Source organism: Topomyia yanbarensis, chromosome 3 (assembly GCF_030247195.1).
Source record: "Topomyia yanbarensis strain Yona2022 chromosome 3, ASM3024719v1, whole genome shotgun sequence".
NCBI lineage: Eukaryota > Metazoa > Arthropoda > Insecta > Diptera > Culicidae > Topomyia > Topomyia yanbarensis.
The window spans coordinates 129,973,838-130,262,195 of NC_080672.1; the positions used below are offsets into that span (position 1 = coordinate 129,973,838).

The following is a 288,358-nucleotide window of genomic DNA, read 5'->3' on the forward strand; positions in this document are numbered from 1 at the left end:
TAACTATTATATTATATGATCTCGTTGAAAATGCCCAACTCTACTACCACATAAAATAACTCTAATTAATGTCTCCGAATCTTTACAAAATTTAATCACGCCCTCTAATTATTTCTACTTTTAAGATAGTCGTAAAAATTTTCCCCCTTAGTTAAACATTATTTGCTCCAATAATCTCATTGCTAAAAATGTCAAACCATATTGCCATAAAAACTAAATGACCCCTCTAATCTTACGAAAATTATACTACCCCCTTGTGTATATGTATAGCTATAAATTAGCCTTAGTTTAATTTCAAAAATCAATATGTAAGCCCCTAGTTTTAAGTAATTTAATATGTAAAACAAAACAAAATTGGCACCTTTAAGCTAACGCAAACCTGCCTTATCAAATAAACGAATTGAAAAAAAGGTACATATATGATTGGAATGGTAGTAATCCTTTAATAAAAAAATCTAATGTCTCATTTTAATTGTAAATACTAAATTTTATACCACCGTCTACCGATCTTCCTTGGCCCTGCTGATGAACCGGTGTTGAATCTGTTCTTTTCTAGTCGTAGCATTTACTTTCACATAGTTTATATGGAACTTTAATTTATAACCCTTTCAAACAATATTCTGCTTGGTATACCGCATTTGGCTTTCCAAACTTGTTTGGCACCAAGCGATTCCTACCAGGTTGACGAGGCAATTTCAATTTCTCTGCAAAATTTCGATGACCAAAAACAAATTTAAACAATGGAGTAAAAGTTAATCGCACCCGAATTTAGGAATGTATCTTCTTTCCTTTAATTGTAAACCTAACTGCAGAATAGCAAAATGATGGAAAAAAGTATCAGCTTTGAATTTCGCAAGCATCACGCCCGCACAATGCAATTGTTGGAACTTTGCAATGTCTGGATTATAGCACCGCACATAAAACAAACGAACTGGGAAGATCTGCGAAGAAAAGTTTTTGTTATTCTTGTTTGATATTAAAACCATCCGACTAACTATGGAATTTCTCATACATTCAATGCTGTAGAAACAGTAACCGGATGAAAGGTCACTCGCTGCAGCTGGTATGTAAGGTTAAGGTGCAACCATTTAAAATTGAGATTTTTTTACATTTTCTATATTGTTAGTCAGATCAACGTCACAATATTTCGCAATGTTTCCCTCATACAGTGCAGATAAGGTATAAAAAACCCGAAAGATGGGTTTCACAAAATTAAATTCCATAGGGAAGATTTTCTCGGCAGTCGCTTTAGCGACCATATTTTCCAATCGTTTATGGTGTCCCTAATGATAGCATTCTGTTAGCTTTGGTAAATTGCTAATGCCATTAGATGCAGCGAAAGGATAAAGCTTGTACTTTACGAGCGCGCCCTGTGGTTCTAACCCAAACCAACAATGGATGGTGGTTTTTGTGGTTAAATGAAAGTTATTGCAGTATTAGAGCGGTTCAACGCGCATTTCAAAGCGTGTACCTTTTAGTCTTCGTAAAATTTCACCAATCATCGGTTGCACAAGGACGTTGAATCTTCTTTTTCATCTAAACTTTCTTCATTTTTGTTGTAGAGCTCTATCGCATGGCTCTACCATTGCGGCAGCCTCTTGGTGTAATGGGAACCGTCCAATATTACATCCCTATATAGAGCAGGATAGTGTATGTAATTGGTGAATCGAGTACCTTGTAACCTGGGTTCGGTTTACTACCCAGCATATTAGATTGAATATTTCTTTAATGAAATCTTTCTAACCCGAAAAATTTACTGCACACAGCCAAGTTATAGATAATTAAATGACAACTCTTAAAAAATATAAACTATCAGTTTTACGTTATTTTTTCGTGAGAATGAAGCCCATTTTATAGGTTTCCATCAGCCATTTAGCTCCTGTTTTCATGCGCCATTTAGTTCCCAGCTTAACGACAATCTCCTCGGATAGTCTTCGGCCATCAGCCTGCCGTACTTTCTGGCGGAGGAATTTCTCTTGAAACCAATACCCGTTTCTTTGAGCAATTTTGCTCCCAATTTTATCGATATCTACTCGGATATTTCCCGGTAGTGAAACTACCCTACTCCGATATCCGTTTCGTGAGCGAATTGTCACGTTATACTCGTATAGTCTCCGGTGGTGAGTCAACACTACTCTGTGAATTCCCCAGTACTGCATTTCTCCGATACTCGGGTGTTGGGGTTAGTCTGGCGATTCCAGGGTGATCGTGGCGTTAATTACACCGGGGTCTCGACAACCAACAACCGGTGCATCAACGCGAACTACTCAAGCTAGTCTAGTGTACTCCGGCGGAGAGTTCCCCGGCGACGAAATTTCTCCCGAACCCGAATGGTTGTTTCACTTCGGCTTTCTAGACGGCGACGCTACATTGTTGTTCCCTTGGCCGCTTCCTCTGCAGTTCGGAGAGTATACGCGTCATTACTCTGTTGACAGCGTTCCAGGCATGATCGTCGTGGCACACATCTTCGTCGATATTGTTGACTGGCACATTCACACACTCTGGGTAAAAGAGTGACGAAGTATGTCCAAATCGATGCAGGTACTTCCGGAAGCATCCGTGCTCGGACAAATACTGCGTCAGATGGAAGTTCACCTTTCTATGCTTCCTATGCACACACGCCGACATATTTGGGATGAGTCGGTGGATCCACCTTTCTTTTTCCGCTTTGTCCCACTCTTCCTGCGGCTTAGTTTAAAAATATTTTGAGTGAAAAAAAAGTTGACTGCCTGACATCGAAATGTCAATGACAGCCTTTTATGTGTTTACGTCGCTTTTCCATATGCTCCGGTGTTCTCACACTGTGGGCACAACGGTACGTTGCGTGCCCGAGCCGAAGAAGATATTTCCGTGGCTCGACAGGAGCTGTGTCAGGTGGAAGTTCACCTCTCGGTGCTTTCTATTGATCCACGCCGACAGGTTTGCGATAAGCCGATAGGTTCACCTTTCTTTCTCCGTATGGTCCCATTCCTGCTGCCACCTTGCAATCGAATCGATTCTCGTCATCTACCTTCCGTTTTTGGTGTTTCTCCGATTGTAACATTTGATATCCTTCACCAGGGTGATGCAGCTGGGCATCATATCGGCGACAACGCATACTGCCTCCAACGATATTTTTCTGCACGCGCTCGCAACTCGTATGGCCATCAGCCGGAACGTCTTGCTCAGCTTTTTGCGGTTTTGCTTGGTTTTCGGCGCCGCATCCCAGGCAGGAATCCAATCTCGCATGATGACGAAACAGTAGACAGCAGCCGCCTCTTGCTGTTTTTCGGACCGCCGACGTTTTGCATGATCCACGTTATTGCGTTCGTTGACTTCGTCGACTTTTCGCAGGCCTTGTCGACGCAGTTGTTAAAGCTAAACCGGTAGTCGAATATCGAATAATGAGCCGCTTTGCAGTTGCTGACCAATAATACCTCCGTTTTGTTATGCGCTATCTGCAGCTTGACCCCGTTCATCCCGTTCTTGCGCCTATTGTATTTGTTACCGACCCTCCCACTTTTGTCTCATCCATCACCGTTAGTGACACGTCGTCTGCAAAACTCACTTTTCTGCACAGCCGCAGTGTCAAGACCGCATCGCACATTCCGTTCCAAATAGTTGTACCGAGAATGGTAACCCCACTGTGACTCGCATTGACTTCTGCACTTCATTCGTCTCGTGCAGTAGCACTCTGCTCTAGAAGTAGTTCGGTGCTGGCGCTAAATGCATTTTACACATGTAGGGAAAGATGGGGTAAAACGCACCCCCTAAGGAAATATGATCATAACTTAGCTATAGAACATCAATTGGGAGAATTTAATTAATGATATCGTTTAGCCAACATTTTCCTCTGTAATCAAAATTATAACACTGCAAAATATTCAAAATCATGAAAATAATTAAATTCTTCAAAATCATTAAAAATTACCTTTTGAAAAATAAGCGGGGCAAAACGCACCTGTGCGGGGGCAAAATGCACCACAACAACGGGGCATAATGCACTAAAACAACGGGGCATAATGCTCGGCGAACAAGCAAGTAGTTTTGTTTTCTGACGAGATTTCACAAAAGTGTGCCATTAAATAGCCTTAGGTTATGCAATTGGTAGGTTTTCGGAACGATTTTTCTGTTTTCGATTAAAAAGCAGCAAAATCAGAGAAGAGGGCATTTTGCCCCCGATGGAGCAGAGATATTAATTTAGCAAAAAGTGAATTATTTAGTAGATTTTTCATATGTAGTGCGACAGAATAATGAACAACGGTATAAATAGAACTGGAATGCTCTAATATAATAGTTAAACAGTATTTATAAGAGCGGAAAATCCTTGTTGCACGAGCCACAATAATTACATGAGAAGAGCACGTTATTGTGTTTTGTTTATTTCTCGAGTTGCTATTGATGTACGGTTATCAAACTTTGACAGTGTATGTTTACCATAACGCACTTCCGACTGGTGTTACCGTTTTCTAGAAATTTCCACCTGTTTTCGATATAAGCAAGGGGTGCATTTTGCCCCGGGGGTGCGTTTTACCCCATCTTCCCCTATCGTGACCACAGTGCAGTATAGATCTCCTCTTTGCTTCTGTTTAGATACCTTCTCGGCACTCTCGGGCACTGTCAGAGTTACCTCCACTGTCGATACTCCTTTGCGGAGTCCGAACTGTATCTTGGACAGTCCGCGCTCCGTGCATTTCGACAACCAATTAATGATTCTTTTCAGAAGTTTGCCAAGTGTATCCAGTAAACACATATTTAGTGCTGTACCAGGTCGGATCGTCTGGTGGCTTACTTGGTTTTGGTAGCAACACCAGCCTCTGTACCTTCCACATTTTGGGAAAATTGCATTCATCTAGACACTTCTGTGGCATCATCCTGAACATGTTCGAGTATGCCAGGGTCGCATCTTTCAGCACTACGTTTGGTATTCCATCGGAACCGGGGGCTTTCTTTGATTTCAGTCGCTACAATGCTTCTGCGAGCTCATCGTTAGTCACTTGCCGATCGTCCATGTTGGCTCCTTCTTCTTCGCCTTACAGTTTCGGTGGTCAGGTAATTAGATTGTGCTTCAAGAAGAGACTTTCCACGATTATTTTCAGCTTACCCGGGTACATTTCGGCTGGCGTCGACGGGCGCTTCATTTTCACCAGCACGACTTGGTACACGCCGCCCCAAGGATTGGTGTCTACTTCTCGGTGCAGCTCCTTGTGGTAATCTGACTTGCTGAGCTTTATATCCCGTTTTAAAGCGACCCTAGCTTCTCGAAAAGTTTCCTTGCGCTCCTCTCTGTCTGCCTCCGATATTGCTCTCAAAGCTCGCCTTCTGGCTCTGAGATAAACAGCGCGTTTCGTTCCTCCAGTAAGCTGGGCACCGTCTATTGCGTGGCTTCAATTTGCGGTATTGTGGCGTCACAGGATACACTCTCTTATGTAGGTTACTCTACTACCCTACTCCACAGCTCAGGCTTTGAAGTCATCACCAATGACTACCGGCTTTCGGCCGATCTACTGCTCGGTTAACTGCTCTAGCTGTAGGCTGAGTTGCTCCACTGTTCACCTTGGAGGAGCGTAACAGTTGCACACGACGACGCGTGGTGGTTGAGCGTTCATCTTCTTCTTGAATGGGGAATCAGCCCATAACTTGTTTCGCAGTAGTTCCCGATATATCCGTCACCCAATTATAGTTATCAAGAGGGACTTGATACGGCTCTTCAATCAATGCGACATCACACATTGTTTCTCTCGTAGAATGCTGCAATAGTTGCTACATGATGTCACAGTGATACAGATTTATCTGGGTTATCTTCATTACCGTTGGCCTGCAGTCGTCCTTTTGTAGGCGGGGCATTTGAAGCTACCCGTCTGATGGTTGTTTACGGCCACCAGTGTTTTTTTATAGTAAGGTTTGAAAAGTTTCAAAAACCTGGCTTGTAGTATATTGGTCTATCGGCACTGTGTGGGACTCATGACTCACGTTCGTGCCTAGCCACTGAAACACTCTTTATCCTCTTTTCGCCTTTCTTCCACGAAACTACAACAAGGTGTTACTTCGTGGGGGAGGGGGTAGGGGGGCTCTTTGTGCTTTCGTCACACATCTTTCTTCTGCTCTATCTCGGTGCCTCACTTAGTTCATGCCCGATCTTTGAGCTTTGATTTAACTCTCGCCTTCTCTTTTGCTTCTTGCATCCATTACGTCCCCGTCTACTGATGCTGATTCCATGCGCCATTTAGCTATTCGACGCGGTCTACTTGGTCTAATCCCTTGTGCTGAATCTAGCCTAGTCACAAGCTACTTGGTAGGGTGTCGAGGTCGATCCGGGGATTCCGGTGAATCTTGACGTCCGGTTCGCTGGCGCCCCGATGACCCGAATGCAGTGCCACGTCACGTACTACTCAGCTGGTCCACGGCAATGGACCTAGTCTACATCGTCGGTGAGTTCCCCGGCGGCAGAATTTCTCCCGAAACCCGATTTGTGTTTTCGCGGCGGCTTTCTACCCAATGATGCTACTTTTTTGGTCCCTTCGCCACTTTCTCTGAAGTTAGGAGAGTATACTCGTAACCACTCTGTTGACAGCGTCCCAGATTTGCTCGTCGTGGCACATGTCTTCGACGATATTGTCAAGTATCACACCAGGCATACCCCTTCGAATTTCTTCGAACCTAGGGCATTTGAATACTGCGTGTTCCAGTGTCCCTTGCACGTTCACACACTCCGCGTAAAGGGGTGACGAAGCGTGTCAAAACCGATGCGGGTACTTCCGGAAGCATCCATGGCCGGACAAAAACTACCTCAAATGGAAGTTCGCCTCTCAATGCTCCCTAAGTACCCAAGCAGATACATTTGGGATGAGTCGGTGGGTCCACCTTCCTTTTTCCGCGTTGTCCCACTCTTGCTGCCATTTAGCCAACGAGTCCGCTTGGACTAGTCTCCTTGTTTTACGTGCATTTCTCAACTGGTAGCATTCCACGTCCTCAGCCAGAGTGATGAAGATGGGAATCATCCCGGCAATTACGCATACCGCCTCTGACGAAATCGTTCTGTACGCACTCGCGATACGAACGGCCATTTAGTGAAACGTGCTTGTCAACTTCGTCCTGTACCGCTTTGAGTTCAGCGCAGCAGCCCAGGCCGGTACGCCATACCACAGTATAGAGGAAGAGTCACCTGCCAGGAGACGTCTCGTGCTGCCTCTTGCTCCACCGTGATTCGGCATGATCCTTGCCAATGCGTTAGTTGTCCTCGCAACCTTCTCACATACATAGTCGATATGGCTCTTTCAATTTAACCGATCGTCGATCATCACACATTTTTACGGTTGCTGACCAGCACTACCTCCGTCTTGTGGTCTTGTGCAACTTGACGTCAGCTATCCCAGTTTCAACGATGCCTATTGTCTCTGCCGTTAAAGCTCACGATCTCAACTCCCCTGGGTAGTACCAGTGTTAACACTCCGTTGTACATTATATTCCAAAGCGTTGGGCCAAGTATGGAGCACTGAAGTAATCCCGCCGTGACCCTAATCGACCTCTGCCCCATGTGCGTTTCGTGGACCAGTACTCGGTTCTGGAAGTAACTTTTCAGAACCTTGCACAGATAGTCCAGAACTCGCATTCTGGGCAGCGCTACGGCGATCCTTCCCAGCTGGCACTGTTCAACGCGTTCTTCACGTCTATCGTTACCACGGTACAGTAGCGATTACTTCTTCTCTTCTCTTTGTTTCGATGCTTTGTCTGCGCTCACGATGACTGTGCGGATGGCGTCCACCGTCGATGTCCCTTTCCGGGTCCCGAACTACCTCTGCGATAGTCCGTTCTCACTTTCAGCGTAGGTCGTTAGCCTGTTGAGGATGACTCTTTCCTTTATAATCCGATACGATGCTGGATCTCGTGGTGATTTTCCTGGTTTTGGAAGCCTCTGGATCTTCTATCTATCCGGGAAGTAGCCATCGTCTAGGCATTTCTATAGGGCTATCCTGAATATGTCCGGAAACGCCAGCATCGCGGTTTACAGTGACACGTTGGTAATACCATCCGGTCCGGAAGCTTTCCTCGCTTTCAGCCCTTTTGCCACTATAAGGAGCTCGTCGTTGAAGACTCGATTGTCACTATCATTTCCACCGTCTGCATCGACGTACGGTTTAGGCGGCCATGCGTTCTTCGGGAAAAGACCCGCCACGATAATCTTCATTTTGTCAGTGCACATTTCGACTGGCGCCGATGAACCCTTGACCCTGGGCAACTCGACACGGTAAGCATTTCCCCAGGGGTTAACGTATACTTCTCTGCAGAGCTCCTTGTAGCAGGTGGACTTGCTTAGCACTATCTCGCGTTGAAAAGTGGCCCTGGCCGCCCTGAATGTTACCATACATGTTCTCTAACTGCCTCAGATCTTGCTCTCTGCAAGGGGTTTCTGGGTTTTAGGCACGCAGCGCGAAGGATGCTGAGCCGTCCGCCGGTGTGTTTCAAATAATGTCACTCAATTGTCTCAAAGATGGCTGAACCGATTTGCACAAACTTAGTTTCATATAAACGGTTCCATTCCTTTAAGCTGACATTGAATTTTTTGTCGATCGGACTTTTGGTGCCGGAGTAAAAAAGAAAAAAGGGTAGAAAAGTGCGGTTACGCAGCAAATTCCCATATAAACAGGCATCACCGTGATGTCCAAATGATGTAATACATATTAAAATGGATGCAACATTATTAGAATTTGTGGGTTTAGATCACTAATGATCAATTAAAGTAACTTTGACCAAAATTGGCCAACTATAACAACTCTTGATGCCCCCGGTGAACTAGCCAAGTTCCATATTTGTGTAGCACCCATTTCTCAACGAATTCTTGATTGATTTTTACACTCTTGATTTCAAATGAAAGATACAACATCCATCGACTTCTATTGAATTTTATTCTGATCTCACTTTTGGTTCCGGTGGTATAGGTTGGAATTTTTCATATAGATCTATACAAACGTAATTTATCTGATGTTAAAAATATAATAAAATGGAGTTCAAATTATTTCAATTTGCTGGTGATCCATTCTTTGATTAGAGATTCGTTGAATACTATCGACAATACCGGAAATCTCGGGTTCCGTAAATATTCCAGAAATAAAGCCACGTTTGTTCTTCGGCGATGACAGAACGGATTTTCACAAACCAAGTCTCAAATGGAAAGTATAATATGCGGTTGGATCTTTTCTTTTTAGCTCTACCATGAAAATACATATTGTTTTTCCAATTGACATTATGTACTTTATGCGGCTTGGCCACTATATCTATACAGATGGGGGAAATAATTTATATAAAACACTAACTTTACACGAGCTATCTCTGACTTAGTTGCTGTACTATAGTAATCATATATGCATTTTCATTCTAATCCTTACTGCAGGAAATGCCCAGGTACTAATGGGCGGATAAAATCCGTGCGTCGCGTGACAATTTATGCTATGAAATGCTTGCTCTGGACTGGCTAGGATGGCGTGAGAATCTAGGGAAGATGGTGACGGTACTTACAGTGAGCGAATCGCATAGATATGTGTGTTTTGTGAGCTGAATTACTTATGTTCTGACGGTAGGAAAAGATATGTCCGTGAGTGTCTTCCCCTTGTGTTGTGATACTGCTTGTTTCACATTGTTACTTTCTTCTGTAATGCTTATCATTCGTTACACTGGATTGAAGGTACCACAATATGCGAATTCCATATTTATGGTATGTTTTACATTAATATTTGCTAATAAAAATCTATAGGACTTTTGATTGATGCAATTTATATTGATGATAAACTATTCTACCGTAGGTGTTCGCTTCATTACATTGTCTAACTACATTCGAATAGGGATGCTCCTCTCATTTGTTCACAACCAAAACAAAAGATTTGATGATACTTTTGGGTCTTATCAATCCATTATATATCGGACAGTGGACCTTACAGGAGTCGCGTATGTATACAAAGTACACACAATTTAGTTTTCATTCTAAAACCGTTATTAAGGTATATATTATCGCATTTCCATTTCTTGTGAATTTCAGTACAAACCTTTTAACCTTCAAATCATGACGTTGTATTTTTTATGGCTTTTTAAAAGCAGTGGCTCTTACAAATGTGTACATGCCACATCAACACGACATCCTGAGTTAGATATTTTTAGTAATCCTGTTAGACATGAATTTGTGTGCCTGGGACGGGACCTGCGGATAGATGTTTTCTTTTTCTTTTTTCTGTTAATTTTTTGTTCGTCTCACATAGCCTCTCTTTCTACTTTACATATTTTAAATGGACTGATTGCTTGTGACAGTTCCCCGTTGGCTGCATTTGACGTAAGTTTTTTTTCGTATCCGCACGTCCCTTTCCAGAGTAGTACTAAGTTGATGGTACTTTCAGAAAATCTATAACCTGTCATTGACATTTCAAATGGTCCATAGTTATATTTTTGTCAATTAAAATGTACTTATGTGTACCACCTGTGGTAAAATTTAGCGCTCCAACTAGAAGGTAATGGCTCGAATAATCGCCAGAAACTGAGAGCTCAAGGCGAAACTAATATAGTTTGATGCAGACAAAATTTATAATAAATTCGGGTGGTATTGCGATCAGAGCAGCCTATTTAGGGCTAACTAGCTATCAATTTCAGCCACCTTTCACTTGTACACAAACGTACCTACACGCACGCTTCAAGCCTGTTCAAAAAAGCTAAACTTTTCCACGTTTCTTCAACATGCCCTTATAAATGTACTCTACTCACTCATTATTTCCTGTTGCATGTCCGGACTCTGCTACTGTCGATGTTCAATGCTGTGGAAGGACGATAGAAAAAATACTAACTTCGTGAATGATGATACAGCATTTTCTTGTCCTTACAGTGGTAGGTACTGCTTTAAATTCGTTCGTCGAATGGCGTTCTCACAAAGTACGTCGTGAGGATGCCTTTTCCCTTGACTGGAATGGGACCACGGCACTCACAGGAGTATCCGGCAGCCATCAGCACTTTCGCCGTGTTCTCTGTAGCCTGTGCAGGGGGCGAAAGGAAACATACCGGAATGAGCGAGATGGCACATGAAATGAGAAACAAATAGCGAGAGTTTTCGTTCTAAAGGATATAGGCTGCTTAGTGAAATTGTGACCGGCCGAACTTGATTGGACCAGGTGGCCCCGCTAGGAGCGGAATGATATATGAGTTTTAAGCTCTCAACGTGGGATGAGTGTTGTGCTAAAGTTTAGTGTACTTCACTAACTCAAGTTGGACACCAACTGCAACAGAACACAAACGTGGCGACCTGCTTTCTGTGTCGGTCGTTAATTAGAAAGTGGTTCTTCACTACGAAGCTTCTGGGAAAATGAAAATACATAATAATATACGTGTAGAGTTTTTAATGTTGCTTACTTGTCTGAGAAACGACTTTTCTGAGTCACGTTGCATAATATGTCAAAATGTCGACAAACCATTTGAAAAGTTTTCGGTGGTGATGTATTCTATTGCGCTGGAACTTTTTCAATTATGAAATTACGTGACTGTTTGTGAAAGTTTAAGTTGAGGGGGGGGGGGGGGGGGGTGGTTGTTTTCTTGTGCTGTAAGTGAACGAAAATTATTTGAACATATCATTGCACTGTGGGTTTTTCACCAAAAACGTGCGAAAAATTATTCACCCGAAAACGGTAAATCGTACAGCAATGATGTCTTCTGGGATGCTTTATGATGATCTAAGACCTTTATTTTGACGATATAGTTATAGTGATTAATCCCTCTTGAAGTAAGATATTGGCTACATTTTTTTTCAAAGTATGAAAAACAAGGTAAAGTTTTCAGGTGTGTCAAAGAACTTATTTCTGCGAACATCTTTACTGTAGACCAAAAATCTTTATTTATACTCGGAATTATTGACCGTTGTTTGTGAACAACCTCTTAAATGTTTTTATTCAACATAACTTCCTAAATATCGTAAATAAAGCTTCACCATGATCAAGAAAGTTGCTCTTCTTGTCAAGATACACATCTTTCCAGTAGAGATCATCAGTCAATTTCTTACGGCTTAGAAGTTTTTGGGTAATCTTTGGTAAAATTAGAAAAATTTGAAAAGCAGAAATTTTGAGCGAGTAAAAACGGGCAGCCAGCTCTAATTGCAATTAGAAATGGTACATCAACACTATGAAATCCAATAGAGGTCACTTATCTCTCGTTGTATCCAGTTGTCTTATAGATGATTTGAAAAAAAAAACTATAGTTTTTACTAAAAATGTCACATATCTTCGAAAATACTCAAGATAAGAAAAATTATGCGTTAATAAAAAATGTGTGTTTTGACGATTACCAATGCAACAGGATATAATGACTTCGTAGAATATATGAAACCCGTAGGAATAGTAATATAAAAGATATTTAAAAAATATTTTTGGGGTCATCCAAATATAACGAGTTATAACTTCATAAGCATTTAAAGAAGAGACTTCTTGTATTCAGCAAAGATATTCGTAAAAGCAATCTACACAACTTTTCCAAAAAAACGGCGGATAATTTATTTTACTAAAAAATTTAGTTGAAAAATCTCACTTATAGGAGAATTAATCACGAAAAAATAGCAGCAAATGATAAACCTTGATATTGCTTCCCATATAGTCCGAAAACACTATTAACGTAAGCTCAGTCGTTTTCCCGTTACCAACCAATCACCATTTAAAACACTTTTTTTCAAAAATGCCAAACTACTTTGAAAATATACGAGATACACCATTGTTGTAATAAAGCAAGTTTTTCATTTTTATAATTTAGTGCTTTCTACTGAACATCACAAACTTGATATAATGATATTTCAAAAGTTATATTATTGAATTGGCTTTAAAGGGATCATCCCCAAACAACCAGCAATAATGACGAAGATATTGTAAATAAAGACTTAATGTCTTCAGCAAAGTTGTTAGAAAAGGCTTGCTCCACAACTTTACTGAAGACATAAATTTAATATATGCGCCTGCAAGACAGTTTGTAAATATATCTCACTTTTAGGGAGAATAATCATTAAAATAACAACACCATATGAAAGGGCTTGTAGTGTCGACAAATTCATCCGAAGTCGTCATTGATCCAAATTTAACGATTTAGGCGCAATTAATATATCGCACAATTTTGGCGAAAAAAATGACTGCGTGTTGGGGCGGAAAAGCGTTTTAAAAGATTTCGAAAATTTGCTTTTGAACATGGAGTGGGCATCGAAGTCAATAACCCTTAAAATAATGACAAGAGTTAATAATTGGTATGTAGTTTTATTGAAAAGAATTACAAAGCGTTCTGTAAGTTCTTTTGAAGTAATTGTATTTCTGTTTGATTTCTTATTTTCGTATCACCAATGTGATTTACGCCTGACATATTCATATCAATAAAACCGAAGACAAGGGGTGGCCATAGCGTAGTTACCAATCGATTGCCTAGTACGTAACTCGCCTGGGTTCGATTTCCAATCCCGCACATAGAGTTAGAGATGTGTCTAAAAGAGATTTTTCTAACCCCTGAAACGAGGTGAATGACTTTACCTCTTTGATGGAAATACAAAAATGTAACGTGTTCTGTTTTGCACGATCTGTTTGACTGATGTCTCAGCGACTTTTAACAATTTTGTAGCTCGTTTGGTGTGAAAAAATTCTTGAGAAAAAGTTAAAGAAGATTGCTGAATCCAATAACCAAAAACAATGGTCACGAAACTCAATGAGGTTTATGCTTCTGTCCGAGCCAGTGCGAAGCGAACGATGAATAGTACTTTTGTATTGTGTGCCTTGTCTGCATAACAAAGGAAACTTCTACTATACGCACTGGCGGCTCCAGGGGGCACGTGCCCCCCCCCCCCTTATTCAACCAACCTTAGAGGATTCCTTAAGGAGCATATAAAATAATTTCTGTATTTCATTTGACAAATTGTTCGCCACACTCCACGCATACCAGGAAATGCGTTTCCAAGATTCGAGATTTCATTTTCCAAATCGTGCGTCAGACACATTTTTTCAAGAAGGCGTGCACCCCCTTTACCATCCGGCTGGAGCCGCCTATGACTATACGCAGAATCGCAGAAGCAAGAAGTGGTACTTCGGCCAAATACTGTGATTATTGATGCTCACATAAGATCGAGTATTCGTGATGAGGAACATTTTCTAAAGGTGAAAATGGAGGTTAGACTTACGATAGTCACCTCTATCGCGTTCTACCATGTCATGTAGGGTTCGTCTCGGTGCGGATGTGAGCGGTAAATGGATAGTCTGCACCGCAAAAAAAAATAAAACCGCACCGCTTACCGCAACCGCACTGCATTTATCTCACCGCATCGGGCGGTAATGCGGTAAAATTCATGTATTTTTAAAAATTGTGTTGAAATTATTCATTTATTTTGTATAACCATGTATAATAAAGTGTTATTCTTATTTACACGAAAATTAACTTTGACGGACTCCTCAGAATGTAACATTTATGAAAAAATTCTACTTTTGCGATTTTTATTAATAAAATGCCCTACATTTTTAGACCAATACTTTCGAAACGAGGTAAAACATTGTCATTCCTCTAAATATTAGCATAGCGCTGAGGTCATATGAAATGTATTTAATCATTATACATACAAAAACGTTCTTCCGCAGCAATTAATAGGAAATTTTTTAATTTAGTTTTGATCAGTTAATTGAAGAAAAAAAAATGGATTAATGAAGTTGTAAAACTTGAACGTTCTGATAGAGGAGTTTTTCTAATAATGGCATTGCTAAGCATTTGTAAAGAAAATAAATCTAGTTGCGTCCTTCTCAAATAGTAAAAGTCATAGTTTTAATTCACTTTTTAATACAGACTTTATCAATTATTTTTTGAAGTGCGGTTGCGGTAATGCCGCGCGGTAAAAGCTCATTTCCTACACCGTATTCACGGTAAAAAGTTTCTCACCACACCGCAGTTTTTGCGGTGCGGGTGCGGTAAATATCGAGCGGTTGCGGTAACAACCACGACGAACTCTAATGTCAGGTACTCTGCGCTCATGGCGTTCAGCAAATTGGCCTAGGCGGAACCATTCATTTTGAATAATTTAAAACACATGGTTTTGTGTGACAATACAATAATTAAGAGCTTCATATAAATGGACGGCGAGAGATGCAATGTTCGGTTGCAAGATCGGATACCGCTTACTTGTAGATACATGTCAGGTTACATTTGGGAGAAATGCAGTACAAAACATAATGCGATAGTACAATTACACATAGATTTTTTGCACATATCAAAGACAAACTAGCACGTTCCAGTTCTGTGAAAAAACGGCACATTACGGTTTACCTTGAGACAGCTACAACCATGATGCCACGGAAGTGTTTAATAGCCAGATAGATATGAACGACCCCCTATACGCAGTTGGTGAGGAAACAATATTTCCCGCCTCGTAAACGGGTTTCCACGTGCAATGGGTAAAAGTTTGCGCGATATCTGCAGAACAACCATTAAGACTCGTGTTATCATTTTTATTAAATAGATACAAATAGATGAAAGAACCACTGTTCCGATTGGCTAAAGCATTGAACCAAGTCCACTAAAAGAATTCTTTAAAAAAAAGTGGAAGGCAACTGAGCACTATAACTCTCCAAAAATGAACGCTTCATCGCAAGTGATTGCCACGTTTAACAAAATTCAAATGTAACACTCGATATTGGCAACTCAATTTTAAATTTAAATGACAAGTTTTTGAATTTCTGTATTAGGTGTGTGCACTCTGTACTCATAGTATAAATACTAGGCATCACATTCAAGCGTACTAGGCAAAACAATAATTCAACTTATTGCGAACGATATAGACGCCTAGACGACGCCTAGACGACAGTTGTTTTCGCGTCATTTTTACTAAATATCATTTCCATTGGCACCTAATTTCATTTTCATGCAAGGATTTTGCTCCGTATTAAAACACCGTTGTGACTAAAATGTCGTGGCTGGTTGAATCTATAAGTCCAACAATTTCGATTCCATGTCTTCTTTATATGACAGTGTCTAGGTCTGTCTTTTGTTCGTTTTGGAATAAAATGAGAGAGATGATTAGAAATCACGGAGGAGGAAATAAGAATCAGCTAATTTAAGTCGCCTCAAGAACATCTCTTCTATCTTTTCTATGCACTCAGAATGAGTGCTTTTGGAATTGAGATCTGATCCTGTCAGTTCGGTTTGAATGAAACGACATTTTCAAAGGCATCTTACGTCTTCGTTACCCGCATAACGTTCAACGTTAGGAGCCACAACTTTAATTGAAATTGTTTCCCAAATTTTGGTAAAACAAACTTGTCATCAGAAGACATTACAGCTTTCTTCAAGAAGGCATGTATTTCTTCCAATCTTGATGATTGTAAAATAACTTGAACTAATTAAAAACGAACCTATTACTCAGCAGATTAGTGTCAACAAGTTTGAATTGACTTAGAAAGTGTAACTGCAAGCATCACAGCAAATTCAACACAAATTCACAGTGCCGCTGACAAAATTTTTGCAAAAGATTCACAGGAATCGGAAAAATTGCACCAATTTAAAAACAGATGAATCTAAAATAATGTCTCTTCGGTACAGGAGAAGCAAGTGCGATTAATTTGTCGGAAGCTAGTGTGATGCTAAAATTAATGAGCTCATCCATATTTATGTCAAAACATAATATATCTTTTGTATCCTTTGTATTGTCCAAAAATACATTAATTCCGAAATAAAACCCATAAGCTTCGTGTGCTCAAATATAATATTTGCTGAATCTAGGTAATCTTATCGAGTCTCAACGATTTAGCAAGCTTGTAAGTCAATAGAACTAAAGATCTTATTTGTAGAGAAATCAGTGGTTTTTGTACACACTTTACATGTTAACAAGCAAAATTACTGGAATGCTTTTTGCCATAGTTTCAAGGATCTAGTAGAAGATGTGTACAAGAAAAATTTGAATACTAAAGATAAATAATTCGTTGTTCTCACTTGTCTGATAACATTGCCGAAAATAGCCTTATTATTTAAATTGAAAATATTATAAACATGTGTTAAATAGGACCGTTTCTCCGCATCTTCAAATCGCCTGCCTAATCATAAGATTTGTAGCGAATTTCGACATTCTCTGGTATTTGAATTTGTATTTAAATAATGGAAATCCAACTGAGTCTTAATGAACTATACTAAAAGAAATGACCTAAGTGGCGACAAACGGTTATGAAACTGTGTAGAACTAATGACGAAGTCGAAGATGTCGCTATAATCGTTGAAGCGATGGGTCATTTCTTATGTCGGTCTGGTGGCAGCGTAATTAGTATTGTGCATTTCAGTCTGCAGGAGTGTTTGAGGACGGAGAACACGGATTGGTTCGTAGAGGTTAATTTGTTATAGGAGATCGGGAACATCATATTCAGCCAGAAAAAGTTTAGACACGAAGGTAGCTTCTAAAGTGTGTAGTCCTAATAATCAACAACGGTCCTCGTATGGTACTGGTCTACGAGACGTACATGGGTCAGATATCTATTAGGGTCAGGGCCCAACGCTCTGGAACATAACGTACAACGAACTGCTTACACTGGAACAGCCTAGGAGAGTCGGGACCGTCGATTTTACAGATGACGTTGTCCTGACGATATCCGGCGAGAGCCTCGAGGAAGTGGAGATGTTAATGGCAAAGATAAAAGGCATCGTTAGCGGACACTCAATTCTAGCGATGCGTGCACTGAAGCACCTGGGTGTAATGGTCGACGATCGATTAAATTACAACAGGCATGTCGACTATGTATATGAGGAGGCTGCGAAGACAATTAACGTATTGGTAAGGATCATGCCGAACATCGGAGAAGCAAGATGCAGGACGAGACGCTTCCTTACGGGTGTCTCATCCTCAATACTGAGGTATGGCGTATCGGCCTGGGCTGCTGCGCTGAATTCAAAGTAGAACCGGATGAAGTGGACAAGCACGTTTCGTGTAATGGCTTTTCGTTGTCGTCGTATTGTCGGAGGCGGTATGCGTAATTGCCAGGATGATTCCCATCTGCTTCCCTCTGGCTGAGGACGTGGAATGCTACCAGCGGAGGAATACACGAAATATAAGGAGACTTTTTGGTTAAGTGGCACCAAGAGTGGGATAACGCGGAGAAAGGAAGGTAGACCTACTGCATTCCAAATGTGTCGGTGTAAGCGCGTAGGAGTCATGGAGAGGTGAATATTCATTTGACACAGTTTTGTCCGGGCACGAATGCTTCGGTTAGGACATGACTCGTTATCCCTTTGCCTGGAGTGCGTTCACGTGCAAGAAACATCGGAACGCGTGGTCTTTGAATGTTCTAGGGTCCAAGAAGTTCGTAAGAGTATGTCCAGCGTGACAGTCGACAATATCGTCGAAGGGATATGCCACGACGAGCATATCTGCAATGTGGTAAACAGAGTCCTGACAAGTTTACTCTCCGAGCTGCAGAGGAAGTGGTGAAAGAACCAACAAAGCAGCACCGCCGACTAGAAATCCGCCGCGTAACAACAAATCCGGTTCGGGAAAAATTCCACCGCTGGGGAACTCTCCGTCCGAGTAGACTAGATCCCTCGAAGAGACCAGTTTAGTAGTATACAACGACCGGAATAGCCGGACAGACCTCGACACCCTATCGGGTAGCTCGTGGGTAGACTATATCCATCGCCAGGGACTAGTTCGAGTAGATCGTGACGAACAGCCAGCAGCGGGTTTTTAGGACGGCAGTGAACCAGAAGCTACACTCCACCTGAAATCGCTGAAAATATTTCGTCACTTGAATAGGCTAGGTCCATCGCCGCGGACTAGATCGAGTAGATCGAGACAAATCGGGGAGCCAAACGTCTCACGAAAACAAGCGGTGTCGGGATAAATTGCTCCGTCGGGGAACTCTTAGTCGGAGTAGGGTGAGTTTACTACGGGCACTATCCGAGTAGATCGTTATGAGGATGGGAGATGGGCTCGCGGAAACAGGAGCGAAATGGGTCAGGAAATCAACAGTAAATGGCTCACTGACACGAGAATCAAATGGCGACGTAATAGGTGGAGACGAAAAGCAGATGAAGGGTCGAGAGCTAAATGGCTGAAAATGGCGAGCCATTTCATGAATCAAGTGAGGCTCCGAGATAGTTACGAAAAACACGAGAGCAGAAGAAAGAGGTGCGTAGAAAGCACAACGAACCCTTTCCCACGAAGTAATACCTTGATGTAGTTCCGTGGATAAGAAAGGATGAAAAAATGTGAAGTGTAAGTGAACAAAATTGTAAAAATGTAATTTTTGGAGTTAGAAGCAATTTGGCACCAACGAGTTAATTGCAGTACAATTCTTTGTTGCCGAATATGAATCTTTAATACCCGTCAAGAGATTCTTAACTAATACACCCTGCTTATATTTAATTTCTACTCAGTGGCGAATCCTGGGGGAGGATCCTGGGGGTCCGGACCCCCTCCGAAATTATTTTACTTGTTGAGAAATTTTAAATGAGTTTCAATTTTATACTATTTTCAGACCCGAAATAATTCTAAACCAAATTTGACCAACAAAACTGAGATTCATTACATAACATTATTACGTATTACAAATTGTACAATTTTTTTTCTGGATCCGCGCCTGTTTCTACTCTAAGTCGCCAATACACTTTATACTAAGATAATGTAGGAATCATAACATATTGGCTTAAATGGCACGTTCCCCGTATGTAGTAGGGGATTTGTGCCTTAAAGACAATGTAACAATAGAGAAAATGAAAAATGAATCAGTGGAATGAAAGGCTGTGATAATTTTTCTTGTTCTAGTGTCTGGACATGAACAAGTTTATCCAATAGAAAAAGTCTTCGTCTCTGATTGCGATTACCTGTAAACAGTACCCAACGCTTTGAGATGGCTGGTCTTCGTGGTTTAATTTATATGAATATTGTTGTCGGATCAATAATTAATTATAGCAAAAACGAAAATCTAAAAAGAAATTTATCCTGTAATTTATTTATTAGATGGCTTTAACCCCAAGGGTCACTCAACATACGCATATGTAATTGCTGCCACTCCCCTCCCCTTTCCACCCTTCTTCCAAAGCTTGCTAAGCGTAACACGTACACTAAGGTTTTTTTTTACACGGGGGAAACGTACCGTGTAAAAAAACCGTGCAAAAAAAACCGCGTTAATTGCGAAATCCGTGTAAAAAAAAAAACCGCGTTAATTGCGAAATCCGTGTAAAAAAACCGTGTTAATTCAGAAAACCGTGCAAAAAAAAACCGCGTTAATTCCGAAAATCGTGGAAAAAAACCGCGTTACATTCAATGCAAAAGACTTAGACGATTTTAGGAAAAGGGATGATTTCGGAGTTTTATCAAAAATGTTCTAAGTCCTTTTGAAGGCAAAAGACTTAGACGATTTTTGAACAGGTTTTTTGCACGGATTATGCAAGTAGCACGGTTTTTGCTTTTTCCAATTCCTTAGGTTTTTGGAAAAGTGGAAACGTCGGATCTTGAGATTTCCTTTTGTCCCGCACTTTAACAATATGGTTGTTTTCGGTACAGTGTTAACGAGTAGGCACCAAATATCGATGCCTGAGGCCATTTGGAATACCAAGATGACGACTTCCGGTCTAACAGAATTTTCAATAACCCAATCAGTATGCATATTTTCCGAGCGGGCCTAATGAGCGCATGATAGAGATCAATGTCTGAGGCCATTTTGAAATACAACATTGAGACTATCGGCTTAGCGATATTCTGTATAACTCACAACATGGAGTGTTTTGGAACTGGATTGACAAATATGCAGTTGCCAGAGGTCTGACGTCATTGAAACACCCAAGATGGTTCTGATTATTTAGTATAAATATCCAGCGTAAAACAAAAAGATACATTTATTTTTGTATATTTTGCATTTATAAGATAAGAAAAATGTGCTCATGAATGGATTTACTCGAATTTGAGTTGGTTCGTCTGCTAGAGCTCATCGAGCGAATCTTCATGCGAGACTCAAAGTCGAATCAAAAAGCTGACATAATCAGGTGGAAATAATAAAATCAGGTCTTCGCTGTATTATTAAGGGGGGCGTCTGGTGTAAAGTGCTCAAACCGAAAGTTATTTTGTTTTACGATTTTGAAGGCAAGGAAACAATGCATCTTTTATGTAATGTTAAGCTTTAAATTTGTACGTTTATTTTGTACGAAAAAAATATTTGCACGGCCTTATTCTGCGCGGCGTGTGACGTGAGACGACGAAACTCACCTCACTTTACGTGACTTTTCTCACCCGATTCTGAGAGTCGACTCGGGTGAGGTGAGATTCCTCATTGCGGTTAAATGGGAGTCTCACGTCACCCGAAGTGACTCTTCAGAATTGGGTGAAGTCACGTAGAGTGAGGTGAGATTAGTCGTCTCACGTCACACGCTGCGCAGAATAGGGTCGGCAGCCACGCAGAGCCACACATAGGAGCGTTCCAAGAGTAGACGTCCAACCATTTCCACGTCGAGGAGCGCCGCGGCTAACACGATGACTCTTGATAAAATTGTTTGACACAGGAAATTAAGTAAAATTTGTAAAGCTTAGACTTGTAGTTACTCGATGAACCCAAAAAAAAGTTCGAGTTTAGGAAAATGGCTTCATGTAAACCGAAAAATCTCATATTTTTCTGTAAAATTCGTGCACTTTTCTTCAAAATAATAGAGAGAACAATTTTTTCATTCTGTTTTCTCTGGTTCACCGACAGGCTACACATATTGTGCATTTTCATAAAAAAAACCAAGTCAATTCTTTGATTAGTTTTTGAGTTATCGTGTTCACCAATTTGAAAAACGCGGTTTCGAAAAAACGCTGACGTGGAAAACAATCCATTTGGTATTTTCTCTTAAAAAATAGGGTGGAAGTAGTTTAAAGTGTATTGTTCACACTGTATTTTTATCGCTGTGTCTTAAGAAAATTGTTGCCGATAGATTGAAATCTGCGTGTGTCACAGCAAATACGCGCGAGGAATGCATGGCTGTTTAAAACAAAAGAAGTTCAGCGTGGTCACCGAGATTGCGGGAGACTATTCTAGAGGCTCAATACTAACAATTAAGCGGATAAAAAAGAAGTCGATTTTTTTGCCCACTACATCAGACGCCCCCTTAAGATGAATGAGATGTACACTAAAGCAGAGATGATGCTTATAGAAATGCGCGAAGACTGAAACCAAAAGTTCCAATCGAACCCAAAACAACGATTCCAAACTAGCAATGTAAACAAATATGGCGGATTTAGGAAGTAATGCATGGGGAGTATCGAGATTGAAATGAAAAGAAATGCATGTCTGCATCCTCCATACATTTTTTCTAGTGCAACGAAAAACATGTAGACAGGCTCAGTAACGTAAATCAATGCGTTTCCAAGTTACATGATTGAGTATTGTGGGAAATATTTCAAAAAAGGAATTCGCCAAGCATTCATTAAAACTACAAGTCACTCGCTGTTTACACAATATTCCTGGTTGCCAAAACTAGCATACAAATAATTTATAAAACCGTGCAGCCAAATTTACTGTTTTTCTCGGCGCGTGTCTTTATATTTAAAACATCGTCTTGGCACTAAAATAGAAGTCACCATCTTAGATGAAAACATGACTTCCGGAATTGACATCCGGTATCTATTCATTAACGCTATTACAAAAATTCTCACATTGTTGTGGTAATTGAAAATTTTACTAAACCGAAGTAGCCATCTTGATTTTCGAACTGGTTTCAGACATTGATATTTGGCACCTACTCGTCAATCCCGTTCCAAAAATACTCATATTGATTGGGCTTTGGAGAATTCCACAGAACCGGAAGTCGCCATCTTGAATTTCAATATGGCACCAGACATCGATATCTAGCGTCTATTCGTCAATTCCATTCCAAAAATACCCATATTGATTCGATTTTAGAGAATTCCAATGAACCTGAAGTCGCCATCTTGGTTTTCCAAATGGCCTCTGACACTGATCTCTATCATGCGCTCTATTAGGCCCGCTCTGAAAATATGCATGCTGATTGGGTTATAGAGTATTCCACTGAACCGGAAGTCGCCATCTTGGTTTTCAAAATGGCCTTAAACATGGATATCTGACGTCCACTCATCAATCCCGTTCCAAAAATAGCCATATTGATGAGGTTTCAGAGAATTCCACTGAACCGGAAGTCGCCATCTTGGTTTTCTAAATGGCCTTAAACATCGATATCTGACGTCCACTCATCAATCCCGTTCCAAAAATACCCATATTTATGGGGTTTCAGAGAATTCCACTGAACCGGAAGTCGCCATCTTGGTTTTCAAAATGGCCTTAAACATCGATATCTGACGTCCACTCATCCATCCCGTTCCAAAAATAGCCATATTGATGGGGTTTCAGAGAATTCCACTGAACCGGAAATCGCCATCTTGGTTTTCTAAATGGCCTCAGACATGAACATTTGGCATCTACTCGTTAATGCTGTTCCAAAAGCAATCACTTCCACTTTTCCAAAAATCTTCGAAATTCTTTGCATTCAAAATGGAAAAGCAGAAACCGTGTAAATTTCAAAATCCGTGCAAAAAAAAACTTGGTCAAAAACCGTCTAAGTCTTTTGCCTTCATAAGGATTTTTGCTAAAACCCTGTTAATTGCAAAATCCGCGCAAAAAAAAAAATTAATCAAAAATCGTTTAAGTTTTTTGCCTCCAAAAGGACTTAGAACATTTTTGCGAAACACGTGCAAAAAAAAATTGTTGAGAAATCGTCTAAGTCTTTTGCCTTTAAAAGGACTTTATTTTTGCGAAAAACCGTGTTAATTGCGAAAACCGTGCAAAAAAACCGTGCTAATTGCGAAAACCGTGTAAAAAAGCCGTGTAAAAAAACCGTGCAAAAAAACCGTGTAAAAAAAAACCTTAGTGTACATTGTGGTGTCCGCCATAAAAAAAAGAATCAACAATAAAACCCCTCTCGAGAATACCTCTGCGAACTTGATACCAAAGCTAGTAGAAGTTATATAGCGTGCCGTGGAGCCAGGGCAGGAAAAGTTCGAAAAATGAATTGATTGCTGTTCGAAGCTTCACGAAGCACCTTCTCAAGCATACCACATGCAATCGATGAGTTTGACACAATCGCTGCGAACATTTAGGGGCAAAACTTATCTCTGCTCGGACGAAGCGAGCTTCGCATCTAGTTCGCTCTTTACAATGTTCGAAAAAGTTCACATTAACCTTAGAAGCACACATCGTCGAACACGAGGTAAGCTCGTGGCTCGTGGTTTTTGCGTTTTTGGAACATTTCCACAGAGTTTCGAAGCGATATTCGGTGAACACATATAAAGCGAATACCTCGTTTATTTGAGAATCGCGAACATCGAAGTTTTATATCGCTTCAAGCATCAGCATCATGAGGCCACCGCGAACATGTTCGCTACGTGACTATCTGTCTTAAAAGCATAAACTGTAAATCTTATTTTGAGTATAAATAAAATGGATTATGTTAAGATTATAATTTAGGATTTAGGGATTAGGTGCGTCGCATACCTTACCAATTTATGAGCCACGAGTTTGAATGAGCGTATTGGTAGTGAAATTCAAATTCTTTTTTTCGGAATACAATTATGTTTACTAGCTACTTTGATTGCAAACTCGTCTTTTCTTCTTCAATCGGAGTATATTTTCCCTGCCAAGGAGTTTAGGTGAAGATGTATAAAGTATGTTTAAGGGGGTAAGGGTTTCAGCGTGAAATTTATTTTTTTTGTGAAATGACTCTTTTGGATGAAATGATACAATATAATGTACAAAAGTTTTGATCAATTCTCTTCGCCCAAATTTCTAAAAAAAAATCGCAAATAGTGTTTTTTTCATTCGTTAGAGTAGTTTATGTTAAAGAGAGTGTACTAAATTAATGGGAACACTTAAATTTAGGAAGTTATGACCCTCGCTCCACAATGCAGTTTACGACAGAATTGCTCAACTGAAAATTATTAAATGAAATGAATGAAAACAAACATTAGACTATAGCATTTTGTACGCATGCACTTCAGAGGTCCAAGAGTTACAATTTCTGTTCTAGTTCTCGGATCGCCAACACATTTTTTTCGATTTTTTGGCCCAGTTCTCAAGGGAAATCCAGTTTTTAACTTTTTGCATACATATTGCATTGAATAAAGAACTTAGATAATGTATTCATAAAGTATTAGTAATAATTCAATTGTCCGTTCATTTTAAAAGGCTATTTTCTATAACTTTACAACTGATTGAATTTCACTTTCAAAATTTCTCGAAATATCATGTTCTAAAAGTTCTCAACCGATATAATATTCGAAAACAGTTATAAAAACCTGTTTTAATCCACCTAGCGGTGCAATTGTGCCTTTCTCATTTCTCTAAACTATGGCACGGAGGCTTTTTATGTTCAACATAATTGTGGAAATGTCCATTACATTCTTAGTACACTTTGCACTTATACACAATGGCATGCCAGCCACGAACTTGAGTTGACGGTGAAACACTTGAAATAAAAAAATATAATACTCCATTAGCCTAATCAGCATTAGATCAATGTTATCTGCTTGCTAACTCATTTTGTCATGCGGGGGTGGGTATGTGAGGAGGGCGAAAGTCCCATGAACGAACGACTCCCGAGCTTAAATTGGTATGCTTTGTGATATAGTGGTGGTTTAAAGATGATGGGGTTGAAAGGGAGGGGTATGAGGGCTGGATGGGGTGGTGGTCTGAGGGGTGATTTAAGGAGATTTTTAAAGGAGGGAAGTGAACAGTAGAGGGGGGGGTGTAACCCCTCTCCGTAAACAATCAACTACGCCCCTGTTAAAATCCAGAAACCTTATGAGAGTCGAAAAAAAATTTGGCCAGGATTAGGTTGACGTTTTTCAGAGTGATTGCATAACCTTTCTATATGAGAAAGGCAAAAATGTGCCATACATACACACACACATACACACACACATACACACACACATGCACACACACACATACATACATACACACACACATACAGACTTTTTCCGATCTCGACGAACTGAGTCGAATGGGATATGACACTCGGCCCTCCGGGCCGGGATTGGGTTAACGTTTTTCAGAGTGATTGCATAACCTTTCTATATGAGAAAGGCAAAAATGTCTCATCACACTGGTAGATGGATTCAATGCGTTTTTTTTAAATAAGTGCACGAAAAAACATGCGCCCTTCTAAAACATACTTCTGAATCAAAATGGTTTTACTGTTAGTCGAAAACAAGATTTACAAAACGACCAGAACTGCCAAATATGAATCGGGAATGGTCGAGTTTATTGACATTCCCTATTTATTTCTAGGATTAATCATACACATCATGACGTTATTTATTTAACTGATAATCGATTTTTTCCTTTGAATGGATATCGATATCTTTATCCTCAAGAAACTGACATAACTGGTAGGTGACTATAGGAACATGACTAAGATAAGCGAGCCACTCAATACGTTGTGTACATTGCATTTAACTTCATTTTCTAGCCCTAATTTATTTCATTTGAAAATTTATCCCCGCCCTGTAGCGAAATCTTGATTTTATCCCTACTGGTAATATATCAGTAGGGTATCTTAAATAAACTTGTTACGTCACTTTTCAGTTAACCCCAGCATTCATAAGCTACACATTGTCACAATTATTTTTCACCTATTCCATTCTTAATACAAGGCCTCTGTCTAGAATATACTTTTTTTGCATAGCTAGTAGGTAGGTATTTGAATAAAGAAAACTAATATCGTCCGGCGAACATGTTAACGATGGCCCTCGCGATGCTAAATTGATATAATCTTTCGATGTTCGTGATTCTGAAATACTTCGAGGTAATCTTATTTTCTGTGTTCGCGAATATCGTTTCGAAGCTCCATGTAAATGTTTCAAAAATATCGATCACACGAACCAAGAGCTTAGCTCGTGTTCGTCGAAAACTACGCAAAAGCTTTTACATATCTTTCCGAACATCAATGAAATGAACAAGAAGCTTCATTTGTCCTCGCCGAAGAGCATGCAAAAGTATCGCCCAAATGTCCGCAATTACGATGGTAAGCGATTGTGATGCGAAGCTTGTGTATACGAACCAATAACGCAAAGCTTCGTGCTTTGAAAGTATTCGAACATAGGTTCGGTTCGAATATTTCCTGCCCTGCGTGGAGCTTACCTGCACTCGTCCCATGACTCCGCAGGAATCCATCCGCGATGCCACGTTCACCGTGTTGCTCCAGATGTCGTACTGTGGCTTTTGAGCTCCGATTACACCGGCTATCACTGGTCCATGGTTCAGACCGATTCGTAGCCGAAACCGTTGGAATGACTCGCGATTGATCTGGTCCAGGGCTGTCATTAAAGCAATGGCGAAATCCACCAACATCACCACGTTGTGCTCCTCGGTTCGTTTTTCATCCTGTTCGTTGTTCGAGAGGGAAAGATAAACCAGGAACCACAAAATGAAAACAATTGTGAGGTTGTTTACAGAAGGGTGTTTTTATGGAGAGGAGAATAAATGGAAAGTTAACCCTCCGGATGTAGCGTCACTATCTACATTTAGGTAACCGTCTCTAGCTGTAAGGACAAATTCCTTCACTTGCGCTTAACGTGATTGAAAAGTTAAGCGTGGGTGAAGAAATCGGCCTTAAGACGATTTCTGTCGATTTTAGAAGGTTATGTACTCAGTGCAGTGCACGACTTCCGGAGAGTTAATTGTGTCTATTGATGCTTATATGAAATCTGCGTGCTATTTTAGTTTAACGTGGTATGATTATTTTTATTACGTGTAAATGGCTGAATCTGATTAATGGTAGATAGAAAATTAACATTTTGACCAACACAAAGCAATACCAACCTGGTCATTATTTTTCTGTGTCCGTATGGATATTCAAGAGAAATGTAGAGTTGTAGAAGAGAAAATATAAAGAATTAGCCAGGATGTGTCCTATCGATTAATCTTTATTTTGCGAAGACAGGTGAGTTGAAAGGATATAACAGGTGAATGTGAGTAGCGCCTACCAGCACCAGCTTGTATTGAAAAGTGAGCCCTAGGCGTTTTTGCTTCGAAAAAGGTATTTATGGGTAAATTAACTGCTGGTTGTGTTTATGTAATATTAATTTTTTTCGGATGTTGTTCACCCGATGAAGAATTTGTCTTCTTTCTATTATTTATTTCTTTAGCCGGAATGAGTCTGTCGCCCAAAAACCATAAAGTTTGGCTTAAGGAGAACGAGCAGCTCGGATAAATTTTCGATAAACAAACAAAATACGTTGAATAATTTCAGTAAATTACCACTCAGTTATGTAAATGTATTCAAGAGGATTTATGGAAACGGGTGTTTTGACCTTAAAAAGGTATCGCTTTTAGTATGTTTTTAGGATAGATTATGGCCGTCCTGATAAAATGTGGAAGCGCATGGTCGTTTGTTGTATAATTTATGCTTGCACAGTTCATAAACTGCTTTTTATGTGATACCTGTATGGCTTTCCATCTCTCTTCGATATTTTGACATCTTTCACTGATAATTTTACTTACCGTTGCACCTTCCTCCTTGCCGGGCCGCAAACCGGATGCGATCATGTAGGTACTGCCGATGGTTTTGATTTTCTCAATCCCGCTAAACTTGGGCTTGAGCAGCAGCTTGTCAAAATCGCAGATGATTTCGTTGAGCAGCCGCAAGCACTCGAGGCCCTGTTTGTTGACGTCGGTTTCGTCGTAAAATTCCTTGTAGTTAGGTATCGAAGCGAACATCACGGCCACCGACGAATAACTTTCGTGGTACAACTCCTGAATGGCACGCTCTTTTTTCAGGAAGTGCTGTGCAACGTGGGCTGGCAGGATGTTTTCCAATAGAATCTGTTGCGTCGTGTTGCACGCCAGGATGACATGGAGAGAAGAATAGGAAGGAAAAGTTAAAACTAATTCCAACTTTTCAATGCAGCAAATCCAGTGATGCGCCATCATTGGAAATACGCTTTGTGAACAGAAATTTTATTGACGTGCAACAGGCGGTGTTGTTGTGTAGTTGCGACGGTGTTCAAGTTTTACAAAAGAGTAGGAAAAAATCCAAATAAACTTTCATGGTTACGAGTTTGACACTTTTACTCATAAAGTTTTTAATGGATTTCACCACACATATAATGGAAAAGCTCACCTTATTGATTCCACGCATCGTTTCTACCTCCTCTTGTTCGACCTTCAATTTAGCCTTCCAGAGGAAATCAGTACGCGACACATACTCGCCTTGCCGATCCAGAGTGTTTAGAACAGCAGCTATCAGCAACAGGAACAGAGCACCCTGAAACGCTAGAGGCCATCTGTGGGAAATAGTTGAGAGAAGGGACCCGATGACATAAAGACAACCAACCGACATATGGACGGCAATGTTTGAAGAGAGCTTGAATGATGTACAGGGACAGGGGTTGCAGGATGTTGACGATAATAACTAGTTAATGGTGGTTAGTGGAAGGTGTGTTACTAGGATGCGAAAAGTTGTGGTTTTATATGGTTTATTTCTAAACTACGACGGATTTAAAAGAAGATAAACTATTTTTCGTTTTGGTTCTACTGTATCGGCAAACTAAGTGAAGCGAAAGCAATGAAATTGAAAGACGGTTAGGTATTCTAGAGCGAATCAGTTATAAACATAGTAAGGGAAACTAGGACTAGGCAGATTCATATGGACATGATCGAAAGAAAATATGAAGAATCCTTTGCCTTCTGCTGGTAGGAGTTGGGCTTTCCACCTAAATTTACCTCATGGTCGTTGATTAAACTCAGTAACTCATCGTCATGTTTTACCACCGACGCCGGTAGTAGATGTTTGTCGGTTCTATTCCTCATATTTACATGCAATTTATTTTTTTCTAGTGCTGTTTGACTCCCAACACACACATACAAACGAATTATATATAAGAGCGGGAAATTGATACCAAACAAACTACCACAATAGAATATTGCAAGATGACGTCATTTGAGTAAAAATGCTCGAAAAAATAATAATTCAGCAACCTTGTTTATATGGTGAATTTAAAATTTAGAATTTAAAAGCAATCGAATCAAGTTTATCGTATCGGGTGGAATCTATAATTTTCTAAATCCGTTTAAACAGTTTCTCTGAGCTGCCAGAAAGCGACAAACGAAATAGTTCCATTCAGTGGTGCAACATTTCGAATTCAGTTGGCTATTTCTGGTTGATTTTATCGAAACCAGCATTCAGTTTCAACGCGTCCTTCATTCAATGATTTCCCAACTGACTGAAATTTCAAACAGAATCGAATGCTTGAGTGTAGACGCAATATAAATTCATTCGCCAACCAAAGCATTCATTTGTTATTATGTGACCAGTTTGAAGGCAAAAGTTGCCATTTTTTACATTTTGGAGCGTAAGTGAACTGCGCAATCTATATCTGTTGCACTTTTGATCGATAATCCCTCTCAGAGCTAGCATAGAAACTAAATTCAGTTTGTTTCTGAAACTGAACATTTGCGAACGTCAATGCGCTATTTCTCAAGAACGAATGACGAGGAAACGAACCAAACATATCATTTATCGCGACAGGGATGAATTGAATTTCGTTTCTCACGCGGGGATAACAATGTTTCTAAGCTCTGGTCCCATACTTTGGGTGTCTAGCAACCTAAATTCGTCACTCCACCGTTTACTATTTTTGCGGGAATATGAGTTCAATACCGCAATGTGCAATTGCGTGGTCTGTTACCGAAAAGACAATAGAATCTTACCCAAAAGTAATAGAAACATACCAGTCGGATTTTGGGTGTATATGTGTTATTGAGTTCGCGCCGTCTTTAAGACAGTTTTATTAATTATCACGATTTTGAGCACAGTACGTGTCCCACGCATAAAAAACCTAAACCTTGCAAATAAAAAAAGCATACCATATGTTCGTTCGTTCACGAACAAGTTTCAAGACGGAATGAAAATTACTGACAGCAATCTCACTTCGGTTGCTTCGGTGTGCACGCTTATTCAAAGTTACCCAAAATTTGAGTTCAGAACACTTAATTTTAAAAATAGAAGCAACTAGCTAATACCCATCGAGCATTGCTGCGACATTCAACGAAATAGGAGGAAAACGAAATTTGTTCCGAAGCGCCATCTGGGGAACAGATAATCCCCAACCAATAGCACACAAACATGATCCATAACAAATGCCTACTACGCATATATTTTGACGGCAATCGGTTAAGCCGTTTGTGAGTCCATAAATCATATACATATAAAAATATGTCAAAAAAGGAGTTTTTATTTCAGTAGAATTAACTCAGCTGGTTAGTAACCATTCAATTTCCCCGCGGACCTAACAGTTGTAGAGTCGACCTGGATCATTCACAAAATTAAAAGGTAAGTTTCTCTTAATTTTGCCTCTATTCAAATCAAACATCCCTATTTTTGTAGTTTCTTTCATTATTATGAGGTGCTGATTAACATGAAATAGGTGTGAAGAAACGTTCTCGGATTATATTTCCATGCATCGCTAGCGCCTGGAGGTACAGGTAAATTATATTTTAAGTGACGTTGATATTCTTTGTTGTTATAGAAAAAATACGGAATGATTATATTCTGCACTTGCTTTTGGAGTAAAATCTACTCAAATTTGACAAACTACAAACTCGAAACTGAGTAAACGAGGTAAACTCATTTTTGACTACGTGCACTTGCTATGAAATTGAGTGGCTGGCCACTCAAATTTGAGTCTTCATGAATGAGTGTGTGAGATGTTAATAGTAAGTAACGCATCATATGCAGCAAACGCTTTGAAAGCGCGCCAACGCTAGCTGCACAAGGGCATCGTTCGCTGCACTACGCCAACGCCAGCTACGATACATTCTAGTGAGACGCAATTGATGTTCATTGGTTCTTGTTAAAAACTACCGCCATCACTGATTACCGCAATGTTCAATTCCAACCAATATAAATATGGTAGCCCCTGCGTGTGCAATTTTATCCGTGTTATAACCATTGTATCACGCACCTCAAATTAAAGAATCAAATTAGAAAATTTTCCTTTTTGAGATTTTCACACCGAAAGGGTCCCGCCTTTGCAAATGGTCGAGGTGCAACCACCATATTCATGGGTTAGTTTTCATGAATTAGATTTAACTGCTCGATATACTAGATTCAATATGCTTTGTTATATCGAAGCATATGTTTAACTTTGGTTTAACCACATCAAAATCATAGGATGGGAAATACAAGCTCTTGTGTGCACTTGATTTTCGATAATAATTGGATTAACGGAAGATTGTTTGATTTCAATTCCACCGCGTATTTATCGCCTTGATAGATACATTCGCCTTCGGCCACTTGTCACTTATTCAATCACTGGCGCGGCGAACAAAGATCAGACGAAACGGCAGATGTATAATTTTCTATACGTAGAGTAATTGTGTCTGTTTAAATTATAATAGGTAAGGTGCTAGCTAATTTTATTGATTATTTACTCGGTCTGAAGATTGATCACCGAATTATTGCAACAGAACCTTTATTTGTTGAATAATTTGTTGGACCGATTTATACGTGTATTTAGGGGTGTACACATTAGAGATGGTCGGGTTTCAATTTTTTCGAACCCGAACCCGACCCGAACCCGAAAATTTAAAATTTGAGAAGCTCGATCCGAATCCAACTTGCTAATACGGAGAGAAAACCAAAGATCTCGAAGATTTTTAATTCTAGGCACCCGAGCTGGACCCTTGACTCATCTAAGAATAGTGGAATCACTCGAATCAGAAGTAGCACCATACGCATTGAGTTATATCTGCATTTGGAAAAACAAATCACTACCGAGTAGAATCCGCATTTATATTTACTATTATTGAACGTCAAATTTGTAACGTGCTGAGAAACTTGATAAATTATTGATATCTTAACCGGAAATTAAGTTAAATCGGCGGCCAACTCATGGGGAAACAGAAAGCTTAATGGTCACAGTTTCCAACAACCTTGCCCGTCGTAATTAACCAAAATTTCTGATTTTTTATCAGAAACCATTCCTGCAAGGCAGTTTCGTATAGTTTATTACATGTATTAAATTAAGCTATGGCAATTGGCAATTCGTATTCGACAGTTTACATGACGTCACCCACGTTACTGGTTGGAACGGTCAAACCTGTATCGAAGGGTATCAATCATTTTCTGACGTTATTTTAGGCTTCAGATTATACGGTATGCGCGCCAATAGAGATGCTTCGACATCTCCAATGGAGCTCTCGGAACGACTCCAAACTTAAAAATCCGTTAATGGCTTCAACAGAACACACAAAAATTTTGCGATCATTTCGTTAAGTTCGTGGAAATTCATGTATTTTCATGAAGGAATCCGGATCATGCAACAACTCAGCCCGGGAAAAATCTGACAGAAAGTGCTTGTATCATATATTTACCACTGATTTGATAATGGTGCTATTATCCCATCACCATATGAGTGTCATGAACAACGAAACCTGGCGGAAGTGAAGCTAGGTTTAGGTCTGATGGAACAAAGACAGTTTCTAGAAAATAAATTTGGCCTAAACTATCTGCTTTTAAAAAATAATGTGCCCTTTTTAAATTTGAGCCGCCATAATGACACCAAAGTACCACCAAATTTATGAGTCCAAATCCCTAATTTTTCCGTTACAGTTTATTGCAAGAATTGCAAGAAATCTTTATCATAAACCAATTTGATTATTAAACTTCCGTGAAGCCAGGTACAACCTATTTGTTTCATTTGACCAATTTAACAGTGCTTGCTTAAAGTTTGTTTGGGGTACAAATGTACCCCACAAAACCGTTAGCGTTAGTGTTTTGTCATGTGTACATAATTCAAAAAAAAAAATTATATATTTTTTAAAAGCAAAATATCGATACATAGTAAGCGAGAAACTTGTGTAAAATTGTATAAGTTTCAACTCTGCTGAATAATAGTATCTGTTGTTTGGTATAACAAAGCACTATAGCAAAGCAACTAGAAAATGCGTTTGGATCGGTATCGTAATTTTTGCTTTTGCGGATGAAAGAGTCAAAACACATTCGTGAATATGATTTGTATATACTATGCAAGACGCATCATTCGAATCGTTATCTTCTGCAGCCCAGGCTCTGGCAAATATTTACTTTATATACACGTACAATGCACCGGCTCTACCGATTCCTTCGACGCCTTCCTGTTTCCTTCTTGTTCGTATAAATGGTCAATATCGATTTGAAACTACCGGAGTTATAGCAATATGAAGAAGAAAAAGAGAATTTTGACGTATTTTAAAGATTTGTTCTATACAAAATGAAATATTACCTAATTAAATAGCCAAAGCACGAATATTTTTAAACAGGTTACTTTACGAATGATTTTAGAATAAAACTATCCAATTTAATTATAAATTTAATAAAAATTAGACATACTAGAGCGATTTTAGTTCTGGGGTACGAATGTACCCCACAAAACCGTTTACGTAGAGAAAAAGTCGCCGCGGCCTAAGTATCGGTTTTAAAGTACTTGTCGAAATTTATATTCCATTATAGAAAGTTGAACCGTGATTTTCCGATAAATTCCTGTTGACTTGGTTTATTACTAATTATCATGAAAAATAATACGCAAAGAGATTTAAGATGTGAAACACGTATTGTTGAATGATCTTTCATGAATGTTCGTTTAAAAAATTAAATAATTCAGGCAGTTTGCGAATCTGAAGAGACGGAATTTTAAGCAAGAATGAAAAAATACAATATTTGAGCACCAGAAAATACGACGAATTCTAGCGATTCAGAGGTGCTAACATTTCGTCGCTGTTGTGCTATCTTATGACAAACGCCATTTTGGGGTAAACTGAGTTAGATATGCCACATTACTTGTTTGAAAAATCTCTACAAAGTGGCGTTTTCAGAATTTTGAAATTCTACTTGGTTACTTAGATATAGCTAGAAACATGATAAGAAATTGTGAGTTTTTTGCTTCAAATCATTATATCTAGGGATGGGCTCAAGTTATATTGAAGTTTTAGACGGTTTTATGTGTGAAAATGTCTGAGGAACACAATGGCATAAACATTTTCGAAAGAAAATTATACGAGTTGTGAGAAAAACACAGTTTTAGTTTTGAACTGGAAATAAAATATATTTGGCAACACTGTAATCAAGAATAACCATTTTTCTAGATTCCCTGACTCATTTCCTTTAAAATGCATTTCACCGAATGTTTATAGACCATATGAACCCAAAGATATGAATAAAAGTTAAAAAGTGATGATTTTTTTCTATGGAAAATTTTCCATGCACGATTATGACACGTCATACAAATTTTGTCATCAATACACGCCTATGACACGTGTGAGTGCAACTTTTGTTTACATTCATAGTAAAAACTCGCAACATAGTCAACCGATCTTCGTAATATTTGAGAGATTAATGCAGAACAGATAGAAGCATCAATTGTCTTCTTTGGATTGTTTATACCATTTATAAGTTTCAAGATATTCAATCTCAAGCTTTAAAAATCGTTTTTCTCGAAATATGCTAAATGGCGCTTGTCATAAGATAGCACAACAGCGACGATTTGGTACGGTTATATGTGTCATCCATTCGTATTACGAAGTATAATTCACTACTACAAAAAAGACTGCGTTATGTGTATAGACGCAAACAGTGTCATGAAATGGATGGGTTGTTTTGTTCAATACCCGAACCCGACCCGACCCCGATAATTTCTAATTTGAAAAACCCGAACCCGACCCGAGCCCGAAAGTCCAAAATTTCATAAACCCGGACCCGACCCGAACCCTCAGAATTTCAAATTTGAAAACCCGGAACCCGACCCGAACCCGAGAAGCTTAAATTTACAGAACCCGAACCCGACCCGAAACCCGTCGGGTTCGGGTCGGGTCCGGGTTTCGGGTCCAAAAACCCGAACCCGACCATCTCTAGTACACATGTATCGAATCAATTACACGGTGCTACAAAATGAATGTACTGTTCAAGTGATCTAGTAAAGGTTGTTAAATACAACACAAAAACATTTCGATCGATTTAATATGCCCTTGAGACTTTCTTCTCTAAACAATTGGCTACGCGGTCATTTTTCAACCAATTTTCAATATTTTAATTATTCTGGAAAAAAAAAGAAGGATAGAACTTTCCCACGGTATGCTATCTTTCGTTCTTTTGATAAAAGTACTATACGGTTTTGGGATAACAATATGATAATTGAAAATAATAATTATTTTACAATAATTTCAAGAAATATATTTAGCTAGCTCATTAGCTCAATGTTTTTATAAAGAAGCTTCTTTATTTTAATTAAAATTTGAAAAGATAGATAGTTCCGTAGTCCTGTATATCATCAAAATCGGTAGAAAAATTCCAGAGTTATTAATTTTTTTCCCGAATATGTGCCTTTCCTCTATCTACATAATTTCATAACCTGCGCCGATTTGTTTATGTTTATTACCTTCACCAACAGGCCCCTTGGCCCCAATGGTGGTTGCTTAAACTAATTACATTTTAAAATTGCCAACATTTTCGCTTTTATCGATATTGCTAAATAAACACCAGGAGTCGTATATTGAAGGACGATCTGCGATTTCAATTATTATCGTCTATTGATTTTCTTTGCAATTTCAGGCGGTGTCAATCCGTTATAATTTTTTTTTGAAAATGCACTGACTATTTACTATTTTATTGAACGAGTTGAAAGAAGATATATCTTTGAGCTGGAATCGAACCTACATTCTGCCAAGCTCTAGTTGGGTGCGTTAACCACTTCATCATCTAGGAACTGTCATAATGTCATTTCAAATTCCCAACAGTTTCGTAGTCACCGCTACAGCCATAACACCTATTATTGGCAGTCATCGACCGCTAATGTCACCGCCTTATCACTTCGATCGGTCATATCAAGTTATTTATTTTTCGCTTACACATAAAAACACGCAAAAATATTTTTTTTCAGAATATAACTTGAACCACGAAAACTATTCGTTTATTCACTCTATTGTGCGGTACCCGAATAAATATAATAAAGTTTTTGGGCCTTAGGGTTTTAAACATCATCCAGCGAAAAAAAAGATAAATTATGTTGCTTCAAGCATTTGAAACGATGATATTCCCTCGCTGAAGCAGATCATACAGGGTGTGCCAGCTGGATATATCCTTTTTCAACATTGAACAGCCATTATCGTAAAAAACATGGTAGGCATTCGGCGCCTACAAACAAGACAATTCGTAATTTGGTGAAGAATGGCTTTGAGTACGGGTCTGCAGCACCCCCCCCCCCACTTCTATTTTCACCAAGACGGGGTACCTTGTCGCACTGCAACCACTACAATCAAGTTCTTGCTAAACAAATTCCCAGGACGCTGTCTCGAAAAATGGTGATTTGGAATGGTCTCCTCGTTCTCCGGATTTAACGGTACCAGTCTTTTTTGTGTGGGATTACTTGAAATCTAAAGTTTAGTCTAGCAAACCTAAGAACAGCGCTGTTGTTGTAGAATATTTGCTGGTTAGTCGCCAATTTAAAGCTGGGGCGCAACGACTTGGATAGGGCGCAACAACCTGGATGGGGCGCAACGACATTGATGGGGTACGAAAACTATAACGCCACTATACGTAAAGTGGACCGGAAAATGAGCGGCGTGAATGCAAACATAACGAAAAGTACTAAATTGGTGCTTTTTGCTATGAAGGGTGCATTCCACATAAAAATTAATATCCGATTTCTTCGAAAAAAGTTTCTCACACCCTTTAACAAAAAAGTGTGTCAATTGTTATTTGTTAAGCTTACTATTCAATAAATTGTACATATACCATAATAACCATAATGATAACTCGTAAACTTTACAATATATGGAAAGAAATTAAAATTAAAGTTGGATTTTTATTGAACTTAAGAGTTCGGAAATTAGTATAAACAAATTGAATATTTTTATATCTCGATCCATTTTTTACTTTCTAAATATTTAGAATCATGTTGGAAAGATGGTGTAAAAGATTCATATGGGAGCCTGAATACTTCATGAGATATTTCAATAATACCAATAAAGCAAGGCTACTTTATAGTAGACACCCTGTGATAGAAACTTACAAAATGGTTTGTAAATCTGATGTGAATTTTGTTTGGTGATGGCAATGCCCTGTTTTTAAACATACGCCCTAAACGAACCCCCTGGAACTGTTACTGTTGAGGTATTGGGGCGGTAGTCTAGTACATAATATGCTAACTCTTAACATAGGCTTTGTTCAACAAGCTGAGCCACCCTAGGGACTGAAATATACCTCTATGAAGTGGTTATATACAAAGTTGTGGCGAAAAAGTGAGCTAAGTTCGTGATTTTTTTAAAGTGCTTAATGCAAATTAAGCACTTTAAAAAAATCAAAGTTCCCGAGAGATCCGGTAGCGCGGTTATCGTGCATTCTGTTCTTTGTGCACAATAATGCGGAAATGCCTCTTTTCGAAATCAACTGGCTGTGTAGCGAAAGTATGAAAATATTTGGAACTTCATGTAAAAATTGTCTTTGTTCCAGTACCGAGTAAATTGGAAGTACTGAGCAAACAGGGAGACAGTTATCCCGGAAGTCGCTTCTTGTTCTTCCTTTGGTACTATCGATACAGTTGAATTTTACAGTTTTCAACTGAATCGATCAGCGGTGTAAATAGGAGCGTGTATTTTCTACTGCTGTTTTCTCCGAAACGATCACATGTGGTACTGGAACAAACCTATACATTGCTCCAAAACAAAAATTAAACCTTGCAGAAAAGTAGTTTTAGAATATTTAAAATAAATCCGAACAGAGAAGATTATTCTTGTGACAGAGGTTGCTTGACTCAGAAAGCAACTTACAAAAATGAAGAGGCATGAAGATATTTTTCGTAATGTCCAACAACGAATATATATTATTTTGTTTTGCTGTATTCCGATGGAAAAAAACGTTATGATCGTTTAAATGCGGATATAAAGACTAAATCTTTGATTTTTCCAGAAGCATGAAATTGGTACATAATATAGAATATTTTAATCAGAACAAATATACGACCGTAACAAAACCAATATTTTGGAAACATTGGTCGAGTGGGGGTATGTCGTTTTCAACAGGGATTAGTAAAATATAAGAAGAAGCCAGCTGGCGGATCCTATCCTAGATAGATACCACAACGGCATCTGCAAGCTGCCCTAGCGTGACGGAATTGACAAGACATTTGTCAATGTCATTCACTTAAAAATTGTAGAGAAGGGGGCTTAGACATGAGCCCTGGGGAAGGTCCACGTAGCTAATTCGTGATGTCGACAAATAACTTTGCGAAAAATACATATGTTTTTCAGACAACAAGCCCCCTGAGTCAGTAAGAAAACTGATGTCATCTGCTCTTTGCTAGCATATGCCATTTGAATTCCTGTTAAGAGCAACAATCGTTCGTCTCTTTGCCTTTACGAAAGCCAAATTGTATATCTGACGGCCCAATTGTCGAGACAGAACAGGACCATTTTCTCGATTAACTTCCGAATAGAAGAGAGCATTTCAATCCGTCCATACAAGTTGTGATCGGAGGCTGTTCTTCTTGTTTTTTTTTTTTGATGGCGTGGACCTTCACTTGCCTCCAGCCATGAGGGACAAGGTTACTCTTAAGAAACATACTAAATTAATTCAACAAACGTCTCTTGGCAGATTCTTTAACAAGTAAAATTTCATTATGTCTGGTCCTGGGGCTTTATTGTTACATTATCGTCCGCGGGGGGAAGCGGCGCGGTAGATCTTCTGTGCCGGGGCGGAATCCGTACAAACCTTCTTGGCGAAATCGAATGTCCAACTCTCTCGTTAGTACTGTTTCAGGTTCGGTTTCTCTCATTAATCAGTCAACGAACCAGCGACAGTAAGCGTTTGTTGGCTTTCATAACAATTTTCATTGGCTCAGGTAACCCGCCATTCCGGTTGATCTTGTACGCCGGTGACTTTTTCGCGTACACGTTTCAACACTTTTTGTCCCACCACGGGTTGGGAGACCTTCCACGAGAGTTCGCGTTTGATACACGTTTTCTGAGCTTGAATAGCGGTGTCGAGAATAAAGCCACCTAAGAAGCCGTACTCTTCCTCCGGAGGAAGGTCTTGCATGGACTCGAGTTTACCGGATGCAGGATGCTTAGCTCTTCCAATCACTATTTCGTTTGAGGTCAGACGAAATATTGATTGTACTCGTTGGCCTTAAGCCGTTAGCAATAGTGATTAAAATTGACAGAGGATCGCTGCCGTGTCGATCAGGAATTACCTTCCACATGCAATCTAACCGAGTCGAGCAGAGGTACAAGTCTAAGGAGCTTGGGCGCGCTGGTAGAGCAGGGATCCGTGTCATTTCACCGGTGTTCAAAATTGTCAATGGAGTTATCACAAAGTTTTTGGAGTGAGGTAGATTTCGATTATCATTATCATGAAAGCAATCCCATGCTATGCCGTGGGAGTTAAAATCAACTAAAACTAAGTTCAGTGCGGGAAAGAGTTCTGCAATGTCGCAAGATCTTCAATGCCTGGTGTCGAGGGAAGGTTAATTCTATTGAAAGAATAGCACGTTTTGATCCCCAAAAGTACTCTTCCGTAAGAGTGTTCGCGATCCAAGCAAATAAAAATTAAAATCTATTTCTGAAGTACATCATGTTTCGCATAATAAATTTTAAAAGGATCGAGTTTCGGGATAATGTTTTTTTAATGCTACTGTTAAACAGTGATCAAATCCGTGACCTCGTTCGAATTAGCTATCGAAGGATATAATCGCTGAAAGGAGGGGCTATTTTGCAGTCAACTGCATTAAGAATGTTTTTATTGCAGTGAGAAAGCTTACCAGGATGCTTTTAAGAGGGTGTTCTGTAACAATACGGTCCACAATGCTGGGAACTTCTTTTCTGAGCTCAGGTTTCGGAGACCAGGAGCTGTTTGCTTCGGTTTTGCACCAGTAAGTACTGTTATTTTGGAGGACATTGAAGAGACACCTTCTGAACATTACAACGAATCTTAGGAGAGGAAAAGTTCCTCCTTTTTCTATTGCTTCTAGGCGCAGCAGAAGATGTTCCCTCCTGGTGTTCATCAGAGTCACCATCGTCAGTAGACAAGCCAGTATAGATTTTTGTAGAGACTTGTGGCTTAGCTATTTAAAGCAGCATTTCTGCGAAAGATACCTTAGAGGGTCCCTGAAGGGAACTCTTCAGTTTCTCTCCGCATTGTATCATCATGTCGGGAGATTATGTTGATTTCCCCCACTGTAAAGATACTTTTCGACACCCCTCCCCCAGGAGTCATCCACATGATTCTCATCGCAATTGCTACAATGGGAGGCTGTGTGTCCTGATTGTTTATAATTTTTGCATTTCATTACCTGTGGCACAAAAAGGCGAACAGGTAGACGATCATTGTCAAAGAGGAGGTAGGTAGAGCAAAACCGACGAAGGTCACCCGATAAGAGTCTAAGTTGACGTATTACGTATTCCTGTCAGCTGCCACTGGTGTTGAATGCAAACATCCTGTATCTTCCCTGACTGAAGCATGGGGTCTTTAACCCTTGATAAGGCCGAGAGTTTGGGGCTAATAATGAATGTTATATTAATGGAAACACGGTTCTTTCACTTAGTTTAGAATCTACATTTATTTCGTAATAAAAACTGTTTCGAAAAAGGTGGCGATATGGTTGCCACCGCCCGGTAAACACATTTTATGAAACTCTATTTCTTAAGGATAGTATAGGAAGAAATCCAAACGAAAGCTTAAGCTAGCTACCGTTATGCCCGTTTTTATGTAACCATTTTTGTTATTGCTAGATTCGCTGTTTTTACCTCCATCTCTGTTCAGGCCAGTGCTCAGGACATTTTTAAGGGGGTTGGTTTTATTCGTTTCTTACAAAAGAAGGGTATAGCAACCCTCAAACTTTGAAGATCTTTTCTCAGGTCTGGAGGCCCTATTCTTTTGTATCAATCTACTCAGCTCAACAAATTGAGACAATGTCTGTTATCAAGAAGGAATCTTGAACAGACAGTGCTGCCTGTGGCTCGTGGTAGTGCGGATTACTGCAGTGATTTGTAGTAAGCTTACCGACTAAACCTAAACCTCTTGTTCCTTCCAGCCTTCAACTTACGCAGTCACCGTTAGGTATTACCTCAGTAGGGATTGTGTGTTTACTCTTTTTATATTGCGTTAATTGTTCGTAGATTTCCCATTGCTGTTGTTTTTTCTTGCTGTCCAACTTTCGCGCTATATCTAACTTGCTGATGTCTACTGTAAATATCGTCACCTGCCGAGACGCGAAACGATCCAGAGGTGCTGACCTTAATGACCGACATGTCTTTACAACTACCTTTCTTGGCGCTAGTCGTTTCGTATTATCCTATTTAGCTGGTGCTGAGCGGGGTACTCTCACAGGAATAGGAATTTTTGCTTACCGATTCCCGTTTTCGTAAACCATTTAGCTCTCAGGCACTAGGACAGACCACAGGCGGTGGTATTTTTTTTTGGATGATCTTATCCCGATTTCTCTGACTTCGTGTTGTTTGTTTGTTGTTTTTCATCCATAGCTGATGTTGCAAGCTCAAAAAGAAGGGAAACATTTCAAAAGTAATTCAAAGCCTTCATTGGAATGGGTTTGAGACAACTATATTGCCACCTATTTAGATTCATTTTATTTTGATCTTTGTATTTTTTGCAACTCAAGAACCGCGTTTTCGGATAAAAAATACTTGTTTTTACAAATTTTGATCACCAACTTAGTTGTAGAGTATTTTATTCAAAATCGAGTTAATTGTATTGTCCATGCAGGAAAAGAAAAGGTGACAATATAGTTGCCACTGTCTTATAAAGGGGTAAAACAGCTAACATGAGGACGACCGCGTCTCATTCAACCCGATTAGATGGTACATATACACTATACTCCTTTGCAAAAGGCCTGTAGCCAGCAATATAATTTGCGTGCTTCAAATTATTTTCCTCCACCAGAAGCTTATCAGGGCTAATTATTGATGTTTCTATCACCGCCGAATATTGCTTCATCAGAACTCGAAAAATCTGCAATAGATCCAAACATTTCTTGTCTTCGGTCCGGAAAAAATTTACAAATGGCCCGGTTGCGGAGGGTGGGTTCATTTTTAGTCGGGGAGGTGATTTTATTGCGACATCCATCTCACCTTGAGGCAAACCATTATCAACGAAAGCCGTTTTTGCACGGGTTGTATTATAGTCATGAATGAGGAATATACAGTCGTGATTCACTGGTTGGCCCACAGCCTATGTCCAACTAACGAATTTGATTCGCTAGTTGGACCAACTGACAAATGTCAAAAACTCTCCAAAGAAGACGTTAGTAGTGTAAAAGATTAATAAATAGACTGTCAAAGCAAATTTGACATGAGATTTTGGCGTTCAGATGTTTTTCAGTTGGACAAAGGTCCAACGGCACGGCACGAAATATTATCTGTCATTCTGCCCGAGACTTGCGCGCTATTCATTCAACTTTCAGCCACAATATCTTATGAAGGTTGCAATGATGTTCGGAAGGATTATTTGAAAACATCCATACCATGAAAAAATCATATAGGATGGAATACTCTTGCTTATAACACTAAACTTTTGCACTCTCTTCCTTTTACTACATGATGAAGCTACAATATGCACATATTTGTATCACATATACTTATCTATACATCACACTTACTTTCACTTTGAACACACGTACATATTACAATTTCAATGATAAAGTGCAGCGAAAATTATTTTTTATTAAATTTTTTTTGAGGGCCTCACAAAAATAGGTCTTTCCAAGAACCTTCCAAACAAGTATTCTAAACAAAAAATATAATTTTATTGGTTTTGTGACAACTCAGAAAAGGTATCTAAAGCTTTTGGTATCGGTTTTAATCATACTTCTCCTACAGGTTAAACCATTTAAAATTTTATTAGCCAGAAAATTACTATGAGATGTTGTTCCTCTGTCATAATATTAATTTTATAATGAGAGGTTGGTTAACTTGTTTGCAATACCAGCCAGGGTATTCAGATAAATTCAATTTTCTTGAACGATATAGACACTGTGAATATACAGAATAACTTTTGAACCAGAAGTCGTAGCCTATTACTTTTCTTGGAAAAGTTGTACACTGTACTAGTATCTGCCGGAGTTAGCATTGTACATTTTTTAGAACACATAGGAAACTGTCTACACAAATTTAAATATGAAAATTTGTGCCACCCTAGTAGTCATATGTTTGTTAAACATGTATGTGAAAATAGTTAAAACTGACGAAGCTACGGCATTTATCTTGAAATGTATCCAGTGAAAATGTAATCGTGCACAGAGCATTCGCACGATTGATTTGTTTAGAAATATTTCCTAAATTATGAACGAAGGGTTTTGCATACAAAGATGAATAACTTTTATAAGCATAAAACATTATTTTCATCCTAATTATTAGCGAATTTCCCCCAAAATTCCACGCGGCCTTTCCCGATTGAAAGGAACGGCCGCGCTCCATGATACGCCGCGCTTAGCCCATCTGTCATAATATTGCGATTTTGCATAACGAAGGGCTAAATAAATGTGAACCAACAGGTCTGTGCCACAAAAGAAAAAGGGCTAAAGGATAACACATATTGTTCCAGAAATATGTTCCACATATTGTTCCAACGTTTTGTGCAGGTTGATTATACCAGGTGCAGTGGTGCCAAATTCACAACGTTCATTCTGAATTGAAAAGTCCTTTTAGATTACAGAATTGATAAAATTGGTTAAATGAGATAAACTAATCAATCAAATTCTGTTTTAAAAATTGTACTTGCGTTTAAAACAAAATGGGATGCTTATTATTACCGCTACATACTAAATTTCAAGTGCAAATAGCAAATACAATTGCTAGTTACACCAAAAGCTTACTGGCAACCTTACAGCGGCATTTAAGAAACAGTTGGTGCGGCGTGTACGTTTCAGAGAATCTCTCAATAAAAATTCCAACGTATAGGACGAACTTGTTAATAATTATTGGAGTATACCAAATATCAAACGTAGTTAATTTAATCGTGCGTGCAAACGCGAAAAAGACGGGAGCGGACTTGGTGGGCACAATGTCAGAACCACCACAACGAATTCTCTAGACTATAAATGGTATTGGTTTTAAATTTCAAAGCAAAAACGTGATTGGAACACTTCAGCGAACAACCTGTTTTTTTCTTTTTTCCAATGCGGGAGGGAAGGGCATGTCATGTTTGTTCTTAAACAACTTTTTTCTTCGCTCCAAAGAGCGTTGCAGTAGTTCTGTGTAAAAGTTTGAGCTTAGAGATGCAAAGAGGCATGAGTTTCGGGCTTCCGAGTTTTGTTTTTTTTCATGAGCTGTATAAGTATAGTCAAACATGAAATTTCAGAAACAACTAACATACCGCGTAGTAGCACAGCACCGGCTGGCTGGCTGGCTTGATTGCATAAGGGGAAGGAACTAGCTTGACCAAGAACTTATTTCTCATAACAGTTCGATATGGCTTAAAGCCGCAGGCAAATTACTCTTACGTATGTGTTGGTGACCATACTGCCATAAAAAGAAATTCGGTTAAAATAATTTACCCAAGAGACTTGAACCGACAATCATTGTCTCACCGAAGACACCCCTTTACTAACTGAGCTAACGCGATACATAACAGCGTGATGGCAAAGTGGCATACATAAGTTTCGCTTGAGCGTGAACGAACGATCTAAGCGCAGAGCTTCTGCTCGTGCATGCATGGATATGGGACTTTGCAAGATGACGTCGTATGAGTAAAAATGCTCGAAAAAATGACAGCTCAGCGAGCTTGTTTACATGGACTTCGAAATTTTTTTTATTCCGATTCAGTGCAAGTGAGCGTGTCATATCTTCCAGCATTTTTACTCATATGACGTCAACTTGCAATGTCCCATACCCATGCCATGCACGGGCCGCAGCTCAATACGCTTGAATCGTTCACGCTCAAGCGAAACTTATGTATGTCACTTTGCGAAGACACTATCATGTATTGCTATAGCGCAGTTAGTAAAGGGGTTTCTTTGGCGAGATATTGATTGTCGGTTCAAGTCTTGGTAATTGTTTAACGCGAATTTATTTTTATGTTAGTTGGTCACCAACGCATACGTAAGAGTTATTTACCTGCGACGTCAAGCCATACCGAACTTTTGAATGAGAATGAAGTTCCGGGCCAGAGAGCTCCTTTCTCCTCTGCAATCAAGCCAGCCAACCAGCCAGCTGTGCTACTAACGGTAGGGGAGACCGGGGCTAGTTGGCGGTGTTTTCAGTTTTCATTTTTTACTGCTTTGACTTTGGTAGATCTTGCAAAATAGAACACGTTGCATGAAATAGTAGACTGTTGGCAACATCTCTGAATTTTATTAAAATGTTTGATACGTTGTCTTCATTTCTAGAGACAAAAAAAGTAACGCGGAAAAGCCGCCAACTTACCCCAGCCTCGGGGTAAGTTGGCGGTATGCATGGGGTAAGTTGGCGGACTGCCAGAAAATAAGCAATTCATTAGGAATACAATCACATAAGTGGTCCATATGGAATGTGCCGATTGTCTTTTCAATAAAACTGTATAGTATTCGGCATATCTCATTATATTTCAGTTTCAATACTGTCATTTTGACTTCGACGCGTACTCCATATTCAAAAGCAAATTTACGAAATTCTTCAGGCGTTTGGCTGAAATAATTGTCCATTTCATTGACGAGAGACACCAGAAAAAGTTTCTCTTACTTTGGAGTGAATTCCAGAAATAAAAATATATGATGACTATTTTTGCACTATCAATCACCGCCTACTTACCCCGTGTGCGATACCGCCAACTTACCCCAATCGCATATTTTATAAAAAAGGATTCAAAAAATTACTTTTGGGTATGAATAGGCATAATATCTATACGGATGCTGAAGCCTCTTTTCACGCACTACCGAAAAATATAATCGGTCGGGACCTTAAATTACACAAAATGTTTAACATTAAGAAAATTTACAAATTATGCTCAAAAACACAATTTCGTCCACAGCTTCTACAAAACATAATGTTTCGCAACAAAAACACATTGGATAATGCGTTTCACATTACTTAAGGTACACAACGAGAGACAACGCTTTATGTCTAATAGAAACGGAGAAAAAGGGGTTCCGCCAACTTACCCCAACCGCCAACTAGCCCCGGGCTCCCCTATATTATTTGTTTCTGAAATTTTATGTTTGACATATAAGCTGAAAAAAATATTAACAAAACTCGGAGGAGCGAGAACTCATGCCTCTTTTTACCTCTAAACCCCAACCCTTACACAGAACTACTGCAACGCTCTAAGGAACGAAGAAAACAGTTGTTTAGGGACGATTCATAAATTACATAACGCTTTTAGGGGGGAGGGGGTACGACAAGTTGTGACATGTTGTGACATAGGGGGAGGGGGAGTAAGCTAGATCGTTACGTAATATGTTTTCACCGAAGGAAAAAAAATTTCAATGAATAACATAATAGAAGAGGGGGGGGGGGGGGGGTGGAGACATTTGTGACAATTTGTTACATGGGGGGAGTCAATTTTGGGCAATTTTTACGTTACGTAATTTATTAATGGCCCTTATCCACAAGCATGACATGCCCGGCGCATGTGCACCGTATTGTCTAAAAGAAAAAAGAGAAGAAACAGGTGGTTCACTGAAGTGTTCCAATCACGTTTGTGCTTGGAAATTTAAAGCCAATGCCATTCTCAATGATAGGTAAGGGACCATTCATAAATTACGTAACGCAAAAATTGCCCAAAATTGACTCCTTCCTCCCCCCATGTAACAAGTTGTCATAAATTTCTCTATCCCCCCTCCCCTATTACGTAACAAATTCCTCGAAAAAAAATTGTTTCGAACCGATCTGGCTTACTGCCTCTCTCCCCCATATGTCACAACTTTTCGTACCCCCTAAACGCGTTACGTAATTTATGAATGGTCCCTAATCACCAGATGGAACTTTCTAAATGGAGCCTAACTTTGCAGGGATGATTGCTTTCGACGATAGCATGTTTTTGTTACAGCTCAGCAAAACAAAAAAAAAGTAAAATGCTACAGGCCACCCAAAAAAAAATTTTGTTGTTAAAATTTCCAAAAATAGTTAAAATTTGTTTAATGAAGATTACCACTAAACACAAAATAGTTTTTTTTTTCACGTTTTCAGCGAATTTTCAACTTTGAGCTTCAATTTCCTTTAACAGAAAGCTACGATTATTCAGACAATGTGTGTGTATGAAAGGTGTGAGCGTTGGGAAGAAATACTAGTGCGGATGACAACAGACAATCATGTTTTAGTAGTTTTATTTAGATTTTTAAAGAGACCGCCTAGAGGCGGTGTTGGGAACTAGAGGCTTAATTTGATTAAAACCATAACATCCACCAGCAAAATCTAACATCCGGACGATTAACATTGATGTCGTTTGTTTTGTTTTTTTTGTGACATTTGACGTACTAATGAAAGTTTAATTTGTCTTCAAATGCTGTACATAATCGAACAAATAATAACCTGTCATAATAAAATGAAGAAAAAATTTATTTATGGAGAAAGTCGCAGGGGATCGGTTTTATTCGTAATTCCCCTAAAATTACTAATCGTAACTCGGTGAACTTATGGCACTCAGAAGAAGTTCATGTATGTTATATTTCAACCAAGTGACTGTCTGTTGGTACGGTATGGTTCGAAAACGCGCTACGGAGTAAACAAATGGTTGGTGGTAATTGGCCGGTTCAAGCCCATTCCGCTACCTCACTGTTTTTTTCTGGTTCTTTTTTTTTTTTTTTTTCTAATTACGATATGATGTTCATATCGCGATGTTATATTTGAAAGATGCTTTTTGTTAGATATATTTGAACGACACGTTTTACTACATCAGATTCAATGAAAATTTACAGGTTTCTTTCAAATTGATGTAAAATGACTGATGCAACTAGCATAGCAACATAAGTGGCCTTAATGTTCAGATGTTATCGTCATAAACAGCCAGATTTGAAGGGTATTAGTTTTGGCTCTTGATTTTTTTGCTGCCTGTGCGCGGAATCGATAGTATTAATTAATAAGGGAAAGTTCCCGGTTATGGCATATCTGTTATTTCTGGTGTGTTGCACGCTTTATTGCATTTTTGACAAAGTTATATTCTAAGCTTTTAGGTTTATGATGGTATTACCAAATACAAATATGTTTTGTGAATTTGTATTTGGTATTACTATCATTATCGCTAAATGCTCCGTTCAAACATTTTAGGGTTCAATCAAAATGCGCTCCAGGTCCGCAGATTCTGTCTTTCTGGTGTTTAATGACAGATATCGCCAAACTTACTCACCTGCAATATACTGCTCATGATTACATATTTGTCATATATTTGGGATTATTAATTTTTATCTAAATGATTTGTGATCATGGGCAGTAGAACTTGCTGCAGTTTGGCTGAATTTTCTATTGAATACTCATTAGCTCTGAGATACTTACTATATCTGAAATTTTAAGCAGAATATTTTTTCGAAATTGCTTATGGTAAACGAAATTGTAAACTTTTGGTTGGTTAGTGAACATAAACAGTGTTGAGTTTTAAAATGTTATTTTTGTGCTCTGTATTAATAGCGTCTAAACCATTGGTTTTGCGGTTAGTTCGAAAAATTTTCGTTATTTCCAAACGCGTTTTTTTCGATTCCAAACAAATTCAAATAGAGACTTACTCTATTCAGTAAAGTTGTAGCTTATTCTAATACCAACAAAGGAATTTGTTGAGAGCACTTGTAAAGTCATGAAGAGGCTGATCATCGTATGTTGATGTCGAGATTCTATGTATGAATAAATGTTGGGTTAACCAAATCGGTTAAAATATTGTCATGATTTAATCACTGTAGTGTAGTGAGCAGCGTAATGTTTTGTTTGATTAGAAGCACAAGTTCCAGTTTTCTAGCTCCCACTCCCTCAGACCGCCAAAGCTTTAGGGCTTTATGACAAAATCATGATTTTTTCAATATTCAAACCGCAAGTCAATATATTAATGTGATGTTATGTAATATATTTTTGCATTTGCGAAATTGTTTATTAATTACAAATACCTTCAAACTGATCTAATTGACTGACATTGTACTTTGAGGAATCTAATTTTTCGAATTTGCCCAGTATTCTTTTTGTTAACTTCTAATTTTATCAGATTGTCATATCACAATAATTAGTCTACAGTATCGAAATAGTAGGCCTAGGTCGTATTTAATATTCCAAATAACAATTGGCTTATTAAATAGAATCAGTCACTAAAAATGATTTTATGGAAACATGATTTTGTGAGGCTAAAAAAGTCACCTTTCTCCTAACGTTACTAGAGGCAAACACTGATTGTCTACCTTTTGAGATACTGCGCGCCACTTGTGGAATTCTGCAGAAACGGTTAGAGATACGATCAAACCGACTAAAAATTCACCCTTTAGGGTAACAAAATTGCCTATTCACCCTGAAAAAAAATTATATTAAATTTTTTTTTGTTGGTCGTTATTGGGATTCAATCGCCCTCACCTTTATAATTTTAGCGCGAACATAGCGTTGCTGTCTCTAATATGTACCGTTCGAACCGTTCTGTCCCGCTCCAACGCCCCGTTACCCATACCATTAACTTATAGGGTAATGAGCTTATTTTCACCATGTTTCTATTTGCCATCTTTGTTCAACGCATTGGGCGACAATTGAGGCACTAAATCCGAATTTTCGTTGCGCTCAAACACGAGCATTTCATTGTTTTCAGGGCATTTGTGTTATTAGATTGATTCTAATCAACGAAGCCAAGCTCTTGATGCCAATTCATACGCATTCCATCGATTGTAGGCCGAGTAATTAATGAATTAGTGAGGTACCTTCCTTAATAGGGTGAAAATAGGCAATTTACCCTTTGTAAACGTAATGGTAGTGGGCCTTCTTGTAGATGGATATACTGGATATATTTTTCCCAGAATTCATTTTACATTCAATATGTTGAACACCCAGAATTGGAACTTAAAATTGCAACGAAAGACGTTGTAACAATGGGAAAAATTGACAAGTGCTCTAAGCATCAGATGCTCGAGAAAACATGAAAACCGAGTGACTGTCGATCGAGCCAGTAAGAGACAAAACTATTCTGTAAGAACAACATTGCTGCATTGCCTTACAAGTTGTAAGTTACAATATTACATCATCACAGGAAGAACTTGAAGTTGATAGAACTGCTGATCATCGGCAATTGTCGCGTCTTCGCGTTTGAATAACTAGATACTTCAATGGTTATCAAAGTTGCTAAACTTTCGTATTATTTAGTTGCTGTTACTATTCAGCTCTCCCTTGCCGAACACCTGAAATGAATGAATGATAAAATACTTTCATACTTTACTTGATGGGCTATATTGTGTCGATTTCGAAATGTATATATAGTTTATTTAGTAACGTTATAGCAGATCAACTTAAAGGACGTGAGTTCAAATCTATGTTTTCTCTCGTTTTTTTATATTGCGATTTTTTTAAAGCTAAAATAGCTCAAGCCAGTTTACTGTGCATCTCGACTTTTTTATGTGTTCATTACAGCAAATTAAGTTTTCAAGTGCCGCCCACGCATCATTGTGCAGTCTATTTTTTCTTTGGACGGTCTTAATCCTCAAAAAGGCAAGCTAAAATCGTGGCTTCAACAAGCATTGCTCCTAAGACCCGGTGATATTAAGTCTTTTTTGGCTTTCTATCAGTGAGAGAATTGAAAGCCCGAAAAAGCTCCATCATTTCTGTTCATAATTACAAGTTTATTCAAATTAGAGGATAATTATTGTAACCAGCCGTGCCTCTGAGACTACTTGCCTTTCTGAGGGTTAAAGAATATTATTAATACATATATTTTAAACATGGTATACAACACATAAATGATATGATAGAACGTTTGACAGATGAGTAATTATTGTATTCATCATTAAAGTTGTTTTGAAAAAGGGATATTTTGAAAGCAGTGTATCAGTGATTATGCAATGAGAGCAGATGCGTGCCTTAAGAGACATGATCTTCTACAATTAACAAAAAAATCAAAGCTTTTTGAGCGATTTAGTGGAGGGGCTAAGACATGGGCTTTATTAATCACATAATAAAGGTTCAAGTAAATTTTATTAATACCTCGGCATGCAAAAAATGGATTGCGTTAAAATCGTTATCAATATGATGGCTTCATTCGTCAGTACAGTATTAAAATTCGCACAAAAAACGGGTGTTACACGCAAGCCAATGATTAAATTTTAAAAGCATTTATAGTATGTTTATAAAAGTGCACGACAAACCTACATGATGGTTGAATCAGTTTATTTGTACCCTGCGTGTTTGGCTAGCGTATCATCTACTGCCCCCACAAACATTCAAACTATTCACTATGAACACCATAAAAGCACCTAACAAGAATTATTTTTAATCAGTTTGATTTTTCATTGCGCCTGAGCTAGAAAATATACCACAGAAATGCGCCATATGCACCTCAGAGAGCTTGGAAGCGCTCTACGAGTTAGGATAGACTATCCACTACCATCTCATGAGCTCAAATACTCATACCAACGCCCCAAAGAGATACAGTATATGCGCCCCAGAAAATTTGAAAGCGCCCGGCAAGTTAGGATAGACTATTCGCATAACGCCCCATGAGCATACTACCTACCCGTTAGCTCAACATACTCATACTACTGACCCATAGAGCCTGAAAACGCCCTGCAACTTAGGATAGATTATTACCGCCTCATAAGCTTAAATACTCATTTATATGCGCCCCAAAGATACTGAAACCGGTTGAAAGTGCCTTGTAAGTTTGGAAAGTTTATTGCCCACCTATCTAATTGCCAGACGAGCCATGGGAATATCATACTACCTCTCCAACGAGTGTGGAAGTGCTCTGCAAAATTTGGGAAATTCATACTAGCGCCCAATACAGTCTCGGAGTGCCGTGCGAACTATGAGAATATCGCACTTGCGCCCTAGGTAGTTTAAGAGAGCCCTGCGGCCTAAGCGAATATCAAACTGGTGCCCGAGAGACTCTGAGAGCGCCCTGCGAGCAATATGCATATCATGCTGGCGTCCCATATAGTCGCTGTGAGCTATGAGAAGCACCCCAGCGAGTGCGGAAGCGCTCTCCGAGCTATGGGAATATTGTACTAGTACTCCAGAGAATCTTACAGCGCCCTACGAACTATGAGAATATGACTAGCGCCCTAGCGAGTTTAAGAGCGCCCTGCGAACTATGTGAAAATGGTAAAAGCACTCGAGAGAATCTAAGAGCACCCTGCAATCCATGAGAATATTAAACTAGCGCCCCAGAGAATTTGTAAGCGCCCAGTAAACTAAGAGAACATCAGACTAGTAACCTAGAGAGTTTGAATGCGCCCTGCGAACTATGGGAATATCATACTAGTGTCCCAGAGAATCGAAGAGCGCCCAGCGAGATATGTGAATATCATACTAGCGCCCCATAGAGTCTCGGAGCGCCGTGCGAACTATGAGAAAATCGGACTTGGGCCCTTGGGAGTTAAAGAGAGCCCTGCGACCTATGCGAATATTAAACTGGTGCCCGAGAGACTGAGAGCGCCCTGCGAGCAATGTGAATATCATGCTGGCGCCTCATAGGGTCATATTAGCACCATAGGGAGCTTTAGAGCACCCTGTGAGCTATGAGAAGCACCACAGCGAGTGCGGAAGTGCTCTCCGAGCTATGGGAATATCATACTAGCGCTCTAGAAAATCTTAGAGTCTCGGAGCGCCGTGCGAACTATGAGAATATCGGACTTGCGCCCTAGGGGTTTTAAGACAGCCCTGCGACCTATGCGAATATCAAACTGATGCCCGAGATACTCTGAGAGCGCCCTGCGAGCAATGTGAATATCATACTGGCGCCCCATAGAGTCATATTAGCGCCCTGTGAGCTGTGAAAAGCACCCCAGCGAGTGCTCTCCGAGCTATGGGAATATTATACTAGCGCTCCAGAGAATTTTAGAGCGCCCTACGAACTATGAGAATATTAGAATAGCGAGTTTGAGAGCGCCCTGCGAATTATGTGAATATCATAAAAACGCTCGAGAGAATCTAAGAGCGCCCTGCAATCTATGAGAATATTAGACTAGCGCCCCAGAGAATTTGTAAGCGCCCGGCAAATTAAGATAACATCAGACTAGTAACATAGAGAGTTTTGTGAAGATCATCTTAGCGCCCTGAAGAGCTTGAGAGCGCCCTGTGAGCTATGATACTACGTATCACACTGAGGCCCTAGCGAGCATGGAACCACTCTTCGAACTATGGGAATATGATACTGGTACCCCAGAGAATCTGAGAGCACCCTACGAACTATGGGAATGTCAGATTAGCGCCCTAGCGAGTTTGGGAGCGCCCTGCGAGCTATGGAAATGTTATACTGGCGCCAGAGAGAATCTGAGAGCGCCATGCGAGCGCTGAGAATATAAAGCTAATCTCGAGAGTTTGAGAGCGCCCAGCGTGCTATGGGAATGTTATGCTGGCGCTCGAGAGAATCAAAGAGCGCCCTACGAGCTATGTGAATATTATACTTGCGCCCTATAGAGTCATACTAGCGCCCTAGCTAGTCTGAGAGCGTCCAGCGAGCTATGAGAATATCATTATAGCTATGTGGATATCACAATAGCACCCCATAGGGTCTCGGAGCGTACTGCGGACTATGAGAATATCAGACTAGCGCCAATGTTAGTTTTAAAGTACCCGGCGAGCTATGGGAATATCACACTGGCGCCCCAGAGAATCTGAGAGCGCCCTGCAAACTATGAGAATATCAGACTACCCTACAGAGTTTGAGAGCACCCTGCGAGCTATGGGAATATCATGCTGGCGCTCGAGAGAATCTGAGCGCGCCTCGCGCGCTATGCGAATATCATACTAGCGCCCCATAGTCATACTAGCGCCCTAGAGAGCTTGAAATCGATTTGCGAGCTATGAGAATATTATACTAGCGCCCTAACGAGCATGGAAGCGCTCTTCGAGCTATGGGAATATCATACGAGCGGCCCAGAGAGTGTGAAAGCGCCCTACGAACAATGAAAATATCAAACTAGCCCCTTGTGAGTTCGAGAGTGCCCTACGAGCTATGGGAATATCATGCTGGCGCTCGAGAGAATCTGAGAGCGCCATGATATGCTGGCTGCGAGATATGTGAATATCATTCTAGCACCCCATATAGCCATACTAGCGCCCTGCGAGCTATAAGAATACCATACTAGCGCGTCCGCGAGTGTCAAAGCGCTCTCCGAGCTATGGGAATATCATACTGGCATTTTAGAGAGTCCGAAAGCGCCCAGCGAACAATGATAATATCAGACTAGCGCTCTCAAGAGTTTGAGATTACCCTACGAGCTATGGGAACAAAATGCTTGCGCCAGAGAGAATCTGAGAGCGCCCTGCGAGCAATGGGAATATCATACTAGCGCCCCATAGAGCCATACTAACGCCCTAGAGAGTTTGAAATCGGCCTGGAGCTATGAGAATATTAAACTAGCGCCCTAGTAAGTTTTGGAGTGCCATGCGAGCTATGGGAATATCGTACTGGCGCCCCAGAGAATCCGAGAGCGCACTGCGAACTATAGGAATATTAGACTAACGCCCCAAAGAAGCTGTGAGCGCCCTGCGAACTATGAAAATATCGAACTACCGCCTGAAGAGTTTGGGCGCGCCCTGCGAGCTATTGGAATATCATACTGACGCTCGAGAGAATCTGAGAGCGCCCTGCGAGCTATGGGAATACCATACTAGCTCCCCATACAGTTATACTAGCGCCCTAGAGAGCTATGATAATATCGAACTAGCACCCTAGTGAGTTTGAAAGTGTTTATGCTAGCGCTCCAGAAAATTCATGAGCGCCCTGCAAACTAAGAGAATATCGAACTAGCGCCCAAGAGAGTTCGAGAGCGTCCTGCGAGCTATGGGAATATCATGTTGGCGCTCGAGTGAATCTGAGAGCGCCTCGCGAGCTATGTTAATATTTTATTAGCGCCCCATAATAATATTAGCGCCCTAGAAAGCTTGAAATCGATCTGCGAGCTATGAGAATATTATACTAGCGCCCCAGCGACCAAGGATGCGCTCTCCGAGTATCATGTAGCGCCCCAGAGAGTCCGAAAGAGAAGAATCTGAGAGCGCCCTGCGGACGATGAGAGTTTCATAATATCCTAGAGAGTTTGAGAGCGCCCTGCGAGGAATATCATGCTGGTGCTCAAGGGATTCTGAGAGCGCCCTGCGAGCTCTGTGAATATCAGAGCCCTGAAGAGCTTGAGAGCGCCTTGTGAGCTATGATATTATATATCATACTGGGGCCCTAGCGAGTATGAAAGCATTCTGCGAGCTATGGGAATATCATACTGGCACCCCAGAGAATCTGAAAGCGCCCTACGAACTGTGGGAATGTCAGATTAGCGCCCTGCGAGCTATGGAAATATCATACTGGCGCCAGAGAGAATCTGAGAGCGCCCTGCGAGCGATGAGAATATAAGGCTACCCTAGAGAGTTTGAGAGCGCCCAGCGTGCTATGGGAATGTTATGCTGGCGCTCTAGAGAACCTGAGAGCGCCCTGCGAGCTATGTGAATACCATACTTGCGCCCCATAGAGTCATACTAGCGCCCTGGAGAGACTGAGAGCGCCCAACGAGCTATGAGAATATCGTAATAGCACCCCAGCGAGTGTGGAAGCGCTCTCCGAGCTATGTGGATATCACAATAGCACCCCATAGGGTCTCGGAGTGCCCTGCGAGCTTTGAAAATGACAAACTAGTGCCCTTGCGAGTCTGAGAGCACCCTGCGAATATCATACTGGCGCCCCATAGAGTCATATTAGCGCCCTGTGAGCTGTGAAAAGCACCCCAGCGAGTGCGGAAGCGCTCTCCGAGCTATGGTAATATTATACTAGCGCTCCAGAGAATCTTAGAGCGCCCTACGAACTATGAGAATATTAGACTAGCGCCCTAGCAAGTTTGAGAGCGCCCTGCGAATTATGTGAATATCGTAAAAGCGCTCGAGAGAATCTAAGAGTGCCCTGCAATCTATGAGAATATTAGATTAGCGCCCCAGAGAATTTGTAAGCGCCCGGCAAATTAAGATAACATATTAGAGAGTTTTGTGAATATCATACTAGCACCCTGAAGAGCTTGAGAGCGCCCTGAGAGCTTTGAAAATGACAAACTAGTGCCCCTGCGAGTCTGAGAGCACCCTGCGAGCTATCGGAATATCATACTAGCATCCTATGAGTTTTGCAAATATCATATTGGCGCCCCAGAGAGTGTGGAAGCGCCCTGCAAGCGATGGGAACATCAGACTATCGTCCGAGAGAATCTGAGAGCGCCTTGCGTGACTTGTAAGTATCAAACTAATGTAGAAATGCTCTGCGAGGTGTGGGAATATCATACTAGTGCTTTCAAGTATCTAAGAGTATCCTATGATCATATCATACCAGTACCCCATACAGTCTGGGATCGCCATGTGAGTTATGAAAATATCATACTAGCGCGGCAGGGAGTTTGACAATACCCTACGAGTTTGAATAGATTCACAAAATTCCAATTAGCTGGGATCATTAAATTTGCCTTCCAGAATGATAAGGCCAACGGAATTTTTTTTTTTGGCTCAAAAAATTTTTTTTTCGGTTCCAGGAGCTGGTTAGTCGCCGACTAACCGTGACTAACCGCAACTACAGCACTGCCTAAGAACCTTGACGAACTCAAACCTAATATACGAGTTGAAACTGCTGCGATTAAGCCCGAAATGCTGCCCAATCCCGATCAGAAACACATAACAGAAATATTTCAGAACTATAACTCGCATTGTTACTTGTTATAAATTTCTGTCATTTTAACTACTAACGAGACCTAATTTATAACACAATATGCTACAAAAAATGTGTTCTGTTATAATCTTGTTATTTCATTCTGATCGCATGCAAAATGCCCGCAAAAGAGCTGCTTTTTGTGTATCAAATGGGGGTGGTCATTTAATCGACGTTGTATTCTGCGCCTGATTTATAATAAATGGCATAAAATATCCTAAAAAAACTTCTTTACTTGTGAAAATCGGCTGAAAATGGCAGAGTTGTGCAATGTTAAAAAAGGATACATCCAGCTGGCGCACCCTTTATATATACGGTGTTTGAGTGGGATGAAAAAAGGATATATGATGAATATGTGCTCTATCACCCTATTTATTGCCGTTGTTTAGATGTGAATGTTGGTGCCCGAATACTCACGAACTATACAGTATTTGGTACGTTTCGAAGAGTGAACTCTGCCACAGAAGCGAACACTGCACGCCAGTGTAGAACACCATCAGCAGCAGCTTGACGATGAATCCTTGCTGAAGGAAGGCCGAAACAGCTGCCAAACTGACCGCACACATGTACAGGTATACCGGTGCTACCGGAGCGTAGCCTACCTCGTACATAACTGTCTCGGTGGTATTGTTAATCAGATGAACGTCTGCTATCACCAGATCATCGAAATTTATCTGTATTTATGTACAAAGCGTAATTAGGGTTTATCATTTTGTTAGATAATCATCACTCTATTACCACACTAAATATGGCACAAGCTGCAATCAGCGCTGTCGAAATTAGAAATATTGCTATTCGAAGGGTTCTGCTAGCGGCGATTACTTGGCCGGGGCCACTGTTGCCGGGTGGAGACATTTCCGACATCTGGTAGTTACTAAGATATAAAAATAGACCTAATGCTACGGTTGTTGCACTGAGTGAACCGATAACGACTACATTGCTGGAACACGAGAAAGGAAATTAAATTCAAATTAGGTTCAACGTGACCGGAAAAAACACTGTTTCAAGCACGTGATAAGCCAGCGTGTAGGTCGCTTACCTTTTAAATATTACTATTTGTATCAGTCCAATCGATAGAAACAAAACGAACGAACAGATGAGATCAAACCGAAAGTTAGGGTCTGGCTGAGCGCGGTACATAGCTTCCCGGTCCGTGTTTCGGTACACCATGATCACCGGCTTCAGCTCCTTTGGCAATCCCCAGCACTGGCACTCGCTGCAGTGCTCATCTTCCGGCAGAATATTGGATTCAATCATGGCGATGCTCTGAACGAGATAAAAACCGTTTTACTTGCTACTCGCAAAAAAAAAATCCCTGGAGGGGTAAAAAAACATACCGCTAGTCCGATGTTTCTCGCCATTTTCGAATCCGTAATGTTTGCAAACGGCTTGTCTGCTCCCCAGCATTCGACGTACTTGGTCATCCTGGTGGACGGTCGGTTGCGCATCAGTGGCCCGGGGGTGGACACCATAGGCGACCGGAGGCAGTCTATGTTGGTAATCGACATTTTTCGCATGTCACCGAAAATGGAACTGTTCGACTTTCGTCGCTCGGCAAACGCAATCAAGCCTGTGAATGAAGCGAATGGGAAGGGTATTTAAAAGTGTGTTAGAAATCTATTGATTGGAAGTTGATAGGTTTTATGTACGCACTAGTAACTAAACTAGTCACAGCTGGTGGAAATTTTAGAGTTTATGACTTTACAAATGACTTATTTGAGAGTCAGTTTTTCAAAAGGTGGCACCCCTTTGATCGAGAGGTCGTATTGATGTGTTCTGATTTTGATGTAAATTTCAGCATTTGTTTGTACATATGTGGGATGGGCTTCGGTCAAATATTAAAGTCCTACTTTGAGAGGAAGTGGGGTAAAACGGGTATTGATTTTTTTTTAATTGTAAAACTCTGGTTTATTTAATAAAATCTAATTCTGCTTAGTTTTTCTGACAGGGCTTTGTGAGGGGTTGAAAAAAGGATATAACTTTTTGATTTGTAATCGGTACATTGAAATGCAGTAATATTTTACTTTGAAAAGATGACAATTTTGAAAACGTTATAGATTTTTGCAATAACCTATGTGAGGGTAGGATGGATGAATTTTTAAGTACACTTAGGACTACAAGCTCGTGGTAATAACGTTTTGAGTGTCTCTAAAATCGCGAAATACTATTTTTTTCAGACACTTCGTATTTTCAAAATATATTTTTAATCTGGGTTTTTTTCCAACCAATTCTTCATTCAAAATTCCGCCATTTCCAGATTCCTCAAATGACTCTAACCCAATTTGATGGATTATAGTTATATAATTCGTCGAAAAACTAGGTGCTTAGCATTTATAAATTTTATAGCGCAGAAAAATTTTCCACGATGAAATTTTCCAGATGATGAACTCCCAGTTCAAAATCTATGAATACTCTGGTTTCTGTCGTGGATGCAGGGACATATGTTCAGAAAAGCTATTTCAAGACCAGTTAGGGCAATATCCACATCTACCGCGAGATTCAACAAAGCCACCCAGTCGGTTGAGCATAAGATTGTTATGCGTGACATTCTATAATAACTGGGCTGTCAACATTACTTAGAAACGTTTCAGAAAAGAACAATGTCCCCAATGCATTCTTTGAGCAAACAGGGGTTACAAATGAATCGATTTTTCGTAGCGAGGGAGACAAATAGGATCTCTGTATGGTAACATACGACCGATCTTGGATGACCCGGATTACGATTCCGTTTCCGATTCCGGCGGTATAATAGTATTTCTCATAATATAGTTCAAGCAACAATGTGGTCAATCAATGAAACTGTATTGTAATATTTGTAATATGCTTGAAAGTTTATATAAAATCCCATCTAAAATGATACTCTGATGCAAATACTGATCCTGCATTCTACATGAAAATCATCCGGAAGATCCGGAACATCCGTAAAAGTGGCCAGTTATACGAATGTTCCAGATCTTCCGAAATCGTAATCCGGGACATCCAAGATCGGTCGTGTCATGTCCAAATTTAATCTATGCATTCTCATTTTTGTTTTGTTTGTGTTTATAATTTGTATTCTGTCAATCAACCTGTGATTTATGATGACGGCTCTGCATACATCTATGGATGTGAAACATGACCACATTCGGCACCGATTACCACTGACCAACCAGGTCAAAAACTGTAATATTTACCAGAAACTGAAAATTTGAACTCTAACAAACAATTTAAGTACCAGTTCATGTAGATTTAGTTGAAAATGTGTCCTAAAACTGAGGTCGAAATCGGGGTCAATACGACCCGCTAACACCATATTCGTAAAAAGTGCAGGGCAACGTTATTGTTGTACGCGACTAAAATTCCTCTGTAACGTATAGCATCAGCAGGTACAGGCAGCTGATAGACATGTGTGTGTCGAAATAAGAAAATTGATGATGTGCATATATTGAAATGTAAACGGTTCCTAGAATAAAATTATTCAGTCCAAGAAAGACCACCGCCGTGGGCGGTTTGTTCGACATAAGCATAGTTTTTATTATTCAGGCCGTATTCCCGAGCAAATACTCATGGGTTCAATCACCACTCAGCCCCTTGAAAAGTGCATGCATATGGTCCGTGCCAATTTTCACAACCATCAAAGCATCATAAAATGGACTCAATAACCCATACATATACCAACGTATGGTTTTTATATGGGATCTACCGGACCATGGTGATGGTGTTTTCATAGGTTGAACCCATTTCAAACACCCATGTCCAACCCCATGAGTATGGGAATAATATGGGCTTTACGTTTTCTCGGGTTGACCGTGTATCCATATCTGATTGTGACCAGAAAATTCGTCGCATACGTATTGTTCGTCGATCTGTGTACCTAAAATATCTGGTATCCCTTCTACTGACTGCCGTACAAAACACAACGTAGAGACCTATCATTGGCGCGATCAGAAGGTTAAATAAAACAGTTAGTTCGTGTAATGATGCCCTTTATAAAATTTAGTCGCGTTACCCCATCATAAAAGGTTGCTTTGTTTTCATCACCGCTAGCAAATTTGGTATGAATGGTCATCGATTTTTTTCGGTGAAAATTGAAACAAATTGCATTTTACCGGACGTTTCGACCTACGATGTACAGTCATCCTCAGCGGTTTATTGCTAACAACGTTTACACAATGAACAATCACATTTTCAACTCCACTCCAATTTGTTTTAATTTTCACCGAAAAAGAATCAATGACCGTTCATACCATCATAAAATGACAACAATCTAATCTTTATCGTTTTAAAGACGTAAAAGAAACTTCTTTAGTGTCTTTGGATCATCGAATAGCCCTCAATAAAAAAGTTTTCCTAACAACAACTTTTGTCATTTTTTTATAAATCATACTATTCGCAGTCAAAAACGCAGCTTTTTGCATATGATTTTAAACGCCATTTAATATCTAAATACTCATAACAAAAATTTTCTAATATTTAGTTGTTCTCGAGATATTTTAAATTTTGTTTTTCAATACAATTATTTCGGTTTATTACGACCTTTTCATAAGTTATTCGCGTTTTTTTCCATCAATAGCATTAGGTTTTTTCAAAAGGCCCATATTTTTTTCTCTTAGACATTAAGTGATATTGTAAACTATTTGAAAGCTATACGAAAACAATCAAAATATTATTCCACCATAGGGTGTTATGATTAAACTTTATAGTTAAATCATATTCTGGTTGTTTTCATGTAGCTTTCAAATGGTTTACAATATCGCCTTGATGTTAAAAAGAAAGTTACAGGAAATGATATGGGCCCTTTGAAGAACCTATTGTTGTTGATAGAGAAAAGCGAATAACTCATGAAAAGGTCGTAATAAAACAGATTAAAGGGGCCATCAATATACCACGTGGAAAATTTGGGGGAGGGGAGGGGTCACGAGAAAGTCCACGTTTGTCCATGGGTGGGTGAGGGTATGGGAAATGTCCACGTGAACTTTTCGTTACAGTTCAGTCATTTAAAAGAAAATGTAAAAACATTGGATCGTCGTTGACGTGAGCGCTTTCCTTAAAATTTTCAAGATTGTGAAATACTTATAAAAGTATAGTGTGTAAGTGTGCATGCAAGTGTAAAAGTTGAAGACATCGTTTACAACTATTATCAAAAAATCAGAGGAAATGTTACGAAACAAACAAAAATTCTCTTTGAATCAGTTAATTCAATCTTCTATACCTTGATCAAATCCCACTAACTTTAAAATTTGAAGCTTGTGGTCGAAATTAAGAGCAAATTCAAGAACCTGTAGATTACTTAAATTTTGTGTTATTATGATGAATCTTTAAAACGTATAAATGAATTTCCGTGGAAATTTCACAAAATACTAAAGAAGTTTGAATGCCATTTTGTAGTTGAAGTTTGAACGATTTTCAGTCCTTCTGCATCATAGTAATCTAACTCATTGGAAAATTTTCTGAAAACCCATTTTTATGAAATTACCCGATTTTTTTGGAAAGTTCACGTGGACATCGCAGGGAGTGGGTAGGGGTACAGGAATTGTTTTTTGTCCACGTGACTGTGTTGTTAAAACAGAATTTAAAATATCTCGAGAACTACCACCTTTCAGAATTTTTTATGAGCATTTTGATTTAAAATAGCGCTTATATCATATGCAAAAAGAAAATTGTATTTTTGACTGTAGTATGAATTATAAAAATATGGCAAAAGTTGTTGTTAGAAATACTTTTTATTGAAAGTTTCTCCATGAACCAAATACACTGAAAAAGTTTATGATGGGGTAACGCGAATAAATTTAAAAAAATGGCACCATTATACGAAATAAATGTTTATGTTGGAGTAAAATTTCAAGTATCTCTACAACCATTGCATTTTGGAAGATTTTTGTCATATGCATTTTGATTTAAAATAATACTTAGAATCATATTCTGTAAAACAATTATTGTTTAGCATGAAATTTGAAAACATATATAAAGTTATAGTTAGAAAAAAAATTACCGATAAGTTCTCCATCATGCAATCACATTCAAAACATTTCTTTGCTCTTTAGGGTTTCTTGAAAAAATATAAAAAAATAATAAAATGTTTTTTTGCAATTTAAATTTTATGCACAAATTTTTGTTTTTGTAAAAAATGACAAAACATTTTTTTCAGCGCATATGTTTTCGTACAGATAGGTTGACTGTTTAAAATACAGTAATCGAAATAAAATTGAATTTATTGCGCGTAAAAACATCTACGTTCTTTTGAAAAATTGCTTGACTATGGAAAATGTGTAGTCTTCCATGCCGGTGAAACCTGTGTAGTTTCATTGGAATCTAAGATGGTCGGCAACGATTTTAAAGATATTCGGACGGATCTTCGGAGAATTTTTCATAAACGACAGAATACTGTGAAGAAATCACGTGTGCGGAAGCGCTATACTCAACTGTTGATGAAACCGCATTGTTCTGGAAGACGAGATTTATGCGAAAGAAAATTTCCGGCAGCAGTAGACGATGTTTTCGCTTGCTGAAAAAAATATGATTTGGCAGGCAATTCGCTCGTGCGGAAAGCAGAGCATCCCGTACGTGAGAACCTGAACGGTCAATGGGCAAGTGTACTTGGAAAAATACCTTCAAAAGCGTCTACTTCTCACGATGGCTCTCCACTTTTCTGGCTAAATGCAATCTCGAATCATTACTCGAAAGATGTTCTGGAGTTGCAAAGGAGGCAAATTTCTTACTACAGGATCTTAATCCCTCGAACGCACTGGAATTGCTGTCAATTGAAAAATATTGGACTCTCATGAAGCAGGCTCTTTAGAGGCATCCTACGGAAGTGAAATCGAAAGCAGAAAAGGAAAGAGTGGAACTCTACACAAAAACAAGTTGGCCCAAACATTGTACAAGACCTTATGAGCAGTTTTAAGAGGAAGGTGTATTAGGATATTGCTATGATATTTAGTAAAACGAGCACGAAAAAAATCAATAGTATGCTTCATTTTATTCACTGAAAGTTTGAAAACGATGGTGAGTTTTGACGTTTGAGTTTTCTTGGTAAGCCATTTGATTCCATTCACTCTTTAATTCGCCCGTTTGAAATTCTCTATGTACGAGGATTTCATTTGCATAAACCCAGTGATTTTAGGCGGTTTCTTTGTAAGCTTACGAAAAGGTGACAAACCTCTAGTAATTATCGTATTACCCGGCCGGGCTAAAAGTGTAACGCCGGCCCTTCTATCGCGTACGGTTTGCTGATTTTTTTCATCTCGTCCGTAATCTCTCTGTCAACTGTATAACTTAGCGGATTTAACAATACACTCTAAAGAGAGGCTGGCCCAAATTTGTTATATTTCAGTGAAGCACAAAAAATGTTTAATAGAACTGGTTAGGAAAGTTTGAAAGTGTCGCTATAATTATCGACTCACCTTTAATCTAGAATGATTATAATGTTTAATTTTTAATCGCGGTAAAATCAAACCCCCCTCCTAACTGTTGCCTAAACAAAAAGAAGTGGCTCATAAACTAGGAAAATACATGATAAGGCTAAACTGTTTAGTTATAACTTTTTCCAACGAGCGCTTGCCACAACAACAAGTCGCTGCCGCCGCTAATTTAACTCCTTCTCTAGGACGAACCATCAACCGAATTTGTGTCGATAATGCTGCCATTCTTGCAGCAAATGCCAAACTGAAAGCATCTTGTTCCCCAGGTCCAGATGGTGTTCCCTCGATTTTTGTCAAAAAGTGCATCAGCGGGCTTCTTGAACCACTTCGGCGAGTCTTCGAGCTATCACTCATTACTGGTACATTCCCTTCCTGCTGGAAAGCAGCGCACATGTTTCCAGTTCATAAAAAAGGAAACAAATCGAACATTGACAATTATCGGGGAATCTCGTGTTTAAGTGCTGTATCAAAACTGTTCGAGCTGGTTGTGTTAGATCCTATTTTCTTTCACTGCAAACACTACATTGCAGATGACCAACACGGTTTCATGCCTAAACGATCGACAACGACAAACCCGCTCTCGTTCACAACATATGTAATGGATGGATTCGCTGACGGATTGCAAACCGATGCTATTTATATGGATCTATCTGCGGCCTTCGACAAAATCAACCATGATATCGCAATAGCGAAGCTGGAAAAACTCGGCATTCATGGACAACTTCTGCGCTGGTTTCGTTCCTACCTCGATGGAAGGCAACTCCAAATCAGCATTAAGGACTGTCTATCTGCACCATTCTTCGCTACATCCGGCATACCACAAGGAAGCCATCTCGGTCCAGTAATATTCCTCCTCTACTTTAATGACGTCAATTTCACATTACAAGGACCCCGCCTTTCTTTCGCCGACGACATGAAAATTTTTCAACAAATACGGGATAAAACCGATGCCGAGCTTCTTCAGAGGGATCTGGACAGCTTTAGCACGTGGTGTGATCAAAACAGAATGGTTTTAAACCCGAGCAAATGCTCAATCGTTACGTTCACGCGGAAACGCCAACCGACTCAGTTTAACTACCATTTCTTCGGCTCGAGCATTCCAAGACACTCTCACATCAAAGATCTCGGAGTCATCATGGATTCGGCATTAACATTCAAACCACATACGTCATACATCGTGGATAAGGCATCACGACAGCTTGGGTTCATCTTCCGAATAGCGAAAAACTTCAGGGACGTATATTGTCTTAAATCGCTTTACTGCGCGTTGGTCCGCTCAACGTTAGAATATTGTTCAGCTGTTTGGAATCCGTACTACCAGAACGGGATTGACAGAATCGAGGCTGTCCAACGCAGGTTCATACGCTTCGCCCTTCGTCATCTCCCATGGCGAAATAGATTTCAGCTGCCGAGCTATGAAAACCGTTGCCAGCTGATACACCTCGATACACTCAGCATTCGGAGGGACTGCTCTCGAGCCCTGTTCGTCTCGGACTTACTCTCTGCCAGAGTGGATTGCCCTACAATCCTCGGACGTCTGGATCTTCAAGCCCGCGTTCGAGCTCTACGTAATAACTCCCTTCTGCGAGTTCCATTCAGGAGAACCAACTATGGTTGCCAGAGCGCTGTAACCGGACTCCAACGAATTTTTAACAGTGTGGCGACGGCCTTCGACTTCAACCGGACGCGGAATGCTATAAAAGCGAAAATGTTGTCAATTTTAAAATGTAATTAGTTTAAGCAACCACCATTGGGGCCAAGGGGCTTGTTGGTGAAGGTAATAAACATAAACATAAACATAGTAGAAAGTTAAATTTCCTGCTCACTTTGCATCCAGAACCACTGTGCAGTGGTTTATTTGTTTATTTGGTGTATCCCCTTAAAACATCATATCTATACAATATAACAATCTACACACATTAAAATATCAATTTTACCTTTCAGTACAATGTGGCATTGTAAAATGAGACAGAATAATCGGATTTAATTACGCACTGTCCGTAAATAGATAGATACTAACGCCTAAATTGAGTTTTCAACAGTAAATTATGATTTTGATCATCACTGCTTTGTAGCTGAATCATTAATTCGGCCCACGTTTGCCAAACCCCAGCTCGATATGTAAGGATCGTATTGTTGCCGTTAGCAGTTGAAATCGAATTTACCACTGATGCGAGCGAGCATTCCAAGAATAATAAAATTGCAATCGTACCGAAAAATTTCTTTCGTTTAGCTTCGTCCCTCCTGGATGGCAAAATCAACAACAAGAAAACCGTGTGCTCTTACCTTGCACCGAAAGCTTCCGGCTGCCGACCCGCTCGGGCAGATGTCCGTTTGTGGTGATGGGTTCAACTGGCAGTGTGAGACAGGACTTTTTGCATGGCTCCTGCTGGTCTCCATCGTCGCCGTTTTCAGTCGTTTCCTCGTTGATTGTCTCGGTGGTTATTGTGATGCTGGCTTGTTTGATGAGTGGCGATGGCGATGGCGGTGGAATGGGGCTAACTGGAACCGGCAGCATGGATACGGGAACCGGAGGCGGTAGTAGCTGTTCCTGCTCCTCGGGAATGGCGGTTGGTGAAATGGAAGCATGAGACCGCCGCAGATCGTCCGGAGTTTTTGGTGTTCGCGGTGTTTTCGGTGGTTCGCCTAGGGATGCGGTATCCAACGAATCCGGCTCGTTGATTTGGATGGTTGTCGTGGGCGATGGGGAGTGCGTGTTTGAAATGGGTGATGCCCTTAGGAGGTCGTTCGTCAGCTTCTGTAACGAATTTCAAACGAAACGGAAAGGCGAAAAAAATTAATGAGATATGTTTTGAATTGAAAATGAGAAGACAGTCTAGCATCGTAGTGTTTTTGTATTGATAAATGTACATTATTCAACCATCTGTGTGAATTGTATGAGGGATATTGAATTAGTAATGTGATATTTAATGTATATTTATTTTGGAATTTGGCCGCTACCTTTTAGTTACAGTGGCACTTCAAGTCGTCTACGTAACGAGAAACGAATAATAGCGGTTTGATCGGAATGCATTGTTTACTCAGTTAAATTTTCCTCAGGATTTATTGTGACGTTCAAAGCTTATAAAAGATGCAAGGTTTCAATTTTCAAAATCGATTGGTTGTCGGATTCTGATAAGAGGAACTTGAAGCGCCACTCCAATAACTAATTTAAAATCGACGGGCATATCGTAGTCGGTAACTCGATTGCTTAGTACGCAGCTCACTTGGGTTCGATTCCCAACCCCGCGGTTAGAGATTTTTGCAAAAGAAATTTCTCTAACTCGAAAAGAGGCGAATGACTCTAAGGTTAAAACCTCTATAATGCAAAATAAAATAAATTTTGTCAAATCGGCTTAAAAAATCCAAACATCGAACCGAAAATATTACATGGAGAAATGTTTAAAAATACGAAAACTTTTATTCAGCGAACAAAAATAAAATCGTACGACTAACGAAATCGTTCAATGTATGAAAAATAAATTTGCCCTTTCCAAAAATATTTGTTCTATACACTGAAACATTATTAGAAGTACAAAACACCGTAATATTGATTTTTCCTTAATCATTGTGAACCGGAAATTTAATTTAGCAGTTTGAAATTTCATTTTGAAAGCAATATATTTGGGAAATACACGTGTTTCAATAATAAATAATTCGTCTCGATATGGACACTGGACAGTATTAAATTAATTGCACTAAATAGCTGAAAGACGAGAAAAGAAGATTGATTCTCCAATTTCAATATCCAAAGTGATCCGTTCGAAAAATGAATTTGAAAATGGCGCTTCGGAAAAAAATATTTTGTGCTATTTCGTTGAAAGTTGCAGCAACGCGCGACGTGTATTAGCTGTATTACATATAATCAAAAGCAGTGGAAGAACGCTCCGACTAAAAGTTATAATATGATTTCAACGGCATGTAATCAACATGCTGTAACATTGGCTTCTATGTTGTTGAAATCATACAACGAAGTAAGCGTATCCACGTAGGACTGATGTCCACAGCAATCCAGGATAGATTTTTCGCAGCGGAAAAACTTCAAATGGCGTATAACAACTGAGGAGGTTTAAACGGTCCACAGAAGTCGTTAATAAATAAAACAAATAATAGTAAGCCCAAGTAACTTCCTTGGGGAACTCATCAGGTGATGTCTATAGGAAATCCTGTCAAACGTTTAGGACATGTCAACGTATATAGCATCTGCCTGCCGCATAAGGCAGATTCCCGGACAAAAGTTTTATCTGAGCACAGCTGATCCAGTTATCTTAAGTTTGTTTAACCAGGTATTGTAATTCTCACTCACTCACGCGAGAAGAAACGATGTTCAACTTTTCCGAGATAAGATGAGTCGCAAAATTTTCCGTCTCCCCAAATAGTGTGAGAATAATTTTCCCGATAAAATTTATCAAATATTTTCTTTCTCACCGGAGAAGGTGAAAGTATTTTATTTTCTTAGAAATATCCGCAAATTATTCGGACTCATTTACTCACATGATAAATGCAATGCCTGTTTCAGAGAATCTGTATTCCTTCTTTTATAACTGTTTAAAGTTTGCTTTTGTCATATAATGAAAGGTTATCCAATCACTCTGAAAACCAACTTCTTAACTGAGGTCTACATGGCCGAGTCTCATATACCGTTCAACGCAGTTCAAGATGTGTGTGCATGTGTATATGCCAAATAATGTCACTCACTTTCTCAGCGATGGCAGGACCGTTTTTGATAGTTTTATTCAAAATAAAAGATGCGACAGCCATAGGCTGCTATTGAATTTTATTTGGATCGGAGTTCCGGTTCCGGAGTAACGGGTTGCAGAGTGCGGCTACTCATCAAATTCCCATATAAGCTGGTATCACCTTTATGTCTAAATGACGCAAAAATAGTGGATATAGTTTCCAAATTGCTGAGATTTGTTATCTCTTTGGCCATTTATGATGTAACCGGAAGCTTCAAAGAAATGAAAAAGTCTCCAAGTTAAATACAAATCTCTTTCTCCGGAATGGCTGACTCCATTTCCAAACACTTTGACCTAAATGAAAGTTATAGTATTCTTACTACTGTCCAATTTCACTTGGATCGGAATGATGTTTACAACGGTACGGGTTGAAGAGTGCGATCACACATAAAATAAAGGTTCAGGGACCATTTTTGGCATTCTCATATAAAGAAAGTCTATGCAATTAATCTGAAAACCAACTTCTTAGCCGAGGCGCATAGGGCAGAGGCTCATCTACTATTCTTCCCAGTTCGTCCAGGTTGAGAAATGTCTGTGTGCGTGTCAACTTATGTCTGTCACTTTTTTAATGTTGGCTGGGCCGATTTCACGAAAGCACTACTCAAATGAAAGGTGTAACATCGCTATTGTTTAATTGGATCGGAGTTCTGATTCCGGAGTTACGGATTAAAGAGTGTGGTCACACATTAAATGACGCAAAAAGTATGAATATATTTTCTAAATTGCTGGGATTTGTAATTTAGATTTTAGTACAACAATGACGATTCATCGTATTTGCTTACTGGGCCGTGGCCTATACGTTAAACTTTAAACGCGATTATCTCGAAATCATGTTTTTCCTCCAAAAACTTCATTGAAGTGATTAGAATTGCCGAAAAAGCTTTCAACTGATTTCATTTTTTTAATTGTACCTGAGGAAATCATGTGCGCGGAAGCTCGCATTGTCTCTTCATAGATGACAAGACTTGTGTGAAAGCAAGCTTACGGCAGCCTCTTGGGCCTTTTTGCCTTTCTCATATAAAGAAAGGCTATGCAATCACTGTAAAAATCGACTTTTTAACCGAGGCCCGGAGGGCCGAGTATCATACACCATTCGATTCAGTTCGTCGAGATCGGCAAATGTCTGTGTGTGTATGTGTGTGTGTGTGTGTGTGTGTGTGTGTGTGTGTATGTGTGTGTATGTGTGTGTGTGTCATTTAAACTCACACAATTTTCTCAGAGATGGCTGAACCGATTTTCGCAAACTTAGTTTCATCTGAAAGGTATAACGCTCCCATAAGCTGCTATTGAATTTTTAGTTGATCCGACTTCCGGTTCCGGAGTTACGGGTTGAAGAGTGCGGTCTCACAGCAAATTCCCATATAAACTGGTACCACCATAATGTTCAAATGATGTAAAACATATTAAAATTGATGTAACATTACTCTAGTTTGCGGGTCTGGATCACTAATGATCAATCAAAGCAGCTTTGACCACATTGGCCACCTATGACGGTTCATGACGCCCTCGGGGAACCCGCCAAGTTCCTAAGCTAATATCACACCCATTCCACAACGAATTCTCTACCGATTTTTACGAACTTAATTTCAAATGAAAGATACAGTAATGCCATTGACTGCTGCTGAATTTCATTCGGTTCTGACTCTTGCTTCCGGAGTTACAGGGGTGTTAGTAAGGATACACTGGAATTTCCCATATAAATCGGTACAATCGTAATACCTCAGAGGCTAAAAACTATTGAAATGGTCACCAAATTACTTCTAATCGTAGATCTAGATCACTGATTGCCAATCAAACATTCTTTGAATATATTGTCCACTATCGACGATTCCGGAAGTCCGGAATTCCGGGCATATTCCACAATTAAAGTCACATCGGTTCATCGGTGATGACTGAACCGATTTTCTCAAACCAAGTCTCAAATGGAAGGCAAAATATGCAGTTGAGTATTGCGTAGCCGCCCCTTCCCCCCCCCTCCCCACCTTGCCCTTACACCTCCCTCCTTCATCACTCCCCTCTTCTTGGATCACCCTCACGCCCAGATTTCCTTCATCCACCCCGTATACCGAAATAAGATGAAGGATTTCTGACGCATCCTCCACACCCACTCTACTAAACCCCCATTCCCTACACGTTCAAACGCATTCCACCAACCTTTGCAAATTATAATCACATGAAGATAACATTGAACTCATGCTTATTAAGCTAATTAAATATTATTCTTTTGCCTTTCTTATATAGAAAGGTTATGCAATTGCTCCAAAAACCGACTTTCTAACCGAGGCCCGGAGGGCCGAGTCTCATATAACATTCGACTCAGTTCGCCGAGATCGCAAAATATCTGTGTGTATGTATGTGTGTATGTATGTATGTATGTATGTGTGTATGTGTATGTGTGTGTATGTGCGGATTTGTTAACAAAATGTCCACATCGGTTACTCGGAGATGGCTGAACCGATTTTTACAAACTAAGATTCAAATGAAAGGTATAATATTCCCATAGGTTGCTATTGAATTTCATTTTCAACCGACATCTTGTTCCGAATTACGAGTTGAAGAGTATGGTTACAAAGAAAAATTTGTTGATTTTTCCAAATCGGTTTCTCGGAATTTTCTGAACCGATTTTGACAAACTTAATTTTAAATGAAAGGTCCATCAGCTAAACACAACTGTTGAATTTGTAGATCTAGGTCCCCAACAGTCATTCAAAGTCTCTTTGGCCACACTGGCCACCATCGACGGATCCGGAAGCATCCAAAGTCAGAATAACGGTTATATTGGTTTCTCGAAAATGGCTAGATTTGCTCAACTTAGTCTCAAATGAAAGGTGTTGCGTCCCCAGAAACTGATATTAAATTCCATCTCCATCCGACTTCCAGCACCGGAGTTACGGGTTGTGGAGGTCGATCACATAGAAAACTCCGATTCAAACCGATACCGCGATGAATGCAAAAAGGTGCTCTTATATATACTTACCAAGTGTAATAAGAATGAAAGACATTTCCATAAAGTTATATTGTACGAACCAGCTATTAAATCATAGTTTGGAGAAATGAGAAAGGCACAATTGCACCTCTAGGTGGATTAAAACAGGTTTTTACAATATGGCTTAAGTTGGACGTCTCCACTAGAAAGTAGAATGTATCTAAGTTTTCCAAAAATCACATGATTTGGCACTTTGCTCGTATGCGAAGCGGAACACCCCGTTATTGACAACTGGAACGGTCAATGGGTACTTGAATAATGCCCCCAAAACCATCTACTTCTACTTCGAAAGATATTCTGGAGCGATACCAGGCTAAGGAGGACACTTTCTTGCCAAAGAATCATAGTCCCAAGATTGTATTAGAATTGTTGCCAACTGAGAAATACTCTGCCACTATAAAGCAGGTACACCGGAAGGATTCTAAGGAAGTGAAATCGGAACCATAAATGAGAACTTGGATTTCCACACAAACACAAGTTGACCCAGCCGTTGTGTAAGAGATCGTGAGCAGTGATCCTTTCATGCCCAACGTTTTCCTAGCTCATACACGATTCTAAAACTTTCCCTCAAGAAGGCTGAGGTCAAGAAACACGAAAACATATTATGATCAAGATATGGTTTTCTCTCGCAGTGCTAGAAGCTGCTCAATTGCTACCGTCCGATGTTCAATACAGCCCTCCTAGAACATTTAGAACAGTCTAATTAAATGAAGAAAATGACCGATTACAATCTAAATTGACAGTTTTCAATAATATTGTGAGACAAAATTTTAATTTTCACCGTTTATTGAAAATGTCTCTGGCAGCCCTGCTGTACTGGAGTTCAATCAGATTAATTACAACAACTACGGTTCTACGAATAGTACTTACAGCTGATAGTGCTCAAATAGTCCCAGTTATTAACATCGCCTGTGTTTGTGCGAAAACATTGCCTAAACTAAAAGTTTTAAATTGTTTACAAACAACATGCGCATGAAGGGGTGCAGCTGCAGAGGAAGGTACAGTATTTGTATGTGGCTATGAAGTTGAATAAAACAAACATGGGAAAAGTTTAATAATATGTTTTATTTTATGGCCTGAAAGTTCGGAAAACGTTCAGAATGGGTGTATTTTGACAAACCTTTTCGTGTGATGCAATTTGTTTCCGTACACCCTTTACAATAACATATCTAGCGTGAAAGTATCGAGTCCGATTCGCCTCTGCATGGTTGCGTTGTTAGATGTTACGAAGAAATATTTAACGAGCATTTCACGTTCGTGGAAATATGAATCCTACTTATGTTTATTTAACTATTATCAACAAAAATTTATTGCCTTTTCGATGGAATGGGAGTTCTCACAATGGAATTTCAGTTCAAAGAAACAAATTCATGCCAAATATTTTCCATCTTCAGAGCCTCTTCGGCTCGTTATAAGGCAATTAATTTCCTCGGCTGGATACCTCACAGAGATTCCTCTTTCTGTCAGCGATCCTTTCCTCCCAATTTCGGCAATAGATGTCTGTCGGAATTAATTATTCAACAACTAGAACGATGATTGCCGGTGTTTAGCACCAAGTAAATCCGGTTGTTTTGTTTTATGTTTGCCTGAAGTTTAATTAAAATTTTCGCTTGTCCCTTCGGGATGAGCACAAACCACGGTAAGGTACTCACCGGGTGCTTCGAAGGTAAATTAATTCTGTGCACTGTTTCTGGGAAACTGATTTTTCGTTTGAAATTCGAGGAATGCAAAATGCCAGTTAGAAATTTTGCTGAATTTCTTCACAATACCATTTAAAGTAGAATTTTATTCTCTTTAAGAGAACGCCTAATCGAGAGTGCGTAGCTGAAGAAGTTCGTGGCGGGCATACCCGATCAGAAACACATATCAAAAATAACTCGCTCTGTAACTTATTATAATTTTCTGTTATTTTAACTACTAACGAAACCAATTTTATAACACAGTATGCTACGACAATTGCATTCTGTTATAATCTTGTTATTTCATTTTAATAGGGTAGCCTCTCTATTGTTGTAGTTGTACAATTGTCTCAAGAATTGGATTAATTGATGTTTTCGCAAATATAGTCTTATTAATCATTAAAACATGTAGCACGATAATAAATTAACCTTATATCATCTCGAATTCCTTTATTGGAAATAAATACTTTAAACAGGCTTTACTTGTTCAAACTTTGAGTGGTGTCGAATTCCAATGTCATGTCATGTCATGTCATTCAATGAAATAGCTTAAAATGTTTGTATTTTACCTATTATATTGACTATATATTTAACCTTTCATTAACAGAGGTTTAACGACTGTTTCGATGCTGTCGAGTTAATTAATTTTCGATCCATACCTAGCTGTAGAAACTTCAAAGAAAAACTTCGAAACACATCTTCAATATAAGCTAACTCATGACGATTGTCGTGCTTGATACTGCTCGTACCAGAATATTTTCAATTCAAACAGCGATAGCGGGTCATGTTCCATAAGTCGACAAATTGTGAAAACTCTCCTGGGATCAATTTATTCAAAGCTTCGTAAATTGTTCTTTGAAGTTGTTTGAAGCTACTTTCGAAGAAATCAACTTGCGTTTTGTAACATTTTTTCGCTACCCTTCGAACCTTGGCGTTTTTCTTTAACTGTTTCATTGTTTAGAATGTCACGATAGGTTACACCATGGTACTGTACAGGCACGTAGCCAGAGGGGGGGGGGGGGGCTAGGGGGCTAAAGCCCCTCCCGAAATTTTTCAAAAATAAATTTAAAAAACCGGCGACTTTTAACAAAATTTGTTGCTCATTTGGTTTGAACAAATTATTGAGTAAAAGTTGAAGAAGGCTGAGAACGATTGAGCCGAGAAGAAAATTTTTGTTTCGCGTCATTTTAACGAAATACCATTTTTATTGACGCTTCATTTCATTGTTACGAGGAATTCGTTCCGTACTAATACACTGTTAATCCGTAAATCCGTGATAGGGTGAAGTGCCTATTTTCATCATACTAAGGAGGGCGCCTCACTGATTCATTAATTACTCGGCCTACAAACAATGGAATGCGTACAAATTGGCATCGACAGCTTTGCTTCGTTATTAAGTACCAAGATAATAACATACATGCGCTGAAAACAATGAAATTCTCGTGTTTGAACGCAACGAAAACACGAATCGAGTGCCCCTATTGTTGCGCTACCATTTGACTCAATGCGATAAACAAAGATGGCAGACACTGCTCTAACCAACGGCTTCAAATGGGTAGCGTGATAATAGAAACATAGCGATAATGGGCTCATCACCCTATCTGCAACAAACGTGCAAAAGAAAATTCTTTTAAAAGTGGACCGGGCGAAAAGTGGTAAAACAATCACGAAGAGGGACTAAAATGTTGGGACTGATTGAATCTATAAGCCAATAAGTTGGGATAAGAGTTTCGATTTCATGTCTTCAGTATGTGACAGTCTTTCGTTCGTCATAGAATAAAATGAGAGAGATAATCTTAAATAAGAGAGAAAAGAGAAGAAAAAATCAACCAATCGAAATCGACTCAAGATCACTCTTCTATCTTAACTATACACTCAACCCGAGCTCTTTCCGAATTGCGTTCTGATCTTCTCATTTCGTCTTCGTTGCGTTAGGTACAACAACTTTAATTGAAACTTTTTCCCAAATAGTGGTAAAACAAACATGTAATCAGACAAACATTACAACTTTCTTCAAGAAATCATACATCTCTTCCAATCTTGATGATGATTGAAAAAAAAAATCAAGAGCTAATAATTTTTATTCATAAACAAACCTATTACTGAACAGATTAGTGTACACATATTTGTTTAATGAATTGACAAAAAGTTTTGCAAAAGTTTCACAGGAAACGGATAATTTGCTGTAATTTAAAAACAGACAACTCCAAAAGAAAGGCTCTTCGGCAAATTAGATGCAAGTGCAATGTGTTCTCTTCCATGTGTCGGAAGCAAGTGATGCTGAAATTATTATCTATGTTTATAGTTTCTAGTTATTTTGGTGGTGTCATCAATGTTATATTTACCAAATTTTACGTAAATTAGAAGCATTGACTAATCAGTGCTAAGTAATTTTCTTTCGATTAGTGAATAAATTCTGAGCAGTTTCGCTCAGTAGATTAAATTCTGGGTAGTTTCCATTAGTAGATTAAATCATTGAAATATATATTTGACATTGTCCAAAAACCCACGAATTCCGAAATAAAACCTTCATATGTTCAAATATAATATTTACTTAATCTAGGTAATCTTCTCAAGTTACAGCGGTTTTGCAAGATTGTTAAAAGTCAATAGAGCTAAGGTATTCTTGCTTTGTAGTGAAATCACGCACTTTACATTTTGACTTTTACTATAGTTTCAGGGATCCAGGAAAATCAGTCTACGATATTTTTAATTCGTAAGTACAATGATATAAAAAGTACCTAAAAAGAATCTACTTAAATAGATAAAAAGATAGTTATTCTGAGTTGCCTGATAATTTGGTCGAATATAGTCTTTAACCCATTCCCTATGAGAGCCAAATGAAAAAAAACATGTGTTTTCTCAGGATTGTTTTAATTACGACATGATCAGTATTATTTAAATTGAAAATTTCATAAAGTCGAGTTAACGCAAACTTCGGATGAAGTCACAGAACTAGTAATAGTAGAAAGACGCCTGATCATAAAAATAGGAGTTGAACCTATTTTATACATCGCCTTCAAATCGCCTGCCTTATCAAAAGATTTGAAGCAAATTTGGACATTCACTTTGTTCGGACATTCTTTGCAACGGTAAACTTTGATTTAACACTGATATATTCCTATCCATGGGGATAACCTTGACGTTGGTTTCGTTCTCCTGATGTTTTCACTAAGAAATTTTCATAATTACGTTCAGTTTCCAGTGATTATTTCAAGTCATCAAAATAAATACAATTATGAAATAATTTTTAAGCCCCTCCCGAAGCAAAATCCTGGCTACGGGCCTGGTACTGTATCTTCATTAATTTATTTAGGCATTACTTTAGCTTGTGAACATTTTTCGAAGAGCTTGCAATCAACTGAAATTAAAATTGTTCATTGTGGATAAATATTTATATATGCCACACAAACAGCGCTCACATAAGCTCATATTCTCATTATTTATTCCTTACAGTTCACCCCTCATGCACGAGCGGATTCCCAAGGAGCAACAGGAGCACAAAACGTATCCGCAGCAATTGTTGTACGGAAATTGTCGAGCTGAACTCGGTACACCTCACATAAATTCGAATATTTACCGTACCAAAATAGCATCCTTAAATACTATATTTCACTCGTCGGCCTTTTCGTTTGTGTACAGGCTCAAACGTTTGGGAGTAGGTCTTATAGGGGCTTGACTTTCCGGTTCAAGTATTATGCCACAGGAACGAATATTAGACCGAGTTTTACCAGGTAAGTGAAAGCTCGGTAAACCCCGTCTAGCAACTGGCCATGTATAGAGTTTTAGACATGCTTGGCTGATCATAATGATTTTTCTCACATGAATATCATAAATATTCGACCTTAATGCTCAGATGATAGGAAAGAAAATCGATTTTTTCACATACCCACACACACGCATGGGATACTCTGATTTTAGTCGGAAAAGTGGCATGTGGAATGTGGTAAAATAAGCATAATTCAATATTATACTGTTGAGAGTTGTGGGCGAGAAGTTGAAGATAAAATTTGTTTCTTAGAAATACTACTGAGTAGGTAGCTTCAGTTGGTGAATGTTGGTGCAATTTGTTTTTGTTTTTTACCCAAAGAAACTGATTCCATAGCTACGTTACGTATAGCTTTTATACTTTGTAAGCAAGTATATCTAATTTCTGCATTAACTTTTAATGGTTTTCTTCGAGTTATTTAAGGTTGTTCTACGATGATGCATATATTTTTGACGTCATTCCTGGTCGAACAAAACAGCGTAACAAAAAGTAAAGTGCTAATCGTTGTATGCTCAAGCCTCAACCAGAAGTCGTAGGACTAGCCCTCTGAATATTTTATATTGCATGAATCATCTGCTACATCTGTTAAAACAGAAGGCGAAAATTTCCCAAATGGATTGCAGTGCTAAGGTTTTTTTCTATTCTATCGGCTGAGATTTCCTTTGCTGGACTTTTGTTGGGTGGGAGTTCGTTGATACTCTCGGCAGAAGGAAATTCAGTGAAGTTTTGTCTGAGCGAGCTTCGATCATCAGATTTTGCCGTGCGCGGTTGAAATATTTCAGCCAAGAAATGATCCACTGTGTTCAAATTCCTATATTGTAGGACGCAATTGAAAACAGAAGCGTGTAGGTCTAACTCTTCTCAGGGTGGAGTTATGTCATCTTTGTTACGGTGCCTGGTTGCGGGCCGCTTGTTGAGGAAACTCTATGAGCTTGGATTTTCGAATTGGCTGGGATGGTCGATGATTATCAAATACAAATTACAGATTTTTATTATTGTGACTTAATACAACAAACATTAAGAGCTGCCGAACAATAGCATCGACATACTAAATTATTATAGATTAATCCAAAAAAGTATCAATTCTTGATTTTACCAAAAAAGCGAATAATCAGACCTCGAATCTTGTTATTCTTGGCCTCTCAATAATGTGTAAAAATCAGATCAAATACTATGTCAAATACGCTGGAATCATATTGGATTCCAAACTGAACTGGTTTGCTCTTTTGGGATAACTTGGAGTCTAAAACTTAATACAACTAATGAATTTTCATGATAATTATACGTCCTGGATTTCTGGAACAGAAATCATGTTGATCTTGCTATCAGTCATAGTAATAGTATTGAACGTTTTTGTTTTTCACTTCACATGCGTTGATCCTATTCGGAAGAGAACACATGGTAGGTTGTGCAAGTGTGGTCTTTGAGTGAAGTACTAGGCGCTTCCACTTTGTTTCAATTGTAAGGAAAAGCTGGATAGTTTGTGTAGTGTTACAAAGGTAAATTTAAATCAACAAACCGATTGATCGACTTCGTGCAACCTGAATGCCTAGCGCTGTGAAAACATAGGTTTTGCAATCGTACTAGTTCACATTTATGCCCCTCGATGGTATGTTAGACATTCGAACCACACTAAAAGTAAGAATCTGATGGATAATTTAATTGCTTACAACTTGGTTAACAAGTAATAATCGATCTGAAATCATCCGGAAAAATTGTTTAAAAATTTAACTAAGTAATGTATGACTTAGTTTCCCACGAGGCTTAGTCGTAGAGAAAATAATTTCGACAAATCAATTTTTTTCAATAAGGTTCGTTCAAGAATGGATACATTAGTCATCCTCGAGAACAAGCGAAGAAATATTAAAGAAGACATGCAAGATTGAAAAAGATTTGCCTCCTGCAAAAGTGCATTAATATCGTAAAAGTATGGTCAACACACATCTTTGTCTGCTTATTCCGAAGATATCAATGGTACCCTAGGAGTTCCCGCTGTTCAAGTTTTACATTTGACACATTCTTTCGTGACGTTTACAACGATTTGACGAATCTTCATTCGACGAATATGTTATTACTTTATCAAATGAACGTCTACATCAAAACTTATTACAGATTCGGATACTATACAAAATTTCACGAAAAATTCAATCAACACAAACTGACTAGAATTTGACTATTTGACTTTTATTGAAATGCACTGAAAGTTTTAATTTGTGACGTGTTGTAACGTCACGCTACGTTACAACAATCTTCTTCCAGTATATTCAGTTTTTGTTGATTGAATCTTTCGTGAAATTTTATCTACTTTCTGAATCTGTAATAATTTTTGATGTAGGCGTTCATTTGATAAAGTTATAACATATTTGCCGAATGAAGATTTGTCAAATCGTTGTAACTGGAAATTGATGTCCAATCCAGTAGGGTTCGTCTGTCACGTAACTTAGATATCTCACTGTTAAGATTTTAAATAACTTTTCCGGATGATTTTATTTCGATTTTTAGTTGTCGTTGGTCTATGGGACACGATGTCTCTTTCGATCCTTCATCGCTTTTGACTGTTTGTTTCTGTCGGCTTTTTTGCATTTTGTCCTTCTGTTTTTTTACTTTTTCTCTCCACACCTTTACACTTTGTATGGATTTGCCAAATCTAGCCGATTGTGTTTCTTACCGCTAGATCTAATCGGTTTTTTTTTATTTCAGGCGATCTTAAATATTCTTTGAAACTTTTTCAAGTCTACCGTCTGGTTTAAGCCATAACATGATTTTTTATGTTGTGCTAACTCAATCTAATATTGTTCCAGGAAGTATGCATAAACCTTATCGTCACCCTTGCTATTTTGCCATCCAAAGTTAGTTTTTTGACACGAACCGAAACTTTCAAGTACTTGAATATTCGAATCATTTCCTCAGTCCAGAAAATTGGGGCTGTAGAGTGAGGTTATCGCAAATTTTATCCCTTAGTTTTCTTATTTTATGTGTACTTTCAATAAGTAGAATTTAGAAGATGCATGGTGGCTGCAAACAACATTTTGAGGTAGGTACTTTATGATACGGTTCAAGTAAACGCATCTTCTTTTGGAAATATTTTTTGTCCAAGAAATTGATCATGGTGCGTTATAGAAAACTAATTTTCAAACGAATATAAATAGCGTCAGACCCAAACATAAGAAGGATAGCGATAGGTTAATGTCATTATTTAATAATTTTTAACAGGTAATGTACAATTTTATCTTGGTATTGTTGATCGTGTGAATATATTTTTATGTATTATATTTTTTACATTTTAACGACATTCAATTAGCTATAGATTACTGGGTAGGGAAAGTTATGAAAATTAGAGCCATAGTACTCAAGTAAGAGCAAGGATGTGAAGTAAACAGATCGGAAAACTAGAAGTGGTAGGGTCATTTGAACAGGCTTAATATCGTATGCGCTTAACTTTTGTCTTCTGCTAATAAGGGTCGAGCTTAGTCAGCATAACTACGAATCACCCGAGTTCACTAGCATGTGTCCTAGTGTAGACAGACATGTCCATCTTTACCGTGACAACCGACTATGTATTATTACAGGATGTGGTAGACTGGCATATGCACATTTTTAATAATCTTTCTATGTTCGCTGTAAAGATGACAAATATAGTTATTGACCGATATAAGCAAATCGAGATTCGTTCACCTTAAAATAAATTATCTTCTACATGAATCTAAAATCACAGTATAAAACCATTTTCAAATATTTTTGAAAGCACAATTCGATTTCACGAATATTTCTATTTTTTCAGGTCGATGTTTTGATATATCTTTTGTTTTTTTGACATAATTTTTATTGGTTTTAGCGTGTTGAACACAACAACTGTTACGGCATAATTAATTCTAAGGGGATTAGTCGGGGAAATTATTTTTTAGAAGAATGCGTTGTATTATGTTTTAAAACTTCTTTGGGCACACGAAACCAAGCGACCATAAGCATTAAGCCACTGCACAATATTGGCTGTACATTTTCACTAGTGTTGCATTAAAACTCCATGCAACATTTACAATGCAATCAAGTTCTATATTAGCTTTGTAAAAGTATACATACACAGCCTAAATGTTGCATTATCGCTAGATATATATACCTATATAAGGCTGATATAACGCATACATGCTTCAAGCATCTTTAAACCATGTATGCTGTACATGTGCATTTGGTGTTATTATATAGCAATTATAAAACAGATATAATACTAATGTTATGCAAGGCAAGGTAAAGTGCTTCCATTCGAGACTTACTGAAGGTAAACATACATATCGTGTGAGAGCCGAGTTCCGTCAAGGTTAAAATATGCATTACAACGCATTAGAAGGGATTCAGTTACAGTTATAATCAGTATTTCAATATTCCTCCGGTTTGCTTATCATACCGAAAAGGAAAAAATAAAGAAGCGTTGCACAATATTGTGGAAAATGCCAGCCAATTAATGTTTTCTAGTAGAATGAGTAGCACGATATATGGTTTTCAAATGTGACATTTGTGCATTGGTGCTATTTAATTGCATTGGTAATATAGAACACAAGTTGTCAATATCTGCGCAACATTAGCACAATATTTCGCCTTTTCTGGATTTACATCAGCATTATATCAGAATATAGCGCTAAACAGCTGTTTTAGGCTGCCCTATAGTAAGATCTGTAGCAGATCTACGGTTTCGAGATCATGTAATTATGACGGTAAAAAACTGTTTTTGAGCATTTATTTTAGTATTCTTCACATTAAGTGTAGGGGAGACCGGGGTTAGTTGGCGGTGTTTTCAGTTTTCATTTTTTACCGCCTTGATTTTGGTACATCTTGCAAAATAGAACACCTTGCATGAAAAAGTAGACTGTTGGCAACATCTCTGAATTTTATTAAAATGTTTGTTACGTTGTCTTCAATTCTAGAGACAAAAATATGTGACGCGGAAAAGCCGCCAACTTACCCCAGCCTCGGGGTATGTTGACGATATTCATGGGTTTAGTTGGCGGACTGCCAGAAAATAAGCAATTCAATGGAAATTCAATTAAATATATGGTCCATACGAAATGTGCCGATTGTCTTTTCAATAAAACTGTAAAGTATTCGACACTTTTCATTATATTTCAGTCTTAATACCCCGTCATTTTGACTTCGATGCGTACTCCTTTCAAAAGCAAATTTTCGAAATTCGTCAGGCGATTGGCTGAAATAATTATCCCCTGCATTGACAAGAGACGCAAGAAAAAGTTTCTCTTATTTTGGAGTGAATTCCAGAAATAAAAATATATGATGACTATTTTTGCACTATAAATAGTACCGCCAACTTGCCCCGTGTGCGTTACCGCCAACTTACCCCAACCACATATTTTATAAAAAAGGATTTAAAAAAATTACTTTCGGGTATGAATAGTTATAATATCTATACGGATGCTGAAAGCTCTTTTCATTCACTATCGAAAAATATAATCGTTCGGGAAATAGATTGAAAACCACCTTAAATAACACAAAATGTTTAAAATTAAGAAAATTGACAAAGTATGGTCAAAAACACAATATCGCCCACAGCTTCCATAAAACATACTGTTTTGCAACAAAAACATATTGGATAAAGCGTTTCACATTACTTGAGGTACACATCGAGAGACAGCGCTTTATGTCTACTAGAAACGGAGAAAAGCGGGTTCCGCCAACTTACCCCAACCGCCAACTAGCCCCGGGCTCCGCTACTTGAGAACGCGACTTTGTATAAAAAAATCTAATTACATCATTCAATTCAGCACTCCAATGTACACCATTAATAGCCACTTATTTTGTTTATTTTGGTTTAATTTTCAATCCCACGGGGTGGTTATTTTTCATTTGTTAAGACAAAAAATCTTGAAAAACTCATTAAAACCGAACCTGAGATGCTAAATACAAACGTAAAAATAATATGCGGTTCCAGCGCACTCAAATTGTTTTATCGGGAAGAGCTCTATTGACTACGTTTTGGTTTTATATATGACTTGACTTGATAAATTCTACAAAAATGGACGCGTAACGAAAAATGTTTAGGATTTGAACGCTTATAATGCAGCTAATTTACGCTTCCCTAAATTTTGGCACATATCGCTTGGAAATATTCCCAAGAAAATATTTGAATCGCTAAAATTATAGATTACTTGAAATTTTAATGTAATATCTCGATTATATCTATGTTTAGCATGATATATTTGAAGTGCGATATACTTAAAACAAAAACAGTGATGAGGTAATGAGCCTATTTTCGCCATGTTTCTATTATTTCCCTCCATTTGAAGCCGTTGGTTAGAGCGGCGTCTGCCATCTTTGTTCAACGAATTGATTTAAATGTTTTACGGTCGCGTTTGTCGGTGACCGAGATACATGTCTGACAAATAAAACACGCGACGTAATGTATATAATAACGAATTAAAATTTATTAAAAATTAAAGACCAACCGCATTGCACGCGGTCTCGTACTAACTGACAGGATTCGACATTGATTGATTCACATACTGAGTCACTGGAACGGATTTCCGCTCAAGCAAGCCCGGTTGATGAGATCCTGATTGTTGGTGATTTCAATTTCTCCGGATTAAAATGGCGCTCTGCTTCTGACGGATTTATGTTCGCTGATCCCGAAATGTCATCTTTTCATGCTGGTATCACCAGTTTGCTTGACTGCTACAGTCTAAATCTGCTGCGCCAAACGAATAATGTGGTGAACGAGAACAACAGAATCCTTGATCTCTGTTTTTCGAGCAAATCTGACTACGCGCCAAAAGTTACCGCAGCACCGTTCCCCCTGGTAAAGACTGTTAGACACCACCCTCCCCTGCATATATTGCTTGAAGCCATTCGAGTGAAGCATGACTGCAATGCTTCTGACACCGTCAGCTATAATTTTAGAAAAGCCAACTATAATAGCATTATTGACTTCCTGTCGAATATCCACTGGACTGAAATTCTCGACAATGATGATGTCAACGTTGCAGTGCAGACCTTCTCCAATGTTATGAGCTATGCTATCGATCGCTATGTACCCAAAAGAAGTGGCCTTCAATCTAAGCACCCAGCGTGGCACACTGCCGAGCTGAGACGGTTAAAAGCGACTAAAAGAGCCGCTCTGAAGAAGTACTCCAAGTTTGGGGGCTACGTGCTGCGACATCACTACGTTCATGTTAACCAAGTCTATAAAAAGACATCGAAGCGTTGCCATGCCGATTACTTGCGAAACGTGCAACGTAAGTTGAAGTCCGAACCTAAAACATTCTGGAAGCATGTAAACGAGCAAAGAAAGGAATCCGGGTTGCCTTCAACGATGAGCTATGGAGGACGTATGAGCTCTAGTTTACAGGAGATCTGCCAACTATTCTCTGAAAAGTTCGCGAGTGTTTTCTCCAACGAGAAGTTGACACCGACCCAGGCTTCACGCGCGGCTCTCAATATACCTCAATCATACCAGTCTTTGAACTCTATCAATATCGACAATAATATGGTACAACTGGCGGTTAGGAAAATGAAGGCTTCAACCTCGGCAGGCCCAGATGGTATACCAACTATTATTCTAAAAAAATGCTCTGCCGGTCTAATTGAACCTCTTTGTCATCTGTTTCAATTGTCGCTAACAACCGGAGTATTTCCCGAACTCTGGAAATCCTCCTTCATGTTTCCAGTTCACAAAAAAGGTGATAAAAAGGTAGTTGACAACTACCGTGGTATTACAACGCTAAGCGCAGTTCCTAAGCTGTTTGAAATGGCTGTGTTGGAACCCATCTCCAGCCACTGCAAACAGTATATCTCCGAGACTCAGCATGGATTTATGCCGAAACGTTCAACATCTACGAATCTTCTGTCGTTCACAACATATGTTACAGATGCTATGTCGGACGGCCTTCAAACTGACGTTATCTACACGGACCTTTCAGCTGCTTTTGACAAGATAAATCACGCTATTGCAGTGGCAAAATTGGATAGACTCGGCTTTGGTACTAATATTCTCCGTTGGATGCAATCGTATCTCAGTGATCGTCGTCTAGCAGTCAAGATAGGTGATTGTGTATCCGAAGAGTTCTGTGCTTCATCTGGTATTCCGCAAGGCAGCCATCTCGGTCCATTGATTTTTCTTCTGTATTTCAACGACGTTAACTTTTGTTTAGAAGGACCACGGTTGTCTTTCGCCGACGACCTCAAGTTATACCATAGAATCCGGAATACTCATGATGCAGCTTTCCTTCAACGCCAACTGGAAACCTTTGCGGAATGGTGCGAGATTAACCGAATGACCCTAAACCCCAAGAAATGTACGGTCATTACGTTCTCGAGGAAAAAAACGCCAATTCGATTCGATTACTGTCTAGCTGAATCCACAATTGACAGAGCGAATTGCGTCAAAGATCTCGGAGTTTTTCTCGATGAACAACTGACGTTTAAACAGCATATCAGCTATATTGTCGCAAAGGCATCACGCTGTTTGGGGTTCATAATGAGAATATCTAAGCACTTTTCAGATATTTACTGCTTGAAATCTCTCTACTGCTCACTCGTTCGATCAACTCTGGAATATTGTTCAGTTGTGTGGAACCCTCATTATCTCAACGGCGTCCATCGAATTGAGGCAGTACAGCGCAGATTTGTTCGGTTTGCCCTTCGTCGATTGCCTTGGAGCAACCCTCACCAGCTGCCAAGTTATGAAAGCCGGGGTTTGCTTATTGGACTCGATACATTGCAAGTGCGACGGGATCTATTCCGTGCTATGACGATTTCGGATATTTTGCAAGATCGAATTGACTGCCCCGAGCTTCTCAGTGCGATAAACATGAACGTTCGCCCTCGCGCCCTTCGCAATAATTTATTCCTCCGATTACCTCTTCGCCGGACTAACTATGGAGTGAACGGTGCCATCATTGGTTTGCAGCGGACTTTCAACAGAGTTTCATCCGAGTTCGATCTTCACATTCCACGTAGCAGATTACAATTTGACTTTTTAAATAGATTAAGAAATTATCATTAGGACCACACTGTGTCTGTTGATATTAATTATAAAATAAAATGTGTTTCCGCTGTTCTCGCATCGACGGGTGACAGCTGCACTGCCACCAGTGAGCTCAGCGGTAGTGTTGGTGAGTAGTTGGTAGGGATGTCCATTTCTCCCCAACAAAATGGTTGCGCAACAACAGGGCACTCGATACGAGTTTTCGATCTGCTCAAACACGAGCACCGTTTACAGCGCATATGTTTTATTATCTTGGTTCTTAAGAACGAAGCCAAGCCAATTTGTACGCAGTCCATCAATTGTAGGTCGAGTAATTATTGAATTAGTGAGGCACCTTCTTTAATATAGTGAAAATAGGCATTTTATCCTAATCCTGATATCAATAATTAACATGTTTCCATTAGGGACCGTTCAGAAACCACGTAGACCGAAATTTGAGAATTTTTAACCCCCCCTCCCCCCTAGTAGACCTTAGTAGACTTTTACCAACCCCCCCCCTCCACCACAAGTCTACGTAGACTTTTATTTTTTTTTATTCGCGGGAAATGTGTAATTAGCAAGAAGCACATTATAATGTTCAATTAAAAATTAGCGTTCAGATTTATTTCAAGCTTTTTAAATATTAAAGAAAGGTGTTTCACATTGGTTTTTTGTCTATGATTGATCAAATCAATTAGTACTAATTCAAGGTGCTTTCCAACGTTTGTGTACTTCTTTCGTTCAACGTTCGGAATAGTTCTTTTCAAGGTTAGTCACTCAAATATATGTAAAAAGATATATTGCTATAACTATCTTAAATTTTGGCCGAAGTGTGCGAACAATGCAGAATTGCTAAACACTTTTTGAGCCTTACGGGTGCATTCAAAATTGTTAAATTATAAGAAACATTTACGAAATAATACTGTCGATGTGTACTATCATCTAGACTAAAATAATAAACCAAACATGTACACAAATTTCACTTTTCGTGGACAAATTTCAATATATAAACGTAAAATTTAACGGGTGTTTAAAGATTTTGAAATCAGTGTAAATGATTGCAAGAGAAACTGATTAACTTGAGTAAACACTTTGTTGTAGAAGTTTAACTACACTACTGCTTTAACCACCGAAATCAATAAATAAAAAATAAAATTAATCCACTTATTGTTAAAAATCGGGTGTTTTGTTGTTACAATGCTTAACTTTGACCATTTTTTACGTTTTTAAGATTCATGCATTTAATGGTCCATGCATGTCTGCTAACTAGTGATGTCTCAGATGATTTCACAGTCAAAATCTTCCGTCGAGAGGAATTTTGGGCGATCGTCTTTGGAACTGTCATTTTGTATTATTCCTAGATCAAAACTATATCGAAATATACGCAAGAAACAACACTGTGTGAGGTTGTCCAAAAAAAATCGTGGGTTCTGGGTTGAGTGGTCGCTTAACGAGTAGTTACCTCAATAGTGTACTAGCTTTGAAGTGTCTGCATAAATACTGAATAGACCGATATTTTGAATACAACTCTCTTTAAATCCCATTTATAATTAGTAATACGAGAATAACAAAAAATAAAAGTCTACGTAGACTTTTTCAAAGTCCCCTCCTCCCCCCTCGTAGACAAACGTAGACTTTTGCCAGACCCCCCCGTCCCCCTTATGAGTCTACGTGGTTTATGAACGGCCCCTTAATAGTTTAACAATATAATCAACCAAATCCGAAATAGACAGATTTCGAAAAATTTCGTAATTACTTTCAACTTTCGGGTTTGTATGGATTGAAGAAAAATGGCAATTAAAATCATTTCTTATTTTGAAATGTTTCCATGTTAATCTAGTTAAAATAGCGAGTTAAATTTCTGCTATTTGTGTGTTGACTCCGTTATGCGCAGTTTGTTAGAACTTTTTTTTTGTTTATTTTGACGTATTTCAGTATGGTGTGCATCTTGGTTAGTTTGCTCTCTGGTCTGCGTCTTGAATCAAAAGCAAAAAGCCTTAGTATTAACAAAAAAAATCATTACTCCTGTGACAGCAGCAGTAAGTGACAGTCACAGCGACAGTGACAGTCATAGTGACAGTGACATTATGTGTAAGGAGAATATGGGCTTAATAAACAAATGCACCTTCTTCGACTAGGTATATTTTATACTGTTTATTCATTGTGAACACATGTTTCGTATTCCACGAATCAAACTTAATTAACTTCACTTACCTTCGGAGGAACGATGAGAAATGTTTCAATTTTATGATCTGCCAGGTATGACTCTCGGCTTGCACCACTGCCCGGTTCCACTTCAAATTTGTCACCCAGGTAATCTAGAGTAGATTTCGTGATGTGAACTCGTCTGTGAATTATAGCGGAATCGGAGCATTAAGAAAAATTTCACTTTACAATGCAGCCTAAGTGACGCCTGATGCCCCGCTTGTTCAGAAATTAAAATGGCTTTGGCTCGCTTATAGAAAAGAAAATGTCTATTCTTACCCGGCAACGCCTCCGCTCTCCATGTGATTTGCCAGGGTAACGTCATCGCTCCACACATCAAACTGCCACTTGCGAAGACCCAGAACGCCGCACAGCACATTACCGGTGTGAATGCCAATCCGCATATCGACGTTGAATCCCGTTGCCTCTCGGACTAGCCTGCAGCCGGAAAGAATTAAATTTTTGTTACAGTAGATTAGTGCTGGGAAATATTCTTCTCAAAAAAATGAAATGTTTAGTTTTTCTATTTGCAGTAAAATGTTGTTTGTCCATTATCAACTTGTTGCTGTAATTTTAAATATACTTTGCTTGATTTACATTGAGTTTACTGATTATGACTAATTTATAGTTGTTCACGAAAAAGTGTGGATACCTAAAAACATATAGATCGCTTGAAATATTCAACCAAAAAATGAACTATTTCTCACAGATATTAACGTATGTTTATTCTGTCTTAAAATATACAATCCGGTAGTATATAAAATCACTTTTAAAAACAGCGTCCAAAGTAGTTCGTGTTGGAAAATTTATTTTGTGCAGCCCAAACGAAAATCAGGCATATCTAATTAGAATTGAAGCTTGACTAATCTGCAAGTTCTGTTCACAGTGTTTCAAAATCGTTTAATACTCGATTGCCAACAGCTACAAATATTTGGTCTGGTAGGTCACCTGCAACAGTGGATGAACCAGTAAAAACTTCGTACTAACAGGAAGCTACCCCAGAATATTCACCGGGAAATTTGTGGCGGTGGTTGTATGGGCGTCAACCCCAAAACCTTCTCTTGGCTACGCCGTTGCTTGGAGTTATTTATTTCGCTTCTCATTTTCCGATATGTTTCAGATCGATCCGATGTTCATAAGTTAGAAAAATTGCAGTCAGAAGGTTCGCACAAATGAACATTTTTGCACTGATAAGTTATCAAGTTCCTTCCAGACAACTTGGAAGTGTTCGGTTATTATTTCTAGCGGTTGTAGATACAAAAAAGAAATACAAAATTCGTTTTATCGAAATACTGTTTGGCTTATTTCAATGGATTATTACTATATTGAACAATAAATAGGCGGCAAAGAGTAATCCACAAACAACAAGCCATAGCTTTTAAAGTATTCAAAATAGATATTTGAAGTCTTCAGTAAAGTTATTCGCAAAAGTAAGAGCTACAAATTTGCTGAAGACATCATTTCGATATAATCACTTTCAAGAAAATTTGTGAAAATATCTCACTTATAGGGGGATTAATCAGCAAAAGCGCAATACCAAAAGAAAGGGCATATTGCCTCCATTATATCAGAGAAGAGAAGGGCCACTTAAAATCAAAACTTCTCACAATTCTTTTTAAAATCACTAGCGGCACGTGGTGTCGAAGCCCTGCAAAATACACTGTTAATCAACACATTAGTTCAAAATTATACGACGTTACTGGTATAAAATATCTAGCAAATTCATCCCCGATAATCCGACAAGTGGTCAGAATATGTTCTACCAAATAAAAATTGTCATGCAATAATTAACCCATCTTTCAAACATTGGCTGCGTTTTTGGGTTGCAAACGGATATTTTACTTTAAAAATTAACCTATCTTTTTCCATCGAAAACGAAAGTTTTAATGTTGAAGTATGTAAGCATACATTTACGCTTAAATATCGAAACTTTTGATTGCACAGTTAATTCTTAGCGCACTGCTCAAGAAAAAGTTTCAATGGATATCTTCCCAATGGTTATTGTGTGTCCTTTCTTTTGAGAACCACCAATCAAGGACATTAAATTTAAACACAAACATCATTTTGTTAGCCAGCCATTTTCCTTTTCCAGGATTCGATATAAGTTTTTTGGTATTTATAAAAGTGGTGGAAATTAGTTTATTTTCAATATTTAATATTTTTATTTTTCATTCGAGATAGTGATATACTGAGTTGGTGCTGATGCTGATATTTGGCTGCGAAAAACCAAAAAAATCCAACTCGGAATCAGTTGTTTCATTTGCGATAAAATTTCGCCAAAAACCAGTCAAAACTACAGAGTGTTCTACTAAAATTTCCAAAAAATCTATAAAAAATTAAAATATTTCCAAAAGTCTGTGGAAATCGGTGAAATTTTCATGAAAATGTTAAAAATCTGTCTTCTGAAAAAAGTAGGTTTGACCAAACATCAGGCAATCTATGAGACGTTTGTTTGACAACTCAGTGGAGGGTTTTGTAACAAGTTTGTTTTGCTTTACTCCTGCAAACACAAACATCTTTCATTAGTTCCGATTCGTTTGATGTTGGATCGAATCAACGGTTTTGTCGGACGTTGTGCCCAGCAAAGCGGAGTAACGTCAGAAGAAACAATCAAGAAATAATCATCTGATCCAACACGTCTCATGGATTACCTAATTGTTAAATAAATCTGTGACATTAAAGAAATTTTTTTTGAATGTGCAACCCTGGCTGGGGCTTGTATTGACATTAGGATGCGAGATGTGACAAACTTGTATTCAGCAAATCAAATGAAGCCTATGGGTGCTTACAGAGTGGCGGCGAGAAGCTAAGCTGGGGCTAGCGCTGGCATTAGAATGCGAAAAACCTGCTTGCTGCAAACCAAAGGGATGATGTCAAAGTGAAAGCCGAGCGGATCTGCACCGGCTACCTGCTTTTACACTGACAGGTTCCATTTGATATGCTGCAAGCAGGTTTATGGGCTCTCGCATCCTACTGGCAGTACCACCCAAGTAACCCATAAGCATTATAACGTAGCCTAATATCTGCTTTAGATCCACATATAATGCTGTCTTGAAGAGCCGTGAAGCCTGATATTATGCTGGTATTATGCCAGAAAAGGAGAAATATAGTGCTATTACTATGCATAGATTGACAGCTCGTTTCTGCAGTACTAATGCTATTAGCATTAGCTTCAGTTGGCTGTCATTGTCCGCCATGGTTTTAAAATCATTTCTTATGTTTCGTTTCGGTATGATGAGCAAAAGCGAAAAATTTTAAAATAAAATGTTCTGTTTAAAACCGTAATTGACTCTCTTGTAATGTATTGTAATGAATATCCTTAATGTGTTTTCGTTCTCACATGATATGAATGTTTCACGAAAATTACCTTTAGTATGTCTCGAACTGAGGTACTTTGCCTCGTCCTTCACGGTAAGTTCGCTGCGTTTGCACCCTAGACTATATTGCATATGTTCGATTGAAATGAAATATGCCTAATATAATCTTCAAGAAGAGTTGCATAACAAATAAACCCATAGCATAACAATAGCATTATATCGGCTTTTTATTTGCTTTATAATGGCACTAAATGCACTTGTAAAGCTTACATGCTTTAAAGATCCTTGAAGCATGTACGCGTTATATCAGCTTTATATACGCATAGAGCCAGTGATAATGCTATATGTCGGTTGCGCTATTATGCATTATTGATGCTAATATAGAGCTTTATTGCATTGTTAATGCTGTAATGGAGTTTCAATGCAACATTAGTGCAAATGTGTAGCCAATATAGTGCAATGGCTTAATGCTTATGGTTACTTGGGCAGCACATACACAGTTTCTCGCCGCCACTCTGTAAGCGGCCTATCACAGTAAACGCAAGAAATCCGCGCAGATCCGCTCGGCATTCATTAGGTTTGTTTCAATACACGGTTCTTGCTCCTAGTTGCTCCGTAGCAAACAGGAACAAAAAAACTTGCTAATTTTTAATTCGGTTTGCTACTAGATGTAGAAAAGGAGAAGAAGTACTTCCAGTTTCTCCTGGTACTGTAACAAACCTATTTTGACATCAATCCTTTAATTTGCTGCAAGCAAGTTTCTCAAATTTCGCATCGTAATGTCAGTGCTAGCTCCAGCTATTATTTTACCTGTCGTGTTAAAAAAAAATCTGTACTAAACTGTACTTTTTTACAAAAATATGTTATCCGTATCGTACAGAATTTGTACCAAAAATACTCGAAAAATCTGTACCTTTCTAGATAAATATGTACTTCTGGCATCGCTGCTACACACTTTTCAGATCTTCGTACCGAGAAGCTATTATTAATCAGTTACTCAACAGCCAAGTTAAAGATTTTTTCTAATATAAATTTAAAAATAGTTAAACTGTTAGAGAAAACAACTGTTGTTAAGACCGACGATGGCGAGATTGTATACGTTCATTGGGTTATTAAGCCATATGCTGTTTTCGATTTTTTCCGATGCAGCTGACGTTTTATCGAACCTTTTTTTATTTTTTTGTTCGAAAAATTACAAATATTTTTTTACAAAATTGAATTATCACGACAAAATCTTCCATTGGATTCCCTTATATGTGCTAAGTGCTCTTGTGACCTTAAGTACTCACATTAGCTGTCACTGCATTGGATTGGAATTCAGAAAAAAAGTATACTTCTTCAGCTTAATTATCAGAAGTAATATTCATGACATATGGAAAAATCCACCACCCATGCGGAAGTTCACGTTCCACTAGTTAGAAAGAGGACTCCGCAATCATGTGCTGCTTAGCAAAGGTACCTTACGAGTTACTCTTCAATATGCAAAATTAATAAAAGCGGACCAGGTAATCAGAGAACATTCCGTTGAAACTGGATGATTCTCCGGACGCCCCGCAAAAATAACAGATAATGTCGTTTCAGAAAACGAGCGTTCAATGATTACATACAGCAATTTTTTTTGTTCGAAGTGGTACTTCTCTTCTCTGATTATATTCTCCGAAGATACTATTGACGTAAAATAAGCCGTTTTGGCGTTAATAATAGATTACACGTTTTTGGTCATATTTCTGGCAATGGGAAATGATAAAAATCTTTCGTCCGCATTTAATGTTTAATATCTCTTTTGATAATAGTCCGATTTCAACAACTATAGCTTGTTCGAAAAGGTATTCGTTAAAGCTATCTAAAAACATATAAATAGTTAATCTATATTGTCAATTTCGGCAGATAATTTTAAAAAAAACTGCAAAAAACGCCATTTTTACGCATTCAAACATTCATATCTTGGAAACTAAACATCAGAATCAAAAACAAATTAATAGCGTTCATACTGTTTTTTAGTTCTTTCATTTAAAATTGGTTTGGATAAGATCGGTTCAGCCATTGCTGAGAAACACGAATGAGAATTTGTCCGTTACATACACACACACACACAGAAACACACACAGACATTGTCCCAAATCGTCGAGCTGAGTCGATTGGTATATAAGACTCGGCCCTCCGGGCCTCGGAAAAAATCTTGAAAGTTTGAGCGAATTCTATACATTTCTTTTATAAGAAATGTAAAAAAATCCTTTTGCGTAATTACTCCAAAAAAATTCTGATCATTCCCCTAATAGAAACATCATTTTTCCGTGGAACGTAAAACACCATCGGTGTGTGGCGCCTGAAAAGCCAACATTACATCCTATGGCTATTCGAACTGATGGATCCCTAATGAGCTGTCAAATGCTGCTTCCTGCGGTTTGCTTCCTGATTTTGTTCGGTGATTTACACTCTTCCCACCGGGGTTTACAGGTACACGTAACAAGTTGCCTGCGGACATACCCGGTCTGCGCTAATAATTATGCTTCAATTACATTTTAATTAAAGAGCTCTGCAAAATGAGAGATAAACAACTGGCTGTCAAAATCAGTGAAGATGGGGTGAAGCCGAAACTCTATAGTGGTTGACCATTATATTTAACGTGGATAACACGAAAGCAGCGAGATTTTTTAGTTGACAAAATATGTGTATGATCCTATACTTGAGGCACGAATTAAATCTGAAGTGATGCTTGAAGCTAAATAAAAATAAGTCCAGGAGTAAATCCTTCCACGAGGCCAAAGAGAAGCTCACTATATCGCGTTGGAAGCAACAAACCTCTAGCATTGCGGTGTGAATAAATGCCAGAATAAACCGGGAGATGAAACACTTACCTTATAGCATCTATCATTTGCAGTCCCATGTTGACGCAGTTGGCAGCGTGCTGAGGCCGTGACACCGGAAGACCCGACACGCAGTAGTAACAGTCACCGAGGATCTTTATCCGCAAACACTGATTCTCCTGTGTGAACGATCCCGTTTCAACAATGTGAATGCCGGTTCGAAGGAAGAAAAGAAAAGTTGGTATAGTCATGAAAAAGCAAGGACACGTTTAATATTCTGCGTGGAAGTTTTTCTAAACCTAGAAAATGAATGGCAATTTGCTGCACGCGGGCAATTCTGCAGAAAGCAACAGAGGACTAGTGCTACAATGGTTACTAACAAATTAGGTTAGATTGTCCTGCTGACGGCACTGAAATAATAAAGAGTATTGCGCGAAATGGCGAGGGACAAATTGAATCAAAGATAAATTTTCCTCGTTTTATCAATCTACTTAAAGTGTAACTCTATTTTGTGTAGCCTCGATTTATCGCGCGTACTTTGTTATTTAGTTGTTTGTTTTATTTCAATAAAGTAATCGACGTATTGTTGTTCTATGCCGTCTTAGTTTTAGTCGGACAAAACCACAAAAATTGATAAAATTTGATGAAAACTTCGCCCTAGGGAATTTCGTGACGCTCATTTAATATTTAATACTTTGTTGCCTTTTATTATAGAAAGTTTATGCAATTACTCGAAAACTATCAACCTACAAACCCGACCCGGAGGGCCAAGTGCCGTATAATACTTGCCTCAGTTGTTGATGTGTGTGATCACACAGTAAATTCCAAAATGAACTGGTATCACCATGATAACAACAATCAGGCAAAAATATAGTAATCTCATAAGAATAACGTATAATTTTTAGCCACAAGTAGCACCTAATCTAATTTGATTTATGTATTTCATTAATTTGATTTATATTAGGCATGCTGTTTATTTTATGAATTTGAGAACCTTTTTTTCATTTTTGCTCTACTTCTTTATTTCGTTCGTTTTATTGATTTTCTTTAATTTATTCATTTTATTCGAGGTTTTATTCGTGCAGGACTAGAACCTGTTGTGTGCCTACTTCGTATGAGTTCTGCAAATTAATAAATGATCCAACAGTGATATGTCTCATCTCACTGCTAGGTGGATTAAGTTAGCATTTACGGTTGAAATGGCATAATTCCGATACCGTCGTCTTTGCAGGCATAATAATTTTGGTGATTAATTCTCCAAGAATTAATTATGGAGAAAAAACAGCAAGAGACTTCGTGTCTTTAGCAAAGTTGTTGAGAATGTTTCATGCCTTGAACAAAATGTGAATTTTATTGTTCGTCAACAACAGAAGAGATTTTTCATAAACAATAATATCAGAATAACTTATTTTACAGATGTTCTTTCACAATAGGCCTATCAAATTTCGAGACCCTGAACGTATGCTGTATTTATGTCTTCCAGAAAATTGTTTGTAATAGCACTCTCGAAAGGATTAGTGAAGACATTAAGCCACGAACTAACTTTTTTGGTTATTTTCCGTCGGCCTCTGTCCGCACTGAATGCTAATCGCCGAAGTCAGAGAGCTGACTTCACCATCTGGACGCCAGATATCGTCCCATCAACACATTATCCGGAACCAACGGCCTTTCTGAAGGAAGATGTGACTGCAGATTTTTCACCTCAGAAAATCTCAACGACCTCGGCTGCGATGGAACCCAGACCCACTGAGGTGTGTGGTGTTCACGCTCATCACTCAACCACCTACATCGAGAAAATTCTTCAGAACTTCTTCTAGGAGAACGCCAAAATAATTTGATCAAAAGATGGGTTGTGTTGCGCTAAAAAAATTTTTCGAAGGTAGTAAACCTCAAATGTTGAAGGTTTTGAAATGGTGTGATCTTGACCTTAAATAAAAGTTTTCGAACATTTATTTTAGCTATTCATTTAATTGAGAATTGTACAACAAAAATCAAATAGTTACAAAAATCGATCCTGACCTGCTAGATTACAAACGGAAAACGCCATTCGTCATAATTGTCCTACTTTCCGAAAGTGTTATTTTGATATTAATCATACTAGTTTTTCGTCTCAACTCACCTTCGTGTCAACTTCACAAAAACATTTTCAGCAAATGTTGAAATTTATGCATTTTTCCGATGAGCAGTTCTATGTTTTATAGGCATTCAACCCATTCCATCTTTATCCCAGTCGAGAAATTGTCATATTTTTATATTCATATTTTGGTCCATCCCTTCAAACTGAGTTCTTGGAAGATTGGGAATCTGAGGGTTATGATTATATATTGCCGAACTCCGAGGCCAGTTTCTATGGAAGTCTTCTCATTCAGGTATTTTAATAGATATTGATATGTTTTGACAAACAACATAATTAAGATCACGAGATCAGTAGAAAATCGCATTCTCACAATCGTCCAAAGGCCCCACTGATGCTCAAGACAATCAATGCGTTGAGAATTGATCAGGCAATTATTATTCTGGTATTCATTTCATTTAGATAGCCGAAATATTTTTATCTTCAGTCCAAATAATTTTGTTTGGAGGGGGTTTTAACTCCCAAAGCACCCCTACCTCCTCCCTTGGCTACGCCACTGTCAACCGTCCTTATTTTAAAGGCTTATTTTGAAGGACACGTTCTTAATTTCGAGGTTTCCCCTTTGACAACAGACTGCGACTTATTTGATTTCGGAATCGGCAGTTATATTTGTGTGAGAAATATGAATCAAATCCGGATGATTTGACGGGCTATATTTAGAAATTATGAGCATTTTTTTAAATAATTGACACCGATTTGAAAAATTTACTAAAGTTTTAGCTTTGCGGCTTATCACAATAAAAGTTTCATCATAAGTTTTTATATAGCTTAAAATTGAAAGAGAAACGAAATAAGTGTTTTGAACTGTTTATGAACTGGGAATATTTCAATCTATTTAAAAAAATATCACATCAACCCTTGTAAAATATCCATTCATGCAAATATTAGCAAGTAATCTGAAAAAAACTCATACGTTGAAATGTAGACACTACTAGATACTTCAATTATTATTACCTTTTAGGTAGGTGAATTGTACGTGAAATTCCATTGATTATTTTATACACCGTTAAGTAACTTCTAACGAGATAACCAATTGGGATAAAGTGACAAAATATAAAATCTATCAGACTTTACAATTTTAACCACCTATTCAAAAGCTGATTGTAACATACATATCTGCTGAAAATTATATGATAAACACATATATTTTACTGGATTATATATTAGATACAGATTATATGCTGTCATGTATAATTTACGTGAAAAGTAGGGTGGAAAATATTCACAGAACTTTTCATGTAACTTCGACGTGAAATATTTTTTGAGTGTAGCAAAATCTCAAAAAGTGAGATAATTTCTTTACCTACATTTCTATTTTGCCGAATGGAAAATGTTATTATTAGGGAGAATTACGGAAAAAATCCGATTCAATCTTTAAGCTCGCTTTTCTCGAAATCAATAAAATGTCACTTAGTCCGCTCTTGGTTACACCGACAACATGTTCCCCCACTCTGCAATCAAAATCATTACTCGTTTCTGTCGAGCCACTGAACCGCATGACACAGGCGGTAATTAGAACAAATTAGCAGTCTTATTCAGTTCACCACCACCTGCTACTCACCTGTGCAATTTGGTCAAATCGGCCAAACAGTTCATTGAGCGTTTTGACCAGATCGGATGCGGTCAGCTGCTCCGAGAGGGGGGTAAAATTTACAATGTCCGCATACAGGATGGACACGTTGTTGTGACGCTGTACGTGCATCTCGTGAAAGCGTGTTTGACTCTGACCACCGGCTGTTTGACAAGCGTCCGCCATTTTCAGCATGATGCTGCGTTTCACCTCCGCTGCAATGTAGGCCGGTATAACGCTCAGCAGCAACTGCTCCTGCTGCTCTCGTTCACACTCCAATCGAACCCGTTGCTCGATCCCCGTTCGAGTCCCGTCGACGGCATCCAGGTGGGCAGCATCGGACATGATGCGATAGTACAATCCCATGACGGTCGCCGACGCTAGGAAGATCATTTCCGCCAGCAGCTGCGGGAAGAAGTAGGTCGGCAGGTCATGCACTCCGGGCCAAAGTCGGTAGCCGATGTGAATCAGGCACAGGATTACTGCTAGCACTACGGATACCGGCCAGGAAATGGGTAGCATCGTGTGTACTCCCTGTCGGAAGAAAGAGGGACGAGTGAATGAACAAATAGGAGAATAGATAGAATTTTAAAGATGATTATAACTAAATTGCGTCGGTGATGGTATTACGATAATATATAGATGACAACGGAAGTATACAATGATGTTCGTTGCTGAAAAGATATGCGAGTTATGGCTCAAGTTATGTTACGTAAAAAGATATAGACGATATTTTTTTTATTGCCATTCTAGTCTTCATGTCAACATAAAATACGTGATGACTACTATGTTCCTTCGCCGAGGATAACTTGTGAAGGTAAATTTGAAATAGGAAAAAAAGGAAATTGGATGGAAAAATGTAAATAAATTATTCTCTTTGCCACTTGCATAGTACGGCTCTATCACTCGTTTCAGCATTTTTGGTGGTGACATAATTGTCAGGATGAGATTATAATTCCTACATTGCGCTATTTTCCTGAAGTGGCATATTTCGGGTGTCATGTGTACAGTACGTGCCATAAAAAATCGGAACATTTCATCGCTTTGATGTTAAGCACTGTTTGTCGGTATTTTTACAGCTTAATTTTTTGTGGTGTCATTGGGGTACACAAAGAAGTTATAAAAAGCATGCTGTCCGGATCAAGACTCCTAAATGTATTTTGGAATATCACCTGGTGCTCCGTATAGTCTACGTTTAAGTTTCCAATTTAATTTACCGCAACCAGCGTTCAATTTCATAACCTCTCTCATTCATTCAGATTCAAAGTTGCCCGAAGATTCACGCAGAACCGAATGATATTCACCAACTACATTGAAAACCCGTTTTTATCAGCCCCTCTTTTTATCAACTTTTTGACCCGATTTTATCGACCAACCAGTATTATGAGGCTTTTTTCTAGGGATTAAATAATAAAATTTTTAGTTCTTCGGTTTATTAAAAAGAAATAAACAAATATGTTTTGCCATTGTCCCCATTTTGTCAACCTAACAAAGGGGGCTGATAAAAACGGGTCTTCGCTGTATTTGTTATTTCTTATGTATCGATATTGAAGGCAGAAGTTGGTATCTTTTTTTTTATCTATATTCAAGCAGAAAAGAACTAGGTATTTGGGATGGGTGTTATTTTTGCGATGTTAGAATTTCGTTGATTTCCGTTTAAAAATGTATCATGGTATTAACAAATTGGGCAAAGCTTGAGCGAAATTGAACCATATTAAAAGATGCCCAAAGCGAGCTAGTCTTATATGGGACATATATGTACACTTTCATTCGTTTTATATTTAAATGTGAAACTTTTTTTGAAGCAATTGAACAATTTTGAAAGTTGGTAGAATTTGAGCACACCATTTTTTTGAGGAGCTGATTCATTTTTTGACCGGGAATGACCAAAATTCCAGCATCGCTGAAATAACTGCCGCCCTACTAGGTATAGGTAATCTATCCTCAGTTCGTTTTTACTCAATTATCCAACTCAGAGCATGGAAAGAAAATTCATTTTGTAATTGGATAACGGCGCTAAAGTGAAGGAGTGATGTAGCTACTAACTGAAATTTGACATTGAAAGTAGTAGAATGCTGCTTCCTCAATCCAGTGATCACTAATTTAGTGAGACGAATGATATGGCAGTGCACAAGTAGCGTTTACCAATAATATTCTTTGTACCCTGCGATTGATAACAGAGATCGAAAACCATTGGGCGGAAGGACGGCGGGAATAGCCTGCCAAAATTAACCACTACTTTGTTTATAGATTTAAAGATAGCTTTTTGAAAAAGAATACTTCTAACGTTTCAAAAATTTCTGCTGAAATATTTTCGCAGTTTTTAAATGCAAATAACTTTTCGTTGTACTCAACGAAATCGTGATATCTTTGCACTATCTGAACGGAAATACGTGCACGATTTTGGATTTCGCATTTCGATTTCAATTTCGCAAAATATACGACTACTACAAAGAAAGCAAAAACGGATTTTCGGAACATGTTTAGAACACAATGAGGAGAATATGAAAGTTGCAAGCCTATTTAAGATAGAGCCGTCAAAAAGAAGCCTTTCATCACTACGAGAAGGTTTTTTTTACAGGTACCGCGTGTTCCTTTTATATCAGTTGTAACTCACATGCCTAGGTATGTCTAATTTTTAGTCGATTAATTACTATTCGAATATTATTTTCGTGCTAATCGACTAGTTCGGTTAATCGACCGCTATTAATCAATTCATCGAGTATATCGATTATTTGCCAAGAAAAAATTGATGAATAATTAATAACAGGTTATTTATGTTGAGGTCGGCCAAAAAAATCAAAAAAAAAATTATTCTTCTATACTAAAGTTCAGGTTCTTAAGAATGTTATCACAAATTTTTATAGTGATCGGAGCAGTAGAAGCAAAGTTTTAGCGTTTTCCATTTCGCTCTCTTATGGATGCGTGTTTATACCTGAAACTTTAAACGCGATTATCTCTAAATCATATTTGCTCAAAAACGTCAACCGATCTCAAAACTTTTTTTTAGCTTGTTCGTAATTTAAATGCCGTGTCCTTGAACGATTCCATTTTTTCGAGAAAATTTCAATGATTTTTTTCAGGTGAAAATAGTGTTTTTTTTTGAAAAATCGTCCCCGCTTCCAAAAAGAAGAATTTTTTTTTAATCAATCGTTCAAGGACACCAAAGGTGCATATATTGGACTGGAATCGTATTCACGGCAAACCTCTTCTAAAACGCGTTTTTGACAATTATCATTTCTTTTATGTTCTCAGGTGGATTTTACAATTAGGACATTGTACTACGCTAGTATTTCAAGTATTTAATAAAAATATTGCTACATACCTTTACAAAAATTCAAACTTGTCCCTTTTTGACCGTATCTCAACATATATAACCCCTTAATGCAAATTAGTTCGGCTATGTTGTGATAATCATTTGAATACGATTAGTGGTGTAGGTTTACTCCGTACTCTCATCAATTCGAGCAAAAGTTTAGCGCAACCTTAATGCCGTCAAACGGTTTCTCGTTTTGGAAACTATTTGACTGGCTTTTGATGCGATATTTCCCCCTAAGGGGCCGTTCATAAACCACGTAGACTCATAAGGGGGACGGGGGGGTCTGGCAAAAGTCTACGTTTGTCTACGAGGGGGGAGGAGGGGACTTTGAAAAAGTCTACGTAGACTTTTATTTTTTGTTATTCTCGTATTACTAATTATAAATGGGATTTAAAGAGAGTTGTATTCAAAATATCGGTCTATTCAGTATTTATGCAGACACTTCAAAGCTAGTACACTATTGAGGTAACTACTCGTTAAGCGACCACTCAACCCAGAACCCACGATTTTTTTTGGACAACCTCACACAGTGTTGTTTCTTGCGTATATTTCGATATAGTTTTGATCTAGGAATAATACAAAATGACAGTTCCAAAGACGATCGCCCAAAATTCCTCTCGACGGAAGATTTTGACTGTGAAATCATCTGAGACATCACTAGTTAGCAGACATGCATGGACCATTAAATGCATGAATCTTAAAAACGTAAAAAATGGTCAAAGTTAAGCATTGTAACAACAAAACACCCGATTTTTAACAATAAGTGGATTAATTTTATTTTTTATTTATTGATTTCGGTGGTTAAAGCAGTAGTGTAGTTAAACTTCTACAACAAAGTGTTTACTCAAGTTAATCAGTTTCTCTTGCAATCATTTACACTGATTTCAAAATCTTTAAACACCCGTTAAATTTTACGTTTATATATTGAAATTTGTTCACGAAAAGTGAAATTTGTGTACATGTTTGGTTTATTATTTTAGTCTAGATGATAGTACACATCGACAGTATTATTTCGTAAATGTTTCTTATAATTTAACAATTTTGAATGCACCAGTAAGGCTCAAAAAGTGTTTAGCAATTCTGCATTGTTCGCACACTTCGGCCAAAATTTAAGATAGTTATAGCAATATATCTTTTTACATATATTTGAGTGACTAACCTTGAAAAGAACTATTCCGAACGTTGAACGAAAGAAGTACACAAACGTTGGAAAGCACCTTGAATTAGTACTAATTGATTTGATCAATCATAGACAAAAAACCAATGTGAAACACCTTTCTTTAATATTTAAAAAGCTTGAAATAAATCTGAACGCTAATTTTTAATTGAACATTATAATGTGCTTCTTGCTAATTACACATTTCCCGCGAATAAAAAAAAATAAAAGTCTACGTAGACTTGTGGTGGAGGGGGGGGGGGGTTGGTAAAAGTCTACTAAGGTCTACTAGGGGGGAGGGGGGGTTAAAAATTCTCAAATTTCGGTCTACGTGGTTTATGAACGGTCCCTAAACAGAAAGTTGGATTGGGCCGTTTTGCGCATGAAGGGCTCAATATCTAACATTATCTGTAGCTAAATCAGTGTCAATTAAATGAGAGCGAAACGCAAATTGCTTAACTTTCCAAAATTAAGTATTGTACTCTTGGTGTACAAAATGGTTTACTTTCCCTGGTTACTGGAAAACTGTCGAGATGAGTGAGTCGCAGAAGCAAGAAGTGGGGTTCAGGCCAAATATGGTTTGGCGATGATTCATTAATTTCGTTTTTGTGCATTAGCCTGACCCATTATTTTCTAGCTGAACCTACAATACAATACACACGACAACATATCAATGACAAATTTAAACGTGTCAGTTCTGGGGTCAGATTACGGAAAACCAGTCCAATCCAATTCACAATCTTTAACACCGTTACCTGAATCAACAATGGTGGAGAAATTGTGAATGTTGTAATAAGAATGGCAAAAACATTCACAAAATCTGCCAGGACCTTCGATGAGGAAACTAATACCAATGAAGATGGTTTTACCAAATACATTACATTGTATTTGGTTTTACACACGGTAAAAATCAGTTCATAAATTCATTCCTTCATTGCCTTGCCTACTATGTGTTGAGTACGAATAAAATTTCACAGCGATTATTGCACAAAACATAGCGAGATGCCGAATTGTTCCATCGCTCATTTGACGTATGCTGCGAAGGGGGAATTTCGTCGATGCTCGCTGAAAGCATTTCTCACAACACGTGGCGAGATGTCGAAGTGCTGATTTATACTGTGCGTATGAGCCGTGCGATTTGTTTCATAGGATACTCGATCCGAATCACAAGTCTTATTCACCAGTGAATCGTCCTTAGTTTGAATACATAATGGAAAAAGAATTTAGTTAGAAAAATCCTTCTTGTTGAGAATTGCGAGACTTCGGCAGAATTACTTCAGATAGCATTTGAAGAAAATCATAGATTTTTTGAAAAAGCCTAAATTTAATGTAAGTTTGATAAATTAAAGAAAATTCAGAAACAAAATTAGTCTAACATATGCTTTTTATAATTTCATTTATAATATGTCAATGAAGTCAAAGAATACATATACAATACAACTCTTATAGCGGTCAAGATCACATAATTTCGAAACCACCAACTTTGAATGTTTAACAACCTCGAAGAAGCTTTCCAACAAATAAAAACGGGTCTTATAATAATTTTGATGATTAAGTCTCCTAGAAGCAATTATGGAGAACTAACTCTTCAAAAATACTAAGAAACTTGCTGTCTTCAGCAAAGTTGTTGATAATGTTATTTTAAATAACTTTGTTGAAAATATGAAGGGCACATAAATGCGATATTTAATAAATTTTCTTTAAGTCAGTTCTTTCCAATAAAACTTTTTATTGTAAGCTTCAGAGTTTACTTTAAATACAATATGAATTGTATGTTTAACCAGAAGAGATTTATCAATTTCAGTAATATCAGAATAACTTATTTCAAAGATTTTCTTTCACATATAGTGTAATATATTTCGATATTTTTAATACACGAAGTATACATGTCTCCAACAAAATTGTCTTCAACATAGTTTTTTATCATTTTCATTATAGACGCTTTGACCTTAAGGTCTGTCGGTTCTATTTAGAAAAATTTCTAACCTTATGTGCGGGGGTAGTGAAACGAACCCAGGTGAGCTACGTAAAAGGCAATCGACTTACCAACTACGCTTTGCCCGCCCCATTCAACAATGTTGTTAGAAACAGCATTTTCGAAAATTTAGCTGCAAGAAAGTAAATGTCAAACTAAATTTCTTTGCAGAATAAATACTTTAACATTACTTCTAGTAGGATTAATCGCCAAAATTATTTTATTAGAAGAGATGCTGCTTTACGTTTTTTTATAGTAAAGTTTTATAGTAAGGTTTAAGAACCTCACTTGATTCATGGAATGGCTCGACCTATGAGGTTTGATTTAACTCTAGACTTTTCTCTTGCTTCTTGTCTCCATCTATTACGTATCCGTTTAGCTCTCGTACCCGTGAGCCGTTCAGGCGCTGGTTCCTTGAGCCATTTCGCGCATGTTTCCGTGAGTCGTTCAGCTCCTGGCTTTATCACGATCTATTTCGATAGTCCCCAACGGTGAACTCACCCTGCTCCGACTGGTAGTTCCCTGACAGAGGAATTTCTCCCGACACTGACACCCGCTTCCTTGAGCCATTTAGCTCCCAGCTTTCGCGAGATTAACTTGGATATTATCCTACTCCGACTGAGACTTCCCCGGCAACGAAATTTCTCTCGGTACTGGTGTAAATTAGACTCACGAAACAAACACCAGTACCGAGAGAAATTTCGTTCAAACTTTCGTCACGATTCTTTCGGGTAATTCACGGCGGCGAATCTACCCTACTGTGAATTTCCCGACGATAAATTGCTCCCGATACCGATTTTCACTTCTGTGAGCCATTTAGCTCCCCGCTTCGTCTACTTGGTCTAGTCCCCGGCGGTGGACCTAGCCAACTCAACGGGCCAGCCAGTAACGTATGCGGAATAAAATTTGGACAAAATTCAAAAGGCAATATTTTTGTAGAAAACCCTTTATTAAATTTTCTCTCTATATGAAAACATTTGTCAGCTTATTAACTTAATGTGGTATAAAAATTGAGTCCATTCGAGAAGTTTTATGACAGTTTGCAGAAACTTTTTGCAAAGAAGTCGAAAAAATGGATGTTGGTATATTCTTAATCTCTTACTTAATTTTGATTATCGTATTTGTTAGTTTTGGGTCAAAAATTACTGGCATATACACTCTGCATCAAATTATCACAGAAATCCTTATTTGGACGCAATTGAGGTACATTTGGAGGGTTAGAAGCGTTGTCCAAATTTCATTCCGCATACGTTAGGTGCTAATGTCTACCCAGCGATTCCGTGTGGAGCGAAGATTCCGGTTCACTCAAGCCCCCAACGACCCACTGCTATTCGACGCGGTTTATTCTAGCGGAGGATCTAGCCTACTCACGAGCTACCCGGTACGGTGTCGAGATCGGTCCCGCGATTCCGGTGAAGCCTGACGTCCGGTTCACTGGCGCCCCGACGACTCGAACCCGATACTACGTCGCGTACTACTCAACTAGCCCCGGCGGTGGACCCAGTCTACACGGTCGGAGAGTTCCCCAGTGGCGAAATTTCTCGCGAAAGTCGATTTATGATTCCACGGATGCGTTCTAGTCAATTGCGCTACTATGTTGGTCCCTTCGCCACTTCCTCTGTATCTCGGAGAGTATGATCGTAACCACTCTGTTGACAGCCTCCCAGATATGCTTGACGTGGCACATCTCTTCGACGATATTGCCCACTGTCACTCCAGGGGTATGCCGAACATTTGGGATGAGTCGGTGGGTCCTCCTTCCTTTCGCCGCGTTGTTCCACTCTAGCAGCCACTTAGCCAACGAGTCCGCACGTACCAGTCTCCTTGCATTACGTGCATTTCTCATTTGGTAACATTCCACTTCTTCAGCCAGAGTGATGCAGATGGGAATCATCCCGGCAATTACGCATACCGCCTTCGACGATATCGTTCTGTGCGCACTCGCGACATGAACAGCCATTAGGCGAAACGTGCTTGTCAACTTCGTCCGGTGCCGCTTTGAATTCAGCGCAGCAGCCAGACCGGTACGCCATACCTCAATATTGAGGATGAGACACCCGCCGGGAGACGTCTCGTGCTGCTTCTGACTCCTTCGTGATTCGGAATGATCCTTTTCAATGCGCTAGTTGTCTTCGCAACCTTCTTAGACACATAGTCGGCATGGCTGTTGTTATTTAACCGATCATCGACCATCACACCCAGGTTCTTCAGCGCACGCATCGATTGCATGGATTGTCCACCGACGCTGATCTTGACACGCTGGATTTTTTTACGGTTGCTGACCAGCACTACCACGGTTTTTTGGTGAGTCAGCTGCAACTTGATGTCAGCCATCCAGGTTTCCACGATGCCTATTGTCTCTGCCGTCAACATCTCCACCTCCTCCAGGGTCTCGGTGGTTATCGTCAGGACAACATCATCTGCAAAGCCGACGATCTCAACTCCCCTGGGCAGTTCCAGTGTTAACACTCCGTTGTACATAATATTGCAGAGCGTTGGGCCGAGTATGGAACCCTCTTAGGTACCCCCGCCGTGACTCTAATCGACCTCTGCCCCATGTCGTTTCGTAGACTAGTACTCGGTTCTGGACGTAACGTTTCAGAACCTTGCACAGATAGTCCGGAACCCGCATTCTGTGTAGCAAAACGGCGATCGTCCCCAGCTAGCACTGTTGAACGCGCTCTTCACGTCTGTCGTTACCACAGTGCAGTTGCGATTTTTCCTCTTTTGCTTCAATGCTTCCTGCGGTCTTGCGATGACTGTGCGGATGGCGTTCACTGCCAATATCCCTTTTCGGAATCCGAGCTGCCTCTGCGATAATCGGTTCTCACTTTCAGCGTAGGTGGTCAGCCTGTTGAGGATGACTCGTCCCAGAAGTTTATCAAGAGTATCCAGCAGGCATATAGGCCGATACGATGCTGGTTTTCCTTCAGGATCTTCCATATATCCGGAAAGTAACCATCGTCGAGGCATTTCTGTAGGACTATGCTGAACATGTCCGGAAATGCCAGGACCGCAGTCTTCACTGCCACGTTGGGGATACCATCTGATCCGGGAGTTTTCTTCGCTTTCAGCCCTTTTGTCACTATAAGGAGCACGTCGTTGGAAACTCGTCATTGGCATTTCCACCGTCTGCATCAGCGTACGGTGTAGGCGACCATGCGGTTAGACAGTGCTCGGGAGAAGACTTTTCACAATAATTTTCAGTTGGTCGGCGCACATTTCGACTGGCGTCATTGGTCCCTTGATACTTGCCATAATGACACGACAAGCATTGCCCCAGGGGTTAGCGTCTAGTTCTCTGTACAGATCCTTGTAGCAGGTAGACTTTCTTGGCACTATCTCGTGTTTAAAAGCGGCCCTAGCCTCCCCGAATGTTACCTTTGACTCTTCGCTGACTGCCTCAGATCTTGCTCTCTGAACGCGTCTTCTGGCTTTTAGGCAAGCAGCCCGGAGATTTTTTTGCATTTCGATCCATCAGCACGCCAGACATCGGTAGTTCCTTGGCTCCATTTTACTCGGCATTGTCACATCACATGCCCTAGCTACTGTTTCCGACAGGTTATCGGCACTCGGAATCGGGGTGACGCTGTCAGCACGAAGTGTTTCCACTGCTTTACGTTGTAATATTCTTCATAGTTACCAACCATCCAAAGTTGGCAGTTTTGAAATAATGTGGTCGTGATCGTAAAAAATGTTTTCGACTATTAATTTTACTTTTCGTCACTATTAAAGCTCACAACTCCAGAAAGATTCCTCGTATACATAATTTTATTACACCAATCAATTCAACACTCAAATATACCCCATTAATAGCCATTAACTTGAAATATTTTGAGATTTTCATTATTTCCAATCCTGCTCAGAGGTTATTTCATTCGATGTATGTATATATATATATATATATATATATATATATATATATATATATATATATATATATATATATATATATATATATATATATATATATATATATATATATATATATATATATATATATATATATATATATATATATATATATATATATATATATATATATATATATATATATATATATATATATATATATATATATATATATATATATATAAGTCAATGTAGGTTTGTATATGATTTATGGACTTCCAAACGGCTTAACCAATTGCCGTCAAAATTTATACATAGTAGGCATTTCGTCGCTGTTATGTTATCTTATGACAAGCGCCATTTAGCATATTTCGAAACAAAAGATTTTTTAAGTTTGAAGTTGAATATCTTGAAGCTTATAAATGGTAAAAACAATTCAAAGAAGACAATTGATGCTTCTATTTATTCTGTATTAATGTCTCAAATTTAACGAAGATCGGTTGATTATGTTGCGAGGTTTTATTATAAATGTAAACAAAAGTCGCACTCACACATTGATGACGAAATTTGTATGGTGTGTCATAATCGTCCATGGAAAATTTTCCATAGAAAAAAAATCATCAATTATTAACTTTTATTTATATCTTTGGCTTCATTTGATCTATAAACAATCGGTGAAATACGTTTTAAAGAAAATGAGTCAGGGAATCTAGAAAAAATAGTTATTTTTGGTTGCAGTGTTGCCAAATACGCTATATTTTCAGTTTAAAACATAAAGTGCATTTTTCCCACAATTAGCTTTTGTTTTGAAAATGATTATACCATTGTGTTCCTCAGATAGTTTTACACATGAAACCATCTTATACATTAAGATAGCTTGAACCAATCCTTAGATACAGTCATTTGAAGCAAAAGATTAAAATTTTCTCAGCAGGTTTTTCACTATATCTCAGTAACCAAGCAGAATGTCAAAATTCTGGAAACGCCACTTTGTAGAGATTTTTCAGACAAGAAATGTGGCATATCTAACTCAGTTTACCCCAAAATGGCGTTTGTCATAAGATAGCACAACAGCGACGATTTGTTCTGGAGCGTGTTTGTGTGCTATTGGGTGGGGATTATCTGCTCGCCAGATGGCACTTCGGAATAAATTGTGTTTTCCCCCTACTTCGTTGAAAGCTAGTAAAGGCGCTTTAATCTAGGCTTATTAGCCAGGGCAAGGAGTAAATACCTCTGTCCCATCCCAAAGGACTCCCAACGATTTATTATATCCCCTTCAAACTGAAACGGTCGGTACGGTTGTCCTCTTTTCTTCCTCCTTTAAGATTCAAAACAAATTCGTTAATTAAATTATTCATTGAATGAATGATTTAATTGTCGTCTAATTTTGAAACATCTCCAAACCCAACTCTGCACAGTAGGCCTGGCCGCTTTAATATTTGCGACATATGCAAATATGCTTCAAGTATTAATATTGACAAGAAAAACAATACAGAATTACTGTAGTGTTTTCCTGGATGCTTTTCAATACTGGCTGTGTAATGGTTAGAATAGAATAGAATAGAATTTCGTTGAAAGTTGCAGCAACGCGCGATGGGTATTAGCTAGTAATTGATAAAACAACAAAAATCAAATGCCCATAAAAACCGACCCTGACCTGCTGGAGACAAACGGAAAACCGTCATTTTTCATCTTTTTCCTTCTACTTTCCAAAATATTATTGTCGTTGTTAATCACATTGAGTTTTTGTTTCAACCCTACACATTCTCAACATCTTTTCAAAAATGAGCTCATGATAATTTGACAACTATGGTACCTCGTAAAAGAGTTCAATTATAAGATCCAATCCCCGCAATATTTCAAGTTCTCATGATGCATAAAACAATAGTATCTCAATGTGGCGATTAGAGTGGCTCGAAAATGACATTTTTCAGCACAGCACTTTTTTAGTTCCTTTTGTGGTCCCAAATGCCTGTGAAAAGTTTGGGAGCGGTCGGTTGCTTCCCGGGTTTGTGCATTGCGTTTAAAGTTTTTATGGGATTTTATATGGGGAAATCAATTATTTTGCATTTACGTTAATAAAGATCGCTATTTCACTCAATATGAAAAACCAGGTTTATAAAACGATAATTCAAACCTTGGTTAACAACTTTGTCGAAACCGGTAACTAGCTAAGAGTTTTCAAAAAATAGTTATAACGATTTTAAAACTTATGGTTCAATCCAAATGCAGAAATTAATTATTTCTTCCAACACTGTCAAGGGCTCTACTGTTATCTCATTTAAAATGGTACAACGGTTTATAAGTTTTACTTATTTTAAAACTCTATTTCTTAGCCGTTCAGAGTCAGAATTTAAAAAAAAAAATGCATATCCTTAGATTCCTTGAAGTCTCGGAATTGTTTTTATTAAAGTTTTCGTTTGAGAATCTAGGAACGAAACCAGGATAGTTACTTCAAACAAGCGTTTTTTGATGAAATTGAGTTAGGTTCACGCAAAACAGAGGTGATCTTGGTGGACCAGCAATATACTTCAGGTTAGAACCCAACGCGATTTCCAGACCTGAGTTAGTTTTTGCATCAAGCAAAAATAACATAAATTTATAGGTGTAAATCCTAAATATTGTAAATGTTTTTTCCCACAACAAAGATTGTAGTATGATTCATATTTGGGTCTATCAAAATATTGAGAAAGTTCAGTCGTTGACTTTTACAAGGACGTAATGATTCTTTGTCTTATACAAAACAATCTAAAAAGGGACTGGGTAGTACACAAGCCCCCCCCACCCTCGCTTCTTTTCATTTTCTGACTACGTCTATTTTATTCAGCAATTCATTCTGAACATTTCATTCAAAGATACCAAGTCTCTGCGATGAATATATTCTCATTTATCTAAGTTTTTAATGTCGATGTCGGTGGTGCAACGGCAGTGCTGGAAAAACTAATCAATTTCTGCATTTGGATTTTACCATAAGTTTTAAAATCGTTATAACTATTTTTTTTAAAACTCGTAGCTAGTTACGGTCTTCGGCAAAGTTGTTAACCAAGGTTTGAACTAAAGTTTTGTGTAGCTGGTTTTTCATTATCAGTGAAATAGGGATCTTTATAATTTAAAATGCAAAATAATTGATTTCCCCATATAAAATCCCATGCAAACTTTGAACGCAATGCGCAAACCCGGGAAGCAACCAACCGCTACCAAATTTTGCACAGGCATTTGGGACCACAAAAAGAACTCAAAAAGTGCTGTGCCCGCTAGTTTAAATCATTTTGAAGTTTTCCCATACAACCGCGAGCCACTCTACTGGAGATCAGATAATATACTTCCAAATTTATTATTGTACAATATTTAATTAAATTAGTCAGCATCAAGCTTTTTTTCAATTCAATGAATTTTGGTTTGGGGGAAGGGTTTAGCTCCCAACCCTCTCCCCCGTCCCTGGTTACGCCACTGGGTGTAAGAAACAAACTGTCGGTGCATTTTGACTGAGGTTCAGGTAAATGAATCCAAAGAATCTGATGAATATTTTTCTAAACAGATTTTCCAGTTTTGTAAATTCGACGGGAATCATATCTGAACCTCCATAGGTAAAAATTTCAAAGAGGATTTTTTTTGTGTTACTCTGTTACACTTTGTTTTAAATTGATGCCAATCTCTAAAACTTCAATGGTATATATTCGCACTGAAAAATCATTCGTAATTGCAGACGAAGGTTAACTCTACTGGTTTAAGTACAACTTGTAATAGTTCTTATATACAATAATTGTATGTAAACAAGTTTTTATTGATACATCACCTCTCACATATCCCACCTACTTGAATGACTTTAGGTTTATTCCAGAACTTACTTCTTGCTTCTCAATTCTCAAAAGTTTTTTTTCTGAATGCGATTAAAATTTAGAAAAAAATCAAATACTAAATAAACTTTATCCTAGTTTAACCTGCAGGTGGAGCTAATTTATTGTGCGGTACATACATATACCCCTTGTGGCATTGAGCGTGACTGTTGGGGTTAGTGATTGAGGTTTATCCCTCGTGACCAGCAATAAAAGGGGAATGGATGATTCAGAAAACACTCAACATATACGTGGTCGGGGAAAAACTTACCAAAATGAGTGCAAACAGTGGCAGTGGAGCCAGCTGTGCTCCTACGGCGATTGCGACGGCTCCGATTGTTCCGGTGGTGAGAAGAGCGAAGCCGAGGGCCGCCAATGGGGAGTTCATCACCATTGGGAAGTGCAGTGCCACCAGGATACCGCACAGCACCAGGGCTGCAACGGCGAGCATCGTCAGATCGGCCACAATCTATAAATCAACTGTTTTCAATTTGGTATCGCTTTTTGCTAGAGTGGTAGCCATAAGGGAGAAAGTGGTAGCAACCGTGAGGGAGTAGAGGAAAGATAAAGAGATAGAAGTGTTTTTGCAGAGCTGCTGTGTAGAGAAGGTAAGTTTCCTTGGTTTACCATTAGAGTGGTGCTGGTTGCAGGACAGAAGGAAAGAGGAAGCAATATGGCATTATCTTACCGCTTTTTGTAGCTGGCACAGGACGATTGATATCAAGCAGGAGAGTATTGATATCCCCAGTCCGGAGATGAATAACGACTTTCGCAGCCGTTGCCTGTACCGGGTGTACAGATCATCCAAGTGGCAGTTTTCTGTGGAATGAGAGAAAATGTTCACATTACGGTGAGAAATCTTCTAATGGTACACTTTAAAATTGATTTCGATTAGAATATCAAAGGAGGGTTGCAGAAATGATGTGGGTTGGTCGAAATCATGGTAAGGTCGATTAAAAGTAAACACGATTTTCAATTCTAAGTGGAAACCAAGAACCTGTGGCAATCGTTTCTTAAAACTTATTTTATAGTTAAAAACACCGATTGTAGTAGAAAATGTACCCAACATTTCGGTATGGATATTGTAAAGAGTATGCTTATTGTTATAGTGATTTAGGGTAACTGTGCCCTAATTCATCTTAGAAACTATATTCATCCCACCCATTTGAACGCATTAGTTAGAGCGGTTCTACTATTACTATTTGATACTATTTGATCATTGGGATAAGTATAATTTGCTGTTACATGCCCAGATTTTTTGTGATTCCCTGATCATTTCACTGCAACGGCCGGCTATATGGGCTTTCCCACAGTGAAGTGATTCATTGTTTCAAGCATTATTTTGGGGAAATTCTCCAACTAAACATATGGTTTCTCCATCAAGGGTAGTGATTGTCCTAAGCGTGTGCTCAGTGCATTAGTGCGCGTGACGGAAGGCTATCAAAGAGTTTCACGAAAAAAATGTTCCAGTAATAATTTGAGAAAACGCTTTCGAGATATATGCAATAAATTATTTTAAAGATTTTTTGACGTAGGACTACGTCTTTGTTTTCGATATGGGGCTGCAATTTAAAAATTCAATAAAAATGGCAAGTAACGAAAGGTGGTTACGTTTCAAACGCTTATAATTAAAAATACTTCTATGAACAGATTCCAATGGATAAAGTCATAGATTTTTAACATTATGCCAATGAAATTTAAATAGTGTATAACATAGTCAAATTAGCAGGCCTTTGCCCATAAAAGATACCGCTTCCCAAGTCTATCAACGATAGATTTATACACCTAGTGCGCTACGCTTCTATGAATGACGTTATCATGTACTATTTAAGGAACAGAATTGGTCGGATAAGCTTAGTTGCCTGTTGAACGGTGAGCAGAGCACTGTGCTGCGTGCTTCTACAGTCAGTGTAGCAGAGTCATTACATATCACTCCGAAAACAGGTAATGAATTTTTGCTACAGAATGACTGATGTGCGAATCATAATTACGGGGGATTCCAAAACTGACATTTTGACTTTTAGTAAACATCTACTGAAGACAGATTTGGTGCCAGACCTCAAGCAAGCGAACGCGTTATGTGGCTTCTGCATCGATATGCTGTTTGCCAGGAATTTTCCAGTTTTGTTCATATATTGGGCTACAAGTAAAAAATATAACGTTTTATCTCTATGAAAGATAATTACCACGGAAAAGGGTTTCCTGCATTTTTAGTTTCTCTCAATGATTTTTTTTGCAAAATACATTTGTAAACATCACTATGCAATTCAGCAGCAATTCCAAGTTTTTTTTTCTGGTAATAAAGCCGCTACAGATACGTAGTGAGCACACCTTCAGAATACAGCAAAGTTTCAATTGTTTGCGGTATTTTTTCCCCTAGTCTGCATCCACGTCCAATTTCCGCCCATACATCTTCACAGGTGTCGTGTTGACGGAAATATACGACCGAGCAGAAGTAGATTCTCATTTTTCGTCTGTCACCCTTCTCCAGCCGGATACAGGACCACAGCTTCGTGGAAAACACTTTCAACACGTTCAGAGTTGTTTTTCTCGACTTTAACTTTCCTTTCTTTCGTGTTTGCTCGCCAGGTAGCTTCCGAATCATGCTGCTTGATTTATTTATTTTGGCTCTGCTAGTTTCTTCTGAGTTGTAAGTTGGATTCGCAAACAGAAAGATAAAAAATAAACATTCAAATAAGAATTAGATGAAAATTCGAAAATTGGAAATTGTGGTTGGAATTTCGAAGTTAATATTTTGTGATGCCGTTAATATCAACCTGGACAAAACGCGTCATCCAAAATTAACAAATATCCAACTGATGCCCTTATTGATAACATAAAATAAAAATCGGAATGTTATACAGTGATAAAAGCAAACAGTTTCATTAGGTGAACCAGTACTATCCAAAACTTGAACGGTGTTCAATATTAGCTCTTTATATATAAACACATAGACTACTCCCCAAGCCAACGTTGAAGCTGCAGGCTGAATCGAGATACGTATAGTTTTTTGAGACTTCAGCCAGCTGATCATACTCGGTAATTGTGTAAATATATTGTGGAAGAGTAGTTTTTCGGAGGAAGTTTATTCGAAGCCCTCGTACTATGTTAGTGTCGTCACGGCTTTATCTAATATATTTTGCTTTGTATCGTTACGAAACACTTAACCTAAAATATGATATCCAAAAATATTGTAAACAGATTCGTTGGGAATATTCACACTCAACGTTGTTCTTTACGCCGAACTCGCATATGACTTATATGAAACGTTCGGTCCTTACCCAACGACGAAAACGATTCTCCAACGAAGATATGTATGTGCGGGCGCACATCTTGCCAGAGATCAATATTAGCAGTATGTATGCAGCAGACAATCTTGCCGGATTCATATTCTATTCCACTCGTCTGTTTCGAACTTCTTCTAGTAGGTTTCTCATTCTTCCTGAATCGAATCTTTTCGCGCACAATAACGAAGTATAATACCGGTGGAGCTGCAATGAAATGTCACCCCTGTTTATATTCAAATTTCTTAAGGTTTCCATATATCGCATCGAATCCATTTTAGATCGTTGAAACAAGTTTTCCTAGCAGAAATGATTCAGTCTTGAGTCCATTATTTTCGCTCTATTGCTTTTGTCAACCTATCTGTCAATAATCTACAATGACGCCCCCCCTCCTGGAACAAAAGTGGGTCAGAGTCTCCAAGGCTTATGATGTTATGAAACTAATTTATCCTGGGATATATTTTGGGTTCAATTCTGGTATACTTGATTTAATAAAAATGAAGCTGGGTTGACTAGGGAATTGCAGCATACAAATAAAGAAATTCTTACCAACATGGGGAATGGTAATTTTAACATTAGGATTCCACGAAGATCCGTCTGAAAATTGTTAAAATCATGACCGACACTACTAGATTTTGACAAAACTTTACTCGTTTCACCAGCATGCAAGACTAAACATTTTCCACAGTCAGTAAGATTATTTTGACTCATGAGCAATTTTTTAAAAGGGCGTAAAAGTTTCAGCGTTTAGCATTGTCGAATAAAAAATTGTTCTATTACCGTATTTTATACAACAAAACTTTCTAAGGATGAGTTACAGGGAATGAATACTACTGTACGAAGAAAATATACACTAAAACAAAAATTTATATTACAAAATTTTTATTGAAAAAAAAAACTCAATATTTTATTTTTTTTTGTAATTTGTTAACAAAAACCTAAAGAGAAAAGAAATAATTTGAATATAATTGCACGGTTGAGGGCTTATCGCTAAAAAGTTTGTCTAACAATAAATTTATACACGTTCTTAAATTTCATACAAAATTTACAAAAAAACTGTAATTTTATTACAGAATACAATTCTAAGTATGAAAAGGCATTTAACCAAAATCTTTCTAAATGTGATAGTTGTCGAGATATTTGGAATGTTGCTTTAACAACAACAATTAATTCGTGTAATTATGTCCTTTTTAAAAGTTATGCGCGTAACCCCATAATAAAATGTAAACAATCTGATGTCCAAAGTACAATTTTTTTCAGTATGATTTTAAACGCTATTCCAAATCGAAATGCTCATAACAAAAAAATTCAGAAATGTACTAGTTCACAAGATATTTTAAGTTTTGTTTTAATAAAACAATTATTTTATTACATTACGACCTTTTCATAACGTATTCGTGTTTCTCCTTCAATGGCAATAGATTTTTCAAAAGGTTTCATATTTTTTTTGAAACTTTCCCTTTGACATGAAAGCGATATTTTAAAGCATTGGAAAGCAAAAGGAAAACAATTGAAATATTATTCAACCATAGGGTCTGATGATTAATCTATTTAGATGAATTATATTTTGGTTGCTTTCGAAAAATGAAGAATTTTCAGAGACCCCGATCGTGGTAATATTTGACCTTGTTTATCCAAATAATTTAAGACTTCTGATGACAATAATTTCAAGTGCAAGGTATGTAATACTGCGTGTAATATTTACACGCGAAATACAGAAAATATCACTCTTATGACACAAAATTCGCTATAAACTAACCCCCCACACGTCTTATTTTATTTTATGTTTAAAATTTCATACTTTGAACTTCGGAATGATGTAAAGGGCGTAGACTCTTGTAATTGCATTTAGATAGTTTACGCAATGTGTTGTAGTATATTAAAGTTTTGTGAACCAGTACAGTAAAATCGGTACGTCGTAGAAGCCTGTGTGAATCCAATATGTTTTCAAATTACAAGCTTCTAGACGTTTTAGAAACGTAAAATAAATTGTTAGTATAACAAAACGTGACGAAATAGGTGGATAAGTCATCATTCGTGAATCTAGTGTTTGCGATTAACATTTTGGGCGGTCGTAAATTTCCGATACGCTCATCAGGGAGTTGTGAAGCGTATGTAAATATTATGCCTATTGTTTAATACCAATTCTTTGATGCCATCAGTTTTTTTTTATTTTATTTAATTTCAAGTCATCAATCAGATGTAGACCGGTTTCTTACAGTAATTATTAAACTAACTTAACACTAGTTAAATTTTGATTTACTTTAAACTGCTGCTTAAGTTTTGTTTTCGACATAGTAAAGTCAATGCTTACGCAATGCTTGTTGTAAATATTCATCATTTGGTTTAAAGTGCCAAACTTGGCATAATTAGTACGATGGCGGATTGTACAAAAAATACTGCGCTTACGTAGTTGTCGAGAAGGAGCATAAAAATTTAGTTTCGATAATAGTTCGATTGAGTCAATACGATGTGATACAATGTTGTTTACAAATGATACCATAGAAAATTCACGATGATCTTTCAAGGTTTGAAAGTCAATTAGCATGCACCGTGCTTCATAAGCTGCAAATGTAGTCCAGTCCAACCTAGTTTACAAAGAGCGAACATCAAAAACTGCTTTTGTACTGATTCTATCCGGTTCGCATGCGTTGCTGAAAAAGGCGACCAAACTATATTCCAATATTCTAGTGTTGTACGCACATAGGCTACATATAATGTTTTTATTGTGTGGGGATCTTGAAAATTGTAGCTGAAGCGTTTAATAAACCCTAGCGTTTAATAAACCCCCCCAAAGCAAACAGGGTTTAATAAACCCTGTTTGCTTTGTTAATTATTCCCAATATGATTCTATTGTTCTGTATATTATTCTTTCTACTCAATGATATGGAATTACATTTTTTTACATTCAGTTTCAGAAGGCTTTTATTACACCATGTATAAAATATATTTTCTTCGTTTTGAAATGTCTGAAAGTCTTCACCATTTCTTATTTCTAGAAAAAGTTTCATATCGTCAGTATGTATAAGAACTTTTACATTTTTAAGAATGAAGGAACAAAGTAGTAACAAATAAATAAAGAATATCGGGCCCAAATGATACCCTTGAGGGACTCCTGATGTAACTTGATTTGGGATTGATTTTATCCCTTTAAATCTAGCAGCTTGTTTACGATTTGTAAGATATGATTATATCCATGTAAGAAGTCCTGGTTCAGACCCTATCTTTTCTAATTTACAAAGTAACATGGGTATGTCGATGCGATCAAATACTTTGCTAAAATCTGTATAAAGAGCTTCTACGTGGTTTCCGTTATCCATTGCTGTAAATGTGTAGTTAATGAACTCGAGTAGATTTGTACTTGTACAACGCCCTTTGAAAAAACCATGTTGCACATGTGTAATTCTGTTCATGATTTGGTGAAATAAATTTTCATTAACAATCGCCTCGAAAATCTTGGGAATGCATGAGATTATAGCTATTCCACGATAGTTACGCACATCGCATTTTTCTCCATGTTTAAAAATTTGCAACTAGGAAAGAGCTTTTCCATGTTTTAGGAAAACAACCTGATTATAGAGACATGTTAAAAAGCCAAAATAAAGGAGCGGTTAGTTCCATTGACAAAGTTTTTAATAAATTCAGTGTTGAATCATTCAAATAAACGAGGTCGAATATTACCACAGATTTAATTCTTTCAAAATTCTTGTTCACTTGTGCAACAGATTTCTAACAGAGAATCCCTCATTTATTATGATACAAGCGCTTGAAAGAAAAATTGGATCGAGACGGTGTAATAAGTTGACCCAGAGAAATTCAAAAATTCTCATTCTACGAAAAATTAAATAACTTTCGCAATCCATCAGATTTAAGTTTAAAATTGCTTATTTTCATTGATCATTAGCAAGCTTTAATTTCGCCTAAAAATGCACTTTTAGAAATTGCTTTATCTAGCCCAAAATATTGACCAGACGCTTATTTTTCGTTAAGAAATGAGAAAAAAATATGAGGAGCTCATCAAACTCGTAAATAGCGTCTAAATCATTAGTCAAACTAAAACAAAATGTTCAGGCGATCGAAAGTTCATTTATTTGCCTTTACTTCAACATAGTAGTATTTCATATCGATGCGCTGCAACCGATGATATTACTAAACGTGCTTTTTATCTTGAAGATGAAATTCATTTTATATACTGTAACTGGAAAACTGGATTTTATTTTCGAATTCAGTAAACGATTTTACCTTCAAAATAACCACCATTTTATGGGGTTCAGAAATGCTGTAAACTAGTGTTATATGTCCGACGGCACCTGTCACCTGCATGATGGTGTCTGATGTTTTAAACGACAAAATTGATTACCCTAAGCCGTACTAACTACGGTGTCAACGGTGGTCTATTTGGATTAAAGAGAACGTCCTCTGGATTCGACGGCCATCAGGCTCACGGGGCCACGTTACGACTGAATTCAATTATTCCAGTTGAACCATATTTTTGGAGAATAATTTTGACATGTGGCAGATCTATGATCTACTGAAAGTGCTATCATATTTGAAGGCATATGGACACATGAGAGCACAGTACAACCGATTCTAGTAATTTAGAAATTCGATTTTTCGGACGTGTCGCTTGGCACTTCAAGTTGGAAATCTATGAACATTACAGTCATATTTGAAGACATTCACACATTTCAATAATTCTGAAATTCGATTTTTACGACATACATATTTTGGTGAATATTCTTATCACATTGTACATCAACAAGGTGTCTCTTGTACAATGCAAAATGATATTAGAAGACATCTGCAGACACGAAGCAATTTTTGATATTTGAAACACTGTGAGACAGGAATTTTTACCAAAATAATTTCCGCGTAGAACCGGAGCACCGGCACCGGTTGTAAAGTGTCCCCATGTGTTCCAATGTCTGCAAATATGAACGGAAAAATAGAACAGATACAATGTGAATGTGGATGTGAAAAATATAACGACTAGTGGCGTATCGAGCAACTTTTCGTTTCTAATTTATGATTTTAATCCAACCAATGCATAGAGCAAACCTTCTGTCTTGAACTCGAAGAGCTCAACCGTGAATGAATAATTGTCCACCACCGTTGAACTTTCTAGAACTTATAATTGTCGGTTTTTGCTACAGAAGGAATCAATATGCAAGACAATTTAATCTTTATCTGGAGAACGTTTGTTCTTTCCAAGCCATGGTGATAAATTCCTCGAAGGTCACGAAGAGAGCAAAACTTTGTCAGAATGTTGGCTGACGGACAATTCGGTGAGCTGTAAAAATGCTAAGTAATTCACTTTTAATTTCGAAGAAGCTGGAGCCTTATCGGGATGTTAATCGAGTTGATAAGAATACTTTCAAAGAGTTGTTATAAGCAGGTTTGACCCTTCCAGGCAGCCATTTCATTTTGTTACTATTAGGACAAGTGGCCCATTGATAAAGGTGGCATGCGCGTGACACAAAGGTAAATGTAATTCGAACGAGGAATTGTTTGAAATTTAGCTCCTATTTGACTGTGTACGAAGGGTTAACGCTTTTGGAAAGGTTAACTGCGATGGTCATTATTTTCTAATTATCATTCACTTTTCTTCTTAACGTTATGCCCCTACCGAGTTTCTGCACAGTAAATTGAATCAGTTTGGTTGAATGTATTCAGAGCCAACGTTTTTTGAAACTCGCCGCCAAAGATCGATCGGTTCTAATTTAGTGCAATTGCCGTCATCAGCAGCATCAATAAAATTAAAAATCCATTGCCACTTTAACCAAGGGAAGTATTTCTTCGTTTGGCTAACTACCAAGACTCATTTTTCCACGGATTGACGTTACATTCGAACATAAATAACTACGTTCATGTTGACACCTAAGAACGGGTGACGTAAATGAAAACCAGACAGGCAGACCACATGTTGTCGAGTTAGGTTGCTTGAAAGACTTCAAAAAAATGGAAGCGGAATTGAATTCTTCGCTTCCATCCCGGTTCAGTTCTTTTAAAGGGACTACTCGATACAGAGTCTCAAAAATAAAGCTAATTTTCTATCTTTCCCACTAAATATCACGCTAATTTATTGGGCGATAGAGAAGCGAGCGAAAGCCAATTGATGAAAAAATAATAAAACAATTCTTTGTTTTGTTAATTAGTTGATTTCTTCAGAAAAATAAGAAATTCTCAAGTACTTTTTCAAATGGACGTAAGTAACAATGAGAGATTCTCTTTGAGGTCTTTCTCTTCTGTTCATTACTCGGCCATTTCAACATTTACTACTCTACTCTTTGCATAATATTGTAGTAAAAACCGTCGGCTTTCGATATGTACTGGAAAATTAGTACAAAGTGTTGTAATGACGTCGTAATAAACGAAAGAGAAAGTAAACAAAGAGAGGCTCTCAATGTTACTTACGTCCATTTGAAAAAGTACTCGAGAAATAGTTAATTATATTTTTTTTTGTAGTTTGCGATATTGCCCTCAGGTGTAACATATAGTTTGTATAGGATATATTGCAACAGGAGCATACATTTTAACCCATTCATGCCCACGTTGTTTGTGGACAACAACGTTTTTTAACAGCTATAACTTTTGATTGAGGAGAGATTTGCTCACAAAAACAAGTAAGGCTCATTAATGTGATTATTGCCTTTAATTTGAGTATTAACAGTTACAAGGATCAGCTCTAGAACTTTAGTTATTGCAATTAGTCTGATTGGATTCCGATGGAGCATTGCTGCTAGGGACAGTTTACGTTGACGACGGAAAATGATTTTTTCATATATCTTCGTTATCGTGCACTATTATTGAAAACTGATAAAACTTATCAATTTAGACTGTCGTTGGTTACGTTTTCCACGTGATTGGACTATTGTAATTATTCTAGGAGAATAGCATTGAGCATTAGAAGGTAAAAACTGACCAGCTTCTAGCACTGCCATGAAACCACCTATCTTTATGAAAATAGTCTTTTCGTGTTTCTTGACCCCACCGTTTTCAAGAAAAAATAGTTTTGAAATCCTGCATGCACTAGAAAAAAGTTGGGCATGAAAGGATTAAAAGATAGTTGACTCGAATATGACGAAGATAAAGGTGAAGCAATCTTAGGAAAACTTTGAGAATTCGAGCGGAGAAAGGTTTGTTTCATAGATCAATTCATGCAGTTAGAATCTCGATGCATGATTCTTTATAACGTATAGTTGTAAGGAGGCGTCTGGTGTAGTGGGTAAAAAAATCGACTTCGCTTATTCGCTTATCGTTAGTATTGAACCTCTAGAATAGTATCCGCAGTTTTGGTGGCCACTTTGAACATCTTTTGTTTTAAACAGCCATTTCTCGAAACCGCATTTTTCAAATTAGTGGACACGACAACTCAAAAACTATTCAACGGATTGACTTAATTCTTTTTATGAGAATGCATAATATGTGTAGCCAGTCGATGAACCACGAGAAACTTAATAAAAAATTCACCACATTATTTTGAAGAAAAGGAAGCGGATTTTACATTAAAATATGAGATTTTTTTTGTTTTTATGGTGCCATTTTCCAAAATTCAAACTTTTTCCATTTTACGGGTTTATCGAGGAACTACAATTCTAAACTTTATAAATCTTGTGAATTTCCTGTTTCAGGCAAATTTATCAAGAGTTATCATGTCCACCGGCACTCTTCGACCTGGAAATGGTTGGACATCTATGCTAGGGATGCTCGTATGTTTGGCTCTGCGTAACCGAAAAATAATTTTTTATGTACATAATGAATGTGTAAATAAATCTTTACATTAAGAGGTTCATTGCTGTGTTGCCTTCAATATCGTAAAACAAAATTGGTTTCGGTTTGAGCACTCTACACCAGACGCTCACTCCTTTTTATCCTACAGTCTTGTTGCACAGTGGCACGACGAGTGGCAAAACCCCAAAAATGAATGTCTTGTAAATCTTTTGTAAATATTTATTTCATTTTTCTCCCAGTTTGTATAAAAGTATCTCAAAATTTTACTATAATCGGATGAAAACTGAATTTTTCACATGTCGATGCAGCAGGTGATGTCGAGGATTGCTGTTGAATTCAATTCATTGTAATTGTTCGTACCTTTGAACTTCAAATGGCGATATCTCAAGAACTATAAGGTCGATTGGAGTAGTTTTGAGTTTTTGGAAAGAAGAATGAATATGCTAAAATTTATAGTTATAGTTAGTGAGCTTTTTGCGCAAAATTTATTCCACGTTTGTTCTGTATCAAGGAAAAGCAATTGAGAAATTATATGTCATATCAGTAATTTATCTTTATACGTCTTCCAATTTTTGAGATGGTCTCCCATGGGTCACTTATCATCCATCTGACTCAAAATTTAGTGTAGTTTCAAGATATAAAGGCCTGATCTTGCGCATTTTTGCGCCGAAGTTGTTATGTCTATGTTTTTGAAAATACCCACATGGAGACGCCTCTCCAGTTTTTTCCACACCTCTGACATACGGTGTGGAAAAAACTGCTTTTTTCGTTTGTGAATTTTGCGCATTCTCTGTCCAATCTTAAATTAAAATAAATCCAAATTTTTTTTTCGCGTATATGGTTCATTTAAAAATGGTCTTATTTTATTAGGATAATATCGCATACCCTTAAGCTATATCAGCCTTATGCAAACTCGGAAAAAATAGTCTCACCAAATGACTAGAACTCAACTGTGTTCACTCAATTTGACAGTTATTGCGTAAGTTAGCAAAAATAGTTCATGAAACATTTTATGACACATTTCAGATGGTTGAAAATATTTACTGAATTCTTAATTCCTTTACCATTTAAAAACCATACTTCCCATTCGGCTCCTTACTCTTGATCACTAGTAAAACCCTTGTAGATCATGCTCTAAATGCTTTTTGAAAGTTGTGCATAAATTAGTGTCATTATTCTAGTCATAAAGTGAATATTCAAATTAAATATCAGTAATAACCATGCGTCTCCATTCACAGTTTTTTCAAATTTTGCCTGCTTATCGCAAGTTTTCGCAAAAGTAGCATAGGCTGATTTTAAAGAGAAAATGAAAAGCTTTCGAATGAGCATAGTGTGATCGCGGGCATTCGCGGGCGTCGTTGTTGTTATCGCTTTAGAAGTTCGAATTCAATTAAAATTCATGACAAACAGTTATCTAAACACTAACTAAACCAACTAGTGACTTATTTTTGGCGATTTTACGATGTAATTTTATCACACGGATAATTTTGGTGAAATAATGCAATTCATAAAATCAACCGTTTCTTTGAAAAACGAGAATAAGCGTATGTAGCTCCTATGGTCAAATAATGCAAAAAACAGTTGAGTTATGCCTTTCAAAAAGCTTTCAAAAATTCATTTTGCATTCAAATCACCTAAAATCTCGCGAAAATGTCTCTGATGGCTCAGCTGATACAAGAAAAATACTAGTGAGAATATCGCATAACCCTGATATATGGACTTAAGTCCGGGCTCGTCCCACTGTGTGCTGGTGCAAAGATCAAAAATAATCCATGAACATCCGCAAATATCAAATACATCACTTTAAATCAGTAGAATAGTAAAATTAATGTAGGCTTGCCCTGGTCTTCCTTATTTAAAGGGCGAACACGAAATTATTGCGACACATTGAACAGGGCATAACTTTTTTACCATTGGGTAAAAATCAACCAAATTTTGCACACTTTCTCATTGATGTATATTGTTTACATGCTGTCAAACTCGAAGTCGTGTTTTTCGATTCAACGAAAATGGAGGTGAACCAACGCGAGTCGAGAGAGCAAATTCTTTCCAAACACCTGGAATTCCCTGACCTGTCGCACAGGCAGTTGGAAAAAATGCTGAACATTCACCATTCAACCGTCTCCAAAGTGTTAAAGCGGTTCCAGGAGCGATTGACGTTGGACCACGGCAAAGGAGCTGGAAGAAAACCGGGACCGGAGAACAAAAAGACGGAGGGGAAGGTGAAGCGGATGATTAAAGTAAATCCCAACGTCTCAAGACGTGATTTGGCTAAAAAGATCGGCATGTCGCAGAGCTACGTCCAGAATGCAAAGAAAAGAGCTTGACTAGATACATACAAGGTACAGAACTTCCCAAACCGCGATGAGCGGCAACAATCGACGGCTAAAACTCGGGCCAGGAAGCTCTACGAGAAGATGCTGACAAAATATGGCTGCTGTGTGATGGACGACGAAACGTATATAAAAGCCGATTTTAAGCAAATTCCGGGGTTGGAGTTTTTCAGTGGCAAGAGCAAGTTCTATGTGGACGACAAATTTAAGAAGAAGAAAATGTCGAAGTTCGCCTCCAAATATCTCATTTGGCAGGCCTTGCGGACTGAGGAGTGGTCTGCTCTGCGGACTGAGGAGTGAGCCTTTCGTGACAAAGGGCACAGTAAATGGCGAGATCTACAAATCTGAGTGCCTCGAGAAGCGCCTTTAGCCCTTCTTGCAGCAGCACGACGAAGCTCCGCTATTTTGGCCAGATTTGGCATCATGCCACTATTCTAAAAGTGTCCTGTAGCGGTATGAGGCCAATTCTGTCCATTTTGTTCCAAAGGACATGAATCCGCCAAACTGTCCGGAGCTGCGCCCGGTGGAGCAGTACTGGGCAATGATGAAGCGGAAACTTCGTTAAGAAAATGTTGAGAACATGTTAAGAAAATAGAAAAAAACTGAGAAACTGGTACCGGATGATACTGTAATGACTTTGATGGAGGGCATCAAGCGAAAATGCGTTCAATTTTACACTCAAGGCTCTATCGATTAACTTTTCTTTTGATTTTTGAAGTAAATATATGTATAAAACTACCCTAAAATTTTGGTTTGATTTTAAACATTATAAGAAAATTGGCATGACATTTTCGGTGTCGCAATAATTACGTGTTCGCCCTTTAAGGTGAAGCGACAAATATGTTCGTGTCATGTGACCAGTTACTGGTCGAGGAAAAATGCGATATGCCCACATATATACAATTTCTAAACAAACAGAGGAAAGATATTAAAATTGCAAGTGTTTTTTCATGCCGGAAAAAAACCAATGCTGTGATCTTGCCGATAAACCAAAATTAAGAAAAACAGCGGCTTCCATTCAAATTGCCAGCTTAAAGATACACAGTACAGCGCTATACACAGCATCCTTAATCCAGCTAGCTAGAGGCACTGGCACTATGTAGATCTGCACACGATGGGCAGATAAGGTTACCTTCGGAGATTTTCTTTGTTACTTAATTTTCCCTTAATTATCTAGCCAATCAGAAACAGCCGACGAGCGACAATGAATGCTTCACATGCTCCCTAAAAAGTTAAAAGAAACTCTTTTCAATGCTCCGTATGCCAGCGGGGGGTTTATACGAAGTAAACGGTTACGGTTATGTGTGTTATTTTCAATACTGCTCGAATTTCTTTAACTGACGTAACAGCCAAAAAGTTTCAATTTCCTTTGGATTTACGTCAGCAGTGCGAATCTAGACAATATGTACGGATAAATTCTTTTGCACGGAGTGGAGAAACAAAAAGTGAAACCGTCTGAAAGATTACATGAACGATTACTGATTTCGAAAAGCTTCTGAAGCACTCCTTCACGGTTGAGAAGACTGGCGGCTAATAAAGCTTCTATGGTATTATGTTTCCTAGAATGTTAACTTCGTTTCTATTGGACTGTTTACACTCAACACATGCTTTCACATTGCTTCAATGTTTTTCTGATGAGTTTATCGTGGGAAGAAAATTGAAAACATTTTGTGTTTATACAGTATGGGTGGCCGGGTGGTGCTTATTATCGGTGGCACGGTGCATCGAAGTACTATTTTTGATTTTAGTATGTTTATCGCTCTTATCTGAATGGGGAATTGGATATGGAATTTAAACCTGAAACACATGGATGAGAATATGTTCAGCAAAAAACAATTTGATTTTTGTTGTATGACTTCAAATAATTATAAAAGCGTCTCATGCGTTATATCAAAGTTTGCAAGGATAGGAACATGCTTAGTTAGAAATACGAACGAACTTTCGAAGAAATGTAAATGACAGGATACGAAGGACTAGCATAACATTTATCAATATACTGGTATTTTTTTTTAAAAGTGACGTTATAATAACATCCCATCCCCAACTGAGCATGATCATGAAAGCTTCGGTAAACAATTTACAAGCTCAATGGAAAACTGCCAAACATCAAAAGAATTATACAACAAAGAAAAATGCCAGTTTAACCTGCTATTATATCCTCCATCTCGGCGGCAGAAAAGTCTTCATCTTCATTAATCTCCAAATCCAATTTATCCGGCTTCATGTTGTTTACGAGATTAGTTCACTCCGGACGACGAGAAACACCACAACACAGACACTCGATGACACTATTCACTGATTCGTTCGCACTGTGGGGCTAAAGGTTATAGCACGCTAATAAAGAATAGACTTTCACTTCCTTTTTGCACTGGTGATTTCGTCCTCCAATCAGCCGGTGCTGCTAGGGGGTGCAATGAAAATTGCGGGCGCATAAACCCCCATGTTGCTCCTCACGTGTATCTGCGTGTGACGCTACTAGGCCCAAGGACGAAAATAGCATATGTAACGTAGCCGCATGCACACTACGGATAGCTTGGGAGTGGATTATTTTACGATGCTCTTATTCTCCACATTCTGTGGTCATATCGTCATCAGCACCAAGCACAGGTACCGTACCGTACTCGGAAACCTACAGCTGCAGCAGAGCCGTCAGTGCGCTTTACCTAGTAGGGGATTGTTTGGAATATGCCATTACGTTGTAGGTCCGCTCACTGCTGAGGACTCACTTGAATTAAATTCGATTAATTGTTATTTGCATAACTGGAATGTCTTCCGCAGATTGGTGTGGGTGGCAAACCTGCTGGGAATTACGGTCGTCAGTAATGAATTAGTCGGCCGGTTTTGTGATGGGATGTGTAATTAGCCCATGTTTGGTACAAAAGCGGTTTTGAATTATTTCTGCACTTTTTGTTCTATTCTCTCGGACAAATGGTATTGGGTAGTACAGGTGGCCGGAATTTCATTAACATTAAATATGTAGTATTCTACTAGAGTAATTTCGGGAGAGATGCCGCACTTTCTATTTCTCGTATAAAGAGTTACTTTTGTACGGAAATATGATAGCGCGAGTTTGTCTATCGAAGAATTACAATACTGGAGATGTAGAATAATGCTTATTATTAACTTATAACATTTTACTTCAGGACCACGATGCGGACTTATTGATTGGATTATGGAAATTGATTCTTGGCACCATTTTGAAATCCAAAATGGCATGCTCCGATTCAGCAAAACCAATGGAGTTATCAAAAATTTCGTTGAACCGAAAGTCACCAGGTTGGATTTAGAAATGGCTTCCAACACCGATATCCTTCGTCTTCTCGTCAACCCAATTCTAAAACTACTGATATTGTTGAAGTTATAGAGAATTTTGCTGAACCGGAAATCGTCAGCATGGATTTTGAATTGGCTCCAGAAACTGATTTTTGTCGATATTTGTAAACCCCATTTCAAAACTACTTCATCGCTGATGTTAGAAAATTTTGCAGAACTGGATATCTCCATCTTTGAATTTGAAATGGCTTCCGACATCGATTTCCGTCATTCACTCGTCAACCCCATTCCAATCACACTCATATTGTTGTAGTAATAAAGAATTTTGCTGAACTGAAAGGCGCAATCTTGGATGGTGAAATGGCTTCAGACATCTATTTTCGTCATTTACTCGTCAACCCTATTCTGAATGTGGCTCACTCAATTGTATTGAACTTCATACTGTTCTGTACGCATTTTAAAATTTTTTACGAGTATTGTTCGTAAAAAAAGTTCTTTATTTCGAATTCACTTCGTAAAAAAGTTACGATTATTTTTGGAAGGTCTAGAGTATTCAGTATACCTGATTGAAACAATTTGAGCTTATTGAAGGTAAAAAAAATGAAATGATCATTCTAAAACTTGAGTGTTTACTAAACGCATATTGTTTTTCGAAATACAAATGGAATGTATCAGTGGTATCAGTTTATATGTGTGGTCGCATTCTAAACCCTCATTCGTGACTTCAAGAAGCATCACTCCTAAGACCCAACGAAATCGTAAGCCTCATTTTTGTCGTTTTATCAGTGAGAGAATCGAAGCCCCGAAAACATTCGATCATTTGTATTTCAAATTACAAGTACATTGAAACTATAGAACAGAAACTAGCCAGGCCTCTGAAATCCCTTACCTTTTTGAGAGTTAAAGCCGTAACTCCGGAAACGGATTCAGATCGACATAAAATTCAATAGCAGCCGAAAATGTTTTCGGCATAACATAAAATCCAGTCGTTTCATGCATTTTGGAGATTTTAAGCATCGAAAGTACGAATTCGATTTCTGAAATTTTATGTGGTCCCCTTAAGGTTGCACAGAGAATGCGTAAAATTCGCAAACGAAAAAAGCAGTTTTTTTCCACACCGTATGTCAGATCTTCATAAAAATCAATCAGCAGTACAGTAACAACATTCTACATACGCTGATTGATTTTTATAAAGATCTGACATACGGTGTGGAAAAAAAACTGCTTTTTTCGTTTGGGAATTTTACGCATTCTCTGTGCAACCTTAAGAGAAAAAATTGTTCCGGCTTATGTGGGAATTTCATATGTGACAGGAAGATTTGATCTATATTTCCGGAACCATATAACCGATCCGTACGAAATTTTATAGACATCTAAGGCGATTATATACCTTTCATTTGGGACCAAGTTTGTAAAGATCGTCCCAACTATCCCCGATAACCTGATGTGAGTTTGTCAATTTTTGTAGATGGCGCTTCTTCCGGGGCACTTCAGGTACTGTCTATGATGGTCAATGCGGTCGACGAGACTTCGGTTGGCCGTCAGTGACCTAGAACTGCAAATGCAAATTGTTTGAAACATAGATATATTCATTTTAGCGAAATTTTTACCTTTTTGCTTTCATCAACCGTAAGTCGGATCAGAAATAAATTTAATAGCAGTTTACGGGGTAGTAAAAGCTTTCATTTAAGTCTGGTTCAAACGGTCTAGCCATCTCCGAAAAACCGATGTTATTGTTATTCTAAGTTTGGATACTTCCGTCTGGGCCGCCGGATCTGGCTATGGTGGCCAAAGAGACTTTGAATGACTGGTAGTGATCTAGAACAATAAATCCAAGCAGCTGTGGTCGCATTTTTGAAAAAAATTCACCTGTACATTCATCGCAGTATCCGTTGAAATCGGGATTTGCTGCGTGTTCGTACTCATCATCCTATAATTCCGGAACTAGTAGTCAAACCCACACAAAATTCAATAGCAGCAAATAAAAACGTTGTACATTTCATTTAAGACTAAGTTTGTGATAATCAGTTCAGAAAATGCGAGAAACTGATGTGGACAAATTATAACAAGATTTTCTATGTAACCGTACTCTTCAATTCGTATCTCCGGAACCAAATGTCGCATCAAAAATAAATTAAATAGCAGCCAATAGGAACGTTGTACCTTTCATTTGCGACTTAGTTTGTGAAAATCGGTTCAGCCATCTCCGAGAAACCGATGTGGACATTTTGTTGACATGTCTGCACATACACACACATACATACACACAGACATTTTTCGATCTCGACGAGCTGAGTCGAATGGTATATGATACATATTGCATAACCTTTCTATATGAGAAAGGCAAAAACCTAAAAAAAGTCATTAAAAGCAGTGTTTACGGACAAGATTACGTCAATTTTGAAGGTTCAGTATCTCATGAGAAGATTTGTAATATAATGCAGCGGATTTGTTGAAAAATAAATAATTTTGGTGATTAATCCCTTTAGAAGTAATAAGTGAGAATCAATTTTTCAAACCAATTTTTTCCTAGACTTGCTGTATTCCGCAAAGTTGTTCAGAATGGTATTTAAAACAACTTTGTTAAAGACATATGAGTTTTTGGAAATGCTCATAAAAACCGATCATGACAAACCATCAGGTTTTATATTTCTTACGTTGATAAAATTGAAAATATAGAGGATTCACTAGTAATAAACAGGGGTAGAGGAATATTTTACCAAGACCATAGCCATATAGCTCGAAAATCTACTGCGTTCGTTGAAACCAATCGCAATTAAGCAGCATGATCAACACAACCAACTTTTCTCAGAGCGATAGAATATTTATAAACAATTTTCTATCTAAAATTATGAACTAAAGTTTTTGATGCTCTGAATGAAACCTAGCTGAACATCGATTAATCAAACATCCATAATCTCGTAGAAAGTATGTAAGGATGACAATCGATATACGTGTACTAAATTATAGTCTAGCCTTGTTTTGCTAATAAATGCCTTTTTGAGTAGCTTATGTTATCAGACTTTGAAGAGAAAAATTAGTACTAGTTGTTAAGTATGTTTTCATTAATATTTTGTTTTATTAAACCATTAAACTATCGATGAATATCGGATAATATGAGCGAATACTGCCTATGATCGCATATTTGTCCCATATTCTATGGGGTTTCCTAGCTTTATGGGACTGATTTGTGATCATGGGCAGTATAGGCATTGAGACATCTTTAAAAATAAGCCTATTAGCCTGGCTTGGAGAATATCATTATTGGTGAGCACTTTCTTTCTTCCAATACTCTGTACGCGAATACTTGTAATATACTAAGGCGAATATGCAAAGAAATCCCTTTGGCGGTATATTCCGGTAATTTTTCAGGTTAACCACGTCTCATTAAATACATTTTTCAAAACCATTGCACGAGCTTGTCAAAGTGATCGATACTTAATTTAGATTCACACTTACTAAAGCAACAAAAAAAATAGAAGACCTTTTCATTAATTACCGAACCCATTGTCCCCAAAGCCCTTCGTGTGACCTATCAACACGGTTTGTCCACATCGGATCCCCTTTTTTGTCAAACACAAGTTGATAAAACTCGTCACGCCACCCAACCCATCTTAATTTGCATAGCGAAACAATTCTGCCTTAATTTCCGCCATGCCGTTCTGATTATATATAACCTATGCATAAGTTACTTCTTCTGTTGTACATGGCCATTGCAGTGGTCGCCTTTAAATGTTGGACTTTCTGGTATTTTCGTATTGTTAGTAAAACGGTTGATCATATTTACAGTGCGTAATAAATTGAATTGCGTTCCACAGAGTCAAAGAATAGAACTTGATGCTTTCAGCTAAAACGTTCGCTTTTTTCCTTAACGCATATTCCGTGCACTTTTGAATTGCTTGCTTATAGTGTGAACGAAATAAAATCATCTCTAGCAAAACTCAACGGAACCCACTGATGAGGCTGCATAATTATTCCATCAGTATCCAGAGTTTGACACGATGATAGACACAATTACCAGTAATTTTCTCGCTTTAGATAGCTAGCAATGTCAGTACGAAATGTCTCACCTTCCCGGCATCGGTAATGCCGAAGAGCACGACCTAAACAATTGATTGTCATTCACTTTATTTCCGTTGTCATCGGCTCATCGTATTACATTTAATTGGCTTCACTTCGAGCACGACATCCTTTTGTCTCTCTATAGCTCTGTGTAAACAGGCGTTTTTCTTAGCGTTTCTAGTAGGGTGTCTCAATGTTCAGAGTCGGAAAAAACTTTACCGCATGAGTGAAAAAGTTTTAGCTGATATGGGTTTGTGCAATGTTTGAGCATGCCGAACAATGGTAAACACAATCAATGATAAAAGTTTGATGGTGATTTTTGGTTAGACATAGTAAAAGATTGACATATACGCTCATCTTTTTTCATAGTGGGCAGAAACTCAACTTATCATCACTTCATAAATCGTGTACAAAATTCGGGGAACCAATTATTTCTCCATATTCCTGCACGGATTTTTTCCCAAATTTACGAGTAAAAGGCCATTAATTCTGGAACGTTTTACATTTGTTAAAAAAGAAATGTATAGAATTCGTTCAAACTTTCAAGAGTTTTTCCGAGCCTCGCAGGGGCTAGTATTATATACCAATCGAATCAGCTCGACGATTTGGGACAATATCTGTGTGTATGTGGCAAATTCTTATTCGAGTTTTTCAGTAATGGCCAAACGAAAATTGCAGTTTTTGAAGTTTTACATTTTCTATAAATGAAACGTATAGAATTCGCTCAAACTTTCAAGATTTTTTCCGAGGCCCGGAGGGCCGAGTCTTATATACCAATCGACTCAGCTCGACGATTTGGGACAATGTCTGTGTGTGTATGTAACGGACAAACTATCATTCGTGTTTTTCAGCAATGGCTGAACCGATCTTATCCAAACCACTTTAAATGAAAGGCCTATGACCCAGACAGAACGCTATTAATTTGTTTTTGATTCTGATGTTTAGTTTCCAAGATATGAATGTTTGAAAGTATAAAAATAGTGTTTTTGCAGTCTTTTTTAAATTATCTGCCGAAATTGACGACATAGATAAAAACTTCATATATCTTTGGACAGCCTAAACGAATACCTTTCGAACGAGCTATATATGGCTGAAATTGGACTATTTTCAAAAGAGATATTTATCATTAAATATGGACGAAAGTATTTTATCATTTATCAGCCATAAAAAAGACGGCTAATTTTAGGTCAATAGTATCTTCAGAGAATTTGATGGATGTAATATGGCCTTTCTTTTGGTATTATTTTTTGGCTGATTAATCCCCCTATGAGTGAGATATTTTCATAAATTTTCTTGGAAGTGATTGTATTGAAATGATGTCTTCAGCAAATTTGTAGCTTTTACTTTTGCAAATAACTTTACTGAAGACATCAAATATCTATTTTGAATGCTTTAAAAATTATAGCTTGTTGTTTGTGGATTACCCTTTGTCGTCTATTTATTGTTTAATATAGTAGTAAACAGTGATGCCACAAGTACAGATTTATCTAGAATGGTACAGATTTTTGAAGTGTTTCTGGTACAGATTCTGTACGGTACGGATTACAGATTTTTGTAAAAAAGTACAGATTGGTACAGATATTTTTTTATATGACAGCAAGGTAAAATAATTTAACACTGTGATATATCCCAGTAAACAGCAGGTAAAGGTCGAGTTTGGCTGCTGACAGAGTGATGGCGAGAAGATGAAGTGGAGCTGGTACTGACTGAGCTTGAACTGAAGCAAACATTAGAATGCGATATGCGAAAAACCTGCTTCCAGCAAAATCATCCCTTTTTACCCCTTTCATAGTGAGTGTCTACGTATACTTTGGCATGCTCGATTTGATTTGCTGCAAGCAGAATTCTCGCATTCTAATGTATGGTAATGTTCAGCTTCTCACCACCACTCTGTCAGCGGCATTTGGTTACCAACAAAGTCGTTGCGAGAATTTGAGCTGGCGCTGATATTAATATTACCCAGTCAAACTCATACGGAATTCTGACTGATTTCTTGCGGAATTCCAGTTCAAATAAAACAACCGCGTCCGAGTTAGAATTTCTGATTTGGTTTCCTCGAATGAAAAATCAGTACAAGAAAAATGATTTTTTTTAAATAACTTTGTTATTGTTTGGGTACAGAATACGGGACAGATTTTCCTAGAAACAAGTACAGATAGAAAAGATTTTTCAACTCCCAGTACAGATTTTATTGTAGCAACACTGTTCTACACTCGTCCACAAGAAAAATCTTCGAATACTGCATAATGAATAATGAATAACATTACAATACAGTGAAGACCCCTTTTGATTAACCCCCGGTTTTGTCAGTCTCATATGAAAATATGTTTAATGGGCTCTAGCAGACGAACGAGCCTGAATTTGAGTAAACCCTTTCTTAAGCATATTTTTCTTACCTTAAAGATGCAAATATGCAAAGATAAAAAAATCGTTTTTGTCGTGACTAACGACTTACCTTTCAATATAGGGGCCCCTTTTCAAAATTTCGGAAGAAAAATGATGTAAGATTTTGAACGCTTATATCTTTTGTTGTACTGAATGGATTTAATCAATTTCTTCGTCATTTTGTCGAAAATATTTGTACCAATGTTGTATTAAATTTTGAAATATGTAGGACATTCATTATAACCGGAAAAATAGTGTTTTGAAAAATCTTTCGAAAACGACTCGGAAAAGTGAAAATTTTCAGCCCATCCCGCACTCAGCCGTCGATATGGTGCAGCAACCTAACAAAAAAATAATGAAAAGTTTATATATATACATGTTTGTTCCTATGATTATTCGTATTGGGTTGCTTGACGAGAGCAGTTGGTGGGGAAAGCCGGCATATTAGTTTTGGTTATGTCATTAGAAGCCGGACGGAAAGGAAAGGCTCATGCACGCCACGAGAACGAGCGAGAAAGCGATAGTAGTACATATTAGCGAAAGCGTTACGTACATTTTGAACCTTAATAACTTTTCTTCTACTAAACGGATTGCCAATTATGTTTCATAAATCGGAAGGAAAACGTTCAACGCTTGCTACCGATACGTTGTTTGCTATATAAAATTTGTTTAAATAGTTCAAAAACTACTTTAAATGAGAATCAACATTAATAATAAAACCTATAAATAGTGGTGCCAAAGCCAGACGTGTGTAAGACGCAGTGCATAACAGACGTGCGTGGTCGTGAGAAGCTGCATCGGACGACCAATCAAATCGGCTACCACCGGAGAGAAGAAAAACGTTGGTGGAGGTGGTGGCGGTGAGAAGGCCAAAAAGCCAAAAGCTAAGAATCGCAGTCACTGAAAAGGCGGTAGTAACTGCCACTAAAAATGCTACCAAAACATCGAAGGCTGCAGCGAACAAGCCAAAGAAGGCCGCCAAACCTGCCAAGAAAGCTGCCCGAAGAAGATAAGTAAATTCACGCGTCTCAAATGTTGCCAACAGTCCTTTTCAGGACTAACAAAATACTTGTAAAGAATTAGTGGTGCTTATTTTCCGTTAGCGCTGTTAATTGTAAATGGATTTGTGTCATAGTTGTATGCAAACCTTAGGATGAATATATAATCGAAAAAGAATTTTATTAGGAAGTTCCTTTTATTAATTTGTATAGATAAAAATAATTATATAAGAAAATATTTTTCAAATTAATCTACAAACCCGAAGGTTTTTGCAAATCCTTCCAAGAAAATCAATGAATGTGGTAACTCTGCCACTAAGCGAAAGCTACACCAAAACGAATGATGAAAATATTTTCATTTATCGCACAAAAGGAGGGCCTTTCATCTGCATCGAACAGTTTATAAATAGGAACGCCTTGATGCAAAGCGTGCTCATTCGGTGTGAGCTGCAAAAGGGGAATGATCATATGTGTACGCAGTAAAACAATCGCCGGCAAGGTTTGAATTGTTTCAAAAGACTCTCGTCTTGTATCAACATAGTTATCTACAAGCAAAATAGAAAAAGAATTTAATTAGAAAGTTTCTTTTATTAACTAGTCTTAAGTTTGCGCTTGTTAATTCTGTACTTTTACCAGTGAATCATAAGAAAATATTTTTCTAATCTACAAACCTGAAGATTTATGCAAATCCTTCCAAGAAAATCAGTGAATGTGGCAACTCTGGCACTAAGCGAAAGCTACACCAAAACGAATGATGAAAATATGTTCATTTATCTCACAAAAGGAGGGCCTTTCATCTGCATCGAAAAGGTTATAAATAGGAACGCCTTGATGCAAAGCGTGCTCTGGAACACCAATCTAAATGATTGAAAACTTGAACAAATGAAAACATAAATCATATATAACAAATAGTAGAGCTATTACAACGAGGAAGAAAGATGAAAAGTACAGCTGTATCACTTGAAATGTATACCAAAACAGAGATGTAAAACGAGTTACAATAAAAATAAATTTAAGTTAAAAAAAGCGAAGTGTGCTCATTCGGTGTGAGCTGCGAAAGGGGAATGATCATATGTGTACGCAGTAAAAACAATCGTCGGCAAGGTTTGAATTGTTTCAAAAGATTCTCGTCTTGTATCAACATAGTTATCTACAAACCGTCCTTATTAGGACGAATGAAAAATGGCAAAAGATGGGTTGGTAATGTATATGACGTAACAGGGGTGTCGTGACCACACTTCGAAGTTATTTCAAATCTTGCAAAGCATAAATTGACATAATTTCAATGATTGTTCCTATATGAATGAAATGACAAATTTTCAGGTCAACGCGGCAATAACTTTGCAATTTATAGAACAATTTCATATTTTTAGTTATCATATATTAACTGGCATCTCTTCCAAACAACTTAACCCTCTGCTACCAACTCCGTGGTTTTGCAGGGTTAAGGAGAATCATTGTAAAATGTCCAATACACGATTTTATGTTGTTACCTCCACTAAAATACTTCAGAACACTCCCACCTGTCATACATGTACATTGTCTGCTTGTTGAAATCATTATATGAAATTATTGACCTGTATTCAACGCGGAGAACTCGGTAATAAAATTGTTTTGCTGAATATACTAACAAACGGGATCCCCAGGAAAATTTCGCTGAGCCCGGTGAATCGAACTTAATGCGTAAAATTTAGCCATTTGAAAGAGATACAAGCAGATTTTTAAGAATATGATCATCGTGGTTATGTCCCGGACATTACCCGCCCCTAGTTTTCGCTAAGCTTGTTCATTTCTGTACGCTAGGAAAAAGATTCCGATGGTCGTTTCGAGAGATTTTTACATTGATATTTCAAAGCAAGAAAATATGAAATTTGTTCATTTCATGAATGAATGTCTCAACGAGCTTAGAATCCAGCGCATCCCCTAGCAACGCAGTCGCCAACAGCAAAGGTTCTTTTCAGAACCATCATAATTATTATAAAGATTAACTTGAAACATTCCCACATATTTCATTGATTATCATTCGATTTGAATTACAAGTCAAACGAGTAGTCACGACACTCCGGTTATGTCCTAGACATTACCCACCCATCTTTTTTCAAAAGGTGATTTTTAATGATTTTGAATAATTGAATTATTTTCATGTTTTTGAATATTTTGCAAAGCGTTATGATTTTGATTACAGAAGAAAATGTTGGCTAAACGATATCAATAATTAAATTCTCCCAATTGATCTTCTATAGCTTAGTTATGATCATATTTCCTTAGAGGGTGCGTTTTACCCCATCTTCCCCTATAGCTTTCCACGGTGATTCGTTCGGGGCCCGACTTTCTGGGTTTGCCAGTGAACTGTCATTTCGTACCTACACATAAAAATATTTACATCTCGCAAGATGCATAATTCACTTGTATTTACATTCAAGAACATGTAAACATGCGTTTCGTTCACAATTCTCCATCTCCATTCAACCGAGTTTTACATCAAAAGAGACACAATATTTTATTTCACATGTCAAAAAATGTAAAATTTCAGTATTAGACATCAAAACACGTCGCAATGTTGTTTACGTCAAATGTATTTTTTATTTTTTTAAGTGTGTAGTACTGCTTCAATTATACCAGAATCGTTTGGCGTGTGCCCAGCGATGCGAGCAGCTACCTTAATCGTCGATTTATCTACTATTTATGTGAATAACAACTTATATAGAATAATTTTCTTAACATCCAATGACCCTCCTAAACATCATCAGCCGCTGAAGATATCGTAGGAAATTCATTTTCACAATAACAAAATTCTTCGACCGATTTAGATAGATATACTATCGGTACGTAAATTGATCTTCTAGTAAAATTCTGGACAAGAGGAAATTGACAACCAATGTGTCAAGAAATTTTACTAAAAGAAGTTTGGCAATGCTTGTGAATTTTCTAATTCTCAATTGGCGAACTAACGTCAGTAATATCTGTTTTACTTATCAAATATCCAGCTAGATTAGTTCTGAGCCAACCCAACCAAGAGTGCTATGAACTTATTTGAAAATGGGTTTAAGAAGGTCGTATGGAAATATGACTAATGTTCTAGTGCTTGACATTGGCAGGTGGCAGCCAAAGTTGCTTTCGGAAAATCAATTCGGAATAATTTTCCTAATGGTTATTTTATTTTATTTTTAATTTATTTTTACTCCCAGTTTAGTTGGCGGCATCGCTCAGATTGTGTACTAATTTTCTCCTTACAATGGAAAAATGTTTGCTTGCAATTTTAAATATAATAATTTTCTCTTTTATACGATTAAACAATATCAATCGTATTGTTAAGTTTCAAATTATCTATTATCACCCTACCCATTTGAAGCCGTTGATTAGAGCAGCGTCTGCCATCTTTGTCCAATGCATTGAGTTAAATGGTAGTGCAACAATAGGGGCACTCGATTTGAGTTTTCGTTGCGCTCGAACACGAGAATTGCACTGTTTTCAGCACATTTCTGTTATTATCTTGGCCCTTAACAACGAAGCAAAGCTGTTGATGCCAATTTGTACGCATTCCATTGATTGTAGGCCGAATAATTAATGGATTAGTGAGGCACCCTCACTAGTATGGTGAAAATAGGCACTTTACCCTAAATAATCACAAAACAAGTCCGAGATAGTCGAGCTACACCTTTTCAATCCAAAATCCCAAACATGTCAACCTCAGCATGTCAGGGAGAGCTAGATTGCATATAAAAAATAAGAAGTTGGTTGGGTCATATGAATTTTCTTACTTCATTTCGTTTTGTGTGCTGCTGTTATGTGAAAAATATTTTACTTGTGAGACTACACTTAGATAACTATGTATTAGATATGGCACACTACTTGGATTTTATCAGACATTGTTACCCTAGTACCACATAAGAGTACAACGATGTACAATCTCTGAGACACCTTACTCTAGCAGGAAAATCATGCATGGCACTGAGGCAATCACATCGCATTGTCTTGGTTTTGGTCTACTACAGGCGGTATGAACTATGCTTATGTTAGACACTGCAATATCGTTGAATGGGATATTGTACTTTGTTGCTCACCTGCGAAATTATATTTTACCAATTTCCTGCCTTTGAAAAGCGAATTAGCCTTCTGGTGCTCCGTTTGCATGATGTGAAAGTTTTTCAAATGAATAATGGAAAAGTTTACATTTCTATGTAGGGTAGCTTTATTCTGCATGTTTGCTTGGTTTTGAAAAATTACCATCTAGATGGTGAAGAATGAGCTTTCTGTTACCAAATAAGAAATATTTAATCGAATGACAAATGCGTCATAAAGAAACAATGATGAAATGTAACCAATTTTTTTTCTTAGAATAATTTGTCCGATAGTTGTGAAATTGTTCTCTCTGTTTTATATGAAACTGTTTCAAGTGCTACCATATATTGAGTAGGCATAAAGATTGTTTTACATAATATGGTCGGTGTTAAGTCAGACCGGACTAAGTCACAAAACATCAAAAAATGAGATAACTATAGCATTGTATAAAAAATTTCGTCAGCTACATTCGACTCTTGCCAGATTTGAAGTATGTAACAATAAACAAGAATTATGGCAAAAATTAATTTCCAATCATAATGTAAAGGATGCTGCTATTCAAACTTTAAACTCGTTTTTCTCGAAATCAATATTTTGTCACTTAGTCCGGTGTGACTTAACACCGACCATATGGACAATGAACAATTGCTATTATGGTTCCAACATTGTTCGCTGTTATGGTTCCAATGAGCTCGACCCTTTCTAGTGAAAATAGCAGCTTTGCTGTAGAAAAGTTGAAGTTTACTGTTTTTGTATTGTAGCATAACATTTAGCCTTAACGGTAAATTATGGTAAACTATTATAAAGTTACTATACTGTTAAACTATGTAAATTATGGTTTAATTTCTGAATGTTTCTATTCGGATAACCGATGCGTCGCAGTGACTGCAAAACTAGTTTTGGACGGTACTCTATCGGCTCATAGAATATCAAGTGTTTTGGAGCCAGATTATTGATATTTTAAATCAATATTTATCAGGATGATATATGTCGTAACATCGTTCTAATTTTAAAGTCGATGCAGATAGTATCAATACTTTATCTTCGTTAGTTTTGGTGCATCGTTACTTTAGTTTTTCAAAAACCTACACGGCAGTATCGATACTTTTTGGAATGTACTATTTTTTCAGGCGGTTTATTTTTACGCGAAGTTTTAAATTGATGCAGTTTTTTACGCGCGCGTATCCCCCGCGTAGAAAAACCTGACTGTATTGCCTAACACTACTGCCAACATTTTGCTTCGTGGTTTGTGGTTCCTACCTGAAAAAGGTAAATTTTGGTCGATTTCGATGCAGATAATGTTGAAAGTACTTAGTCGATCATGTTTTGAATTTTTCATATGGGAAATGATAAAACCTTTTTTGATAAAATTATCCTAATATTGTTGCTGGTTCCATTCGACCACCTAAATCCGTATCCTTTTACGGGGTTAACTGTCAAATATAAGCACCTATGTGGCTAAAATCACTGTCATATTAGATCGATAGTGTTAAAAAAGTACAGTTTCGTGAAAAATCAATTAAACATCGTTCTGTAGTTTTAAGGGTGGTATATCGCTACATTTAAAAAGTTGTATTCTATCGGTATATGTAATAAAATAATAATTTTATTCCTCTTTAAATGATTCAATATATTACAAAACATGTTAGCTTTCATAATGATTTGAAATTTTCACTGCGTGTATGCTTTTTATTACTGTCGCAGGGTATCGTGAAGACAATGGCGCAGAATGATCAATGCACTTCATATTCTATTGTAGTGCAAAGATGTATATTTGTATATTTCAAGTGTGTACACTTCACAATCAATTTCGAGGATTACGTAGTTATATTTGATATCATACGGACATTAGCGTAACGGCGTGATGTGCCTACATATGTCCGTTAGGGTGACAATGAAAATTATCGTATGATTTTTAAAACGGACAAACTGAAAAAGCATTTGTACCCTGGAAAATTCTACATGAATAATTTGAACTCTACTGGGCATTTTTATTTAATTTAAACATAGTGCTCGAATGAGCAAAACGATGATCAGATGTTCAACGAAATAGAACCATTTCCATGAAATGCCACATGCTTCTGGTTTCTCGGTTGCCACTGACATTGTTGACGTTGATCGTAGATAAGTGGAAGAGGCTTTGTTACCAGGACAAAGTTAATGGTGGCTTATAGAGAAACAGTTTTACTGCTGCCTTGTGTGCTGAGAATCTTTTGTAGTAGAAGATAAAACTCAATGATTGCATAACGAATTCAGTCATTGCTTTTTTCCATTTGGCCAGCCGTCACCGAAGCTCATGATTCAAATGCTCCTTTCGACAAAATAAAATTCGGCCAAATAGCATTCAGTCCAACAAATAGCAATGACTGAACGCCTTTCATAGGCCCTAATTCTTCCTAATTTGTTGGAGTAAACCTTCTACATAAAAGACTTATACCACGGCATGTCTTATTCAACATGTCTATTTGACACGGTGCGTTGCGCTAGCTTCTTGGACAACTCAGATCAGAATATTGTTACACTTTTTCAAGTTTCTTTGGTGTTTTAGCGGAATACGTTTACTGAACCTCAATAGCAATTAGTATTTATATTCTTCAATCTTTATTGTGCGAACTGCTTCATATTAACTGAATTTTTGCATGGGGAATGTATTTTTTCGTGCTTTTTCAGAAATTTTTTTTTTTTTCAATACTCTCGAATATATTAGAAACGCCACCCTAATTATCAGTGCCATAGATGATGCATCAAAGTAGTTGAGCAATACGCGTATCTGTCGTAGATACAAGAGGTAGGGGAATCTAAAGACCCTATTAGGATTTAGTGAAAATGTCATTTTCAAGGTGCTCTCATATAAAACAATTATAACTGTGCGTTGAAGTATTTTTCTCAATCGCCCTACTATTGAAGTGTGGTCAGTAACTGTGCTATAAATATACTGCGTTTTCTCTGTTTTGCACCTATTAAAATATGCCGTCCACACATTCACGCTACCGAATGTGATAAAGTTGTATGATATTTCAAGTACCAAGAAGGCATATTTCAAATTTACTTGGTCGTGCTGAACTGCAATTGCATTCTGAAATCCACTATTTCGGCACGTACGACACATTAAAATACATTGTTACATTTTTGTATGTTTCAGAGGAACCGTAAAACGGAGTAACTTTGATCAACGGGGTAACTTTGATCATATGGGATTTTTTTCAGTAACGTACATACGTTAAGATAATCCCCTCTTAAAATATATCGAAAAGAATCCAAGTCTACTCTAAATATGATCAGCATCTGTCGGCAACGATTATTTGGTTATTTAATGTACCGTCATCGTAGGATACTTTACGCTACGGAGGCTACTTTACGTCAGAATTAGAGAACAATATTGGAGCTTGTCGTCAAAATGTTACAATATTTTATGACAAAAGTGAAACATTGAACCAATCAATATTTTGCTTTTGTTAGAAATCATCATACAGTATGAACCAAAAACTCAAATATTGTTCTTTCATTTTGGCGTAAAGTGGACCTCGTGGCGTAAAGTATGACTCTATGACGGTATTTTTAAGAGCACAATACTAAAGCGAAAATGACACAACTCTCCTGCATCTGCTCGATTTGTTCAAAAAATCCCTTGCAAATTCCTAAAATCAATCAACTATAACTGAAAGGATAAGTGCTTTGGAAATCGTAAACATATTTGATGATTAATCCATACAAAATCAATGTTTTTCGTTGTTAGCTATTTAATTTCAACAATTTACATGAAAAGCTCAACAACAATTCTTCCACGTAATTCTGTTTTCTTTCCAGATATCACGATATTGGACTACGAATTCACCTGAAGATATACTATTATAGAATTTCGAACTTTATTTCTTTTTCGATACAATGATTTTGCTGATCAAAGTTTCTCCGAAAACGATGAATGAAAATTTACGACAAAATATTTTATTTTATGGTGAACCGAAATAAATTTCCCTACAATTTGAATATTTTCAATCTATAGGTACCAGTACTTGTTTTAAAATGCAAAAAAAATATACTTGGTTTTAAGAAATTTATCCGACAAACTATTGCAATGTTCCCCAGTTTTACGGAAGTTCCATGCACGAACTGAACAGTTTGAGATGTGTACACGGTTTTCCATTAAATTGCTGTGAATAAATCTTATTAGACATCGAAATGTTTCTTTCCAGCATTAATCGTTTCTGTCGAACTTAATATTAATTAATTTTAATTTATTTTAATTTAATTTGATTTACCTATTGTGTATTGGATATAAATTATCCAATCAGATCATGTTGTACGATTAGTTCTTCACTTTAAACTCTGCTACCAGAAATTATTCTCGGCCGTATGAGATTCGAATCCATAGCCTCAAACAGTTGTGTGTGTGTTGTCTAGGAATCGGAGTCAATCTAAAATTCCACCAAGCAAATCTGTTGTAACAAGCTACAATCCAAGGCAATCTAAATGTCCCATGCTCCGGGCAAAAATGGAACGACGCAGAATGGGATGGCTGCATACAAAGACAACCAATAAAAAAAAATAAGAGAGATTTCTGAAAATTATATCAGTATCCTTATTTTAGGTTATTTTATCCTATTTGCCTCCAGTTATACCATCCAAGTTGTTCAAAAGAGAAATTTGCTATTTGGTATAATTCATATGCTGGCATATTTTTTGTTTTAGTTGTAGTTTTAACCTTAAGGCCATTCACGTCTTTTTGCCTTTCTCATATAGAAAGGTTATGCAATCACTCTGAAAAAAGTCAACCTAATCCCGGCCCGGAGGGCCGAGTGTCATATCCCATTCGACTCAGTTCGTCGAGATCGGAAAAAGTCTGTATGTGTGTGTGTGTGTGTGTATGTATATATGTGTGTGTGTATGTGTGTGTGTATGTGCGTGTGTATGTGTGTGTGTATGTATGTGCGTATGTGTCAAATAATGTCACTCATTTTTTTCAGAGATGGCTAGACCGATTTGCCCAAACTTAGTCTCAAATGAAAGGTGCAACCTTCCCATCGGCTGCTATTGAATTTTGGATCGATCGGAATACTGGTTCCGGAATTACGGGTTTCAGAGTGCGGCCACACAGAAATTTCTCATATAAACTATAGGAAAAATTAAAAATAGAATTTTTATTTTTGATGTTAAATGTGTTCAAGGTGCATGAAACGTCGAGATTTGATGCAAACTCGAAAAAAAATTTGACGACGATTCACTTTTTTGGATTTTGGCACATTTTTGCCTTTCTCATATAGAAAGGTTATGCAATCACTCTGAAAAACGTCAACCTAATCCCGGCCCGGAGGGCCGAGTGTCATATCCCATTCGACTCAGTTCGTCGAGATCGGAAAAAGTCTGTATGTGTGTGTGTATGTATGTATGTGTGTGTATGTGTGTGTGTATGTGTGTGTGTGTATGTATGTGCGTATGTGTCAAATAATGTCACTCATTTTTCTCAGAGATGGCTGGACCGATTTGCCCAAACTTAGTCTCAAATGAAAGGTGCAACCTTCCCATCGGCTGCTATTGAATTTTGGATCGATCGGAATACTGGTTCCGGAATTACGGGTTTCAGAGTGCGGCCACACAGAAATTTCTCATATAAACTATAGGAAAAATTAAAAATAGAATTTTTATTTTTGATGTTAAATGTGTTCAAGGTGCATGAAACGTCGAGATTTGATGCAAACTCGAAAAAAAATTTGACGACGATTCACTTTTTTGGATTTTGGCACATTTTTGCCTTTCTCATATAGAAAGGTTATGCAATCACTCTGAAAAACGTCAACCTAATCCCGGCCCGGAGGGCCGAGTGTCATATCCCATTCGACTCAGTTCGTCGAGATCGGAAAAAGTCTGTATGTGTGTGTGTATGTATGTGTGTGTGTGTATGTGTATGTGTATGTGTGTGTGTGTATGTATGTGCGTATGTGTCAAATAATGTCACTCATTTTTCTCAGAGATTGCTGGACCGATTTGCCCAAACTTAGTCTCAAATGAAAGGTGCAACCTTCCCATCGGCTGCTATTGAATTTTGGATCGATCGGAATACTGGTTCCGGAATTACGGGTTTCAGAGTGCGGCCACACAGAAATTTCTCATATAAACTATAGGAAAAATTAAAAATAGAATTTTTATTTTTGATGTTAAATGTGTTCAAGGTGCATGAAACGTCGAGATTTGATGCAAACTCGAAAAAAAATTTGACGACGATTCACTTTTTTGGATTTTGGCACATTTTTGCCTTTCTCATATAGAAAGGTTATGCAATCACTCTGAAAAACGTCAACCTAATCCCGGCCCGGAGGGCCGAGTGTCATATCCCATTCGACTCAGTTCGTCGAGATCGGAAAAAGTCTGTATGTGTGTGTGTATGTATGTATGTGTGTGTATGTATGTGTGTGTGTATGTGTGTGTGTGTATGTATGTGCGTATGTGTCAAATAATGTCACTCATTTTTCTCAGAGATGGCTGGACCGATTTGCCCAAACTTAGTCTCAAATGAAAGGTGCAACCTTCCCATCGGCTGCTATTGAATTTTGGATCGATCGGAATACTGGTTCCGGAATTACGGGTCTCAGAGTGCGGCCACACAGAAATTTCTCATATAAACTATAGGAAAAATTAAAAATAGAATTTTTATTTTTGATGTTAAATGTGTTCAAGGTGCATGAAACGTCGAGATTTGATGCAAACTCGAAAAAAAATTTGACGACGATTCACTTTTTTGGATTTTGGCGCATTTTTGCCTTTCTCATATAGAAAGGTTATGCAATCACTCTGAAAAACGTCAACCTAATCCAAAATTTTTTTTCGACTCTCATAAGGTTTCTGGATTTTAACAGGGGCGTAGTTGATTGTTTACGGAGAGGGGTTACACCCCCCCCCCCTCTACTGTTCACTTCCCTCCTTTAAAAATCTCCTTAAATCACCCCTCAGACCACCACCCCATCTAGCCCTCATACCCCTCCCTTTCAACCCCATCATCTTTAAACCACCACTATATCACAAAGCATACCAATTTAAGCTCGGGAGTCGTTCGTTCATGGGACTTTCGCCCTCCTCACATACCCACCCCCGCATGACAAAATGAGCTAGCAAGCAGATAACATTGATCTAATGTTGATTAGGCTAATGGAGTATTATATTTTTTTATTTCAAGTGTTTCACCGTCAACTCAAGTTCGTGGCTGGCATGTCATTGTGTATAAGTGCAAAGTGTACTAAGAATGTAATGGACATTTCCACAATTATGTTGAACATAAAAAGCCTCCGTGCCATAGTTTAGAGAAATGAGAAAGGCACAATTGCACCGCTAGGTGGATTAAAACAGGTTTTTTGGTTTAGGAAATGGTCGAACAATATGTTCAGGCATTGGAATTCGAAATCAGGTGAGTATGTGATCACCCCTCATAAAACATTTTTCCCATACAGATTAAGAAAATTTTATGATTTTTGTTAGTAGAATGGTTCTAAAACGTGGTTAATGCTTATTTTTGCTTGCTTAATATCTCTACATATATTAACTTATACTTAAGTAATTTTTTCATTAGGGTGAGTTAGAATTGCAACCCTTTTAGATTTGTTAAATATCTTGTGTTATTGATAATGAAATGTTTTTAGTCAAAGCCTATTTGTTTATTCTCTCATTTTTTATCTGATCCGTGTTGGTCTACATGAAATGTTATTGTTGTTGCTGGATAGGAAAAGCCAATTTTAAGATTCACTTCAGAAGCAGATCTCGAATGCGCGTAAAATCCCATAATCTTTTCGTACGTTTTTCACCTGATTACAACCATCTCACATTACAATTTAACCAAATTATATAGTATACAGCATTACAATAGTATTACAGAAATATCATAACTTAATCTTATAAACTATGTCAATTTCCAAAGTCTATTTTTGAAAATAACACTTGAAACTGAAAAATCAAAATGGTCATACACGCTATTGAAAATATTACACATCGCCCTTATTGGTTCCCCCGTTCTGACCATACTAGGTGTGCTGGAAGTCGTGTCTTGAAAAGTTGTGCGACTAAGGTTTTTGGTAAGTATATTGATATTGATTTGTGAGATCAATGAGATGATCAACAATTACTAATATTTTCCCAACAAATGCCGCTCTGAATGTATTTCGTCTTTTCGCCAGAGCTTCAATATCGAGCAGACTACGGCGATCGATGTAAGGTGGTAGATCTGCTAGGTTATGCCATAGAACAGTTCTAAGAACACAGCGGAGGAATCTTGCTTGTGCTGCTTCAATTCTATTAGTCCAAATGCCCGTATAACAACACCAAATAGCTGCTGAGGCATCCAGGATAGACCGAACAAGTTAAAAATACAGAGGTTCAGTAAACTCATTGGCGTCTTAGTATGAAGCCATATTTTTATTTGCTTGTGCTATAACGTGAGAGTGATGGTTTCTGAATGTCAGTTGCGAAGGTATACGATAACTGACATTCTCTCTAGTGATTGCCTGGCGATGTTGTAGCTCCAGACTATTGGATTGTTTTCTGAGTGTGAAATATATTATAATTTTCCAGACAGAGTACGATCTACGTGATATAATTTAAGCCACTATGTAAATAAGATGAAGTGCCCAGCCGCTCGATCTTTGCCAGAAAACCGATCGATATACGATCGAAAGCAGCTTTAAGATCAGTGTATACAGTAGAGTGACAGAACAAAATGACCCCCATCGGCCCACCCCTGAGTCGATTCCTAGTCCCACCAGGAGTGTCTGCTCCAAATTTGATCCAAATCGAACAAGTCTAGCTACCGGACCAACGTGCTTGAAGTTTGTATGGGATTTTTCGACAATTTACATGGAGAAAACCCACTTTCGCACATTTTCCCCGCTAGGTGGCACTGTATACATTAGATTATCACCAAATGTGAACCTTAAGAAGATAATTCTATTATCTACAACTTTGTTGAAGACTGCAAAGCGATCCGACTTGAACAAGAAAAGTTATTAAACTTTTAACGAAGTGATGTCTGAGTCAGTTTTGCATTGGGCCTAGCAGTGCATGGTAGTGTATCAGTACTAGGTTCTAACAAACTAAACATTTTGTGGAATAATGGTTAGATTTAGCTCAATAGTATGTTTGGAAGAATTGTAGTACATAATACGAGTTATGTTTTGGTTAGAAAATTTTAGTTCCACCTGTGACCGCATAGATGGCGCCAACATTAACTTTTCAACGAAGAGAGATAGAAATTAGGTGTCTTCTACAAAGTTGTAGAACAAGCCTTTTGCAGTAATTCTTTCAAACATCTCGATATTTTATCTCTCTCCGTTGAAAAGTTAGTGTTGGCGCCATCTATGCGGTCGAAGGTGGAACTAAAATTTTCTAACCAAAACATAATTCGTATTATATACTGCAATTCTTCCGAACATACTATTCAGATAAATCTAACCATTATTCCACAAAAATGTTTAGTTTGCTAAAACCTAGTACTGATACACTACCATGTACTGCTAGGCCCCATGCAAAACTGACTCAGACATCACTTCGCTAAAAGTTTAATAACTTCTTTCAACAAAGCCGGATTGACTAGCAGTCTTCGACAAAGTTGTAGACAATTAAATTATCTTTCTTATTTTCACTTACAGTTATAATACGATGCATACATTGCCACCTAGCGGTGAAAATGCGAGCTAGTGGGTTTTCTCCATGTAAATTGTCGAAAAATCCCATACAAACTTCAGGCACGTTGGTCCGGTAGCTAGACTTGTCCAATTTGCTTCAAATTTGGAGCAAGTACTCCTGGTGGAATAGGAATTCACTCAGTGGTGGGCCGAGCGAGTTTTCAAAAATTCTTTATTTTTCTGGGCACTCTAGTATACAGTGACTACTTGTGATCCATCTTTGATGTTTTTAATGTAGTACTAAGTAAATTGCTCTAGATTGGTGATAGTTGATCTGCCTTCAAAAAAAGCCATTTTGGTCCTTCGATATGTAAACTTGGGTCTAATGAAAGAGCTTATTTTCTACTAGGATTTCAAACAACTTTGATCCAGCGCAGAGCGTGGTTGTGCGATCATTCAAATTGAATTCGGTAAAATGGCATTCTGGAGGGGCCTTTGCCACATAATAGTTTTCGCTTTCGGCCAAACGTGATATTCAGCCAAAGAGTTTACAGTCAATTAACCTGGAAGCAATGGTACAATTGCCTGATTTAGTTTTTAACTTATTTTCAAGCAATGCCAAAGCCAAGTCACAAACTGTTTCGTACATGTTATTTTGCGCCTACTAATCAAAAATGAAAGTTTCTCTTTTTGTATGCAACTAAGCTTACAAAAACCTGATATTTCCGTTAACCAAATTACCACAAAAACATTATTAGTTCATGAGCAAATATTTTGCCAAAAAAGTGTACCACTCAGCAACAGTATTAAGTATGAATAATATCGATTGTTTCTATACTGTTCCTTTGTTATCGTAAACCTGGGAATTTTCCGAGCACTCAGGTCCGTATATCTCAGGCCATATATGCGTACTGGGAACCAAACCAGTTGCGTCGTCTTCCGTATTGTTTTCCGCAACTTTTGATACATAAATTATTATTAAAATCTCGCCGCTACTAATTAAACAAGTGCCTCTGGGTATCCCTTTCAGCCCACTGTGTACCGTGCGGTGTACACCTGGGATTCGATGGTTGTTATAGCCGCGCATACCCATTCAGGTCCGTTTATTCATGGCCCATTTTCATTTTTCGCCATTGCACCTGCATACATAATTTGAGTGGCTTCGGATGAGGCATACGTTTGCCGGTTGAATATTTTTCGTCTTAATCAACGAATTTTTCGCAACAGATACTGTTTTATGCAGTCATGAAATAATACATAAAACGGATACAGACCATCCTACCGCAAGAGGGATCAAATGTATGATGAATAATAACTAGCTCTTTTCGCTTCGCAAATCTTCTATGGTATTTCAGTTCAGCACATTTTCCTTGTAATGATTTTCTGGAAATAGGGAAGCAAGAATTTGATGACGTTGCTCTTAGTAAGATTTGCTCAATTTCATAACGGCGCTTTCCAGTTGGTTGAATAATTGAATTTTATTCCTATGATATTTGAACTTCCAATTCGTTTGTTCGCAGCAATTTAGCTGAATGGATGGATGAATCTGCTTAATTTCTATCAATATTGATTCAAATTTTCATCTGCGTCCTAACAGAAAAAAAAATCCTGTGTCGAGCGGTTTGGCTTTCATGCAATTCATATTCAGTGGGGACGAAGGATACTTTACTTGGTGAGATGCATCACATTGTTCTTTGATCAGAATAAGTTGAAAGAAGTTACATTAGCCGTTTGTATGTTTTATTTATTATCATCCTAACTGAGCACAAAATAACTGCCCAATATGTAGCAGTGGGTATGGAGTATAATATACACGTAAACTTTATTTTAAAAACTTGATGTTTATGATTTATTTCATGAAATTGATTGAAATGAAATTCTGAATAAGCAAACAATTACGAATAATGGAATTGCTAAGGTTCATCAAAACGACAGATCTTAACGTGGATTCACCATTTTGGCCTACTTGCTTAATTTTTAACAACTGATCTAAAAATTGTTTCATTCGTCACGCTCGTCCTTTAGGAAATATATTTTGTAGCGAGTCATTTTGGAAATAATTTTTTTTTCACCGGTACATTAAAAAGTTATAAAAAAAGTTTTTATGTACTTTCAACATCAGTTTTCAAACTATAAATAACTAATATACTAAAAAAATCGTTGATTACGATGTTATAATTGCACACCCGAGCCAACCTTCTGATTATAATGGCTCGAATGGAACGTTCGTTCACCGTGTTGTTCGGAGATTTGTTCGTCGTACGGATTTTTCATTATTTTATTGATCTTTTCATTATTTTCCTGATGATTAGAGAAGAGTAGGGCTTAGCAATAGGGTTATTTCGGTGCTAAAATGTAAAGTTAACAGAAGTACTTTTACTCTTCGAGCTATGAGGAGTATTAGTTATGAAGTAGAGTACTTCCTACGTTTCGAAATTGCTAGTTAGTAAAATTATATTTGTAGTAAAACTTTCAATAACGAAAAAAGGGATTTTGTGAGAGTAGTTATCAACTTGGACCTGATTGATCATCCACTTTTCGACCGGGAAGCGAGCATAGTATTGCTAGTACCGCCTCCTTATTCATTTCATTCAATTAATATAGTCAATATGCAGGTTGAAAGGTGCCGAGATGCCCTTTCTAAAAACATATAATATGTGTCGATCACATGTAAAATTTTTAGTGCTGCAAGCGTCCAAAGTTTAAAAACAGTGCATTTTTGACCATTTTTAAAAGTTACTCATTTTTAATTGATTTTTTTTACAGAAGAACAATTTTTTTCAGACCTTTTAGAATCTAAGATGACAGATAATATGTTTACGTTAATTTTAAGTCTAATATATTTAACATCGGATGAAAAATGTTGATGCTATGGCACATTGAGCGAAATATGATTTTAGCAGTCCCTGCCCTGGTGCGGCGGTTTAGAGGGTTTAGCACTGGTCTCATAAACCAGTCATCAAATATTCGAGTCCCTATCGGGACTCAGTGGGATTGTAGCACTAGCCACGTTATGTTCTGTGAACTGAGAATCGGCTGCGAAGCCTGTTGAAGCAGAAGGCGAAAATTCCTTTAATTTATTAAATATGTACTAACCACAGACAAAACAAAACTTTTGCAACGAATATTTCCACATTTTAAAAAGAGCATATAGTTGTACAATGAAATATCCAAAACCATTCAAATGCCGCAGGATGGATGGATGAAAGCTCGAGAAGACAGTAGCCAACACAAACAACACAAAGTTTTCACTCAATGCTTCATACCATCTACATTTTTCATCAGATTTTTGTGACCATTGGCTTAAAATGTATGCAAAAATATTATTTATCTCATAAGATTTTAAAAGAATTTTCTTCTGTCCTTGATTTATTATAAAAAATTAACTAGTACATTTGATCTACACATATTACACCTTTTCGGAAAGGGCATACCAATTCCTTTCGAACTGTTTCGATTGGATCCTATTCGAACGTGGTATTGACAAATAACTAAAATAGTGCCCAAAACACCTTTCTCGAAGAAATCTTGAAAATGCTTCTTTAAAAAAAGTGGACTTTGTTTTCGTAGTCAGTGATCCAAAATCAACTTATAAAACAACTTTCTTTTTAGCTTATCACGATTACCTTAAAATTGTTAAAATCTGTCACATAAGATTCTGAAAATATGAAAAATCATTTTTCTGTAATGAAAAACAGAGCAAAACCAAAAATGAGGAATCAAAAGAAAAACTTTTTTTTTTAAACTCGAACTTCTTTGAAAGAGAAATTGAGTATTAATTTCGTGTTCAGCTACCCAAAATTAATCTAGAAAACACTTTTTCTCGCAACTTCATTTTTCATGTAAACTAGTGTAATCTTATTTAAGATCAAAAGACAACTGTGAAAAACAGAACAATTTTCACTCGGTGCTTAATAACATCACCAGTTTATAACGGATTTTCGTGATCTTAGGCTTAAAATTCACGTGTGAAGTTTGTCTGTCACATAAGATTTTAAAATATTTTTTTTGCCAAATTATTTTTTTTTATGAAAAATCAACTAAAAATGAGTAATTTTACCAAACATTACTTTTTTTTACTTTGGTTGCTCTTAACCCTAAATTATTGATATTTAATCCAAACATGTTATACATTTTTAGAATAAGCACATCAATACCTTTCGAATGGTGAATCAATTGTGTTAATCGGAAGATTTGTTCCTGAGCTATTGACCAATAAATGCAAAAAGTGCTCAAAAACACGTTTTTCAAAAAATCTCAAAAACGTTTCTTTGAAAACGAAAATGAGTATGATTTTCGTGTTCAGCGATCCAAAATTGACTTAGAAAACACCTTTTTTCTTAACTTCATGCAATCACCCCAAAATTTGTAAACTAGTGAATACGCAAATCAAAACAGAAAACGAAGTTTCCGAGGCCATTGATGCTATTGACTGGTGCGATTTTTTAAATGGAAACGTGCTGTATCATGCTGTATTGTGTTCTATGGAACTGTATTCAAGATATTTCACCGTATAGTTCGTAAGAACTGTGTTGACAGAAAGCAGGATTATAAATATCCGTGACTGTATTCCGAATATCGTCATCTAGGCAACATTTTCCGAAAACAACGGAAGCGATATTTTCGGCACAAGGCCGACAACATAGCTGTTCTTCGCCAAATCGAACTTCAATACGAAACTACCCGGAATAGTGCATTCGGTGCTCTACCACTTCAAAATTGATCTTAGCCCCGTCTGTTGTTAAGCGTCAGCAAACTGACGCTATACATTTTGATTTTTCGGAGGCATTTGGTGAAGCATCACGCAACATTGTTCTTTTGAAACAGCAAAGGCTAGGATTTCCTTCGGGGTTAATGGATGGTTACGATTCTACCGGTTTCAAATTTGTGCTTTCCTTAGGATTGATCCAACACGTTCTAGCTTACTTGAAATGACAACCGGAGACCCTCAGTAAACTCATTTTGGACCACTAGTTTTCGTTTTATTCATAATTGACTACAGCACTCGCATCAAATCTGGAAAACTATTGAACGCCAATGATATAAAGGTTTTCTCATAACAGTTTTAGCCTTCGTCTTGAAAGGTTGTGTTTGCTGATTGGTTGTAGCAACCAAGGCTGTGCAAGCCGTGAATAGGCTAGAAGTTTGTGTACTGTGTCAGTATTTGATGCCGTGTTGGTGCGGAGACAGGCAGGATTGTTGGCTGCGAGAGCGGTCGTTTGGTGGTGGTACCACGCGATAAGCGAGTGTTGGTGCGAAGGCAACGAAGTCTCAGGTAAGCGGCGCCCCACCTTGGTGGTAGTAGTGGTTGCGCTGCATACAACCGGCGCTTGCGACGGAGTGAGACAGAGCTGCATCTGGTTGGTGAAGCGGCTCGCTTCATCATCATTCATTCATCCGTATTAGTGCAGATACGGGATTTTGAGTATTTGTGTACCTAGCCACGCTGCGTAGCAGGGGAATACCTCTGGACCCACAGGTAAGCGGCGGCCCCACCTTGGTGGTGGTAGTGGTTACGCTGCATACAGTCGGCGCTAAGTGAGACAGAGCTGCATCTTGTTGGTGAAGCGTCTCGCTTCATCATCACTTATTCATCTGTGCTAGTGCAGAAACGGGCTTTTGTGTATTTGTGTACCTAGCCACGCTGCATAGTAAGGAAATACCCCTGGACCCACAGGTAAACAGCGGCTCCATCTTGGTAGTGGTGGTTGCGCTGTGTTCAACCCGAGCGTGATAGAGGGAGACAGCGAGAATCTGCAACTCTTCGAAGGACAGGTAGATTTTAATATAATTTTGCTAGTGTTAGTATTTAATTTACTTACTGTGTATGGTAGGCGAGATGGAGGATAGTGAGATGGAATCCTCCATTTCACAAGAGCAAAATTCTTCTGATCCCCCTCCCTCACCTCCCCTTAGAATAAAATTATACTCCCAAGGGTCTTCTGGACCTTGGCAGGTTTTCTTCAGGCGGAAAGGAAAGCCATTAAACCTTGTGCAAATTGCACGGGATCTGACTTCACGATTTTCGGCTGTAACAGAGATCGTGAAAGTAAATAAAGATAAACTTCGAGTTAGCATTGATAACATTAGACAAGCTAACGCTGCTTAATAAAGTAAAAATACTCGATATTAAGCAATTGTACTCAGTGTCAATTGAAGAAGAGAAAAAAGTTTACCGACCATCCTATTCATTTCGTGTAACTTTCGCTGGGTCTGCTTTGCCTAGCCATGTTCTCATTAATAAAATTCGTCTCCCCGTTCGCCTTTTCATCCCTCGTGTGATGAATTGCCTCAATTGTAAACAGCTGGGCCACACAGCCACTTACTGTTCCAATAAGGCACGGTGTGGCAAATGTGGGGGGCCTCATCAAGAGGATACATGCAATAAAAACTTAGAAAAATGTTTACATTGCGGAGAAACTTCACACGAGCTCCTTGCATGTCCCATATATAAATTGCGGGAGGAGAAAATTAAACGATCCTTGAAGGAGAGATCTAAGCGCTCTTATGCAGAAATACTGAAAAATGCTACTCCTGAACCAGCGGTCCCAGAAAACAGATACGCTATTCTATTGCCGAAAGAGTCTGACTCTGACGAAGCGTCCGAAGGTACATCATTTGTTTTACCTAGAGGATCCAGGAAAAGAAAACAATCCTCTTTTCCCAAACTGCCAAGCAAGGGCCTTAAAATTTCTCCTCCAACAAATAAATTGCGGCCAAAGCTAAAGAATTCCGATGCAATACCGAAACCAGTCCCTCCCGGTTTTGGTAATGTACAATCCAAACAGAACACCATTACTGGAAATAATAAAACTTCAACTTCCTCCGAGCCTCAACCGGGGATAGGTTTATTGAAATTTTCTGAAATTGTTGATTGGATTTTCAAAGCATTCAATATTTCTGAACCACTAAAAAGTATACTTTCAGCGTTCCTCCCAACAATTAGAACATTTTTAGAGCAGCTGATTGCTCAATGGCCCATCCTTGCAGCGATTGTATCTTTCAATGGGTAATTCACCTCCTCCAATGAAAGATTCCATCACTGTTTTACAGTGGAATTGCAGAAGTATCATACCTAAAATTGACTCCTTAAAAATTTTGCTGCATAATTTGAAATGCGATGCTTTTGCTTTATGTGAAACATGGCTTACCTCAAACATCAATTTCAACTTGAATGATTTCAACATTATTCGCCTAGACCGAGACACCCCATATGGAGGAGTGCTTCTAGGAATTAAAAAGTGCTATCCTTTCTATAGAATTAACATCCCCTTGTTTGCGGGCATTGAGGCTGTAGCTGTCCAAACGCATATTAAAGGCAAAGACATGTCTATCGCTTCTATATATATACCTCCCAAAGCTCAAATTGGACAACGTAAAATTTTTGAGGTAGTGGAATCCATGGCTGCTCCGCGGCTGATACTGGGAGACTTCAACTCGCACGGAGTATTGTGGGGTTCCCTCTTCAATGATAATCGATCCTCTTTGATATACAATGTTTGTGACGAGCTCAATATGACAGTTTTAAATACAGGTGAAGCAACACGCATTCCCAGACCACCTGCACGACCAAGTGCATTAGATCTATCTCTATGCTCGACATCACTTCGGTTAGATTGCACGTGGAAGGTTGTACCTGATCCTCACGGTAGCGATCATTTGCCAGTCGTTATTTCAATTAACAGTGAATTAGGCCTCACGAATTCAATCAATGTCCCTTATGACTTGACACGAAATATTGATTGGAAAAAATACCAATCTTTAATTTCCACTTCTCTTGTTTCGACGGAAGAGCTACCACCTACCGAAGAATATGAATTTCTAGCGGGTTTGATTATTGAAGCAGCAGAACAAACCCAAACGAAATGCAATCCTGGCATGATAATGAACAGCCAGCCTCCTAATCCCTGGTGGGACAAAGAGTGCTCGGATGCATATGAAGCTAAACAAGTTGCTTACAAAGAAATTATGAAACGGAAAGGGTGTACACGTGCAAACTTTGAAAATTATTCGATTTTACAAAACAAATTTGACAGTCTCCGTCATGCCAAAAAGTCTAGTTATTGGAGACGTTTCGTTGATGGCTTGTCAAGAGAAACATCAATGAGTACTCTTTGGAACACAGCCAGAAGAATGAGGAATCGAAACGTAACTAATGAAAGCGAAGATTTTTCGAATCGCTGGATATTTAATTTTGCCAAGAAAGTTTGTCCAGATTCTGCTCCTGCGCAGAAAATCATTCGCGATGCTCCCACAAGTAACGATTCCATAGATTCGCCTTTGACAATGATGGAATTTTCAATTGCACTCCTCTCATGCAACAATAATGCTCCGGGTCCAGACAGAATTAAATTCAACTTGGTGAAGAATCTGCCTGACCTAGCAAAAAGACGCTTGTTGAATTTATTCAATAAGCTTCTTGAACAGAACATAGTCCCGCACGACTGGAGACAAGTGAGAGTTATCGCCATTCCAAAACCGGGAAAACCAGCCTCCGACCATAACTCGTATAGACCGATTGCAATGCTATCCTGTATCAGGAAATTGTTGGAAAAAATTATCCTACGACGTCTCGACAATTGGGTTGAGGCGAACGGCTTGCTATCAGATACCCAGTTTGGTTTTCGGAGGGGAAAGGGAACGAATGATTGTCTGGCGCTACTTTCGTCAGAAATCCAACTAGCTTACGCAAAAAAAGAACAAATGGCGTCTGTGTTCTTAGACATAAAAGGAGCATTCGACTCTGTTTCCATTGATGTTCTCTCAGAGAAACTACATCAATGTGGTCTTTCACCAATATTAAATAATTATTTATACAACTTATTGTCAGAAAAGCACATGCATTTTTCATATGGCGATTTGGCAACATTCAGAATAAGTTACATGGGCCTCCCACAAGGTTCTTGTTTAAGCCCCCTTCTCTACAATTTTTACGTGAATGACATTGATAATTGTATTGTCAGCCCATGCACTCTAAGGCAACTTGCAGATGATGGCGTGGTTTCTGTTACAGGACCAAAAGCCATAAATTTACAACAACCACTGCAAGATAGTTTGGATAATTTATCAAGTTGGGCTTTGAAGTTAGGCATCGATTTCTCTACGGAGAAAACAGAGTTGGTTGTTTTTTCAAGGAAGCGTGATCCAGCTCAGCTTCAGCTTCAGTTGGTTGGTAGAACGATAGCCCAAGTCATGACCTTTAAATATCTCGGAATTTGGTTCGATTCTAAAGGTACATGGGGAGGCCACATTAGGTATCTGATAAAGAAGTGCCAACAAAGGATAAATTTTCTCCGAACAATAACCGGATCTTGGTGGGGTGCTCATCCAAGTGACGTGATAAGATTGTATCAAACAACGATACTTTCAGTAATGGAATATGGGTGCTTCTGTTTCCGTTCAGCTGCAAACACTCACATTATTAAATTGGAACGAATACAGTATCGTTGTTTACGAATCGCCTTAGGTTCCATGCAATCGACACATACGATGAGTCTTGAAGTTCTAGCGGGAGTTCTTCCCTTAAAAGATCGATTCTGGGATCTCTCCTCTCGTTTACTTATACGATGTGAGGTTATGAATCCACTTGTAATTGAAAATTTCGAAAGACTTGTCGAGCTTCAATCCCAAACCAGATTCATGACAGTGTACTTCAATCACATGTCACAAGAAATAACGCCTTCTAGTTATGTTCTGACATGTGTTAATATACTAGATACTCCCGATTCCACTTTATTTTTCGACACGTCCATGCAAGAGGAAATTCGTGGAATTCCAGATCACCAGCGCTCTCTGGAGATCCCTAAAATATTCATAAGTAAATACCAACACATTGACTGCCATAAAATGTTCTACACTGATGGGTCACGAATCAATGAGGCCACTGGGTTCGGTATTTTCAACAATAACACCTCGATCTCTTTCAAGCTTGCTGAACCTGCCTCCGTTTATACAGCCGAACTAGCAGCAGTTCACTATAGTCTGGAAATCATTGATACTTTACTTCCGAGCCATTATTTCATCCTCACAGATAGCCTCAGCACAATTAAGGCACTACGCTCATTAAAGCTTGATAATCACGCTCCGTTCTTTTTGAAGAAGATACGAGAATACTTAACTAAATTAACAAATAAATCTTATCAAATTACCTTAGTGTGGATTCCCGCTCATTGCTCCATACCGGGTAATGAGAGAGCGGATAATTTAGCCAAAATAGGGGCATTGGACGGTGACATCTATGAAAGACCTATTGCCTTCAATGAATTTTATAGCGCTTCTCGTCAGAGGACGCTTACTAGTTGGCAAACATCATGGGACAATGGAGATCTGGGACGGTGGTTGCACTCAATTATCCCTAAAGTATCAACGAAGGCATGGTTCAAAGGGTTGGATGTAAGTCGAAACTTCATTCGTGTGATGTCTAGACTCATGTCCAACCATTATACGTTGAATGCGCATCTTCGCCGTATTGGGATCGCAGAAGATAATCAATGTGCTTGCAGAGAGGGTTACGAAGACATTGAACATGTTGTTTGGTCTTGCACTGAATATCGTGAAGCCAGATCCCAATTAATAGACTCCTTACGAGCCAGAAGAAAACCACCCTATGTACCTGTTCGTGATATCCTCGCTTTACGAGATCTTACATACATGAGCCATATTTATCATTTCCTGAAAACAATAAATATTCAAATATAATTATCCCCACAATGTTTCTAGTTTTTTTCCCTTGCTACCCACAAACAATTTAGATTTCTTCGCAGTTAGTTAAGTTAGATAAAACGATATAAATAAAGAAAAAAAAAATAAGCAAGGATTACAGAAAAACTATCAATAGGTTTACAATGATATTCAAGAAAATAGAGTATAATTAAAAACATTCAAAATGATGATTATCCACAGTGTTAGCATTAGAAAGTGATTTTTTTATAACGTGATAGTCTTAAGAACCTTTGTAACATGTTATGTAAACAAAAACCCCGGCGTAAAAAAGCTTTTGCAAATGCCGTGTCAAATAAACGTTTTATGAAAAAAAAATAAAGGTTTTCCGTCTATTGCTTCTGAACTTGACTCAGCTGCACTTTAAGATCACATAGGTAATATTAAATAATGGTGACTGTTGAAAAACACGCAAGTAAGCGTCAATTCTTGACATGGGGGTGTTGTTTGATAGAAAACTTAGCTTCTTGGATCACATCCCTACAATGACCGCGAAGGTGTTCGCAATACTTGGTATTCAAAACCGAAACGTCGTTGAGTTTGATGATTTCTATGCACTAAAAGCTCTGTATTGTGGATTTATCCTCAGAATTGTGGAGTATGCTGTGCAATTAGAGTGGGACATGGTTATATGAAAAAAATTTCGCTCCGAGTAACTTTTTGGGTCCCATTTAGCTCCCAGAACAACTCTGAAAATTTTTAGTTCGATCGGTGAAACTATATTTTTGCGTCCACGGCTTAAAGTTTACATGGGATTTCGTATTTAAGGAAAACGTCTTTTGTAAATTCAACGCTTTTTTGTGAAAAGGGCGATACTTACAAATGTAAACATAGGGCTTTTTACATACATGCGAATGAGGGCTTTGAAACGCAACAAATTAACCTAAAAATTTTGATTCTACGATATTGCTTTCTTAAACTACAGCAAAAAATACAACTGGCGAAACTGTCTTTTTATTTGTTTATTTGAAGTTTCGCCCTCCACGCTCCATGCAAACAAACAGGGCGATACTTTTTTTGCTAGCAGTTTAGAGGCGAAATTGCTTTTTTCGTATTTTTTTAGGATTATCAAGCTGATACCATCTGTAAATAGTAACAATGATCGCTATTGAAAAAACACGGACGAAATCGGTGGTGCAGAACGGTAGTTATTGTAAAAAAACGTAAGGGCGATACTTCAATGCTGATAGGTGGGACCGAAAAAGTAAATAATCGCCAAAGGGGCGATACTATCATTTTGTCAATTTCAATAGCAAAAACAAATTTTAATTTAATAATTTCAAATACTTTATGAAGTTTTGGGTTTCGATCACTGAATCATGCAATCTAGGATGTAAAAAACACAATAGTTCTTAAATAGGAAATAAAATCTGGAAATATTCACTGTTGATTTTCTTTGAATGGTATCACTGCTAGTATCGCCCTTTCAAGAAAAAGCGTTGAATTAATTCTTCCAAGAGTCGCCCGTTACCTCCTAAAAATAAATAGATGCCTGCACAATTCCCAAGTGGGAAAAATTTGGACAAGACCAATTTCTTTGTGCATGAGGGCACATGCCTTACATGAAGTATGTTTTTTTTGTTTTAGTGTTTCGGATTCTCCTCGTCAGTAACTAGCACCATTTGGGTGTCCAGTTAGACTATGTATCTGAACTAGTACCCAGATTAGCACTAGTTAGACACTAAATTCCAAAAAGTCACACGTCTTGCGTGAACACTATACCACTGGCTTATACCGAGTGATGTCTCTATAGTAAGCATAGAGGTTCTGTTTGCCGACGAGGAATATGAACCGAAACTGTCTTTTGGTATAAGTACCAAACGCCTGGAATTATGCACAATTCCCAAGTGGGAAAAATTTGGACAAGACCAATTTCTTTGTGCATGAGGGCACATGCCTTACATAAAGTATGGTTTTTTTTGTTTTAGTGTTTCGGATTCTCCTCGTCAGTAACTAGCACCATCTGGGTGTCCAGTTAGACTATGTTTCTGGACTAGTACCTAAATTAGCACTAGTTAACTAAATAAAACTTTTAAAATCGATTTTTTTCAGTGTAGGAGTCAATGAAGAATTTTTTCAATATTTTTATTCGAAACATTGACTAATTTTGTGAAAACCACTCCTACAACATTTTTTTGTAGGATTTGTCATTTTTAGATAGACATTTGAACAAAATTGGTAAAAATAAGTTTGGCCCTTTTCAAAAGACAGTCTAGATCATTTTTGGAAAAAAACAAAATATGAAAAGTGGCTTTTTGTGACAAAGTCTTCATGTACAGAAAGTTTCATTAAAATCTGAGAGAGTGCTGCCAACATTTGTTCGAGTTGGCGCGAAATTCGTCTTCTATTAAAAATTTTCATATACTTTACAATTATAAAAAATCCTCAGAAATTAGTGTATTTTAGGCTGACAAAATGGGGTTATTGATTAAATTTTTTTCTTCATAACAAACTGAAGCTGTTTAAATATTTATCCCTTCCCTTGGTGTAGTCTAATAACTATTTCTGATTATTTAATATAGTCTTAAAAATTAGCGCAAAAATTAAAAAAAAAATGATTTTGTTATTTTGTATATTTGCACCTTTAAGATAAGGAAAACATGGTCAAGAAAGGATTTACTCAAATTCAGCCTTGTTTGTCTACTAGAGCTCATCAAACATATTTTCATATGAAGCTGATAAAATTGGGGGCTGATCTAATCGGGTCTTCAATGTGTTATAATAGATAGGCAGTATTCGAAGAAGTTTCTTGTGGACGAGTGTAGAACGACTTTGTTTCTACTTACTTGGAGTCAGCGGCGTAGTCAGAAATTCGATTTGGTGGGGATTTGGTGAAAATCTAACTTACTGTCCAAGTGGCAAAATTATGAAACAGCCATCTTTGAAGTTTTAAAATTATGGAGAATCAGTTTTTCAAAAAATTGTAACAGAGTTCCTGTCTTTGGCGAATTTGTTGAGACTTTCATTTAAAACAACTTTATTGTAGGCATGAATACTACGTATATGGAGTATATTGAGTTATAAAATGATATTTACGAAGTGTTCCTTAATCTTGTTTTTTTTTAAATAACTTTCTATTGTGATCTTCACAAACTCAAGCTTTGGCTAAAATGTAAATTTAATCGAAGAGATTTATCATAAACAGTAAAATCATAATAAATTAATTTAAATTTAAATGGAAATAGCCTAAAATATGTTAATACATTGAACACATGGAGCTTTCATGTCTTCAACAAAGTGGTTTGTAATAGCACTCCCCAAAATTTTGCTGAAGGCATTAAGTCTGGAACTAAATTTGTTTGAAGAGTAAATTCGCCATAAATACTTCTTGGAGGATATAACGCTAAAATTATTTTATCAAATGATGTGCTGTTAAACGATTGTAAAATTCATCGAAGATACTAAACCTGCGAAATTAGCGGAACGGAAAACGTCATTTTAAATACATTCCCCTACTTTTGGAAGGTGGTTTTCTCGTTATTAATTTTATAACTCGACGCATTCCCAAAATAAAAACATCTTCAGCAAATGTTGGAAGTTATGTAATTTTTCGGCGAGCAGTTCTAAGTTTCATAGACATTAAAGCAATTCCAGTTTCGCTTCCTATTAAAAAAAGACCCTAGCATATTACAGTACACCCCTTCAAAACTGAACTCAATATGATAGGAAATTATGATTATGATTGATTGCAGAAATCTGGAATGAGTTTTATTGGAATGTTTTAGGCAAGTATTTGATTTGATGTTATTAGACAACTCACGATCAAGTCCAATTGATCAGTTACAGATAAGGATCGCATTCACACAATTTTAGAAAGGTCATCATGATGTTTCAAACAATAGGTACTGATCAGATAATTATCATTGTAATATTTAATTAAATCAGTCTGCATCAATAAATTTTTAACTTCAAGCCATTTTTTTTGAGTGACGTGGGGGGTGTGGTTAAACCCCAAAGCATCCTCTTGGATACACCACTGCTTGGAGTTATTCATTTCGCTTTTCATTTTACGAGATATGTTTCAGATCGATCCGATGGTTATAAGTCAGAAAGTTCGCGACAATGAGAATTATTGCACCGATAAGTGATCAAGTTCCATCTAGATAACTTGGAACTGTTCGGTGGTTATTCTAGCGGTTGTAGATACAAAAATGAAATGCGAAATTCGTATTATCGAAAAAATATTTGGCTCATATAAAAGGATTATTACTATATTAAACAAAAAATGGGCGACAAAAGGTAATCCACACTAGCTTTTAAAGTATTTGAAATATGTATTTGATGTCTTCAGTAAAGTTATTCGCTAAAGTAAGAGCTACAAATTTGCTGAAAATATCTCACTCTTATGGAGATTAATCAGTAAAATCACAATACCAAAAGAAAGGACATATTGTAAGCTTTAAATTCTCCGAAGATACTATTGACCTAAAATTGTCCGTTTTGGCGCCAATAATACATTGAATGTGTTTGGTCTTATTTTTGTGTATGGGAAATGATGAAAATCTTTCATCCGCATTTAATGTTTAAAATCTCTTTTGATAATAGTCCGATTTCAGCAATCTATAGTTCGATCGAAAGGTATTTGTATAAGATTTCTAAAAACATATAAATTGTTTGGTTACGTCGTCAATTCCGGCAGCAAATTTAAAAAAAAACTGTAAAAATGCGCGATTTTTGCACCTTCAAACATTCATATCTTTGAAACTAAATATCAGAATCAAAAATAGCGTTTTGTCTGGGTGATAGGCCTTTCATTTAAAATTGGTTTGGATAAGATCGGTTCAGCCATTGCTGAGAAACACGAATGAAAATTTTGTCCGTTGCACACACACATACACAAACACACACAGACATTGTCCCAAATCGTCGAGCTGAATCGATTGGTATATAAGGCTCGGGCCTCGGAAAAAATCTTGAAAGTTTGAACGAATTCTATACATTTCTTTTCTAAGAAATGTAAAACATCTTGATTCCATTAACCCCAGCGATAAATGTTTATGTAGGACGCATAAATCGGATTCCGTTATGATTTGGGCTGCAGTAGCTTCAAAAAATCTCCTGTTTTCGGATTCTGGATGGCTTGAAAATCAACCACTACATCTACTCGGTGTTTTTATAGCAGAAAATTTTGCCAATGATCGCAAATGAGTTTTCGGACACTGAAATTTGCTATACCCAAGATTCAGCACCAGCACACGGGGCAAAAAGCGTGCAAATACCTTCATAATTTTTATAATTTTTGGACCAAGGAAATATTGCCTCCTTCATTTCCGGATATCAACCCACTCGTCATTGCAATGTGGTGTATTTTTGGCCCACACGCTAAACCAAAACGTAATATGGATGCATTAATGACTGCAATTGAAAACAATATTCCAGAATAAACCGTACGAGTCAACTATTCCACTGTTCCCAGAAGATCGTAAATAATTAAGTCAAAAGCTTGAAAAAGTTTCTAGTAAATGAATCACAACTATGCAAGAAATATTTCGTTAAAGTTTCCGATTTTTTTTGCGAGATCAAGAAAATATTAAAAAATGTTTAGAGAACCGTTTTATGGAGCCACCCTGTACAGCTATTCGATGTGGAAAATGATGCTTGAGCAGCATGCAGTATATCTGGGACTATTTGTTGTTATAACAGATACGGTACGGTTGATACCTGCTAAATTTTGGTGTGTAGGATAAGGGTTTCAAAAGAACATTGTGATCGAACATCAAAGCGCGGGTTGGAAAATGTGTCTAAACATAAACATTTTAAATTGCCTCAAAGGCGGATCATTCCATTCGGGCCTTCATTCCTTGCGTCTCTCATAGCTCGGAAAACATAAAGGAAACAATACCGTTTATAAGATGAAATCGATATTTGTGTTTCTGCTCCTTGACCATCATCTCCTATATGGTATGAGCAAGGTTTTAACGGAACATTCGCGATAGAGGAGGAAATCACTGATTTCGATCTGTTTCCTTTTAACCGATGAGTTTACTCTGACATGAGTAGTCCTGCATATTTCATATGCTTTTAATACTTCCAGGAATGGTAATCAACCATATTAAATATTAACTTTATCCACCCAAGGTTATGTTTCCTCTCAAGACAGTATATTTTGCTTTCCCCAATATGAATTCGTACGATTTTGCTACACTACAAGGAATCAAAGCAGTTGTTTATTCATAGTGTTAAATGGCTATATTATATGGAAGGACAAATGCGTAGGTTTATTATTGAAGTTGCATATCTTGAATTGTGGATTTCAATCTCATTTTGTCTTTATTTGTTCTTTTCATAACAATGTGAAATTTTTTGTTCCTTCAATTCAATGCATTAATAAAACCTTCAGTTGAACGCAACGTGGAAGATGACTTCTAAGTGACATGTCTTAATCCGCAAAGAGAAAAAAATTGGACAAAACCGTTTTTTTGTGCATAAGGACACAAGACCTAACATAAAGTAGGGTTTTGTCCAATTTTTTTCTCTTTGGGAATTTTGCATAGTACCAGGCATTTGGTTCTTATTTCAAAAGACGGTTTGGTTCACATTTCTCGTCGGCAAACAGAACTTCTTTGCTTACTATCGGGAAATCACTTGGTACCAGTCAGTTGCTTAGTGTCGACGCAAGACGTGTAACTTTTTGGATTTTAGCGTCTAACGCCGATTTGGTACTAGTTTGGACTTATCTAACTTGCATTAAGTTGGTGTTAGTTACTGACGAGGAGAAGCCGAAACACCAACAAACCATACTTTAGACCTCAATCAATATTGGACTTCTGACGGTATCGTAACAGCAGCATCAGCTGCCGTCAGTTTGCAACTTGTAAAAATGTTAGAGTAACTGACCGGACTAATTCATTCATTTGACCTTATGTTTACCCATATTTGCATCCGTGTCTTCACTTAATGGCATGGTAATAGCTGTAATATGATTCAATATCATCAAATCGTTCACTTCATTCTAATTCATTTTTTTCACTAGTTTATTCTCATCGAAGCAACCGTCACATACGCATTATTCCACCTGGCTCACAACACTGCACATAAGACTAAGGCTGCAACACTATACTTTAAGCGTAGCACATTTCTACGTCGTCGTTCCTCGGTAGTAATTTCGAGTCCGGATCTAGCAACGACGAGAGGTTTAGAGAAGTGTGAATGTGTATCACTTGAAATCACTCATCATTACCGAAGCGCCTCGTTGCAATCGGCCGCTCGTCCGGTGCTGCTAACGTGTCGAGCAACAAGATTATACCCACTTATCCTCCAGCGTCCGCCAACCAAAGCGAGAAATCAAACGTGTATGAAAATCCGTTGTCGCGCTATGTGCTTCTCTAGCTCTGTCCACGGAAGCAAAGGGGGATTTCCAGCGGACAGGGAGCCACGCGTCTACCGTACTGCACTGAACCGAACCGAACCGTACAGCTGAGGGCTATTAAAAAAACTCTTTGACGACTCGAAGGCTACGCGAAATTCGAACCGCACTCAACCAGACACCGACGAAGACTGAAGCTTCGGTTTGGGACTGTTGCTTAATTTATTCAGGACGATCTGTTGAATGTTCGAAAAAAAGTTCGCGCGGTTATCACTTCGTCACGCGACAAATTTTCGAAATCGGACCTGCGCTTTCCGGTTGTTCGAAAGAGAGAACTTGAAGCGGAGCGGAACTTGACCTTGTCAGCACGTGGTTTTTCCTACCCCGACTGCAAGGTTCGTTTGCATTGGCTATGGGATTAAGATCGACAAACATACACCAGCACTATTACCCAAGAATTGTGGCGAATGCGGCGTGAACCGGCATCGCACTGTGGTTGGGTGTTGGTTGGTGTGGAAATTTTCATTCACAAACAGCAACGGCTAGTGGCGTGCGGTGCCACAGTTATCGCTTTGGTCTCAGTATCAGAGAGGGACTGACGGAGGTTTGGAATGGGATTTTCACTACAGGCAAAATCGATGCTATTTTAGCTCTGCCTCTGTGTTTATGTAGGAAGCGGTCGACCGATGTTCACTATTAGAGAATAAATATTGAATGTTGCACCGCACAAGCAACCAACCAGTTTCTTGTTTTGTTATTGTTACTTACAGCAACGGGGACATTCATTTGTTTGTAAACAGTGATGTAGGATTTTATTATTAGGGTTATAAAACTGGATACTTCGTGCAGCATACTGAGTAAAGTTTGAGTCTAGTTCCATATGCGTGTTAATGGTGCTTTTAGTAGCACAGAGTAGTAAAACAGTCACATAAATTGGTGAATTGTGCATTACTTTGAAGCTGAAAATGATACCATAGCCGTTACAATGTTAGAGACATATAATAGAAATAAGTAATTGTTATATAGCTTGGAAACTTGAATATATTTATTTCAATAAAGCAGCAGGTGTGAAATTTTGCAACCGATTTAAGAGAAGATGTACACCAAGAAGTTGGAAAAAAAATATTTTTGCAAGTATTTTTATATCTTTGCCTTTCTCATATAGAAAGGCTACGCAATAGGGTGTCCCAAAATGACATCATGTTAAAAAAGTCATCGGGCTCACTTCTTAAATGAAAAGTTAGGGTATTAGGAGCACTTTCTTCTTCGGAGTGAATTTGCTAAAATGCTCCTTACTGGTGGCGAATTTTAATCTTTTGGGTAAAATTTCAAATGCATGCCTCTAGAAGTGCTCCTGAACGACCTTAGATTTTTTTCAGCATTTTTTTATTTTCTTAAATTCCTAATGGAGAAGTTTGGTTAGTTAGTTTGTACAAATTTTGAATTATAAGAGCGGCAGAGCCATTAAAACTTAATAAAAAGTGAAATTTTTGGTGTTTTTTAGTAGTTTTTCTTCAAAACTAGGTATCTACAAAATTTTAAAAGTATAGAAAACACTTTATATAGTTGTGCCGAATAAAGGGGCGTAGTTTTGCTGAAGAAAGTGTATAGCTATGGCCAATGGGGTATGAGTTATTTAAGTTTTTGTTAAAAAAACCTTTAGACATTTTATGATATTCATCAAAAATAACACTGTTCTACAAAATAAAACAACATAAGTGTGCTTAGTCCGTATATTATTTTTCGGAAAATAGAATGAAAATGATGAAAAATGGCGTTTTTCGCTTGTCTCTGTACATCAGAATCGGTTTTTCATGAGCATTTCACGATTTTTTAAAAATTATTTTGTACTAATAGCACCCTAGCGGTTTTGAAAATCACTAAAATCAAACCAAATATGTCGAGTTAATGGCAAGTTATGGCGTATATTTGAAGGCTGAATTGATTGGCGTAATCATATTTTATATATAAGGTCATATTTCCGTGTTAGGAACTTTAAAGTAGAGAAAAATGCAGAAGAGTGAGTAAAGTGTTGAAAAACTGATATTTACTGTTTAGATCACATAATTCCGAAATAATCAAATTTGGGGCAAATATCCTCGAAAAGTTTTACAACAGCATACAGCGCATCTTCTGACACAATTATTTTGTTGAAGATTCCTTCTAGAAGTTATTATGGAGAATTAACTTTTCAAAAAATAATTAGAGACTTGGCAGCATTAGCAAAGTTATTTTTATAATTGAAGTTACAAAAAAAACCATAAAAAGCTTATTAAATCTCGTCCTGGCATACTAAAGACGTACAGAAAACGTCATTTTTCATCATTTTCCTTCTATTTTCCGAAAAACAATGTGTGGTCAAAGCACATTTGACCTGATTTACTTTTTGGAACAGCATTATTTTTGATGAATTGCTAAAAATGTTAAAGATTATCTAACAAAAACTTAAATAACTCATACCCTATTAGCCATAGCTATACACTTTCTTCAGCGAAATTACGCCCCTTTATTCGGCTCAACTATATGAAGTGTTTTCTATACTTTTAAAAATTTTTAGATACCAAGTTTTGAAGAAAAACCTGTTTTAATCCACCTAGCGGTGCAATTGTGCCTTTCTCATTTCTCTAAACTATGGCACGGAGACTTTTTATGTTCAACATAATCGTGGAAATGTCCATTACATTCTTAGTACACTTTGCACTTATACACAATGGCATGCCAGCCACGAACTTGATGAGCTACGTGTCGACGGTGAAACACTTGAAACAAAAAAATATCATACTTCATTAGCCTAATCAGCATTAGATCAATGTTATCTGCTTGCTAACTCATTTTGTCATGCGGGGGTGGGTATGTGAGGAGGGCGAAAGTCCCATGAACGAATGACTCCCCAGCTTAAATTGGTATGTAATGTAGTAATGTAGTGGTGGTTTAAAGATGATGGGGTTGAAAGAGAGGGGTATGAGGGCTGGTTGGGGTGGTGGTCTGAGGGGTGATTTAAGGAGATTTTTAAAGGAGGGGCGCGAACAGTAGAGGGGGGGGGGTGTAACCCCTCTCCGTAAACCATCAACTACGCCCCTGTTAAAATCCAGAAACCCTAAACGAGTCGAAAAAAAAATTTGGCCGGGATTAGGTTGACGTTTTTCAGAGTGATTGCATAACCTTTCTATATGAGAAAGGCAAAAATGTGCCAAAATCCAAAAAAGTGAATCGTAGTCAAATTTTTTTTTCGAGTTTACATCAAATCTCGACGTTTCATGCACCTTGAACACATTTAGCATCAAAAATAAAAATTCAGTTTTTAATTTTTCCTATAGTTTATATGAGAAATTTCTGTGTGGCCGCACTCTGAAACCCGTAATTCCGGAACCAGAATTCCGATCGATCCAAAATTCAATAGCAGCCGATGGGAAGGTTGCACCTTTCATTTGAGACTAAGTTTGGGCAAATCGGTCCAGCCATCTCTGAGAAAAATGAGTGACATTATTTGACACATACGCACATACATACACACACACATACACACACACATACACACACATACACACACATACATACATACACACACACATACAGACTTTTTCCGATCTCGACGAACTGAGTCGAATGGGATATGACACTCGGCCCTCCGGGCCGGGATTAGGTTGACGTTTTTCAGAGTGATTGCATAACCTTTCTATATGAGAAAGGCAAAAATACTGAAAAACACCAAAAATTTTACTTTTTACTATGTTTTAATGGCTCTGCCGCTCTTATAATTCAAAATTTGTACAAACTAACTAACCAAACTTCTCCATTTGGATCTCCAGAAAAATAAAAAATGCTGAAAAAAATCTATGACAGTGCAGGACCACTTCAACAGGCATAAATTTGAAATTTTATCAAAAATCGGCCCATTTAAAAAAAAATCAAAATTCGCCACCAGTAGGAAGCGTTTTAGCAAATTCACTCCGAAGAAGAAAGTGCTCCTAATATCCTAACCTTCCATTTAAGAAGTGAGCCGGATGACTTTTTTAACATGATGTCATTTTGGGACACCCTACTACGCAATCACTATGGAAATTGATCGAGGCCCAGAAGGATGAGTCTCATATATCATTCGAATCAGTTGGTTGAATTCGGCAAATGTCTGTGGGTACGTGCGTATGTGTGTGTATGTATATATGTATGTGTCCAACAATTGCACATCAGTTACTTGAAGATGGCCGAATTGATTTTATCAAACTTAGTCTCAAATAAAAGGTACAACGTTTCCAGAAGCTGCTCTATTCAATGTCATTCAATTCCGACCTCCGGTTCGGGAGTTACGGATTGTGGAGTGTAGTTACGTATGAAATTCCCATATAAATCGGTATCATCATGTTATTTAAAAGATGCAAAACTTCATAAAATGTGTTCTAAATTGCTTGGATTTATAGTTTCAGCTCACTGAAGCCCAATCAAACTTATTTTGATTTTTGGACAACTTCGAAGGAACCTGAAACTTCGAAAAAGTGGCTATGTTCTTGAATTGAATTTACATTTGCTTCTTAGAAATGTCGATTTTCTCAAATTTAGTCTCAAATTGAAGTTACAGCACCCATATTGACTGCTATTAAATTCCATTGGAATCAGAGTTCTGGTTTCTGTGTTACGGGTGGATGTATGCGATCAAATGCGAAATACTCATACAAACCAGCATATTCATTATATCTAAATGATGCAAAACTAATTTAAATGTGTTCTTATTTGCTTCAAATTGTTGGTCAAGATCACTAATCGCATATCAAAACCTCTTTGATCATATTGAGAGCGTTGAGGATTCCGGAAGATCCGAGAAAATGGCCAAGTTCCGAAATTAGATTTACACCTGTAATCCTAATCTTAAATGAAGGATATAGTATTCACATTAATTGCTACCGAATCATTTGAACGAATTATTGGTTCCGGAGCTATGGATATAAGAATCCGATTACACGTTAATTTCCTATATAAACCTTTTTGCCTTTCCCCTATAGAAAGGTTATGCAATCACTCTGAAAGTCGTCCGTTTAACAGATGCCCGCAGGGCCAAAACTCTTATACCATTCGACTTACTTCATTGAGTTCGGAAAATGTGTATGTTAGTGACCAATTTTCTCAAATTTAGTCTCAAATGCTATTGAATTTACTTCTGTTCTAACATCCGATTCCGAAGTTACTGGTTGCGAAGTGCGGTCAGACAGTAAATCCCCATATTAATGGGTACGACCATGATATCTAGACGACACAAAACTCATAAAAATGGGTGTGCTTTGATCACATTGCCCACTTAGGATGATGTCCTTGAGAATTTCCAAAGTTCCGAGTGAGTTTCACACATATCCTTAGAAAATTCTTAACCTATTTTCGCCATCTTTCACATTTGAAATTATTTATGCAATGCTTCAATTGGCTGCTATTAAATATCATCCCGATCTGACCTTCGGTTCCGGAGTTACAGTTTGGTTAATGAGATAACATAGGAATTTCCCATATACCTGTACCATCATAATACTTACTTTTTGCCTCTTATACAGAATGGTTTTACCATTACTCTGAAAACCGACAACCTAGTCCAAGCCAGTTTTTTGACTTGATAGGCATTCTGAATTGTAACAGAGGTATATGACGGGGGGTCACTCCGCACAAATCACATAACCATTTCCATTCGTTCTGTGACCCTCGGAGCGATTGGTCTATCTTTTCAGTCCGTGAAGTGTAACGTTGAGAAGAATAGTGCTAATCCGCTGTCGAGGTTATCTTGCGCATTCTCCGTCTCGTCGAGCTTTCAGTATTGTTACCGATTGTCTGGTACGGCTCTCTTAGCCCTCTAGGATTGCTTTCCGAGACCCGCAAGGGGAATCAATTCAAACTCCAAGCTGCTGGTCTTACCAACGGCATCTGGCGGGGCGAGCGCGAAAGTCCTTTTTTGGGTCCTCAAGTCCCAGGGTTGTTAAAGATGTGGTGGGGAGGCGTTCAAACTTTGTTAATTTGTTTTAAACGTTCTTTTACTCACTCAAACACAAGATGACGGTGCCTTAAATGGTTGAGCACAGCGGTGACCGTGACGGTGGTGAAATGGGTCGATGGCGACGGAGCGGGATTCGTAGCGGAACGGTCACAGACGGTTGGCGGTTGAGTGACTTTGTTCCCTGTAGCGCTGGCAACTTGCTGCAGGCGACGGTTTACCTTCACCCTAGCACGCGGCGGGGCAATGCGAGAGTCTGCGCTGGGTAGCGAATGATTACTTCAAGATCTTGTGAATCACGACCACGAGGCGAACAGGTATCTCCAGTGGCACAAATATCGGGTAAGTTGAAAACTCTCCTCGGCGATTAGCAGACCGCCTCGTCCTTGGCGAAGCGGGATTTACTACCAGGATCTGCCACGACGGTCTCCTATTAGCCGTTCCGACACAAGATACGATTACGGTGAAGGGTCTCTTTATCCGATCTTTACTAAACTTCACGTTTACCAGTGAAGTGACCGGGGCAGTCAGCCTATCTAGCCGTCCTTAATAGGCACTTAGCGCCAAACTTTAACTTTGTTGGTAAAACGATGCGTTCACTTCCACGGACTAGATACAAGAGAACTACGTCTCGTTTTCTTGGCTCAAATGGAATGAGTGGCGGTCACGCTTATCACTCAACCACCGGCGCCTTCGTGACAAGCAATTTTCAGCTGCGGACTCAAAACTAAACTTTTTATCCCCACAAAAAACTCGAATTTGTATAAGCCAGAGTTGCTGTAGAAATGCATGCATTTCATTAATACTCGCAAGGGTCCAGTAAAAAGTTGGCCAGATTTGGCAATCTGTCACCTAACTGCTCACAATTCCGTCTAATCTAAAAAAATTGGACAATATTCAAGCGAAAGTTGAAGAAATCTGGAAAAGGAACTCATCGCGCTGGACAGATGATTCGATTTTGTTTGACCAGCCCAGCGGGTTGCAAATGATGACAGTTATTTCAACGTAGATACGGCTAATGGCGTCGGCGTAATTTGGCAATTTTTTATGAATATGGGAAAAAGTTCACTATTAAATTAAATGAAATACACAAAAATTTAAAAGATATTACACCATTGCATTACAGCATCTAGTAAGATCTTATGTCATCTGAAATGTGAAATAAAATTTTGATTTTTTAGAAATGTAAAATTCGGCAGAACAAGCAGATTTCATATTCGTGGTATATATAAAAGAATTCAACACGCTAAATTGCGAAGAATCACTCGAACGGAAAACAGCGTTTCCTTGAAGCTTTTGTACACACTATACATTTTTAGAAATTCTCTTAAATTTCTCTCCAGTGTAATAAACAAATTAAGCATTGCAGATCTTTTTGAAAATCCCTTGTGGATGTAAAATCGCGTTTTTAAAGTGGTAAACAGAACTTTTGCATCCAAGGATAATAACTCGAATTTTTAATGCTCAAAGATCTTTCAGTAAGTTAAATATTATGATTCTAAATGCTGGCAAAGTTCTTATCCGTGGATCTTAGATGCTCCATGTTCAAATTTCGGGGAGCATGTGCTGTCGCTTAAAGCAAGGGAACGGTATAACCTATAGATAAACGAGGAACCAGCTGTGTCGTGTTTATGTTTCATTATATCCCTACCCTTTCCTAAAAGCAATTAGCCTGATTAAATATATATAGTCACGCCCATACCAGTTCAGCTTGCTCAATCCAACATCCTATTTCATGAAATATGCTACATCATATGTTTTCCAACAGTCAGCACATGAGCTTCTATTTTGTTGCAATCCAATTTGTCGATTTAAATATTTAATCGGGCTTTGAATCTTGAAATGGCTGGCGACTAGTAAACAGGAATTGAATTATCCGAGTACACATTCCATCAGATATTGCAATACGCTAGTACATTTGGTAATTGATTAGTAAACAAATAAAACTAAATATTTATTGCTATGTAGGCTGCTTTTTGCATTTATGTTTACTTGGATCAATAATGGACACAATCTGCGCAGAAACGATTTGAATCACAGTACATGAGAAACTGTGCCCTACATTAACTCTTCATCGCAAGAAACCTCTTGGCAGATACAGCCGGATATACAAACAACGCGAAAATGAGTTTCCCGTTGATTATGTATCTTGCATTATGTCAAGATCTAACTTTGGCCGGGTTGCATAAATTTGGAATATAGCATCATACTGATCATTGCGCACAGAGTGCGAATTGAAAATGTAAACAAAAATGTATTTTATTTTGCACCATCTCAGATGATGAATGTTGATGTATTACTGGCACAACAACCAGCTAGTACCGTAACAGATAACAGTTCATAGCTGTTCACTGCGCTGTTTGTAGAAAAGGTCAATGCCGGAATAATGCTCGCGAAAACAATCGTAATAACTGTTTTGAAGATGGTAGAGAGGGTACAAACTACATAGTGCATTAATTATTCTTCATACCGTCGATTCCTTAGAAACGATTATAATATCACGAAAAAATAGATATCCAGGGTAGATGATTCCTTATACATCTACAAAAACGACTCTGAACATATATTGAGAAAACAACAGTGATTGCTGTAAGGTAGCAACTCTATCGGATTGCGCTATTGCAGATCATATAGGAGAACACGGCATGTACACGGTGATGGTTGAGTCGTAAGAATAACTTTTGATGAGATTTTGACAGTGTCGGTGATTGAGTGGTTAGAATAACCACCAATCACCCCAGTAAGTTTGGGTTCAATCCCAGCCGAGGTCGTAGAGATTTTCAGAGATGAAACATCTCAGGTCATGTCTTCCCTCGGAAAGTAAGTGAACCCGTTGGTCCCGTGCAATGTGTAGATGGGCCTATTTCTAGGATCCAGATGATGAAGTCACCTATCTGGCGTTGGTGATTGGCACTTAGTGCAAAAAGAGGCCAACGGGAAATAAGCAAAAAAATCTAACTTATGCAGATTCAATCCTTTCAAACCTTCTTCCAAAAATTGGCCGTAAGACTTTTGCGGCAATAAGAAAAAAAAATGCTCTAATAGCAAGGCGTTTAATACTAAAAAGGTATCAAGAGAGGGGAACGGGTATAGCGTAGTTGGTAAATCGATTGCCTTGTACGCAGCTCATCTGGGTTCAATTCCCTACCCCCCGCACATAGGATTAGAGATTTTTCCTAAAGAGTATAAGGAGAAGGGGATGGGATAGGTCCGGGAATTGGTCCGAATCCTGAAACTGATTCTGATTCAGACTAAACTAGTACGGATCCATGGGATGGCCTGGATCCGTGATCTATCCCGTATTTGGGATCTGGATCTAAAACGGAACCAGGCATCTAGAACCCTAAAGGAGAATCGGTACAAAGCACCGCATCGATTTTTGACGTAGGTCTTTGTTTTTGATATGGGGGTGCACTTTGCAAATTTTGCAAAAATGGTATGTAACAAAAAGTGGTCCAACTTTAAACGCCTATAATTCAACCATCTCACGATAAATTTTTAATTTTTTGCACATGTCGCCCCGAAATACTTCTAAGAATAGATTCCAATAGATAAACCCATGAATGACGCCATCGACTATTTAAAGAACGGATTTGGCCGGACAAGCTCACCTGCCTGTTGAACGGCAGGCGGAGCAGATCACTGCGCTGTAAATTTTCACAGCCGGTGTAGCTGAGTTAGAAGTCCGTTACACTGGCTGTGAAGGTACGCTACCCAGAGCCGTCCAACACGTGACTGAGCTTGTCCGTTCAAACACTATGGTTTCTTTTATGTTGTGCTCGTTTCGACCAAACTTTTTTGTACAATCTCGAACACAATTACTCGTACACAAAATCGCTTGAACATTCGAGCTCTATTTGCAAACACGGTTAACATAGTATCATGGTACTAGTTGTCTCTTTCGCTCTACCCATCGTTATCAGCGTTGACTCATTTCGCTTTGTGTGCATCTTCTATTCGTGTACAGACAGGTTGTGAGTACACATAGCTGTTTACTTCGAGCATTGTACAGCTGAATTCCATTTACTTGGGTTCAATGTTTGAGACGAATGTTTAGGTAGGTATATCTAATTTGTTAGCGATTGCATGCGTAGCCTGCATGATAGCAATCTGTGCTTTCGTTGCACAAAGAAAAAACCTTCTTAGCAACAAATTTACGCGAATCGATGGAAAGCACAACGAAAGTTTATTATTTACGTTCGATTAATTCATTGATTTCACGTGATTCATTTCTACTCAGCCTATACTACTTTGAGTCTGCTAATAGGTAGGGTGACTCTGCCCTAATTCATCTTATCTCCTGTATACATCCCACCCATTTGAATACATTAGTTAGAGTAAGTGACTGCTATCTTTATTCAACGCATTAGGTGCGTTGAAGTCGAATTTTTTGTTAGGCTTAAATGCGAGTGATTTATAGTTTTCAAGCCAGATTTTTTATGTTACTGCTCCTTAGAAACAAAGCAAGGCTGCTGATAACTATTTTAGCGCAATCCAATCACTGTAAGCCGAGTTAAAATCAAAATAGTGTGACATCCTGACTAATGAGATGAATAAGGGCTCGTCTACCCTACATACTACAATGCCTTCTATAAATGAATACACTGCCCGTCAATGAACCATTGCAAAAAACGCATCGAAATCCATATATAAAATTGTTTTCGATTTTTGTATTTTTATATCTTCGGTGGCACCGCATCCGCTACTTTGGTTGTGACTTTCCTAAAGTACGCGTATGTAGACAATATCTAGGAATACATCCAAGCTGCATCTGCCATACGGGAGCGGTGGGTGGTGAGCCTAGTTTACACTTGTATAACGATGGATGTATTCCAATAGGGTTGCTATGATTAATAATAAAATCCACTTGTTTTGAAGTCATGCTGCTTCTTTAGTTAATAACTTTTCTCAGCAAATTTTCGCAAACTTACAATGCTCCACGAATGTGTTCAGTAGAAGAAAACCTTTAGAAATGTACAGTCTTCTCATGAATTGATTGATGAGGTGATTTTTTAAGAATTTATATTCAATTTTAACCGATTTTCCATACTAATTTCCATACAAACTTTGAAATTTTTGGAGGGTCCGTAGACACAACCGATCGGTACCAAAATTTGTACAATTACTAAGGGCCATAAAAGGATCAATAGAGCCTGGTAGAGCTAAAAGTCAAAAATTGAACCAGTCTAATGTGCATACAGACTGCAGGTTACTGGGCTTTGCAGCAGTAACCATGTTGATCTTGCTACCGATACACGATTGTGGTCACAAATGGTTACATGAGGTGAAGATATTCTTGCTCCCAGCGATATTACCCTCACATGTAGTTTTCCTTACAGGACATTCCATGTGAAGATTCCCTCTCGAGAGGAGTGGTTGTCTGGCTATATGGAAAGACAACAACAAACGCAAGTGGTCTGTTACACTGATGGTTCTCTGATGGAGGGACGTGCTGGTGCTGGAGTCTACTTTCGTGAAATGAGATTGGAACAATCTCACTCACTAGGTACATACTGTACTGTATTCCAAGCAGAAATCTTTGCGATTATGTGCGAGGTACAATCGGCCCTTCAACTGAGTTTGTCCGGCAGAGTTATAAACACACCAAAAAAAATCTGAATTTTATCGTTGACGTAATTGCAAACATGACACAATTCAACAACTAGTAATTCACGAAATGACGAAACATTACCGTGTTCCGTTTAATTTTACATGCTGCATATACTTTACATGCGCAATGACATAAAATTACACTTCCTACCGTTCAGAACAAACGCTGTATGTGGAGTAATTTTACATGATTTACGAAATTAAACGTCATGTAAAATTAAAATCAAACGTAAAACTAAGTCATTTTTGATGCTCGTATATGTCATGGTCAGGAGACGTAAAATTACACTATTATTTCTAGGTGTGAACTTCTGCTCCGATAGTCAGGCTGCAATCAAGGCCCTTAGCTCAGACAAATCACGGTCCAAGCTAGTGATCGCGTGCAGAACCCAAATCGAAGAACTAAGCATTGTCAACACTATCTACCTTGTCTGGGTGCCCGGACATACCGGTGTGACTGGAAATGAATGGGCTGTCGAATTGACCAGAGCAGGTTCAGCGATTGATTTCGATGGTCCTGAGCCCGCGTTTCCAATTTCGACAAGTTGGATAAGGGAAAAAATACCCAAGTAACCACGACGCTTCAAATGATGTAAAGTTAACAGTCTTAAATGAGTTGGTCGTGGAATGTCAGTGTTGAATTAAGCGTGTGTTTTGTTTATAATTGTATGATGTGTATGTAAATGTATGTATTGCTATTGTAACAATTTTAGGTTAAGGAATAGTCTGTGTGGTGGCTCGCACCAAAGATGGAATAAAATAAATAAAATAAATAAAATAAATAAAATAAATAAAATAAATAAAATAAATAAAATAAATAAAATAAATAAAATAAATAAAATAAATAAAATAAATAAAATAAATAAAATAAATAAAATAAATAAATAATTGAATAAAAAATGCTTCATTGCTGTAAATGCAACATCATTGCTTTTATAAAGTGGAAAAGGGCGATAAAGCGTCTAATATAAGAGCTGTCAAAGAAAGCATTTATTTTACATTAGTAACGCTTGTCTGCTAAAGCATTACTAGATGCTGCAATAATGTTTGTTTCGTTTTGACAGATCGACGTTATATAACACAACATCAAGCTGATATAATGTCGAAATAAAAATGGTTGAAATGGAAAAATGAACGTTTTACCATTTTCCACTTCTTCTTATTCGTAAGATGCAACATTAACATCACCACAAAATTTCAATTCAGATTTTTTAAATTATTTTGACGGGATCCGAACCATGATCATCTGACATCAGCTTCATACGAGGTAGGCCGTTAGCACTCTTATCTGTGGAGAATAGTTGCCGACAGAATGATATTTGCAATATATGAATAATGTTTTACATTATATAGCCTTTGTTAATGCAACGACACTTCGGTATAGAAGGAGAGGCACAAACATTTGTCGTTTTTTGAGTTTATTAGTAATTATCGTGTGGCTCCCGGATCGCGAAATACAAACATGAGCAAACGAAGCAGAGATCAGTTTTTTAAATAAGATTCCGAAACATGGTCAGTATTGACATCTATTAACGAGAGCGCAGCGTCTGCTAAAGTTTAATATAATATAAATGCATCTGATACATAATCGTATTTTACAACAAATTGTGCAGATTAAATAATGAGCATTTAGCGGACACATACTCTTGTTGTTTAATTTCATGTATTCCTTAACGGAAATAGGATTGGTCGAAAGCTATAGGCGGTAAAAGCTGATGTAGTAAGAATTTAATGGTTTGGACAGTGCTTCGATATTTTTGCACAATTCCTAGAAAATTGCCCGTTTACAACACTACTGTCCATGTTGTTTCAGGTTGAAATTTTTTTTAAATAGAACACGTCACGTCAAATCATTTTAATGTTTCATACATTTTAGTTCAAGCATTATATGCTATTCAAGTGTAGCGCAGTAGAGCGTCAAAGCATTTGTAAATGCAATGCGTTCAAACACTAAACCGTTGCTCTAAAGATGTGTATAATGCCTGTTATTTTGCTCATAAGAGGCAATGTCTTGAAACATTTGTGATGTTGTGTTATGGTAGCACTGCTTTAAGAAAGTAGTTTTAAAGCAAATTAACATTATCGATGTTAAAAAAATGCTTCAATATAATGTATGTGGTTATTTGGGTACGGTCCTGGGCTTCGTCAGAGCACCGCAATTATTGGAGAAATCTACAAACGTGTCGCCAAACAAAGGCGTTTCTAGAACAACCGTGCCCAGTGATTTTGAAAAATCTCCTACATTTTTCGAAGCTCTACAGCGGCATGCTGACCAGTACTTTAACCAGCCACTGCAAACTCAATTATCACATGGCAACTATTCAGCGCGCTGAGTCTTTTTCATTTGATCTTTGTGATTCCGACTACGGAACCTCATATCATCTGATATGCAACAGTCCAGCGGTAGCGCAATTGCGATTTCGAGTTTTCGGACGTCCTTATATAGACGAAACCATGTTTGGACGACTGAAACTCACAGACATGCTAAAGTTTCTTATCAATGTGGTAAAGAGCTATGGGCTTAGTCGCAGGCGAGTTGAACTACTTGTGAGTTTAACTTACCTGTTATTTATTTTTGTTTTTGTGCTGTTATTATTTCCACCCTTGCAATTCTACTTCTCCACACCTCCTTGTCCCTTCCTTCCCCTCAGGAAATAATGAAAACACACGGCAAGGCACAAATCCCCGACTACATACGGGGAACGTGCCATTTAAGCCAATATATTCTGATTCTTGATTCAGTTTTCGTAAATTTTTCATATTTAATGTACATTGCACGAATGTTATCGTTGATAGCGACATTACTTGTTCGTGAATGGAACGAAATGTTTCGTTTATTTTAATAAACGTTTGTGTATATTACGAACACTTTCGTTGGTCGCACGAATTTATTTCATTCATCTAAGAGGAGTTTTCGTATTTAATTGCATATTATGTTGACATTGCTCCAGCGGAGAAAAACTCAAACTTATTCATACAAAACTTAACTGAATCCGTACTGTACCGGATTCTGGTTCAAATGGAAGCGAAAGAGGTTCAGAAAATTTTCCTGAAACCGACAGACACAGATATGGTTACTAAATAGTCAGACCGAGATCGTCGTGATGATTAACAATTATCTGACGTATTGCAACAAGGACTCCATTGTTCTCTATTGAAGCTCTTTTGACGTTGAGGGTTTGACGAATGGTGCTTGTGAATATTATTAAGACTTTCGTATACATGTAGCAGTGAGCAATTCGTTTGCCTAGTGAAGCAGTTTCGTAATAAGCCAACGAAAGTCATTTCGTGGTTTTCACTAAAAACTCGTAATAAAAAGTAAACGTGTTTCAATAGAACTACGAATGATTCATCATATGTACGAATAATTCGTATATTTTTATGAAAATTGTCTGTACGAAACTAATTCGCAGCGATTTATGAACATATTCTATCAGTGCATAAATTGAAATCGCAACACCGAGTTCGTTGACGCCTCCTCAGCCTAGAACTGCGCGGCTGGTTGTCTCCAATCGTCCGGATTACCTGTAATAAAGGAACGTTCTTTTGCTTTTACTACTGTATTAACATGTTTAAGCAAGCGATAACGATTTTGAGACGGCGCCGGTGGTTGAGTGGTAAGAGTGATAACCACTCATTCCAGTTGTCCTGGGTTCAATTCCAGCCGAGGTCGCTGAGATTTTTCTGAGGTAAAAAAATCTGTGGTCACGTCTTTCTTCGGAAGGAAAGTAAAGCCGTTGGTCCCCGGTCCATGAGTTGATGGATCGATATCTCTCGTACAGATAGTGGAGTCACCTTTCTGGCGTCGGTAAAGAAGAAGTAGAATCCAACTTCTCTATACTTACTAACAAATATCCTCCTCCTGTGATACTTGTGGAGTGCGCAGTAGTATATACGGCCTCTAGCAAAAGCAAGCATCGGATCAACCATTCCTTCCCTTTCCTTCCGCGATCTACGTTCGGGCCTGGCTGGCGCCGGTATTGATCAATACACACTTTAGGATTACCAGGAGTTGCACATTGAAAGATGTTTCGCTACCCCCAAGCATAATTATCTACAGATTCCCTGTGCAACTTCAGCTAGTCCAGATCGATAACGGAGTAGCAGCCAGGGGTGGTCGCACAAGCTCCAGCTCAAGCTTAAAGCAAGCGATAACGATTTTGCTGAGAGCAATTTACTTTTATACGTTATTGATTTAACTTTATGTGATGTGCTGTACCGGGCCATGTGGGATATACCTAGACAATTGATTAAGCAAAATCGGTCGCTTAGCGTCGGTATTTTTAAACCATGTTTCCATTATTAAAAAAGGACAGAATCTCAAACGGTAATCAAACTTAAAACGTAAACTATTATGATTGCATTTAGTTTTAGAAATTGATTCAAAAACTTTAGAAAATACCCAGCATTTTCCTTGCTATAGCTTTGCATCTTATCTAAAAACACCGTTTTCAAATCACGATGTGGGACCTAATTGTTTTACGCTTCGTTTTGCTTTAGTTCTCTCATCCCATCCCACATCAACAGTGTGCATAACTACCCGGGAACCATTTGGTAAAATCTATTTACAAACGGCTCACGCGTCTAGGGCAGCGAAACATACGCTAAATTGACGAATCGCGTGCTATGCAAAATGATAAAATTGTTTGTATTAGCCGATGGTTTACATGATGATGGATCGTTTTCGGTACGCGCACTGCATCCGCGTCTTTTGATGTGAACACCCAGCGAAACAAGTGCTTACTGGGCGGCGTAACTGAACGGAGGTGTTGGGTTAATGTATTTTTAATCTTGGGAAATGCTCTGGACAGAGGGTATAGTGTTCGGCTGTGTGACGATGTGGCCTTACTATCAAACAGTGAGGTCTAATTACGTTAATTCATCTTGCGGCGGGATCTTTATGAAATAATTGTAATTAAGGTACAACAGAGAGGTTGATCTATTTAGCTGGGAATCTACACTGTGGAAAAAGGGTTTATATTCCACTCGAAGTTGTTTAAAACATACATCCTCTATAGCACTCCCATTAATCACGTCAAGCAACCCGTAATAGTATTATTAAAACTGATCCAAAGTATTCTCCTGGGTACTGTTTTGAAAGACTTGTATAATAGCTTACGTCAATCAGAAAGTCAAGATTTTTGCTGATGTATGAAGAGTTGTGTTAAGTGATAGTGTGATGAATCTATTTTATACAATAGTAGGCATTAGTCCGCACTAATTTTTGACAGATTTCCAACTGAAACTATATTATTGTTAACTATTTACACAGGTCGTTCAATTGTTAGATGAAACAGTGCTCACAAGCTTATAATGGATAATGGAAATATTGAAGTTAAATTTCATGGTCTGACTCCACTTACTTGCAAAGTGGCAATCAAAAGATTCAAGTGACTCTCTAGGGTAAGAAGGCAGGTAGAACATCTGATCACGAGTGTCAAGGCAGTGCTCAAGATGATGATACGGAAACGACTACGTAAGAGACATGGATGACCACGAAGTTACCGAGAAAACTAACATTTTCCCGCCGCGAAAAACGATCTCCGCTCGCAATAGTAAGTTGCGCGACTTGGATTTTACAGACTATAAATTAAAGTAATTGAAATTTTTGTTTTTTACATCTTGTCAAAAGATAAAAGACCAACGGCTTCTCTAAGCTAAAGCATTGAGCCGTGTCAAATGAACGAATTTAAAAAGCAAAACATATAAAAAATGAATGTTCCTTGTCAGAAGGTACGAAAAGACTCAAATTTTGGTAAATTTAGCAGTATACATCTAACGATATATAGAGGGATAGGATCGTCCCATGATAGATTTCTTAGAGCAAATCGTACAAAGCTTCTTTGAACGTGCTCCAGTCGACTATTTCGAACGATGTTGTGTGGAGCCCATACTTATTCAGCGTACTCCAAAATGCTTCGTACCAGTACGCAGTATATAGATTTCAGTGCGTTGAAATTCTCGAAATGGACAGTATTTTATTTTAAAAGGCCTAATGTTGCAAAAAACGTGATGTGATTAGCGAAGCGAAGTTTTCTGTCCAATAACACTCCTAGGTCACGGATAGAATCGACACTTTCGAGAAAAAGAGTATATTCGCAGCGCCTTATAGTTTTTGAGCGTCCGAAACTTATCACCTTACATTTATCGATGTTGTTCTGCAGCGCGCACCACACCTTAATATTGATTATACCCTCTTGGAACACAGCCGAGTCGAGTCCCGAAGCATTTGAACGAAATATTTTTAGATCATCAGCGTAGAATAGTTATCCGGACTTTAAGCGGGTGCAATGATCGTTGATGAATAAGATAAAGATAAGTTAGCCTAGGTGACTTACTTGAGGGACACTGGTTGGGCTTTCAAATACGCTTGAGCACGGTGTCTATTCTAATAAAAGCAGATCGTTCAGAAAAGTAGGTTTGTAGCCCTCTGGTTATCCACGGAGAAAGTCCTAGTCGCTGCAGTTTCAGAACAGCAATGATTTACGGCAGCTTGTAGAAGACTTTATATTTCATCAAATTGCTGACGCTTTTCGACAGCTGGAACTGAAAAATTTATGTACGTCATCAAGTTCGAAGTGGTCGAATGTTTTTTTTACAAATCTGTACTGACGTTCGTCAATTATGTTGGAGCATGCAGCCTATAATCGCATTGTAAACAATATTTACTAGAGCTTCGACAAGACAGTTTAGAAGCGATATTTCTCTGTTGTTGTCAATATTATGAGCGTTTTTAGTCTTATGGATAGGAATTATAGCTGCTTCTTTCCATACACTTGGGAAAATCTTTTCCGTGCTTACTGGTACAGAATGCGCTTGGGCACAATGTTTTATGAACAGAGGAGGCAAGCAATCCGGACATGGCCCTCCCAACTGTTCAACACTGGACAAAGCTCTCAAAACATCGGCATTGGAATGCACTGTTCCAGCCCAAGTAACAATTGAAGTTTTATGGCATGCTATAAGTGCAATCTAAGTTTTATGAGTGGCTATAAAACCATTATAAAACCTTCATTGTTGCTAGGGCTGGTTGTTCCATACTTCAGTTCAATTTGTCGAAGATTGGTTTGGTGTCGTTGGCCCTGTGAAGCTTTCGTTGTTTCCGGAGTATGTTCCGTAGGCGGCTGAGCTCGGTGTTCCACCACGGATACTTATAATCTACTTTTCTACTGACACGTTCTAGTCAGAACAATAATGTCATAGTCGCAGAATATATGGGAAAGTAAAAAGGTTTGCGCATTTGTTCTCATTCCACAGACGTTCTGGTAGTAGATGGACAGGAAATGTATTTCGCCTGAGAAGTGAGTTCGGAAGAACCCTTTCATGACTTCCGAACACAGAGCTGGGACGACTAAATTGATCGCTGCTTGGTGGTAGCACGACAGCTCTGGCACTTTCCTAGTAGTGTATAACGGGTATCCTGGTAATGGCGGCACAGTGTGAGTTTGTGGATGTGATCTCTGAGATGGTATGGAAATTATGCTTCGTTCAAGTAAGGGCAGATTGCACGAGCGTATTGTACCCGATGGCACGCCAGAAATCAAGTGGTTTTCAGAAAGCGAACTGTCATGTATAGTAAACTACTCGCCTAGGAGGGGAGTTTGTAAGACCTCGTCACGAGCTCCGATTGCAGGGCCGGGAAAACTAAGCTGGTCGCTGGCTGTTAGCACGACTGCGTCGGAGTGTTCCGGGCTTCCGTATTACGTCCCGGGGCGGCAGTGCTGTATGGATTGGGTGAGGCGACCATGGTGGTTAAAACGTCACAGGGTCTAATACATGTGCCGTTGTTTGAATGAAGCTTCACGTGCTGTAAACCAAAATAGTTTTTTAAGGATTGGATGATTATTTGAGCGACCGAAAATAAGTCGCACGGATGTAACATGCTTCGTAAAACACGCTCAAATATATTAGAATGTATTAATCGGAATACCCTCTCACGACTTCCGAATGTGGGGACGGGATGACTAAGCTGATTGCTGGCTGGTGGTAGCGCGACAATATCGGAGTGCTTGGGGTCTACGATATAACGAGCGTCCTGGTGATGGAGGTGCAGCGAAAATTTATCGAAGCAGTCTGGCAGCGAAATTATGTTTGATTTGAATGATGGCATGTTATCTGAAAAAGTAGTTCGGTGGCCGGCAATGTGTCGTGTACAGCCAGCTGTAAGATCGGCTTAAACAACTCGATTCGCGGGATTTTCGACGTGCAACTGTCGTGTGCATTTGATATAAAACTGGCAACGTTCTCCACCGGTGTCACTTTCTACAATTTCAGTTGTCCAACCTGTTTTATGCAGTCGTCGTAAAACCACAACAAATTTGATTGACCATTAACAAAGTCGAAATTATAGTGAACCCAACCAAAACACAAGTTAAGGTTTTTATTGGCTCAGAGCACTGATAGCAATTTATTCGCGAGGCCCGTACTATACGAGTACTGACTGTATTTAGATGCTTTGGTGAAGGAGATTCAGATGGCACTGAAAGCGGTGAGAGGCATATACGACTGTAAAACTGGTTTCTGGGGAAAATTTATACAATTATCCACTCGATGCAAAAAATGACAACAATGGTGATGTTATATATATATATATATATATATATATATATATATATATATATATATATATATATATATATATATATATATATATATATATATATATATATATATATATATATATATATATATATATATATATATATATATATATATATATATATATATATATATATATATATATATATATATATATATATATATATATATATATATATATATATATATATATATATATATATATATATATATATATATATATATAGTCTATAGTTATATATAGATTATAGTTATAGTTATATATAGAGGTCTATATATAACTATAACTATAATGGTGGTGAATATTCTTTTGCTTACAGTAGTGTCACACATACAGCTTAATCATACGAGGTAATAACGTTGAACTCCTTGGCCGAGGCAAAAAGCTTCGTAGCGGTATGCAACGCGACATCGAATAGGAAAACATTAAAATCAAGATCCCCATATATGTGGACAATGATCTTACGGAAATTTGCCTCCGCGATTTGGAATCACGACGGTGACGTAGTTTGTCACCAACCTCCTCCCAAATATTTTGAAGACATTTGAAAAAAATTGTACATGTTCAACAAAAATATGCCTAATATTTTAAATGGACTTCTCAAAGCTTCATTTTCAAAAGTTATCTTGTGAGACTATTTCCTTGTAGTGAAAATTGGCGACAGACCTCCACACCTACCGGTCGGCTCGTTGCGGTGGCTAGGTCTACCTCCGAGGACTACAACGATTAAATCGCGGTGAAGCGGGGAGCTAAATGGCTCCTGGTATCGAACAAACATGTGGTTATTGGTTCACGAAATGGACATAGGTACCGAGAGAAATTCCGCCACATTCTATTGTCCTTGACTGACGGCGAACATGGACTGGAGAGTGTGCGAGAGGTATCCCCATAGCAACCAGTAGGCGATTCGCTACCGCATCTGCCAATGGAACCCTCCTACAGCGCGGCGTTGGACGACCGGCAGGCTGAAGTGAAAGACGAAAGCCTTCAACAAAAATCTCTTTGTTGGGTCACTTTGGCGAACGTTGATGCGTCTGGTTTAACAAGAAGGATTGTGACGTTACAATGCCACGGAAACTGGAGCCATGCAGTAGACGGCGTGCAGTTTGCTGGTTAAATGAGTAGCTCAGTAATGCTTGTCTTAGAACCAGAACACGGTATCAGAGAGCAACATCTGAGGGTGAGAGAGGAGCGCAAACGACGTTTCGAGAAGCTGGTACTGTACTGAGAAGTAGACGCCAATTGCTGAGTCGTCATGATGAAGATAAGGGCCCCTCGACACCAGCTGAAATATGCCTGGGTAAGCTAAAGATAATTGTCGAGGGTCTCTTCCTGAAGCACGATCCTATTAGCTAGTCACCGACACCGCACGGCGAAGAAGAAGGAGCAAACACAGCCGAGTAGCAAGCGACTAACGACGAGCTCAAAGAAGCGTCGATGAGGCTAAAATCAAAGAATGCCCCCGGTCCGGATGGAATACCAACGCTGCAAGCTGCAAATCCTTGCAAATCCGGATATGTTCAGGATGCGACTGCAGAAGTGTTTAGATGATGGCATTTTCCGCGAAATATGGAAAGTACAAAAGCTGGTGTTGCTGCCAAAGTCAGGGAAGTCACCGTGCCATCCAGCCTCGTATAGGCCAATGCCGCAGCGCTGCACAGAAGAATGAGCCTGATCCTGAAGAGATACTTCCAGTGTGGAGCACTGGTGTAAGAGAAGAATGAAGGGCAGAAGTCAATGAGAGTAACACTGCGGCTGCCCGGGAACGTGAAAATCTTGCGTTTCGCGGACGACGTGCCATTAACGGTGATGAGTGAGAAACTTGGAGAAGTGGAGGTGTCTGTGACGGAGATATACGCGATCAAGAGCTGGATGAACGTGGTCAAACTGCAAATAGCTCACCACAAGACGGATGTGTTGTTAGTCAGCAACTGCAAAGCGGATACAGATCACCGTCGAAGGGCACGTGATGGCATCGAAGCGTGCACTGAAGCAATTGGGAGTGATAATCGACTATCGGTTGAGCTTTAACAACCACGTTGATTACACACAAGGATGCCAACGGTACCGGTAAACTACATTTTTTTCGGTATATTTGCACAAGCCGTACAGCCCGCTACAGCGAAGCATCACTACAGCTCTCGCCAGAACGGTAGCCAAACCGAGTACATTTTTCCGTACAGCAGTAGAATACATTTTTGTTTTGTTGCTGTACTCCGACTGCTCGGTGAGAGTATGGCGTAGTAAAGTTTGCTCTCTCGCTTTGTGCACTTTTCTCTGCATAGTCAAAGGGAGAGGCCCGCACACGAAAGCGTTGATGCCGGTCGTGGCGTAAACGAACCGCATTCATTGTCGTCGTTCGTGATTAAAAATATTGAATAGATTAAAAATATTAAAAGTGTAAAAAAGGAAATAGAAACTGTACCACTCGCGTCTGGGGGTAGATTTTTTTTCGTTATGTTACTGCTTTGCTTACAGACTGCCGTACAGCGCTGGGCGTCCTGCACTAGCGAACGACAGCAGCGTCGTATGAGAAATGAGAATGTAGGCAGAAAAATTACAGCCGCAGAAGAGGTAGGCATTTTGCATTCCTGATTACACCTGCGAAAGTCGGTCTGTTATCTAGTGTTTCGTAATTGATACTGCGATATGGGGTTCCTGCGGCGCTGAAAATCAAGCGGAACCGCGAAAAGTTGAACAGGACGTTCCGGCTGGTGGTCGTACGAGTTGCGATTGCGTACAGGACAATATCTTCGGATACAGTATACGTTATCGCCTAGATTATCCCAATCTGCATCACCCTGGCGGAAGATATCAAGTGCTACATTCAGTAAAACGCCAAAAACGTGAGAAACATGATGAGAATCGATTCGATGGTGACGTGCCAGCAGGAATGGAACAATACGGAGAAAGGAAAGTGGACCTACCGGTTCATCCCAAACCTGCCCACGTGGGTCAATAGAAAGCACTTCCACCTGATACAGCTCCTGATGGACCACGACTGCTTCAGGAAGTATCTTCATCGGTTCGGGTACACAACGTCACCATTGTGCCGGGAGTGTGAGAGGAGACACCAGTGTATATGGTCGGCTTGAGACTTGAAGCGACGTGCAGGGAGCTACTTAAAACGGGAGGAGACATCAACCAGGTTAATGTAGCCTACAGAATGACAAGCGACGTAAAGACGTGAAACGCAGTCAACAGAGTTATGATGTAGATCATGGCCGCCTTACAGAAGAAACGCAAATATTCATGTCCCCCCGAAAAAATATCTTACTACGCCACTGAATCACTTATGAAGTAGAATCTGTCACAAATTGCACTTGAAGAAACTTTTTTCCTGACATTTTCAACGGTGTTCGTGTGGTGTGAATGTGCTTGAAACAATCTTAACAGGTTTACTTGACCTTCGAGGGCAGATCATGTCAAGGTGTTACCTGTATCCAAAAAACGGTACGCACATTGCACATACTCTGGGCAGATGCCCACATGCCAGTTCTGTAACCAGACGGTACACTATGGTAAGCCCTGCGGCGAAACAATCCAAATAAATTCATCTAAGACAACCAACACTAACACACAACCTTCGACATCTGCTGATACGCCATAGAAAGTCAACTAAAAAAAGCCGGTTAAACGATATTCTATGGTATCCCCAAACCAATACCTAACATACCTGGGGAAGTAATAAAGAAAAGAAAAGACGGCTATACGAGAGCTACTCGACAACACAAAAAGCACCAAACATCTAACAGCAAAAATCAAAGTCCTAGCAACGACAACATGGATGCAAACATGAGCGAGGGAGCAGACGGAACGATCAACAAGCAACACAGCTTAAAGATAACTATTGCTCATTACCAAGAAAGAAATTGAACTGCGCCATGGTTTGATGACATGGTTTACAAATTAATTGAATTTTTGAAATGTACATTATTTAAAAAAGGCGAATGACCCCCGAGGTTAAAGTATAATTATAATAATAATAATAATAATCGGTAAATTTACATAAACAAGGCATTTTTGCACATACACGGAGAAAACCTCCAGACACATGCTATGCTACTGCTTAGCTCTGACTAGAACCAGAATGAGCTTTGATAAAGGACTCTTAGATCCTGAAGAGATCACGCAACATATTAAGGTTCTTCCGGCACCGAAACTTTTTTTTTTTTATTAATAGCCCGCCTCTTACCCCCACACCAAAAAGCTCACAAACGGAGCCCCCTGGTAGCGGACACATCAGCTCTCAGCGTACAAAAAAAGGTCAGCACAACAAAACAAAGTTACGAATCGCGGAAACGCTGAGAACAAAAAAAAAACAATACGAGACCGACAAAACACAAAATTTGACAAGAAGCTACGGCGAGTACCCAGCGGAAAAGAATCCTTTTAAGGGTCCCATCGTAGCTTTGCAGGAAGCTCATAATAATTTAAATTTATTTATTACTTATTGCTATAAAAAAATGCATTTATCAATTGTTATTATTTAAAAAATGTTAACCAATTATAGCTAAAGGAATAAGCTCGATTGGTGGTGAACGAAGTTTATATTAAAAATTCTCCTATTTTATTTTTTAAAATTAGTTTCAATTTTGCTTGTCGGACGATTAATCATTGTCCAAGGGATTTACTATATGGTGTAAGGTCGAAGTGATCGAGTTTTTCGCCCCATCCGCTGCTGTATAGAGGCTGGTATACGAATATAATAACCCCGAAAGATGAAAATTTTCAAGTGAGACGTAAAACATTTTTTCTCAAACCAAATTTATAAACAATGGCACTAATCAAAATTCATCTACCTGATTCGATGTTATCTTGGATATGTTTTTCTCGAGAGCGAGCTCTCCGCGCCACAGCGCTAACAGCTTCCATATTCTGAAGATGTCTGCAATCACCGCTTCTCCGATCCTCCAAAGCAATTTTCGTCAGACCTGCACACGAGATAAATAAATTGCAACTTTTTTGTTCTATGCCACACCGCTCCAACACGTTGAAAAGTTTCGATATATTCACTAGTTGTAATATTGGCATTCACTTCACCTAAATATTTGCATTTTTGATTATTTTTGGTGTGACGCTATTTACATTCCTGGGACCACAATGATGACATGGAGCAGTTTTTCATCATTTTTGTGTGGTTTGGTCTGATCTGCATCTGCTTCTCCCACACTCCGATACTGGAGAAAAACATCATGGCTCCTGAAATGAAAAAAATAGATGAAGTTTATTATTTTCAGCGATTTTTTTTGCTTCCCGCTTAACAGTAGGTACTGGCGGATTGACGCAATTTTCCCAACTCATCCCATGAAAATCAGAGCGTGCGTGTGTGTTTTATGCGTGAGTAAAATGCAATTAAATTTAACACCGCTTCGTTCCGTCCCAAAGTTGAAGGGACGGGTTAGGATTTAATATTTCGTTTAATGTATACTGGAATGTGAGAATAAATTGTTCGGACACAAATAATTGATATCGGTGGTAAGGTTTTTACAATTTGCAAACATAATACATTAACCACTAGTTTTATCAGCCGAGTAATTTTATGAATCATAATCAGTTTTAGAGCTGAAATTTAGTACTCTGGAGCAATAAAGTTAAATCAAATTGTATTAGTTGGGCTAATTTGGTCACTATATAGCAAGCTAAACCAGCCTCCATTTTTCCACAGAAAATACATATTCTACCACACTAAATGTAGATATTTAATATCTGATCCAGACAATTTTTATACCCGCTACAAATTTAATTTGTCAAATGACGACTCAAAATTGAATCTACCGCAACTATCATATTCAGAGCCTCCCTCTACCATTCACTTACAAGTTGGCTAACTTATCATGAAAAATCGAACATCCAAACCCTTAATCAGTATTACTTTAACTACTAAATCCTTCTGCTGATTTGCAGATGACAGTTTGGGTTGAATTGTAGCATGTGAAGCATTTCCGAGCATACATAGACCGCGCCCATCCCGTTCAAAGAATTTCTGCTCCAGAGGGGATTCATACTCAAATTCATATTGAAAATGAAGTCGAAAATGAATAGAAAATAATTGGATGTACCATTTGAATGTTTGCGTTAAGCCGAACCGAACTGAGCGCCTTATTTTTTCTGTTATTTTCATGCAAATTTCATTTTTCTACATGTTAACATAGTAAGCTTAGGGATACTAATTTGTTTTCGATTACTATTTGAGTTCTTGAAAATAAATACATGTGGGCGCAGTTGTAGCGTATAACATTGTATGCGACATCATTTTTAGGCAGATATCTTAAAATGGCACTTGGTCCCCTTTGGCTGAACACAGGCCAATTGTGCATTGAACGTAGTAAACATGAGTGTAAATTTGTTCCTTGTTTAAGTTCAAACAAACCTGACATCACTTACGAGGGTAGCGTTCAATGCCGGTGTAGGGGAGACCGGTGCTAGTTTGCGGTGTTTTCAATTTTCATTTTCGATCTCTTTGATTTATATAGGAAGTGGAAAATAGAATACGTTGCATAAAAGGATATATTGTCAACTACATTTCCGAACTTTATCAAGGTGTTTGACGAATTGTCTTCCTTTTTAGAGATATAAATATGTGACGCGGAATGCCACGAACTCATTTTGGCTCCAGGGTAAGTTGGCGGAATGCCAGGAAATAAGAATTCAAATCGAAATAAAAGTACTTAATCAGTTCTTATAGAACGTACTGGCTGTATATTCAACGAAATTGTATATTAATCTATACTTGCCATTATTTTACTAGAAGCGGACATAACGTAGTTGGTAAATCGATTGCCTTTTACGCAGCTCACCTAGGTTCAAGTCCCAACACCGAACATAGGGTTAGAGATTTTTCTAACACGAAGACGCGAATGACCTTAAGGTTAAAAACTCTATAATCAAAAAAAAAATTACATGCTCAATACATTTTGAATCGACGTGTACTGCATATTCTAAAGCAAGTGTTCGTAATTATTTAGACGAAAGTTCGAAGTAAATGTCCCCTGTCCTCTTGCTTTGGACTGAATACCAGGAATATAAATAATTAATGATTATTTTTGCATTGTGAATACCACTGCATACTTACCCCGTGTGCGTCACCGCTAACTAACCCCAACCATACATTTTATAAAAAAATAATTAAAAAAGTTGTGTTTGTATTTAGGGGTACAATTTCTACTAATACTGAAAACTTTTTTCACACTATTGAAAAATATAATCATTCTTGGAATGAATTAAAACTAACCATACATATCACAACATGTTTAGTATTTATAGAATTTCTTTATTACGCTCGCAAACACAATATCGCTCACAAGTTGTCACAACTTCTACGAAACTAAAAGTAAGCACACATTTGAGATTGTATTTCACAGTACTTGGAAGTACGCAATGAGAGACAGTTTCAACATACCTCGATCGCCAACTAGCTACAGGCTTTTCTACTAGAAAACGAATTTTTGTTATTAAGAGAAAATAGTAGCAGTAGTAGTATTCTTCGTAATGTTAGTATCTGCAGAATTTCATCACAATTGATCTATTCTGGACGAAATAAGGAATAGAGCGTGAAATAAGCTTGTACAATGTCTTTCGGAAACATTCGTTTATTCGTTTCGCACGGGATCGAACCATTTGAGGAGCTTGTCCGTTTGGCCAAAATAGCTAGAAAACTGATTCAAGGGCTGACCAAACAAATAAATTCGGAAAGTAATACACAAGGTGTATACTTCGATTTAGATACGAACCGAACTAAAATGCAGAATGCTTTCGCTATGTCTTGTGTAAGTAAACATTAATGGGTGGTTCGATAATTATTGCGACATTTGCAAACTTGCGTAAGTTTTAACGAAGAATTTCGTTTTTGTTTTCGATATGGTGGTATACTTTGTCAATTCAACAAAAAAGATGTGTAACCAAAAGTGATTAAGTTTTAAACGCTTCAGCCATTTCACGATAAATTTTCGACATTTTTGCACATATCACTCAGAAATACTTCTAAGATCAGAGTCCAATTGATAAAGATTTTTATAGTATGGCGAACATTCGAATAATGTACAGCATAGTAAAAACAACACCCATTTCCACACAGAACGGTGTACTTCCTTAGTCCTCGACGACAGATTTGGGAACCCGGTACGCTAGGTTTGTATGAATGACATCGTCCTCGACTATTTATATGTCAACATTGCTCGGGCGAGCTCTTTCTCCCGTCGACCAAGTTTTCTGTGGATAACGGTTTCAAATGGTAAAACTTTCGAAGTACCCGAGTTGGCCAGCCCAAGGTACTTGTTGCAATTCGTGCGTAAAGGCACTATAAACGCGAGATTATGAAAATGAAGAGCCTCCAAAAACGGCGTTTGCCGTTTTTGACGCAGCGCGAAAACCGTGGTGGTTTGGCCTAATTTGGCTTGATGCCACTACTCCAAAACTGTGCAAGAGTGGTATTTGGCAAATTTGGCGGAGTTTATACTGAGCTACTGTAAAACTTTGGTTTCATTTTGATAGTTAGCAAAAATATTTTAAAAATTCTTGAACCCCTACACTGGAAAAAATCGATTTAAAAAATTTAAAGCCGATTTGCAAAGTTATTTCTTTGATTTGGATGAAATTTTGTTTTAAGATAGGTAATTATGTTCTCTACCTACCATAAAATATTCAAATTGGGCACTGTCAAGAAAAAAAAAGTTATTCGAAAAAAAATTTCCTTGTCTAAACTTAATTTTTTTCAGTGTATTTTTATCCAAAATTAAAGCAATGAAAGTCATAATCAGCTCAGAATCCAATTTCCCAACTGCTAGTTACCTGCTAGATGCAAAAAGTAGCAGTAACGAATTCGTTATGTATTCATAACAAACTTGAATGAAGACTAGAAGACTGGAATACTGGAAGACTTCCCAATGAGGTCGATTTTATAATTTCTATCGAATTTAAAAAAATCTAATATTTCTAATTTTTTATGTTTTCTTACATTTTTAGGTTTATTTTCCTACCACTTGTAATAGATGTCATATTTTCGTTTCATCCAGCTCATTCCTTTCATCATTACGTTTTTATTTGTTTTTTCATGGAAATCCATATCTTGATATTATTGCATTTATCATTCATTTTCCATTTTTTCGAAATATATTATATAATTTATCTTTAGTTCCCACTTTTTCTATATTTTCCTCTGTTTCTATTGTTCAATTTGATTTTCTGTATTGCTAATGTTCATTACATCCACGAAACCTATTAAGGAACATACCGGAAAACTCTGGACATTTAGTGAATCGAAGATAGGGGGTTTCGGAAAGTACAGTCAAAGATCATCAAGATCGGAGTGCTACAGTTTAAGTAACATCAAATCATAGCTCGTTATCTCTAAAGTTGCGTAAAACCACAGACAAACAGACGTAACAGCTGGAAGAAAATTCTAAAAAAATCATCACCCACGGTATACTAGCGACATCTGTTGAACACATTGGCAACCATGGGAATTTTTTTTTTAATCTAGCAGCAATGCCCGTACCGCTTGTCAACTGCAAGATAGTAGATGAAAGGTAGGAGCATTGCTGCTGTTGTTAAATTTGAAAGGCGAAATAAAAAAAAAAAACGTACTTCAATTTTCCATGGCATAATGATTGCAATTGACAAATTTAAAGAATGCTGAGGTACGACTGCATTTTTAAAACCCAATACAACCATTTATTGTTACGGAAAATTAAACAACGCCATTTTTTCTTTTCGTGTGAAGAAATCAATTCTTGTCGTTAATTGGTCGTATGATTAATTGTTGTCTCTATTTACTTTCTGTTGCCTTCGCTCTTTTGGAACTCCTGAGACATCAGGTACTCTTTATTTTATTTTCCAGGTTGGCATTTACTGTTAACTTTAAGAACAAAACTGTGTAGCCTATTGTTAAAGAGTCGGCTGTGCTGTCGAGGTAATCATTGGATCCAGATCGCGAGAACACAAACCTGAAAATTTCCTTGCCAATATCAGGATCAATTCGCATCAACGATTTCATTTTTAATGTTTCCGTGAGTGAAAACTGGTCGTTTAGGCTATGCGAGAATTTAATTTTATAAAATTCTAAGCTGATGTTTTGCCACGATGATTCTGCATACGAATACACGGCACTGCTTTCTCCGTCAGCTCCGGCGACCAACAAATTCGACTCTATTGCATACATCCGGTTAGATTCGTTACACCGAACCAGTTAAATTGGCAAGATCTTAAAATATATCTGCTGACCGATCGGCATCGTGCAGGAAACTACGAAATGATTCTTAACAATTCTTATTTTGAACATTTCGGCTGAAGTTCATTTCACATTTTTGTTTGTTTTGGTTTGCATAAAATGAAAATGGCGGTAATGTAATGGCAAGACGGTACAGGTGGCCACATTGTTCTAAGTATAAGTACTGTTGTCACTTTTCTTCGATAAAACCGATAAAACAAACAGATATGAAGAAGAAAAACATAAACAAATAACGAAGTGGGCTTTTCTGTGGCCACAGGTTTTAATTCGGTTCAGTCATAATTATTTTTATTGCTAGTTTCGAGATAAAAAAGTGTCCTTAATTGTTCGAATCGGAAGATCCGCCGTGAAGTTCGGCCTTTTCTCTCTTTTTATCGTGCGCAAAAAAAACCCAATGCTCGTTCGGATCTTTATGTTTACTTATTTTATGGGTCGCGGACACCATCTTCAAATTGACATGCATAAAACTAATACACTCAAAAGTGACGAATGTTCCCACCTTTCTTTCCCTTCATCTTGGTTTTCGAGTGCTTGCCGTAACGAAGTGACGCATTATGGCTATGTGTCAAAATCCATTCCCAAGCGCCACGATCGGTGAGTTGGCGCATTTTTTATAATTTAAATCGACCGCTTTTTCTGTGGGCGATGAAAATTCATCTCGTGTTACGTCTGTTTGTCTGTGGTAAAACTATCGATATTCAGGACGATTTTTCCTAGTTCGTGAATGAAAATACTTTTATTTGAATGCTCATTTTCATTTTCCCAACCAGTAGACTCAATTTGTGCAATTCATGTAGAAAAATTAGTTGAGCGGTTAACTATATGGTGCGATATGCGGATAAAAATTGTTAGTTTACATGATGTAACTGCTGTCTTGTTTAAGCGATATCTATTTACATTAGCCCCGACATCAATACTATCAATTATGACCACGATAATTTGTTTATCTCAATGGCAAGGTGATCGTAATATGTTATGTTAGTTATGCGGGATAGGTTTATTTTGGACTATTTTTTCAACTAAATTGATCTCACTAGACTGTATGATCTTGAAGCGTTTCTTATATGAGTGTGGTAATTAAAAATGTTCGGTTTACGCTGGAGTATGGAAGATATTACTTCACATAAACTGGATGTAACTCAACATCAGACAGTTCAGTGGTGTAACTACCAGCAAGACAAAATTATATCAGCCACAGTAATTGTCCGTACAGTAAGTTTTTTATAATAAAGTGCCTTACTATCTGTTTACCAGTAAATCGCGTTAAATAAACCGAATCGTTTTAACTATTTTTTCATACTATTTTTTCATCGCAACGTTAACAATGTTATTTGACATTCCTATGGTATTGACTTTATTCGAGTTCGAGTGTTTTGGACAGTTAACCTTAAAAATAATCGTGAGTTCTCACTCAAAAATTCTACTTGATTTAAACACACTTGTGGTGAACTTGAAAAAAACGAAGAACTAATTCGAAACTGCCAATATTTATGTCCCATTAACCTAAAGAATTTTGGTTGACTATTCCATTCATACTCGAGAAATTTGTTAAAACGAAATCTTCGGAGATTGCACTAGGACATGCTAATAAATTGAAACTTACTTTGTAAATTGAATAAATGCGGAATAAAAAAGAATGCAAAGCTAGTTATCGTACACTCGTCCTGGTTAAAAGTATGTTCTAAATTGAAAATGTGGCGAGTAACACGATCAAAAACACATAACAAAAACATTTCAAAACTATATCTTGCGTTGTTACTTGTTATAATTTTCTGCTATTTTAACTACTAACGAGACCAGATTTATATCACAGTTTGTTACTAAAATTGAATTCTGTTAGAGCCTTGTTATTACATTCCGATCGCGTTTGCACTCAAATCATACGCAATTATCTTCAAACGAAATCGTAACATGGAAAAGTTCTCCTGAATAAATTTTTCATCTCGCGAAAATATCAAAAAACGCCTTCAATATGCTCGAACATATGATGTGGGGCCTTAATAATTTTAAGAAAATGTAATATGTATTTTGGAATCATCTGGTAGAATCATAACATGGATAAATCCTATCGCTGAATTGGAATTGCAAAATTTAAGATCGATTGCTAACCAAGTGAGATGAAATGCAATGGTTTGGGGTGCTTTTGGAGTTGGTAACTTGTCTTCATTGATACTACGATGGATCTTTTCTGTTATTTGAACATCTTGATATCGAATTTAAAGCTTTTCCTAGCCAGCGGAAAAATTAGGATGTGGACAAGGTTTTAATTTTGTTCATGATAACGAGCCGAAGTCGATCGTGATTAAAAACCAATTAAACATTTGAGGGAGTGGGATTATTTAATGCTTAAAATTCGGCAATTTCAAACAAGTACATAGTAATTAAAAGAACAAATAAAGATAAAGTATTTGAAAAATTCATCCGTTTTACTAGCATCTGCCTTTACCTGTACGGACGACTTTTATACCTAGTGTATAGCATTTATTGCCTTCACATCACAGCCACCTTTATATCATCCCTTTCAGCAGCAATAAAGATTGATGCGGCCTGTAGTGACTTTAGGTTGTTCTTTAATAATTATTTATTTAGCAGCAATATCCCGTCGGTCTGGTTCTATAGCGTTCTATGATAAGAGTATTGTGGTTTTTCCAAAAGAACAGCATTAAAATTTGAATTGCCTTAATCTGATTCCTTCGAAGTATATAGTAAGATATAGCCATTTGGGGGGAGATTGTAAAGGAGCAATGCTTATGTATCGACGTTTATCAGGTCGGAATTTTTCATGAGCTTTGCAGATTTATGATCCTTATCGTTGTATTGATTACAGGATTAACGTTCGATAACGACTTGTGGGACGGGATGATGGATGCGATGGTTGTATTCAAGCTTTGTCTGCGGCGCCTGTTGGCCTGTGCTACTGTGTTATTGGTTCAGAAGACATCGCTTTCTAGCCATTATGTCGACGCTGTTGCCGTTATCACATATCGTAAAAGGTAGTGTTCACCGCACCATAATTTGTGAAAGGCACATCGGATTCTTATGATTTTTTCTTCATTCTGTTGGTAATTTTCTGTAGGTGTTTGGATTCTAAAGAGGTTGAGGAGGTAAACAGCTTGCACACTTAAAAATTCGCAACCGAAAATTATCATACATTACAAGATTTATTTTGTCTGAAACGAAGCATTTTTGCGCATTATAAATAGTTGGTATTTTCGTTCTATTTACGAATTTATTTTACAGATTCTGTCAGCTAGTTCGGCTTAGCTGCATTTTTCGGCATAGGTCCGTAGTTTCTGACTGGCATGCATATTTCTTATTTCAAAGAAAGTTTCTGAATTATGCTTTCGTTCAAACAAAGGAAATAAATACTTTCATTGAACATGAAGAATTTATAATAGTGATAACCAAATCCAACTCGCCGCATATCGCACTGCGAACCTCCTCCGTAAAAAAATAAATGAAAAAGAAACAACTTTTGATTGCAAGTTGTTAAGCACTATTCGAAAATATTATTTTTCATGGATTCGAAAATATTATCTTTCATGGATATCATCATTAATATAATCAAATATTTGGAATATGAAAATTTTACTTGAAACAGTTGAAAACTCAATATCGGCCACAACTTCTGCAAAACGAAATCAAACACAACATAAACGCAAAAATGGTTCCGCCAACTATCCCTGGGCTCCCCTATTTTGTTTAAAAAATGTTGATAATTATTTTATTAATGCTTTCAACCAGGAGCGGATCCAGAAAAAAAATTCGGAGGGGGTCCAAAATTTCGATTTTGAAATGTTTATTGTACAATGCGTAATATGTAATACCCTCATTCAATTAAAAACAGTTTTGGTGGTCGAATCTGGTTTGAAATGATTTTGAATTTAATACGAATTTAAAATAAAAATTATTTTAAATTTCGGGGGGAGGTCCGGACCCCCAGGACCCTCCTCCTGCATCCGCCACTGCTTTTAACAACATCTGACATTTAATTTTCTTTGAAATAAATCAAAACTGAATAGTTTCCCAGCATGCACAGACACCTCTATACGATCTATCTAATTCTCCTTGAAGCTTTCGTGATATTGGACGAATGACGAATAATCGTAATCTAATGCAGGGTAGACCGCCACTGCGTTTATAGATACGGAAGCACCTCATTGCTTTTTTTAGCACGGTTGTATTTTTATTAATATTTTTTGACCCGTATGTTGACAATAATGTGCGGAAAAATAACAAAGCTGATAAAACGCAATAGTGATAACGAAGCCGAGTTTAAATTATTTCCACTGATCTCTGTTATTCGTTTGGTGTGTATTGGACACGGTGTTTTGTAAGCCTTGTCGATTTGCCGATGCCGCCGAATTTGTAATCTCAACGTCATGTGGTTAAGTTAAGGGAGACCTGCCATCTATCCATCGATTTTTAATTTACACCCAAAACGTGAGCCATATATTGCTTCAAAATCCCCTATTTTTAGTAATTTCTCTGTTCCGTGATGCAAATCATACATATTTTGCAGTTTTTCTAATGTGAAAAAATCTTAAAAATCGAACGGAATCTTTTTGACCTTTGTCCGAAAACGAGAACTTGGGGTTTTAGGACCTTTCGTCATTTATATTAAATTTTATGATTTTCTTGGGCATATATCTCTATTATTCTTATTTCAATTTTCATAAAATGTACCTTGTTGAACGTGTAAAACTCTTAGGAATACAACAAAAATAGATCCGTTATTGGTAAAATTCAGAAACATATTTTTTTTTGACATTTTAGTTTTGTTCCTAAGGATTTTCCACGTTCAACAAGGTATAATTTATGAAAATATATTGAAGAATAATAGAGATACATGCCCGAGAAAATGATAAAATTTATTATGAATGACAAAAGGCCCTAACCCCAACTTCTCGTTTTCGGATATAGGTCAAAAAGGTTTCGTTCGATTTCTGAGATTTTTTCACATTAGAAAAACTGCAAAATATGTATGATTTGCATCACAGAGCAGAAAAAATATTAAAAATAGGGGATTTTGGGGCCAAAATGATCCAGTTCCCCACTTTACCTTTTTTTCTAAAAGCAAGAATATCTCCGTTCAAATACTAAGGTTATTTCCTTTAAAACGTGGTATAAATTGTAATTTTCTAATTGCTACTTCAAAAGTAAAAGCATTTAATATATGTTTCCTCCATATTTTCCCATAGTACTAATTTCGAAGCGAAGTGGGCGGGAGTCTAGAATTGTCCAAATTATGTGAAATTTGGCATCTGAGCTTACTTTGACATTTGTCACAATATAAAAGCCTTTGACACTAAAAAAAAAAATTTGCCATGCCATAATCTGTGATGACATCATCACAGTTTCGCGATGGCGGAGTGTTTAACGCACCCAACTGGAGACTGGGAGATCGCAGGTTTTCTTCTGCGCAACTGTACCAGTACTCATAAAAATAGTTCTAATTAACACCCTTTTCTCTTGATAAAATCTAACTGTTGCGGTAGAGTATTATTTTCGATCACTCCTTCTGATGTCATGTTTGTCATCAGTGAACGATCGAGACAAGCACTGATCACAATTTTACTCATGAATACGAGAACAGATGAACCAGAGACAAGACAGCTTACTTTGTCCCGGTTACCAGCAGTACTGATTATAATTTAAGTTGGGCTACTTAAATAATAGTTGCAGCCTAGCCACCGCTTTAGCCTATCTGTCTCCCATCTTTCTTGAGCTATGTAAAACAAAGTGTGAACAAGTAACTGTAGTGATCTTATTTTATTAACATAGGAGACCGGGGCTAGTTGGCGATGTTTTCAGTTTTCATTTTTTACCGCTTTGATTTTGGTAGATCTTGCAAAATAGAACACGTTGCATGAAATGGTAGACTGTTGGCAACAACTTCGAATTTTATTAAAATATTTGATACGTTGTCTTCATTTCTAGAGACAAAAATATGTGACGCGGAAAAGCCACCTACTTACCCCAGCCTCGGGGTAAGTTGGCGGACTGCCAGAAAATAAGCAATTCAATGGAAATACAAATACATAAGTGGTCCATATGAAATGTGCCGATTATTTTTTCAATAAAATTGTATAGCATTCGACACTTTTCATTATATTTCAGTCTCAATACCCCGTCATTTTAACTTCGATGAGTACTCCATATTCAAAAGCAAATTTTCGAAGTTCTTCAGGCGATTGGCTGAAATAATTGTCCCCTGCATTGACGAGAGACACAAGAAAAAGTTTCTTTTACTTTGGAGTGAATTCCACAAATAAAACTATATGATGACTAGTGCAGAACGAACTATAAATAGTACCGCCTACTTGCCCCAACCGCATATTTTATAAAAAAAATTTTAAAAAATTACTTTGGGTATGAATAGGTATAATATCTATACGGACGCTGAAAGCTCTTTTAACGCACTATCGAAAAATATAATCGTTCGGGAAATAGATTGAAAACTATCTTAAAGAACACAAAATGTTTAAAATTAAGAAAATTTACAAAGTATGCTCAAAAACACAATATCGCCCACAGCTTCTACAAAACATAATGTTTCACAACAAAAACATGTTGGATAATGCCTTTCACATTACTTGAGGTACACAACGAGAGACAGCGCTTTATGTCTAATAGAAGTGGAGAAAAGGGGGTTCCGCCAACTTACCCCATCCGTCAACTAGCCCCGGGCTCCCCTATTAAACGCCGTTTGGGATTTTCACTTATGATGAACGTCGCATAACCATCAAATGACGTATTAAACTTGTCCCTGGAAAATTCAATGCAGAGCGAAGTATGGGACGAATCACCAATTATTCTCTCTTGTATATCGAAATTTTTTCCTAGCCTAAGATAGGTGTAAATTAAAAAATATCACTTCAATGTGTAATTTTCTAGTTATAAGAATTTTAAAATGTAGAATGTCGAAATTGACACTTTCAACCTAACACCTACCTTATGAATCTATAGCTTCTATAGCTTCTTAGAAAGGAAACAACTTTCTAATTTTATTCATAGCGTGACGAAATTGCTTTGGTTGAAAATTATACATGTCGTATTTACATTTCTGTTTTTAAGTTATTTCTTTATCGATTGTTCTACATCACGCCATTTGAGAGGTATCCACATAATGTATTTTTTGGGCAAAAAGTCTTGCTTTCAAAGATTGCTGTACAGAAAACGACTAAATTCTGTGGTAATGAGTTGCAAGAATGTAGGAAGAAATGACATACTGAATGGAGCAACTTTAAACCTGTACGCATTTGCTTAGAACCCCTTGCAAAACCTATTTACTTGAATTTAATCATAAACACAAGCGACCGAATAAACCACAATCAAATTAGCATGTAATCTGGATTAGTCATTCTGGAGGTAGATGCTTCCTTGCTGGTTGGCTGGTGGCAGAACTGACTGTCATCGGAGATAATGGGTTTATCATCAGTTGGTTGATTGGAGCAACCTGCAAGGGGTTCAGTTATACCAAATAATTATATCAGCCATAAATCAATTCGTTATATAACAATTTGAATGGGGCCTTTCGAGCTACATTTAGGAATCTGAATAGATAGTGAAGGTATTGTGCGGAATTCGCATATGTGTGGATTATCTGGAATTTAGTTTCACAACCTAATAGGAACCCAAACTAGACTTGTATGCATTTATATATATGGGTCCTATAATGAAAAACAGTAACCCGAGAGAAACGCTGTTGAAGATTTACTTTTCATTGAGTCTTTTTTATGATAAAAACTGGTTTTCTAACCAAAGTGGTAGGTTTCAATTGTGCATTGTAATATTAAGGTGATCCATTATATTAGCCACTGGAGAATTCATTTTCCACAAAAATGCATATGAGGCTGTTATGCTTTAATAGGCACTAACGCCAAAGTATCATACTAGAACCATATAGTACTAAACGCATCTGTTATTACGTATACAACAAATGTAATAAATAGTTCATGCTTGATTCCCCTCTGCTCCGGTAATCACGCCTTGGGCAAATAAATAATTTGGCTACAGAATGATGAGTAAATATTTATTTTTACATTCGCTGGCCTGCATCTGTCGCCATTAGTCAAAATGATTTGTATACCTTTGCCTTCGTTGAAGGTGGCATTCGAAGTTGGAAGTGCTCTTTTTTCTCCGGGTCTGCGAACTGTTTTGCTGTTGTTTCTCATACGTGCATCCACTAAAAGCATGTTTTAAGTTTGACGAGGTCTAATTGGTCGGTGTTAAGTCGGATCGGACAAAGGCGCAAAACATCGAAAAATGAGTTAATGATAGCACTGGATATATAATTTCTTGAGCTACATTCCACTTTTACCAGTTCTGAAATATGAAGTAATAAACAAATATTATGACAAAAATTATTTTCCAATTATAATGTAAAGGATGCTGCGATTCGAACTTTAAACACGTTTTTTTCGAAATCGTATTATATTGTCACTTAGTCCGGTCTGACCTAACACCGACCAATTGGTATGGGTATAGCAAAACATGAATACAACGCGGTATTTGATGCATGTTTTGTTCTGAGCAGGTCATTTTTGTGTGGTTTTAATTGCCTAGGACAGTGAAAAATATTCATCGATTTATCTAGCATAGTCGTCCAGTTATCCGTTTTTTCCATCATCCGTTCCCGGAGTGACATATCAAAAGCTGAAATGTGTTTATTTACAGCGAGTAAATATATATATTTGTTGATACCTTTGGGATTCCTAAACTTCCATCGTTCCACGAAATTGGCCATACTCGTTCAATCTACGCGATTTTTCATTATTATCACCTTCTAATACCTAAGTGTCCACCTTTTGATTACCATTCTAATCTAAGTGTCTGCCTTCTCATTAGCCAGAATGGAGCAATGCGAAAGAACTCAAATTAAGGTAATCTAGTATGGGTTTTTTCCTTAAAGCACTCAGAAAGTTCCATGTTTCCCCAGGAAATACAATGCTTTCCATCGAACAGAGAGCCTCTCTGGAACTGTAACGATTTGGGTACGGTCATTGACAGGTAAATATAAAACCATCAGTTTTGTAGGGAAAAATGTTGGCAGCACAGCCGCTTTTATGATTTTCCTAACCACTACTGTCATAATAATTAACATAGGTGCCATGCATATACACTTAGAAAAAATTGAAATTACATTTGACGTAAACAACATTGCGACGTATTTTGCTGTCTAATAACGGAATTTTACATGTTTTGCCATGCGAAATAAAATATTGTGTCTCTTTTGATGTAGAACACGGTTGAATGGAGATGTAGAATTGTGAATTGGGTGCATTTTTACATGTTCGTGAATGTAAATTCCAGTTGATTGTGATGCTTCTTTTATGTGCATCTTGCGAGATGTAAATATTTTTAAGTGTGTACCCTTCATCATCTGACGAACATTACGGTGATATGCGCACTACAATGCTTAGCGCGAGCATCTTTAGTGTCGGATAAATTTATGTGTTTAAAGAACAATCATTACGTTTATATACAGTATTATCATTTCATCGCGAAATATCTAACGTTTGAATGTGGATTTACATGCAAAGCTGCTGTCGCCGAGATAGGATGCTTGGTTCCTTGTATTTCGATCAAAGGTTGAATCGAATACACAAAGCAGGCCTTACCCACCGGATAAAACATTGTTTTTCTCGTTAATCCGTCGACGAACCGGTGTCAATAACCGCGTTTTTCTGCGTTCACCAAGTTTTTCATTTGCGTTTTAGCGTCGCGTAATTCGCAAAAAAATCGGGCGATCCGACGTTCAAAAATTCCTTATAGAACCTTTTCGCGTACAATTCAGAGTAATCCCTGCCCACCACGGAGTGCTAGGTACTCGTTTCGTCTGACCTTTAATCGCAGTGTCGAGAATCAAACCAGCCAAAACCTTGTACCGGAAGAATTCTTTGTTTTGATTCAATTGTTTCATATATAGTGGACGTGTAGCTCTTTCAACCAATGTGCACGTTAATTCTAGCGAGGTCGAGTACAATGATAAATCTAATGCGCTTGGCCATGCTGGTGGGGTAGGAATTCGTGTCATTTCTACCGTATTCAAGATGGTCATATTAAAATTGTCGTAAATATCACACAGTAAGATAGATCGATTGTTATCGTGGACAACTCCATTCTATACCGTCTTCTAGAAGCAGTTGAGATGCGATGTATATGATATAGAAACAATGCTAATAAATGCCAATGCCTTTGATTCGGACTGGACAAACGACAACTTCAGTACCTGGTACCGAGCAAAGGTTAATCTGACTGAAAGAACAGCACATTTTGATCCCCAAAAACGCTCCTCCATAGTGTTTGCTCGGCCCAGGCAAATCGTGTTAAAATTTTGGAAGTTCGACGTCGGAAGTTACCCAGGTTTTACACTATGCAAGTGTATAGTGTAAAGTCTGGGGAAAAAATGCGGATATTGAATTGATGTCTTTTGTGGGATTCCCTGCTAGTTTCTAAGATATCCAATACCAGAAACCACTTATTTCGGTTTTGTAATAGCACCGTTCAGCGACACCTTCAAACCTTTAAGAGTAAGGAAATGATTTTCCTCTCTCGAAAATTTATAGGCACATGAGATGTTTTCACAATGGGATGGTTAGACATTTGCTTTTTAGGGAACAAGGAAGCGTAGAAATTAGTCATGGCTGGCGGCACAGGCTTCTTTAACATTTTTTTCTAGGAGCTTTCCTTAAAAGAGCATTCATCATAATTTTCATCACGCATTCTCGCGCATTGAAGACTTAGGTAGTTTTGACGCTTGGAAGTCTTTAATTTGTGTTTTTCGGATTTTTTAAATTGATATTTTTCTTTTAACATTAGTTAAAAACATTGAATTCTTTCAGATACTGAAAAAGATGAACGAGAATTTCCAAAAAATAATCTTTTTGAGCTGGTAGAGCAATGTTTCTTCCATCAATAGATATCAAGTTATTGTTCGTAGAGGAAAGGCTCAAGGACACCCTCAAGTATCTTGTGGATTCCTACGTTTATGTTTATTACCTTCACCAACAGGCCCCTTGGCCCCAAAGGCGGTTGCTTAAACTAATTATATTTTAAAATTAACATTTTTGCTTTTATTGCATTCCGCGTCCTGTTGAAGTCAAAGGCCGTCGCCACACTGTTAAAAATTCGTTGGAGTCCGGTAACAGCGCTCTGGCAACTATAGTTGGTTTTCCTTAACGGAACTCACAGAAGAGAGTTATTTCGTAGAGCGCGAACGCGGGCTTGAAGATCCAGACGTCCGAGGATTGTAGGGCAATTCACTCTAGCAGAGAGTGAGTCCGAGACGAACATGGCTCGAGAGCTGTCCTTCCGTATGTTGAGTGTATCGATGTGTATTAGCTGGCAACGGTTTTCATAGCTCGGCAGCTGAAATCTGTTTCGCCATCGGAGATGCCGAAGGGCGAAGCGTATGAACCTGCGTTGGGCAGCCTCGATTCTGTCAATCCCGTTCTGGTAGTACGGATTCCAAACAGCAGAACAATATTCTAACGTTGAGCGGACCAACGTGCAGTAAAGCGATTTAAGACAATATACGTCCCTGAAGTTTTTCGCTATTCGGAAGATGAACCCAAGCTGTCGTGATGCCTTATCCACGATGTATGAAGTATGTGATTTGAATGTTAGTGCCGAATCCACGATGACTCCGAGATCTTTGATGCGAGAGTGTCTTGGAATGCTCGAGCCGAAGAAATGGTAGTTAAACTGAGTCGGATGGCGTTTCCGCGTGAACGTAACGATTGAGCATTTGCTCGGGTTTAAAACCATTATGTTTAGTTCACACCACGTACTAAAGCTGTCCAGTTTACTCTGAAGAAGCTCGGCATTGGTTTTATCCCGCATTTGTTGAAAAATTTTCATGTCGTCGACGAAAGAAAGGCGGGGTCCTTGTAATGTGATATTGACGTCATTAAGGTAGAGGAGGAATATTACTGGACCGAGGTGGCTTCCTAAAAAAATGCGATTGCTGTTATACAATACAATAATGTACACAAACACTTTATAGAACAGGATATAGCGATATTTGTCGAAGCCAATCATTCGAAAAACAATACACATTTATCCTTTCTGCAAACAAACATATACAGAAAAAAATATTTTGTAGTTATAAGTTTATTTTCATGCACATATTTGGAGCATGGATATAAATGTAAAATTAAGTTCCACCACAAATACACGCAACTTGTTGTGCTTTTTTCAACGAACTTTATTATAATTTTTTACGTGGATTGAAAATTACAGTTTCTTTAAATGGAAAACCAACGCACTTCAATGTAGTTTTACTCGAATACTTCTGTAAAATGAATGACATGCAATATTACACGAATGAAAGTGTAAAATTGTATGCTGTTTGATGCTCCTATTGATTTTAACGTAATTTTTAATCAAATTTTTGAATCAATCTTTGTATGTTTACATTCGTGTTGATTTACATGTCGTTTAAATTTCATTATTTTTTGGTGTGTATCTTCCCTTGTTATTCGCTTTTAAAGACGAGACGAGAGTGATTCGGATTCATAAAAGCTTAATGTTAATGAAATAATTTCCAACATTGAAAAAATGGATTATGTTACGTTTGAAAAAATATCAAATATTATCAAAAATTATTGGCGGGTACACAGCAAAAAAATCTTGCAACTTTATATTTTGCAAAATGTACATAAAAGGAACGTCCCAATTCACATTATTTCACATTTAATTACATGTAAAAAATGTGAGTTGTTCGGCTTTGCCGAGGTCATTTTGTCTGAGTTTTACATCAAAAGAGTCATAATATTTAATTTTACATATCATAGCATAAAATCCTATGATTGGACCGAAAAATACGTCGCTACGTTGTTTACGTCAAATGTAATTTTCATATTTTCTAAGAGAGTATAGTTGGTAAACCCATCTCCTTGTACGTACACAAAAAAAATAATGAAATTTAAACGACATGTAAATCAATACGAATGTAAACATACAAAGATTGAATCAAAATTTTGATTGAAAATTACGTTAAAATCAATGCACTCAATTGGATCATCAAAAAGCATACAATTTTACACTTTCATTCGTGTAATATTACATGTCATTCATTTTACAGCAATAAGCGTGTAAAAAATACATTGAAGTGCATTGGTTTTCCGTTTGAAGAAACTGTAATTTTCAATCCACGTGTAGAATTATAATAAAATTCGTTGAAGAAAGCACGACAAATCGTGTGGATTTTTGGTGGAACTTAATTTTACGTTTATATTCATGCTCCAAATATGTGCATGAAAATAAACCTAAAATTACAAAATATTTTTTTCTGTGTATTTCACCTGTATTCTGCTCCCAACCCAAGGGTTAGAGTTTTTCTAACCACAAAGAAGAGGTGAACGACCCCAAGGCTAAAACCTCTATAAAAAAATCAAAAAACAATGTGAATTTGTAACCAAAACTATATTTACAGCGTTTAACGTGATTAAAATTAGTGTGTTTGCAACAAAAGAGCGAAGAGTATATTGGAAAGCTATTATGTCACTGTTAGGTGAACATTACTGCAAATAAACATTTATTTAGACTATTTGACGTACAAGACGACCAAAAATCCATCGAAATAATTTTGGTCACATTTTTACATAACATACTCTTATGTGCGACGGCAGATCACGCCCCGGGACACAAAAAGGCGAACAGACGGGCCCTGTTCAGAAGAACAAAGTTTGGAAGAGCAGATCCGGTGAAAAGCTCGAAATGAGGTTGATAAAAAATAAAAAAGAAATGTTTTCTTATACTCCTCGATTTTTACTGAGCACAAACAATGACTTGCACACCAGAATTTTCACTGACTGAAGCAAAGGGTTATTGAAGGAACCAACCCCATACTTCGCAAATAAGGCCCCTGTCGGACACTATATCATCAATCTTTACTTCCCGGGCGGGTACGTAGACAAGATACTTCTTCGTACACGGCTGAGTGTTGTTTAGTTAGATCACGCATATATCGTTGATATATAGTTTATCTTTCCGCCGGCCCTGTAAGCATATGCATTTCCAAATGTCAGGATTTTGAAAGATGGAATTGCTCATTTAAATTATATTTTCACGGCACAGAAATTCTCATTTACAACAAATTCCAATTTTCCATATCGCAAACTGAAAATTGCAATATAATCTTTTGTAGTAACCGGTAACAAACCATGCAGTTTCACCTCGATTGTGTTATCGTCAACATAAACAGAGTTGAGATTGGGTTCTACGCTTTTGTTTACTTTATTCGTGGTTTGACCGAGCTGCATCTTCCAGCAGGTTACGGCAATTGTCATATATCCATATCACATTTCGTCGCTGTTGTGCTATCTTATGACAAGCGCCCTTTAGCACTTTTCGAGAAAAATGATTTTGAAAGTCAGGATATAGCGATGTCATAAGTGTGTATTTATAATAAAATATGTATGACGTGTCACAAATGTGCACAGAAGATTTCATATAAAAATGAATTATAACTGATTCGTAAAATTATGTGTTATAGATCACTATATCCAATATTATACTTTTCCATGCGATAGCAGCAATATCAGGTTGCAAAATGATAGTATTGGAACACAAAGTTTTCCCAATTTTCCTCCTTTATTCAGGAAAAACAATAAACAAAAGTTGGATTCATTGACAATTTAGAGACAATTTCTATCAAACAATGTTATTGTTGACAGGTGACTAGACGAAACAAATATTCTTCTTGCGTAATCCATCACTACATTTCGGTATACTTTCCAAAACAAGTGGAAATCTCAAAAGGAAATTTGTTCAATAATCTTGAATATATAAGCCATTCCCAGAAAAAAACTATGGTAGGAAAAGTTTTGCTCCCGAGACAAGAACCTAGCTAATGCTTATGGTTGATCTACATAGGAATTACCTATGTCATCAGAGACATCTCTGTCTTTTTTTTTCTTTGTCATAAGATAGCACAACTCGATGACTCGAGAAATTGGCGCTTGTCATAATCGTGTTTCGCTATATCTCAGTAACCCAGCAGAATTTAAAAATTCTGAAAACGCGACTTTATGGAGATTTTAAAATTAAGTAACATGGCATACCTAACTCAGTTCACCCCAAAATGGCGTTTGTCATAAGATAGCACAACAGCGACGATTTGAGCAACTATAGGCCGATAATTCATCTTCCGTTGGGCCGATACAGTGTTTGTGAAAATAACGAAATCCATCGCAGTAACCTTCACACACGACTGGGTCAGATTTACCCTAACCTTTCCACATGATTTGTCTCATTCGGCTCGTAAGATGCACATAAAACGAGCGTCACAATTCACTTGAATTTACGTTCAAAAACATGTAAATGTATGCCTCATTCATAATACCCCTGTTTGTTCAGCCCAGGTTCATATCAAAAGTGACAATACTTTATTTTACATGTCAAAACTTATAAATTATATTATCTGTTAGAAAAAAGGTCATCTTATTGTCTACTTCAAATGCATAAAACTGTTTCGAATACTATGAATCGGTTGCTAAGACTGTCGAAACAGTAGGTCAGCATCCGCAACGAAATGTAATACAGACACTTTGCTTTGCATACTGTCAATCAAAGGATAATCCAGCACGTGGTATAGCTACTATTCTATTAAAAAACACTCTAGTGCGAGTTAAACAAAAATAAACGTCAAAGGTTAATTTTTCTTAACTGATGCGAATCAAATATGTATGTGCACAGTTCGGCGCACAATCCGGTGTAATATACTCGCATTACTGAGAAATCTAGATGCTGATTTTACACAGTGGAAATAATCCTATTTTTACCTTGTTCCAATATCACTCCACCCATTTTAAGCTATTGGTTGGAGCAGCGTCTGCATCTTCGTTCAATGAATTTTAGCTCAAAAACGGTGTGTTAACAATTGGGACACTCGATTGGCGTTTTCGTAGTGCTCGAACACTAGCACTAGTAAAGAGATTGATAGCAATTTGGACAGATTTAATCGATTGGGACCAGTCATATATTATGTTACAATTTTTGGAGAGTGGGACTGTGTATGACAAAATGTGACATTTTGTGATATATGGAAGAGAGGGAGTAAGCTAAAAACTGACGACACATGTGTTTACTAAACAATTTTTTTTCTAAATAATTCGTTACGCGTTAGAGGGAGGGTCGTGGATGCTGATAAAAAATTATGACAACTTGTAGCATGGGGGAGGGGAAGTCAGTTTTGAACAGCTCTTGCGCTACGTTATTTATGAATGGCTCCTTGTATGCCAAGTATTTCAAGAATTAATTAGACATTCCCTCAATAGGACCAAAATAGATTCATTACCCTAAAATAACCATAAACTTATGGTCTGTATGCTCAATGTGTTTGGGTTTTCTCATCTGCTTTGCTACACACTGTCGGAGAGTGAGAGTTAAACCAAGAGTGGGCATATTAGATCGTATCAAGTGCTATAATTAATATTCATTTGTAGTTTCAATCACTCAATCCATCGGCTGTTTTGCACTACATCCCAACTAGAACTTGTGTCTTTATTACCGCTGTTTTTTTTATCATTTTCCTACATTACATTCATGTGAACACAGAAGGAGGAGAGAATTCGAGCTCACGAAAATATTTTTACAAGTGCGGCATTTGAAACCACGGCGTCAAGCGACGCATGATTTAATTTGATCGTACAATCTGCGCGTAATAATATTACAATATAAAAATATGTAGGGAACAATGCATGGTAGTCTGGTTATGGTAGGGTCATCTCAAATATGAATGTAAATGTTTTGTATGGATACCAACTCTTGCTATTTTCACACTTCATAAGGCAGTGGCAACTATATTGCCAGCTTGTCGTTTCGTTCATAACGCAGGAATATGATGTGAGAAGTGCTCTAATCTTATGAAATCTGCTTGTTATGAGTCTGGCAACCCTTCTTATTACTTTTATTGGAGGTACAGTGAAAAGTGTCAGATTGGCGAAGAGTTTTTTGAAAAAAAAAAAAAATAAATAAAAAATTAACCGCAATTTTCTTTTGGACAATAAAATTAGCTCGATTTTGAAAAAAATATTCTAGGCCCAATAAGTTGGTGATGCAAATTTGTAAAAACAACTATTTTCAACTAGAAAGTTTGGTTTATGAGTAGTAAAACTTGCAAGCCAAAAAATAAAATGAATAAATGAACGTCTGTAATCTGTGGTTTCATTTTTCAACTTATCCTCAGAATCCAGGAGTTGTTTATTTTCAATCAGGTAATAGCCAGTAACCCACCTTATTTTTTTTCTGAATTTCTGATCCAGCTCGATTTGTCTTTATATTTGCACCAATCTCGTTGGAAATACATCAAACACTACGAAGACTGACGTTTTCTAACGGGCGGTTGCAAGTATATTTTCATAACAGTAAACAGAAATAAATGTAAATATGTTCTAAAATAAGTGAAATAACCGTGTTTCTATTAATATAACATTCATTAATAGCTCCAAACTCTAAGCCTTATAAAGAGTTACGAGAATGTGTTAAGGATAATATAACATAGCATAAATGCATTGCTCATTCAACGTTAATTCTTGCAGTAGAACTTTTGCACTCAATGGAACTCTACTTGACAATTGCGCCTTTGGCAGAAACGAAAAGCATGTATAGCTTTGGTTCAAGAGCCGCATTTCTATGTTGGAAAGCTACTTAACCCCGGCATCGTAGCTTTCAACAAAGATAGCATGACAAATCCACGTGAAATGCCTCGTGCATGCATATTTGCGAATAATGCTATTGTCTTATTTCCGATCTCACAACTCGCGATATTTGTGTTGTCACAATCAATATGACTGTTGATAATGTAAACAAGAAATACGTCTCTTGTTCGGCATATTTGTCGCATAATGAACCATGATCTCAAAAGGGTTGTATCATACTCTGACAGAAATGGGTCTCCCCTCATAATCGGTGATGATACAAATGCATACCACATAGCTTGGGGCAGCTCAGATATCACTTTTTGAGGTACCGAATGAAGTAGTCCAAATCTGCACTTATTCTGAAATCTGAAATTAGTAATCGCAACAAGTCGAAGAACTTAGCACTTCAAATGCTATCTACCTTCCATGGGTGCCCGGTAATTCCAGTAATACTGGAAATGAAGGGGCGGATGAATTTGCTAGAACTGGTCCAGAACCAGTTCTACCACTGTCGATAAGTCGGATAAAGCACAAGATTCGGTCTTGGGCTGTTTTCGAAACAAACAAAAACTTTTCTGCCGGATGTTATTCCAAAAATGTCAAAGAATATGCTGCATTTTTCCAAGCACAATTACAGTATTCTACTCAGGGCACTGACTGCGGATTGCAAACTCAATTATCATATGGCTACTATTCAGCGTGCTGGGTATTACTCGTGTGATTTTTCGGAACTTGATTACGGACCTTCACATCATTTGATATGTGTATCCAGATTTTTGGTTCTCCATACATAGATGAACCTATGTACAGAGAGCTGAATCTCAAGGATTCGCTATTGTTCCTAATTCAGTGTGGTAACAAGCTATAGTTTAAGCCGTATTTGAATGACAATATCTCTTCGGGGGTGTTGTCGCTCTGTTATCTTCATATACTCTTTGAGGTGTTGATATATCCGCTCAACAAAAAGTGTCTTTTATTCCCTTGAGAGTGAAGAATACTTTCGTATTGTCAATGTTCTCTGTGTCGCTAATTTCCTGCTTCCTGAAAATAATAAAAAGACAAATCACGACAAGGCACAAATCTGCGATTAACATTGGGAACGTGCTATTGGAGCCAGTCGCTACTGATTCCTGATTCCAGAACAGTTTTTGTGTAACTAACTGTTTGTGTGTAGCACTTTTCCACAGACGGAGCAAATTATTCGATAAGGTAATACAACCCTTAGTTGTATGGGTGACTGCACAGAGAAAGGCAATAAACTTTATCCATAATATCTTGGGGACCTTGTCTATAGTCATCAAGTGGGAATCACTCAGATTAATAGGGAAGCAACACCCTGATGCGGCATACAATGGTCGCAGTAAAATATGTACCCAACAGGAAAAAACAAATAGCTCACGAGTCAGATTAGTAGTGAGATTCATAACGCATTCCTCAATGCGCTTCCTTGTGGATTCCATGGTTTATATGGTTTTTCAAAACAACGAGTTCATCGGCTTTATTGACCTAGTTGTTTTCCATATCGCGCGATAATGTTGACACCACATAAGCAGCTTTTTAAGTAATATTGGTATTGTTTACATTCGTCACCGTTTCTTTTAGCTAGTGATCAATACACAAAATGAGTTCAACTTTTTAATGTTCGCAGCTACGCGAAGATTGACATCTTAACTCATTCAAATAGCTGATCCTGTTGGGAAAGCGCTTGGTGTGTAAAGGTTATGTTGACAATCTGAGCATAGTGGAATCATAAACAAAGTAATGAAGTACTCTTGATGGTTTTGCACCTTACCACAGGCCGCGTGATATAGTTTATTGCAACATTCGCATTTCCATAGGAAACGATTGTCACCAATTGAACACGGCGCGACATTAGGTTGATTTCACCTATCCGATAGCGCGCGCGTCGTAAAACAAATCAAATAAATACTTAAAACGAAGTGCTGTCCGACTACGTCCACTACCGTTAACGGTCCTCTATCAACTCATTGAGATTGTCGGAGATGCCGTACGGCGCGCAAAAAAATAGAAAATTAATAATTTGCACACAGTGAATTTCTTTTATGCTAGTCCCCGGTTAATGCCATCGAATGGGCGGTGCTCACAACGTAGTACTATTCTCACTCGTAGGTTGAATAACGCGGACCAATCATGGTGCACACTGTTTTCACAAAATTCATTATATTCATAATTTATTGTAGCCGTACATTTTGTGGAAAAACAATCTAAAATTGCTGGACATACTTCTGATCGGAGAGCGCAAAAATTCAAATTATTCCGTTCAGCACAACGAAAGTTATTCGCAATAAAACTGCGAAACTACTCCAACAGAAAATTTTGAAACTTTAGAAGTATTCTACTTCAAAAGCACAAATATTTTACTAGCATCGGTGATCGCTTATTGGTCGTATAAGAACTTCTCTAATTTTTGCTCATTTAGCAGTGTTTTTTGGCAATTCATTATCCTGGAAATGAGCTAATCTAGCCTGTCATCAATTCTCAAATTTACTATACACAATCAAAAGTATATTCAAATCCGTTCCGTATACATTCCAAAATTGCAATCTAGATTAAATCTGCGGTTTGCCACTACTAAGTATTTAGGTAACTTTTAAAATTTCGAAATTCCTTAAGTAGGTATTACATTAACATTTCCTACCCTATCCTAAGTATCGGTGAAGATGGTCGTGGCCGGCAATGATGATTCTCATGCTATTGGTCGATTGCACTCAAAAAAAATAAAGTTCATTCCCGATCATTTATCTCACAAGCAAGATGAGGCTGTAGGCAACAAGATACTCGCTAGTATGCAATCTACGAATAGCATCGTGCTTCGCAACGCAACCAGACTTTTAGAATTTCGAAAATAAAAAAAACAATAATCAGCAAAACGCTCACACTTCGTGTTCACGTATTGTTATATCAAAACTCTGTAACTATCCTTGATATGAGTGATGGTAAAACCAACAGGTTGCCGTGCGATTAATTAATAAATGGCAATTTCAATTTACATAGTAGACATAAAGAGATCTAATGTGCAATTTACAACATGATTTTCAAACCAGGTATTGGATTCAGTGTTACCACAATTAAATCTGTACCGGGAGTTGGAAAATCTTTTCTATCTGTACTCATCTATAGAATAATCTGTACCGGATTCTGTACCCAAACAATAACAAGGTTGTTTCAAAAAAGTCATTTTTCTTATACATAATTTTCATTCGGGGAAATTAACCCAGACATTCTGACTCGGTTAAGCTGGAATTCCGCAAGAAACAAGTTCGAATTCCGGATGAGTTTGACTGGGTAATGTCAATATCAGCTCCAGCTCAAATTCTCGCTGCCACTTTGTTTGCAACCAAAGGTGGTCAACAGAGTGGCGGCGAGGAGCTGAGATGGGGCTGATAGTATCAATAGGATGCTCAGGGGCGGCGAAACACTTTACGCCCGAGTGGGTAGAAAACATAGGGTGAAGGGTCCATTAGTAAGGATTGTTCCCCTTTTCGCAATGCACACGCTTACATTACATTCACATTAAATCACGTTCGTTTATGCAAATGGAATTGTGGTACATCGATGTTTTCAAATGTGTGTAGTGCGAGATACATGCGTTGCGCATCTAAATTTTTTGAAATGGTACAAAACTTCGAGTGGGTAATTACCTACTCGGTTATTTTCGAGTGGGTAGTACTACCCATACTACCCACGCTTTCCGCCGGCCTTGAGGATGCTTGCAGGAATTCAAATGGAGCAGGTCAGAGTAAACGTATGCACTTCGAGAAGATTCGCTCGGCTTTCATTTAGACATCCTCCCTTTGATTTGCTGGAAGCAGGTCTCTCGCATATCGCATTCTAATGTCAGCTTCAGTTCAAGCTCAATCAGTACCAGCTCCACTTCAGATTCTTGCCATCACTGCTGCCTAACTCAATGTTTACCTGCTGTTTACTGGGCTGCCTTGCAGGGTTAAATTATTTTACCTTGCTGTCATTTAAGAAAATCTGTATCAATCTGTACTTTTCTACAAAAATCTGTACCTTTCTAGATAAATCTGTACTTGTGGCATCACTGATTGGATTATTGGTATTAATTTTGAGTTGTCTGGCATCTTAATACAATAAGCGAGTTCCACAGTTAGTAATTATTTTTACTACTGCAGTATCCAAGCTATGAAATATCTACATAATAGTCAAATAGTTTCATGTCAGGGAAAGGCATTTTCTTTAGATGGATCTGCTTCGGATCCAGAGGTTTACGAGGAATTATCAATAGTTATGGTTCAGTTTTATTCTCAAAACCAATTAAATCATGTAACCTAGAGAAAAAATCACGATTTATCACGTCCGAAGTATACTCAATTACTCACGTTTTCTCGCAACTCGGATGGTGGCATATCTCCGAGAATATCAATCCCATTGTACCGGCACTGATTGTAAACAATGTATCCATAGCTCGTTCGTCTTGTGTTAAACCGTTTTCACTTGGCGATCATCGGAGATATTGCCATATTTCACACATATTCTTCAGCTCTCTCTCAGCCAGCCGCAATCACCTGCCGCACGGCAGACCTCTTCGAACGACCGACGTCGAACACTGAGCGAATCACTCATCACATTACAAAAATAGCACCATTCACAAAAAATAATTATCAAAACAGTAACAATAACAACGCACCACCATCAAAGTTGTGAGTCTGCGATTCACAATTTTGTCGGTACCGATGGATGGATTATTTTTATTTGCTGGATCACCCGGAGCCAATGATGGGTAATATGGCAATTATTATGGCAGGGAAATCCATTCCCGTATTCCTTTTCGAGTAAGTTGCAGCCTGTAGCGATTAACACGCGCCGGTAACTGCAAAATCGCACACAACCATGGTGGCCGGTCACTGAGCTACTGGCAAACTGGATGTACGGGCGGAAACACACGCGCAGGTGATTGATTATCAGCCACAGCTAGGAATATGTGAATGTGGGGATTTGTTCGAACAGCTTTAGATATCTGAAACTTTGTTTATTATGTGTTAAATGCAGATCAGATTGTTTCAAATTTTCAGCTGTTCAAATCAGAATGGAGCACGTTTCAGTTTGAACTTTGTACAGCCATGCATTGTAAGAATTGAACACCACTGTGAGTGAATATAATAGAAGTACATTTAATAACGAATATAACATAATAATGATTAACAATCACTTTTTTCCTGTACTCAAATACAAACTACAAACTTAGTACCACTCCTGGGTACATGTGGGATCTTTCACTTAATCTGAATTCTCTTTCCATGCATTTCTAAATAACGTTTCAGATATATTTAACGGTATCCAACGTATCACTCAATTAAATATTATCTAGAACATTTGTACGATCCATGCCGGCAGAACAACACGGAGATCAAAATGATTGACAGCTACGCTTCGCTAGCACTTCGCGATCGCCACCTTCACCCTAAGCTGCTTCGCTTCACCACAAAAATCGATCGGTCCAATGATTTGCGCGCAAGTTCACGATTAACCGCAACGTTCAGCCGGTTCGGTCACTCGGTCTCCGACTGCTGGATGCGACGTACGGCGTATTTTTCTGGAAACCGATTTTTTTGGCGCCCCGAGGGCCAACGTACCGGATGATTGCGGGAAAGATGCCAAATCACAAAGATAAGCGTTTGCACTTGTGTTGCTCACCACTTATCAGATCCGAGACAGCAAATGTGGTGGTGTTAAATAGTATTATCTGCACAACAGAGCCGGTCGCCTTACTGACGGTGAGTATATACACTAACTTGTCTCTATCACTGTCTCAGTTTAGAACGAATCGGATTGACTGCCAATGAACAGATAGAACAGAGAACGGTCCATCCAACACGCGAGTGAAGAATGAGAAAGGCAAAAATCTATGCGAAAACGTTGTATAGTCCTAGCGGTTCAATGCGCGAGCGAGAACTGAAGCTGCCAAAACTCGCGACGCTCCCACTGTCGGAGTTGTTTTGCCGGCTAAATAGATTGTGGATTGGTAGCGTGGTATAAGGGTTGTAGGCAGCGTAGGTTGATGATTGTCTGAGTAGATGCATGGTTAGTATTTTATATCAAAGTAGTTAATATGAGAATACCAGTAATATCGGTTAGAGGGAATTAAGCATCAATCAATATTAATCAATATTTTATGAGTTTCTACTACTGGTACTGCTTTGGCAAAATTGCAATTGTTTTATTCGAAGCTTAAACTTAAATAAATTATGTGAAGTGATGTGACTAGCAAAAATATCCATATATCCTCCAAAATGTGTTTAATTTGAGATTAGTTGAGAAAATCTTGTTTTCACTTTTAGTTCGAAATATCATAGTGCATTGGCTTGTTGGTAGAAGCATTCGGTTCGATTTCGCATCAGCAATCAGAACTTCTGTCGTTGTTAGACTTCACCCATGGCCACTTGTTCGCTTGTGTGTGCTTTTTAGACTTAACGTTTATCTAGTGGGCAAGTCGGTTCTGCCAGATACTGAAGATACGAAGTCGAAACAAAAATCCAAAAAACACAAACCCAATGACAATTCTCCAAAACGCCTGATTCAGTATTCTGTAACTGTGACAAAGTTTCTGTACAAAAATGTCAAGATATTTGTGTTTCGAATTAATCTCATCAGTAAGAAGTACCAACTTGGGGCTAGTTTAAAAATCTAACCCCAGGCTAACAATTTAAATTCAAATCCGCTATAATGTGCTATATTATGACAAAATTTTACTCTCCTACACGGAAAAAAATATTCCCAAAATATAAATGAATTCTGCCACGAATTCTGCAAAATATCACGTTTTTATTTTACGAAAACAGGACTATCAATAATTATGTTCAATTTCCATTCACTAACGCCTATATAACGCTTGTATTAGTGCAGCTAATTGCTTTTGTTTGTGCACTTCAGTCACGGTTTCCGCCTTTTCATTACCAAATCGATATCCTTGAGCTTGCTTGAGCTTGAGCTTGTGCGACCACCCCTGGCTGCTACTCCGCTATCGATAGGGACTAGCTGAAGTTGCACAGGGAATCAGTAGATAATTATGCTTGGGATTAGCGAAACATCTTTCAATGTGCAACTCCTGGTAATCCTAAAATGTTTCTGATTAATACAGGCGCCGGCCAGGCCCGAACGTAGATCGCGGAAGGAAAGGGAAGGAATGGTTAGTCCGATACTTGCTTTTTGCTAGAGGCCGTATATACTACTGCGCACTCCACAAGTATCACGGGAGGAGGATATTTTTGTTAGTAGAGTGTAGAAGTTGGATATACTTCTTCTTTACCGACGCCAGAGAGGTGATTCCACTACCTGGACTAGATATCGATCCACCAATTTCATGGACCGGGGATCAGCGGATTTACTTCCCTTCCGAAGGAAGACGTGACCACAGATTTTTTCACCTCAGAAAAATCTCAACGACCTCGGCTGGATTTGAACCCAGACCAACTGGAATGAGTGGCGGTCACGCTTACCACTCAACCACCGGCGCCGTCATCATTACCAAATCGATATCCTGTACGTGAACTAGTTCACAACTTTATTGACATTGTTCATAAAACCATTGGTTGACGCGTGATTTTATTCATAGGATTAGGAATATTATTCAAAATCCGACTACATGACGTGAACTGATTCATGATTAATTTCATCTTGACCACGATCTGGTTTTCGTGCTTGTGAAATAGTTAACTAAATTGAAACAAATGTTCTCGTGAACGACTTCACAAATTTAAACTGAAGATTATTTATGAATGCTTCCAATCATCGTGAACTAGTTCATGATTCCTAGAATATAAGTCACGATTAAATATCCGTGCTAGTGGTAGAACATAGGTTTTTTTTTTTTAAAAAAACTAAACTGTTCTCCTCAAAAAAACTACCCAAAAAATGAATTTATTGCCAATTAAATTATGTACCTATGTTTCTGTCTAACAAAATGCTAACCTAAGCTGCATGCGTCTGACAACAGTGTTCTACGGCTGGTGACGTCTTCCCATGGGTGTTAATCGGTGCGCGTGTGTGCTGACTTAGCGTACTTTAATTTATTGCTGGCAAAGCTCACGTTTGATGGCTGGATTCGATGTTTGGTTAACTAGATCACAAAATCATCATGGAAACGTGTTCCGGTTCATGATTCCTGGTGTAATAGTCACGTCTGATCATGCGTGTCTGGGAAATAGTTCGTGAACTGGTACATGATTCATTGTCTATCTTGAGCGCTTGTGATTTTTAGAAGATAACCTAATCATTTTCAATTTAATGCAAATCTGCGCATGGTCATGAAATTTCCACATGATCTATTTCACAAAATTGGCTATTTTCGTGAAATATTGAATTGAGTAACCAAATGTTTCGATTTCATTTGTTCTCATCTGCTTAAAATGAGCTCCTTTTCTTACGGGACATCACGCTTGACTAAGGGTTTGCTCAAGAACACCGCGAATTGCTTCTCCGTTTTTTTGGAGCTAGCGTCCATCCGGCGCTAGCTTAGTCCTATCACTAAGTTAGCGTCGAATTCTGATGAGACGAATAGTTTTATCTATTTTTTTTCCGTCAGCACCTTGCATTTGGATTAATTCGGATTAAGACCTACATAGGCCAGAAATTATTTAAGTTTCTTGAATATCAACTCCAAAACTTCAATTATTATTAGGTCATAGGCAAAGTTCAATATGAGAGGAAGCTTTAGTCGACGATCCCTTGAGCTTCGTCGGAGTAAAGAAACTTGGAAAAAATCCCTGGCATTATAATAAAATATTTGTTCAATTCAAAATAAGCAACCGATGGCCGGTTGTCCACAGTTGAAGTTGCGAATTCTATACGCCTAGAATTCGCGAAATAATACAACACGTCTTCTAAAAATCATGCGCACCCGGCTGCCCAGAGCAATTAGTACATGGCAACACTTCTGAGAGGCACATAGATTTTATCACTTACCAAGCTGAATCCAGAATTATATAGCTATTTATCCCATCCTACTATCAAAACCTCCTTACCGTGATAACCGTGGAGAACGGTCTCCAGAGCGTAACGGTTATTACACTAACATTTCCTGCCTTCCCCGATGACAGTAAGGATGTGACCGGCGCCGTTATTGATGCTTCAAAGTTAGGATGAAAAGCTACTCCCAGGCTCCATTCGTTGGTTCTTTGTGCAATTTCACTTGTTATGGTCAATCATGGAGTAGCAAGTACGAATTGTATGGTCATCATGCCCATGTTCATGCTTATGCTCAAATTGTTTTCCACTAAGGAGAAATATAGTATAGTGTGTCTTGCATTGGCTTGCTAAACCAAACTAAATGTTTCGATTTTATTAGTTCTAATTAGCTTAAAATGAGCTATTTTCTTGCGGGGCATGACGCATGACTAGAGGTTTTCTCATGAACACAAACTGTTTCTCCGTTTTTTGGAGCTAGCATCCAGTCGGCGCTAGCTTTCTCCTGTCACTAAGTTAGTGTCGGATTTCGATAGAGACGAGGTCAAAATGCAAATTCCATAACTGATTTAGTGACTAAGGTCCTGAAATCAGGAGCACAAATCACTCACTATTCTACCAGAAAAATCCGAAAGGAAACACGTGAATAAAATGTAACGATTACGTGAATATCATGAACATAGATCGCGCTATTCAGCGAGAAAATGCGACAGTAAACTCATGAATAAAATATTACGATAATGTGATGAGAAATTACGAAAATCACGGCAAAGCTCCTGAAATCATGAAAAGCGTCCTTTTAGTTGATATACTTGCAAACAAGTTTCCAAATTATAGACAAGAATCTTAACATGCCCGGGTAACAACCACAGTAATTCAACCAAACATTGGAATGTGAGGCCATGGATATTTTTGGCGCGAACTAGTTTTTTGAAAACACAAATAGTTTCATGAATGCGAGGTTTATTATTCATAATTTCAGGAACTTGTTGCGATTTTCGTATATCGGTCAGTTCACGAAATCGTGTTTTGTTCATGAGTTTATAAACGGATTTTCTACGATGATCCGTACTTCGTATTTTACTGTCAAATTACGTTGTTTTTGTTATTGTGAGCGATTTCGTAGGTTCAGTTAGATTCGATAATTGATATTGAATGTTTACAAATACATGTTGGGGTTTAGGTAGCTCTAGATACTTTGTTTGCTAACCAAAACTGCAGCCAATTCAAATACCAATGCCATCGTAGCCAACGCCGATACCGGAAGAATTTGTCTCTGCTAGTCAGAGAAGATCATCCGTATAGGTGTGCGCAGCCAACTTTATCTAAAATTCCAAATCTTTCTCGATCCGTCATATATATATATATATATATATATATATATATATATATATATATATATATATATATATATATATATATATATATATATATATATATATATATATATATATATATATATATATATATATATATACAGGGTTTTTGGTTCATGGTTAAGAATCTCTCGAGGGGTGATGGACTGTCAAATTTGGAGAAAAAAAATTGTTCTACACATACCCTCAAATCTCAACCGTTACAGAGTTATTGAATTTTTTGTGTAAAAAACTTATTTGTCTTAAAATACCTCTAACTTTAAAAGTGTACTTTGTATTTTAAATGTTTTAGTTCCATTCGAAAGGTGAGAAAATTTTCTATTGAATGATGTTCTCATATCTTTTTGTTAATTAGTTTTAATTACCTTTTAGCTGTAAAGTAGTTAAAAGCTAGTGTTTTTGAGGAGGTTTTTGCTAATTTTCTCGAAATAATGAAGTATGATTATAGCAATATCCATTATCCAAAAGTTGGGTTTTAGGACGATTCATAATTCGTTCTTGGACGTCATATTCCTATCTCTTCTCATTTCTTTTTAATTTCATTACTATACTTTTCCTGTAACCGACTTGCAAGTGCTTAAAAGACTCTAATCTAAAAAAATATGCTTTATATAGTTATTTACAACATTTCATTGGAAAGCTGAGAAAATGTCCTATCAGTGTATGTACAAATATCTTTTAGTTAAGTGTACTAAATGATTTTTTACTAATGAAATATCTAAAAATTTGTATTTTTTGGTGTTTTTTAATTATTCTAATTATTAATGAACAAAATTTATCGTTACTCTTGTTCATTTGATGCCCCTTAATGTTCTCTATAACTTTTTATTTGAAACTTTGTCTATATCTCTTTTCATTTTGCTGCTATTTAATAGTTAACACAGCATGACCTCGCCGCAAATGTAGTTGATTCGAAATCGTTATTTTTGCATATGAAACGATGTGATAAAAACGATTTTGCGTCGATACCAAAAGGGATAATTGGATGGAATCAAAGAAAGAACAGTAGAACTTGCTGAAATGCATTATTTTCATGATAATAATAGTGATGTTTATTATTTACAATTTTAAGAAAATTAACGAAAATGCTCATAATAGCACTAACTTTAAACTAATTTACTTTTAAAAGAATACTAAATTCACTTAACTGAAAGGTATTAATACATTTTTCTCTGTAAAATTTTCCTGGCTTTCGAATAAAAAGAAAAATAATACAATAAGTGCCATACTTTTTCAATTAGAGCAGGTATTAGTGAAAATGAGATAAAAATATCCAAGTTAAATAACCCAAACTCATGAAAATAAGGAAAGGTAAGTGTATCATGTCAAAGAACGAATTATGCAACTCTTCAAGACTAACAATCTGGATTATTAAAGTGATGAGGTTAACTATCAGGATTTTCAAGAAATGAACGAAAAATCGATTAAAAATGTTTGATTTTCAATAAATTACTTTGAAAAGGCTACTTAAACTCATTAGCTGAAACATGTGATAGCATCACTCAATGCGAAATTTTCTCACCTTCCCAGTGGACCTTAAATATTTGAAATACAAAGTATACTTTTTGAGTTAGAGGTATTTTAAGACAAATAAGTTTTTAACACAAAAAGTTCAATAACTTTGTAACGGTTGAGATTTGAAGGTATGTGTAGAACAATTTTTTTCTCCAAATATGACAGTCTATCACCACCGAGAGATTCTTAACCATGAACCAAACACCCTGTATATATATATATATATATAACCTCTTAAAGATGACTTAGTGCCCGCAATCAGATTTTTTCCATAATTGAATGGCTGGCACCTATAAGGTCATTTCGTTATATTCTGAAATGCACATATTTTGTCGTATGTAATTATTTGAAATTTAAGTACTTTCATTTGATGGCATTGTAAGGGTTGTTGCCAATCGAGCTGACATTTCTTTAGACTGAGCAAACTAATTTATTTGTTTGTTTAGTGTTTATTTGACCAACTAGGAAACGAATCCACTGGGTCTTCAATGCGTGTGGGAAATACGCATAGTCTTGTCTGAGCGAATGACTTTTGAATTATGTAAGAGGGTGGATAATTGACAATTCGCAAGATTAATTCAAATCCAATTTCCAATTTACGGCAATCATTTCAACACAAAAAACAATTGTTTTATGGGCATATTTAATGGTTTACTTTTACTCCATTAACTCATCAGTCCATTATACTGAGCTAAGAATAAGTACGTACTATTGGGAAACGGGGGGTGTTTGATTCGTGCATGATGTTAATATCGTTTGAGAACGCAGCATTTATATTTTTTCTGCTTCGCGTTTTCATTGTAATATCGCAACGTTTACTCGAACGAGGTGGAAAATTTCAAGTTACGGGATCTCAATATGCTTTTGACTAATTGTGAAATAAATGGGAGGGGAGCACGTCGTGTGCTTTGACGAAATCGGCTATTTTACGCGCGATAGCGCCATGTATATACTGCCCATGATCGCAAATCAGTCCCATAAGGATAGGAAATCCCGTAGGAAATGGGACAATTATGCGATCATGGGCAGTATAGGAAATGCCATTGAACATGAGCACTTTTGCGAGTAGCGGCATTAATGTGCTACTGCAAAATGAAGGAAAAACTAAAATCATTTGATTCGAATTAGACCAAGGGGAAAAAATAACATGGTAATATGACAGAGAGTTAGTTAGTGTTGGGTAATCTTTGCGTGACATAATTTATGAATATTCCACAATACCACTTTTAAACTCATTGTTTACGGTCCATTTTCATTGTCGACAACTCTCCCGATAGCCGGCTGTCCGGAGTTTAAGTTGTTTTCGATGAAACTTATCTCGATAAACGATTACCCAGAGTTTAAACGCCTAGAACATTTACGTATCCTACAGTCAATAAACTATTCAAACATCTTATGCACGAAAGTATATTCTCAGTCGAGTCGCTCTCGCTTCAGTTTCCTTCTATGCAGGCGTAGTGGTAAGGGCGACGGCGGTTACATAGTGGCACTCTGGAGCTGATCGGTTCCACAAGGCAGGAGGAAACTCTAAAAACGAGAAATAAAAGAGAGGGGCTAAATTGGGATATTTATCGTTTTTATGAAGGTATAAATAAGGGACATATAGGGGAAATCACGAGTTGCCAGCATATCTCGGACTGGTACATTGGGTGGTCTACCTCGGGCCCGAAGGGATTCCTTTAACTGAGACCTGGCGTCACAATACCCGGCGCATACCCAGACAATGTGTTCGATGTCGTGATAGCCCTCGTCACAAGCGCACAGACTACTCTCCGCAAGCCCAATACGTCGCAAATGCGCATCCATGGTGTAGTGATTGGACATAAGTCGGGACATTACGCGAATAAAATCCCGACCCACATCCATCCCCCTGAACCAAGGCTTCGTTGATACCTTTGGGATAATAGAATGTAGCCATCGACCAAGTTCCCCGTTGCTCCACGAGGTTTGCCAACTGTTGAGCGTCCTCTGACGACAAATACTAAAAAATTCGTTGAAGCAGATTGGTCTTTCGTATATGTCACCATTTAATGCGCCCGCCTTTGCTAATGAGTCGGCCTTTTCATTGCCCTGGATAGAACAATGAGAGGGGACCCAAACAAAGGTAATCTGATAAGATTTTTCAGATAACGTACACAAGGACTCCTGTATCATCCCCAGAAAATACGGGAGTTGCTTTTTTGGCTTCACCACACGAAGAGCCTCGATAGAGCTGAGGCTGTCCGAAACGATGAAGTAGTGATCTGTGGGCAGAGTGTCGATGATCCCAAGGGTGTACTGAATTGCAGCTAACTCTGCGACGTAAACTGAAGCGGGATCATTGAGCTTGAATGAAGCGGTGATAGTATTGTTGAAGATACCGAAGCCAGTGGACCCATCGAGATTTGATCCGTCAGTGTAAAACATTTTGTCGCAGTCGACTTCTCGGAATTTATTATAAATTATATTGGGGATCACCTGCGGGCGTATATGGTCCGGGATTCCACGAATCTCTTCCTTCATGGATGTGTCGAAGAATACAGTAGAATCAGAAGTATCTAGGAAACGGGCACGGTTGGGATTGTACGAAGAAGGATTGATGCTCTGTGCCATGTACTCGAAGTACAAGGACATAAAACGGGTTTGAGAATTAAGCTCGACGAGCCTCTCGAAGTTTTCAATCACCGACGGGTTCAGAATGTCGCATCGGATGAGCAATCGATATGAGAGTTCCCAAAATCGATTTTTTAGCGGAAGAACGCCCGCCAGCACTTCGAGACTCATCGTATGGGTCGAGTGCATGCAACCCAAGGCAATGCGCAAGCAACGATACTGGATTCTCTCCAGTTGATGAAGTGTATGTTCGCAGCGGAGCGGAAACAGAAACACCCGTACTCCATCACCGACAATATCGTTGTTTGGTACAACCTGATCAGGTCTCCTGGGTGAGCACCCCACCATGTTCCAGTTATTGTTCGGAGAAAATTGATCCTTTGTTGGCATTTCTGTTTCAGATACCTAATGTGACATCCCCAGGTACCTTTAGAGTCGAACCAGACCCCGAGATATTTAAATGTGAAAACCTGGTTGATCGTTGCACCCATTAATAAAAGCTGGAGTTGCGCCGGCTCACGCTTCCTAGAAAAAACAACCAACTCAGTTTTCTCCGTGGAGAACTCAATACCCAGCTGAAGAGCCCAAGCAGACGAATTGTCCAAGGTATTTTGTAATGGTCCTTGCAAGTCGGCAGCTTTGGGCCCTGTAACAGAGACCACCCCGTCGTCTGCAAGTTGCCTTAGCGTGCATGAATTGGCAAGACAATCGTCAATGTCATTCACGTAGAAATTGTAGAGCAGGGGACTTAGACATGAGCTCTGGGGAAGACCCATGTAGCTAAATCGCGATGTTGTTAAATCGCCATGCGAAAAGTGCATGTGCTTTTCAGACAACAGGTTTAGCAAAAAGTTATTTAAAATTGGTGAAAGACCATGCTGGTGCAGCTTCTCTGACAGAATATTGATAGAAACTGAATCAAAAGCCCCCTTAATATCCAAGAAGACTGATGCCATCTGCTCTTTGTTAGCATAGGCCATTTGGATTTCTGTAGAAAGCAACGCAAGGCAATCGTTCGTCCCTTTGCCTTTGCGGAAGCCAAATTGTGTATCTGACAGTAAGCCATTTGCTTCAACCCAATTGTCGAGGCGAAACAAGATCATTTTCTCGAACAACTTCCGAATACAGGACAGCATTGCAATCGGCCGATACGAGTTGTGGTCGGAGGGTGGTTTTCCTGGTTTTTGGATGGCGATGACCTTCACTTGCCTCCATTCATAAGGGACAATGTTACCCTCAAGAAACTTGTTAAATAAATTCAACAAGCGCCTTTTTGCAGTGTCAGGCAGATTCTTCAGCAAGTTGAATTTGATTCTGTCTAACCCTGGGGCGTAATTGTTGCACGATAAGAGAGCAAGTGAGAACTCCACCATCGAAAACGGTGTTTCGTTCGCGGTATCGTGAGGAGACGCGGCGCGGCACGTTTTCTGTACCGGGACAGAGTCCGGACAGATCTTCTTGGCGAAAGCGAATATCCAACGGTTTGAATATTCCACGTTCTCGTTGGTACTATTACGGTTACGTATACGTCGAGCCGTACCCCAAAGAGTGCTCATCGCTGTTTCTCTCGTTAACCCGTCGACGAACCGGCGCCAATAACTGCGTTTTTTGGCTTTCATTAGACTCTTCATTCGCCTTTCTAACGACGCGTACTGTTGATAGCTAGCGGGTAACACGTCTTCCCGGAAGGCCTTATATGCAGTGGACTTTTCCGCGTACAGCTCTGAGCACTCTTTATCCCACCACAGGGTGGGAGACCGTCCATGGGTATTCGCGCTGGGTACTGGTTTAGTCTGAGCTTGATTCGCACTGTCGAGAATCAAGCCAGCCAAAAACCTGTACTCTTCCTCCGGAGGAAGTTCTTGAGTGGATTCGATTTTAACGGATATCGCGGTCGCGTAACTCTTCCAATCAATGTTCCGTGTAAGGTCATATGAGACATTGATTGTTTCCGATGGTCTTGAACCGTTAGCAATTGAAATCACTATAGGCAAATGATCGCTACCGTGGGGATCAGGGATCACCTTCCACATGCAATCTAACTGTAGCGATGTCGAGCAAAGCGACAAATCCAACGCGCTTGCGCGTGCTGGTGGTGTAGGAATCCGCGTCATTTCTCCCGTGTTTAAGATGGTCATGTTGAAATTATCGCAAAGATCTTGGATTAATGTTGATCTATTATCATCATGAAGACAGCCCCATACCGTACCGTGCGAGTTAAAGTCTCCCAGAACTAGCCGCGGTGCCGGTAAGGATTCCGTGATATTACAAAGCGTTCGGTGCCCTACCGAGGCTCTAGGAGGAATGTAGATGGAAGCAATGCAAAGGTCTTTACCTTTGATTAAAACTTGACAAGTGACAATTTCAATGCCTGGTGTCGAAGGGAGGTTAATTCGGTTGAAAGAATAGCACTTTTGGATCCCCAAAAGTACTCCTCCATAGGGGTTTTCTCGATCCAGACGAATTATATTAAAGTCGTGGAAGTTGAGATTTATATCGGAAGTTAACCAAGTTTCACATAATGCGAAAGCATCACATTTTAAACTATTTAGTAAAAATTTAAAGGAATCGATTTTCGGGAGGATACTTCTGCTGTTCCACTGTAGAACAGTGATCGAATCGGTGACCTCGTTCGATGACTTAGCCATCGAAGGATACGATCGCTGCAAGGAGGGGCCATTTAATAGTCAACTGCTTCAAAAATGTTTGCACTATAGGGAGAAAACGTATCAGAAGGCTTTTAAGAGGATCAGTAACATTGAAAGCTGTGAAAATTAAGTCCACTATGTCAGAAAATTTCATTAGTCCGCTACTGGACTGAGTATCTGTTTGAAAAAAGGGGACACTTGGGGTTTTGGATGTCCCTGGAAGTGGTGGGTACTCATTGTTAGAATTAATATTTCCAAGTCCTGGAGCAAATTGCTTCGGCTTTTGTGCATCACTTCCGTTGGATTTATTGGTTGTAGATGGCGCACTCTGAGTGGACGACACCTTGGCACCCTTACGAGGCAATGTAGGGGAGGCTGGATTTCTCCTCTTCCTGGATTCCCCTGGGTTAACCAAAGATGTTCCCTCTCGTGGGTCGTCAGATTCTTGCTCAACGTTAGCCAAACCAGCATAGGGATTTTCGGACAGGACAGATTGCGAAGCATTCTTTAGCATTTCTGCATAAGAACGCCTTGAGCGTTCCTTAAGGGAGCGCTTAATTTTATCCCCGCGCTGCTTGTACGCAGGATATGATTTAAGAGCATGTGAAGGGCCCCCGCAGCAAATACACTTTTCAGTTTCTTTGTCGCAAGAGTCATCCTCATGCTCTCCTTCGCATTTGCCGCATCGTTTCTTATTTCCACAATATGTGACTGTGTGGCCCAACTGCTTGCAATTGCTGCAGTTCATGACCCGTGGTACGAACAGGCGAACTGGTAGGCGAACCTTGTCAAGGAGGATGTAGTTGGGAAGAGAGGACCCGGCGAATGTCACCCGAAGCGAGCCTGATAGAGAGTAGGTAGTCTTACCTCCCTCGGTGTTTGCGGTATACAATTGTTTGCATTCCAAGATCTTAATCTGTTCAGTTACGGCCGGGTAATTAGCAGTCAGATCTCGAGAAAGTTTTAATATATTAACCGGTTTCTCTCCGGTCCGAAAATATACCACCCATGGCCCAGAGGAACCTTCTGGGTACTGCTTTATACGGGGAGCAATGCGAGTATTAGGGGGATCAGGGACTTCCATGATTACATCAGATGGTATTTCGCCCTCGGCCATTTAAGCACGAGGGCAGAGCGTTATATAAACGGGAATGTGTCTTATTATTTGATTACAAGGTAGAGTAAAAGTAGGGAAAAGGAAAGAAAGCAAACGAGGAAAAAAAATAAAGCAAAACTTATCTGCAAACAACGTCGATTGTTCCGCACCAGCGAAAACAATGTACTGGATTTACTGCCGGCACCAGCAGAATGGCAGCTAACGAACGAACAAAGGATGACCTTGAATCACTGAAATTTACACACCGAACACCACTGTGAAATATAACGATCCGTTCCGTTCAAAGGTTGGGAGACGTATCAGAAATTCTCACTTGGGCTGGATCAATTGTTATTCCCAAACATTGCTCCTCAAGTAGTCTGGCTGGAAATGAGAGTCATCAGTCTGCAATCTACGAAGTATACCGTGCTTACGCAACGCAACGCAACGCAATTGAATGGCTGACGCTTACAAGGAGCTAACCCACACTTTGCATTTTTGCAGGAAATGGTAAAAAACTTTCCCATTTACCAATTAAAATTGTTTTTATTGTGAAAATGCTTTATTTTAGTAGTAGTCAATTGACTCCTGTTGATCATTACATGTACTACACACCTAGAAAAAATAGTATAAATTTACGTCTCCTGACCCTGACATATACGAGCATAAAAAATGACTTAGTTTTACGTTTGATTTTAATTTTACATGACATTTAATTTCGTAAATCATGTAATTTTACTCCACATACAGCGTTTGTTCTGAATGGTAGGAAGTGTAATTTTATGTCATTGCGCATGTAAAGTATATGTTTCATGTAAAATTGAATGGAAAACGGTAATGTTCTGTCATTTCGTAAATTACAGTTTGTTGAATTGTGTCATGTTTGCAATTACATCAACAATAAAATTCAGAATTTTTTGGTGTGTACTTTCCAATTCACGAGCATTTTCGTAGTTCAGGGGGGGGGGGGGGTAACTCCGGGGTATATTTCGTTTTAGAGTTGTGGTGTCTTTGGTAAACTTGTTGCGTAGCATCTAGCGCTTTATTTGATCATTTCTTATTAGTTCGGAATTCAGTCGCTAGGGCGGCGCTGTTATCAACTTTTTAATGGAACGAGATTGAAAGATGGTGTCAACGACGAAGTTGTATGTCAGATAATTAAAAAAGGTAATTATATCTTCTGAAGAAGGTCTTACATGTTTTGAAAAAATGGTGCATTTTTAAAAACATAATGTGTAACTTAAATTTTTAACCGAAGCATTCTATATCTCGAAACATATAGGGTGAAGTGCCTATTTTCACCATACTAAGCACGGTGCCTCACTAATTCGTTAATTTCTCGCCCTACAATCAATGGAAATACGTAAAAATTGACATCAACAGCTTTGCTTCGTTGATAAAAACCAATATAATAACACAAATGCACTGAAAACAGTGAAATTCTCGTGTTTTAGCGCAACGACAACTCGAATCGAGTACCCCCATTATTGCGCTACCATTTGACTCAATGCGTTGAACAAAGATGGTAGACACTGCTCTAACCAACGTCTTCAAATGGGTAGGGTGATAATAGAAACATGGCACAAATGTGCTCATCACCCTAGGACGTAACAAGTTTGCATATTCAGAAGTTATATTTAAAATGGTAAGACAAAAGAGATTATAACTACTAGAGGTCGCATGCCGCTGGTAAAAAATAGCCATACATAGTAAGCAAGTGAGCGGAACTCACCTTCAGGAACGCCACACACCAAAAAAAATCTGAATTTTATCGTTGACGTAATTGCAAGCATGACACAATTCAACAAACCGTAATTTACGAAATGACAGAGCATTACCGTGTTCCATTTAATTTTACACGAAAAATATACTTTACATGCGCAATGGCATAAAATTACACTTCCTACCATTCAGAACAAACGCTGTATGTGGAGTAAAATTACATGATTTACGAAATTAAACGTCATGTGAAATTAAAATCAAACGTAAAACTAAGTCATTTTTGATGCTCGTATATGTCATGGTCAGGAGACGTAAATTTACACTATTTTTTCTAGGTGTGCAGCTATTACTTGGGTAATCTCTATGATCAACTTTGACTGCTAATAGAAAGAAATCTTGAAATTATTTGCAAATTTCTCAAATGACAGTACACGTAGATTACTTAGAACTATCAAAAAATGCAAATTTCGAAAAAAGGGGGGTAGCCCCTTTTGGATTCCAACCTTTCACTTCTTATCCGTATGAGCCGCAATTGTGATCCCGCCGCCTTTCGTATTAGCTCCCTCGCTAATGGTGATGGTTGTTCATTTATAGCTTTCGGACTTTTATCAGTTGTCATTATTGTGTGAATAGCACTGCCCTTGTATACAAAAATAAACGACACTTTGGTCAACTATCACTTTTCTATATTTCTGAGTTCGCTACAAACATCTACATCTTTCAGTGCAATCTTTTTTTCAAAAATTGTGCACAAAATTAAATCGCGTAATACAAAGCAAGGTAAACCCCCTTTTCAAAACGCAGAATTATGTGTTTGTTGTCTATATGTGGGTGCTCTTTGCACGGGCAAGAAAAAATGATATGTAACTAAGGTTTTGAGCGGTTGTAATTCAGTTATTTTACCATAAATTTTTAATATTTTTGCGCATATGCACAGAGGAGTATTTGACCCAAAAGCTGGCCAAAAGCGAAAACTTCAAACTCGTGTAATAGCTTCTAATCCAACATGAATGGTTTCCTGGATAGCTACTACACAATTTGTAAGTCTTGTTTGATTTATTTATTTCATTTACAACCAGCATGAGCCATCAGAGTGAGAATAAAATAAAAGCGATGAATTCTCGTCAAAAAAGTCAAGATATTTATTTTCATTTATCTAAGAACCAGTATTAAAGGGCGAACACGAAATTATAGCGACACATTCAACAGGGCATAACTTTTTTACCATTGGGTGAAAATCAACCAAATTTTGCACACTTTCTCATTGATGTGTATTGTTTACATGGTGTCAAACTCGAACTCGTGTTTTTCGATTCAACGAAAATAGAGGTGAACCAACGCGAGTCGAGAGAACAAATTCTTTCCAAACACCTGGAATTTCCTGACCTGTCGCACCGGCAGTTGGGAAAAATGTTGAACATTCACCATTCAACCGTCTCCAGAGTGTTGAAGCGGTTCCAGGAGCGGTTGACGTTAGACCACGGCAAACGAGCTGGAAGAAAACCGGACCGGAGAACAAAAAGACGGAGGGAAAGGTGAAGCGGATGATTAAAGCAAATCCTAACGTCTCAAGCCGTGATTTGGCTAAAAAGATCGGCATGCCGCAGAGCTACGTCCAGAATGCAAAGAAGAGAGCTGGACTACATACATACAAGGTACAGAACTTCCCAAACCGCGGTGAGCGGCAACAATCGACGGCTAAAACTCGGGCACGGAAGCTCTACGAGAAGATGCTAACAAAATATGGCTGCTGTATGATGGACGACGAAACGTATATAAAAGCCGATTTTAAGCAAATTCCGGGGTTGGAGTTTTTCACCGGTAAGAGCAAGTTCTATGTGGACGACAAATTTAAGAAGTGTCGAAGTTCGCTTCCGAATATCTCATTTGGCAGGCCATCTGCTCTTGCGGACTGAGGAGTGAGCCTTTCGTGACAAAGGGCACAGTAAATGGCGAGATCTACAAATCTGAGTGCCTCGAGAAGCGCCTTTTGCCATTCTTGCAGCACACGACGAAGTGGAATGATGCCAGATTTGGCATCATGCCACTATTCTAAAAGTGTCCTGGAGTGGTATGAGACCAATTCTGTCCATCTTGTTCCAAAGGATATGAATCCGCCAAACTGTCCGGAGCTGCGCCCGGTGGAGCAGTACTGGGCAATGATGAAGCGGGAACTTCGGAAGAGCAAGAAGACAGTCAAAGACGAGAAGGACTTGATAAGCAAATGAAAAAATAACTGAGAAACTGGTACCGGATGACACTGTAAAGACTTTGATGGAGGGCATTAAGCGAAAATGCGTTTAATTTTACACTCAAGGCTCCATCGATTAACTTTTCTTTTGATTTTTTGAAGTAAATATATGTATAAAACTACCCTAAAATTTTGGTTTGATTTTAAACATTATAAGAAAATTGGCATGGCATTTTCGGTGTCGCAATAATTTCGTGTTCGCCCTTTATCTATCGGTTACTCCTAAAGTATCTGCTAATTCCATAGGTTCGTATGTTCTAAAATCGAAATAAAACACATATTTCAATGAATATGGCAGTTATACTCGAGCTGAATATACTGTCCAATATTTCCCAAATATTTTTGCATTTTAAATTGATATTTTTTATGCTCTCACCTTTTCTCACCTTAAATTTGAAGATCATTAGAGAAATCAGTGTCTGAGTAAGTGAATCAAGAGTAAAATTGCTGCCACTTTCTGCCATTTTGTGTTTAATGGACATTTTACAAAACGATGTATTATTCAGTTTTCTACCGTTAAGTCACGCGATTTTAGAATTGACTGTTTTTTCAATGTTTTTAAAAAATTAATCTACTTTCAGAGAATATCTGTGAAAAATTTGAGCGGTTTATTCCAAATATTTTAAAAGATACGACATTTTGAACGAAATGGACGGGACACAAATCACGCGTAGCAAACCGGTCTCCTTTGCTCGAAACGACGCGTTCGAATCAATCGGGCACTGTTACAGAAAGTTGGAACCGCACTTTAAGATGCATACAAATATTATTACAATATAATTTCATATGAAAACTACTTAGCGCATATTATTACACTAGCTTCCATTAATTACCGGATCTTTTTCGTAGAACAAATTATATTAATGCTTTTGGCCAGCTTTTTGATACGAATACTCTTCTGTGATATGGCTTAAAACTTTAGCACTGCTTGTATAACAGATTCCAATAGATCAAATTATAGATTGTTGATATCACGGGTTGGAAAATTTAAATAATAGGCATTAACTAATTCTTTTTCGCTGACCTGTTTATTCCAGTCGTTGAATTTTGCAAATTTGGATGAAAAAATATCATTTCACTTATAGGGTAATGACTCTATTTCCGCCTTGTTTCTATTGCCACCCTACCTATTTAAAGTCATGGGTTAAAGTAGCGTCTGCCACTTTGTTCAACGCATTGACTCAAATAGTAGTCCAATATTTGGGGCACCTGATTGCGCTTAAACACAAATGTGCCACCATTTTTGTTTTCCATATTGGTTTTTTGGCACAAAGAAAATATACTGAAACCAATTTATACGCATCCCATCGATAGTCGCACTTAGAAAATTACATTTGACGTAAACTACATTGTGACGTAGTTTGCTGTCTATTGATGAAATTTTACATGTTTTGACATGTGAAATAAAATATTGTGTCTCTTTTGATGTAGAACTCGGTTGAATGGAGATGGAGAATTGTGGACAAAGCGCATTTTTACATGTTCTTGAATCTAAATTCAAGTGAATTGTGACGCTCCTTTCATGTGCATCTTGCAAGATGTAAATATTTTTAAGTGAGAGCGAGTAATTTATGAAATAGTGCGGAAACCTCCCAAATAGGGTCAAAATAGATCTGTTACCATTAAAACATGTTAAATCAGCAATAGTATATTTACATCTTGAATAGCGAACTATGCCTAGAGCAGCAATTTAGATTCTAGTTTCACGCCGCCGTTTTTAGATAGAACCTGCTAACTGGTTTCAGATATGCAGTTCAATATCCTACCCTAGTAAAAAGATCCAATCAGTTAATCTTTCCAGAAACCCTAAGCCTACCTAAAATGACACGATAATTATTTTTCGTTGCACTGAACACGGTGTAAAGTGTTACGTTTCGTACCAACCACATCCCACTAGAGATAGTAATACTATAGAAAAGTGTAACGTATCTCGCTTCGGTTCTCACTTTTGAACGTTTTTCAGAAGCTAAAAGAGCTGTGAAAAAATTTGTTTACGGCAATCGTGTTGGACGCGGTTGTTGCTAACGATTTTGATGATGTTGATGGTGATGATGGTATTCGTACGAATTTACTGCCTTCATAGAATGCATAGTATCTATCTGTTGGTGGAATGGGTAGTCGAAGGCAACTATTCGCGAACTGACACGTGTGGCCAGAGGAAATTGATAGAAAGTAAAAACACGAACATGCTAGTGAAATGTTTCCCTACTAATGTTCCAAACAGATGCAACATTGGTTGATTTTAATTACTCGGCAGCAGAACGAGTGCTTTGGGGAATCTGCGTTGGTCGCGTTAATGTGCAGATTTGGATTCTATCCAGATACTTAATTAATGTTTTTCGAGATTGTATTTAATCAAGAAAAAACAGGTACCGGTTCATCAGCTACGTTTGCCGATTATTCACTGGCCGTGACATTTTGATGTGTTTGAATCATGTTCTATTTATTTTTGGCATCACTACATCTCAACCAGGACTAGACTTACATCGCTATTTGTAAGCGAGTTCTCGGAGGTCGATGTGGTTCATATCAATATAATAATGAAAGCTTCCAAAACAAAACGAAAAAAAAATTGTTCACGACGGCATGGAATTCGAATCTATCATCCCCAAGCAAAATTTTGTTACCGATAAACCATAATAGTTCTTCGGAAAATAGTGTGACAAATTGGCAGCAGTCGTTGTGTTAATATAAATCTTCCTCTGTCATTCTCTAACTGGCACAAGTTATTTATATGCTATGTCCACCACCGCAACAAGATAATATATACATACAGGACAGATATAATTCAAATATTGCGCCACGAACAAAGCTAGACAAGTTGACAACATGAGTAAAGGCGAATTTTCGAGAGCTAAGCACCACTTGTATGTTGACAATAATGTTTTCAACAGGTACGATAGTCATATAAAATTCAAAGTTAATTGTGCATAGTTTATTTCTGTAAATTAAACATGAACATGAGTTGAATAGAATATTTTAAAATTTATATACTGCATATATCGTTTGCCATTTTCAACCCATCATCATGATTATCGTGGTCCACCAATCCGGGTATTCCTAATTATAACCCAATGAATTTGAAGCTTTGAGGTTGCTTGATCTTAGATAGCTGACCCCCAGTATCCTTGTATGCCCGGCGCACGCGCATCTTCCACGATTGCACACAGCCAGCGACCTATTGCAAGTCCTTGTGTGATTTATCGGGAAAATTTTACCAATATACTTTATTTTAGTTCCCTTGTCATTGAATTATCCCGGGTAATGAGGAGGTAGAATTTGTAGCGAAGGTGGCATAAAAAGGTGAAATAGCTAAGAAACTACAAGGGGCAGCCCTATGGAGTTGCACGAACTGTAGACGAACTACTTAAAGCAAAATATTTATTTACTTACTACATTTAGAGTAATAATAAATCAAATATATTTCTTACGTATAGTTTAAGCACAACTAATCATCATCGAATGTTACATATTGAACAAAACCTTCTTGGTTATCAGGTTATTTTATTTGTAGTAGGATCGAATTCGAATAAACTTATTTAAGAAGAGCTGAAGGAAGAAGTCAGAAAACCGTGACCGAACTAATATCTTGCTCTAAATCTTTGTAGAACAAGACCAGCTTTTAAAAATTGTAAAAACTTTTCGATTGTGTATGTCAAAAACCCCGAACCGGCGAGAAAAAATCAAATTTTAGACAATATAATCACATTTCGTGTATGGACCAAGCTTGCTTGTTATATTTTGTCGTTATTGATACTTTCCTAAAGTACGCATACAAATGTAGCGAATGCTGTGGTCTTAATCATATATCGAAACTATAAATATACAAGAATCGACCTATTAGCAGAATCAAAATAGGTTAAGCTGTGTGAAAATGAATCACGTGAAGTGGAAATGAATCAATGAATTGATCGAACTTAAATAATATACTTTAGTTGTGCTTTACGCAACAAAAGCACAGATTGCTATCATGCAGGTTACGCATGCAACCGCTAACAATAACAAATTAGACAAATTCGCCTCAAAGATTGAACCCAAGCGCACAAAGCAAAACGAATCAACGCGGAAGATGATGGATAGAGCGAAAGAGGCAACTACTACCACGACACTATGTTAACCGTGTTCGCAAATAAAGCTCGAATGCACAAGCGATTTTGTGTACGAATAATTGTGTTCGAGATTGTGCATAGAAGTGTACTTGAACACAACACAAAAGAATAGCAGTGGGCAGCGTACCTCCACAACCAGTGTAACGGACTTCTCACTCAGCTACACTAGCTGTGAAAACACACAGCGCAGTGATCTGCTCCGCGTACTGTTCAACAACTGAGCTTGTCCGGCCAAATCCGTTCTTTAAAATGATGACGTCATCCATAGAAGCGTAGCGCGCTAGGTACACAAATCTGTCGTGCCGGACTTGGGAAGCGCTATCTTCTGTGTGTAAATGCGCGATATTTTGACTAGGTTGTACATTAATTAAATTTTTAGTGCCATCATATCAAAAATCTTTTGGTTTATCTATTGGAATCTATTCTTAGACGTATTTCGCAGTGATATGCGCAAAAAATTTGAAAATTTATCGTGATATGGCTGAATTACATGCGGTTAAGATTGGACCACTTTTTGTTACATGCCATTTTTGTAGAATTTGCAAAGTGCACCCCCATATCGAAAACAAAGACGTAGTCCTACGTCAAAAACGATTTTGCTTCAATAAATTTGTTCAATGTTTTTCGATAGAGGACACTCGACAGTTGGTAAATCTCTTGGTGTATATTACTTCGCCGTTTACACTTCTACGAAGATACATTCAATTTTCATTAGGATAGATTCTCGCGTTGCAATGCGGCATAGCATGGAGCTCGGATAAAGGGTTTTCCCTAATGTGCCGAAATCCGGTATGGTTCGGTTTCAATTTAGCTAACGTAGGGGAGAGAGGGTAGCGGCAGAACAGCAGGAACCACGAAACATTCGCAATAGTGTATAATAAAGTTACATTTCATGACTTTTTCTCTTTACATGTGTTGCTATAACTTCTGATAAACTTTTTTTCTTTTTTATTTCGACTAATATGTAGTCACATTTTCTTTTTTACCTTTTAACAACATTCCATTAGCTAGAGCCATGGTACTCAAATGAAAGCAAGGATGCAAAGTATAGAGATCGGAAAACTTGAAGTGGTAGGTTCATTAGAAACAGGCTTAAAATCCTATAGGCTTCTGATAACTCTATCTCTTTTTACTGCTATTTGTTTTTTATTGTAATAGCCAAAGTAAATTTGCAATGAGATTTTTTTTTTGAGTTACCGTCCATCAAATAAATATTTAGGCTATTGCCATTTATAACAAATTTTATGCTCAATATTTGCCCCAAAAAAATTATGCTAGCTTGTAGAGATTCTGTGCAATTTCACTATTTTCATAAATAGGCTCAATGGTTAACTGAGAAACGATGACGTACGGGGTACAGTGATTTTTTTTTATTTTTGTTAGTCATCTTAAAATTTCAGTGGGTTCCGGGTTTCCACAGTAAACACTACTAAACTAGTAGAAAATAAGACAATTATAGCAAGTTTTGTAGAAATTGTCTCTTGTTGGAGTATTGAGCCTTATATGCATATATGGTGGCTCGATGTTATGCGATGATATAGTGATTTCTTTTTTAAACAAACTATTTTCGGTTCAGTATAACTTCAATTAGAATTTTTCGGATCTTGGTTTTTTGTTTAAAGAATAAAATAGTTCCTACTCATGGGGCCCTTTGGTAAATTATTTTTAATATCCAAAAAAGTTATTTTCCGACAATGTTACCAGCTGGCGAAAATATATCTATTAGTTAACAACAAAATGAAATAAAATGAAAAAAAAATAAGTATAATGATTAACAATCAATATAATTAGACAATATTATGAAACTTATAAAATTGATAGAATAGCTTCAAACATTTCATACAAATTAATTAAAGAAATGAGGAAACAACATTATTAAAATTAACAAAAACTAAAAAAAAATCCGAATAAAATACCTGAACTGGAAAGAAAGATTAAAAACATGAATAAAATAAATAAAATAGAAAATAAATAAAATAAATAAAACAAATAAAATAAATAAAATGGGAAAAAATCAACCAAATCAAAAAAATGAAAAAAGTAAACAAAATGAATAAAATTCATAAAATGAATAAAAAGAAGAAAAAAAATAAACAGACTTATAGGTTAAATGATTAAAATGAAAAATTAAATGAACGAACAGGTATTCTTATATTTCAACGACATATTTGAACATGCTTTATTCAAAATTTGATAGAGATACAAAGAGTTTAAAAAACTCACGTGGAATCTATTTTTCAAAATTTTCATTTTCAAAAATTCATATTACCCAGTAAAGTCAAATCAAACATTAGAACAATATGTATGATATCTTTAATTATGGTGTTTATACACACTAAATATGGAATTGGACTAAATTAGAGTTGATGTAGTTTCCGATTTTGGATCACATGCCTCCCCATAGTGCAACGTTTCGAATCATCTTCAGGGGAAAGCTGGCTTTGAACACAAATTAGTTACAATTTTCTCATAATAACATTTTGAAAATTTTCTCTGGACTGCAAATATTTTTTTTGGCGATAATAATAATGTATTATTAGATTTTGTTTCCGTGAGTGGCTATGCTTCACGACAAAATGCAAAAACTTTGTATAGGGAAACAGCAGACATAAAATTGCTTTGTCTTCCCAAACTGTGAGCATTAACAAATATTTCAGATTAGTAGAACTTAGAAATGGGTAGAGAAAAATAAAGATAGATGTGACAGTTGCTACGAACACGAAGAGAGAGAGAGAGAGAGAGAGAGAGAGAGAGAGAGAGAGAGAGTGAGAGCGAGAAGGTAGAAGGAGAGAGAGGGAGTCGCGAGTAGGACGTGTGAGGAACGCGAATGGTTAGTGCAGTGACATTATTTTTACATATTATTCGATAGTTTGATGCCCTATATCCTTATTTTAAATAATTCAACTGGAAATGTTTTTACCATGAACAGTATAACCTAAATTTTACAAAAGACAGCAAATTTTCATAAGTTTAATATGAATATGAAGTATTTGAATTTTTTTATCTCACTACTAGGTGGATTACTTGGTGATCTGTGTATTTATACACCATACAACATCTACATCACAGCTGAACGCAATGCTTAATCCAAGGTGTAAATACATTAACTCTGGATTTCCACCATGAGGTGAACTCACACATTATTTTGCCTTCGAAGTGAACTTAAATATTTAGTGAACTTATTACATTTCAAGCAATAGTTCATTCATTATTGAGTAAATTTAAAAAATATTTTCGGAATTGCATTTCTTGAATCACTACATGTATTTTTATATCTCGATATGCAAATTGATTCAGTTGTTCCCCTAACATACCAATAAAGCAATACTTTTCATGTAACGGTCTCATTTTTAGTTACTGATTATTGGTAAGTTAGCAATATGAATATTCAATGTTTAATATCTCCGCGGTCGTGAATGGATTTCGAGAATCTGTAGCTTGTTAGAAAGGTATTTTTACGAGCTTTTAAATTATATGTAATGGTCACAAAGCTGCTTTGTTCGAAAGTTATTTGCTTAAAACATGTCCTGACAAAATCAAGAATATCTCAGAAATTAAACAGCATATCAAAAACAAAAATAAGATCGGTTCAGTAATTGCTGAGATAATTATAGGAAATTAGTATACCTACATATAAACATACCCACATACAGGCACTGCCCCAATTGGTCTTACTGAGTCGATTGGTATATAAGACTCTTCCCTCCAGGCATCGGAAAAAGTTTTCAAAGTTTAAGCAAATCCTATACATTTCTTTTGCAAAAAAATCCAAGCAATGCTTGAAATAAATAAAACCATGCTCGTCAACTACTATTAACATGAATTCAATTAAGGAATTTGTGTATCGATTTCGTCTCATCAGAATCCGACACTAGCTTAGTGAGATTTGAGATAGAGCCGGTTCACGATTTGTGTTTCCGAGCAAATCCCCAGTCCTGCGTGAATTCTCATAAGAAAACAGAAACACAAATCTTATTTCTGTTACTAAGTTAGTGTCGGATTCTGATGAGACGAAGTCGAAACGCAAATCACATTACTAATTATAGGTTTTATGCCCTCCACGTGCAAATTGGGTTTAAAACAATTTTCTCGTTAGTGGAGGAAAAATAAGTTATCCTAAATTGGTGTCCACTAAGGAGAAATATAGCATAATCAATTTTAAGTTTTTTTTTAAATTTAAAATTATATTTATTCTTGAGTATGCAAACATATCCAAATAAACTCTAACCAAGTACACACGCGTCATTCTTGCGATCATAGCACGTTTTTGTTCATCAAAGGTTTACATTTTCTAATAATAGTTATTCATCATCTCTTTTTTTTGTAGAATTTTTACTATATATATATATATATATATATATATATATATATATATATATATATATATATATATATATATATATATATATATATATATATATATATATATATATATATATATATATATATATATATATATATATATATATATATATATATATATATATATATATAAGTATATTACACTATGCTTCAAGGCGAGATTCTGAGAATTAATAATCTTTGTTCGGACACGTTTGTCGTCGTTAGTTTTATTCCCAGAGGCCTGTTTTACCTCACGACAAACCTTTCGAAAAGAAGATACTACACAGCAAATGGAACGGTCACAGCGAGTAGAAATATGCTTGAGCTGAATTACGGTCAGCACCTGTTTCTCTCAATAAAGGCATAATACACTCCCCACATCGTGGCCACCTTGCTTCGTCTGTTCCTAGCGAATGTGTTTATTTTTGGACGCAGCGCATGCTATTTTTAAAACGTCTACTGAAGACCGCAAATTTGCAAGGTGATATTACACTTCATACACTTCACATATACGCAATAAACAGTAAAACCAATTAATATATTTTATTTCCTTTGATGGTCGATTTACCGAAAACAGTAAAACCGCTGCGGTGAGCAGAAGATCTGAGCTTTTCATTCATTTTGACGGATGTAGAAGAATTATTGAAAATATTGCCTAAATATTGGTTAAGAACTTCATTGTAACTCACGAACTCACTGCTTCACGCAGTAGACCCTCTATCCACAATTTTATGGTTTGTTGTCTCTCAGTGCACGCCGCCGTGATGTTGTGACAGTATTTTATTTACTATTTTACTTGCGTCTATTTAAACGCAGAGGTTAAGCAAGATATTGTTTTGGCGTATGCTATCACGTTTAGCATCGCATGTCAGACATTGTTGGCTGTTTTTCTTCTCGGAATTCTTTTGATCACTACTGTCAGATATGAAGGTCACTTGTTCAATATTATGATAAATACTATAGTATCGCCGGAATCAGCATCGGAGGGTAATGCGGAACATCCAAGATCAAAACTGATATGTACATTCTCATTTTTATTTTTATATTTTCGGTTGTGTTTATTATTTCGTATTCTGTCAAAAAACTTGTGATTTATGATGACGGTTCTGCATACATCTGTGCATGCCAAACATGACCCCATTCGGTACCGATCCTCGCTGGTGAACCTGGTCAAAAACGATAATATTTACCAGAAACTGAAAATTGAAACTCTAACTAACAATTTGGGTCCAATTTGGGTAGATTTGACCGAAAATTTGTCTTAAAATTTAGTTCGAAATCGGGGTCAATATGACCCACTAACACCTTATTCGTAACTTTTTTTATGTGCGAATAAGCGAAAATTTTAAACTCGATTAAAAATGGTTGCTCTCCCTGAAAGAGGAAAATTCAAGAAATTCCAAACTTTAAAAGTTACCGCATTTCGTAAGTTCATATTGGATCATATTAACCCCAACACCTAAGAAGGTTAAAATAAATTGAAGCTTGAATTGAAATGTTGGATTGACGTTTAAATTTGTTCAATACCTGTCTCTTTTCCTATGCCTTGATCACATAGGACAATGTGCAATGTGCGATTCCGAACTACTGTTTCATTGTTTCCCACATGCTATGAATAATTGAGTGCGACTTCCTAAGTTGGGGGGCGCAAAATCGTGGGGCCCATGGCGTTGACCCAGTGTGCACATGTGTAAAGACGGTACTGAGAGAGGTCAATATGATGTAGGAAATACTGAAATTAAAACCTCTCAATATGCTTAATTCATCGGTTATACGACGGTTATCTTTGGAGGCGATATTCAAAAGGTGTTTTATCAACTTATAAGAGTTGATTCAGTTTATTAATTTTCAATACAAAGCATATAAGAATCAGACCGCTAGCAAGATACTAGCAAGATACTGCAACACTCAATGACTAAGTTTCTCTTGCTTTTATGGAGTATATTTAACCATATCTTTTAGTTTAGTTTTTTAACTGTCACTACTAAGTGACTTTTCAAAACTAAACTTGCCGTTAAAGCTTTTGAGTCCCATACTGAAAAGTAGAAGTGTGAGCCGCGCCGCCGGTTTCAGGTAATATGGCGGCGTCACGCCCGCTCGCCTACTATTTTTACCTGAAATTGGAGGAGCGGCGCGGCGCACACCTCTACTAAAAAGTAGGGAGTACCATGTTTTGGTATATTACTTGATATGTTCCAAAAAATATGGTAGATTTGTGACAGTAAATTTAACACAATATAACCCAGGGGTTTCTAAAGTGAGCCAAATGAAGTGATATCTTCAATTTCATCAAAAATTGTATCAAAGATTATGGGAAACACAGAATTACCGCTTAAAATGGTTTTGAAAATGAAAATGTCTTATGTAAAAAATAGTATGCTCAAATAATAACAGCAAATTTTAGGTTGCTTCACGTATTTCGTGGGATTGTCTGATTTTGCAGTTGTGGTAACGTTTTGTCACATAAAGGGATTATTAGGACTTAGTCTAACAATTAAATCTAATTAAATATATTGCTTATGTTTCAGCCGCCATTTGTTCCTACTATACTGTCTATTATCGCAAATCAGTCCCATAAAGATTGAAAATCTCATAGAAATCGGGACAAATATGCGATCATGGGCAGTATACACGGTTCAAAAATATAAATAAAATGACAAAAATCGACAGCTGTCTTGTTTCACAAAGAAATACAAAGTGTAACGTTCCCATTAGTGCAATAATAAAGCAGTTAGATGTCTCATTTCTCCAGTAAATACGCGTTAAACAATGGATAGTTCTGCATATGAAATTCCATACGTTAGGATATACTGCCCATAAAAGCATAAGAGTCCCATATTGATTTTTGTCGAAAATGAGTTATCTGTTGGATTGTATTCTGTATCACCACTGAATCACAATGCACAAATACGATTAGCGATCATCCATAAATGACGTAGCATTTTTGAGTGATTTTTAACACCCCTTCCCCCATCGTAGCATTTCGTCACAAACCTCCAAATACCCCCCTGGTAATTACGTAGCTTGACGGTATTTCTCCCCCCCCCCTTGTCAACGCAAATTAAAAAAAAAATGAAAAACAATGTTAGTTATTCCCCTTTAAAAAAAGCTACGTAGCATGACATGACCCCCTACCCCCCTGTCGTCACACATCATCACAAAATACTAAACTCCCCCATATAATGCTACGTCATTTATGGATGGTCCCTTACCAGGTTTGTAGGGAAAATATCGAAAAAAATACCAAAACGTGGTTGTCCCATCCATATGAAAATGTAAATCTTGAGCAGCGTTTTTCTCGGTTTGCTGTTTTTTCAATATGGGACTCTTATGCTTTTAAGGGCAGTATAATGGGTTTATGTTTTCGGAGAAGTTTCGTAATTTTCCTAAATATTAGGTAACCAAATTTTTCATTTGATTCTCCGAAACATTCTCAACAACTTTTTTTTGTCTTTTAATTTTGTCGCAATGACAAAAACTACATGACGACAGCACAAATGCAGTGTGTTCCAATCGTTATTTTAGTATATGCAATGATGTGCTTTAAATTAAAGACGCTGAATTGCTGAATAAAGACTCGCCATCTTATCCCAACTAAATAAAATGGTTTGGCAACATTATTTTCTGCAAACTAGCACCACTGTCACAGCGATAACTTCAGTTGACTCGTACACCTACCGCAGAGTTGCAACGTCGATAATTTTTTCATCATGAAGTGCTATGTGAAGTTTTGTACTAATAAAAATACCGCCGGTTTGAAAAAATATTGGTTTTTTCGCTTCCTGGTAAACTACGACCTTCGTGCAGAATGGGTCTGGTTCTGTAGTTTACCAGAAAATTACAACATTACGGATAGCTGCAATGGTTGAAGCAACTTTTAGTAATGATAAAAGTTATGTTTTACTACATTTTAACGACATTCAGTTAGCTAGAGATTACTGGGTAGGGAAAGTTATGAAAATTAGAGTCATAGTACTCAAGTGAGAGCAAGGATGTGAAGTAAACAGATCGGAAAACTAGAAGTGGCAGGGTCATTAGGACAGGCTTAATATCGTACGGGCTTAATTTTTGTCTTCTGCTAATGAGGGTCGAGCTTAGGCAGCATAACTACGAATCACCCGAGTTCACTAGCATGTGTCCTGGTATAGATAGACATGTCCATCTTTACCGTGACAACCGACTCGACATGTCTATCTATACCAGGACCATTTATCGCTCATATTAGTAAATGCAAATTTATTGCTCATATCAGTAAATGCAAATCCAAATGCGTCCAGATAAGTTGCTACTGCGACAATAAAAATTCACATTTTCACACGAAAAGTTATTGGCACTCACACAACTTCTCCGGATAAATACAACGTGTTATTTCTCCGGATAAAACCTCCGGAGAATGAGCGAATGAGTTTATCACGGTATCCTTTTTGTGCTCGCTGCCTTGCTGTTGTTATTCGAAAACACGAAAAAACAAGTCTATCGTACTTCTTTGCAGCTTTTCTTTGAAATTAAGTGTATATTTTGACACTTTTATTGATTTCCACGAAATTAAAATATTATCACCTTCTCCGGTGAGAAAGAAAAAACCAAATAAATTTTATCCTGAAAATTATTCTCACGCTATTTGTGAAGACGGAGAATTTTTCGACTCATCTTATCTCGGAAAAGAGGGACATCGGATAAGCTTCTTCTCGCGTGAGTGAGAGAGAATTACAATGCCTGACCAGGGCACATGCTAGTGAACTCGGGTGATTCGTAGTTATGCTGCCTAAGCTCCACCCTCATTAGCAGAAGACAAAAATTAAGCCTGTTCTAATGACCCTGACACTTTTAGTTTTCCGATCTGTTTACTTCACATCCTTGCTCTCACTTGAGTACTATGGCTCTAATTTTCATAACTTTCCCTACCCAGTAGTCTCTAGCTAATTGAATGTCGTTAAAAGGTAAAAAGAAAAAATGAGACTAACATAGTCGAAATAAAAAAGAAAAAAAGTTATGTTTTACTTTGCCTTAGAGATTCGATTAAGAAATTTATTCAAAATATTTTAACTCACTATCACAATACTCTCCAAAATTTATTCATCAGATTGCAACATTTGACAAGTCTTCTGCTCGATTGGAATTACATTGACAGGTCTCGTGCTCGATTGGAATGACACTGACAGATAAATCGTAAACAAACGATTGAAGTGTCAAGTCTTTATCCAGGTGGATTCAGCGTCGTTACTTTAAATAATATTTACATTGAAACTTGCTTCATTATCTCGATAATTATAATTGTGATGCTCGATTTTTATTTTTTTGGAAAACCGGCGAAAACTCTATTAACAGTAACTTTATGTCAAGACTTTTGCGTTTTGACTTAATATTTTCAGAACTATGTCATTTGACTAAGGCTGACTGACTGCCTGACGGTAGTAGTGATGCCATTTTTTACTCGATCAGGACAATCGAATAATCCCTAAAATAATCAAATATAAGCTTTTGGATATTGACCCTAAAATCCATGAAGGGCAATTCAGCTAGCGAGAAATATAGTGAACAAGTGCCTCCTAAAATTACAAAGCGACCTTTTTTTTGGTTGTCAAGATAACACTTCGTGCCTACTCGGTGAACAATATAAATCGATTAACTTGGTCGATTAATCGATACTACTAATCAAGCTCTTGAATAATCTTGATTTCTTTTTCAAATAAACGTATCTAACAATGCCACTTTTTGTTAACTCTCTCTTTCGATTATTACGCGTATCATGTTGCAAACATCAACTCGACTATGGCTTTCGAACGCTCAGCAGTGCATCTCGATCGAACCATTGAGATATCTGACGTTTAAAACACGCACATTGAGATTTTTATACTACCTCACTCTTTTAATCCCAGAGGCGGTTTGTTTTCCTCGCAATTCAAACGTCAAAACGGCACAATACCAACGCAGCTGAATAAGTCTATACGAAATCTGATTCTGATATATGTTTTCAGTTCGAATTCTGAAACATATACAACCGGCTTTGGCACACACGATTTCCAAAGCCCCGTCAGCCAGTACTACTTTCCCGACCGAGCAGTTTTGACAATGTTAATCTGGTACACCACGATATTCATTACATGCGCTATTTGTGATTATCGCGCCACCCTAAGAAATAATCAATACTTGCATACGAGTGATGCATTCAAGTTTGCATGCACTAGCTTTTGTGCAAGCGATCCGACAGCCACCTTTTGGCCAAGTGACAGGGTGGTTTATGTTTCGACTATTTTCCTCTAATTCAGACAAATCGTAATTCAGCATTTCTGTTGCCATCTCTCGGATGACAACAACAACTACTTGTTTGGAACATCGTACACTACTGTGATGCAGCTTCGATATAGGTATTGATCGAAACAAGATTATTTTTTATTCAATCTTTTGTTTGATAAGGCATGTTTGCGTAAGCTTAAAGATGCCAATTTTGTTTTGTTTTACATTTTAATTTTTTTAAATTAGGGGATTTCATTTTGATTTTTGTATAATGAAACTAAGATTTTATAGTTATCTTATACATATACACGAGAAGTAATAAAATTTTCGTAAGATTTGTATGGTACCTACCAACCATCAATTTTATGGTACCTACCAACCAGTTTTTAGCTGATGAAATCGGGTTTTCACTGCATTTCGGTATTTGTTGTGATGCATTATTCCTCGTTGTTGTGGTGCATTTTACTCCCCGTCTATTTTTCAAAGAGCAATTTCTATTGATTTTAAAAAATTGAATATTTTCCAAGGGCCAAATCGGATAACACATAGTTTTTGTACTTACTGTAAGTTGAACTCACTCTGCAGTTAAGAGCCAAACGAGGGGCATTTGCGCGTGGAATGTCAGTATTAGACAGTTTATAGGCGAATACCCTATACATAATATGTTCAAACCGTTCAAACCTCCCTTAAGCAGGGTTCTTAGTGTGCAGTTTTCGCAATAACCCTGCAATTGTCACGTATGGTATATGCCAGGAAAATACTTTTAATGGAGCGTTTCACGAGTTGATCTGCGAAGTAAGTGATATCAGTTAGCCATAAAATAAACCAGTCTTAATGTGGATGTACAAATCCGTCATACATGCAGCAGTTATACATTTAATCTGATTCTACGAATATTTATAAAACTGTGGTTATAGCAGCATGCACGATGATATGAAAAAAGTTGTCCCAGTTTGCCCCGAGTATCAAATCATCAGCAGAAACATATTATATCAGTCCAATAAGCCAACATCATCTCCTTCATACAACACAAAAACCAATGCTAATCAAATCGTCAATCGCACTACCGATTGCCAAAGAAAATTATTTAAAGAGCACACTTCAGTGTATATACCCCCCGCAGTGTACTCTGGAGCGCACGCCGTAATGAATTCATCTGAGCCCGCCCCATCATTAATGAGCAACAGAGCGGGGTCTCTCGCACCCAACCACCCCATCGCACACGCAATTCGAAAAAAGAGCCTTTTGCTTTTTCTGTGATGTGTGCTGATCATTGTATGCACGAAACTGGCACGCCTGTGCATCATTGGATGGAATGATGCCTGGCGGCAGTCATTGTATATATTCCAACCGAATAGTTTGATCTGACACAATACATAGCAGCTACTAACTGACGATTTTTTTTTTCTTATGTGCCGTTTTTATACGTAGCGAAGTTCATTGGATAACAAAGGGGCAGTGCTAGCAACGATCGCTGCTTGGTTGAATTGTAAGGTGGTCCGCAGATAATTACCACTTTCAAAAATGCAAGTTATTCGCATTTGAAGACTGGGAAAATATCTCATCATTAATTTTTGAAAAGGGACCCCTATGTTGAAACGTAGGAAATATTCTACTTCAAAAAATATGTTTATGTCGAAGTATTTTCACCACATATATACAAAACATGTCTAAGATGAAACATTGTGATTGTAATATATCATTCACTTATTAGTTAGAAAATAATCATTTCGCTTAACGTGTTCATTTTACCACCAGCTCCCCTACAGAATACAAACCAACAGATAAATCATTTTCGATAAAAATCTATACGGGACTCTTATGCTTTTATGGGTAGCATATGTTTTAACATGTCGTAATTTGTGGAACCAAACCCCATTAAAAGCGTTACGTAATTTTTGAATGATCCCTTATCCCAATGAGTGAATTAGTCCCTTATCCCAATAATGAATTAGTGAGGTACCATCCTATGAGCTAGCAAAAATATTGATAATAAATCCATTATTGATCAATGTATTGACACTGGATTGCACTATGAAATCATTTGATAATAACACGATCAGGTAATCCGCACTGCGCTGAATTTTAATCGCCTGACCTTAAACTGATGCAGTCGCCAGTCAGAATACAATGACCCAGAAGCACCAGCAGGACAATGACACAATGGTACCAAATTCGCTTCAACATCGCATTTGTCGGGACACTTCATTGATGCTGATGTCTGTCTGCAATTAGTCATCCTGGGTGGGTTTGTTTCCAAACATCGAGTTTTCGCATATAAATCTCGGGCCCTAACGATATTCGAAGTCGAGCTTAATGTCTGTGACCAAACGGTTCCAGATCATATAGCATGGGTGATTCGGTAGGTAGGTACTTTCAAGCCGACTACCGTAACGAATTCATCGCTTCTGCAAACATGCTTGTCCGGCTGTTCTAGATGGACATCTCACGAGCTGTACCAAAGTGCATCTGGATTTCGGAATATTGCTCGAAGAGTGATTAATCACATACCAATGCTAAAGAGGGCGAAAAACAAGAGGTTTGATCAATTTAAGCATGAAGGATTGCCGTTCGTCCCGATGATTCTGTTCGCCTGTATCGAAGAAGCAGCTGAGGATAACAAAACGAACAGCTGAGGACTATGAATTTGAAACTTTTAGTTCAGTTTTAAACTTGCTGATAAAGTTCCATTCGTAATCTGAATAAATTTATGTCCTACTATAAGATATACAACGTTCCGATTGATTATAGCGCAATAGGTATTAGGGTGGCACAAGGATGTATGAAAAAAATTGAATACCTACCATAGAACCAAGTTAGAAAAATTTGTAAGTCTTCAACGAACTCCTACGCTAAATCTGAATCAAATCTAGTGGAGCATGTTTTAACACAAATGATTCTAAGTTTGTATGGAGTTAACTATGAGAAAATAATACATTTTCATTAAATTCATAAATAGGCCGCCTGGTGCCACTGAAAAATATATTGTATGCTCACTAGGTTGGGGCATTGTTATATGGAAAAACGTAATCATAACCTAATCAACCGAGCACAGCACTTTTTTGGTTCCATTTGGGGTCCCAAACAACTGTGCAAAATATGGGGTCGATTGGATTTGACCCGGCGTAGCGCATTGCGTTTGAAATTTGTATGGAAATTAGTATGGGAAAACCTACTTTTTTGCATTTTCAAATTTACAGACTACAATTCTTCTTGCAATATGCTACATTCAATAGATTCAGTCAAGTAGAACAACTTCTTCTAAAGATAGTTCATAGCTATGACAACTGGTTCATGAGTTATTGCAAAATTAAACTTTCGTTGCCTTGAAAGTTATGAAAATAGTACTGTCTCTGGCTACCCGGCGAGCTAAACCTTCAATCAAGTGAACCTTGACGTATTTGTTGTGGTCACCAGTTATACCGCTGGTGTAAAGCGGAAATAGAGTCCAGATGGTATCATCCGCAATGTTTGATCTAAAGGACTTGGGATCGAATTGTAGCAGAATTATTTTTATGTATTTTTTGTACAATAAGCAGGAAAGATTCCAGTTATTTTGAAGCTCAACTGATGTTCACTACATGCCTGTGGAGCTGGAATTGGAACTGCAATAGAGTACCCCGTAAACTGAAGGTAGGTTAATTGAGTATGCCAGGTAATATCTGTCACTATACACCAGCGAGAGTGTCTCCGGCCATGAAGCACGATTTGATTTTAGCCAAAACTTTTGAACGAATCACCCTGGGAATAAGATTGGAGTAGCATCGAGAATATAACGTTAGAACATAACTTTGCTAAAATAAAATAACACGTCTGAAATAACGGTTATGATCCCCATTATTACTTTATTTGAAATCAACAATTCTACATAATAACGTTCCCGCTTTACAGGCAGCAAAAAAAATTAAAATAATAAAAATTAAGAACCGAACTCATGTCCTTCAGGTTGTCTATTTATGACGCTCGTTCTGAACTGTAAAACCGCCTATGTTGATGGCTGCCTGATTCGGTTTATGACCAGCATATTACGGTTAACTTGATTGAAGTATCAGCCAGAGTATCCAGATAAATTCAATTTTCACAAACGATGTAGACACTTAAGCATTGTATATAGAATAACTTTTGAACTAAAAGTCGCAGCCTATTACACTCTTCGAGGAAGTTGTACACGGTACTCGTCTACCGAAATTGGCATAGCATATATTTTTAGAATACATAGGAACGTGCCTGCGAAACATTAAACAATGTGGATCGTTTATCCATGTTAAATCACATACAAATTTTAAACCATTTGTGCTAAAATATAGTGCAACCTATCAAATCAACATTTTGCATGGTTGAATGAGGTCATATAGCGAGTAGTTTTAGATCGGTTCTAATGAATTTTAAAATTTGTGCCACCCTACTGGAGACGTAACATGGTGTGAGGTTAACTCTCAAACAGGATCAATATAACGGGTGCGTCAACAGGTACTACATTCCAGATTCCACGGGCTAGAACCGTATCCAAACTCATACTTCCAGTACGGACACTGGATATTAAGGCACTGACACAACAATACCCTTACCTTGTAACCCGCCAGGGTAACAATTTAGCACTGGGTGGAAATATACCATTTATAGGGTATACACTCCGTAGAGTGTATTTGTTTACATGTAAAATTATGCTCACCGCTGTTCGGTACCGTTCACTTTTTCTTGTAATTTTTTTCATTTTCGCGTATGTGAACGGTTTTGTTCGTGCAGCTAGGTTAGATAATTTTTGTTTTATGTTTGTGAATAAGTAGCATACTGCCCATAAAAGCATAAGAGTCCCATATGGATTTTTGTCTAAAATGAGTAATCTGTGGGATTGTATTCTGTATCACCACTGAATCACAATTCACAAGTAAAATGACAAGGTTTGTTTAGAAAATATCGAAAAAAATACCAAAACATGTTTGTCCCATCCATAAGGCTCACTGAAAATGTAAATCTTAAACAGCGTTTTTCTCGGCTTGCTATTTTTCAATATGGGACTCTTATGCTTTTATAGGCAGCATAGGGATTAGATAGGCCACCGCTCTCTTCTTGCTGAAAAATGTGTGCTGATAATGCTACGGATCGGCGGTGACAGCTATGCGGCGAGGCGGTTGGTGTTTGTTTTGGTCGTGCAGAAGGTGGCCATCGTAAAAAGTTTAGAAAGTGACGAACCACGGCGTTAGACAGACGTCCGCCAGATACGTGTTTTGTTTTTCGGGACAGTTCCCCGCCACTAGAAGGAAGGATTCAGTGCGCGCGTGCGACGGCGATATAAAACCGTCGAATAGTGCCGGCCCGTGGTTCGGGCACTAGTGAAGTGAGTGGTGTTGGTTCGCCGAAGTGTGATAGCTAACCGTAAAGGAGCATTCTCGCGTCCCCGGCTAAAATCCAAGGAACCGAACGAGCCTAGCTCTCCTCTATAGCTAATAGACAAGGAGAACGAAGCAGGGTGGACAAAGTTTTCCCCTGGGAAGTGCACTGCGGTGACTTCCGGGATTGCTTGCGGCGAGCAAGTTGATCCGGCGATAGTTCGCCAACGTCGCTAGGGAGGTTCCAACAAAGGAGCCAAGCTCACCTCCCTAGCTAACCGTAAAGGACCGTTGCCGGAGCAGCCAACGGAACCCGGACAAGTACGCGGCCGTTGTTGTCCCGGCCTGCCGGAAGGAAACCGCCCGCCTTCCCTTCACCAGCAGCATTGGGATCCCGCATCAGCAGCAGTGGAGAGTAGCAGAGAAATAAACACGGTAAATTTATTTCATCTGTTTGTTTACTTTTTTGTTGTTACGAAAATCCGAAATTCTGTAGAGGCACCTAGGCCGCCCTGAAAAGAAGGGTACGCCGGGCAAATAAGAACCCGAGTAGTGGGCAAACCCCTACTTACAACCTGAAAGGCTTGCCAGTGGCGGATTATGCTAATGCAACCCTTTACCTTACCGTTCAGGCTAGAGCCTTGTTGTCTCTTGCTGTATGCAGAAGCCGTCTCCACTCCACTGGGTCCATTGCTGCTTGTCGCCAGCCTCGCAATCTTCGAAGGGTTCGCAGGTCGTCCTCTATCTGGTCGATCCACCGTGCTCGCTGTGCGCCCCGTCTTCTTGTTCCTGTAGAGTCGCTCTCAAGTCAATCTTCACTGCTAATGCAACCCCCGGCATACTTATTAGTTTAGACCAGCTCCATCTTTCGCTGCCAATGAAGAACAGAGAAGGAAAACTAGGTGGCAACAAAAACTCGTCTCGGCAGGTGTATTTTCGGTTCATCCAATGCAGCAACGTCATCTGGGCTATCCTGTCACATTCTGGAAAAGAAACAGACAAAGATTTACATGAAATCGTGAAAGCATACTTTGGACAAGAAGACGCCGATGCGGGGCCGATACTAAAGTCTGTTGAAGAAATACGCGCAAGAAAAATCCTAGCTGAATGCACCATACAAGTTTCCGGTCGGTTTGAGACTGGCCTTATTTGGCGATACGATCACTTCGAATTCCCGGCAGGTTACCAAATGGCCCGTCGTCGACTGGAGTGCCTCGAGCGCCGCCTACGATATTACGAGAAAGTGTTAGCAAGCAGATCCAACAGTACCAACACAAGGGATATGCACACCGGGCTCTCGAGGAAGAGTTATCAAATGCAGATCCGCAAAAAATTTGGTACCTTCCGCTCGGAGTTGTGACTAACCCGAAAAAACCGGACAAGATCAGATTAATCTGGGATGCGGCTGCAAAGGTGGACGGTGTTTCGCTAAATTCTACTCTATTGAAAAGGCCCGATTTAATGACTCCACTTGTAGGAGTTCTATTTCGATTTCGGGAGCGGCCAATTGCGGTAAGTGGTGACATCTGTGAAATGTTTCACCAAATCCGCATTCGTGCTGAAGATCGCCTTTCACAGCGGTTCGTGTGGCGCGAAAACCCTAACGGAGAACCGGGCGTTTATCTAATGGACGTCGCGACATTCGGGTTCACCTGTTCGCCTTGCTCGGCACAATATGTAAAGAACAGAAACGCCGAAGAATTCGCTTCTAAATATCCTAGAGCAGTCGAGGCTGTCATCCGATCACACTACCTGGATGACTTCTTGGAGCTGTCCAAGCCCAGCGCATTGCGGAGGTCAGAATGATCCACAAACAAGGCGGATTTGGAATCCTTGCATGGCTCTCTAATAAGTCGGAAGTTGTTAGACATCTAGGAGAAACGACGGTTACGGCTATAAAAGAGCACACTCTAGACAAAGATGCAGTATCCGAGCGAGTGCTTGGCATGTGCTGGATGACCATCGACGACATGATCGGATTTTCGACAGAAATGCGTGCTGACATAGCAGCCATCATTGAGCAAGATCAGAAACCGACTAAGCGACAGGTGCTACGGTGTATCATGAGCCTTTTTGATCCTCTTGGACTCCTGGCAGCCTACCTGGTACATGGTAAGATGCTTATTCAGCAAATTTGGCGTTCTGGAGTGGACTGGGATGACCAAATCGACGAACCGGCTTTCGAGCGTTGGAAAAATGGACAGCCTTTCTGCCCCGGGTTGAAGTAATAAAAATTCCGAGGTGTTATATTACAGGAGTCGCTTCAGGTTTCATTTGTTCTCACATTCGTTGATGCAAACGAAGAGGCTTTCAGTTGAGCGGCATATTTTCGCTTTAAAATGCTAAGTGCTAGGGTAATCGAAAAGACAAAAGTAGCACCGCTAAAACCGCTGTCAATGCCGCGCCTTGAGCTGCAAGTGGCGGTCCTGGATGTTCGTGTGGCTGAGTTCATCTCTGACAATCACTCATTCAGTATCGAGGAAAAGGTTCTTTTGGTCAGAATTTAGCACGGTATTGCATGGATCAGGCCAGATAGCAGAAAATTTCGACATTATGTCGCCTCCCTATTAACAATTGTGGTTTTATGATAGTTTTATACCCACTCATAAAACTTAGATTACACTTGTAGCGTGCTATAAAACTTCAAATGTTACTTGGGCTGTCGCATCGGAGAAATTCTGCAGACACCTTTACCAACACAAACACGAAGCGGTTGTTTATTCCTCCTTCAGCTCCTCACATGGCTGGTGTCTGGGAGAGGATGGTGCGCTCGGTAAAAAACGCTCTCAAATGCATTGATACGGGAAAAAACTGAGTAACGAAGGAGTATCGCTAGTATCTGAAGCGGAAAGCATCGTTAACTCCAGGCCACTAACATATCTTCCTTTGGAGTCGGTAGAGCAGGAGGGGTTAACCCTCAGAAGTTGTTGGAATCAGATTCGTCACCAGTCAGACTTGTTTTGGTCTCGGTGGCTCAAAGAGTACTTACCAACTATTTGGAGGCGTACCAAATGCTACAACGATACCAAGTCAGTAACCGTCAAAAGTCTCGTCGTCAAAGTCGACGGCGGTAAGCGGAACAGCTGGGTGCGTGGACGAGTGATCGAAATCCAGCCCAGGGCAGATGGAAGAATACGTCGGGCCAGCATGCAGACTTCGGAAGAGATTATGAAACGACCAGTGTCAAAGTTGACGATCTTAGACGTGGATGATTCTTGTAAAACAGAACCCGACACGCAGTGCTACGGGGGGCGGAATGTTACGGAATGCGATTTAGTAGTAGTAAAAGCCTTAAATTATCGAAAACTAAGTGAGATACATCGTAAAAAGTTACTTAACCTCACTACTTGGAAACCACACTAAAATTGTGAGTTGAATTATTAATTATTGAAACATGAAATAATGGAAATAAATTTTAGCTTTAGCTGACGGAATAAATATTTCGTCTGCTGATTGAAGGTGTGGAAACCTCTCCTTGTTGCACGGCAACACATATGTTTTTTTTTCTGTGTGGCTTCCTTGATGATAAGACTTTTGAGATAGACTGTAACCTACCATGTATTGAACAATTGCCATCTCACTAGAGCCGCTGAATAAAAGCTTCCAAAATTAGCCTTCTGCCTTCTGACATTAATTAGTATGACATTGAAATCCAAAAAAACTAAAAAATGCAGATTGCTGTATCATGTGTGTGAATGCTTGCAAATTCAAAACATGCTTGGAAACTTACTGTGAACTGCTTATCTGTTAGTGAAGTACATTTATTTCTTTGAGGAGTTCGCTCGTAGGGACATATACTATTGTTACATATATGTATGAAAATAAAATATTTCCTTCAAATTGAAGATCTCTATTACCACTATCTCTCTTACAAAGAATGATGTAATATGTCGTAGCAAAAAAAACCTAAGTGGATTTTAGTTTTAAAAACAATGTCAATTAAATCTTTACACGTCCATCCGGTATGCCTTGCGGGCAGCACACATGAATGAATCCTAACCCAAAAGCTACGTTTCTTACAATTAATTCCTAACTGAGGCTAGCCGCAAATTGGTCTACCGCAAGTGTCCCCAACGCTGTTAATGGCCCCGTTTGCAATTTTAAGGTGGCAGCGAAGAGGATACCACATCAAAAAGTGTGGCGTTTTCGTGGTCTGTTCTTTAATTGTTTCTGGTGAATTCATTAGTTCCATCAGCTGAAATCGCAATTACTTTCAGCTTGTGTATTTGGGGTCCTAATTTCAGCCATTGGCAAAGTGCTCACAGCAAGCGGAAATAGTTTCACGTTAGTAGTAGCAGTAAGCTTTTGCTCTCCAGACGTCGCGACGACGAACGAGGTGTCGAAGTGCACTACCGTCATGGTCATGCTATCGTCGGTCTGTTGGTCCGTTGGTAGTAGGCTGTATACGTGTGAGTTAATTACGAGTGAGTCAACTTTCAGTTTTTAGGTAAAGTAAGGGCCGATAGATATGACAAAAAAATACTGTGGGAATGCGTCGGTTTCAGCTTGCTTTCGTTGAGAGTAGTATTTATGTTAGGTGTTACGCACGAGCTGATTCTCCGAAAGAAGTAGCTAAGAAGAGTTTGCACACAAATTGTTTGTCGGGAAAGAGCGCCAGCTTAAGATGTTGTTTTAGTTAAGGTGTACTTAGTTTGAATGATCTAATTGAACGATTTCCAATGAACGATTCCATTCTTCAATGGATTTTGTTTTGAATATTTCAATATTGAAACTACTGGTTGTGTTACCAACCAAATTGCCGAGAGTAAAATATCAATAGACGTCATGTTTCTGCAACTCAGCCATTAAACAATCAGAGGAATAGTCAATATTTACTTTACCGAAAGTCGTTCACTACTGCTCGTGAAGCTACTTCTGACCCGAGACAAAGAAAAACCAGTCAAACAAGGTGGTCTTCTTCGCGCATACAGCGCGTACCGGGCAAACATTTGTACCTCGGTATTATGAATTGATGTTCAACATTAAAATCATGTCACTGTTCATATTTTACGTAATTTATGAGTCGATTCCCCTTGGTGTTTCGGCTGAATCAATGCCCGCTTTTTGTAAAGTACTTTTCGCTCCCTATCATTTTCCATACACACGCCATGTACCATTTTTGGAATCCATTAACTATATCCCAGCGCAGCCGGAGAGAGGTTTGTCGCCTTTTTTTTCTCGGGCAGATCCTCGAAAATTTATTAATGTATCACAAAAGTCAATATGTATGTTGGTCAACAAACAATTCATTGTCTGCGCTCTACGGCTGGCAGGGTGCGAATTGGGTTGCATTTTACCTTTTCACTGCTTCCCCTGTGTAGTATCCTTTTTGAAGACGTATGATTCTCATTTTCCTTTTCGGTGCTTGCCCTAACTAAAGCGGGACCGTTTACTGGATAGAAATGGAAACAACGGAACATAAACTGGAACAAAGGTGTCGAAAAATGAGCTTGGTGATACAAACATATCAAAACACTGTTAGAAATTCATACATATACCAGAAGGATCTGGTTTGGCCGGGTCGATTCCATTCTTCAGAACAGAATTAGATGACAGAACTTCGCACGATCATAAATTACCCGCCGGTGGTAATGAAAAATTGTACCTCTTTTGTGTGTTTGTTTTGGCAGAACCTGAACGAACTGTTGACTGAGTGAGTGTGGCAGCAGTTCAATGATTCGATGAACCTTTTTCTGGAGTCAATCGTGCATCAGTTTGCGTGACTAGTTCGTGTCATCGAACATCCAGAGCTTAATTTGGTGGGTTAATAGATGATTATTACATAAATTTTATACACGTCTCATAAATATAGAGAATGTATAGAACTAGTTTACTCTTTGTACACTTATTCCGAAGTCCGTTGAATCGAGTATTATAGGTGTGCCAATCGACTCAGCTCGATGAATTGGGACAATGTCTGTATGTGAGCATCTGTATTTGCAAATTGTATTGTCATATAATTATCTCCGCAATAACTAAGTCGATGTCAACAAAACTAGTTTTAAACGAAAGACCCAACGTTACAATTTTAGCGCATTCAATTAGGTTTGCGTAATGTTTTAGTTTTTGAGATATGGGTGATACCATTCAACAAAACAAATAATTCGTGCATTGCGGGACATTACACGTCAGATAGTATAGCATAGCATAGCATAGCAAAAATGACCGCACTCATCATGGGTGGATGAAAAAAATGGATTTCGAAATAGAGTCAAAAATCAATTTTTGGAACCTACTCGTCAAGCCCGTTCCGAAAATACACATTGGAATTTGCATTCAATGGACTGAGAAGCACACCCCGTCAATGTCCTTATGATAGCCAAAGGGAAAGAAATGTTAGTTTAATACCTACTTAAGAGGATGCGGGAAACCTACGCAATCTCCATAGGCATTACGGATGTTAGAATTGGTTAGTAGGGAAGGAAAATGGGATGTGGGTTTGAAGTGATTTATATAATATTCAACTAAATGGATAATAAAAATTAATTATAAATCAGATTGAACTCACCAATTTCACTTGCCTGGTCTGTAACGGGTGCAGGCTTCAGGAACCACCGTTATGTTACTTTTTCCGAGCATTCCGCTTAGATGGGATACCGTAACAATAAAAAAAAATCACAGATTCAGTTGATGAAGAAGGCGACAAAGATGATCCGGGTTGCTGGTCTGACTGCAAACCACAGACCGATACCAATGCTGACATTTTCACTAAGCTGAGTATATTATTATGGAGACTGCTAAACACAACCGATTCGAATGTGCAAGAATATAGCACAGTTTTCAAATTTCCTCAGCGCGAGAAAAAAGCCGAGAATTGCAGTACCAAGACCTTTTTTGCTAAAAAACGTGACTGATTAAGAAATCGCGTCCACCTTTGGTCAAAGCCTTCTTCTCAGTATCGGAGGGCTCTTATCTGTTTACTCGATATTCGACTGGATACCAGATTCGGCCCACAGATCACTTTATTTTGCACGCACAAAGGACTTTCAGAACGCGTAGCTACCGCATCCATTAGAAAAGTATTGAAATGATTATGGCATAATATTACAACACATATGATTTATTCAAACGGATTGTATTTTACTTGGATTATTTTGGGATACTGAATCAATTTATGTATAAAAGTTTGAGCAAACGATAATTTAAATAGACACAGTTTGATTTAATGTCGATAAAAATTCTTATGTTTATTCCAGTGTTTTAAAAATCACTCCAATCAGCATGCGTTGAAAAAACCATAGTTTGACAACTCGTTAAAATCCATGATTTCATCACTCATGGTTTTTTTGGCTCCTGAGGGGTGAAAACCGCCAAGGAGTGACAACAGGTTACTAGATTATAATTGCAGCATACAGTTTAAAAGCCCGAGCTCAATTTAGATCTTCAATTTTCATTTTATCAAGCACAAAAGCAAAACAGATCCTTGGTACAGTTCATGGCGAAAGCTTCTTTTCGATAGACCTCGAAGGTCAGCTTTCAATGGTTAGCGTAATAGGCTAGGCTTAGGCCATTACAGTAATAAATAGTACACCTGTTTTACATCCTTCCACTATGCATTTGAACTATTGGATTTCATCACTTCAGCAGAAACATTTTTACACCGGATTTGAGATATGTTTGCCCGTGATTATTGTTAGAAATATATATTTGTTAAAGAAAATTAAATTGAAAACAAATGACTTGCTTCAATAATGCGCCATCTCGATGTATCCTATTTCAACATTGAACAACTCCGCCATTTTCCAGCCAATTTTGACAGATAAATAAAATTCTGAAACCATTTTGGGTATAAGTCGATTTACACCAAAATAATGCGCTGAAATCGTAGCGATTTACATTTAAAACGATCGTTCAATAGTGAAAACTGCGTGCTCATGGTAAAAAATCTAGCAGGCCCACTTCACCCTTTCCGGCGGAGTAAATAAACAAAATTGTCGAATTTGGGGGACACAGAATACACACGTTATACATCAAACACCACTGCACGACCAGAAAGTAACTGTTTGGGCCGGAGTGTGCTCCAAAACAATCATTGGTCCTTATTTTTTAAAGAGGCAACGACAACGCACGCTACCGCTGGATTTTTTCTGTCCACAAATGCAGAAAAAAGGTCTGAAAAACTTCAATTTTCAACAAGACGGGGCATCTTGCCACACCGAATCAAGTTCTTGCAGAGCAAATGCCCAGGATGCGTTATCTAAAAAAATGGTGATTTGGAATGGCCTCTTCGTTCTCCGGATTTAACGATGCCAGACTTTTTTTTCTGTAGGGTTACTTGAAAAGTAAAGTGTATTCTAGCAAACCTAAGTACCTTGACGAACTCAAAGCTAATATACGAGCTGAACTTGCTGCGATTATGCCCGAAATGCTGTCCAATGTCATGCAAAATGGCCACAAAAGAGCTGCTTTTTGTGTATCAAATGGATGTGGTGATTTAATCAACGTTGTTTTCTAAACCTGTTTTATAATAAATGGCATAAAATAACCTAAAAAGACTTGTTTACTTGTTAAAACGGCTAAAAAATGGCGGAGTTGTTCAATGTTGAAAAAGGATACATCCAGCTGGCGCATCCGGCACCCTCTGCTGGGATAATTGAGAAATTAAACATACAAATTTTGAAGACCTGTTATTAAAGTTTGTGATTAAATTCGATCTATAAGAGGCGACAGAACATGAATCACAAACCGGAGTGAACAGGAGGAGCCAAAACCAGTACTGAAAACCTAAGAGTCAAAACCCACTTGGATTGCTTTGATTGTTATACTCACTCCCAGAAACGTGCATAACAATGATTGGTTTCCACCGCTCCTTTGGAAACAGGCTCCTTGATGTGAAATGTGTGGTTTATTTGAAACACTGGTTTATTCATATATTTGAAAATTTAGGCATAATGTATTTTATCTTCGTCCGATTCTTTTGATGATTCATCCGATATTTTCTGCTTCATGGAATGGATACTATCGACATCTGAGTAACTACTCTTTCCGCTCGGCTTCCCTAATGTGTGCACTTGTATAAGCTTCGTGGATCAACCAATAAATATTATTTGAAAGCTGTGCATGTCTTCATGTCATTATTCTAATACAGTTCAGATTCAATTATCCGTAGGGTGCAGAAAAATTTCGCTTCGGATAATCGAATCATCCGGATAATCGAATCAAAACAATTTTTTTCTGCATTAAATATATTTATTTGAAAAAACAGGCTCTAAGGTACACGCATCAATGTTTGACTTATGAATTTTTTTTTGTTAAACCGTTTCAAGAAGTGTAACGAATATCGATCACTTTATATTCTATAAAGTGATAGTAAGACATGTAAGACAAATATGTTATTATATTTAGCCAACTTATTTTATTTTAAAGCATTGTGTTCGATTAAATTGGATTAATATACTTTGGTCTAATACTCAAGACGCATAAAACTGAATTCTTTGTGTGAAGTTGTGTGAAACAACTTAATGCTGGTTTTGGTAAATACAGACAGAAATAAGATAAAAACTAAATTTAAGATTTCGCACCACTGGTTTATAAATAACAACAAAACTTCGGGAATCATCTAAGAGAAGAAACACGCTAGATTCCACTGAGAAGCCCAAAACTTTGTTTCAAAACCAAACAATACAGGTCCAATAATAGACGCCTGCTGAACGGTCTTACGAGCGTCTCCCAACGTTGGTCTAACGAAGGACCAACGTTGGTTTTAAAGTCTGCTTAGTGCATCTACTTCGTAAAGAATTATTAGCGCTGTTGTTTTCAGAGCTGTCCAATGTACTGACTACAGTGAAGATCCTATTTTATTAGTCCCCGAGTTTGTCCGCCTCCGAATTTTTGAACAACAGATTTTGTCAGCTTTTTGACCCGTTTTTTCAGCCAAATTTAAAACAAAGTTTTCTAATTTAGTTCTCTTATGTTACACGATGGAATTGAAGCGAAAACCTTTTGCGAAAGTGTATTGTTAAGAATTCAAAATGTCTTAAAATAGCCTGTTCTCAAAGTGATTAAAAGTAAGTAATTATAGCTGGTGTCTACCGGAATTATAGTTTATAGCCCATCGAATATATGTCCATAAAATTGAATTAAAATATTGGTTGATTTAATGAAGTTTCTTTATTTTCCAAATTATTGTAATTCTTACGAGAGTTTAAAATTTTGTGCTTCCAGGAATTGTACCTGATATCAATTTCTGTCGATTTTTGTATTTCAGTATTGGGATAGAAAAAACAAGTTTTTTTGTTAAAAATGCGAAGTTTCTGTATTTCTACGTATTTTTGTGAATATATTTTGAGAAGATAAAATTCTGGTTCTCCAGAAACTGTAGTTAGTATTCATTGTAATTGATTGATGTACGAAAATATGTAAGCCATCGCATCGAATTCAAAATTATATGCTAAATAAGTAAAATTTCTGTATTTCTACGAAGCTGTCATTATTTTTTAGAAAATATTTATTCTATCAGGAACTGTACGTGGTATCAAATCATAAATTATAGATGTGTAATGTAGTTTGAGAAAAAATAATGTGCGAATAATCGAAACAATTTCTTCGGATGGTCGGACATAATCGAGTCATTTTCTATGGATAATCGAGTTACGGATAATCGAGTCTATGGATAATCGAATATGGCCTGTAGCTTTAAAATATTTATTGAAATTTGATATCAACAATTACCACGCGTCTCCATTTGCAGTTTTTCTAAATTCTCGCAAAATTACCATGTCGTCATGTGAAAAAGAAAATTAAAAGCTTTCGAATGAGTATAGTGCGATAGAGGGCGTCGTAGTTGTTATGGCTTTAGCAGCTCGTACTTTGTTAATTATCACGACAAAATGCTATTTACACAATGAATAAGCAAACTAGTAACTCATTTGTGGTAATTTTACGATGTAATTTATTCAAACGAATCATTTTGCTAAACCAACCTATGCCATAAGAACACCTATTTCTTCAAAAAACTAAAATAACCGGATACAATCCTTGTGAGCAAATTCTGCAAAAACTTTGGAGTTACGTCCCTCCAAAAGCTTTGAAAAATTCATTGTTCATCCAAATAGTCTAAAATTTTGCCAAATTATCATCGATACATAAGCTAACATAAGAAAAATATTGATTAACATATCGCGTGACCTTCATACCTGGACTCAAGTCCGGGCTCGTCCCACTGTGCGCTGTTTTTTTCACTTTCGAGCAAAAATACAAAAACTGAGTGTGTTTCATCTACACTTCTGTTCGAAAGTATGAAACTAGCATTGAAAACGGTATCTGATAATGATGAATTTCTCAGGTAGGGTGATGTGCCTATTTTCACCAGGTTTCTATTATCACCATACCCATTTCAAACTGGTGGTTATAGCAGCGTCTGCCATCTTTGTTCCAAGCTTTGAGTCTAATGATCGATTCGAGTTTTCGATGCACTCAAACACGAAAATTTCACCGTTTTCAGTGCATATGGGTTACTATTTTGGTACTTAACGGTACGCATTCCATTGATTGTAGGTCAAGTAATTAATGAATTAGTGAGGCAACCTTCTTAGTATGGTGAAAATAGGCACTTTACCCTAGATAACACGTGGCCGGTATCTATGCTTACCCGTGGGTGGGGCACCTTTCTTCCATGCTGCTCCTGTTCTGCTGCTGCTATGAAGCACCCAACTGCATATTATACAGTCTATTTGAGATTAGGTTAGTGGAAATTGGTTCAGTCATCACCGAAGTCGCTTCAGTTCTGGAATATACCCGAAGCCCGGGATTTTCGGAATTATCGATAGTGAAAATTCCAAGAATCTTTGATTCGCCATCAGTGGTCTAGGCCTGCGAATTGAAGTAATTTGATGTTCATTTCAATAGATTTTTGAATGAATACCTCGACTCCTTTGAGAAATAATAGAACGAATTTTAATGTTTGTTCGATGTTTCGATGCTTCTTGCTATAGATGATGCAAAAAAGCATTGAAACATTGGATTAACAATAAAATTCGTTCTATTATTTCTCAAATGACTGACAAAGTCGTTAAAATAAATTTTATACATTTTTAACCTATGAGGTATTAGATAAACCGGCCCAATTATTATGATTGGTCCGGTTTATCTGATATGGTCCTATGTGACCGCAATAACTAACCTGTATCGCCGGAACCAAAAGTCAAAAATGAATGAAGCTCAATAGTAGTCAAGGGTAGAATTATATCTTTCATTTGAAATCAAGTTTGTAAAAATCGGTTAAGGGTTCGCTCTAAAATAGGTGTGACATTAGCTTAGGAACTTGACGAGTTTGCCTGTGGTATCAAGAACCGTCATAGGTGGTAAAAGCTACTTTGACTGGTCACTAGTGTTCTAGACTTGCAAATCTAAGTAATGTTGAACCCATTTTAATATGTAGTACATCATTCGTACAATTTAGTATTACCAGTGTATAGGGAATTTTCTGTGTATCCACTCACTTAATTCCGTAACTTCGGCACCGGAAGCCGGATCACAAAAAAAAAAAAATGTGCTAATCGGTTCAGGTATTTCCGTAAAAATTGAATAACAATATCTGACACACACATACAGACACTGGAGCATGTAGTCATTGAATGCTCGGGACTCACATGTCGTCTACAGAATGAAAAGCGACGTAAACACGTGGAACGCGGTCAACTTAGTGATTATAATCGTATACGTATATTATGACTGCCTTACAGCTGAAATGGCGCACAGTGATCACTAGAGTGGGACATGGTTATATGAAAAAAAAAAAATTTCGCTCCGAGTAACCTTTTTGGTCCCATTTAGCTCCCAGAACAACTCTGCAAATTTTTAGTTCGATCGGTGAAACTATATTTTCGAGCCCGCGGTTTTAAGTTTACATGGGATTGCGTATGGGGAAAACGTCTTTTGCAAATTAATTCTTCCAAGAGTCGCCCGTTACCTCCTAAAAATAAGTAGATGTCTGATTTTTATAGGAAATTTGTCAAGGAAACAAAGTCTAGTAGACCACGAAACGATCTGATGCATGTGGAAAAAGTTATTAAGCAAAAACCGATTTATGCCCTGAAGATTAACGAAAATTTTACTTTTTATAGCATCACTGCTGCTGACGGTCGAATTATATACAAAATCTTTAATTTTCTCTTATTATGTACAAAAGAAGACTCAATTTATCCCTCAAAACTCTTGCGAAGTGGCCAAACAGTATAGATAAATGATTTATACACATTAAGAGAAGATCAAAACAAAATTTCATATAATTGGACAACCAACAACAGTGGTGCTAGAAAAAAAAAAGAATATTTTATCAATCGCCAGAGCATCAATCGGTTTCAGCTTAATAACTTTTTTCTCAAGCGTCAGATCGTTTAGTAGCTTTCGAGACTTTGTTTCTTTGTTAAATTTCCTACAAAAGCCATATCAGGGTTATGTTTAGAAAGCAATTGGCAACTCCTGAAGGAATTATTTTGTAAAAGTTAATTTTCCCATATAAAATCCCATATAAACTTTAAACAGTGGGCGCAAAAATATAGTTTCAGGGATCAAGCTAAGAATTTGCATAGATGTTCTAGGACTCAAATCGTACCCAAAAAGTTGCTCGTAGCTGGAATCTATTTTTTGTCCCACCCTAGTGATCACTTTCCATACAAAAGTCGGACAAAACCTCAAAAGTGGCCCAAATTTGATGAAAACTTCACGTTAGCGTAATTTTGTGGCGCTGAATTCATATTTGATGTTATATTTTAATTCTTTTTTTGTCTCGAAATTTTGTACTTAAAGTGGTTTGAAAATTCAACATTTACGAATATATAGGGCACTATATCTGCAAATTCATTTTCAAAAAAAAATAATGTAGTGAATTTTAAGCAGAATGCACATTTTTTCAATTGTGGATAATGCTGTGAGATATTTATACATTATATTATGAACCCTGCATAATCAAACACTATCATGCGTCTCCTTTGGACATACCATGAAAAATCCTCGGGGCAAAAAGAGGCAAAATATTCATTTTCGAAATGTACACTAATTTTCAAGTGTCATTAACTACAAGCGATCTTTCCGAACTGTTTAAAAAATACAGCCACTTTGTACATTATAATTTTTAATTTAATACGCGATTTATTTTTTGTTCTTCATGTCTGAGAAGAAAGGCTTGCATCGACTAAATAGAATAGCAAGTATAAGTCGGAATCTGAACTAAAAAGTTATAGTCATTTGAATCAAAGGCCTTAATATAAAGGTACGCAATGAGTGTGCAGAAAGTGAAGCCGAAAAAAGTCTACCTATCGAGCAAAATCAGAATCCAACTTTGCTGCAGAGATATCAGAGATGGATTCCAATTGTGCTCGAATCTAACTTTCGTTCTCAAGACGTAATATTTTGAGAAGACTCTATTCAACCTACTTACTAACAGAAAAATAATGAAAAATACAAAATAAAATTTTGAGGTTTTGTCCGGCCAGGCGACATTGCAGTGGCGTGGTAAACAGCGAGTAACGATTTCGGGAGAGCAATCACCGCCAGGAAACTCTCAGTCAGAGTAGGCTAGATTCACAGCCGGGGACTAGTCGAGTAGACCGCGGTAAACCAACAGGTATGGGTCGTTAGCGTTAGTGAACCGGATGTCACGCTCCACCCGGAATCGCTAGACCGACTATATGGCACCCTACCGGTTGACCAGAGAGAAATATAGCAAAAATCAAGAACTATCGGAATGGGAGAACTTCTTTCATTGGAGAACTCTCCGTCGACGTAAGCTACATTCACACTATCAGTCGCATGACCTCGATACCTGCATATTATTATCCTATCAACTTTGCATATTTCAAAATTGATGCATGATTTTCCGACTGATTAGTGCAAATATGATGCAATTCTGTTCAGTACAATGAAAGTTACTAGGATTCAAAAATTTACCGGTTATTCCAAAATTTTGAAATTGGGTATTGACAGTGTTCACAACACCCCATGATTCACTACTCCCCACCGTCTTCTACAATCAGCCTCCCCACTAAGTAACTCATTACTGCATTCCTGTGTGGAAGTGGTTGGAAAGAGAGTGTTTCTGGTGCTTATTCACGAAACTATTCATTCCCATGACACTACAGGCCAGGTTTTTGAAGACTTTTTGCCTTATTTTAATAAAAAAACACGGTCAGACGAACTTTTTCCGATTTAGACGCACTGAGTCGAATGCTATATGAAACATGCTCGATTACATAACCTTTCTATAGGCCAAAATCGAAAACCGAGACCGCCTTCTGGAGGCGTTATTCACTTCCGCTTCATGGCTTTCAAATTCTACCATTTTCATAACAAAATCAGAAACAGCTCCTCTGTATGGGAACAATATTTCATTTTATCTGCCTGAAAGTGCGTTGTGCTGTGTAATTTACGAGCACATCCAGCTCATTATCTCTATTAGCGAATTATTAGGGAGGAACGATTCTGTTCGCTACCCTATGTTTATCTCATAGTTCTCAGACGTTTCTGTCACCAATCTATGCAGTATATGTGTACTCTCATGGAAATGATTGCTTACAAATGAACTAACCCCACTACTATTTTATTTGTATTATCACGCTATTTTTATGAGCTCTAATGTGCAGATGGTTGGTTTACGTTAAATTTATACACTGAACAAAATTTATGTTGACACTTCGGTATGTTGACAAACGTGAATACAAAACAAAATGGAGAGAATCAGATAAACACAAATATCCAAGGATATATCACATGTTGCACATTAAAGCGTAGCCATAAATTTAATTCTACCCTAACACAAGAAGATCGAAAGGGCGTCATCACAATGAGAACTTGCATTTACATTACTAGTGAAGGAAATTAGCAATCCTTACTGACACTAGCGATCATTTTCACGATTTAAAAACAATATTGGAAGTAGTTTGAATTGGTACCGAAATAAAAATTTCATCTCAGTTACTGTAAAAAAATGTACACTCGCGTATTGTACACCGTCCATGTCAAACCCGCCACTGAAGCCATTGATTGGGTGCTGCAAAACCAAACCGTCAAAAAAGTTTAGTGCGAAACGGCTGTGCTTGACTGGAAGGCATTTAGGGTGTTTGTATCATTTAGCGCAAAACCTATTAGGAATGCCATTAGGGTTTGAGGCAATTGATTTATCACTCCGAGGGAAGAAGTTATAAAATATTTGCAGTACATGTAAATGAACGATGGAAACTGACTGTGTGGAATAGTTGCTTATGGTACTTTTTTCGTTTCGTACTTGGTTTCGTTTATGAAAATTCACCCTAGCTTGACCTATGGGGGGTCGAGGATACTTCTTGCGGAGACGACGACGACCAATTAAAACGGTTTACTGTTTCTTGTAGTGTCGAGATGAAGTCGTTAAGATTAAATCAATCAAAGTAAACGAAATATTACGTACATTTTACAACAATTGGAAGGGATGTATTTCTCAAAAGTTTCAACAGACAGATTAATTTTGGCAAAGAGTGTCTTGCAGATCAATTAGCGTCCGTTCGTTCACAATTGTTCCGTCAAAACAACAAAATTATCGAACATCACGCGAAGTCAAGTGGCACACCCTCGACAAGTTCGATGTACTCTTGAAACACAAAAAAAAAGAACTTTGCTGTAACTTTGCGATGTAGTATGCAATTTGTGATGGACAGCAGATAGCAGTAACCACCTACCAACGAGATGTGCGGAATCAATTTTCACGTCCCCAATGATCGCCGGAGTAAAGAATTTTAATTTTCATCGCGTGCGGATTGCATCGATATCATCTTTAACGGCGTCGGGCGGGTCAGGCTAACAATTTATCTTCGTTTCCAAAATGTTCATTATAAGCAAATTTGACAGTTGAATATGCGTCGTTGACGTGCGGTACGTGGAGGTACCGATTGGCGATCGACTGACACAGGACGAATCAGTTGCAGCAATTTATTGTGAGCATCATACCGTTACATTTTTTCTTGTTTCAATTTAGTCGTCGATCGGAGATGTGAATAATAAAATACGACTGGTGTGCTGAAATCATACACGGTTTTTCCAAAAGTCGAAATAAAATGAATCGAAACTACATTTTTCGTTTGTCTCTAGCGGTCCAGGATATACTTTCAATATTGTTGAAAATACAAATAAAATTCCAATATTCTGGGTAAAATGTAATTAGGATACCTAAATTGAAGCATCTTGAACATATTCTAAATTGAAGCATCTTGAAAATCAAATATTTAAATCGAAGTTCTTGTTTGACTGCTGGCAAAGACCTTGAGATCTTTTTTAGAAACTAAATAAAAGGATTAATCTTAGAATTTGTTTTGAATTGCCTATAAACAAATTGTTTTTCATCCATTTTGACAACGACTCAAAATGTTTTTTATGCACAGTATTTTTTCGAACAACAAAATTATGACGTTGCAGCAATTGTAGGTCAATAACGAAAAAAGTCCATGCTATCCATGAAATACATCGAAACTAGCTTATGGTAATACTGTTAAACATTCGCACGACACTAACTGTTAGAACTCAATACTGCTTTTACAAGTATAGGGGAACCCGGGGCTATTCGGACCTCGCTAAGCAAATCGCCCTTTTAGGTGGATAGATGTGAAAAAAATATCGGTCAAAGGTCCTAATTGTAAGTTTGAAAGCTCATCTACATTTTGGTTCTATAAATGTTCATTAGCACAACTGCCTAGTAGCACTAGGCAACAATTTGCAAAACTCTACGTTTTTCCATCCTTTTACAATGTAAGGGTAATTCGGCCTCCTTACGAGGCAATTCAGACCGTCATTTTTTTTTTGAGCAATGGAATAATATTTACCTATGAAATATTTATCGGAGAAACTCCTTAAAAAGCAAAAAAATGTTTTATAAAAACTTTATCTGGTTAGTCAGTCGATTGGCGCGTCTTTGCTGTGCTGTGTGCAATGGTGTGCGCAGCCGCAAGCTGCTGAACGGTGTTTGATGGAATGGTGGGTCCGAATAGCCGCGTACGCCCATTTCGCACAAAAGTGGCGAGCGTCTTGAAAATATCTGTGTTTTCACCCAATAAAAAATCATTCCATAGAATAGGGGTCTCAAGCTTTCTCAAATACTTACTTTTATTTGTTTCACTTTTATTTATTGCTTTAAGCACGGTTTTGCCATTATAGTGATTTTTGTGAAGATGGCAAAAAAAATGAAACACGTATTTCCTTTCTAATCAAATCAAAGAATTAGATTCAGTTTTTATGAGCGTGTCCACTGGAAAACAGACAGAGAAAGAATTACCGGAACGGTGAGAATGAAGAAACGGTGAAAATTCACCTTTTTATTGGAAACACTGAGAAAAAATATGTTCTCAAGCAGGAATCGAACCTGCGATCTCCCAGTCTCTAGTTGGGTGCGTTAACCACTCCGCCATCGAGGAACTGTGATGATGCCATCACATGTTCCCAACAGTTTCGTGATCACCGCCGCAGCCTCCCATACCTCCTAATTGACCCTTCAACCCCCAATGTCTCCTATAAGCAGATCGTCACCTCTCCCTGATAATAATTGATCTACCTCACGCCATGAGCTTTGCGACAATTTCAATATAACCATTTTGAATACGGGTGAAATGACACGGATTTCTGCCCCACCAGCGCGCCAGAGCGCCTTAGATTTGTCCCGCTGCTCGACATCGCTGCGGTTAAATTGCATTTGGAAAGTAACCTCTCCACGGCAGCGACGATCGGCCAATCGTAATTAATATTGCTAGCGGTTCAGGGCCACCGAATACAATCTATGGTTCGTATAACCTCACTCGAAATATTGAGTGGAAAATCGAGTTCACACAAGAGCTTCCTCAGGAGGAAGAGTACGGGTTCCTGACTGGCTTGATTCTCGATACCGCGATTCAAGCTCAGATTAAACGCGTACCAGACGCGAACTCTTGCGGGCAACTCATGGTGGAACAAAGAGTGCTTAGACGTGTACGCGGAGAAGGTCGCCGCCTTCCGAGACGGTGGGCTACTCGCTACCGATCGACAGTACGCGATGTTAGAAACGTGAAGTTTGATGAAAGCTAAGAAACGTAGCCACTGATCGCCGGTTCGTTGACTACATAACGAGAGAAACATCGATGAGCACTCTTTGGGGCACGACCCGGCGCTTACGAAACCGAAACAGTATTAACGAGAGCGTGAAATATTTAAACCGTTGGACATTCGATTTCGCCAAGAAGATTCGTTAGGATTCCACCCCGGCACAGGAGATCTACCGTGCCGCGTTCCCTCACTATAACTCGAACGAAACACCATTTTCGATGCTGAAGTTCTCACTCACCCTCTTATCATGTACCAATTAAGCCCCAGGGCAACACAAAATCAAATTAAGCTTGTTAAAGAATCTACCAGATTCTGCTAATAGATGCTTGTTGAACTAATTTAATAAGTTTCTGGAGAGTAATGTTGTCCCTCATGACTGAAGACAAGTGAAGGTCATCGCCTTCCAAAAACCAGGAAAACAAGCCTCCGACCACAACTCGTATCGACCGATTGCAATGCAGCCTGTATCCGAAAGTTGTTCGACGAAATTAGCTTGTTTTGCCTCGTCAATTGGGTTGAAGCGAATGGTATCAGCCACGCAATTGGGCTTCCGCAAAAGCAAATAGACGTCTTGCGTTGCTCTCAACAGAAATTCAAATGATCTATGCTAGCAAAGAGCCGATTCTTTCCCTGGATGTTATGAGGGTTTTTGATTCAGTTTCAATCAAATTTCTTTCAGAGAAGCTGCACCAGCATAGTCTTTTATCGACTCTAAACAACTTTTTGATAAACTTGTTGTCTGAAAAACACATGCATTTTTCGCATGGTGATCTATCGACATCACGAATTAGCTATATGGGCCTTCCCCAGGGCTTATGTCGCGTTACAATTTTGATGACATTGGCGAATGTCTTGTCAATTCCTGCACGCTAAGGCAGCTTGCAGATGACAGTGCGGTCTCTATTACAGGTCTCAAAGCTGTCGATGGGCACGGACCATTGCAAGATACCTTGGACTGCTTGGGCCCTCCAGTTGGGTATTGGGTTATTCACGGAGAAAACTGTGCTAGTATTATTTTCAAAGAAGCGTGAACCAGCGCAATTACAGCTTCAATTAATGGGTCAAACTATTGCTCTGGTTTCAACTTTCAAATATCTCGGGGTCTGGTACCTGGGGCTCGGCTCTAAAGGTACCTGGGGATGTCACATTAGGTATCTGAAACAGAAGTGCCAACAAAGGATCAGCTTTCTCCGTTCAATAACCGTAACATGGTGGGGTACCCACCCAGGAGCAACCGGATCAAGCTGTCCCAAACAACGATATTGTCGGTGATGGAGTACGGAAGTTTTTGTTTCCGCTCCACTGCGAACATACATTTCATCAAACTAGAGCGAATTGATTCCATATTTTCTGGGAAAAATATGGGAGCTCCTGCGTGCTTTGTCTATAAGATCGTACAAGATTACCTTAGTTTGGGTTCCTCGCATTGCTCCATCCCAGATAACCAAGAAGCGACCTCTTTAGCTAAGCCAGCCGCTTTAGAAGGTGACATATGAGGAATTCCACGAAGATCCGTCCGAAAATCTTTAAAATCGTGACCGACCATCTTAGATTCCAATGAAACTTTACACGTTTCACCGTGATGCAAGACTAAATATTTTCCATAGGTAATAAGATTATTTTGTCTCAAGAGCAACTTTTCAAAAGGGCGTAAACGTTTCTACGTGTATGAATTTCAAATTTTTTTTGTTCGATTACTGTATTTTATACAGCAAAACTATCTGAGAACGAGTTACAGGGAATGAATACTTCTGTCTGAAAAAAATATACACTGAAAAAAATGTTGTATCATTTTTCAAAAAAACAAAAATTTATGATAAAAATTTAAATTTCGAAAAAACCCATTTTTTAAAATTTTTTATATTTTGTTACCAAAAACCTAAAGAGAAAAGAAACATTTCGATTGTGATTGCATGATGGAGAAAAAATCGGTAAAAAAGTTTTCTTAACAATAACTTCGTACATGTTTTTAAATTTCATACTAATAGACATACAAAATTGTAATTCTATTACAGAATATAATTCTAAGCACCATTTAAAATCAAAATGAATTTAACAAAAATCTTCCAAAATGCGATATTCTTCGAGATATTTGAAATTTTGCTCCTTCAAAAACAATTAATTAGTGTAATTATGCTCTTTTTAAAAGTTATTCGCGTTACCCCTTCAAAAAATGTCAAAAATTTAATGTTTATCGTTTTAAAGACGTAAAAACAACTTTTTTAGTGTATTTGGATCCTGGAGAAGCTTTCAATAAAAAAGTTTTCCTAACAACAACTTTTGACATTTTTTTATAATTCTTACTATTTGCAGTCAAAAATACAATTTTCTTTTTAAATATGATTCTAAACGCCATTTTAAATCGAAATGCTCTTAACAAAAATTTTCTAAAATGTAGTAGTTCTCGAGATATTTTAACTTTTGTTTTAACAACACAATTATTTTGTTTTATTACGACCTTTTCATAAGTTAGTCGCGTTTCTTCATCAACTATAATAGGTTTTTCAAAAGGCCCGTAAACTTTCGTGCAACTTTCTCTTTAACATCAAGGCGACATTGTAAACCATTTTAAACTTACATGAAAACAACCAACATATGATTCAGCTATATAGTTTAATCAACAGACCCTATGGTTGAAATATATTTTGGTTGCTTTCATGTAACTTTCAAATGGTTTACAATATCGCCTTGATGTCAAAGAGAAAGTTGCACGAAAGTTTACGGGCCTTTTGAAAAACCTATTATTGTTGATGAAGAAACGCGACTAACTTATGAAAAGGTCGTAACAAAACAAAATAATTGTGTTGTTAAAACAAAAGTTAAAATATCTCGAGAACTACTACATTTTAGAAAATTTTTGTTAAGAGCATTTCTATTTAAAATGGCGTTTAGAATCATATTCCAAAAGAAAATTGTATTTTTGACTGCAAATAGTAAGAATTATAAAAAAATGTCAAAAGTTGTTGTTAGGAAAACTTTTTTATTGAAAGCTTCTCCATGATCCAAATACACTAAAAAGGTTGCTTTTACATCTTTAAAACGATAAACATTAAATTTTTGACATTTTTTGATGGGGTAACGCGAATAACTTTTAAAAAGAGCATAATTACATGAATTAATCGTTTTTGAAGTAGCAAAATTTCAAATATCTCGAAAACTATCGGATTTTGGAAGATTTTTGTTAAATTCATTTTGATTTTAAATGGTGCTTAGAATTATATTCTGTAATAGAATTACAATTTTGTATGATAATTAGTATGAAATTTAAAAACATGTACGAAGTTATTGTTAGAAAAACTTTTTTACCGATTTTTTCTCCATCATGCAATCACAATCGAAATGTTTCTTTTCTCTTTAGGTTTTTGGTAACAAAATATAAAAAAATTAAAAAATGGGTTTTTTCGCAATTTAAATTTTTATCATAAATTTTTGTTTTTTTGAAAAATGACACATTTTTTTCAGTGCATATTTTTTTCGGACAGAAGTATTCATTCCCTGTAACTTGTTCTCAGATAGTTTTGCTGTATAAAATACAGTAATCTAACAAAAAAATTTGAAATTCATACACGTAGAAACGTTTACGCCCTTTTGAAAATTACTCTTGTATCAAAATATTCCAATTGCCAGAGAATATCATGGAGATTCATACAGCGAACACACCTGCAAAGTTTCGTTCGAATCGACGATGGTCATATTTCGCGGTCGGCCGGTTTCTCATGGAATCTCTCATATACGAAAGGCCAATCTGCCTCAATGAATTTTTCAATATCTCTTGTCAGAGGATACTAGAAGATTGGAAGATATATTGGAGCAATGGACAGTTAGGACGATAGCTACATTCTATCACCCCGAAAGTATGGTTCAGAGGAATGGATATGGATCGGGATTTCATTCAAGTTATGTGTCGGCTTATGTCCAACCACTACACGCTAGACGCTCATCTCGGACGTATTGAGCTCGCGGATAGCGGCATCTGCGCTTGGGGCAACAGTTATCACAATCAGGGATGTAAGGCACCTCAGAGCAAATGAAGAGAAGAATAAAAAACGTTCTTTGCACTTTTCATGCGAACCACCGCTCTTCTCTTTCATAATAAACCTCTTCACTCCGATGTGTGTGGCTCCCATACGTGAATTCTACTCGATGGCTGCACACCTCAAAGAGTAGAAATAAAGAGGCTCTTTAGTGTGAATCTTGGTCCCACGCGCACAGAAGCAGAGAAGGCAACCAAAAAATATTTTAAAAACGTTCTTTCGATCAAACTTTCTCTGAATTGTAGTTTGATTCGCCTTCCTACCTGCTTTCCAGTGAGGGGAGGCACAAAAAAGTGGCTCTCCAAGGTGACTCTTTGAACGAAATTTCAGAACAGATCTTTCACTTTTTCCTTTTTCAAGTTTCTCTTTGTGCGGTTGTTCTCCACTTCGCAGTGTTTTTGCGCTGCTCTATTTTTCATCGGTGTATTTTGCTCTTTGTGGCACATTGTGTGAGCAAATAACAATCCAGATCACAATATCGAACATATTGTCTGGACATGCACCGACTACTGTTCTGCCAGATCTCAATTGTTGGATTCCCTTCGGGCCCGAGGAAGATCACTTAATGTCCCGGTTCGAGATGTACTGGAAAACTGCAATCTCCTAGATATGTCCCTCGTGTACAGCTTCCTAAAACAGTCATTATACAGATTTAACTGCCCCTATTATTTTTCTCATCATTCTCAGAAGTGCCCTCATCCGCCTGTACCGTAAACTAACGATGGTTTGATGCGACTTCAAGCTGACACGAAACATCTCTGTCGACTGAGCCAAAAATACGGGCACAATGGTACGAGTTAGAACAAAAGGTGGACTGAAGTCAAAACTTAACCGTATCCGTTTAAATAGGACGGCTTTATGTAATTTGGGTACTCTAAATTTTTAATGTTAAAACATATAAAAATTAACATTTACTATTCATTAGGGTGTCTCAAAAATATTTATTTTATCGAAACTGTTCCTAAAATGTTTGTACACAGTTTTTTTTACGCGGGAGATACAGGCCGCGCAAATGAAAACCGCGCAAATTTCAAAATACGCATAAATAAAAACCGCAAAAATTCGAAAATCCGCGCAAAAAACCGCGTAAAAAACCTAAGTGTATATTAATTTTCGTGCGCTAAATCGTTTTTGATATTAACACTTGTTAAGAAAAGCCTTCATTATACATTAGGGCGACTCAAAAAAATTTTTGTTATGAAGGTTCATTCAATATTGAAACGAATTGATTTACATCTCATTATGGTACTACAGAAACGATTATTTAGTTTTTGCGGATCAAATAAGATTTGTTAGAATAATTTAGGAACGTTAAATTCATTACTAGAATTTCTTGATATTAAAACTTCAATTTTTAAAATAAAGCTTTTGAGCGCCATTCTGGAGTGTTTAATTACTTTCAATAATCAACAAGATAGCTAACGATTTCTTTTTTGTGTTTATGTAACTTAGGTCATTTATTTCATATATTATACAAAACAAAGTAAAAACCCTATTTCGCGTATATGGGTCATTTATATTGATCTCGTTCTATTTGGGCCATATCTCTTACCCTTACGATAAATCAGTACTATGCAAATTCTGATCGAAATAATTTTACCAAATGACCAGAACTCTACTGTGTTTACTGACACCAGAAACATTTAATGACATATTTCATAGGTTGAACATATTTACTAAATTTTAATCATTCTGAATGAGAAACCGCTCTTTCTAGTCGGCTCCTCTCTCTTCATCACTATTAAAACTCTCGTAGATCATACTCTCACTGCTATTTGAAAGTTGTGCATGCATTCGTGTCATTATTATAACTATAAAGTGACTACTGCAATTATTTATCAGTAATATCAGTAATACCAGTCTATGGAATCCACAAGGAAGCGCATTGAGGAGTACGTGACCTGACTCGTGAGCTAAACAAAATTTGCAGCGAAGTTCAGAATTTGAGCATCATAACCATTGACGTGGCGTCTCAATGTAATAAACATATCCGTGACCAGATGGATGGCGCACACTTGGTTCGAAAAGAGTGTGGCGTTCCGACTGGTCAGAATATGACTTACGTAAACAGCGTCGTATTAAACAACAAAAAGAGAAAGATAAAGCTGCAAAGAGTAAAAAATCGAAAAGAAAACAGGGTACAAGATACAGCAATATCAACATTAATAACAATAACAACTACAACCAAAAAGACAGCAAGTACAAGAAGAACGGGAAACGCTATAGATACAACAATAACAATATCAAAACTACAACCAAAATAGAAACAACAACAATAACAACAAAAACAACAGCTACAAGTCCAATAATACCACCAACAACTTCAATAGAAACAGGCACAACATAAACAATAACGACCACAACGGAAACAGATACAACAATATTAACAGCAGTAAAAACAACAGCAACAACAACAATAAGAGAATCAGCAACTACAACAGAAACAGCAACTACAACAGCAACAACAACTACAACAGAAATAACAACAACCACAACGAAAACAGAAACAGCAACTACAATAGAAACAACAATGGTCTTAACAACAAACACCATAACAATCAACATCATTGTTCATCTTGCTCCTGTGAAAGTTCGTGTTTTCGTCAATTTTAACGCACTTCTCAGAAGCAGACCAGGACAAACATGACGCAGCTGGTAACAGTACAATAATTTGAGATAATATTTTTACGCATAACGAATCACAACCAAATTCTTCGAAAGCCACTGAAATTTTGGTTTATTGTCAAAATTGAAATATAATGAGGAGCGCCGTAAAGATGAATGAAATACATAAGAATATATTAGGCTCCTCATTTTCGATAATTCTAGGTACCGAAACAAAGTTGGAATGAGGATGTAAAAAGTGAAGAGGTTTTAGGGAGTGACTATGATGTTTTCAGAGATGATCGTGATTTACGACCAACCCAAAGAATGTCAGGCGGAGGAGTTCTCATCGCAGTTTCATCTATATTTAATTCCGATCTTATTGTTTCACTAAAATTCAAAGAATTTGAACATGTATGGTACAAAACACATATCGCTGATGAAATCCACATTTTTGTCTCAGTGTACTTTCCATTGGATCTAGCTTGCAAATCAACATATGAGATTTTCGGTCAAGCAGCTGAAGAAATAATCTCTGATTTTCCTCCAGAATTTAAAGTTCATATTTATGGCGATTTTAATCAGTGCAACTTAGATTTTATTCCTGATTCTGAAAATGAGAGCATTCTACTTCCTGTCGTTGGTGAAACCGAAACATTACAACATATGTTTGAGAAAATGGCATTGATAGGACTCAAAACTAGCATAGACCTGGATTTAAAAGAAAAAGTTAAAAGATTTCGAATGAGTATAGTGTACTCGCGGGCATTCATGGGCATTGTTGGTGTTATCGCATTAGAAGTCCGAATTCTATAAAATTTCATAACAAATAGTCAACAATCAATAACTAATCCAACTACTGACTTTTTTGATGATTTTACGATGTTATTCAATCACATGAATAATTTTGGTAAAGTAATGCAATGCATAAAATCAACCGTTTCTTCGAAAAACGAAAATAACTGGATGTAGTTTCTATAATGAAATTATGCAACAACTTGAGTTACGTCTTTCAAAAAGCTGTGAAAAATTTATTACCCAATTTATTAATCTTGCAAAATTGTTTTTGATAGCTCAGCTGAGGAAAATACTAGCGAGAATGATGCATAGCCTTCATATAAGGACGCCCGGGCTCGGCCCACTGCGACGGGACCTACAGGACAAACATCACATGCGTAATGCGGTGTGTTGGCGATCCGCATCTGAGCCGTATTACTACGTAATCTGAAGGAACACCTGCCGGCTCAAAGAAGACCGCCCGGAGTCCCAGTACATGGAGCTTCCTGATGAAGACCATCCGAGTCTGTAATCTTTACCGTTGATTTCCCCATGCCGTCAACCGAAAGTAAATATCTTTCGCTATCCTGCCACTTTATGCACCCTGTTTCTCCCGTCTCTGATACCCAGATGTAGAAATTGACACCTCCCTCCTGAATATCTTTCTAAAATTTGTTTACCCCCCGTCTTTTCTAGTTATGGTTGTTCTATATAAATTCGCGTTAAGAAATTCCCAACAGTACTACTACTAATAAAAATAGCCTTAATTTTTGTGTCAATATTTATTTATTTTTTATTTATTTATTAATTTTCATCTAACCTAATTGGTCTTAATGAATATGAAGGGATGGGGAAAAGCCAATTTGAGTGAAACATTAACTATACTCAAATTGGCATAAAAACCCCATATCTTTTCAAATGAATACACAATACAGAACTTAACAACAAATACAGAAATAAATATAACAAAAACAAACTAATACAATAAAATAAACAATGTAAAAAGAATATAAACAAAAGCAGCAGATATAAATACAGATTAAAATGTCGTCAGGAAATATCTGGTAAGTCAGAAACTACTTAATAGCCGGTTTTTGAAGGTAGTAGATGACACGTTGAAATCGAAATCCGCAAACACTTCGTTGAATGTAACAGACATGAAGCGAATTAGATCATGGCTACCATACAGGGAATTCCTGTGTTCCAACAGCAAAAAGCTTCGTTGACGGAGTACACGTTCCGGTGCATAGATGTGGAGTTGACCCAACAATTCCGGCGTATCTAACTCTCCTAGAAGAATCTTAGCGACAAAAACAGCTTGGGCTACTCTGCTTCTCGCTTCAAGCGTGTGTAGACCTAATAATCTACAGCGGTCTTCGTATGGCGGGAGATTAATAGGGTCCTGCCACGGAAGGCGTCTTAGTGCATAACGAACGAATTTTCTTTGAATTGCTTCAATTATTGCTATCCATGTTGCTTGATACGGACACCATATTACGGAGTTAGATTCCAATATTGACCGTACCAATGCGCAGTAAAGTGAACGGAGACAGAGAGCGTCATTAAATTCATTAGAAATTTTAAACATGAATCCCATCTGGCGGTTTGCCTTGTTAATAATATAGTCGAAATGAGGTCGAAAAGTGAGTGCAGAATCCAAAGTGACTCCAAGGTCACACGCTTGTAGTACACGCTCAAGATGCTGTTCTCCAATACAGTAGTCGTATGAAATTGGTTTGTGCTTGCGATGATACGATATAACACTGCACTTCTGAATACTAATTGTATGCAAGTTTAAGGAGCACCAGTCATTGAAAGTGTCCAAGAGCTGTTGTAAAGCTAAGCAATCCCTGATGCACTTGACGATCATGTATAATTTAACATCATCAGCGTAGAATATACGACAACCCGGTGGTAATACTGTAGCTAGATCATTGATAAATAGTGTGAATAAGAGTGGGCCCAAATTACTTCCTTGAGGAACACCCGAGTTGTTCGAAAATGGGGCAGAGAACACACATCCATTTTTTACTACAAGTGTTCGATCTCTCAGATATGATTCGAGCCAACGAATCAGATCAGAAGACACTCCTATTTATTTTAACCGTTCCTGAAGAATTGCGTGATCAACTCTGTCAAATGCTGATTTCAAGTCGGTATATACAGTGTCAATCTGAGCACCAGCGTCCATGTTACGTAAGCAGAATGAAGCAAACTGAGCGAGATTCGTGGAGGTTGATCTTTTTGGGATGAATCCATGTTGATCAGGAGAAATGTAGCTTTGACTGGATGCAGAGAGCACATCGTTCATTACGATCTCTAAAACTTTGGAGCAGGCACACAACGATGTAATTCCTCTGTAATTTTCAACATTTCGCCAATCTCCTTTTTTGAATACAGGAAACATAACTGACCTTTTCCAGCTGAAAGGATAAC

At 37.9% G+C, this 288,358-nt stretch overlaps 1 protein-coding gene across 16 annotated transcripts; it reads right to left on the minus strand.

Moving 5' to 3' along the window:
* Positions 1 to 9,197: 9,197 nt before the first annotated feature.
* On the minus strand, positions 9,198 to 222,483 carry LOC131692299 (adenylate cyclase type 2). 16 transcript variants are annotated; one of them, XM_058979270.1, is made up of 19 exons: positions 221,668 to 222,472; positions 194,227 to 194,626; positions 114,181 to 114,311; positions 113,764 to 113,961; positions 99,346 to 99,888; positions 95,702 to 95,829; positions 89,806 to 89,964; positions 89,536 to 89,668; positions 67,467 to 67,938; positions 59,118 to 59,350; positions 58,820 to 59,046; positions 58,519 to 58,720; positions 58,198 to 58,454; positions 29,098 to 29,260; positions 28,479 to 28,799; positions 27,798 to 27,812; positions 27,117 to 27,359; positions 10,842 to 10,989; positions 9,199 to 10,775 (listed from the first exon to the last, which is right to left on the minus strand). In XM_058979270.1, the coding sequence occupies exons 2-18, from the start codon at positions 194,456 to 194,458 to the stop codon at positions 10,858 to 10,860; spliced, it is 3,789 nt and encodes a 1,262-aa protein (XP_058835253.1). In that variant the 5' UTR covers positions 194,459 to 194,626; positions 221,668 to 222,472; the 3' UTR covers positions 9,199 to 10,775; positions 10,842 to 10,857. The 16 variants fall into 16 exon arrangements, with proteins under 16 accessions (XP_058835254.1, XP_058835255.1, XP_058835253.1 ...); XM_058979271.1 differs by having other exon boundaries at positions 9,198 to 10,989; positions 67,467 to 67,935; positions 221,668 to 222,483; XM_058979269.1 differs by having other exon boundaries at positions 9,199 to 10,989.
* Positions 222,484 to 288,358: the final 65,875 nt, after the last annotated feature.

Coding starts and splice junctions, on each gene's coding strand:
- LOC131692299 (XM_058979270.1), bottom strand. CDS start 194,458: ATGCCAATATTACAACTAGTGAATATATCGAAACTTTTCAACGTGTTG. Junction 59,047..59,117: donor CGAGAAACATCGGACTAGCG/GTATGTTTTTTT, acceptor TATCTCGTTCAG/AGCATCGCCATGATTGAATC. Junction 10,990..27,116: donor GAGTCATGGGACGAGTGCAG/GTAAGCTCCACG, acceptor CCCCCTGCACAG/GCTACAGAGAACACGGCGAA.